Here is a 288,358-nt window from a genome sequence, read left to right on the forward strand (position 1 = left end):
AAATGTACCAAAATCATAGCAAAGAACAATGGAGAAACTCTGAAATATTTCAACCCCTCCTTTTTTATTTTTAATCCCTCAAGCTGTATACAGACATAACCATTAAGATCTAAATTTTGTTCTTAATTGTGGCAAAACCCTTACAGGAAATCTTATGTATGGATGCATGGTAGAATTTGGCACTGTATCCTCTTGTAGGTGGATTCAGTTTTGTAATGTTTTTCTGAGTCAGTAGCCATTACCTTAAATGTTTTTTGATAGTGTATCTATTATCATATTCTAAAAGGGTATAAAATTATGCAATGCATTTTTAAAACAGGAGATGTTAACAATATGTTCAGTCCAGGAATATTTTTAAAGTATATGGATATGTATTTTTATCATCAATATCTCACAATTTTGGAAATGCACTTTACTTACAGACTACAGTTTTTAGAATATCCACTTAGTTAAGAAATCCATTATTAGAATAATTCAAGAACAAAAATAATTCAAAGACAATAATTGACACATGAAAATAAATAAGGCAGGAATATGAATTTTATGACTACTATTTAAGAAAAAATCTTTTAAAATTTTAATAAAAGAATTATGTTTGGGAAAATGTGAATTAGATAAATACAATGAAAGTTATTGGATTGTATAAAATGTGGAATCTGGAATAAAATATATAAGTCTTTTGTATAATAGTGAAAATTATAATGCTATAAATATAAAGATTCTGGAATGGAATTCAGGAGACAAAGTACTAACGTAGGGCTGGCAAATAGCTTCAAGTTAAGAATCAATTCCAAACAACTCGAATTTATTTCCCTGAACACTTTGCTCAGAATGAGTTATGGGCCACATCTGGGTTCAGCAAGAAAAGTACTATTAAGCACTATTTGCTGTAGATAAGTATAGAAGAAGTATGTTTTGGGGTTGTGGGGGAGTGGTATGCATGTGATATCCCTAAGTAATGTTGCCCACATCTAACCAACTATGCAATTTCTCTTTTTTTTCCTGCTTCCAGATCATTAAGGTTGGATGATACTATGTCTATGATTCTTCCCAGTTATATAATTTTAAATCTATGTTCATTATACTTATGTAACTTAAGGTATACACACTTTTAAGATTATGAGTAACATAAAAGCATTGTGAAGATATAGCTCAACTTAGCATTTTTATAGAATTGAGTGCAAAGAAATAATTCAGGACTGTCATAAACTCTGATTCAAAAGGTGTTAACAATTGTTCTCACTAGATAATATTTACAATACACTCATGGATTTATTAAAACAAAACATCAGGGTGTTCCAAGAAGAAATCATTGCTTATTGTTTTCCCTCCAGTAGCTAGAAAAACTCCACAAATAAGTCTCATGACATTGCAACATAAAATATTAAGTACACTTTAGAGATCTGCTTAAGATCCAACCTACTCCCTTAACTATCAAGGATTATATACCACACATAAAAATTTGTAAGGCACTATTAATCATAGATAACTTTTAAAACTCTGTTTGAATCTATCAATATTTTTAAGCCTAAACATAAAAAAGGAAAGGGTATGTTTCTTAGAAAAAAAAAGAATATCAAGATATAAAAGGAAATAAAAACTAGTAATAATGGCAAGGTACCTTAATGTGGAGTGGCTAAAACCAAACCTGAACTAAACTATATTTGACCTACAGATTACTGTGCACTTTGAGTTCTCACACAGGGAAATGCAAGCTAACTTAGTACATAAGCTAATTGAAATCCTTTTAGGGTTTTCCTTTTATAACAAATATCTGAGTGTCTGCCAATCACAGCAACCAAGCTTCAGCCTAATCACAGGTGGACACAACTTATCAGACCATATTTTGTGAAAACAAAAATATCCAAAGGGAAAATCTGTGTTAAATGCACAAAATAATTTGTAGAGTAGCTAAAATTCTACTTCCACAAGCCAGTACTTTTATTTAAACATGGATAGGAATCAGGATTAGAGAGTTGGAATCATTTAGAAACACTATTGCTTGTAACCCTTTCCTAAGTTGAGGGAAGATCAACACAAGTTCTAATACATAGAAAGAAAATAATTTTCTCTCCTCTTCATTCTTTGTTATAAAAAGGCAAATGAGAACACTTAATAGAAAGGGGAATTTTAGACAAAGCTAAATAGAACAGAGAGAGATTCATGCATTAGACAACTAAGTTTCCTCATATAGGATGTTGATAAATAGTGACAAAAAATCAACAGAGTTTTGAAAGCTTTTAAATCTTTTCCTTTTAAGGCTTAAACATGTTGTTACATGAAGTATTTGAACCCACTGAGAGCTAGAAAAGACACATTCTCTAGAGTTATTCTAAGATGCAGAATTTTACCCTTGAAGTAAGAGTAAATGGTGATCTATATTTTTGTGAGCAGGGAAGAAAATTTTATTCAGGTCCTTAAATCTTATTAAATCATTCTTTGTACAGATTTTGATAAAGTTCCTTTGGAAGAGATGGCTAGTTTTCAACAAAATCCATCCCCTCTTTCTTCTACCACAAGAAATAAGCTGGGCAAGTCACCAAGCCAGAAATGCACTCCCCAGGATATGTGACAATATGTCTGCCTTCTGCACTCCATTCTCTTTACTGCAATGCAAACAGAGGACATAGGAGCCATTTCCTGGTCTTGGTCTTCTTTTAACAGTGGACATTCATAATCTTTTCTCTCTTCCTGTAAGCTGGGACATACACACACCTATGACCCCAGGGTTCAGCATGCAAATAAGGACAACACCTTGGGGAAAGAGGGAATACTAAGGGGAAAGAGATATGAGTCTCTAAAGAGCTGGAGTTGAAATTCCCCAATAATCTAGATTCTGAATCTAGATAATTTCTCCAATAATTATTACATAGCAGGAGAATAATTAATTTTTTTCTTTAAGTCACAGTATTTGGGAGCCACTTTATTGTAGCAGCTTGAGTTTTGTACCAAGGATCTTCTGCAGATAATGTTAAAATGCATTACATAATGTCATATATATAGATAAATTTAAATCTAGATGAACATAAATGATAAAAAGTAACTAACCCTAACCCTCGCTCTTACAATTAAAAAAAGTTACCATTATGATTATGATTGCCATGTAATTTTTAAAATATTTATTTTTTAAATTTTTAGGTGGACACAATATCTTTATTTTTATTTTTATTTGGTGCTGATGATCGAACCCAGTGCCTCATACATGCTAGGCAAACACGCTACCACTGAAGCACAACTCCAGCCCACCATGCATTCTTTTGTTGCTGTTGTTTTTAGTTGTAGTTGGACACAATACCTTTATTTAATTTTTATGTGGTGCTGAGGATGGAAGCCAGTGCCCCACCCATGTTAGGTGAGTGATCTACCACTGAGCCACAACCTCAGCACCATCCCCCATGTATTTTTTTAGCAGTCAATGTTCTCCCTTTCTCCAACATCCAAGATCATCACCACCAGGCAGTCCTGAATTTGATGTCTACTATTTTCACAAGTTTTCATAGTTTGACTAAATATGTATGTTTCCATATATGAAAAATTGCTTTATTTACAAGTTTTATAGATTTGTATAAGCTAAAAATCTTAACTGCAAACACAAAAGAACTTAAGAAGAAAAATATATATATATAGTAGAATATTATATGATTCATAGACTTTCCAGGTTTCTTGGAAAGACGGACTGTGAAACTGCCCATTTCAATCACATCACCAAAACTTCTCTAGTGAAAATATTCAATCTTCTAATCAATTGTGATGCTATGGCATATAGAGGAAATATTATGTGTTTTTGGTCTGTTTGGGCTTTTCAAATAAATTTTCTGGAAACTTGGAATCCTGGGATAAGAGTAAATGTTGGGAAGTTAATTTACAACTGAAAGCATAGTAAAAGAACTCCAGGGAGATTTGCTAACTCTGAGGCATGTGCTTACGTTTTAGGAGAAAATGAGTCCTAGGATGTTGGCAACATCTGTAGGTCATAAAAGCCAGCGAGACACATATATGGCCCCTGTGTGCATTCCAGAGGTAAGAGTGAGAATCCAGGATCCTTTCCACCCATGTCCACATAGCAAAAGATATTCTCTTTCTTTTTGGGAGAGAGAGGAAAAGTTACTTTCTCTTTTTCTTGTATATAAGGAGAGAATCCATTTTTCTGTCTCTCACCAATGGAGTGTCCAGCTATGCATAATATCAGATTTTTCCACCTGGCTTTCATCATATCATTCCAGAGGTGAGGATTGAGGATAGGGGAGAATCACAAAATGTGACTGTTTATTGTAAAGTAATAAATAAGTCTGTCTTTGATCCAGAGCACCTCATGTGGACATTTAGAATAAAAATTAATAAAGATGAAAATGAAAACCCCAACAATGTCTGGGACCAGGTGCTATAAATTCCAAGACTTCTCCTTACAATGATGGAACACCACCACTGTACTAGCCAAATGTCTTAGGCCAGGTTATGAAGAAGCAGGCTTTGAGGCAGAGATTTCTATACAGGAAGTTATCAGGACTGAGAGAAGATACAGAAGCTTCAGCCAATCCCTTTCCAGGGAATTCTGGACACCAGAGTTGTCCCAGATTTAGAAGCACAAGTTTGGACTCCTAGAATTGATTAGACATTGGATACAAACTTCCTCTGGGGAGCAACCAAAGGCAGCCTTTTTTTTTTGGCTGTTCTCTGAGATCAAAGCCTGGAGACAGATTCCATTGAGAGCTAGTAGCTGTGACTCTCCTGGAACTCCAAGATGAGGATCTTAATCTTGAAGGAGGAGGATCTGGGCTGCACAGTTGGGCATCTGCTACACTGAGTCACTTCCTTCAAATGTGGCCACCTCCTCACATTGCTCAGTTCTGAATCTATGAACTGCATGGATGTATTTTGTTGGAGGAAATGCTAAAAATATGGTGGTCAGAAAAGGCATATCAACATCAAAGTTTGTGTTCCAACAAGAGCAAAGTTATTATACTAACCTTCTAACTTCAGCTTACAGTCCTCCAGAAAATACAATGGTTATTCTGGCAGGACGGGAGTTGGGGTAAAGAGGAAGGTGACATCAGGATTGGTTTCTGCTGCTAAAACCTAGGAACTTAGTAGTGTCAGTACCTTGACAGCTTTTATATGAGAGCATCATATGGAGTTATGAAAACTTTTTATTACAAATATTCAGATTGATGGTGAAATCAGACATAGATATGTCATAGGTAAGTAAAATTAGACTATTTAAGCAATGTTTCCTTTTCTTACTATAGGACAAAAGTAGTGTAATCAGGACACTGGAAAGAGATCAGGAAGACTTTCTTTAATAGATGTTGGCATGAACTTCCATGTTTCTCTAAAAAGAATAGTTTCAGGTTAAAAATCTGATTAAAATTTATGGCAAACTTTCTTGAAGCTCAAATGCTTCTCTTCTAGACATCAAATATATTTAAACCTTGTGAAGTTCTTCATGTAGGTCAATCTGGATAATGTGCCAGGAACTATACCATCTGTTAGTCAGCTTTTGATCATTGTCACAAAATACCTGAGATAATGATCTTATAAAGGGAAAAGATTATTTCGCTTCAAAGTTTCAGAGATCTTACTTCAGGATCCATTAACCCAATTGCTTTTAGCTCTGTGGCAATGCGGCACATCATGGTAAGGAGCACATGGTAGAGCAAAGCTGCTCACATTATGATCAGCATATGAAGAAGAAAGAGAAAGAGACCAAGGTCTCACAATCTTATTTGTGGACATGACCCCAGTGACTAAACCCCCCACTATACCCACCTTCTAAAAACTTCATCTCTTCCCAATAGCACCATGACTGGGGACCAAGCCTTTAAGGCCCAGGCATGTAGAGAACATCCCAGATCCAAATTATAGCACCCTCTAAACCAGGTAGACTTCATCAATCTCAGTGCTTTATAACATAAAATGTGATGCTGGATTAGAGTACAATTCAATCCAAGGGTTCATTACCAAGGGTTCATTTATCACCCTTAGCCTCCCTTGTTTCAGTGTTCTTCTGAAATCAGAATTTTGAAACCTAGAGCAATGATTACACCTGGAGTTGTGCTAAGAGACCCTATCCCTGTTGACATTTAAGGTGTATTGCTATTTCTGCCAGAAAAAAAGATAACTCTTTCAAGTCCAATTATTGAAATGGGGGAGGAGGCACCATTATCTAGATCAATTTCTCCATTTCAAATACCAGAGGCTGATTTGATTTGCTCTGGTAAAGAGACTACATCTGCAGTAGAGTGACCACTCTGTTAAGCTAACAAGCACAAGTCGTATTTTCCAAGGTCCAAGCTAAATCGGTGAGCTAAATGAGCCTGTAATAAGGATAACTACACCTGAGTTTTTCAAGTATTTGGAAGTGGAACTAATCCCTATAATTTCCTAGAGATGTAGTACTTCTTTGGTTTATATTTTGATATAAAGATAATATCATTTCAATAGATACCACTGGAATATTCTTCCATAATAGTCTTTATGCCATTTTGGAAATTTATTGATATCTAGCCTAAGAATATACCTAAATAGGATAAATATTGGAAGACTGAATTTGTACAGCTGATAGACCCAGTGTGACATGATTTTGAGCCAAAATTCCATTTATTGCCTGATGTCATTTTCTCTTAAGCCTACAATGATTGATGAACCAGAAAGATATTCTGTATATCTATATCAGCTTCATTTTGATAATGAAATAAATTATCACAAATTTAGCAGCTAAAAAAATGCTCATAAAATATTATATAGAGAGTGTGTTATATTGAATAACAAGCTATAGATATGTCAGTAGACACCAAGTCTTTTGTATCATATGCAAACTAAACAAAATTAATACCTATATTAAAGCATATGTACACATTCTATTATATTTCATGTGAGAAAATAGTATGGTTTGTATAAAATTAAAAATAGCATTATTTGTATATACACAGACCAAATACTTTGGTAGTCATTTTGATATTTATTATAATATAGATTTTGTAGTATATTACAGAGCTCTAAAGTAATAATGGATAAATTTGCGATTTATTTCTGTGCCTTGTAATGGTGAATTGCCTGTGAATTGTTCAGGGCGGGAATGACACATCTGTACCACATGTCCAGGATGAAGTTCAGGAAAAGGGTACCACAGAGCTTCTTTCCCTTCATAAGCACAATGTAAATAGCCTACATACAACTCCTTGTGACCATTCTCCATGGGCAGAACTTAGTCATAGAGTTATAAGAAAGACTGTAATACGATCAACACTAATACTTACATTAAGTTTATTAAACACCTATTAGTCATTTTACTGAGTCCTAAAGGGAAACTCTTGTTCACTTAATCTTCACAATCAACATAGTTTCACATTACAATTTAATTGTCTGAAGTGACATGTTGGAAAACTAGGATCATACCAATTTACCTAATTCCTTGTTCTTTTTTTCTTTCCACTCTATAATTCATTGCTGACATATATACCATCAATAAAATGTATGTATTTTATTTTTTTAAAGAGAGAGAGAATTTTAATATTTATTTTTTAGTTTTCGGTGGACACAACATCTTTGTTTGTTTGTGGTGCTGAGGATCGAACCCAGGCCGCATGCATGCCAGGTGAGCACGCTACTGCTTGAGCCACATCCCCAGCCCAAAAATGTATGTATTTTAAAGTGTGTAAATCACTCTATAGAGCATATGACAACTTTTGAGCTAAGGGCAGAAAGGACACTCACATGTAATATGGTGTATGCTTAGGTATAAGCAAAACCAAAATGCAATAGGTCTTTTCCAACAGGGTCTCTAGACAGACCACATTTCAGGTGCCTTTGCACTTTTCCATTGAGACAAATAAGAAAAAATGGGAGGCCTCTTGATCCATAAATGATGTTCAGCCTAAACATCTTTCCAAATGCCACTCATGACAACGAGCATCTTGTAATTTTATGACCAACATGTTGACCTGATGATGCCAACTACAATAATACTTTTTTAAGTATGTCTGGCACTTTCTATTCAGTACAAGTCCCTATAACACACTGGTGCTATAACAAGCCCCCTGTTAGGAAAATTTGCCCCAAAGATTTCCCTCCTCAGGGCAAAATAAGCTGTTATGAGCCATTCATGGGCTTTTTGTGTGAGCTATGCACATTTGAGCATAGAACTGGCCTTTGGGCTATACGAGGCATGTGTGCCCTTTCCTCCTGCTCTGCCTGTGTTCCCACACAGCATGGGAGATGGGTGACTTGCCAAGATGTCAATCAATCTACTAACTACAAGACATCATGAAGCTAGACTCAAGCCTCTGAAACCTAACCCCTTGCCTTATTTGGAAAGAACATTCCATCAAACCTCCTTTTGTGTGTCCCCCCTATAAACATAAAGACAATCCAGGTGCATACTCTCTTTCCAGAGAATCCCATAGGTCTCAGAGCCATCCCTAATTCCCACAAAAGGTATTTTTATGTTTTGCATGCTTTTTTGCCGTTTTCTTAGTTATTGATGTAGCCAGCTCTTGTGAACCCAGCATAGGTCACACAGCCCGGTTAGCTGAAGATAATAAGCTTTCAGTTAAACATTTCTATTTCAGTTGCAGGTTGGTGATACATTAAATAACAACCAAATGCCTTGTTATGGAAATCATGGTGTAATTCATAAGTTGGAATAGGACCAAGATGAAGATTTAGAAATAAAATATATTATGGATATCTTTAGAAAAAAAATTGAGTAACAGGAGTTTGCAAAATTTGTATCCTTTATGAGAACAGAAAACAGCCAAATATCAAGAGTGAAAAACCCAACCAGGAAAATTTGGTAGAAAAGAAATGGAAAACTTATGGCTCTGAGTAGGGAAGCTTATGTTACAGACACATTCAAAAGCAAACTATTGAAATAACAGAGTTCTAGCACTTTAAATGCCCCTGTTAGAGAAATGATTCCAATGGATCTATTCTCCACTTTATGTGTTGGGACAGAAAACTAGGGATTGAATCCAGGGGGCACTCTATCACTGGACTACATCCTCACTTTTTTTTTTTTTTTTTAAGACAGGGTCTTGCTATTTTGTTCAGCCTGGCCTCAAATTTGCAGTCCTACTGTCTCTGCCTCCAAGTAGCTGGGGATTGCTGGCATGTGTCTCCATGCCCAGTTTTTTTTTTTTTTTTTCCGCTTTTAAAAAGGAAAGAAAAGAAGCAATGGCAAACTGCCATGTAGTCTGGTTAATTAATTCTCAGTGAAGAAACTGTGCATTTGGCATCTCATTGCACTTTGGTTGCCCTTAACTCATGGCATAAGGGAACAAGACAAAAGCAAAGACAAAATATCTCCTGCTGATATTCACCCACCATTCCAATTCATAAGAGTGATTCACTCTTTTAAAACATGTTACCATTAAGCAGAGATTATCAAAGGTGGTGAATAGGATTAAAAACTGAACCAAGGACACAAAGGGCTTGATCTGCTTACAGAAAGAAGCCTTTTAGCATGAAATGAAAAATGGAACATTTCATATCTCTCTCTCCTGTGAGTTTATGGTCTTGTAGGAAACAAACATAGAAAAAGAGATTATGCCATCTTAAACACAAGAGTCCAGAAGTTCTTTGTTTCCTTTGTTTTATTAATGGACTCTATTTAGAGCTGTTATACCTTCATAGCAAAATTGAATAAAAGGCACAGAGATTTTATGGTGTATAATTCTTTTTATACACCATTGTTTTCAATTTGTTAATATTTTGTTGAGTAGTTTTGTACCCATGTCCATGAGTGATATTGGTATGTAGTTTTATTTTCTTGTAGTATCTTTTTCTGCTTTTGATATTAAGATAATCCTAGCCTCCTAGAATGAGTTAGGAAGCATTCCCTCTACTTATATCTTCTGAAAGAGATTGTGGAGAACTGGAAAAATTTCTTCCTCTAATATTCAGTGAATTTGTCAATGATGACACCTGGGGCTAATGCTTTCTGTTGACTCAATTTTCATTGTAGATATAGTTAGGATCGGCTGTTTCTTCTTCTGTGAGTTTTTGCATACTGTGTCTTTTAAGGAATTGGTCCATTTTATCTAGGTTATAAAATTTGTGGGCATAGTGCTATTCATAGTATTTCTTTATATCATTTTAATATCCAAGGGATACGTAGTAACATACTCTATTTTCTAATATTAGTAATTTGAGTCCTCTTTTTTTCCCCCTTAGTCTAAATAGAGGCCTATTAACTGTATTGGTCTTCTTAAAGCTCAAGATTCTGGTTCACTGATTTTTCTCTATTGATTTCTTGTTTAAATTTCATTGTTTTTGTGTTGTTGCTTTTTTGTTTGTTTTTTTGTTTCCTCTAATTCTTACTACTTCTTTTCTTCTGGTCACTTTGGATTTAATTTGTTCTTTTCTTTCAAATATACTAATGTGTAAATTTAGATGGTTGATTTTAGGTTTTTAATCTTTTCTAATACATTAATGCAATTCTATAAATTTCTAAGCACTATCCTCACTTCACCCCACAAATTTCAATAAGTTATATTTTAATGTTTAGTTATCAAAACATTTTTAAATTTCTCTTGAAATTTCTTCATTGATCCATGTATTATTTAGAAATGTGCTTTTTAATCTCTAAGTTTTTTTCCAGCTATCTTTCTATTATTAATGTTTAGTTAAATGCCTTTGTGTTCTAAAAGTAGATATTGTAAAATGTCTATTCTTTTAAGTTTGTTCAGGTTTTAAGACCCAGATATGGTTTATCTTGGTGCATGTTCCATGTGAACTTGAAAAGAATGTATATCACTGTTATTGCATTAAGTTGTCTACAGAAATCCATTACACACAGCTGTCCAAAATGATTAATGATGATGTTGTATTCAACTTTATCCTGATTTTCTGCCTGCTGAATCTGCTGATTTCTGATAGAGAAGTACTGATGTCCCAAGCTGTAATAGTTGACATCAATTTATCCATGTAATTTGGTCAGTTTTTGCTTTACATATTTTTGTGCCCTGTTATTAGGTGCATATGCATTAAAGATGGTTACATCTTCTTGGAGAAGTGACCCTTTTTTCATTATATCTCTTTATCACTGATTCCTTTCTTGCACTGTCTGAAATTATTATAGATACTCACACTTTCATTTGATTAGTGTTAATATAGCATGTCTTTCTCTGTCCATTTGCTTTTAATCTATATGTATATTTATATTTATATTTAAAGTGGGTATCTTAGTCTGTTTTCTGCTGCTAATGCCAATTCCACACACTGAGAATCTGTAAAGAAAAGAGGTCTATTTTAGCTTATGTTTCCGATCCAAGGTTGAAGGGACACACCTAATGATTGTTTTCTTGCTGGCAGTGACTTGAGGTAGCATGTGATATAACACAACTTGTTTTAATAGCAGACCCATTCTTGAGATAACACATTAATTTATTAATTGAGTCATGCCATAAATGGATTAGTCCATTCTTGAGGCAAAACCTCTAATCACCTCTTGCCTCTTAATATTTCATAATGGGTATTAAATTTCAACATGAGTTTCTATGTACACTGGTTAGCAGAACCCATGAGTTCATCTACTTTTTTTTGCCCTGGGAACATTGTACATTAGCATTAGGAGTACTACCACAGAAGAGATCTGCCTGGTTGACAAAAGAAAGATCCCTTGCTGAAAATAAAGTTTGCAATCTTGATTTTCATGTCAGCATCCAAGAGCAGGATTTCTGCTTTTAAGTCTCATAAAAATAAACTTCTGGTGGCAGTATTCCACAGAGGACACTGTCAGGTGGAGTTTAGCTCAAGCCTCTTTTTCTTTCCTATTGCTGTGAGCCACTAGATACTAAAAAAAAAAAAAAAAAACATGTTTCTTCCATTAGCACCTTCCTTAGCAAGGTAGAATTCTCAAGCTGCCACTCATAGGAATATTCTTATGTTAAGATGATTTAAAGGCTTCATGATTCTTAACTTCATGAGATAGTTTCTGGAGGCTGGAGTTCTATGGAATCTTGTCAATGATCTTCAGAGTTACCTCTTTCCCACTTAGGACATACCAGGCATCTCCTCCTTGGCAAACTTACTGTTGGTGATGCTCTCACAAAGCTGGTAGCTGCCCAGATGGGATCTGTTCCTCAGCATACATGGTAGGTTGATAGACAACGCCACATATTGGCCTCTGGGTCTGGAGTCAAGGTGTCCAAAGGTCTGCTTATGATCAGGAAATACTCATAAAAAAACTGGTCCAAATTGCTTGAAAGAAAATCACTTCCAAATCCACTGACCAACTGATCTTTATAATGGACAATGCCAGACCAAAAAGAAAAAAAAAATTAAATGAGAAAAATAATAAAAATGAAAAAGTGGAAGAAAAGGAAAAAATGAAAATTAAAAGAGAAGAAATACAATAAAAAATAAGGAGAAAAGATAAATAAAAAGGAATAAGATGGGAAAAAATCAAAGTAAAGAAACAAACAAAAGAGAAAAAAACAATAACTAAATAGACAAAACCCCCAGGATGTCAAGGAGGAAACAAGCTAACTCTCTTCCTGAAGGTCACTGAAAACCAACTTCTTGAGCACAAAGGACAACCTCAGCCCAGCAAGGATTTAAATGGGGGCTTGGAACTCCCAGGCAAGGGCACAGCAATGATCAGGAAGCTATAAAGTCTGGGGATGAGCCACAGTGCTTTTCTTACATTTTGTTCTCAAGAATGCTTTCCTTTTTAAAAAACCCGTATTGAGATTCCAAACGTGCTTTCGTTTTTTGTAGGGTTGAGTCTTCAATATTCTATTGCAAATTAATACTGGACGCCATTTCTTGGCATTTTCAGAAAACTGTTATAAATTTTGGCTTTAAAAAGTGTAGCTCATCCTGACTACACTTACAATGTTCAATTCCTTTTTCTTTAAACTCTGAGCAGTTAGACCCAAAATGATGCCAATGTCTAACTGGAATTATGAAGATATACAAAGGTGTCCTACTGCATAAGATACAATAATATATATATATATATATATATATATATATATATATATATATATATATATATATATATATATACACACACACACATATCTTTTTAAAATACCTTTATTTATTTATTTTTACGTATATCATTAATATCTTTAAAGCTGAGGGAAAGATAGCTTTTATCACATTTTCATTTCTGATTCATACTTTTGCCAAGTTTCTTTGGAGTAAGTTCCTCCTTTCCATCAGTCAAGGAACTCATTATCTTCATTTCAATGTCTTTATATATCCAGGCTATAGCCATAGGTTGAGAAAACATAGGTTCTACACTTTCTAGGTTTTTGTTGTTGTTTATCGTGAGCTGTCCAGCCTCTTGCCAAGGTAATTTTTCCTGCACAGGAGGGGATAAGCCACCTGAGAAAATAAAAACCTGAAATAATTAATGAAGAAATAAGACAAAGTCAGAATTAGTTTTAAAAGGCATGGAGTGCATGATAGGTCCAGCCTACACAGGAGTTCGAGCTGAACAATTAGAAAATGGTTTTGGTGCTTTTATTTAAGAGGTACATCAAAGGCAGCGATAAGGCTTCAGGGGTGGGGTGTTGCTTCATGATGTCTGTTGGGTGTGTGGGAGACCTTGCCTTTTGGTTTTACTTCCCCCATCGGGTTTCTCCCCACTGAAGTTAAGTTTCCATCTCTGGAGAAGAACATCACATCACATAATCTCTTACCCCTCCCACTCCTCTCCAAGGGGCGCCAAGCCAAAGGGCTCCAAAGTCAAAAGTTTTCTTGACCAATCCCCTTGGGACACAGTGTCTGCTCCCCCGTTCCTAAATCACCCTGCCAATCAGCACCAGCCAAGTCGCCTAGACAACCCTTCTTAAGCTGAAGCTTGCAGACTCAGGCTGCTGCTCTCTTCCTCTCCTTTCTTCCCCTTCAGGCAGCCCCCCAATAAAATCTCTTGGTTGAATTTCCGTCTCAGGTGAATCAGTCACCTTTTAATATCTTGCACTGAACAAGTTGGTTAGCATCTTGGCAGGCTACACCCATCTCAGAGAGGCTGTGTGGTTGCAGCAGGTCACCCCATCTCCGGAGCAGATGGGTGGGAGTTCCCATGAACTGGGGTCATCTTACAGCAGAATTGCTGCTGCTAAGCTCCCAGATACCAGACTTTCCCACTCAATGGTTCCATGCCAATCTGGTCCACACACATTTCACCAGTGGCTCTCAACAGTTGTTGCCGTTCTTTTCAGTTATACATAATAGTAGAGTATATTTTGACCTGATTATACAAACATGGAGTACATCTTATCCTAAACTTAGGATCCCAGGCTTGTGGTTGTTCATGGTGTAAAGATTTATTGTGTTGGATTTAGATATGTACATAGGAAAGTTAAGTCAGATTCATTTCACTGTCTACTCTTTTCTTTTGATCAAGTTGTGAATCTCTTCTATTCAGCATGGGTAGTGGGTTCTAGATGCTGAACTTGGTACTGGCGTTGCAGAGGGTGAGCCAGGATGCTCCCACATGACTTTTAGGAGCTTTTTATCGAAGTATAATCTAAACACAGGAAAGTGCAAAAGTGATCAGTGGACAGCTTGGTGACTATTTACAAACTGAAACCACCTGTGTAATGAGCATCCATTCTGAGACACAAAACACTACCAGCTCCCCTTGCATTCTGTTGTCATTTCCTTCACAATAGTCACCCACATTCTGTTTTCTAACAGCATGGATTTGTTTTGTTTGTTTTTGAACTTTACATAAATAGAACCATGCAGTATTAAATCCTTTGTGTATGCTTCCTTTGCTCAATATTTTTTTGAGACTTATTTATATCAGTTACTTTTTTATTCTAAATCCTGTATTGTCTGACTACAACACAATTTGTTTATTCATCATACTATTCCAAGGCAATTGGGTGGTTCTCAGCTTGGTGATATTAATAGTGCTTCTCTGAATATTCTCATTAAGGTCTTTTGATGAACATACACATCCTTTTTTGTTGGACATATACCTAGAAATAGAATTTCTGATTTATAAGGTATGTGTATTTTTAATTCTATCAGATACTATAGTGAGTACCAATTTAAACACCCAAAACCAGCATGAGGGTTCTTTTCTTCTCTACCATCTACTTTAGTCTGCCTTTTAAATTTCAGTCTTTCTGTGTGTCTCAGTCTGTTTTCTGGCACTATAACTAATTATCTCAAATTGGCTAATTTGTAAAGAATAAATGTCTGATCTGGTGAGGATCTTCTTGCTGGTAAGAACTCTGAGGAATCCTGAGCTAGCACAGGGCATCACATGGTGAGAGGGACACAAACAAGAGACAGAACCAAACTATTTTTTTACTACACACCCCTCTCCAGATAACCTATTAATCCACTAGTTTCTCATCTAATCACTTAAAGGTCTACTGAGTTCCACCTCTTAATATCTCACAAGGGGAACTAAATCTCAACATGAGTTTTGTGGGAACAAACACATCTTAGCATTGTAGGAGTGTAGTGGTATAGTGTTATGGTTTTAATTTGCATTCTCTGATGCCTAACGAACTAGAATATCTTTTCATGCTTTTATTGGCCATTTCCTTTCTATGAAGTACTATTCCAAGTCTTTCAAACATTTTTTTTTCCTAGTGGGTAGCCTGCTTTCCCTCCTGGCTTAGAGGTATGCCATTTTGTTATTTTTATATGAATTCCTTGCGGGATACAACGCGGAATGTACTTCCTATCCTCCCTACCCATCCTTTTTTTTTTTTTTGTGGTACTGAGGATTGAACCCAGGGCCTTGTGCATGCAAGGCAAGCACTCTGCCAACTGAGCTATACCCTCATCCCTACCCACTCCTGTTAACGCCACTTCCCATTATTCTATGCATTGCACATTCTCGTCCAGCCTCTTCCTGAACATGACATGCACACTTCTACCTTGCAGTTCTGCACTAGCTCCTACTTCTGCCTGGAACATTCTTCACCAGAGAACCGCGTAGTTGTCTCCTCACACCCCCTCTCATCTTTGCTGTAACAACACCTTTCCAGTGAGGCCATCCCTGATCTCCCTTTGTGATTTTGCAACCTTTTATATGCTCTAGTTGCTACCCCTGTTCATTACTTTCTCTTTTATAAAAAGTTTTGTATTATGGACATTTTCAAACATAAAAGAAAGAATAATTTAAAGACTTATGTATTTATCATGCAAACATTAATAATCATCAACATTGTTGCAACCTGAATTTATTTTAGCATACTTTAGTCTGCACCTTTAAATATATTTTTTTGTTTTGTTTGCTTTTGTTTTTGTTTTGTACCAGATGGAACCCAGGGGCATTTAACCACTGAGTCACATCCCAGCCCTTTTTGTTTTTTATTTTGAGATAGTGTCTCACTAAGTTGCTTTGGACCTCACTAAGTTCCTGTGGCTGGCCTCAACTTGCTATCCTCCTGCCTCAACCTCCTGATCCACTAGGATTACAAGGAGTGTACTACCACACCCAGCTAAATATGCAATTTTTTTGAAACACAGACACCATGTGCCATCATTAGGTTTAACAAATTAATAGTTTTAAGTAACAATTCATATTCTGATTCCCCAGTTGTTCCAAAATTATCTTGCTATGTTGTGACTCATACACTTGAATAAAGCTCCAAACAAGGATAAAAAATGAAATAAATAATTAACTTTTATCTTTTCATCTAAACTTCAAGCTCTATTTATATTATGTTTTAATTTTGTTCTGAAGACCTAAGGAATTATTTGCCTTTCAGAGGAATTGTGAATGCATTTTCTGTGAAAGCAGAAGCTACAGTAAAAATTTTTCCAAATATGATCTTCCCTCAATATTATGATTATTCAGAACTGTTTATTGAAATACAGAGCTACAGAAGGTGGGCCAAGGTTCTCATAACTTGAAAACCCAAGTTAAAAAATACTTGTAATCTCCAGGGTGGACAGATTCAAAGTTCACACAAATATGTTACATTGTCTGAAATATATCAATAAAAATTAAGTATGCTGTAATCCTGATATTTAAAAAAGAATGACAACAAATTTCACAATTGAAAAAAAGGGATTAATTCCAGAATTAATGTGCATGTGCATGCCAAACCATTCTAAGAAATTTATTAAATTTTTATTGTTCAAATGCAGAGTCTACAATATGTATGCTGCATCTGTTCATAAACTATGAAAACTAAAATGGATTTAAGCAGGATTATTAAAGGGTATTTGACATGAACACACAGAAAATATGTTGCATTGGGAATTAAGAGATAAAAGTTGTAGCATGTTCTCTGACTAGATAATTGACATTGGAGAAGTCAATGCCTTTAATTCTTCAGCACCTTTCTCTAAAATGATGTTTAAAAATAAACCTTGTCGTATTTAGTTCATGGGGTTGTGAACTTCCTTTGTATAGTGAGATTTTTCTACGTATACCGATAACACTTTCCTCCCAAATATACCTTCTCTTTGACAGACTGTTTTCAACAAATACAAGTATTTTATAACCTGTTTCTTTTCTTTCTTTGCAGAAACTGTAGATATCCACATTGAATTTAAAATGAAGCAATTGTACTCTGAAGCTCATGAGGCTGAGTTTTCAACACTTGATATGTTTGGTGGTTATAAACACTGGGAGCTGTGGCCTTCTGCGATGGACTATGATCATTCTTTCCAGTCAGAGCCACATCCAAGACCATTTCACCACTCTCCCCACACACTGATTGAAATACAGTGTTGTGGTGCTTGCAACAACATTAAGATACCCATTGTCCTCATTTCAAAGTTCAGCCAACGCCTATGCTCTCTACTGAAGTCCACAAACAATATGGGGCTTCATCTGATGTTTTGAAATGACTCCTGTATAAATGTTAGTTTCCCCCTTTTTCTTTCCTAACTACCATTCAATTCACCCCCACCCTCTTCCCTCTAACATTAAAATAGTTGTATAAAATCTGGCTCTTCTACACTGCACTTAGAAGTGGTCCTGAAGGGTGCTATAGTAAGAGATGATTGCATCTGAATACTCTAGAATTTCTTCACAGTTCATTCCAATTTGAAGACTCACAAACCTTATGCATCATCTCAGGTGGAATGTTGAGTTTTATGAGTTTATAACCTGCTATGTAATGTGTTACCATATTTATCCTTTGAAGAAAACCACCTCTTCTTCACATGTGGGAATGAGCTCTGCTAGACATAAGTACAGAGATTATCAGAATGTAGCCAGGCTGTGACTTGGGGGAGCTAAACCAGAAACTGGGTTGGTAAAGAGTGCAAATTCTGGGGAGGAAGGGCAGGCATGGCAAGATTTAGATCCGAGGGTTGGCCAGGTTGGTATGGGATTGGCACTTACAGAGCTCATTGCAGAAGAAAATCTGAGACATGTCCTACATATCTTTCAAAAAGTCACACACAAAGGAACAATTGAATCTCTCTCCTATTTCCTATCCCTGACTGCCTATTTTTTAAACATAATCATCAAAGAGTTCTATTGGATTTGATATTAGATTTCATATATATACACACATATATATGGAAATTTTTTATTATTCTAAGGAATCTCTTGTGTTCTTACATTTTTCATTAATTTGGGATTGCAATATCCTTATTATGCTTTATGAGTTTTTCTGTCTTGCTAATATAATTGGTTAGTCATTTGGACAATATTTTTTATTGCTTTTCCAATGTTGCTTTGCTATGTAGAAACTTTTTGAGATCTATTATGTTGTCTAAATATTCAATTACATATTTTCAAACTGTCTATAAACATGTTGCTGGTTAGTTTTTTCTAATATTAACTTTCCAATGTTTCTAAAATCAAATAACTATATAATGAATTTGCTTGGGCTTTTTTTCTATCTTAAATATAGAATTAAGGACATCATTTTTTAAAGATAAGTATAAATGACACAGGATATAGTCTTTTCTTTGCCTTAATTTAAAAAAAATCAAAGAAAATACAGATTAGCATTATACATATTAACATCTTTAAACCATTTTTTTTCAAAACCACTGCTATTTCCGAAGATTACTTCACCAAGAGCTTAAGAATGAATTCACTACCCAAGTGAGTCTCAAGACAAATTTGGGTATACACACCCTTTCATATAATAGACAAACACACGAAAATTGTTTAATAAAATTTCTTAAAATCACTTATTAAGGAAAAACTATTAAAAAGCAGTGAGAAAAAAAGAGATGTTGCAAAGAAAAGAACAAAGATCAAAGCAATTGCAAATTCATCAGAAATATGCAAGCCAATTGTTCTCACCAGCAAACTTGCACACAAAGTACGTTAAAGAAAGTTCTTCAGATGGAAAGAAGAGCAAGATGATGGAAAAATCAAACCTATACAAAGGAATAAAGAGTTCCAGAAATGATTAACTTCATGGGTAAATTCTATTTTCTCATTTTAATTTATTTTAAATATTAGTGACCATTTAAAACAAAAAAATAATAACAATGCATAAATGGGGGTTAAAGCACCTTTAAATGGGCTGGGGTATAGCTTAGAGGTAGAGTACATGCTTAGCAGGCATGAGGCCCTGGGCTTCATCTCGAGTATGCAGGGGGAAAAAAAAATTGGAGAAGAAATGGAGTACTAAAATACATTCAGTTCATCAGAAGGCAAGAATAAGTGTGGAGAAGTATAAGGAATAGATGGAATAAACTGAAAAGGAATAGAAATAATACTTACATACTCAACCACGTTAAAAACACTTTAAATATAAGTAATCCAAACCAGTAGTTGGAAAACTTTGACCCATAGGCCAAATCCAACCTGCTACCTGTTTTGTAAATAAATTCATATCAGAACACATAGCTATCCTCATTTATTCATGGCTTTTCTACATCTGTTTTCACACTAGTGTTAAAGTTCACTAGATTCCAGGAGAGACTAGTTGGCCTGGAAAGATTAAAGCATTTACTATCTGACTTTTTACTGAAAATGTTTGCTAGCCCCTAGTCAAAACACTCCAAGTAAAAACAGAAATTGGCACACTGAATAAAAAGCAAGATTCATCTACATGCTACTGAGGCCAGGACAAAAGGACAGGCAGGCAGTGTAGATAGATGATCCTGTTGGATTGGGAAGATGGGGGCCTGTTACCAAGGTCACCTGCCTCTAGTGAATTGTTCCTCCCAGCAAGAAGCTGATGTATACCCCCCTGGGTGGCTCCTTTCTTGACTTTTTGGGCAGCTATGGAAAATAGGGAAAGGACAGCTCTGACTTTCTTCCCTAGATGGAATGGGAGGAAGGGGCATTAGAAAAAAAGAAACCTGGAATCTACAAAAGGGGCAAGACACCCCAACGCCCTTGGGCACCAGCTCTCGACCCCCTTCTCTCTAGAGGAGTCAGTCAGTCTCCCTGTCTGTTTGTGTGGTGTGTGTGTGTGTGTGTGTGTGTGTGTCTCCCTCTCTGCTCTATCTTTAAATAAAACTTTTCACTCTATTTTAGCATTCCTCAGGTGTTCAGTCTTCAACACCTGGGGACCAGGACCCGATTCTGATTTTCAAGACTGGTTTCACTACCTACAAGAAATTCACTTTTGATATAAAGATGTAGATAAGATAAATGTCACAGGACAGCAAAAATATTATCCTGCAAACTCTTTTCACCAGAATGCTGGGGTATCCATATTAATGTGGGCAAAGTATGTTTCAGAAAAAGAGTGGTTGTCAGGGATAAGAGCAGTGTTTATAGTGAGGAAGGGGTCAGTTCATCAAGGAAACATAATATTCCTAGAAGCAGATGCATCCTCTAAGAGAGTTACAAAATAATTGAAGTAAAAACTGATAAAACTAAAAATAAAGACAAATCCACAACTATAAATGATTTCTATACTCCTCCCTAAGCAACTGAGAAAATAAGTAGACAGAAAAATCATTAAGAACAAAATAAAATAAACAATACTATTAACCAATATTTTCTTATTTATAGAACATGCCATCTAATGACAATAAAGCATACATTCTTTTTAGTTGCAAATAATATAAGTCCAGATCATATACTGCTTTACAAAATGTCTCATTAATTTGAAAAGAATTAATAGAATTTGTTTTTAGGAAATGAAATTAAATTAGAAATCAATAACAGAAAGGTACCTGAAATATATCCAAATATGCATAAATTAACAGCTTAGTTGAGCCTTCTGTCAAAGAGGAAATCATAAGTGGAATTAGAAAACATTTTGAACTTAATAGAAACTTAAACATCAGTATTATCAAAATGTAGAATGGAGCTAAAGCAAGGTTTAGAGAAAAATTGGTGGCATTAAGTGCTTCTATTAGAAAAGTGGAAATATAAAAAGTCAAGTAAACAGTATCTACCCTAAGAAACTAGAAAAGAAGAAATTAAATCCTAAGTCAGAGAAGGCAAAATTGAAGGTAAGAGTAGAAACTAATAAAATACAAATGGGAAAAAACCAGAAAATTTATATATCTAATATCTGGTTCTTTCAAATTATACAAAATCTACTTGAACTAAAGTAATAAATAACAACCAAAGTAACAAATAACAAATGCATTTTAAAAGGTTACAGGACAGAGTCAATATATAAAAAAAATCAATAGGCTTTTTTTTGTATAAATTAATCTTTTTGTAGAAAATGTTTTTGCATTTTTGTGGTAATGTAAAACAATTTAGGAAGCAAAGTTTTGTTTACTAGGCAGCTCTAGTAATCAAAGAAGTGTGATATTGGTATGGGGAAACATATTCCACATTTATGATCAACTAATTATAACTATAAATGTACAGTACTAAACACTGATAAAACATAAGCATACTCAACATTCACGATAAGGTGATTTTTGATAAAAATACTAAAGTAATAACAGTGTTTTCAACAAACAATACTGTTAGCTCTTTTTTGGTAAAAAATAAATAAATATAAAAATGTCTAGATCTTTGTTGTCCAATTGCCATTAGATATATGTGGCTATTTAAATTCCAATAAATTATATTAAAAATTTAGTTCCGTAGTTGCAGTAGGCATATTGGCAATTATGAGAACTTGGCAATTATGTGTGACTGCTGGCTACTGATTTGAATAAGTTTTTCATCATTGCACAAATTTCTATTTGACCATGATATTCTAGCAGAAAATAAAGGGGAAATCTCCACAATCTCAGCATATATACACAAAGATGTCTTAACTAGAACACAAAAAGTACAAATTAATAAAAGATGGTAAAATCATACTATATAAAATGTTTAAATGCCTACTCTTTAAAAGATTACTTTACGAAAATAAAAATGCATACCACAGACTTTATTTGCAACATATATCAAAAAGCATGACCCAGAAAATACAGTTACTTACAAAATTAAGAATACACTTATATTCTCAGGATAAATGAAAACGTATTTCCTCACAAAGAATTATAAATGAACGTTCATAGCAGTGTTACTTAGAATAGCCCACACTGAAAATAATCCATGTGTCCATAAACAGGTGAACAAATAATCAAATGGAAACATAGTCATGCAAAAGAATAGTACTTGGCAATAGAAAAGAAATAAATTATTGATATACCAAGATCATGGATGACTCTCAAAACAACTGAATGAAGAAAGTGAGAAATTAAAGAATCCATAAAGTATGATTCTATGTTTGTAGAACTCTAGAAAATAAAATCTAATCTATAGTGACAGAAAGCAGGTCAGTGGTTGGCTGTAGGAACTTTTATGGACTTGATGGAAATGTTCTAAATGTGATTGTGGTTTCATGGGTGCATATGTATGTCAAAACCTGACAAATATATTCTTATAGAATAATTTTATTGTATATAAATTAAGCCTCAATAAAGTTGATTTTTTAAAAGCTAGTCAATTATATTTATGAAATATATGCATTAAACAAAATTAAGTTTTGAGTTTTATTTGGGGCTTCATATTATCAAGAAGAAAGAAGGAGAAAGGCGTGAGGTAGAAAAAAAAATAGAATTTAGACCAATTCCAGCTTACATCAAAATTGTGAAATGGGGACGGGGGAAGATAGTTATTTGATTTATTTATTTTTATTTGAAGTATCTTTTGTGCAATCGGAAGTACAAAAGCATCATCATTATTGTTTTTGCCATCAGTATTTTCTTTCCCCTGAGTATCATTTTGTACAAATTTCACTTCACAGGCATTTAGACAGATTTTCATGTAAATACACATTTGGGGAAGAATGTTTCTTTGCTGATTTTCAATGGAGAAATTAGATAATACTTGGCATAAAAAGTCATGTATTCGAATATTTCTCTTTATTATCCATGCCAAGAGGCAAGAATCTCTAATATTCAACAAACTCTTCTAATTTCATTGGCAGTCTGTCTTGTGGAATGCAGAGTTTGGCACCAGAAAACCACATCGTTCCACTGACAATTAGATAACACTGTCAGCCCTTAGCCAATATTAAATTAGAAGAATATCCAAAAAAATGAAATTGAATTATGATTTTCCAAATGTTGTATGTATTTTTTTTCCTATTACCTGCATCCCTGATTTTTCCTCAAACTGATTAATCTTCAGGGTTTTCAGGGTATTAAATTAGGCAAGGTGCTTAAAATTCTTAGAGCCTTGGTTTTCTACTTATTGTAAAACGATGTAGGATTTAGAAATGCTAACAAAGACATCACAGAACATTTTGTTTGTTACAAATTTAACAATGGAAAAACATGTATGAGTATATTGTTCTTATACAGAAACAGTTTCATTCAAATAGTAAATCAGTTTTGCCAGAATCACAGAAGAAAGTAAATGCTTTCATTTTTCTTCCATGGAGTTATTGAATGAGCATATTTAATGAGTGAATGCATGAAATAGGAGTAATTATTTACAAAGTGCACCCAAAAAGCCCTAAAAATTAAGAATTAGCTGCAATCCTCAGGATAATGAGGTTTGACTCTACAGAGTCTTTTTCAAGTTAGATGAATTTATTGAGGAAAATGTTATCACATATTTCAGGAAGCAGAGGAACAGAGCAACAAATTGTGGTCTTGCCAAAAACAACCACAGAAGCCACAATGTAGATGTCAGGAGGCCTGTTCAGTCACTGTATAAAGGGAACAGATCCCTGGCTGATCTCGGGTCATGGTGGTGCTACCCTCAGGGATGACAGCATTCTAGTAGTGAGTTTCCTGATACGTGATGGTAGAGTATTCCAATGTAGACAATTCGCTTATTCCATTATATGGAGGACCACACAAAAAAGAGTTTAGAATCAGAGTTCAGAGATGAGGTCTCATCATTGTATGAGGTAAACTTGTCCCAATACTTTAGCAATTAGCCACAAATGACATACTGGTGGTTAACCTCAGACCCTTAGCTCCATTGGTGATCATAACAAGATGTTATTAAATCATCACATTTTAAAAAATCCTCTAAGATGTTATTGCCATTCATTCCCCTTTCAGGGATGAGAATATTGGGACTTATCACAATTAAGTTCAAGGTCATACAGCTAGGAAATGGTGGGAGGTCTGTACAAACACTGTCATGTAAAAGACATTTTGTTTCCTATATCTTATTCTTCACACAAGTGTAGGATTTTAATAGAAAAAGCCAATCATCAGAAAGTTATACTAATGATAGCTAATATTTATTACTCTGTACTAGGTTCTCTTCTAAAATTTTTAGTTTATTGATTCACCAACATCTTAGGACTATAGCCATTACATACCCACCTTTATATGATCTTTATACTCACAAATACAGGTCAAAAAAGAATCAAATATCAAGCCTTGGCAAAAGGCAGTCTGCAAAACATATTTTCATATTGCATGAGGCTTGCCTTTAACAGGATCTCGGTATCTCAGGAGAGTGTAACAAAGAGCAATTGTAATACATGGTTAAAAACAAAAATCATAGCCAGGTGCCATGGCACATGCCTGTAATCCCAGTGGCTCAGAAGGTAGAGGCAGGAGTATCATGAGTTCAAAGCCAGCCTCAGCAAAAGCAAGGCACAAGCAACTTAGTGAGAACCTCTCTCTAAATAAAATACAAAAAAAAAGTAGGGCTGGGGATGTGGTTCAGTGGTCAAGTTCCCCTGAGTTCAACCCCCAATACCCTGCCAAAACACAAAAATCGTATCATGGGAGATTGTATAGGATGTCAGTGGAAGACTTAGGAAAAGTCCCCAAATTGGAAGAATCACTTTGAAATTTGCAAATGACATTCTGAAGGACAGAAAAAAATGAAATGCAGCATCTCCCTCTTTGACAGATGACTGAATGATGAATTTCAAGCAGTGAACATTTCTTTCAGATGAACATAGCTATGAAATGATTAGTTGGCCTCTAGTGCCAAGTAAACACTGAATTGCAACATAAACTAGAGAGCAAACCCATTTTGGTTATATTAAGACTAGAAACATCCACCCAGGTGGATCTGGGTTTGAATTCTGGATTCATCACTGTCTAGTAGCATGAAGCTCAGTGTTTTCATTTACTCCTAAGGAAGCTCTGAATACTAAAGGAGATGGTTTTCCAATATTATTTAAAGTTACTTAATCGATTGAGTCACTGTTGTCATTAATGTAGGTTGTGACTTCCTAAGGTGGCATTTTTCTTGACAGGACTCAACAACAGTCCACTGTTTCTTTCCTTCCAGGCTCCTAGGACCCTTGCAACCTGAAGGGGCCCATTAACATTTTATGGGGACAGGCAGCTGCATTCATCTCTTTTACACTCAGGGTGTTTTTAGAGACAGTGATCATTTTATATGTGAAGTTATGACCCAAAATTTTAACTAGTTTGCCTTGAAATGAACAACAGAATCATGGAATGATGTGGCATCAGAATAATAAGAGCCAGCTGTCTTTTCCCCCTTTGCCTAGGTGGGTGCCACTCATTCCCTATGATAACTTAAAAACATCTTCCCCACTCTTCAACCCTTGACAAGGTGTGAGGAGCCTTTGCAAGTTAAGTGAGAGGCAGAGTAGGGGCTGTCCCAAAACTTGGAGAAGTTAAAAAGGAAAAGTAAGATTTCTTAAATTAAAAATATCATCAAAGGGATCCTTGAGTAAATAGATTAGAAATGATTTTAGATATCTCTAAAATTTTAAAGAGGATAAATCCAAAAATTTATGTTTGATTCTTTATATTCTTTCTTTTTATCCAACAAATACCATCTTTAACCAAAGACTTATTTTCTTCCACATTAACTCTTCTGCATTTGAAAATGCTAATTAGCATTAATTCTTTGCATCTAAAAATGAAAAGTTAATTTACAAGATCCATGATAAATACAATCCTCAACTACCCCACTCTGATTCTTTCCTCTGGTTTCCTAATTTTACACTGACTAGATTTCTGATTTCCCTTGACTCATGAAGTAGAACTGGAGAATATTGCCCAGATTTCAGTCTTTCAAGGTGTGAACATAAGGAGGTTCATCTTTGAAACATCAAGCCCACTGTTGTGAAAATCTATTCTCCATTATGAAACCATCCAAACCCCAACCACTACTGTTCTGTGTTCTCAATCATTTCCGAATAATACCAGAAGCACAGTTCCCAGCCATGTTTAAGCCTCTACAAATTATCTTCAAGGATGTGCTGTTTCTAGCAAGCCACTTCCTACTAAACAAGCTCCCCCTTTTAATTTTTGCCCCTCAATTGTAAGCAGACTAAAGAACTGCTTTCTTCCATAAGTACTGAGCAATCCTCCAAGGCTCAATTATCCAAAGAATTATTTTCAATACAAAAGTTAAATGAATTTTGAAAACAAGTTTTTGATGGTATTTCTGAAATGACATGTAATACTTCTCTAAATTGCTATCACTAGTTGACTAGTCATTTAGAAGGAGTTATTCCATACATTTCTTAGTCTCCCATCTGGGAATATTTCTCTTTGACCACATGACCAGAGAAAGAGGTTTCCACTAGAGCCTACTAAGGAGTAACCACAAACTGATGTGTGAATTGGACATTGTCACCCAAGTCCCACCTCTTTTTAATAATTATTTAGGTAAGCTCAGAGATTTATTGAAAAAAATGTATCACTAAATTTATCATGGGAAAGAATAGGGAATGACCTAAACAGGGGAGTAAAACCTCTCACAAAAATTTACTTACCTACAGAGGAAAAAAAAAAGAAAGGCTGAAAAAGTTTAGGGGAAGTGTCTCTTAAGAATATCAAAGGGAGGTCAGAATAGAGGAAAGGCACCTGGGATGCATGCATGAATATGTGACGAAAATGCCACCATTATGTACAACTTTAATGAACCAATGAAAAAATTCACTTTGCTTTCAACTTTCAAAAAAGAAGAAAATACACATGACCTAATCTTTGGGGATAGGACTTATGTTTGAATCCTTGCTGTTCCCCTCTTCCTATGTAACCAAGAAAAATCTGCTCCTGAGTTTCTTTAGTATGCAAGATGCATAAAATTTACATATTTTATATAGCTGATTCTGAGATTAATAAAAGCATTATTAAAGTTATGAATTCAAGTTTGTTGTTCCAAAATCACTAGATCACAGATGGAAAAAATCAAATAGATTTGTTTTCCTAAATCCACCCGCTGCCACACACTCAAAACTTCTCCTCTACTCCCCAGCCTCTTGTTCTCACCACTTTGTCCTTAAGGCAAGGAAAATCACATCTAAGCTTTTTTATTCCTCCAGGCAACCACTTAAAATCACTGCTTTTGGCTCTAAAAACTTCTATTTACCATTTCCGGTTTAAGGACTTAGGTATTTCCTCCTAATATTTAACTAATGGAGATTGGATTGTTTCCTTTTATCTTAAGTAGTCAATTTGATTTACTGAGCATTTCCAGCCAAGATGACACCCATTACAAAAATATTCAGCTTCTCATCCAACTTAGTCTCCTAATTAGAAAGCCCATCCATCACATCCTTCACACAGGTGAGATTGACAAATGCCACACACTTTTACCACTAGGTGTTCCTAAAGGATCCCAGCATGAGCAAAATAATATTCTCTTGAATCCTCAGGATTCTTGCAGAAAGAGAAACAGATGCCTTGCAATCAATAAAATGTGATGTGAATAAGACCAGAGAAAAGAGACTTCTGGTCACCATCAGAGGTAGTCAGAAAATAGTCTGGCATGTTTTGCCCCAGGGGAAGATCAAAATGAATACTTTCCAATTTGCATTTCAGATCACAGCATCTTCAGAGGCAGTCCCTAAAAAGATGCAGCCCTGAGCTCTGTAAATAAGTTAATCCTATGGCCAACCATAGGACAAATCTTAAAGTTTTGGTCAACATATTAGTTTCACATTCTGTAACTGAAGCCAGAATTAGGCAGGCAGATAGGCAAGGGTTAGATCCAGAAAATAGAGGGACTGAAATGTTAATTCCTTCAGAGCCCTTCCTCCACCTTTATCAAGAACCTGTCCCTGCTCTAACCCATGCTAAAGTAACCTGTCCCTATAGGGAGTTATAACATTGTTAATTAATGTGTCCTGGGCTCCATCCAGCCCTTCCCCAGTCCACCTGCTTCTCACCTTTCGGCCATCCCACTGAGCATCTCCTGGGCCTACTCATGTATGCAGGAAGGAGAAAGATAAGGAAAAGAGATCAGGAGAACAAAGGTAGCCTAGGACATATAAAAAGACAAACACAGCTTCTTGGGCTACCAGGATACCAGCTATGGCTCCCTTCTCCCTCCTGGAATAAGTCTATGTTACCCCTTTTTAAATAAGCCTTGCTTTATATTCTTGCCTTGGTGTGCTTCTCTAATGTTATACTTCAACATGGGAGGGAACAGAACTGGTCCCCAGTAACTGGCAGTATCATATTAATAAGCTTCACCTTCCTGGAGTCATGGAAGCAGGAAGTTGTGAGTACATTATGAAAGTTATCCGAGATCTTAGTAGGATAAATTGAAGTGCTGTTTTTTTTTTTCTACCATCCTCTCTGCTTCTGTTTTGCCTCTATTTTTCACCACTATCCCTAATGCCACTGTAATGAAGTTTAATTAGCTTCTCCACTTAGAGTCTCCCCTAGTTTCATCTGTTTTCCCTACAACCAAAGTGATCCATCTAGAAGGCAAATCTCTTCTTACTATTTCCTCCTTCAAATCTTGCAAACTTCTTTGACATCTCTTCTTTCCTTTTCTGTTCCTTTTCCTATTCCCAGTGTCTTTATGCTTATCTTTTGCCATGCCACACCATCAGCGTTCTAAAACTTGAAAATACAGAAGGACTTTCCCTCCTATTGAACTGGGCACTGGCTTAAGATCTTTGCAGAAGTTATTTCCTCTGCCTGGAAAGCAAATCAATTATGTCAGAACCTCTGGGCCCAAGTAAGGGAATTTCTTAGAAACTACCTAAGAAATTCTAAAGTACAGCCAGGGTTTAAAAACAGAGTAAGTTAAACCTTTTATAGATTAAAAAAAATGATTCAGGGAAGTTTTAAGAGTCACTCTAGATCACATGACACAGAACTACTTTTACCTTTTTTTCCCCAAAAATGATAAATGCCATAATTAATTTTACTTTGGATGTCAATAGGAACTATAGATACTTTCTAAGTGTGATTTGTAAAAACTATACTATTTTGAAACAGCAGCTGAATTGGATAAATTATGGAAAACACTTTACTGCTTCTCAATTCTTATTCAGAATGATCCTTCAGTTTCTATTGCAAGTTGTTGTTTTATCTGAAATATCAACAGAGGGCTTTTGATGTCTATTTATTTAAAATTCCTCTTTGGAAATCTTTTTTGGGGAAAGTATAAGCCAGGAATAATTTAGTGGGCTATCATTACAGTAATGTTCCTTACTTCAAATGTGTCATTTGGGGCAAAATTAAAATTTCCATGGAACTTTTAACAGGAACATTTGTTAAAACATTCCAAAGAGAAACCTTTGCAGCTCAATTTAACTAATGTAACTAATGTATGGGTTGATTTTTACTCTTTCCATTTACAACTACAGAAAAGACTCTAAATTTGAAGTTCTATTTGTGCTTCTCCTCCTGCTGCCTAGGATCCTCAAACAGCAGGCTCTCAATGCTTCAGGCACAGAGATGGTCTCTTGTGTTGACATTGGATGCAACCTATCTTACCAGGACAAGGAAGCAGGTCCTTCAACAGTTAGCTGAAATATCGAGATGATATTACGGACAGTTTCCCTCCCCCATGCTCAACACAGGTGAAATCCTTACAGTAGGCCAGGTTCGTGACTGTTACCAGGAGTGACATTTGAATATCTCCTCTAACAATCTAGTTATCAATCACCAGAGTATTTTAACAGAATCACACAAAGGTAAAGCAGACAGTCAGGGCATACAAATATAAATGCATCATCTACTATGATTTAGTATGAAAAGTTATTTTTTATTCCTTGGAATAACTATTTTGAAAAATGAGAAAATGCATAGTGATAACTTCTGTGATTAATACAATGAGCTGGGGGAGCTGGGGTGGGGGTGGATTTATGTGTTTTGCTGCCCTCTGCTGGAGATCAAGAATAAATTCCAGCTCCATTCAAAGTAAAACTGTCTTCATGTTGGAATTGAAAGTGAGTACCTAATAAAGTTCTAAATGCCAAAGACAAACTAGCCTTTACTGAGAATTATTCTTCAGACACAGTTTTATTCTGAATGATGATGAATTAGTTTAACTTTACTCAGCATCAGTTACACATGTAAAATTTTTTGAATAAGTGTTTTAATGTTTCACTTTGGGGATCTGCTAACTCCACACTGTCTGTATGGTTCTGGTAAATTGTGTTATTTTACTCCACTGATAAATTTCTTTCATTTAATCTCATTTAATCCTCGTAGTGCGATAAGGTATTATTAATATTTCCCTATTCAACATGTAGAGAAATTGAAACACAAATGAGTTCCATGAATTTTCTGAAGACTCACAGTTAGAAACAAAGTAGGAATTTGAACCCAGGCAGTCTCACTATGGAAGCCATGCTGCTATGGTTGTGGTTGTGGCTGCCATGCTGAGGATAGAACCCAGGGTCTCATGCATGATAGACAAGAACCCTACTACTGAGCTACACCCCAGCCCAGAAGCCATGCCTTTGATGACAACATGAATTAAAAGGCACTGAATGTAATATAGTGCTAAGGAAATACTGTAGTGCAGAAATGACTTTGTAGGACAAAATTATTCACTTACACATTTTTAAAAATAGGTGCTCTGTGGGTAGGTCTAAATTTTGACCACAGGAAAAATATTTTGAGGCATAAAATATGCCATGATAATTGACAAGAAATAGTTCATGATACACCAATTTAAAAAACATAGATACTAAAAGAAGATATGGTATATATCCCATAGGTTTTCTTGTTCTTAGAATTCCTCATGCTTGTGCTGATCCTCTAGGCTATTCTCGTTTTCACTATCTTTACAAGATTTTATTATGCTAATGCCTCCTAAACTTTCAAATCTATATTTATAATCCTCTTCTTTAGAGAAGGTTTCCCCAAAGGCACTTACATCAGTTGGCTTGGAATGTCATAAAAAAGTATCACAGACTGGGTAGCTTTAGCAACAGAACTTTACTTTCACACAGTTCCGGAAGCTGAAATTTCAAAATCAGGTTGGCAGCATGTTTGGTTTCTAGTGGGGGCTCTCTCCCAGATTAGAGAGAGGCTTTTGGACTTTGTACTTCCATGAAGAGGGGAGAGAACAGGTGAGGGAGGAAGGCAAGCTCTTTTTATAGGATCACAGGCTTAAGATCTCACTTAATCTTAATTGTCTCTAAATAGTTACATTGAAAGTTAGGATTTCAACAGGACTTCAACATATGAAGGGAGAGTGCAATTGAGTCCATAATATCATCTTATACTTTTCTATAGCACTTCTTTTTTAGAATTAATGCATTTGAATCACCTAATTACTTACCTGTGTTTCATTAGACATGCGTTCCCTCAGGCCACATTCTATCTCTATTGCCATCTATGCCAGGTACAGTGCCTAACACTTAATGGTCAGGGGTAAATGCTGTTTGAATGACAGCATGATACCAACTATCTTGTTTCTCTACAAGGTCTTAGAAGCAAAGGCCATAATTAGAACAGGGTAGTAGGATTGTTAGGCCTAAGCAGATATTTGGGCTTTGCTGGAGAGATAACATACAAATAGCCTCATATTCATGTGTTTACTGAAATGCATGGACTTTAATCTCCTCCAAAGTCCTCATCAAAGTAGTGTAATCTGCACATAGATGTAGCTAAACACTGATCAAAGGCCATGACTGGGCAAGGAGGCTGTACTCCACCTTTTGGGGCAAGTATCTTACCAAATCAATTTGTAGGTTCTTCTTTCAGATGAGCCAATTATTTGAGGATAGGGTAAACAATTTAGTAAGTGAAATGATATACAAGTCATCCTGAATATGGATAAACTCAACAATCAGTTAAATATATATATATATATATATATATATTTAATATGTATATTTATTTATTTATATTATATATTTAAATATATATGTAAATTTATTTATTTATTTATTTATATTTTAAAAAAGACCATACTCAGGCTCATACAAAACTTTATTGTACTCCGATAACAAGAATGTAACAAAATTTTGAGCATGACAAAGACAAAATATCTCAATTCTGTTCCTTACAAAAGCATTAAGTACAGTACACAAAGACTGTTTGTAATAGTTTGAAGTGTACTAAAGATATGAAAACATACTAAGATTTATGGAATAATCTTTTTATGGAATAATCTTTCAACTACAGCATTTATTCCCTTTAGCTTTGCTAAAATGAAAATAACATACATGAACATACACATATAAGTGAAATGAAAAATGAAGGCATACAACAAACATTTCAATTAATCAGTAAGTATGAAGTCTTCTTAGTTCTTCTGAAGTGATGTTTCCTTTGAATATATTATACACTGAAACATTACTTTTAAAATATTTTTAATGTTAGTTAATTGGGACCATTCAAATGTAGGCAGTACACTTTCTTAGCATTATCATGGATCTGATTTTGGAGTTTGAAAGTGAAATAAGAAACACATTAAATGTATTCAGAGGTGATATTAAAAACACTGAACAACAAGAAGTCCACTGACCCTAAACAAAATAAGCACAGACACCAAAGTAAATGACTCATGTGACAACACAATCCTACCACAGTATCCTTAGGGGGTTGGTTCCAGGACTTCTACCAACGCCCCACGGACACCAAATCCACAGATACTTAAGTCCCTTTTATAAAATGGCATAGTATTTGGACATAGCCATGCACATCCTCCCATGTACTTTAAATAATCATCTCTAGATTACTTATAATACCTAACACAAGATAAATGCTATGTAAATAGTTATTATATTGTATTGTTTAGGGAATAATGACAAGGAAAAAGTCTATACATGTTCAGTACTGACACAGTTAAAAAAACAAAATTTTCAACTCACTGTTAGTTAAATTCATGGATACAGAGGGCCAATTGCACTATCTATCCTAGATGAATATGAGCCCTGATCTTGTTTCCAATGACCAGATACATTTTGGCTAATATGACACATGAGCTATGATATGCAACATGAAATACACACAAGCACAAACTCAAAAGTCCCCTGCATGGAGACTGAATGTGAAGTATTTCACAGTGACAAATGGACTGGTTAACAGGCAATGGTGGATTTTTATATTCAACTTTGATTAAAACAAATGGACTTCACAAGAAACCCTTGAGACTTAATTAATGCTACTAATCTCAAGGCTCCAAATTATTGCGGAGCCTTTTAAATCAGTATGTGACCTTTTATATAATTTTCCTTAAGGAAAAAATAAAATAAAAACACCGAGGTACTTTAGTTACTCTTCAAGGGATTACTGCTGGTTATCTTCCTGAGATGTAAAAGACCACAAAAGAAAAGCACCATGCCTAGGTTGCTGAATGAGGCATCAGACTAATAGTTCGGTCCTTTTCTAAAGGGATCTCTTCCAACAATCACACTAAAACACAGCGATGGATCACAGATCCCCGGGGGGCCTGGCTGCCCTTGGATTCCAGGCTTCCCATGATCTCCATCCTTGCCAGGGATTCCTGGGTCTCCTTGAGGACCTTCTTTGCTTATTCCAGGAGGACCCTCAGGACCTGAGATAGGACATGAGCAACAAGTGAATAGGGCACTTGGGCTTTGATGGGGAAGTCGCTGATTCTGCAAGAAATTTAAACTGAAAAACAATTCTTTGAACATTTTACATATTTGCACTAATTCTCTACAAGCTTCTCACTTTCAAAAGAACCTTTAAAAAGTAAATATCAACTTTTGTAAAAATTGGCTAAGCCTAATCATATTACAAATTAAGACACTGAGTGAAAATTTTACCCTTCTGATTTGTGGATTATTCGAACATATTTCTTCCTTTCAGTCTTTTATCAATATGATATTAAATTAGCAGGTGATATATAAGTAAGCCAAAGCTTAATGAAGTCATTTTGTGTCTTATTTGCAGTAAAAGTGCCTATTTAAATCATATAAGATTTCATATGTAAATACATTGTCATTATCATAGTATACTAGTCTTCAATATGTACAGGTATTACAACAGTAATTTATCAACTATAGCTTGGCTAGTTTGTTTAATATATCCAAGGAGAGTTAACTTAGGATACTGGTTTTCTAAAACGATGACTCAAAATAAAAACAAAATATTCAGATTAAGGGACAGAGCAGAGTAATTGGGAGCACTTCCTACTACTCTACTTCCTGCTATTACTATTGATAAAAATTTACTTAGCGCTTAACCCTGATTGTAGGTAAAGTCCTAAGTGCTTTAGATAAATAGTATTAAATCATTTGTTCGACTCAAAAGTTTCATGAATTATCTAAAATAAGAGTAATAGTAAACACTTATGGAAAGCACAAGTCTGATTGCTATGCACTGTTCTAAAAGCACCGCGTACATTAATTCATGTAGTTTTCCAATAATGTCGTAATGCATTTTATGAAAAAGGTAACTGAGGCACAGTAAAGCTAAATAGCACAGATAACAGAGGTTACTTGAGACTCAGCTTTTAGCATTATTTTGCTTCCCCAAGAGTCATAAAGACTAAATAGCCTTACACATCAGCTAGGAAGAGGTGAATGAAACCACTCTATGTTAAGGTCTGTAAACAAGTCTGGATGGCGCCTGGCATTTTGCCATAGGGAGTGGTTTGTGAAGTAATGCTAGTGAGCCATTAAGTGTGGAGATTCCTTATTGGTTGACTGTTGTATCTAGTTTATGTTAATTAAGATAAGCTGTGTGGAATGTATAAATACCTCTGTTGTCCTACAATAAACGGCTCCTACTCCTGCTGCATCAATCTACACAAGTTGTTCGTCACCCCCCCCCCCCCCCCCGTTATTTTGCCCAGCCAGCTCTAGACCTTCCAAGGAGTCCAAACAACAGATAATCCTAAATGATGCATGGATAAAAGATATGCATGACAAAATTCCAATAGTATGCATGACAAAACCTCAATGTTTCAACTATAAATGATTAAAGAAAGTCTTGGCTTCAAATTATTTGACATAGTTTTATGATGATTTTTCTTAAAACAAAACATGCAACAAGCTGGATGTGGTGGTGCATACATGTAGCCCCAGCTAATCGGAAGGCTGAGGTAGGAAGATTACTTGAGCTCTGGATTTCACGGCCAGCCTGGGCAGCTTAGGGAGACCCCACCTCAAAAAAGCAACCAACCAAGCAAAAACAAAACACAAAACAAACAAACAAACAAACAAAAAACACAGTACAGCAACACTTAGGAGCACACCCCAGTTCTTACCTGGGGGACCAGGAGGACCTTGCTCTCCAGGATACCCAAACCCTTGGCTCCCCTTTGCCCCATTTCTCCCTGGTAGGCCTGCAGAGAGTCAAACATGTGAGTAAGATGATTTTTCTGTAAAATCACTGCCTTCTAGAATGTTTCTCTCAAAGCTGATAACATACACATTGAAAGAAAATTATCTATTCAAATATAGTCTATCATCTATTTTTTATTACTAATGGAAAACAGAATTTGTGAAGTAAATTTTCAAAACTAATCAGCAGTGTAGATGAAAGATATAATGGGAATTAAATATTGAGAAAACACAATGGTTTGTCATCATTTGTTTATTACACTTGCTTTTTATTACTTTCATGAAATGTTCAAATTGTTCATGTAATATTAAATAAATAGGTTAGAAGTATCAAACAACATTTCACATAAAATTTCAAAGGCAAAGAAGTAAATTATGAGGCAAAACATAATTTTTCCTGTAATATAAAAAAGAATTCTGAATAAGGTAACAGTACAGAAAGCACCAAAGTCAAAATAAAGGAAATAGTGTCTGTGAGTCTTTTTTTTTTTTTTCCTTTGGTACCAGGGATTGAACTCAGGGACACCTGACCATTGAGCCACACCCCAGCCCCATTTTGTATTTTCTTTAGAGACAGGGTCTCACTGAGTTGCTTAGCACGTCACTTTTGCTGAGGCTGGCTTTGAACTTACGATCCTCCTACCTCAACCTCTTGAGCCACTGGGATTACAAGTGTGTGCCACCACACTGGGCTATGATTTTCTTTTAAAGACTTTATTAAACTCAATTAAAATTTCTAAATGTATTGTCAACATCTGTACCTTCACATGTTCACAATTTTAACCTCTCTGACAGAATATTCAATAAATAGAACAATTGCTCTTTAACACAGTTGACAAATTATTTAAAGGCTTAAGGGTTTACAAAATATTTTTCCATTATGAAAATAAAAATGAACTTTTACCTACTAGGTAAATAACAGGGTTTAAATTTTAAAATGCCCCCTTATTGTTCATTTTCTTACTCAAACAAATTAAGTACCTTTTAGTCCTCTGGCACCAGGACGTCCAGGGGCACCTATTAGTCCAGGAACGCCATCTCTTCCTGGCAATCCAGGAAATCCTCGGGGACCTTCAGGGCCTATGGGACCAGGTGGCCCAGGAACACCTGGGGAACCACGCTGAGATTGGCAGTGATCACAATTTTGAATTCTGCCACTCTGAAGTAAGACTGGTAGCTGAGCTTAAAAACAAAGAAACACCACCCTTTATGTTTAAATGGTGAATAGGAGTTAATAACATTCCTAAGCAATTTTTTAAATGTGAGATTACTCACTATGAGCATATCTCAAAAAATTTAAATTCTAGTAATTTACAGAAATAGTCATTATTCTATTCAATAATTTTATCATAGCAACTGCTTAAAATAGGGCAGAAAGAAAGAGTGCTCCTCCTGCTCAAAAATTGGCAAATTATAGATATTCAAAATATTTAGGCATTGATTTGTCATGATGTGTGTTAATAATTAATGATGAAATAATAATAAATTCCTTCACTAAAAAACAACAAATACATTTAATATTTCATCTTTATAAATATATCCATACCAAAAGCCCAGAGCAAGTCTTATAAATGTCTATTTTCTTCTTTATTTTGGTTATGTCTTCCACAATTTCTACTAAGAATATGGATTATTTTTGCACTTTGAAAGAAGTTATTAAAAACTATGTTTGAGACTTACCTCTTAACACATCAGTGCAAACTTGACGAATAAACTGTTCTGAAAATTCTCTTCCCTGCATCAAAATATCATGGGTTATAAAATTTGTACATGTAGCACAAAAAGCAACAAAAATACACAAACACTGAAAGAAGCAGAATACTTACAGGCTTTCCATCCAATCCTGGAGGTCCCTGAGGACCCGCTTCCCCACGCTGCCCCTTAGGACCCACAGGCCCCATCAGGCCATCCACCCCAGATTCTCCTTTCGGTCCAATGGCACCTCTGATTCCAGGTTCTCCCTTTTCACCTCTCTAAAGCCAAAGTAAATCTTTAGAAATTCCTTTTAAATATTTCAGAAGGCACAACTGCATCATAAAAGTCATAAAGGATATGACATATATATATATATATATATATATACATATACATATATATGTATATATATATATATATATACACACACACATATATATATATTTATTTATTTATTTATATGTACATATACAGATACAAATTATGGAGAAAATACCATCATTGACCAGAAAAGAAATTTCATACCATCTGAACTGTCATTTATCCACACATCCACATCCAGCTAGGCAACTCAAAAATATGCACTATTTACTGAGCATATTGTACAGCGACAGAGTTATAACAATGACATGACATAGTCCTATTCCAAGGCACTTCCATTCTAGTGAGTAGATAAATATAGAGATGCACACTACTTTTCATAGAAAAATGCAGATCCCAGTTGTGAATAATAATTGATGATTTTCTCAACTCTATGACAATTTACACCTAAGTCAGTATAAATGTCCACATTCTTTTTTTTTTACTATTTTAATAAACATTTATTGAATATCCACTATGTTCCAGGTGAATATCCAGTATGTATCAGGGATATTTAAAGCATATTCATACATGACTTTTGCTCTTAGGGGCTCACAGTTAAGTCAGGGATAAATGTCTATATTTTAAAAACCACCAACTAAGAGCTTCTACTGAAGACTATAGAAGATATTTTCTATTTACAACACCAAAATCTAGATATTTACAGTACTGAAAACCCAAACAATGAAGGCTGAGCAAAGATCATATTTGAAGAAACATACCTCTCCTTTTGCACCATGATGGCCTTGAACTCCCTTTGAAAACAGGAAAAAAAACTAATAAATGTGTAAACCTACTAGTATTATGACAAATACCTTTACCACATATTTAATCAAACTTTGATTTTCAGTTTGGAAACTATTGATCGATAGAATTAGTGTCATGAATGGACATAAGAAATCATTATTGCCTTTGTTAAAGAATGCTAGTGACTAGAAAATATGTTACCTGAATAATAAAAAATGTTTGATTTGTATACATTTTTCACCATCAGATATTAATATTTTAATATGCTATAGAGAAAATCATGAAGATTAGAATAGGATTGTGCTGGATTTTAAATGATTATCATTTTAAAGAAAATTAAAACTCAACTGAGATTAAATATAAGGTATGTTCTTTTTATTCTGTGATTCAGACAGGTAATCTATTTTCCCAAGTTCATGTTCTTAAAATTAAATTTTGGTTGAGTACAATTGATAAGGGATGAATTAAAGATACTATTAAAGTGATAAGAGTTACTCCATGGTATATATGTCATAAATCACTCTACTGTCATGTATATCTACAAAGAACAATTTTTTTAAAAAAGTTATTAGAGAGAAAATGCCTATTTCTCCAGTGCCTAAACCATTCATTACTGGTAATTAAGAGATTAGAGAGGTATTATTATATACAATATAGCATTTTTACTGGCTGGACACTATGGTGCTGGGCTTAAAAACAAAGAAACACCACCCTTTATGTTTAAATGGTGAACAGGATTTAGTAAATATTTCTAAGCAATTTTTAAATATATAGGAAAAAATCTGTGATTACTGAATATGTGCATATCTCTTAATAAATTTAATTTCTAGTAATTTCAGAAATAGTTATTATTCTGTTAATAATTTATCAGAGCAGTGGCTGGGGGGCCACTCACTCATCCTTCTAATTACCAGATACATATGGATGGCTCTATTAAATTCTTTTCCACTTATGTCTTTCACATATTCATTCCAATGACATATTAGATGGTACAAATTATCAGAAGAATTCAAATTTTTTATTTTTAAAATTCACTATACACACAGGCTTCAAAATTACCCACCATCAGTTCAGGAAAAGAAATACAGCTTTCACATAGACAAGGAGAGTTTCATATTTTGACTTCGTGAAAATTAAAATCTATTTTAACCAATTTAATATTAATATATAACATTTCACATGATGAAGTTTGAGTTGGGATGTACCTTTTGATTTATTTTCAGGTTCTTTAGGCATGGATATTTAAATTAAACAAAGGGAATAAAAAGTTAGATAAAGTCAATGTTTGTTAGGAAAGAAATGGTAAAGATTTGCGTATTAAAATGTGAGCATAAAACCACCAAATTAAATTTAGTTTTCATATAAAAATCTATTATAGGTTAAGTAATCTGAGAATTTCAACATCTGAAATACTCCAAAATTTGAAATTTTTTGCACACTGATATGATGCCACAAATGGAAACTTAAAAACACTATGTAAGGTGTATATGAAACATAAATGAGTTTCATGTTTAGACCTGGGTCGCATCCCACAGATAGCTCCTGATGTAATATGCAAAGATTCCAAAATTTTAAAAAAATCTGAAATCTGAATTATACTTGGTCCCAAGTGTTTTAGCTGAGGGGCACTCAACCTATAAATAAACAAAACACTTTCTGTAAGGCCATTCTTTAAATATTAAAGGCTTGTTTCTGAAGATGCAGAAGTGATTCCTAACAGACAAAATCCTACATACACACCAGAGTCAATGTAAGAGGACAGACAAATAGTAAATTGTAGGGATGAGAAATAAATTAGAGCTGAAACTGGAAACAGCTGTCACCAGAGAATCCATTAAGATGATTTCGTGAGAAAAACTGTTTACTTGGACTTCATTCACAAAACAGGGGCCTAAAAATCACACACATGCAGCACTTGATAAAATGACAGGTAACTAAGACTGTTTATATGAAGAAGTTGGGACAGCTATTTGGCTATGGAAAAGCAATAGCAGCTCTGACCCCTGGTACTCAAGGGAGGCTCAGTTCCTGACAGTGGGAAATGAAGCTTCCAATAAACCCAGGGCAGAAGCTTTCTGGAGAATTTGAATCCTGTCTTAGTGGAGAGAGCACATTATTTTCCTTGAGAAGTAGGAAAACAAAAAATAAAGTTAATGGGACCTTGGAGGAAAAACCTTCTATAAGCCAGTAACTAGTTGTTTGATCTTGAATTTCAAAGAACATATCCTTCCATTCAGAGTTACTGTTAATAAGAACTTTTGGTGTGAGTCCCTGGGCTGTGGAGCTTGAATGAATAAGGGGTAGAGATCCTTTGAGAACAGCTATTTCTAGATACTCTGAGGGCTCACTCTGTCTTGCCAGGGAGGGGAACAAAGATAGAGCTGGGTGCATCATCAGTTGAGTTTGAGTCAAATTGAGGAGCACAAAAATTAAGAGATCTTTCTTTTAATTTTACATAGGCACACTCAATTAATTTCTTTTCAGTGGCTTTTGATTCTACTGTTAGCTTCTAAATTCTTAAAATGTAGCACTTACCTCCATTCTATATTACAGACAAACTAATATAATTGTGTATGATGAGTGTGTGTGTGTGTGTGTGTGTGTGTGTGTGTGTGTGTTTTACTAAGAATTGAACCCAGAAACATTTTACCACTGAGTTACATCCCTATCCCTTTTTGAGACAGGGTCTCACTAAGTTGCTGAGGCTGGCCTTGAAATTGGTGATCCTTTTGCCTTACCCTCCAGAGTCACTCAGATTGCAGGTGTGCACCATAGTGTCCAGCGTGTGTGTGCATGTGTGTGTGTGTGTGTGTATGTATGTGTGTGTGTATGTATATATATACATATATATATATATATATATATATATATATATATATATATATATATATATATATATATCTTCAAACACTATTCGGTGGGCTATCATATTCCTCCAAGTGAGGGACCCAGAGAGATACTGCTATAGTTTTATTACCCTATCTACAGAGCTGGTATAATTGCTCAATCTTTCTTCTACCCACATTCAGAGCAAGAGGTCCCCTCATGGGAAGACTCACATATCCAGCTTGCCCTTTCAGTCCAGTCCAAACTAGAATTAAACTGACACTGAAGTTATAGCACTACAGCAGCAAACATGCTACATAAGTATTAATCACTTCCGTGCTTTTGGCTCTGACTGATCTTATGTGCCACATGGCATCTCACTGGAGCATTACCTAATGAGAAGGGTTCAGTCAGGGGAGAAGCAGAGCAACTTCTTATATATTTGTTTCACAACACAGTCCCTAGGGAGAGCATTTTAGTAAGTCTCTGGAGTAGTAAATTATCTCTCTGAGCAAACTACAGGGAAACAAGTAACATTCCTTCACCATGTGTGCCCCCCACTATAAACAGTTAAAGAAGAAAAGATTAAATGGGAAATATGGAGATATGGCCAGCTGCCTCTGGTCAGTAACAGGGTTACCCTAAGAAACAGGTAAAATTTTCTACTTTTAGTCAATAATTTAGCCAGAGTTGGTGGGGGGAGACACTATAAGCCAAAGTTCACAGCCACTACTGTTATCAGGATTAGAAAATGAAAATATAAAAACAAAATCATTATTCCACTACCACCCAGCAGTTCCATCCTTCTATGCTTAAAGTGTGTTACATCTATGCTTGCCTCAATCATTATTACTTCAAACTAAACTTCTCTCAGCATGGCCCAGTTACTCGTTATTTCATTTTTTATGAAAGAAAAACAAAAATACCTGTTGCCCAGGAATCCCTTGTCTTCCAGTTTCTCCTTTCTGTCCCTTTAAAATTTAATAAACATTAATGATTAGTTTATACATATGATATGATCACATCTGCAATATGTTATACGTTATCCTGAAGTCTCAAAGAAATATCACAAAAGCAGTGATATAAATATGTATAAATTAATAGGAAAGTTGGTTAATCAGAGAAAAAAAGAAGTGAGAAGCAGTCAATCTAAAGCTAATGGTTAAATGAATAGAGACAGGAACAAACAACTGATTTCAAGGGAACATGTAAATAATTTCAAATAATGAGGATATTGTACAAGAAAATGGTTGTTTAGTTTTTGTTTTGTATTGGGGCCTTGCACATAATAGGCAATAACTCTACCATCCACAGAGCATGAGAAGAGTTTTAAAACCCAATGGATGTTAACATTTTAATAACTTCAATGACAAACATATATTTAGTTTTAACTACTTTTAAATTTTTCTTTAAAAAATTAAAAATGTACTATTATATTTTAGTAAGACAACATTTGAAAAAAAATCTTTAAAGCAGGACAAATAAAAGAAAAATTAAAAAGCTAAAACCACATTTCTCTATTAAATATTTTTGATATCAAAATAAGACATTATGCCAGATTCAAGCACTACAACCCTACATTAGACAAGATAATTAATAGTTTCCTTTTTTTGTGGTGGGGAGTACTGGGGATTGAACTAAGAGGCACTTGATCACTTAGCCACATTCCCAGCACTATTTTGTATTTTATTTAGAGACAGGTTTTCACTGAGTTGCTTTGCACCTTGCTTTTGCTGAGGCTGGCTTTGAACTGGAAATGCTCCTGCCTCAGCCTCCAGAGCTGCTGGAATTACAGGTGTGCAGCCCCACTACTGGCTAATTAGTAGTTTCTAAGAAGATTAATGACTAATAATATAACAATGAATGATCTAGTGACTAAAATTTTAAATCATTCTTGCCTATCAACATTCATTTCCTTATATAAGTGAATTCCCAATATTTACTGAGGAGCACCTATTTGTTGGCATGTAGGGACAGTGAAACAAAGGTGTCAGGAATGTGTGGTGAGAAGGTAGGCACTTACATCAAGAATGAGAAAAATAGTGCCTGATAAGTATACAATATATAGTTAAATATCTGGGCTGGGAATTTAGGAAGGGACATTTGAGAAGGTAGGGAACGTGACTCACCCTTGAGTACAACCTGGAAGGATAAGTGAGAAGCAGCCTTTTAAGGAAAAGAATGAAGAGTGAGATTGAGAAATCAGGCAAAGGGCAGAGCAAGCAGCTCCTTTTGGTTAAAGCAGCTGAGCAAGAATAGACAATAGGGGCTAGAGACACAAGAAGGAAAAAAAAAAAAAAAAAACCTTTGCAAAAGAAGATTCCATCAAACCAGGAGGCACTTTATGGAACAGACAATCTTGAATGTGTGGGGCACTGTTAAAGGATTCCTAAGCAGGTGCATGATGTAGGTACTGCATGTTGATGAAAGTACAGGAAGAAGAGTGTCCACGGGGCTCAAGAGAGCATTTAGGAAAACATCACAGTAACCCAGGACCCCCCAATAAGAAATAATTAGGATAGTGGGGACAGCAAAAAGGGACCACATTCAAGAGGTAGTTCATAGCTGATTGAATGACTGAATGTGAAAAGAGAGAAAGAAGGTTTGGGGTCAATCTACAATGTTTTTATGAGGGTGAGGAGGTGGTTGTGTGGTGGTACCAACTACTGTGAGAAAGTATAAGGAGCAGGAAGTGGTTGATGGGGAAAGACAACAAATTTAATTTTGTACAAGTTGAATTTGGGGCATCCAAATGTAATACCAAGAAGGCCACTGGAACATGCAGGTCTGGAACCCAGAGACACTGAAAATTTACCTCACTACAAATTTTAAGGTTAACTTAAGGTAATTATAATAATACTTGAAGATTTTTCAGTTGAAAAAATAAACTGGGAAAATCCCTGAATTTTGACATGCCACTCTACAAGATTTCATACATGTTATGAAGAATAAATTTATGAGAAAAGACTACTGAGACTATGAATTTAGCAGACTGTAATGATTATTACTTCAATTTGAAATTTCTTCCTATGTCTCCATGATTTTTATATTTGTGACCTGTTTCAAAATGTTTTTTTTTTACTTTAAGTATCATTTTCAAAATTTATAAAATTTAAGAAATAATAGATAAAACTTATGTCAGATAAGTATATCATTGACTCAGCTAAGGGCTTCCTATTCCTGTGTCTTTCTTTAGTTAATGAAAATTAAAAATAAAATTAAAAAAAAAACACTCTACAGTCACTTACGTTAATTAAGATGGTACTATCCTTGTCTTCTAAAATAGAAGCAGGGCTCTTCTTTGCCTTTGTTGCCAGGATACCTAAAACTGAATGTCTTTCTAAAGTGCCTGGTTTTCTTAAGTGTAATATCATTTTCTAGTATAAATTCTCCCTCCACATATTCGCTTGAACATATTTTCTAACTTGGTACTAGTGGTTTCTCATCAAAATTTTTTGCCATAAAGTATGCACACTATGAATATCTAAATCAAATGGTGTCAGAAGCACGTAATAAAATCTGTCTTTATCTTGTGGAATCATTTTGTTCTTAAGTTTTCTACCAGAGCAAAATGGTAAAGAATCTTGAAGCCACATTAGATGTTGTCTGGGAAACTCAGTAGCAAAAGGAGAAAGATAGGATTGAACAATCAGAAATCGATGGTGAAACAGGAAGAAATTGTAAAACCTTTAAAAGAATTTAACAGGACAGAGTCCTCATTTTATTACTATGCCAAAAACAAACAAAAATAAAGCAACATACCTGACTGCCTTTTTCTCCTTGATTTCCTTTGTCCCCCTGCAAAAAAGCAGTTAATGGACATTATAATCTAGCACATTTTATATCTTTTAAAATGAGCATGTTTTTCTTTAGCAAATTCCAACAGTGCTTTCATATACAGAAGCTAACTCCGGATCCAATTATTTTGGGAGACAGTAAAACCATACTATGCCAAAATTATATTTTGGAAGAACACTCTTGTTCTCCTACATTATTTTACCAGGAAGAACATTTCTCTATATTGTTCATAGTTTGAGGTTAAACAAAATAACAGAAGAGGGCTTATTTTGACAAACATTGTTTTATAAAATCAAACTGAAAATCTTCCATTAAACTAATAGTAGCCACAAGTTTATAGGAAACAATGACAAAGTAAAACACGCTGCTGTTTAAATGATATTTTAGAAAACAAATACTTCAAATGGGCTTTTGAAGGAAAATTCATATTCCATAATAATAAGTTTCACAATTTCTCAACTAGAAGGGAAATGAGAGACCGACTGGTACAATGCCCTCATTTCATAGATATGAAACTGCTATCAGGAAAGGTAAGCACTTGACCCAAGTTGAAGGGACACTGTTTCCAAATTTTGTTTCTACCTCATCATCCTATTTAATCAGAGTTGAGAGTTTACAAAAAATACAGATTTTCTTTTTAATGACATATTTTTTAATAAGAAAAATTCTCTTAAGTCCTAACATTCATTCCCCAAAGATTTACTTAACATCCACTAACATTTAATGAGGGGTCATCCCTGTCTTAGCAAAGGATGTCTTCCGCCCATTGGAATAAAAAGGTCAAGAAGTGTGTGCCCTAATCTAGAGGCAAAGTAGATTATACAAAAGGGAAACCAAAATAAAATGGTAGAAAACTGAAATCACCAGGGAGATGAAAACATATGTATGGGTTTGTGTCTTTCCAGAATAACAGCATATTTACTTTTAACCTGAAATACTGAATTTGCATGAGCATGAACTCCTTTGGCACATGCACTCCATTGTTGCTGAATGCCTTCCAAAAAATAATGGTTTTTAGACAGATTCAGGATTCAGGATTCCTTTACTTGACCAAAATGAGAGAAAGAGGGAGAGGAGCGGGAGGACACTTAGTGTTACTGGTACACCTCATCAAAACATTTAAAATGAGATAGATTTGTTTTTTAAACATAATTTTCAGTGAAACTCTATGTAACAGAGTTATAAACAGGAATTCATGGTCAAATATTGTAGTTGTAATTTTTACCCTCTCAGAATTCTGTCCCAATTTTGGTAAGAATTGTGTTCATATTTTGGTAAGAGTGGCACATGTTTGTTTTTTTATTTGTTTGTTTGTTTTGTAGTGCTGGGGAATTGAACCCATGGCTTTGTGTATGCAAGGCAAGCACTCTACCAACTGAGCTATATCCCCAGCCCAAGAGTGCCAGATGATGAATAAAAGCAAATTCCTGGGTCATTTGAATTGACTGCAAAAAAAAAAAATCTCAAATTTTTAATGGTATATTTATATTTTCTGATTTGCGTGCTTCTTCTCAGGTCTTCATATAGGAGATAATGCCCTTACAGGGGAGAGATGCCAGAGCTACTAAGCATGGGACTGAACACATTCCACAGAGACCAGAGATGGAAGGAGGCATCTCATTACAAACATAATCAGCCCTGTATGCCAATTTTATGAGAGGAAAACTTAAATGAATGTGACTGAATAAAAGAGATGTATAAATATTAAACAATGAATACCGCTTTTCCTTGAATTCCCGGTAGGCCCATATATCCAGGTTCCCCTGGGAGACCTCTTGCTCCTGGTTCTCCCTAGAAAACAGAAATTCTGTGACTATCACAGATCTGCTTGTGAAAAACACCACTGCTTTATCTCTCCGTAACATTTCAAATTTAAGATACACAGTTAAAAAATGGGTGGACAGACTTATTACCATAGAAATTTGTAAAGAATGAAAAGTTTATTGGCATCCCAATAAAATTTCCTACCTTTGCCAGTTGAAAGACTGATAGCATTCATATTTTAAAATTTTATAAATATGTGGTATTTTTATTATACTTCATATCCATAACAATGAACTGAATAATCATTTAATATAAAATAATAAACAGATATTTTTGTTACTGTAAGTTTACTATAACCTTCTTCTAGTCTTTAAGATTGCTTTTTCTCATATTGCTACTTAAAAAGACACTTTTTTGTTACAAATCAAATAAACAAGAAGTTATTGAAAAGTTCATTACCCACTATTTTTACTTCATTATTTTTTGTCTCATTCCAACTCACTATATATAGTTTAGCTAACAAAATGTGCTCACTACATATGCATAATTTTATGTCTTTTAACCTTCAAACATATTAGTATTATGAAGCTGTTTATGTTACATTACATACTTTAAAAATGTTTTCGATTACAGAAGAATATTCAACTTTCTTAATTTACTATTTTATTTAATAAAATTCATACTATTTGCATTATAGTTTTCATGGTTTTTATTTTATATTGTTGGGACAAACATTCTTGTACATAAATTTATGCAAGTTTATATTTTGTTCTTTATAGATATGGAATGTTATTGTCTTAGAAATAAATTCATGAACTGTTTTCAGTACAGGAAATATTATATATGAGTTAACTCAATTTCTTCATTCCCCATCATCCTGTAGAGATTTTCCTTTCTGAAATAAGGATTTGTAAAAAAAAAATGACAATATTTAAAATATGTGTGTGAGAAAACATGATTCTGAACATGCTTCGTGAGGTTTTGTTTTGTCATTAGTCTCAAACTATCACTTTACTATGGTTCACTCTCTTATGAAAACAAAGTTATCTCTCTCTCTCTTTCTCTCTCTCTCTCTCTCTATCTATCTCTGTGTGAGTGTGTGTGTGTGTGTGTGTGTGTGTGTCTGTCTGTCTGTCTGTCTCTATTGGTGCTGGGATAGAATCCAGAGCCTCACACATGCAAGACAAAGGCTCTACCAGTGAACTACATCCCCAGACCCTAAGTTGTATTCTCTTTGCTCATTGTGTCTACTCCTGAGATATTAAATATTGCTCTAGATTTTTAAAGACTGAAGAATTTTAAATTCTATTGAAATAAACATCAACCATTTGGCTTGAAGAAAATGCATTTGTGAGAGTCAACCACTTAAGAAAGTTGCATTCTTTGGATTAGAAAAGTATATTCTCATTAGGGTATAACATATCATTTCTAGAAAAAAAAAATAAGCCTAAGTTTATTTCATGTCTTTATTACCCAAGGATACAGTATCTAAAAAATAAAAATGAAATCCTATATTGACCATTTCCTTTCATGTATATTAATTTTGTAATATAGGTAATCCTTAATTTCAAGTACATTTTTAAGTGATAAAAATGATAATGTTCTTAATTAATAAATGGAGTGTATAATTTCTTTGAAAATATTCCAAGTGCATCAAACAACAATTACCTTGAGCCCAGAAGGTCCAGGTATTCCTTGAAGTCCAGGCTCACCTTTGCTTCCCTATCAATGCATCAAAAACATTTGAATTAAAAAAAAACATAGTCACAATAATCTGATACAGACACTTAAAAGAATATATTTAAAATAAGCTTTATATTTTCAGCTTTCCGATTGCTTGAAACAGATGCTATAAATTAAGAGAAACTCATTTATTAATAGAAATTCATTTAAGCAAATTACTGAGCCTGCATATTTATAAGGTTGTTTAAAAGCAAGTGTTAAAGCTGGTAGCTCCAAGTATAGGGGAAGAGAAGAAAATCTTTAGCTGAGTCTCCACACCTCACAGGTGGGAGCCATGAACTTCAACAGCATCTCCTGGGATGAGAATCCTAATCCTTGTCTTGTTTCTCTTTTTCAGTAGGACTCACCTTCAGTATGTAATTGAAGAAAAGAAACGTAGCTTCAAATATGCAATGGATGTTTGTTTGTTTGTTTCAAGAAATATGAATCAGAAAATGTTTAGTTTTTTTTTTTTTTGAAGATTCTGATGAAGTCCTAACAGATGAAAATTTGGAAAGCAAGACCAAATTGACAAAGCAAAAAAATTAATATAGGAAAAGAGAACAGTATGAGAGAGTCGGGGGAGGGATAGATAGATATTGAGAGACAGAGAAAAAAACACACAAAATCTGCTGGCTAATAAGGTGAGATTGTCAAATATAGTTATGGTTTTCAAACACTTGGATACCCCAAATCACAAGCCCATGTCTGACAAAAGCTCCTAATTAAACAGGTTAGTTAGTATGCATCTATCAGGGGAAGAAATGATCACCTAGCACCAACTTGGGTTCACTAATAAGTAAAGAAAATTTACAACTTTTAAAATGTTTTCTAGACAACTCATGGTAAGAAACACATGAATGTGGGGCTGGGGATGTGGCTCAAGTGGTAGCGCACTCGCCTGGCATGCGTGCGGCCCGGGTTTGATCCTCAGCACCACATACAAACAAAGATGTGTCCGCCAAGAACTAAAAAATAAATATTAAAAAAAATTCTCTCTCTCTCTCTCTCTTTTTAAAAAAAAAGAAAAGAAACACATGAATGTAATATTTGGATTTAATTTAGGCATTTAAGCATAATATTATGGAATCATAAAACAATGGTTCCTTAAAATTTCTAATTTTACAAGTGATTGGTTAAAACTCACAGAAGTGACAAGACTTGTCCAAAGTTACATGATTTGATTATGCCAATATATCTTAATATAATTTATTTAATGTTAAAAAACTTAAGTATATAGTAGTATGAAAAAGTAGGCTAATAAATATTAATGAATATTTTTAAAAGAGGAATTGTAATCTGAATTGGAAGATTTCTGAAGATCAACTAGAGTGTCAGCCTCATCCATACACTATTTAATAGTGTTTTTGTCACACTGTAGCTAGAACTTCTACCAATGCTACTAAAGGTACAGAATTGATAAACAGTTAATAAAATTCTCAGTAATATGCTAATACACAGTTAACTGAGCTAAATCCAGCCAAACATATGTTTTTGAAATAAAGTTCTATCAGAACACAGTCATATTCCAAACTCATTCATTTCTATATTGCCCATGGATGCTACATATTGCAACAGCAAAACTGAGTCACTGCAATAGAGACAATATGACCCTCAAAACCAAAAATATTTAATATCTGGTTCTTTGCAAAAAGTGCAAGATGAGGGAAAACTTTGCAAAAAGTGCAAGATGAGGGAAAACTTTGCAAAAAGTGCAAGATGAGGGAAAACAACTATTAGGAAATCATATAAAAATAAACAAACGTGAGCAAACAGCTACTTGCTAACCCAGCTAATTGCCTATACATCCAGCATTTACTCAAATAGTGGATGCTAAAATAAAAGCATTGTTCTAAAGTCTTTTTATGGAAAATCCAGTAGGTTTTATAGACCTTCAGCTCAGTGTGAGCCAATAGTGTAATGTGTCCTGTAAAAAAGATGATGAAATGTCAGGCTGCAATCTTAAGAATTAGGGCATTCAGAAGACAATGGGAGAGACCTACTCTATATCCTCCTTATCTATGAAGAACTTCTACTTAGCCAGCCCATTCATTCAAGGGTTTTATACTAATTCTGACACTTACCGCTGCTAGGACTCATGATACTCCAAACATCCACAGGATTCACCACCAATAAAGGAGTAGCTACTTTTCCCGTATCATTGGACTCATTTCAATATTTCCTTTTTCTTTAAATATTTTAGAAATTAAAAATAGACTAGATTAGATCATCTCCTCATCTGGTATGCCAGGGTCTTTTCCCCTGGAACCTTGTCTGGTCAAAGGCTGAATGCTTCCAAAACAGCTACTCCATCACTTCCGTTTGGAAAGTTATCCTAAAATCTATACACTAAACAGTTGGGAATGGTTTCCTGAGTTTAGTCCAGAAAAGAACTTAGTTTATTCTCGGTCTTATGTATACAGCTTCTTTGTCCCACCTTAGAATTTCTAGACAATATGGAAGGCATAGTTAACAAGCATTTCATTGACAAAGCTGGTAAACTGGCCCACAAGCTAAATCTAAGAAAGGGGGAAAAATCAGTCTCTTAACACAAGACTCTATATTTACAGATTGGTCAAACTGTTATATTAAAGAGTTTCAGTTTTACCTTAAGGATAACCTAACCTGATGTTCTAAATGTATTTGTTAAGCTTACCTTACATTTTTTTTAAAAAAATCTGAAAGTAAAGATAGAATGTTATCTTAACCATAGGAATAAGGTAGCATGTGTTTTAACAAAATTTATTAAAAATCCATATGCATTCTAATAAATAAAAATATCAAAAAAAGAAGACTAGAAAACTGATAAGAGCCTTGCTCAATCATAACTATGAATGCTCTTGGGTTGGTGCCTTTATCTCCAAGCTCCAATAAGCTCTAAGCATTCTTCAATGCTCCTTGAAACACCTAAAAGGAAGGAGAGACCAACTAATGAGGGACTCTGCCCCATCTCCAGCTTAAGCCTGACCTGATTTATTTTAGCCTGTTTCAAATGCTGAGCTTTTGTCTAAGGTTTCATCCTTACAAGTGAGTGTTTGTAGAATGAAAACCGCATTCATAATAGAATCAACATAGTTAAAATTGTCACTGAAGTTATAAATGGTCACTGTGATCCTATAAGCTCTCAATCTTATGACCCTTATCATACCTACCTTCAATCCTGGTGTGCCAGGCTGACCTGGTGAGCCACTGCTTCCCATCAAACCCTACATTTTAAAGTGGGAATTTCAAAAGTGATTTAGAGAAAAATATTTTAAAATAGTAAATGCATTTCCACGTTACACATTCTCGTAATTAATCCACAAAATCATAATATAGTACCTTCAAACAAAAATAAAAAAATAAAACCGCAAGACAGAATGAAGGCTAGCAGAGCCCTTATAATGCTGATGTCCAAAAGACCAAAAAAAAGAGCAAAGAAATCTTTATGTGAGGAAATGTTTATTTTTTCAAACTGTTCAATTTGTCATGATGGCTAAGAAGTAGTTTTCTTCATAGGTATTATCTCAATCAACATTGCTTAAAACTTCTATTATCCTGAACAATATTTTAAGATAATTACAATGTAACATTTTCTGACTATAATAACCTTTCCTCAAGTTACAAAATTGCCACATTTTTAACTAATCATTTGGTTCAAAACAAGAAAATGATAACTACTTTGGCAAGTAGGACCTTATTTAATTTAGAGACTACTATTATATAGAAATTATATGATAATATATATATATATACACATACATTATATATATGTATTTCCACATTCCACATTACATATATATACATATATATGTGTATATATATATATATATATATGCACTATAAATAGATATACATGCATGCACACATACAAACACTTGACAAAGGAAATGTAATGTGGAAAAATTTCAAATATTAGAAAGCATAATTTCAGTATGTTCATAATAAAAACACCATGACACTACAATCCTTTGCTGTCAAGTTACAATGTTATTGCCACTACAAAACATGAAATTTGCTAGTTCATAGCAAGTGTGCCAAATATTAGAAATGTTACACATAGCTATTCTTGAGGTCAATGGATACTAGTCAATTCCTCCATTTTTCTAGATAGCTTTTATTAATAACTAAATTTAATTGATTATTTTAATATATAACCTGGTAGTGATGGTGAAACTAGAGGAAGAGTATTCTATTTTGAAGGGAAGATACTTCTTTAAGTCTTCTTAAAATTTGAATGCATACTTAATAGACATTTTCCTTATTTACTCTGGCATGCAAAATTCACCAAATCTTTCATTCACTAAGTCTGGTTTTTAATTTATCTATTTTTTATAATTTAAAGTCATCAACTTCAAATGTGAAAATGATCTGTTTTACTTGAATAAAAAGCTATTAGAGGCAGTTTGATTCATAAATTAAAGATCAACATCATGTCTAGCAATAAACTTACAATTTCTCTGGAATCTTGCATACATAATTGAATTTTCATAATTTTCAATATAAAACTCATATGTTTCTTATACTCCTGAAAATTCTAAAACAATTTCTTCACTGGTTTAGAAACATTTGCATATGACCTCTTCTAAATACATTATCTTTCATTTTTTTTATAAATTATTAAAAATGAAAAAAGAATATTCATCGTGTTTTATACTTTATCATGGTTCTTAGTACTCTTTTTTGGGGGGTTGGGGGTTACCAAGGATTGAACTCAGAGGCACTTGACAACTGAGCCACATCTCCAACCCTGTTTGTATTTTATTTAGAGACAGGGTCTCACTGAGTGGCTTAGTGCCTCGCTTTTGCTGAGGCTGGCTTTGAAATCACAATCTTCCTGCCTCAGCCTCCCAAGTCGCTGGGATTTCAGGTATGTGTCACTGTGCCCAGCTAGTATTCTTTTTTAATGAATAATTAGCATATTTGTTTTCTGATTTTTCTACAGTAAGGGTCCTGATATTAGTTTTTTAATTATATGGTGTGTGTGTGTGTGTGTGTGTGTGTGTGTGTGGTTTTTTTGTTGTTGTTGTTATTGTTTTTTACTGGGGTGCTCTGTCACATCCTAAGATTTTTATTTTATTTTGAGGTGGTGTCTCACTAAGTTTCCCAGGCTGGCATCAAACTTGCAATCATCCTGTCTCAGCCTCCCAGCTTGCTAGGATTACAAGCAAGCATTACCAATCCTGACTTTGACCTTAAAGTGACCAACTCTTTGAGAGTCTAAAGAAATCTTGACACCTCAAGAAAAATGGTAATCTATAATTTTTAAATACAAATGGATGAAATTTGTGGACTTCAAAAATCTCATTGTTGTATCTTATCTAGTTTCATGAATTCCAAAACACAAACTCCTGGTACTTAGTAACAACATTTTAAACACCATCATGATAACAATTTTGACCTACTGGTATCCCTGGAGCTCCTTTTTTTCCTAGTGGTCCTGGAGGTCCAATTTCTCCCTAAAAATCAAATACAGACCATATTTTAAACCTTGTATATCAATAATTCTCAGAAATTTTCTACCAAAGCACTACAAAATGAAAATTCAATATTAGTCATTCTAATTTGATACTATAGCCAGGTAAAGCAGAAATATCAGGAATTTAACACCTTAGAGACCTGGGGCTAGATTCTGCATAATCGCTGTCTTATAATTTCATTGTGAAATTTGGAGTGACACTTGCCATTCTACCAAAGGCACCTGGTTGAAGCTATATTTGGCAAGGATTTGGAACTGTGAAGAAATCTTGCCAAAGGTAGAGATGTAGAACCCAAAAAGATGAGTGGTTAAGGGTGCATGCTCAGCTATTGGGGAACAATGTGGGCCAGATATGGGGAGGAGGCAGAAATCTCAATAGCCATGACAACCTTGAAATTTCAAAGTGGACTAAAATGCTATCTGAGGCTACCAGGTAACAGCGCCCCATTTCCCAGCAAGGCTGACAGAACTCCCTCCAGATGAAAATGAAGCAATGAGCTCACAATCAACAATAAAGAAGCAGGGGACAGCAAGTCACACAATGGAGAGGGAACAGAATAACAAAGTACAAATATTGAAATTTAAAACTACATATGAGATCTTTAAAAATCAAAAAATAGAATCATGAAAAACTATCAGGTCTGAAAATATGAGACTATTAAGAAAAAAAAAGATATGGTTTGAAAAATTAGAGCTCCTACAAGTTAAAAATACGATTGCTTCTAAATTTAAAAAAAAAAATTGTTAGTTTAAAAAAGATTCAACTCAGTAAAGGAAGAATAAGTAAAGTAAAAGGCATATTCAGAAACATTCAGCCAGAACACAAGACAAAATTAAAGAAATGAAAATTGAAGGTGGTGTTAAGAGATAGAGTATAAAATTAGAAGGAATAAGATATTTCAGAGGGCTGGGGCTGTAGCTCAGTGGCAGAGCACTTGCCTAGCATGTGTGAAGCATTGGGTTCGACCCCCAGCACCACATAAAAATAAACAAATAAATAAAGGCATTGTGTCCATCTCCAACTATAAAAATAAAATAAAAAAATTTAAAAAGGTATTCCAGAAATAGAGAACAGAGAGAATAGAGGTAATATGAAGATAACAGCTGAATTTTTCAGGAATTAACAGAAATTGTTTCATAGAGCCAGGAAGAAAACTGAATTCCCAGCAGGATGAATATAGAGAAGTCCACTTCTAGACACATTGTAGCGAGTTTCATAACAATAAAAATAAATAAAATACCTTGAAAGAACCCAAAAGGAAGGAATAGATCATTTACAAAAGAATGATAGTTAAAATGACAGCAAATTTTTATGGTGTTAATTAACAATGGAAATCAGGAGACAATGGGAAAAAAACCTCAATTTATTAAAAAAAAATAATAGTCAATTTTGGGTTGAAATGTTGTACAAATTTATCTCTCAAAACTAAGTAAAAAAAGGAACTTTATACTTTAAAAAAGCTGAAAAGTTTACTTCTAAGATATTTATGCAAAGGAACAGCTAAAGACACAGTTCAGGAAGAATAAAATTATCCCAAAAAGGTTGTCTTAAAGCACAAGATAGAGAAGTAATCAAGTAAAACAACATACATATGGGTAAATCCAAATTAATATTATCTATATACTTCACAAAAGAGCTTCTGAATATACATCATATTTGAATTGCTGGCTGTTGTCATAAATGCTGTAAATATATATTCTGTGTGAAGATCAGCATCACCTCTTCAATCTTAATAAGCAGATCCAGGACCACTCCTTCCAAATCATTAATACTTGCCTTTTGGCCCATTAATCCTTGGTTTCCAGGAAATCCTGGGATTCCCTAAAAACAAACAAAACAGATTTTAATTTAAAAATTACAGACTGTATCAATAAAGAAGAATCAGTCATAATTAAAATTTTATGTAACTTGCAAGCATGTATATCTGTAAAATATGTATAAATATGTAAATTTGTAAATAATGCATAATTTAAAACTTTTATCATCCATATTACAGTATAAAAGTGTTATCTGCAATAATCCAATTTTGGATAAGGAAAAATTTATGTGATTCAGCATTAGGTGAACATCTACTAATGGTTTAACCTTGAAATAAAGACTTTTAGAAAGAAAAAAACTGCAAGGAATTAAATCTTGGTTCTTCTTTCAGACAAACACAAACGATAATAAGGAAATTTCATTTGAACACATCTTAATGATTTATAATATGTAATGCAAGAAACACTGTCAACTGGTAGGACTTCAGATTCAGTACAACAGTTCTCAAGGCTCTCCCAATCTCAGCCTTAAAAATTAATGAAATAAAATTATTTCCTCCAATCTGAGTCTCAAAACACCCATAGTAAGCTCTCCTTATGATCCCTACTGGTGCAATCATGAAGTTTTTGCACCAGTTTGCAGACAGAAAGAAAGAAGCACAAAGAATTATTTTATATGGCTCAGCCTAAAAGTACAAGTTCTCTAGCAAGATTCAAAGAAGAATAATGTTACGTATATAAAGATGGATTTAGCACATTTATTAGTGGGAAAGCAATTATTAAGTCTTTTAGTGCGTTTACTCAAAATGACTTTGTCACACAAAACAAAGATGATATTATAATCAATTTTCTTTTCTCATTCACTTTTCTTAGCTCCTTTCCTGATGACACTCCAGTTGAAATGATTAACATTTATTTTTATAAATACATATTGACTCTCTGGCAGAATAGGAAAATTAAATGACAAGGAATTTAGAACCCATTAAGATGTCTTTGAAAAACCTCTGCATCATCAAAGCTTTCAAAGAACAGCAGCACTCTCCAATAATTGAAGGCAGGTGGAGAGTCACCAGTATCCATAGGATCAACTACTTCTACTACATGGAGAGTCTGCCATTATTTCGCTTTTTTTCACATCTTGAGTTTTTGAATGGAATACTGACCCATGTTTAGCCATAACTGTAATGCAAGGTACAAGCACATAATCTAGTTTTAGAATCTGAACTTGGAATTCAGGTAAATTTCTTTCACAATTTGATGCTCTTCATCTCAATTTATTTTCCATTTCACTACACCCTCAACTGAGAACAAAAGTTGTATCTCAGTAATGCCTATCAATAGGGGCTCAAAATATTATTGACAAAACAAATCTTTATAAACATACTAGAGAATAAAAAAACATAAATTGAAATTTTAAACATTAGGAAGCATGAATACATTATGTCCCCAAAGCTTTTTAAAACATAAAATAAAAATAAATCATTGAGTTTTAAGGAAAACAGATGGAAATAAATCCAGTTCTTCTAAGACAGAAAATGCATATTTTCTATACAATCAATTATCAAAAACATGGTTCAAAATAAGGCCATGATTTGTTGAGAAGCCACTCTTCCCAAACACACATACATAACACACCCACACATGTAAATTTACTGAAGCTTAGACTAAGTTCTGAATTGAATTAAAAATCTGTTTGTAAAATATTATCAGGAGCAAAGTGACTATATGCTGTTCTACACTGGAAAATAAGTGCAATTGTTTCAATGAGATGTCCCCTGATCCCAGAATCCCCAAAGGGGACATATAGTTATCCATGATACTGTCAGACATGACCAGCTGAATTCCTTGCCGCCTACAGTTCTTTACTACTTAGGATTACCATCACTATTCAGATATCTGTGCCCTTACACCATCTATGATATTAATAGTGATTACTTATATATAACACTTATACATAACCTGACTCTACTGCTGATTCTGCATCCAAAGTCAGTCTCTTCACATCTATGAGGAACTATAGTTATGCCCAAGTATTAAAGAACAGTACCCTGACTTCCACCTGCCAGGAGCTCTTGAGAACCCGTTTTCATATAGTTCTTTCCCGGGATTTGACACTTTTTTATCTGATTTCTTCTAATATTGAACTTCTTTTACATTAGCACATAGCCACACACCTTAAATCATTTCAACATATCAGGTATTGAGATTATTTGTGGAAGATTCCAGATTAGGAAAAAAAATCCCTTATTGTCTGTCCTCACAAAAAAATTATATACATTTCACAGAAATTAAGTCAGAATATTTTCTATAAGAAATATGCTAAAATATTACTTATTTTTAAAACACCAAGTATAAAATATTATATATTAAAACAATGTAAAGATTATTTAAGCAAATTTTGGCAAAACTCATATAAGAAACAGAAGTAGAATATTGCTGAGAGAGAGTTTCAGGAGAACTGAAATTATTTAGAGCTATATTAGTTAATAAAACTCTCCAAGGTAATATTTTCCTGGGTTCCAAATATGCGTACTGAAATATACAAGACTTTGCCAGATTTAAATTACCAGAAATATCATTTAAAACCAGTTCGTTAATCCAAAAGTATTTAGTGACAATTACTTCATAGACCAAATGTTTTTCCAAGAAAACTATTTTATATTTTACTTTCAGCCTGTGTGGTTTTGGGTCCAGACAACTGTGAAAATGTTTAAGTATAGAAAGAAACAAGTATTTTATTTGGTAAGAAAAAATGGACATGTTTCCTCCATTACTCTGATTGCAGTCTGGGTTTGAAGAAGAGCAGAAAGTCAACTGGAAAATCTGCATACTGCTGTGGTGAAAGAATGTTGACAAGGGAACATTTCTAGAAGCTTCTCTGTAACCATTTAAACCATTACTATGTACCAAATAAGTCACTGAGAATAGAAACATGTATTTTAGAACAGGCTGCCCACTATTTTCTAGAAGCTGTTTTTATAATGAAGATAATGTGTCCACTATGCATTACTTAGAAAAGACAAAATATCACATGATACTTTCTCTCATGCAATGATGTATTTACCTTATCCCTGATATTGAACCATCTTAGATCAAACTTGCTTAAATAATGTAATATTTTCAATTCAGTAAAACAGATATAATCCATTAACGGTATTTAGCTTTTCTACACACTGGTAGAGATACTTAATATTGCAGTTATCAAAACATTAGAAACATATTGCATGTTTTATTCTTTGCATCAAGAAGTGATTGATTCATTACTAAGGAGCCAATAAAGGAAAAGGACGTATGTTGCAAGCCTCATTCTAGTTAGATGAAAAGATTAGAAAATGACTATTAATAAAGTGTATAGTAAGAAAGAATGAAGCAGTTAAGTGTAGATGCTGGACTCAGCCAACCCATTTTCCCAGTGGCTGTTGGACCCCAGCAAAGTGACACTTCAATTAGCTGTCACATCTCGGCAACCCCACTTTATACATGGGGAAAATAAGAGAATTTACCACATAGGGCTGGTACATTCTCTCAGTTAACTTTTCACAGGTAAAGTCCTAGCTCAGTGCTGGCACTAGAATGAACCAGTTTTATAACAGTCTTCATAGCTCCTCCCTAACCTTTAAAAATTGTGAAATAAATGAAGTCAATTCTTTCCCATGTCTCAAAATTTTGTTCTCCATTTTTTAAAAATATATATTTAGTTGTAGATGGACACACTACCTTTATTTTTGTTTCTTTTAGTTTTATGTGGTGCTGGGGATCGAACCCAGGGCCTCACACATGCTCTACATGTGCTCTACTACTGAGCTACAACCCCAGCCCCCTCTTTCTCCATTTTGAGGGTAATTGTGTGTGTGTGTGTGTGTGTGTGTGTGTGTGTGTGTGACCTTTCCACTTTGCCTTTCCCAATCTCCTTTTCCAAGGTTTCCATAGTACACAGATGACTCCGGCAATCTACCATTTTCCACTGGGGGGCGCCAACAAGCCAACATTGCTCAGCACTGTTTTGCCTTTTTATGTGTGGGTGACTTTGATTATAGAATAATACTGCAATGATTTCTGCTTTGTAAATATTTAATAATTTCATCACCACTTGTTCAGAAGAATATAATTGAGATTTTTGAAATATGTGTGTAGTTGAGCCGCACAGTATTTTTCAATTCCTTTATTTCCACAGTAACTGACAGAACATTATGAATGATACACAACAGCTTGCTCTGTGGTAAGATAACTATATAGAAAAGCAACTCACAATCACAGTTGCCAGACCTAAAAGAAACCAATATACAAGTACTTGCAATAAACCCTTAATAAAGAGATTGCTGGTTTTACTACTCCCACATTATGCTTTAATTAAGGGTGGGGGAAATAATCTGGATGAATTTACTCTAGTCCATTGGTCAGGACCCACGTAGAACTGGCCCCAAATTGTCAACATTTTGAGGCTACTTATGTTTATATACACCATAAAGTGTCACCAATTTGACATTATATGTTGTAGGAAGAGGCCAAGGATATCATAGGAAGGAAAGGCTATTTGTATTTTGTAAAGTTACTTCCAGTTTTGGCATGACTCTTCCACACCTAAAGGCAGTTCTACAATTTTTAAATACCAAGAAGATAGTCTAAACAACGTTACTGTTACATAACTGTTATTGTTAAGGTCAAGACAAAAAAATACAAATGTTCCCTAACCTAAAATAATGTATCTAAAAACCCAGAGAAGGCAAAGAAGCACCCATAAAGGAAAGGACAGGGTTAAGAGCCTGGCGGATAGTGCATGCACTGCCACATCATGGGAAAATCTTGTCACTGTCCCAAGCCCAAAAAGTCAACAAAAATCACCTGCCTCATTGTGTCAGTCAGTAAAAGGAAATACATGTGAAAAACATCAATGAGTTACAAGGAACATGTACAAGGAACCAACAAAACACTGAAAATTGATACCATTTTGAAAGAAAATATTCCAAATAATATCTGAACTGTTATAAAATGGGCTCACCCCTCTGAAAACCTGAAAAGGACAGTTCACAATTTTGAAAAAACAAATTACAGAGAGCTTTTCACTAAGATGAAAATCAAAAATGGATTTTTCAGAGGCCTTTATAGCTGACTCAATTGTGGAACAGTAGTTACACACCATTTTCCTGAAAAATCTAAAAACTGTACTAATTATTCAAAATCTCAAATAAGATAGACATTATCAAACACAAAATACTTTAAAACACCATATGAAGGGCAAAGGTTGTTTGATGAAGAAAATAAACTAATAAATGAATTTTAACCTTAATTTATACAGTAAAAAGTGAATGTATACATTTTTGAAAATTAGATATAATTTTTATACTTCTGGGCATTTTTACTTATAACCTCACATTATCAAGTATATTTGTTATTCCATTCAAATCCTTGCACTGCTTAATTGTTTGAGTCCATAGTGGATTTTATTATGTTTATGTAGTAGATAGCCCCATGTTCCTATTGAAAAATAAGATAGACTAATGAGCACTAACTAAAAATAGAAAGGTTTAAAGGAAATGGAAATTACACTAGTTTTCTGTTGACCCATTTAAAAAAAAAAAACCCTGCATTTAGTGACTTAAAAACACACAATTTGCTGTCTTACAATTGTATGAGTCAGAAGTTGAAAGTCAGCAGGGCTGTGCTACCTTCTGAAGTCTGTAGGCAAGAGGTAGTTTAGTTTCCTGACCATTCTGGCTATTGGTATTAATCAGTTCCTTACAGTTGTGGGGTCAAGGACCCCACTTCTTGTTGTCTATAAGCTGATGGTCATTCCCAGCTTCCAGAGGCTGCCATACCCCCTTATACTTATGGCCTCACTGCTCCATCTTCAAAGTCAGTAATGGGGCATCAAGTTCTTCTCAAGTCACATCTTTTTGACACATTCCTCTTTTGCATTTTTCCAGTTTTAATCATTTCTGATTAGATTGGATCTACTCAGACAAACCAGGAAAATATCCCCTCTCTTAAGGTCATTCATGTTAATCACATCTGCAAAATCCTTTTCCACATAAGGCAACATATTTACAAGTTCCAAAGATTATGATGTGCATTTCTTTTTGCAGGAGAGGAGAAGGTGCCATTATTTTGCCTACCACAAAAATGTCTAATATCAAAGGGTCAGACGGTTTCTATGCAATTTAAAATTGAAGATAATCTAAACTCAAATTATGAGGCTACTAATACTAAAACCATTTAAAAAAAAGAATACCTCCAAGAGAAATCTACAAATCATTTGTTAATATAAATGCAAATGGATTCACCATAACATGTAAATCATGTAATAGTAATTAGACCAATCAGGACCAAGTAGGGTTTGTTTCAAAATATAAGGAGAAATGACCTCCAAGCAATGAATTTCCCTCTTAAAACTGCTTTCATTGTGTCCCATAGATTCCGATATGTTGTGTCTGTATTTTCATTTATCTCTAAGAATTTTTTGATTTCCTCCTTTATGTCTTCTGTAACCCATTGATCATTCAGTAACATATCGTTCATTTTCCATGTGATGTAGGATTTAAACCAACAAATAAATGAGCTCACACTTCATGTCAAAGCCCTAGAAAAGGAAGAGCAAAACAACAGCAAATGTAGCAGAAGGCAAGAAATAATTAAAATCAGAGCGGAAATCAACGAAATTGAAACAAAAGAAACTATTGAAAAAATTAACAAAACTAAAAGTTGGTTCTTTGAAAAAATAAATAAGATCGACAGACCCTTAGCCATGCTAACGAAGAGAAGAAGAGAGAGAACTCAAATCACTAACATACGGGATGAAAAAGGCAATATCACAACAGACACTACAGAAATACAGAAGACAATTAGAAATTATTTTGAAAACCTATATTCCAATAAAATAGAAGATAGTGAAGACATCGATAAATTCCTTAAGTCATATGATTTGCCCAGACTGAGTCAGGAGGATACTCACAACTTAAACAGACCAATAACAATAGATGAAATAGAAGAAGCAATCAAAAGACTTCCAACCAAGAAAAGCCCAGGACCGGATGGGTATACAGCGGAGTTTTACAAAACCTTTAAGGAAGAATTAATACCAATACTTTTCAAGTTATTTCAGGAAATAGAAAAAGAAGGAGCTCTGCCAAATTCATTCTATGAGGCCAACATCACCCTGATTCCGAAACCAGACAAAGACACCTGAAAGAAAGAAAACTACAGACCAATATCTCTGATGAACCTAGATGCAAAAATCCTCAATAAAATTCTGGCGAATCGGATACAAAGGCACATCAAAAAAATTGTGCACCATGATCAAGTAGGATTCATCCCTGGGATGCAAGGATGGTTTAATATACGGAAATCAATAAATGTTATTCACCACATCAATAGACTTAAAAATAAGAACCATATGATCATCTCAATAGACGCAGAAAAAGCATTCGACAAAGTACAGCATCCCTTTATGTTCAAAACATTAGAAAAACTAGGGATAACAGGAACTTACCTCGACATTGTAAAAGCAATCTATGCTAAGCCCCAGGCTAGCATCATTCTCAATGGAGAAAAATTGAAGACATTCCCCCTAAAATCTGGAACAAGACAGGGATGCCCTCTATCACCATTTCTATTCAATATAGTTCTCGAAACACTGGCCAGAGCAATTAGACAGTCGAAAGAAATTAAAGGCATAAAAATAGGAAAGGAAGAACTTAAATTATCACTATTTGCAGATGACATGATTCTATACCTAGAAGACCCAAAAGGGTCTACAAAAAAACTACTAGAACTAATAAATGAATTCAGCAAAGTGGCAGGATATAAAATCAACACGCATAAATCAAAGGCATTTCTGTATATCAGCGACAAAACTTCTGAAACGGAAATGAGGAAAAACACTCCATTCACAATATCCTCAAAAAAAATTAAATACTTGGGAATCAACCTAACAAAAGAGGTGAAAGATTTATATAATGAAAACTACAAAACCCTAAAAAGAGAAGTAGAAGAAGATCTTAGAAGATGGAAAAATATACCCTGTTCATGGATAGGCAGAACTAACATCATCAAAATGGCGATATTACCAAAAGTTCTCTATAGGTTTAATGCAATGCCAATCAAAATCCCAACGGCATTTCTTGTAGAAATGGATAAAGCAATCATGAAATTCATATGGAAAAATAAAAGACCCAGAATAGCAAAAGCAATTCTAAGCAGGAAGTGCGAATCAGGCGGTATAGCGATACCAGACTTAAAACTATATTACAGAGCAATACTAACAAAAACAGCATGGTACTGGTACCAAAACAGGAGGGTGGACCAATGGTACAGAATAGAGGACACAGAGACTAATCCACAAAGCTACAACTATCTTATATTTGATAAAGGAGCTAAAAGCATGCAATGGAGGGAGGATAGCATCTTCAACAAATGGTGCTGGGAAAACTGGAAATCCATATGCAACAAAATGAAACTGAATCCCCTCCTCTTGCCATGCACAAAAGTTAACTCAAAGTGGATCAAGGAGCTAGATATCAAATCAGAGACTCTTCGTCTGATAGAAGAAAAAGTTGGCTCTGATCTACATATTGTAGGGTCGGGCTCCAAATTCCTTAATAGGACACCCATAGCACAAAAGTTGATAACAAAAATCAACAAATGGGACTTACTTAAACTGAAAAGTTTTCTCTCAGCAAGAGAAACAATAAAAGAGGTAAATAGGGAGCCTACATCTTGGGAACAAATTTTTACTCCTCACACTTCAGATAGAGCCCTAATATCCAGAGTATACAAAGAACTCAAAAAATTAAACAATAAGAAAACAAATAACCCAATCAACAAATGGGCCAAAGACCTGAACAGACACTTCTCAGAGGAGGACATACAATCAATCAACAAGTACATGAAAAAATGCTCACCATCTCTAGCAGTCAGAGAAATGCAAATCAAAACCACCCTAAGATACCATCTCACTCCAGTAAGATTGGCAGCCATTATGAAGTCAAACAACAACAAGTGCTGGAGAGGATGTGGGGAAAAGGGTACTCTTGTACATTGCTGGTGGGACTGCAAACTGGTGTGGCCAATCTGGAAAGCAGTATGGAGATTCCTGGGAAAGCTGGGAATGGAACCACCATTTGACCCAGCTATTGCCCTTCTTGGACTTTTCCCTGAAGACCTTAAAAGAGCGTACTACAGGGATACTGCTACAACGATGTTCATAGCAGCACAATTCACAATTGCTAGACTGTGGAACCAACCAAGATGCCCTTCAATAGATGAATGGATAAAAAAAATGTGGCATTTATACACCATGGAGTATTACGCAGCACTAAAAAATGACAAAATCATAGAATTTGAAGGGAAATGGATGGCACTAGAGCAGATTATGCTTAGTGAAGCTAGCCAATCCCTAAAAAACAAATACCAAATGTCTTCTTTGATATAATGAGAGCAACTAAGAACAGAGCAGGGAGGAAGAGCAGGAAGAAAAGATTAACATTAAACAGATACATGAGGTGGGATGGAAAGGGAGAGAAAAGGGAAATTGCATGGTAATGGAGGGAGACCCTCATTGTTATACAAAATTACATATAAGAGGTTGTGAGGGGAATGGGAAAATAAACAAGGAGAGATATGAATTACAGTGGATGGGGTAGAGAGAGAAGATGGGAGGGGAGGGAGGGGGGATGGTAGAGGATAGGAAAGGTAGCAGAATACAACAGTTACTAATAGGGCATTATGTAAAAATGTGGATGTGTAACCGATGTGATTCTGCAATCTGTATTTGGGGTAAAATTGGGAGTTCATAACCAACTTGAATCTAATGTATGAAATATGATGTCAAGAGCTTTATAATGTTTTGAACAACCAATAAAAAATAAATAAATAAATAAATACAAAAAAAATTTAAAAAAAAATATAAGGAGAGTTCGACATCAAGAAATAAATCTAATATCACTGTCCCTCACCCTGCACTTCCCCCCTCCTTTGTATGTTGTGTGCATGTACTAATATGTAACAATTCCCATTAGTATGTACAACTATAATGCACCAATAAAAAATGTGGGAAGAGAAAAAAGTAATAAATCTATATAATACACTATGCTCATTATTGATTACTATGTTAATAACTTAGAGAAGAAACATCCAAAATCATGTTACAAGATACTAAAAATGTATCTTCTCCAAACTTTTCATATAGTATTTGTGGAATATCTCTCAATCACCTTGGAATAGAACTTTGAAAACCAGAATCTGAATAAATAAGAAATATAAATATTATATTTAGGGAAACATTAGACATTTCTGCTTAAATTTAGAAATAAAGCATAGTCTGTGTTTTAAACTAGCAATTCCCCCTATAAGTATATATCTTTCAGGGAAAACTTTGGCATAAGTATGTGAGAATATATGTATCATCAATGGGATAAAAATATAACCATGCTATAGATAAAATGAAATGAGATTTTATATTTTGTCTTATAGCCTGAAATAATAAAATGTCTGTATCATAGAGTCAAAGTTTTCAATTAAATCGATATTTTTCTTTAAGAAATGTGTATGGCTGGGTGCAATGGTGTACACCTGTAATCCCAGCAGCTGGGAGGCTGAGGCAGGAAGATCATAAGTTCAAAGTCAGCCTCAGTAACTTAGTTCCTAAGCAACTTAGCTAGACCCTATTTCCAAATTAAAAAAAAAAATAGAATTAAAAGGGCTGGGGATGTGGTTCATTATTTAGGTGGCCCTAGGTTCAAGTCCTGGTACATAAAAAGAAGAAACATCTATGTATGTATTTTTGTTCATGTATTTGTATGTTCAAAAAAAAAAAGCTTGGAAATAATCTTGTTAAAAGGATAGCAGTTGTAACTTATAGGAATGGGATTGAGGTTAGTGATGGCCAACTTTAAAATTCACAGCACAATTTCTGTATTTTTTGAGTACTTAAATAGATAAAAGGCACAATGATAAAAAATAAATTCATGCAAGTAACTAATGTAACTAATAAGATGTAATAATTTATATAATAAAAATGGCCCTCACAATTTTCTAATCAAATTCTCAAAGAATATCTAAAGAAATTTTTCCCTCACATATAATCATCCAAAAATTTTTTTCAAAATGTTGGACTTTCAAAATAAAAAAGTAAAGGCTTTAAAGGTTATGGCTGTTATTTGGTAAAGAAACTTAGATCAACAAAAAGAAAGGCTGCTGTAGACTCAAAGATTTATGTGGGTAGATCTTAATACAACTCAATTGCTGTGACTTCAGATTAGCTTTCTGAAGTCACAATTGCTGTGACACTTGATTAGCTTTCATGTATCAGTAGGTTATTCTTGCAAATAAGTTTCACACATCCCTAAGTATACTGTGTTACCCAAAGGCATCAGTATTTCTTAGAGAAGGAAAACACTATCATTAAGAAGCACTTTCTTCAAAAGAAGAGCTAAGAATTTGGCACTTATTCCTCCTATAATTTCAGGGCTCAATAAAACTTCTTTCCAATTACAAACAGTTACCCAGAAAAGATAAATTTTCAAATAAATATGTTTTAATAAATAAAATGTTTTAATACTTAGTGATTTCTCAACTTATGATATTCAAAAATATGTCTTCAGAATGCAAAAAAAAAAATCAGTGTCACAGAGTTTCTAAATTCAAAGCCCATAATATTGTTGTGTAAAGTAGTTTGATGATAGTTCAGTTTTACTATGCCAATAATATTTACATTATTTTAGATAGGAAATAATCAGACAAATCCATAATTAAACCTGGTGGGGCTTTATTAACTTGTACAAACAATGGCCAACATTTGCTTGGTATGATTAAATAAAACAATATATTTTCACAATTATTACAACAACAAATGTCATATTTGGGGAGATGAAAAAGCTACAGATACCACTTGCAAATTTAATTACTGCTTTGGTAAGTCAAAGTTCACATAACTTAGTTTAGATAAAGCCTATTTCAAAATGCATCCTAAGAGTTATTCTCAATCTGGTTTAAAACAAATAATCAATATAACTAGCCAGGGATTATTACAATGGTAAAGAGAAGTAAATTTTTATATATCATATCATCTAAGTTGTTAAAAGTGGTTTGTCTTCGCACCAAGTGCTATGTGAAATTCCTAAGACCAGATATGAGTTTCAAAATAAAGATGGTTCATTCAACACATACCAAGGATGTGCCATACCCAGAGCCTGAAAGAAGGGTGGAAAAAAGTATTACAAATCTGTACAAAAGATTTAAAAACCATACCATACAACTACACATCTAATAAGAACAACAATAGAACTATGGGGTGTTCTCCCTTTACCTTTCTTCACAATCTAAATAAAAAACATAATCAAATGGGCAAATAACCATCTCTACATTACTAATTTTAATAAGTAGATTGCCCCACATGGGAAATTACTATGGTAATTCTACATTAACTTTCCCCAAGATTTTTATGAATGTTTTCTGGCTTTATATATAAAATAATATGTCAAATAATCAGGCCACAGAAAAGGTGATTAAACAAAAGATCTACTTGTCTCTTAAGTAAATGATGACTTGGGCCAGTTTAGCGGTCAACATTACACCATAGAGACAACCATAACATGTGGGTTAGCAAGAATTTGAAAGGCATGAGGAAAGGAAACAGCTCCTGTTCTCAAACATGTTGTAGTGAAACCCATCTGTTTATTCTGGGAAATATGAGACAACAAACATTTCCATAATAAAAAGGCAAAAGATATATGAAGGATTTAATTAAGAATTATGAACTCACCTTCACAGATCCAGAAAACATGCATCCTTTATCCTCATGGAGCTCCAAGGGTCTCAGCTCAGACAGAGAAACCGAATCCCTGCCTACAAATCTTCACCATGAGTCAAAAGGCTCCCTGTCCAAAAGGTTCTGGCTGGTGAGCAGAGAATGAGCAAGTATTTAGCCCAGACTGCCTGACTAAAATTGTTAAACTTGTTGTATAAAAATGTTATACAACAAGGAAGGAACACCAGGACAAGAATAGCTATGATGAATTAGCAATAGAAATTCTGTTACTGTGGTAATTTGATTGGCATCAATGGGCCAAAGCAAATTTGGTAAATATGGTAATTTGGTCTAAAAGTTGATTTAGTTGAAAATGAAAGTTCTTCTTTTGGTTAAAAGTTAGTTTAGTTGAAAATGAGTGTTTTTTTCTTTAATATTTTTTTCTGCTAGTAGTACACTGGGTTTACTTCTGCCTTGATGTTGCTGGTTTCTAACCATCTATTGAGCTGTTCAAGATTAAAATCAGGCTGATTTTGTGAAATCAGGGAAACACACTTTCAGTATTTGAAGATTTTTTAAAACAACCTAATTTTCCCTCATTCCTTGATATAAAAGTTAAAACATAGTCTGGCAAGCTTAGCATCTTAAAAAAAATACTTATAGGAGCAAATAAGATACAGTTAATCAATAATAGGCATCAAAGACGCACTAGGGGAGTGAAACTCAAAGCAACTGAAAGTTGACTAAACCCCATGATGTTTGTCCACATAGATCCTTTTTGGAATATATTAAAAGTTATACATTTAAATTATATCAACTTTGCAATATCAAGAATACTACAATGAAATATGTGTAAAAATTACTAAATACAATAACATAAATATACAGAAAATGAAAAATGGAAAGACTTTTTTAAAAATGCATGTTAATTTAGCAAAATTGATGGTGCACATAATATTGGTGATCACAGAGTCTTGCTTTTAAACAAATTGTCATTTAAACCAAGTTGTTTTTTGACTTGCTGTAAACCTGTTTTTTTTGTTGTTTTCTTTGAGACAGGGCCTCACTATGTTGCCCAGCTGGTATCAAGCAAGTCTCCTGCCTCAGCTTGCCACCATACTTGGCTTAGCAAACCCAATGTTTTTGATAAATATATGGCCTAACAAGAGTTTGCAATACACAGCTGGGTGTGGTATTACACACCCATAATCCCAGCAGCTGGGGAAGCTGAGGCAGGATGATTTCAAGTTCAAAGCCAGCCTCAGCAAAAGTGAGGCACTAAGCAACTCAGTGAGACCCTGTCTCTAAATAAAATACCTCCCCCACCCCCCCAAAAACTAGGCCTGGGGATATGGTTCAGAGGTTGAGTGCTCCTGAGTTCAATCCCTGATACCGGGCCCCCACCAAAAAATAAAAGAGTTTGCAATACATATTCATATGCATGTTTATACAAGTTGGTTGTATAAAATGATTGTTAAGGATTAGACTATATGAAAAGCCAATGTATTAGTTTCATAATGGCTGCTGTAAGATTGCCATAAATTTGGTAGATTAAAAATAATAGATTTTATTCACTTACAATTTAGAAGTCCAGAAGTCTACATTCAAAGTCTTAACAGTGTTGCACTTCCCCCCTGAAGAAGAACCTATTACTTACTCTTTGAAATTCTGGTGGCTAACAATATGCCATGACTCGTGGGTACATCATTCACTCCAATCTCAGCTACCATGATCATATTGACTCTTCCTCTTCTGTGTGTGAAAATTTCCCTTGTCTCATTCTCAGAGGGACACCTATGATCTGATTATACTTAGGGTCCCCTGGGATAAGCCAGTATAATCTCCCTATTATAAGGTACTTCATTTAATCATATCTACAAAGACACTTTCTTCCAAATAAGGTAATATTATCAGGTTTCAGGGGTAAGAACATGATATCTTAAGTGAGTCGTACAATTTTCAAACTAACACAGTCCACCCTCTGACCCTAAAGATTCAAATCTACCTCAACCCAATAGCCCCAAAAGTCTCAACTCCTTATTGTGAAGTTCAAATTCTTATCTAAACAAAATCAGCTCAATAGAGATTTGTTTCATTTTATAAATCAGGTAAGGGCGTGATACATACTGGAACAAAGTCCCCTTTCCAATTGTGAACCTATAGACTAGAAAGCAAGTTATTTATTCCAAAATATAATGTTGAAATAGTATAGGATGACAGTTATAGACATCCCTATTCCAAAAGAAGAAAAATGGAAGGAAGAAAGAGTCACTGGTTCCTAGCAATTTTAACATCCAGCAGGGAAAATTCCCTCAGACTTTAAGGCTTGAAGATGGTACTCTAGGAATAAGGATCTGACCACTCTGCCTGTGATTCCCATCTTGGAGTCACTGTTTTTCTTGAAGGGTAACACATATGAACAGCTGAGTAGTTTATATGATTTTTTCCTGCCTACAGAATTTGGGGAATCCAACAACCTTCCTTAATTTGTCCTGTCTCCACACCATTCAATCTAATTCTTAAAATGTGTAGTTTTCCTGTATCTTTCATGGGGATTCATGCAATTAGATAAGAGGCTCTTCTACGGGAATTCTACTAGGATGGTTGAGTCAATAGAGAAGGCATACTCCTTACCTATTTAGGACCAGTAAAAGTTTGTTCAGCCATGTTCTTAGCCTTTCCACCAGCATGCTTTTCTAACAGCCAATCTACCAATTTTGATAGCTTCTGCAATGGGGATAAAGCTGAAACATTCCCAAATCATCAAGTGCTCATTCTTCTTTGCCCAAGTTTTTTCCTCAACTTGCCCTTTTCTCCTCACACTTTACTACAAGCAGCAAAAAGAAATCAAACCATATATTCATCACTTTGCTTGGAAGTCTCAGCTAAATATTCACCAAGTTCTGCTTTCTAACACAACTACAGTCCAGAGATTTACTGCAAAGAATTAGCTCATGCATTTGTGGGGACTGGCTAAGAAACTACCAAATCCACTGGATAAGCCATAAGGAGGAGCTGTTGAATTACATTGAACTACATTATTTATTTATTTTTGAAATGGGGTCTCACTATGTTGGCTAGGCTGGTCTCAAACTCCTGGATTCAAGTGATCCACCCTCCTGAGCCTTCCAAGTGTTGAGGCTACAGGCATGTGGTCTGCTATTTCTTATTAAAAATTTTATGTACACGTGGGAAAAATAAGAATTCATACCCCATTTGAATCAAATGTATGATATATAATATGTCAAGATCAATGTAATGTTTTGAGCAACTAATAAATTTCTGATGTTTTCACACAAAAAAATAAATTAAAAAATTTATAAATACTCATTTTTAATGAATCTGTTCTTTATAACTACTCAAAGATATAGATTACCTGTTCAAATATCTTTATTATTATCTAGATATGTTCCACTTCAAAATGCCTTAAGTGATCCTTGGCTAAAACTATTCTTCTTGTTCTATTCTGGTTATTGCTTTGTGTTTCTCTGCCTTCAACCATGCACTAAGATGGCCTCAAGCCCTGCTTTAGTCCATTTCAAATCAGTCCATTTTCTCATTCCCAATTCTGAAAGTTCTTGCCTTTGTTGGTACTAAAGGTGACAGAGTTCAACTAGACTGCTGCCAGGCTTTCTCCTCTCTTGACCCACACTGACTTCCTATTTGCTGTTGGGATTTTTCTAAAACTTAAACCTGATCAACCCACTTCCCTACATAAAACCTTTGGGTGGCTCCCAACTTTATTTGGAGACTTAACACCAATTGACTCAGACAAAACCCCATCATGATCTGACCTCTGCCTGCCCTGACAACTTCATTTACTTCTATCCCATCCACTCAGTAAACCCAGTTAGCCTGAACTAGCATCAGCTCTTCTCAGAGTATCATGCCTTCTTTTACTTCTGTTTTGGAATATGCTATATGCTCCTGCCTTGCCATCTTAACACAGCTAGACAACTCCTATTTGTCTTCCAAACTTTGGAATGTACCATGTACAATGTAAATGTATCAACTACACTGTATGTTAATTTTATCTATTAAAGGTATTATTTTATAGAAAGAACGCATCCCTTTCAGTGACACCCCCAACTACATATAGGGTTATGCACATCTTCTACAATTTTTCAAGACCCTGTGCCTTGTTTCATAGCATCCATGCCAGGTTGTCATCTATTGGCTCCTCTGACTTTTTGAAGGTAGAGTCTAATCTTCACATTCTCCTGAGTTAGTATAATGTCTAGTACAAAGTAGGTACTCAGTAAATGCTTTTTGAATGAATAACTGATAACTAATGTGATCCTTAAACATAGTAATTCAAAGCTGAAGCAAATTATAATTAAAGTAGCAAGTGTTCAAATTTAGGTTGTACTTAACTGGATTGAAGTAAATTGGGTATAAATTGCTATTTATAAAGTACATTGCTTTTAGGTTTGAATTGTTTTTAGGAATGATCAATACTAGCCTTAAAATTCAAAGAACTGGAGTGTAAATGACTTGTAATTTAAAGCCATGTAATCATTTCCCAATGAAATAAAATCTTTGCGCTCAGTTTGAATTCCAGGAGATGGTATTCCTATGTATCAATCTGCTTACAGGAATGAATCACTATCACACTGCCATAATCTGTGTTTAATTAGCTTTAAAGTATTTTCTAAGAGCTTCTGTCCTTCCAATTTAAGCTCCATTAATTTTCTTGGCTGCCACATTGCACAACAAATATATTGAACATGTCCTTTTTAGTGGGGCCAAATCATTCATTACAAATCCTTAAAACCAGTATTCACAGGAACTGGAGTTTTCATTTCTTTGCATCACAAAACAAATAAACATTAGAGGGTTTTGTTCATTTGTTTTCAAAACCTTTCCACAAATGGCAAAGATCATTTTTTTGCAGCATAACATTTCTAACAACCATGTTTCAATGAATTGTCAAAATAACAGAATAGCTTACAATGCTACACATTCTTATTTGGAAGTGATTACAGACCAGGAGGATTATAGCCAGACATTGGCAAATTTTAGATGCATCATCTATTCATCGCTTTCCCAACAGACTATGGTTCCTGGCTTAGGAAACCTGACTGCCTTTTTGTCATTCACCAGGAAAGAGAGGGGAGCTGGAGGAAAGGGATAAGGGATCCTGCTCCTGCCTTCCCATCTGGTAAAGTGGCCTGAGAGAGTTGCTAAGAATCTCACTCAGTAACTCCTAGTTTTCTGTCTACTTGGTTTAGAGAGATTGCATCTAAATAGCCACTACCCCATTCTGATCATTTCCTGCCTTAGCCACTTGTTGGCCTATCTTTTTGAAAATCCTCATTTCATTTCTGTTTTGTTTATCCTTTGACCATCTGTTATTCCCACTAGGCTGGAAGCCTTCTAGAGGCAGTCCCTGTGATTCTCACTCAAACATTAGAAGAATGCAGCAAATGTTGGTAGAAAGGAAGAAGCAAAAACGTAAAATCGGAAAAAAAAAAAAAAGTGGGAGCATGCAGGGCAAGAACACATGCAGACCGGGTCAGCTTCTGGCTGAAAGTGAGGTATGGGCAGCCGGAGGGAAGGAAGCACCCCTAATCACCCTCATTTCCCATTTAATATTCTTTTCTCTTTTCTGGTTTTATTAAAAATGATTGAAATTTTTTTATTTTCAAAGTACATGCATTCTCCTTATATTACATTATGGCTTACATAGATTTACTGGTCAGTCTTCCCATTATAGCATTATTTCTATTGGAAAATGAACTGCAGATTCCAAATAACTAACCCACATTTAGAACATGGTTGCTTCATAGGCTATAACCTGGTTCTCAGCAACCCACTCCCCTGTCTGTCTCTGTATCTGCTTCTCTTTGTCTCTTTCTCTTCATATTCTTTCTGAGGGGGAAAAAAAGAACATAATAGTCTCACCCAAGCTCACATTCACATAGCAAGTCCTAAGTTTTATCTTCAATAATGATGATTATGGCTCAGGTATACTGAGTGCACTCACTCTTCCTGTTAACACTCTGGTTGAGGCCCTGTACCTCAGGCCTAGTCTGTCAAAATAGCCCAGGAATTGTTGCTCTGATTCCAGTCTCTTTCTTTACATCCACTGTATGGATGAAAAACTCATAAACTACTTCTAATGCACTTCTTAGATGGGGTAGTGACAGGAGTAATTTGGATGCTCTCTCTCCTAAATCAAGTAGACAGTCCAATCTACCTTTCTAGTTTTCCTACTACCCAAGCTGGACCCTTCTCTACAGCCTTAGGACCTTATTAAGATGATTTCATGGTTGCTTGGGCACATCTGTAACCATTGTACCTGTGTGCTTTCACTCATGTTAGTCCTCTCTCTTCCTTCCATTCTAGCTATCCTTTCATTACCAAACCTAGCCCCAAATCCTTGGTAAAAATTTCTCAACCATCCAAGATGCAGTACGCTTAGCACTGACCCCATGAATTTGTATAATGCTTTCACAATTTGGTGGGGAGGGGGGGTCCTACATAAGACTCACAACAACTCCTATGAAGAGGGCATTGTAAGCACAATTTAGATGAAAAGGAAGGTATTAAGAGATATGAACTTGACTTACAGAGCTGGAACATGGCAGAGATTGGCTTTTAAACCCTAGTCTTTTGGGTCCATGTCAAGTTCATACACAGCACTGATGACAAACAGCCTTAAGTTGGGTGTCATTTGTATCCTTTATTTCAATTTTCCAAATTAGATTATATGCTTCATAAAGGCAGTAGCTCTGTATAGAACTGGATCCAGTGCAATACAATACCCAAAAATGAGAATTCAGTGAAATCTGAGTAATTCCAAGAGTAATCAATCCCTCTTCCTTGTTTAAGACATCTTGGTGATTTCTCTCTCCATCCAGGTCTTATCTACATTTAGACTCTGAACTCCCAACTGAACACTTTGTGATAAATGCTAGATAAATAATATCTAGCCTTCATTTTACTTCTTGACCTAGGTCCTCCCAAAGCAGATGTGAATTCCTGGAGGACAGATACCTTTGATGATTAAAATGAAATCTACTAGTATTTAAATGTTGGCCACGAATTTTAGGAATAAAGGGGGGCAGCAATCTATATTTCCAAAACCCATCTGAAGTTAAGAGTTATCTAGGATACTTGCTAAAAAGCTAGAATTCAGTAAGTACTCTCTTAATCATGTCTCTGCACTCCTTTTATTGAAGACACAATCCCCAAGAGCCTACTATGAAAAAGCAGACATGTGGCAAAGCAACACTGACTAAAGAAAAGACCATGATGTTTACCAATGGCTTATCTGGGCCTGAGCATTTGTGGTCATGATTCATACCCCATGCAACATTCTTCCTGGTTTATGAAAGAGGATTCAATCTTTCAGTATGGTACAATGTTCCATAAACCCCTTCTACAACATCCAAACTTTGGAAGTCAGTGAATAAGAACAGGACATCTGGGGGGAGAAATTAAATATCATGAAATAGGATTTCATGACCTGTCAAGAAGGTACTCACAGGCTCTCCCCGTGGTCCATCCTGCCCTGGTGCACCTGGGGATCCTGCTTCTCCCTGTAAATGATTTAATAAAAGGAAAATTCCATTTTTAAGTTCATTTACTAAAATATTATTATATGTTAAAAATTACATATTATAGCATGCTAAACACAGATGAAAATAAGAATTACTTCTGAATTATTAATAACTTTTCCTGACATCAAATAACCTTTAAAAAGTTCATAAAGTGACAATATAAACATCAAAAATTTATACATGGTGACAGATAGTTGAGTTATGAAATAACTGTGAGCCTATTTAGTAATTATTAGTTTTATTAGGAGGATTGATATTCTTATCTTCAATGTGAATGTGACCAATGTTCTATATTAGTCCTTTTCATGTTTACTTTGATCTTAATCTTTACTTTAAAAATGGTCATCCTACTAGACCTAATTTGATGCTGCCTTCCAAGAGTTGCATTTTAATATCTAAATAAAACTTTTATTATAAATGGAGTTACATATAAGTTATTACTTGAAATTATCTGGCCCCATTAACTTGGTATTCACCTATTCAAAATAAATATCTAAAATGTATATTTTTTAGATAACCATCAATACTTTTTAATACTCTTCAGTTATATATCTTTACATTATTATGCTCAGATATTTAAGCATTTTATTTTATATCTACCTTCTGTTATGATAAAATATCTCCCACATGAATCAATTGCTAATATATATATAAAGAATCTAACACCCTATCTTATAAAACAATAAGCATTAGCTGAATATAATCCTAAACACATAGCACCCACAGATTAATAAACCTAAATTGCCTGAATAAAATTATAGTAGTAGAGGAGCTTCATGAAATAGATACTCCAATATCTAGAATGTTTAAAACTAATAGTAAGAGCCATGTTTTGCTTCTGTCCAACCAAGTACTGCATCACAAGCCAAGTTCCCTGTTGGCAGTTATTCCACACCTGTTTCACAACAGAGAGAACATTGCATGCTGAGTGAATGAGATCAAGAAGAACTAAAGCATTGTTCTTACAAACGTCTCAGATACCTGCACTGAAACAGGATTAAGGTAGAAAGAGCCTCAGAATATGTGAACAGAAGCATATTACAATTTTATTTTCATAGATCTACTTTCTATTTTCCCCAAATTATAGAAAATGAAGCAAACTTAACAGACATAATCAGCACTTAGAAGAAAATTTAAACGTATCACCTTGTTTAATGAATTCTTACATTTCATTAGCACAGTGAAATATCAACCAAAGCCAAATATTTTATCTGTTCCACTTTTATTTACAAACACCAGATGACAGTTGAGGACAAAAGCAGCAAAGAATGTTTCCCTGTGGATTACCTGTGGGTCCAGTGGTCTCATAGAACAGCTTATGAAAATTTCAGACAAAGTAAAAGAGTATGTTGACTCTATTTAGTTTGAGAGCTCTAGTTTTTAAATGCCTGAAAAATTAGGGAAAAGGATCATAAAAGGTTCTAAATACTATAGAGGAATGATACAATATCTTTATCTGAACTCAACTCTATCAACAATAAGGAAGAATCATTCAAGTCACTGGTTTTCAAATATGGCCCTCAGACCAGCTAGATCTGACTCACTAATTTCTTTCTCCACAGGGGAACTTCTTTGAAAGGAAAAATTTCAATTTGCAGAAGGTGCTGATACTGCTGGCCTTGGGACCACACTTTGAGAGCTATAGCTCTGGTCCTCAGTCTAATTTCTATAGCTAATATCTAAGATGATTTATTTCACAACAGATTTCAAGATAGAGACTTACAGATGCCTTTTGCTCTCATAAATTCCTGTCTTTTATGAACAACTATTGCATTGTATAGCCATATATTTAGTGCTAAGTGTTATGATGGCCAGATTGTTCAGCAGGAGTCTTGTTTACATGAGTGCTGTTTTCCTGATTTGCATTTGTTAAAAGCAAGAAACTTATCTTACATGTTTTTTTTAATCGCCTACCATGCTTGAAATAGCCCAAAACATAATATGAGACTATGTCCCCTCTTCTTTACAATCACTAGAGCATAACAAGGAAGGAGCAATTGACTATTGATTCTTAAGTGCTCAATTTCAAGGGAACAAAAGAAAGAAACAAACAAAAAATACTTGTGGATAGAGTTACAGCATTTGCTGTTGGAAAATTATGAAGATTAGTTATTATATGGCAATAGCCAGTGATCTTTACCTAGGAAGAATATCTTCATTCTTTTAATAATGTATTTTAACAATGTTTCATTAGGAGATGAAAAGATAATTTGGCCATTTCCCCTAAAATAAAAATGTAATACATAACTAGCCTGAGAAATTCAGTATTACACCCAGAACTTAACCTGAATATTTGACTGATTTCATGATATGGAAAACCTGGTACAAGTCAGTTTGTTTGGTTTATGGAAAAAAAACATAAATCACAGTTCCTCCTCTGAGTTATTTTTCTATTCTGCCATTAACTTCCTTTTTGAAATAAAATAATTGAGAAACTGTCATGTTTAACATTTTCCCTCAGTCTAATTTCTATAGCTAATATCTAAGATGATTTATTTCACAACAGACCAGTTATTTTTAAAAAGGAGCTTTAACCAAAAACAGACATGTGAAACTGGCACTGCATATGTATTTCTTTTCATACTGTGGTCTTTGATACTTACCCACAAAAATAAAAGAATAATATATAATAAAAAGAATAAAAGAAGAGAGTAATTTAGATCACAGTCATTGCAATCCTCAAAATCAGGTGGAAGGTATGGTTTATTTATCATGATAATACAATGGGAGGAAGATCTTAACTTTCTATTAAGGAAATGCTTTATTTTTACTTTGATCTTACTGCATAGTTTATTCTTAGTATATAAACAAATCTTGAGCATGCCTAAGGATATACTGAAGATGTGAGCCTAGGGAAGCTTCTCTGGGCTAACCAAATAAACACAGACAAGATGTGTGGAAGAAATCCTGCAGAGGGTTGCACCCAAACTAGGACTGGGATTCTCACTCTGCCATGAAACCAATTGTGCATATCAGACAAAATCCTTTAATCTCACTGAACATGAATTCATATATTAAATACCACTGGTAATCCCAACTTCACCGATTTTTTTTTTTTGAGAAAAAATGGAATAGAGCTTTTATGAAAGTGCTTTGCATAGCTCCAGCCATAGAAGGCCAGATCCACTGACATCAAGAAAGTTAGGGTTTTAAAAATCCTTTACTTCTGATTGTTTTAGGTTACATCATTTTCAAATAGCATATATTGGTTTCATATTTGAAAATGTTATGGTTTGCCATAATAAATTAGGAAAAAGGAATATTTAAAAAATTAGATTAGTCCTTATATTAATCTAGTTTCAATGTCATAAAAATAATGGAATCACCAGTTTCATCACTATTTTCTATATTTGAGGAAGAGTATTTGGATGTAACATGATTTTTCAATAATTTGGTGAAAGGAATTTTTATTGGTTATTAAATGATGACTACGTGATCTTAGACAAGTTATTTAATCTCTCTGTTACTTGGATTTCTCATCTATAAGACGATAAAAATATTTTTCCCTTATAACTAAAAATGATTCATGATATTAATGAGAAAAATCATATAAAGTAATGGGGAAAACTGGGTGTGGTAGACAACATGTGCAATCCCAGTTACCCAGGAGGCTGAGGCAGAAGGATTGCAAGTTTCAGGTCAGCCTGAGCAAAATCGTGAGACACTGTCTCAAAATAAAAAGAACTGAGGATATAACCCAGTGGTAAAGTGCCCCTGGGCTCAATGCTCAGTAGCCCCTTCCCCCAATTTTTTTTTTTTTTAATATTGGGGAAAGATCCAGGCATTAAGTAAATATTTTTAAAATGCATATATCTTTTGTTGCATTCTGTCTTTTCCAATCATTTAGTTTCATTTCCAACTTAAAAAACGTATTTCATTATTTGAACCACTCTCTAAAATTCTTAAGTTCTTACTCCTTTACACCTAATTGTTCAGCCACTGTAACTGCTTATGCATATCCCAATGTTGAGTAAACCAAACTGAAGGCTGCCTCAGACCTTTCCCTGTTCTAGGTATGGAGGGAAATAGCATTGAAATCACACAGCTTAAACTAGACTTTGGTGAAATTTTTGTATTTGCTTCATCGTTTCTCTGTCACATTTTCCACATATATATAAAAGAACTTTCTGCTATGTAAAAAGTTCTCAAACCAACAATGCTCTTTGTTTCCTCTCCTCTTTCAATAGGTGAGAACACGTACTTAAAAAAAAAAAAAAAAGGATTAAAACACCCTGCCATCAAACTGTCATACTACCTGCACATCATACTTCCGCACATGTAACTATCTGTGCCTCTCTTTTATTGCATGTACGGGTCTTCCTCATCTAAAATAATCCCTTCCAACTTTGTTCAGTGTCCTGCTCTTTCCCCTTCTCAAAATGAGGGAGCTCTTTCATCGGATCTGTTTACTGGGCATCTTCTCTTGGAAGTGTCACAGGAAACTACTTTGAAGACATTATTGTTCCCTCTACACCTTCCCAACAGAAAGCATGCCCAATCATTCCAATAAATACTTTCATTGAGTACAGAAAATGCTAACTTTACTATAGATAAAAAAGGATACACTAGAACTAAGAAGCCTAATAAGTCACCCAACTTTTATACTTGCCCTATTATTGCCAGGTATAAGATATTTTAAACTGAAGAAGAGTTTGTAGACAATATGCAAGAAAAAGAAATTAAAAGGAATAACTAAGAGAAAAAACAGAAAATGAAAATCAAAACATTTTAGTAAATTTCTCTTACATAAAAAAACAGAAAGCAGAAGAAAAGTTCAACAAACGCTAAAACCTAGATTAGCAAATATAGAAGCATTTTCAGCTATTGAAAAAATTAGAATCCAAAAACTTAGAATAAAAATGGAGAAAAAAGGAAAATGGAAATTAAGAATCAAACTCAGAAAAGAAAATAAAACCAAGTTCACACCCTGCAATGCCCACAACTGGGGAGGTTTAGGCAGGAGGATTGTAAATTCAAGGCCAGCCTAGGCAATTTAGCAAGACCGTCTCAAAACAAAAAGTAAAAAATGGCTGAGGATGTAGCTCAGTGGTAGAGTATCTGTGGGTTCTATTCTTAATGCCATAACCAACTAACTAACTAAATAATTGAAAAAATAATCATCTTAGATATGATGAATGTGATAGATAAATTACTAAAAATTATAGAAGAGATTTAACTTAAAATTTAAAAAGACACCAAGTAGAAAGCTAACCATAACCAAAAAAGAAGGACAATATTTAAAAGAATCAGAAAATGATAGAGGTAGAAGACAAAGAAATCTCAATATAATCCAAGTCCTACAGACATAAACCAAAATGATTTAAAAGATTGTTAAATTGTTCTAGAATTTTTTAAAAAACTAATATAATATAACTAAATATAACTAATATAACTAAATATAACTGAATATAACTAAAAAGGGTTTTGGAGTAATTAAAATTCTTAATTTTGAGATATACTTATGCTATTAGACTTTAAATATGCAAGTGGTGTTTTTCACCCCTTTGGACTTCCATGCAAAAAGATAAAGTCGCCTACTAAGGAAAGACAATTAGACTGACATCAGCAATGTATGTGAAGGCAATGGAGCAACATTTACAAGAAATGAATGAAAAAAACAGTGAGGAACAGTAAGACAATATTTTTATAGTTGGCTAAGTTATTAATCAAGGAACAAGGATACAGAAAGACATGTTAAAATAGACGAATTGATGGATTACTGTATGCACAAGCTCTAAGGAATATACTACAGGAGAAACTTTACCAAACTCAAATGATGCTTATAAAATATTGGCAAGGATGCCAGTAATGAACACTAAGGAAAATTAATTGCAAGTCTGAAATGACAGTGGGCAGAATGGAAAATGGCTTATATTATATGATCTGAGGAAGTTAAAGTATGATAATTAAACAGATAAGAGGAAAAAGATAAGGGGAAGGAGAAATAGAAACAGAATGAGTTCATTAATGCCACATAATGGGGTATAATTTAAGTTTAACACAACAAAGAGTAGATGCTGAAGTAAGGCAAAAAGGAGTCAAAAGGAATCTGAAATGCACATGTGCAATGACTTGAAAAAGAATCAGTACAGAGAATTCTTGAAAAAGATTCAGTATATCACTATCACAAAAACAAATCTTCCTACATACTCAAGAAACTAAAAGCAAAAAAATTGCAACGTTTCACATTGAGAAAGAAACAGTAAATACAGTACAATGCACCTACTAAGCATAACAAGATTATAGCATAAATATTATCCCAGTGATAACAGTAAACTATATCAGTCAATGAATAAAAATAGACAATCTATTAAAGGAAAAAAAAACAGGTTGCTTTACAAAGTAAAGACAAATTCTGTGCTGAATATAAGCAACACAGTTAAAAAAAAGCTACTGAAGAAGTTAAAGCTCAAGATGGGCAAAGGTATAGCAAGCAAATAAAAATAAAAACCACCAGAAAGAAGAAGGTATAATCCTGGCATAACAAAAGGTAGAAAGAAAGCTAAAGGAGACAAAAATGATATTTATAATGCTAATGCCACAATTGAAAATGAAGAAATAATAGTTCTGAGTGTCTGTGCAACCAAAAACAGAAACCACATTCCTGAATAGAAGATGGAAAGATAAATAGACAAAAATGAACTAATAATAGGACACAATGAACAAAAATTATATTAAAGATTTAAAGAAAATATTCAATAAGGAAGATCTTACGAATGTATATTGAGATTCATACTCTGAAAATTGAGGTTTACCTTCTCCTATGCACAGGAAAGATTCCTGAAAATTGAACATACAATGAGTCAAAGAAAAAAAATAAGTCTTTTATACAAAAGAACTATTACAAATAACATTCTCTGATATAGTGCAATAAAACAAGAAATTGGCAACAGGTCAAACTAAAAGGACTCCAACCTAAAAAAATATTTTAAACTCTTTAAATAACTCTTAGGAAAAACAAATAAAAATTGCAGAATTTCTAAAAATTAATGTTTATGAAGATTTTGTATGTCAGAATCAAGAAGATAGAATTGAAGCAATAATCAGAAAAACACTTATAATTTAACTGCTAAGATTAAAAAGTAATAATAAATGAAAATAAATGTATTCAATTGTCAATTGTAAGATCTAGGAAAACTGTGAGAAAAAAGAAAAAAATAGGATAAAAGTTAAAAAAAAATTCCTTAAGTTCAATAATTAAATTCCATGTTAGATATTTGAATAAGTCAACATAATAGACAAACTAGAAACATATCATCAAGAAAAAAGTAGAGAATGAAGGTATGTATTCATAGTAAATAATAGCAAAGGGTGAATAATCACTGATGCAAAAGAAACTTTAAAAAATTATTGGAGAGGAATTTTCACATTATATAAAAATCACCTGAAAAATGATGGAATGCGAATTTCCAAGAAGACTTAAGTTTAGGATTATTGGCCTTATGAGAAAGAAAATACTTAAGCAGATCAATTTCCACAAAAAATTTTAAGGGAAAGTTATCTAAGAATAAAAAATCATCAGTCCCAAATAACAGAGGGGAAGATGAAGAAAGACACTGTGTGCTTGACTTTAGTTATAATTATCAATGAGAAATCCTTTCACAAAACATGTCAGAAATAAAATATAGAACATCACTTCCAAACCCTACATAAGAGGGCATGAACAGGCAATGTTAATTAATAATATAATATGTCAAGGAAGTTGAAAATTAGTAAAAGAGAAATTCCTTAAAAAGCACAAACTACCAAAACGTATTCAAGAAAAAAGAAAAAATCTAAACAGCTTTGTATTTAGTAAAGACATTTAATTAGTAATTAAAATATTTTTTACACATACAAAAAGGCCAGGCCCAGATGGCTCCATTCATGAATTATACTACACATCAGAAGAAGAAATGACACCAATCCTACATAAACTCTTCCAGAAAATAGAAACCAGAATTACTTTGATTATAATGCCAGATAAAATATCACAGGAAAACTACTGACCAATACTCTTCATGAACACAAAAACAAAAGGTCTTAATAAAATATTAGTAAATTTAACCCAGCAATATATAAAAACAGTAACGTAAGCTGACCAACTGGAGTTTATTCCAATAAAACAAGATCAGAGTTATAAAAAAAATCAATTACTGTTATATACCATATTAATAGGAGGAAAAAACATAGTCAATACACTAAAGTAGTAAAAAGAAGAAGAAAAAATGTTGACAAACTTTAACACGATGATTTTCAAAAAACAAAACAAAACTCTCAAGAGACTAGAAATAAAAAGAAATCTCCTCAACCTGATGAAATTTCTTTGTCAAATCAGGAACAAACACTCCGTGGTTAAGGATTGAAGGTTCTCCACTTAATTTCAAAAACAAGCATCAAACTCCTAATTAATATTGTGTTAGAGGGCCTGGTACAACAAAACTATCAAAATAAATAAATTCATGTAAATTAGTACAGAAAAAGTAATTTGCCCTTATTTGCAAAAATATTATCATCTATGCAGTAAAAGCAAAGGAATATGCAATGAAAACTATAAGAACTAACAAGTGAGTTTAGCAAGTTTGCAAGATATATGATTAATAGTCTAAAACATTATTCTAATATACTAGTAACAAAAAAACCAGAAATAAATTTTTAAAAATCTATTCATAGGGGCTGGGGTTGTAGCTCAGTGGTGGAATGCTTGCCTTGCATGTGTGAGGCACTGGGTTAAATCCTCAGCACCACAAAAAAATAAACAAAATAAAGATATATTAAAAAATCTATTCACAATATTGTGAAAAAATATAATAAAATCGGTATGAGTTTAATAAAAGACATATAAAAGATCTGTACACTTATAAAAACTGCAAAACTTTGCTGAGAAAAAGTAAAGAAAGCCTCCATAATAGACTCATATGCCATGTTTAATGACTGGAAAGCACAATATTGTTAAAATAGCAATTCTGAACAAATGTAAAGATGTGAAGATGTGAGCTCCCACTATAAAAGTTGGAGCTCAATCTCATCCCTTAAATGAAGGCTGGATTTGTTGAGTTGCTTCCAAAGGGTAGAAGATGGAAAGAAAAAAGTAGAGAAACCTGGAAAGTACTCATTTTAACCAAGTGACTGAAGTAGGTGGTCATTGAATAATCATGTGTCTAGCATGTATGCTCCCACAGGATAAGAAGGGCACTTCACCTCTGTTATCTTTCCCCAAACCAACCATAATCTCAGTTTAGTCATGAAAAGAATATCAGGCAACCAACTCAAATGACGTCCTACAAAGTACCTAAACAAAACTCTTCAGAACTGTCAGTCATAAAAAACAAAACATGACTGTCAAACTGTCACAGATCAGAGATGAATAAAGAGGCATGAGGAATTAATGCAATGTGATATTCTGGACTGAATTCTAGAACAGAAAAAGGACATTAGTGGAAAACCTAATGTTTTAAGGAAACTCATGAAACTCAAATAAAGTATGGGGTTTAGTGCCAGCACTGGTTTCTTGGTTTTGACAAATGTACCACAGTTACATAAGATATTAACATCAGGAGAAAGTAGGTAAAAGGTATAAGGGAACTCTCTGAACTGTTTTGCAATTTTTCAACTCTAAAATTATTCCAAACTATACCAAAATTTATTTAACAAGTTAAACAAATTCCAGAAGGCTTGTTTGTTTTTGTTTTGTAAAATTGCATAAGCTAATGATAATTTTTTTCATGGATCTAATCTATCTACTAATCCATTATTGCTTTTAAAAAGAAAAATAAATTTATAGTATTAACCTGATTTCAAACCTTAATTAGAATTATGATATATAACTCATATTAGTGAAAGACAAGGAAAATAAAATTAGTGTGATGTTGAGGAAAGGACAGAGGTATAAATTAATGGAACAAATCAGAGAATCTGAAGATAATTTTACACATATATCAATCAATTGATACATGGTGAAAGTGTTAATGAAACTCAATGGGAAATAATAGGTTTCAATAAATATTACTAGAAGAACTGGATCTCCACATGTAGAAAAAAAGAACTTTGTCTTTTGTCTCACACCATATGAATAAAATTAATTCAAAATAATCCATAAACCTAAATTTATAAACTAATACTATAAAAAATTAGAAAACATAACGTGCCCTAAATGTCACATATCAAGAGTGATGGGGCTGGGGTTATGGCTCAGTGGTAGAGCACTTGCCTAGCATGTGTGAGGCACTGGGTTTGATTCTTAGCACCACATGTAAATAAATAAATAAAATAAAAGATCCATCAACAACTAATGTTTAAAAAAAAATGTTTAAAAAAAAAGAGTGAGCATGTCAACATGTTAGACACAATAATATATCTATACCCTGAAATATTATCAGCTGTTTGTGTATTCCAGATACACTGACTGAATACATATACATATATATATATATACCCTTATCCTTTTATCTAACAAGCTACACCATAGAAAAGTTCATTTCTATTTGATAAATGGCTAGTAAAAAGTTTCTTTATGTAATAACATATGATGGTGCTAACTCACCATAATGGGACATGTGCTTTTGAGTTTTCTCAGGAAAGAGGAATGATTGATACTCTACAGATCCTTCTTGCTCTAATTCTCCCAAACTCATACCATACCAAACAAATGATAATTAATTCAGACTTAGGCATAGAATTTCTTTCTTTAATCCCTTGGGAGATGGAGCTAAGATCTTCTGCCCCAACCTACTAAATAAACCAATCTGAATGGTTTATCAAAGATGCTCAACTTTTTAATATTTGTGATTTTTTTTTTGTTTGTTTTTTTGTTTTAAGGAGGAAAAGTTTATTTGAGAGATCATGGTTTCAGACATCTCAGTCTATAGATAGCTGGCTCCACTCCTTGAGGCTCACAATGGGGCAGAACATCATATCATGGCGGAAGAGTGTGGTGAAGGAAAGCAGTTCATACTACGATTGATAAGGAGAGAGATATAAGTAGAGAGAGGGGTGCAATTTGCGTGGTCATTAATTCAGGTACTGGATCAGGGGCTATCCATGAGGGGATGAAGAAAAGACAAACAGACACACAAATAAAAAGCTGGGACTGAGTGGTTCACTAAAATCCCTGGTAGGGAGATGGTGACCCAGAACAAGCTCAGCATGTTTATTTTATAGGTTTTATCATTAAAAGGGTTATTGTGAGAAAGTTTCTTCAAAACAAGTAGAACCAAGGTCATAGTTATGAGCAGCCCAATTATGATTATCAACTTGCACCCATAACTTTCTTCACCCAGGCAGCTGGTGTCTGAACCTCAAGGTCAAGAACTGATAGCTATGTGACTGAAATAGAATCTTTTATTTTATTTATTTATTTATTTTTTTGGTTTGAAAATGAGATTTTAATATTATCATCTGTTTTGTTTTCATTTTTCTTTTGGTAATTATATAGTTGCACTAGCTATACTTTCATTTAATGTTTACACATAATCTTTTACTATCTTTTTTTTTAATTTTTTATTGTTGGTTGTTCAAAACATTACAAATTTCTTGACATATCATATTCCACACTTTGATTCAAGTGGGTTATGAACTCCCACCTTCACCCCATACACAGATTGCAGAATCACATCAGTTACACATCCATTGATTTACATATTGCCATACTAGTGTCTGTTGTGCTCTGCTGCCTTTCCCATCCTCCACCCTCCCCCCTCCCCACCTCTCCCCTCCCCTCCCCTCCTCTCTCTCTACCCCCTCCACTGTATAACCCTGAGGGTCTCCTTCCATTTCCATGCAATTTCCCTTCTCTCTCCCTTTCCCTCCCACCTCTCATCCCTGTTAAATGTTAATCTTCTTCTCCTGCTCAAAGAAGACATTTGGCATTTGTTTTTTAGGGATTGGCTAGCTTCACTTAGCATAATCTGCTCTAATGCCATCCATTTCCCTGCAAATTCTATGATTTTGTCAGAATCTTTTATTGAACAGGGCATCACCATAGCAACTGAACAATCGTAAATCAGCACCTTCACACTGGAAGTTCCCAGAACAGGTGTTGCCTGTGTTTCAGGACAGCTCAAGGATGCTAATCCAGTCACTACTCCCAAGGAGAGAGGGAGGAAGGAAGAGGGATGGTGGGGGGAAAGAGAGAGACAGGGAGAGAGAGGAAGAGAGAGAGAGAGAGAGAGAGAGAGAGAGAGAGAGAGAGAGAGAGAGAGAGAGAGAGACTGACTGCACTCCACTTGCCAGATACAAAGTATATACCCCAAAGGCACATTCCCAAGCCCCCAATGACCCACTCCTTCCAGCCACACTCGACAGGAGGGGGGGAAACATGGGAAAAATGGAGGAACTTTGATTTGGCAAAGGGGAAGGAGGGAAGGGAGGGTGCATAGGGTCAGGAAAGATGGTGGAATGAGATGAACATCATTAACCTAAGTACATGTATGACTGCACATATGGTGTAAGGCTACATAGTGTGCAACCATAGAAATGTAAAGTTGTGCTGCAATTGTGTACAATGAATCAAAATGCATTCTGCTATCATATATACCTAATTAAAATAAATTAGCTAATAAAAATATTCTGTGATTTTATTTCTAAGACATGAGAATTCACAATGCACTCAAGGGAAATTTAGTATCATTTTTACATTAGACTAAAAATAGTTTTAGTTCTTTAATTTTACCCCGATGCTGTATATAAAAAATTCTAATATTGGCATATTCTTCTAATGTTCATTCACAGGTACAAAAACTTTTTCATTTTGTTTATTTTGCTAAATACCTTGAAACCAGGAATACCCATTAATCCATCTTTTCCATGTCTTCCGGGTTCTCCCTAAAAAATAAATACATGTGTTTTAGCATATTTTTATACAATTTTTTCTTTTAAAGCAGACAAACTCTGTTTTTTTAAAAAATCTGTTGATGGATATTTATTTATTTATTTATATGCAGTGCTGAGAATCGATCCCAGTGCCTCACACATGCTAGGCAAGCACTCTACCACTGAGCCACAACCCCAGCCCTACTTTACTTTTTATTTAAAGCAAAATACTCAAGAACAATTTTCTACAAAACTCACAGCACGTCCAGGAAGGCCAGGAAAACCAGCATTCCCCTTTTCACCTTTTGCACCCTGAATTTAAAAAGAACACTTAAAAAACAATCTTGACAATAATATTTTCAAGCTCTAACTCAAATTTACATAGGAAAGCTTACAAGTTAATTTCAGTACATAGTGGCAGAATTAGTGGAACTGCAGACTGTGTTGACTCTGCAACTGTTGGCAAAGCATACGTTTAACTATCCCAGTGTTAAGTTTTTACCCAGGTAAAAAAAAAAAAATTTACCTCTAAGACACTGAAAATGTTAATATGCAGAATTTTTATCATAAGCATCTAGACATTGCAACCATCTCTTGATAAATTTTTAAGTAATAGTATTTTAAATGCATGGAAAAAACAAACTTCCTTCTGTGTATGGATACAGGAAGGTGTATAACATTAATTCTGAATGGATATGTTTTTAGCAGATACTGCTTCTAAACAAATCATTCACTGTAAATATTTTTTGAAGTGCACAGTGACCAATAACAATGGATTTTTATACAGCACCATTATTGCAGTCACCAGATATAATCCCCACCCCCTTTTTTCCTTTCTACATTTAAAAGAAGTCCCTCAGACGGGTGAACAAAGGTAATTGCTCTAATTTTGGGCTGGGAATGCAATTCAAGTTTGGTATTTCCCTTACATTAAAAGTTCAATATTGATACTTTGTGATCTATACTTCCCTTTTTGCCATAAAATCCCGGGGATCCTTTATCTCCTTTGGGGCCCATTTCACCCTGAAAGAAAAACATATATAAGTATTAAATTTTAGAGTAATAGTAGTATTTCCTTTATGAAGAAAAAAACACATTATAAATAACAGAGTTTAATATGCTAACATCAAAATAAATAAAAATAAAATAATTTATAGTTTGTTTACAAAAGTCCTATTTTCCAGGCTTCATAAGCCTAATTGGTACTATAATAGGGCTTACAGTTTAGGGCTTACATTTAAAATAACTTGTGTATAGTAAACTTGTTATCAATTTTAAATATTGTATTAGACATTCTTAACTAAAAACTTTAAGGAGAATTTTTTTAGATTTTTATGTAAGCCACTATATTAATCTTAATCATTTATTTTAACATACTTGTCTTTATTTATATATGAGCATCTATTTATAATATAAAAGCACTTTCCTTTTAATTAAAATATGATATTGCTGTATTTAAAAGGAATAAATGTTTTCAACCTTTGATCCTGGCATTCCATGAAGCCCAGGAAAACCAGGAAGTCCACGGTCACCCTGAAAATAATACTGAAATTAACTAAAGAAAAAATATTTTGTTAATTAAAGAAAAAATTCTTCAGCCTAAGCAGGACTATACAAACTTCAACATTACCCTTATCAAAATTGATTGGAAATAAATCTACAAATACTTAAATTCTCATATGCATCAAATCCTAACTCTATGAAAATTTAGTCCTCATTTTTCAGTGTGTCATTTATGATCATAGAAAGAAGAATTTGGGAGCTACAGGAACCTCATCATCAATCTTGCCTCCGCCCTTAATGAGTTGCCAACCAAGCAGGTGAAAAACCTCTACAATAAAAACTATAGAATGAAAAAAGAAATTGCAAAAAGCAAAAACAAACAAACAAAAAATCTAGAAGGAGGGGGCTGGAGTTGTGGCTCAGCAGTAGACTGCTTGCCTAGCACATGTGAGGCCCTGGTTTCAATCCTCAGCATCACATATAAATGAATAAATACAATAAAGGTATTATATTCAACTAAAAATTATTAAAAAAAATACTAGGAGGATGTAAAAATTACCCACAATCATGGATAGGCAGAATTGATATTGTGAAAATGGCCATATTACCACAAGTGGTCTATAGTTTCAGTTCAGTTCCCATCAAAATACCAATGACATTCTTCACAAAACTAGGGGAAAAAAATCCTAAAATTCATATGGAAAAATGAAAGAACAGCCAAAGCAATACTGAGGAATAAGAGTGATGTTGGAGGCATCATAACTCCTAATCTCATATTATATTACAGAACTACAGAAACAAAAGCAGCATGATATTAGCATTTTTTTAAAGGCCTGAGGGCTAATGGAATAGATGGAAGACACAAAGACAAATCCACATACATACAGTCTGATCCTTGAGGTGCCTAAAACATGTTGGAGGAAAAGACAGCATTTTTAACACAAATGTGCTGGGAAAACTGGATTTCCCTGTGTAGGAGGATAGAACTAGATCCATATCTCTCACTCTGCACAAAAATCAACTCAAAGTATATCAAAGACCTAAGAATTAGACAAGAAACACTGTAACTGCTAGAAGAAAGCAGAGTCAGCACTCCAACATGTGGCCACAGGCACTGACTTCCCTAATGAGGTTCCCAAAGTTCAAGAAATAAAAGGAAGAATCAATAAATGAGATGACTTCAAATTAAAAAGCTTCTGTACAGCAAAGGAAACAATTAAGAATGTGAAGACAGAGCATAAAGAATGAAAAAAATCTTTGAAAATATCTCTTCCAATGGGGCATTAATACCCAGAATATATAATGAACTCAAAGAACTTAACATCAAAAGTTTTAAAACAACCAGTCAATAAATGGGCAAATGAACTAAACAGGCATTTCTCAGTAAAAAACAAACGGCCAACAGAAATATGAAAAGATAATCAACATCTCTAGCAATAAGAGAAATGCAAATCAAAATTACAGAGATTTCATCTCTCCCCAATCAGAATGGCAATCATCAAAAATACAAATAACAATATTTGCTGGTGAGTATGTGGGGGGAAAGGTATGCTCATACATTGTTGGTGGGACTGAAAATTAGTACAATCACATTGGAGTAGAGTATGGAGATTCTTCAAAAGACTAATAGTGACCCACCATATGACTCAGTCATCCCACTCCTTAGAATTTATTCAAAAGAACTAAAATCAGCATACAATAATGATACATGCCCACACGTTTATAGCAGTGCAATTCAGGATAGCCAAGTTGTGGAACTAGCTCAAGTGCGTGTCAACAGACAAATGGATAAAGAAAATGTGATATGTATTTATATATAATGGAGTCTTTCTCAGCAATAAAGAAGAATGAAATATCATTTGCTGGTAAATGGATGGAACTGGAGAACATCTCACTGAATGAAATAAGCCAGACTGAGAAAGTCAAGGGTTGGATGAAGGCTTTCTCTCATATGTGGAAGCAAGAGAGAAATACAGATTTTTTTTTTAAATGGAGGATTCCCATGAAAATAGAATAAAGCACCATGAACAGGTAAGAGAGAAACAAGGTAGAGGGAAGAGGAATAGGAAAGGGGAAAAAACCACACAGTCGATATGGCCAAACTATACTATGTGCATATATGAAAATATGACAATGAATTCTACTTTTCTGTGTATCTATAATGCACCAATTAAAAAGAAGACAATAAACTAATAGAAGACAGATAAACAGAGTAGAGGAAGGGCATTGGGAAGAGGAAAGGCCACAAAAAGGGAAACACTGAGGTTTAATATGGAGCAAATTTTATTTTACTTATTAATGACTATGTCAAGATGAACCCTGTTACTATGTATAACTATAATGCACTAATAAAAACATTAAAGTCTTAATTATGAAGGCACAATGAAGACCAAAAACAAGGACTGTCATGACAAGATTAAGGTCAGGTTCAGTTTTATCTGGGAAAATTAAGACTCTACATACAAACATTGGATTATACTCTAAGATTGTCAGGTGGAGAGAGGAGGAGGTGACCCATTATCTACAAATAAAAAAGGCTATTCACTCACACGATTTGAGGAGTACTATAGTTGTTCAAATCTTATAGAAGGCAACCCTCTAAAAGCAACTTTTTACTCTAAATTTCTATCTTTGAGTTTAGATTGCCAAACCATATTTACATACATTTTTAATTTCTATACATTTTAAATATATTATCTGTGAATTAAGATGGTTAAGTTCTCAAACTATCCAACAGCCCTCCCCACCTACACTTCTAACAGGCACAGATCCTCTTAATGTACTCCTAAAGCTTTGGTTAAGTGTTAGTATATATTATACTAATGTTCACAGCTAAGCAATATACTCTGATTACTTGCCTTCTCTTGCCCAAATGTTTATTTTTTCCTAGAGCCCAAAACTGCCTGTTTTATTGCTTAATTTACCATAAACTTATTGTTATATCCAATCCCAAACTCCCTCAAATTGTCAAAATCCCTCCTAAATGTACTCATATAACATTGAAAATTTCATATCCTTCAATCAGTCTCTCTTAGAGCTGTCTCTTGACGGGGTGTAGATTCTTTGTTTTTATATTTGTGTTCCCTTCCCTGTTTAGGGGAGCCAACAACCCAATGGCTTCTTGAGAAGGAATTCATGGGAGATAAAATTCTGAGATCTTAAGTCTCTAAAAATGTCTGTAGATTATTCATTTACATAATTGATAAATTACGTGTAGAAGCATAATTCTGAATTCTTTTCAGACTTTTGAAGGCTTTGTTCCATTCTGTTCTTGGCTGAAATGCCATTAAGGCAATGTCTGAAGACTTTCTGCTTCTCATTTGAGAGGTTAGGGGCAGGGGGTGTTTTTCCCCCTCACAAAGCTTATAGATCTAGCTTTCATTTGCAGTGTCCTGATGTTTTATGCCATTGTACCCTTCTGGCTTATAATCATCCTTTATGCCAGGCACTCCATAGGAGGCCTCACCAGACACAATCATGCTTCCAAGTGCATGGAGAACTTACAGGGAAAGGTGAACAACTGAGAAACAGGATGTTGGGATTTTGAACTGATTTTTATTGGCTGTATTTGACAGGGTACTATTTTTAAAAAAAGATGAACTCAGAAAAGAACTGGCCAGTTTGTGAGTAGTAAGTGAAAGGAACAGATTATGTCAAAAAATATAACTGGGAGATACTGAAATTTCTTTTCACATCTCTAACAGGTAAACAATTAAACTGGAAAATGCCTTTAAAAATAAAATTTCCATGGGCTGGGGTTGTGGCTCAGCAGTAGAGCGCTCGTCTGGCATGCACAAGGCCCTGGGTTCAATCCTCAATACCACACAAGAATAAATAAGCAAAATAAAGGTATTGTGTACAACTAAAAAATAAATAAATAAATTTAAAAAAATAAAATTTCCAATTAAAACTCAGCCCATGGGAAAAATTGAATCAAGGATGTGGCTATAAACATCACCCTTGAAATCTGCAAATCAGTAAAAGTGGATCCAATGAAGCCTTTCAATCCTGACAATATGGTTCAAGGAAAAGGCATAGAGAGTATAGTAGATGCCTAATAAATTTACGTCACATATTATCATCAAGTGGAGAGAGAGAGACATTACTGAAACAAGATTTTTGGCTGATGCTAATGGTTACAAACAAAAGCCAAAGATAAAAAATTGTAAATATATACAATGTTTATTCCCTGCTGGGTGTGTTTTACTACCAAAAAAAAAATCATCTGCATGGATGGATGCCTGTTTGGAATGCAAGAAAAAGTTACCCAGTATCAGCATGAGTTTTAATGTATTTCTGAACTAGTCAACTAATTTAAACAACATACAAAAATAAATGAGTAAAAATAAAATGAAAAAAAAGCATCTTTTTAAAAATTATACATCTAATATACCAATATACCTAATACCCAGAGATGATAAATAAGGAAGATCAATTAGTTGGTGTTATCAAACATAAGTATACAAAACTAAATAGTTTTTATTTACCAAAAAAAAAAAAAAAAAAAAAAAAAAAATATATATATATATATATATATATATATATAAAATATTAAGACTGGCTCCCTTTATAACAGGAACAAAAAATGTAAAAAAAAAATTCTAGTAATTTCTAGTATTATAAACCTAAACAAAGCAATGTTAACAATCAGTTAAAAACACTTAATATTGTTATATCAAGTTTTCAAGAGTAAATCTAAAGAAAGATAATCCATAATCATAAATAGAAAAACTCAGTAATGAAAAGATGTCAATCTCTCCAAAATTAATCCATAAATTAAAGAAATATTAATTAAAATATGAATAGAAAGTCTAAGAAACTGCAGGAAATATACCAAGCTTTATCTGGAAAAATAAGCACTCAAGAATAGCCAGGAAACTTTTGATTATAAAAAAATGATTGGAAGGACCAATCCTGCCAATATGAAATCATATTATGAAGTGACAATAATTAAAACAATTTGGCAGTGGAAAAGATGTAGACAGGTCTATGGAACAGAATGGAAAGCCAAAAACACCAAACCAAATGAAATTGGAAAGATGGTTTTTCAAATAAGTGGAGGAAAAGTGATATTCCATAAATATTGTTGTGGTAACTGGCTATCCATTAAGGAAAAAAAGAGAAAATATGAATGCTTATCTAATTTTACTCTAAAATCTAAAAGTTTAAAGGTTAAAAATAATAAAATTCCAAAAATAATTTAATGAATTATTATATTCAAAATGCTATAATGTGGATCCTTTCCATATAGACGTAAAACAAAAACATTTTCTATGTATACATAAAAAGTAAAATATTTCTGTATAGTTAAAATTGAAAAAATTAATCAAAACATAAAATTTATGTAAACCAGGAAAGTATTTTCACATCTATAAACAATTTTTGAAATGTATATAAAATTAATTTTAAAAAGAATAGCACAATATGAAAATAAAACATGAACAAAACATAATCTGTCCCCAAGCCACAGATTTTGATAATATATCTTACTAATAAAGAAATGAAATTCCAGCCAGTATTATTTTATTTTATTTTGAGGAGGAAAAGTTTGCTTGGGTTTCAGAGGTCTCAATGTACAGATAACAGGCTCCATTCCTCGGGACTCAGGTAAGGCTGAACAACATGGCAGAAGAGTATGGCAGATGGAAGCAGTTCACATGAAGCACAGAGAGAGAGAGAAACTCCACTCATCAGATATAAATATATACCCCAAAGCCACACCCCCAATTACCACCTCCTCCAGCCATACCCAACCACTTCAGTTATCACTCAGTTAAACCCCATCAGGGGATTGATTCACTGATTGGCTTAAAACTCTCATAGCCCAATCATTTCTCCTCTGAATCTTCTTGCATTGTCTCAGACATGAGCTTTTCAGGGACACCTCACATCCAAACATTCCACCCTGACCTCGGAAAGCTCAAACTCATCTGACAATGCAAAATACATTTAGTCCAGTCCCAACAGATCCCATGGTCTCAACAGTTCAGAGATTGCTCAAAGTTTAAGTCCAAAGTCTTCTCTGAGGTTCAAGGCAATCTTGCATTGTGAGCTCCTATCAAATTAAAAGCGATTTACAAGTATCTAATATATAATGGTACAGAGTAAATATTTCCATTCACAAAATTGGGGACATAAAAAGAAGGGATAGGACCAAAGCAAGACTGAAATCCTGTAGCTCCGTGTTCAGCATCTGGGGCACATGGTATGATGATATTCTCTCCAAAGGGCTTATGTAACTCTACTTCTGTGACCATGTTGGTTACAACTCAACTAGCTTTTCTGTTGGTTTGTCTCTGTTCAATTCCTATAGCTTTCCTAGGATGATGTCTCAAGTTACTGGCATTTTGTATCTCAGGGGTCTCCACTGCAGCTTTAGCTTCCTCCTCAAATCTCCACACATCACCTGCTCAAGGGCTACCTGCAGGGACTCCGACCCTGCTGCACTTTTCCTGGACTCTCAGGCTTTCTTATGAAATCTTGGGGGAAGCTTCCATGATCCCCTAACTCCAGTATCCTGCATTCCTGCAGAACCAGCACCACATTGTTGATGCCAACTTCTGCTGCCATCTCAAGCAGTAGCCAAGCCTTCAGGAACTCTGATTGTGTTAGTCTCTGAGTGCCTGGGTGGCTGAGCACATTGAAAAAAAGTTCCTAGCCCCCTTGTTCTCTCTTCTCAAGAGAATTTTTACTTTAATTTCCTTGAGTCTGAAATGGGTGTGGTCTTGCCAGCTCCTGAGATGCCTCTAGCCATCTTTCTTAGTAAAGTCTTTAGCATTTCTTTAGTTGTTTTGTCTTTAACAACTACAACTTCCTTAAACCCAGTTTTACTCTCACCTTTCAAATCCAAGTTTTTTAAATCTTTCTGCTCTGGATTATCACAATAACTTGGCTAACAGCTGCCAGCAATATCCATGCCACTGCATAAATGCTATGCTGCCTAGATATTTCTTCCACCAGATTAAGAAATCCATTGCTTTTAAAGTCAGCTTCACAGAAAATCTCAGGATATGAGCAAAATGCAGACAACTTCTCAGTTAGAACATAACACAAATGGCCTCTAGTCCAATTACCAATAATGTGCTCCCTTTCCTTTTAACCTTCTTGAGCCCTGTCTTCACTGTCTAGAGTTCTATTGGCATTCTGATCTTCTGAATTCCCACCAGAATCAACCATTAATCTCTGCTTACAACAACCTAAAACATTTCCATCTTGCACTACTAAATATCTCAAAATTCCTCCCACCAATTCTAAAAAGCTCAAAATGCTTCTGAACCATATGGTCAGGTTAGTCACAGCAACAATCCCACTTCTCAATTTCTCTTTTAGTCAGCTTTTTCACTGCTGTGAGTAAAAGATAAGATCAGAACAATTGTAGAGGAGGAAAAGTTTATTTGGGGGCTCATGGTTTCAGAGGTCTCAATCCACAGATATCAGGCTCCATTCCTCAGGGCTCAAAGTGAGGCGGAACATCATGGTGGAAGAGTATAGTGGAGGGAAGCAGCTCATGTGATGATCAGAAAGTAGAGAGAGAAAGAGCACCATAACCATTTTAAACTTAAATGGGTAAAAAAAAACTCCAATGAAATATAATGATGATAAGAGCATGTGGAAAGACATTTTCAAACATGTGTTGGGGAATAAGGACTTCCTTAAGGGTAAATAGGCAATTTGTATCAAAGTTTAACTATGAATTTAATTATCCCTTTGCCCCAAAAATCAATTCCACCTTAGAGAATTTTTTCTATAGATATACTAAGAAAAACTTACTGAGAAAGTAAACAAAGATGGTCCTTAGTTTTGTTAAAGATAAAAAATAAGTAAAGATAAGGACCAAAGCATCTCTAGGTTAGAGATTTCTTAAACTAGCTAAGAACAGTCCCTGTACTATGTAGTTATTATGAGCCTCTTCTTTATGATTTTTATGATGTATTTTTAATTGTTCATCTTACCTCTAAACTATAGAGAGTTTTATTTGACTCTCCTCTTTGGCACTTAACACTGACTATCTTGAAATAGTTACTTTGATTGAGTTACATCCTTTATTTGACATCACCCTGTTTGATGAAGGAATTCATCTTTAATTCACTGCTATTTTTCTTTGTAGAAATGATTACTATTGGTCTGGAATTGTAGCTGAGTGGTAGAGCACTTGCCTTGCATGTGTGAGACACTGGATTCAATTCTCAGCACCACATAAAAATAAATCAATAAAAGTATCATGCCCATCTACAATTTTAAAAAAATAATCAAAAAGAAATGACTTTTTTGTTTTTACCAATCTCTAGATTCCCTCTACCTCATGGCATATTGGAGATATCTCTTGATGCTGATGTGGTTTGCACAACTTTCTCAGGTTAACTAAGGAGGAATGAAAGTGGTTGAAGAGCACTTTGATTCTCTGTGTACTGGCTACCATTTTATAATCTAGATGATGAAACATCTGCTAGCCTAAGTCTCCATACAAATACAGGGGAATTCCTCATTACTGATGATAAATGTGTAGTTTGATGAGTAATAAACATTTATTGTTTTAGGCCATGGACATTTGGGTTTTGCTTGTCACTTTTGCATAACCTACTGTATCCTGGATAATGCCCTGATATGACTAATGATTATATGCTGAATATAGAAAATATTTTCATTCCCCTAATATAGTAAACATTCATGAGTGCTCAAAGAAAACTGAACAAAACAGGTGTTTTTGGGGCCCATGCTCAAGATCCCATCTGAGTTTATAAGAGATTAGAGTCAAGGAGAATTTGAGATGCTTCCATCTCCCATAGGTAGCTTTCAAACTTTTCATGGCTAATAAGTCTGCCCATCTATTAAGTTCATCTAGAGTCATGGTCTTCAAAGTCAAGTCAAAATTATTTATTTGGATAGTCAGAGAAGAGAACATGAAACTAGTAATTTTAAAATCTCATTCTCTTAAATTATCTTTTGGGGTGGGTTTTATTTTATATTTACAGAATGCTTTATTTAGTAGCATAGAGATATAATTCCTATGTAAATATGGGGCAACACACCTAAAAGCCTGTAAGTGCAAAGGTTTTGCAATTTAAAAGTTTGATATCGTATGATTAAAGGGTATGATCCCTATTTCCTCAAGAGAGGTTTAGACAATAAATACTCTCTTGTGGCACAGTCAAAACAATGTCAGTTCTCACCTGTCAAGTTCTCTCCCCAACTGTATTCTGGGCAACTGTCAGGCATTCAGAGATTTCTATCACAGGCTAATAGAGTGCAAGGGCACAAGTCACAGTGAGAAAAGCTATTCTGGCCAAAATTTAGAAAAAAAAGAAAGCCAGATTTGAATAAAGACATTTTATTTCAACACTTTGATACTTCAGTAACTTTAGACAAATGATTCAAAATCTTCATTTCCTACTTTTCCAAATTGTGAAATAGAGGTAATTTGCCTTGCAAATTATGTAAAAACAGTCAAATAAATATGATTTTGTTTACCTATATTATAAGACTTTTGTAAGGACAAAATATAAGAAGTGCACACAGAAAATACCAAACAAAACATGTACGAATAAAAGCACAGAAAATAGTAAAATATTTCATTGTACTCAATACATCAAGTCTTGCACAAATCTGTGGCTCCTTCTTAAGTCAGATAAAAAGACAAATCCTAAGTGACTAGCAGGAAAATGCTTAATTCTACTAAAATATTTCCTTTCTCTAATAGAGTGATGGACATTCCCTTTGGGTTTGGGAATTACACTGGACTATTCAGGTCTACAGAAAAAATAGACCCCCAAGCTGCTGTTGTGGAGTCACTGTCATAGGTTCTCAATGACCATATAACAGACTCACCCAAACTGAAGATGAAAAATTGAATTTAGAACCAACAAAATCTGAAGTACACTGTGAAATTCAATAAAAATGTTAACTTTCTTAATAATACTAGTAGAGAAAAGAAACCAGGGCAGAAGAGGAATAACTGCCAACAAATGAGGCAGAACATGGAATTAATCATTCTTTTATAATAAACTAAGATTCTGAATCCATTTTGTAGCCTTAAAAGAAGAAAGACTAAAAGATCAGGAAATAATCGGCACTTTGCAAAAGTGGCCACAGAATTTGCAAAAAAATCAGTCCCACATATACAGGAGACATGCTCAACAAAGCCAAATATCGGAGAATATTTATGGAGCACAAAGCCAGTGCTGTTTGGGAGAAAAGTCTCTGAGGAAGGAAATATCTTTGAAAAAGGGAAATTATGGTACTATTACTTTTATTAAAAGCAATTTTAATAAAAGTAATAGTTGTAATGTCAACTATTAAGGATTCTCTAGATTCAGACAAAGCAGAATATTTTAGAAAACAGATCATGAATTGGGCGTGGTGGCCCACAACTCTTATCCCAGTGACTCAGGAAGCTGAGGAAGGAGGATCTCAACTTCAAGGCCAGTCTTAGAAAGTTAGTGAGACTCTCTCTCAAAATAAAAAATAAAAACGGCTAGAAATGCAGTTGAGTGGTAAAGTACCCCTGGGTTCAATCTCCAATACAAATAGAAAAAAGAAAACAGATTGTATAAATATATGTATGTTTGTGTATTTATCCAATATATTTAGTATTTTTATATTGTTATATCAATGTATTAATTATTTTATAACTATGGTAATAAAATATATCTATTTTTACATAATTAATATCTAGATTTATATTCATATGAGTTTATACTTATCAACATAATAAATTCTATTGAGGAAGGAAGTGGGGCTGAACCCTGGAAACTCCCAACATTTTGAGAGTGAATACAGGAGTAAAAAGCAACAAGTAGACACAAAAAGTGGGCAAGGAGAAAAATCTAAGAGCATGTGGCATCCTAAAAGCCAAGAGAAGAAATGCTTCCAAAAAGAGGGGATAGTCAACTGTGTGTGTCAAATGCTACAAAGATACAAAAATAACAAGACAAAGATAACTAAATAAGACTGACCACTGGATTTCAAAGCTAGGAGACTGGTGACCTAGATATGCAGCAGACAGTTTTGATATAATCCTACCAGAAGGGGTTACAGCAAGAAAGAGAGATCAGGAAGTACAGAAAACAAATGCAAAGATTTTGGGGTACTTACATTCCATTGAGAAAAATATGGAGTAATAGCCACAGAGGTTATGTGGTGGGAGGAAAGGGGAGTCTGTTTATTTGGTTTCACATGGGTCACCCTTTGGTTTATTGAGAAAATCTAACTAGAAAAGAAAAAAAATTAATGATATAGAAGAGAAGGCTAACTAATAACACCAAGTAGTGGAGAACAATAGGGCTTGTGGACTGTGCAAGGACCGTTTACCTGTCCACAGACAGGAAAGCTGAATGGAGGTACACACACAGGCAAGAGTGCTGATAGAACAGGAAGGAAGTTTAGGGAAATCCTGTCTGATTGTTTTAGACAAGGAACTTCAACATTTAAAAGAAAGAATAAAGGATAAATCAAAGATATTTCCAAAATTATCATCAGAAGAATGGTGGTTCCAGTAATAAAGTAACCCTGTAGCTTCCACTGTCCACATGATAAAACAGACTTAAAGAGATTAAGAAGCATGACTTGGGATCTAAGCAGTCTGAATTCAGAGCTCAACCTATAACCTGCAACTGCTTTAAACCCCCTATTGCCACATGTGTATGTATACACACACACACACACACACACACCCTAGTGTCTGTAGTGTGGTGCTATCAGAAAGCTCCATACGTAGACTATCTTTTTGTGAGAAAGTAAAATAAGGAGGCAACTTTGCTAAGCTGTTTCTGACTATTTTTCCCTCATTTACCATTATTAGCTTTAATTTCAGAAACTATTTTTTTGTCTTCAGAAACACTCAATAACTAATATCACTAATATACTAAATTTTATCATCCCATCTCCTAACAAACCTTTAACTTGGCTCTTTATTATTATTCTCTCAAATGTACATTGGGAGCTCCTTGACTATGACTGACTAAATACCAGGAACACCTTGAAAACCACTCAGTATCTCAGTGTTAGAAACCCAAAGTAGGAGACCTGCTTGAGGAGGGCAGGGTCCCCCATCACATGACACCCTGGCATGGACAACAGGAAGGTGAAGTTTTAAAGGGAGACTTTGATGTTAAAAACACTCACAAAGAAAATAAAATAATTTATTTAATAATAATACCTTAGATATAATTAACATTTTATTTATTAAGCCCAGAAAAAAAAAAAGAAATGAGCTTGTTGGATAGACGAAAAATAAAAATAAATTATCAATACTTCCTGCCTCTCCAAAATTGAGTCTGCCTGTGCTCAATCTGAAAACTCATGAATACGTATCAATTAACCATCACAGCTTAATATAAGTTTTAACAAACATATTTCTCCACACACTTTAAACATGTTACATATCCTTAAGGATGAAAAAGTATTTAAAGTATCTTTTAGCTTTAAATAAAACAGCTTTAAAGCTGTAATAAAAGAAGTTACCAATTAAAGATCATTTGCTGAATAAGTGCTCCTTTTGACTTTGTAAGTTCAAGGAGAAAAATTCCTGAAAAATCTACATTCTATTGTCTGATATGTGAAAAAAAAAACAGTTAAAGACATAAAAAAATGTACATCTAATGTTAATTATCTCCAAGTAGAAACTTGTACTGTGAGAATCTTCAGAGAAAAGCCACAAAATGGAAATGATTCTGGGAAAATATCCTAATGGAGAACAGTATCATGTAGAACAACCTCCCAATGGCCACTAGTGTAATACCTTGGTAGGAAACATCTCCTAAATTACCACAAGACAGAGACGTCTCAGGGTTACACTTTTTAACCTTTCCATTTCTGAAAATCAAGAAACCATGTTATAAAGGAACAAAAAAGGGAAAGTCTTTAACTAACTTAGCAAATTATTTAACTCTGGATAATGAATTCCCAAAAGCCCCATGGAGCATGAGGAGGAAACCTGGAAGTAGCACATGATGATTTTATTCTCAGTCTATCAAATCAGAGTTTAATTTCAACAATGAACTTATGAAACAAGCAAATCTGAATGAAAACATTACTGGTCTGAAAACAAAGGCCCCTGCATCAACACACATCTTATCTTCTCTTCTCCAGTAGAACATATGATTTTGTAAAATTTATGCATCTGTATTTAAGTTAGACCAATGACCCAAAACAGTAGAGCAGTTAAAGATGCTATGGTACAATTATTATTGCTATCTTATTTTTAAATAAGGCACATTTATTCCTACAAAAATTTTGCTCAAGTCCTTCTAAGATGTACAAATAAATACATATATTTGATCTCTAAAACTCCACTAAAGGAAAAAGTAAGTCATTTTTTTTCATTCATTCATAAATATCAGATACATGCATAATAAATACCCAGATACATGCATAATTTTTTTACATCACATCCCCCTGGACCGTTGGTAAAATAGCACATCCCCATCCCCATCAGATTATTTGTGAGAATGTAAAGAGAGCAATGATCCTTTCAACTAGAAACAGGAGAGGTGGCTTGCAACTGGGTTCCTCAGAATATGTATCCTCAACTTCCGAATGGAATCCCTGTTCATCTGAAAGAGGTTGAGCTGCTTCATGACGCCCCCAGAGCATGAATATGTAAGACACTTTCCATTTCTGTTGTCTGTCCTTCTCTATACTGTCTCTAAAGTTTCCTCTATCAAATGAAACTGGTAGAGATTGCTCAGGGGCTAAAAGGACACATGGATGACCAGGGTCACCTCTGTGGACAACAGGACTTAATACTTCTGCTTTGGGAATTAGGTCAACTATTGCTTTTGCTTTACCTACTCTACTTCTCTACATATTATAAACTTGCCTTTACCTATTTCATCTTTTTTTTTTTTTTTATTCAGTCACTAATCTTTCTATGTGATTTCATTACTGCTTTAACCCATGCCAGCGCAACCTGTACTATATCCCATCTATAATCATGTTACTTGATGAACAAAACAGAACAATAAAACCATCATTTGTAGTAAAAAATACCTAAGCCAGTAACCATACTTTCTTAATTCTCCCAATAAACCTAAAAAGAAATTCCCATTTTGTCAATAAAGAAAATAAGATTTGAAGACATTAAATAACTTGCCCCAAACCCAATACCCTGAAAATAGTTGATCCATCAGACTCAAGAGATACACTTTAAATAGTTGTGATTTTATGCAACCATCAAAACATAAAATGGGTAAAGTTTAGATCAGTGTTTCTGAGATGTGCATGCTATGCACTTTATTTTCCAAAGGTAAGCATTTTGCAAAGTTGGCATGAGAAGATTACTATAGGGTTTTAATCTGGATCAAATAGCAGAATGCCTCCCTGAAAACTGAAAATGAGATTGTGTTCTAGGAATTAAGCTAACAATCAACAAAGGAATTCAAACAAATACAAATAGGTATCTTGAGCATGGACAAGCTACCAGGGCCAATAGGCATTGACTATGCCCATGGGAAGGTACTAACAGATTTAAACAACATGTACTTCAATGGGAAGCATGGCAAATCTCAGAGTTTTAAATAGAGGCAGTAATTGAAATGTGTATACCCATCAATAACCTATGGGAGAAGTCAGGTAAGGCTAAGCCAGTAGACCACTTGCCAGATAAATGGAACTAGACATGCAAGATTGGACTGCCTAAGGCTAACACAGTAACACATTACACTGATATGTGCTTCACTCCTCTCTGAAAAGGGAACTAAACCACAGGAAGAGAACATGCTATCTGGGCAATGCCAACATTTGCTTCATCTGATGACATTCATCTAGTGATAAAAGCCTCTGTGAGCTCTACTGGCCAATGGCCACTGACAAATTCACCAACACTACACGTGGAGCCACTATAGGTAATTCTTTTTCAATTTTGAATGACAAAACTACTGACTCCATTTTTATTTATGTGTATTTACCTTTTGGCCATCTCTCCCTGGTTCTCCTTTGTAACCTGGTAGTCCTTGAGAGCCCTAAATTAACCACAAAATTAAATTCTGTTAATCATGTCTTTGGTTCACTAAAAGTGAGATTTATAAACTGTGTACAAATGGATCACATACTTGCATTCCTGGAGGTCCTGGAACACCTGGTGATCCTGAGATTCCCTGATATCCCTAAAGAAAAAGAAACAAATAATTGATATTTCATCATATTTACAAAGAATAGCTTTCCATTTAGTATTCATTCTTTTCTCAAGTTTCTCATACTTAAAACTTATATAGCAAAGCGTAAAATACTTAATAAAGCATGCATACCCTCTAATCTTAATGAAATCCTTTGAAAAACATATAGAAAAAGGTTTTAAGTTTCTCTAGATTAATAAAAAAAATCCACAGATTCTTTAATTCAAAGGAAGATTTTGGCATGGAAACACTGAGTCAATGTTCTACAAATACAGAGCTCCTAAAGAAACATTCTGCACATTAGAAGCACATTCAACACATTTAAGAGAAAAACACCTAAGAATGTTAGAGGATTAGACACATGTAAAACATTTTTGAAATTGCCTGATTAATGATAATCTATTAATCCTCGGAATTAAGTAAATCTTGATGAATGTTATTCTTTACATTAAGTCTAGAACTACTTTTGGATTACTCAGTTTATAAAGCCACTGTTAAACCCAGGAATGTGGCTGTAAAATGTTCCCCCTCAATACCCAAAGCAGTTGTCTGCTAAGGGTGGGAGAAGAGGGGAGTCACTTTTAACTCCACTGCTTCTTACATGTCCCTCCAAAAACTGGACCATTGGTAAAATAGCACTACTCTTTCAGACAGAAGCAAATTATTCATCTTCACTCAGCACTGGGGAACTAATGTCTTCACAATCTTTAAAACCCTGAATATTTATTTAGGTTTCCTGGGGCCAACATCAGGTTAATTTGGACCACTTAGCACCTATAAAGACATTTAGTACTCTGTCAACTTCTGTCTTTTTCTTCTCTGTTGGGATACAAGTAGCCATGGTCAATAGTATTAACAGATATCTCATTCAGTTTCCAAGCACATCTCCATTCTTAAATCCAAAAGCTTCAATTCCATGTGGTATTCATGTGTGTATATTCTAGCCTTCACAGTCACCCACTCACTTGTCAGTACAATCTTAACTATAATTTTAGAGACATTATAATTCCCGGCTTTTCTACTCATATTTTCAAATATCCCTTCTAATAGTCTTTGCTGGCTGTAACAATAATAATAATGGTCATCTTGGAAAATTCAATCTTAGATTATTGTTTTTCTCCCTTTACACAGATTTACATTTCCTGTCTTATAAACTGCTTTTTCAGTCACTTCCAGAATAGAAGTGACTATTCTAATAGTATAAATAGTAAAAATTAGTAATAGTAAACATTTTTTATTGTTAGACTTTTTATTAGCAACCACCATCTTCTCCTTCATACCATATTCAATACTTCACATTATTATGTTTTCTCCATGATTTCTCAAATTCAAAATTTTCTCAAGTCCCTTTGTCCAATCCTCAAATATTTCACTTCACCAGACAATAATTGGCCTCATAATCAACTTTTCCATACTCTATACAAGGCAACCAGCAATTTTCAAGCCCACCATCTGCTCTTTGGACTGGCAGTGTTTCAGTGTCAGGGATTATGTATCCCCTTGAGATGATGAACTAAGTCCAACTCATCTCTGTATTTACAGCACTGAACACATTCTTAGGTATATTTTTGTTGATCAAACATTGGAAAAAATTATCTTATGGTTATCCACGCTACACGCAAGCACGTAAAATCTCTTTGTGTTACGTTTGTGTAGTTTACAGTATAAAATTTAGTAATACACTGTAGTTCATGTTCTAAAGATCAGTCAAAAGAAAGAATAAAGTCCACATTCCTAGAGCTTTCTCAGACCTCTCTATCCCTCTTTTCTCTCTGAATTTCCTTCCTTCCACCACTTTGGAATAAGATATAACTGAAAATAAATTTCAACTCTGTCACTGCTATCAATGAGCAGAATTAGATTATTTATAAATGCCACCACTTAGAATGACTTTCCTTTCCTTTAAAGACCTTTATGTGTTCTCTGGATAATCCAACATGATTTACAACAGGCTCTTGTAATGGGGGGGCAGGGAGAAAACAGCAATTATTTATATCATATTTATCATTTCCACACAGAATACTTTCTATCTATCAATACTCAAAACCATTCTTTAATGTAGATTTTACAGTATACCCATTTTCAGATTAGGAAATGAAGGCACAGAAAGTTAAGTAACTTGCCTGAAGTTATAGAGTTAGTAACCTGGCAGAGACAGTGGGAACAACCTTTATCAGAAAATGCTTCAGAGGGGATCAGATCTGACCATTCTAGAATGACTCATCAGATTCACAGAGGTCCATTTTTCCAGATTCTTTTTAAACTGTTTACAATTGTGAATGCCCAGAGGAAAGGAATGTTCATAAAATTCCTCAAAAGAAAGTTACCAAGGAAATTGGCTATTGATCAAAATGGTTGGTCATCTGCAAAGTTCACATTTAATGAACTATTTTTCCAAAAGTTAAATCAAATGTCATATCTGCTTTATGACTTTTAAGAAAATTAATATTTTATTATAGAGCCAAAGCTGCTATTCTGTCTCCCCTCTTTGAGGAGGTTGATTGGATGTATTTGATATAGAGGATGCATCCTTTTATAATGGGATTTAAAAAATGTGGAGATGCCCCAAACTTATTCCCAGCTTACCTCTGACTCATCATGTGACCTCAGGCAGAGTCATCAAATCCCCCAAATCCTGGGAGGCAACACAGTGAAGTGGAAAGACAATGAATTTTGAAATTGGAAAAGACCTTGGGCTGAATTTTTGCTCCTCCCTTTACTTTCTATGGGATTTTTGGCTAAGCCACTTGGCCTACCAAAGGCTTAGTTTTATACCACAAGATACAATAATAATACCCACTTCACTTTTGAAAACAAGTAAAGTGCAGTCACAGGTGAAGATGTCTGGCAGATGTTAAGAATTCAATCAGTGAGTATTTCTTTTCTTCAGACTCAATGACTAAAGTCCAAAACCACAAGAACACATTGTTTTGCAGAATGTTACTCTATAAGTTTAATAGCCATCTTTAGTGCACTGGGAACCAAAGGTCCCATCATCCTCATTCTGATTTAAGCCCTTTCCACATTTACACTGGACTATGCTGAACATACAAACATGGTCTCAGTGTGTTTCATGACAACTGCTTATCTGTTTGGGGAGGAAATGCAATGTAAGAATAATAAGCATTTCCCACAATATGAGAGTGTTGTGGGATATGTCTTCTTTAAACTCACAATGAGATGCATCTCTGAAATCTTAGCTGCAGAAAGAAATTCAAAGATTATTTTAGAAGTGAGAGGAAACATGCTTAGTAACAAAATAAAGAAAACCATAACCACATCCAACCTGGGTGATCCCAAGGCAAAACTCCAACAGAAACTGGACAAAATTCAGAGAGACACATTTTGGGCGAAAAATCAGGAAAATAAAGGTTAGCAGGGAAGTGCACAACAATTTCCAAGAGGAGCAAGGAATAAAACATTGGTTGACTCATACTAGGGTATACTAAAACAAGAAAAGTACCCTAAAATAGGAAAAATCATAAGCTTTTTCTATATTCTGAGATTTTTTTTTAAACATGAGTGTCTGTGTTTCATTTACAACCGCATCTTTCCTATCATATTCTGATATTAATTTTACAATTTTGTAATTATTAGCAGATCCAAATACCCACCCCACCCCCACCCCCACCCACAAGATTTCTGACAGCACTTAGGTCTTTTCCATGTTCGGTCTCTTTGTAAATGAGTCATATTTTAGGGGAAAAAAATTCTCACTGCCAAATTGTAGGGTTTAAGGATACAGAATCAATTTAATTTTCTTCCATGATTCATAGTTGCATTGCTCCAGAAAATATATATAGCATTGAAATAGATATTAAAGAAAACAAAATCTTCAAATGTGCCAGGGTCACCATTTTTTCTAAGCCTAATTCTAATCATTACACACAATATCTACTTAAACTAAATTTTCAAAGCAGTGAGGAGGATAAATCATTTTCCTTTAATATTATAAACTTAAAATGAGAACAAATTCCAGATAAATTATTTTGATCTCACCCTTCTTTTAAAAATGAAAGAATGTGATTTCAAGCTTCTTTTATTACATAATTTTCTTCAAATTTTTCCAAAATTCCAACAGATACTCTTTGGTAGGGAGTCAGGGAAACTAGGTAACAAAAATCAAGTGTGTACTTTTAATGTCCTCTGTGGGTTTTCTAGTCTGGCAAAGTTCCTAGCTCTGTGCAATGGAACTCCAAGAAAATTCAAAAATCTTTGTCTTTCCAAGTAAAACTAACATAAAAACTAATTTCTTTGTTACCTAACTCAATTATTAGATAAGTGTTTGATATGATTTAACTAATTACTCAAATTAAATAACAGACCAATACATACAGAGTATATGAGTAAATGAATGAATATGTAAGCAAACAAACAAATGAATATATGTAACAATTATACCTGAGCTAAGTTTTAAGGAAAACTGTGATGCAATGGGAGGTAAAGCATAAGCAGTAAGAGGAAGCTTTGCTAATAAACAAGCTCAAAGGAATAGAAAATGAAGAACAATTCACAAGAGGATGCCCTTCAACATACCATGTGGCAAGATAGGATAAACCAGGTCCACAGAGCTAGAAAGACAGCAAGCTAAGGAAGTCTGAAATAATAGAGTGGAGGTTACCTGTGCGGCTTGTGAGTTTTAAGGACTATGATCTTTATCCAAGCCGCTAAAGTCATTTAACGAAGGAGGGTCACACAATCAGACTGAGCTCTGAAAAGATCCCTTGCTACACTGTGGAGGAGATCACAGGGGACAAGGGATAGCCATGGACACCAGATGGGAGTCTCCTGCAGGGAAGAAAGAGTAGGAGGCTCAACATGAGGCAACTCAGTTGTATGGGTTCTAAGATGATGACAGGTTGAGGGAGGTAGAGATTCTGCAGTTGTGAAATGATGCCCAGGTCTCTAGCCCCTGCCACTTCACTGCTGATGATACCACTGATGAAGAGAGGCACTCTGGAGGAAAATATAGTTGAATTGGTGGCAAAGTTTAAAGTAGCACAAAAACAAAAATACTTCATAGACTAACATAAAAATATATTTGACAGTGAGAGGCTATATACTGTTGTGAACTAAATAGAAGTTCTACTTCAAATTAAAGCAAACTGCATTTGCTACAAAGGAAATTTCGAAATCTTATTCTGCCTTCCCTAAGGAAAGGTGTATGAATGATGAATAACAATTTGCCTTGAAATGAAAAGCACTGTCTATCTTTGAGAAATAATCTCTGTAGAGAAAGCTAAGTTCTTAGACCTGCAGAATTAATTAAACTTTATTGAAGTGCTTCATTCTCTAAGTAAGGTTACACTTAAAGTTATAATAAGCTTCCTTAAAAAGAAGAATGCACAACCTTGATTTCCCCTCTCTGTACAAAGGATCGAATCCAGGACCTCGCACATACTAGCCAAGTGTTCTACAACTGAGCTATATCCCCAACCCTTTTTATTTTCTTTTTAGTCTTGATAAGTTTTCCAGACTGGCCTCACACCTTTGATCATCCTGCCTCAGCCTCCCAAGTAGCTGGAATTACAGATATGCACCACTATGCCTGGCCAAGAATGCACAACCCTTTTTAAGGTAGCTAATACCATTTTTAATAATTCTTATTTTACAACCTGAATTTTTCATATTGAAAGGGAGGTTTCAGTACTCAACACACACTCCACCTCTTACTGCCCTATGATGTCTTTTCCCACAGAATTCAACACCATATGACTCTGTGTGTGTGTGTGTGTGTGTGTGTGTGTGTGTGTGTGTGTGTGTGTTTATTTTCTGTTTCTGCACAATGGAATGTGAGCTTCAAAATGTAAGAGGTTTTTATTTGTTTGTTTTGCTTACCACTCTATTCCCTTAGCCTACAAGAGTGCCAGGAACACAGTAAATACCAATACATACAGGGTATATGAATAAATGAATGAATAAGAAAGCAAACAAACAAATGACTATTGAGTCCAACCAGTTGTCACTACTGAGTGTTGTAATGGTAGAAATAGTTATGCCATAGCCCTGCAGTCAGGCAGGTATCAATCAAAAGATGACACAACATAAGCACTTATCTTTAACATCATATATGCTACTTGTGTCACTGAAGAATTTCTTGAAGAGCTTAATATACAAATGGCAGTAATGTGTATATATAAGGTGTACATACATTATCATATTATATATACTACAAATGATATGTAAAATGTAAGCAATCAACCTGGGAAACAAACAGGGAAATAGCTACATGATTTCTATAGAAGGAAAGTGAGGAAAAGAATGAATTAGCTAGTCAGGTAAGCTTTGCCCAAAGCCTTAAGAAGACCTAAGATTGGTTTGGGGGGAATTTTCTTCCCTTTGGTAGTGGGGACTGAACTCAGGGCACTCTACCCCTGAGCTACACAGCCCCAGCCCTTTTCATTTTGAGAAAAGTTCTCAGTTGCCCAGGTGACCTGGAATTGCAGTCCTCCTGACTCAGCCTCCTGAGTAGCTAGGATTACAGGTGAGCTCCACTGTATTGGGTGAAGACACAAGTTTTAAATAATATTTTATTGCAGAAAATGGAAATAAACTGCCCTAGTATACTATAGAATAATTCATTCAAGGAAAATGGTCCATCTTTTAGTTTATCAGTGAGACTCATGAGGAGAGAGGGATGAAAGGAGAGAGAGAGATGAGGGAGAGGGAGAAAGGAAAGGGAAGAAAAAGAGGAAAGAAAGGAAAGAGGAAAAGGAGGGAGAGGGAGGGAAATAGGAAGAGAGTTAAATGGCAATGGAAGAAAATGAGACAATAGATCTTTCTGCTAAGGAAACTAGATTGAAATGAAGGAGGTTCAGGCAGACACTCTTCTCTTTAGAAGGATGTTTCATACATTTCATGATTACACTGCCTCTTATAATCTTCAAATTAAATAATAGCCATCCCTTTGGCCTTCATCTTGATGTATCTCATCTTCCAGTTCTGTCCCTTTGGCCTTCATCTTGATGTATCTCATCTTCCAGTTCTTTAATCTTTATGGCACTCAGCTCCCAACTCTCTATAGCCCTTAAACTGTTGGGCCCACAGTTGGCACCTTACTAAGTTAAGGCTCTGAAAGCAGGAAGACATGAAGAGCTTGTCTCATAGGTCCTATATTTACTATTAATCACTCAGTCTGTCAATTTTACTATTAATCACTCTGCACACCTCAGGGCTGGTTTACTTCACTTTCCTCTTATTCTCTACATGATTTCCTGAACATTTGGAAATAGCATCTTTTGTTTGGACTAACACCTGAAGCACAAGAACTCTTCCCTCACAGACTGTCTTCTGAACTCTTGAACTCTCCCAGTTACTCTCTTCTGAATAATGTCAGTTCCTGCATGTCTCTGTAGAATTCTGAATCAAATCCAGTGTGCCAGAGGCAAGACTGTCATCCTTCTCAATGTACATGTCACATGTCTACTACCTGTGCCAAAACCTGCATCTGCCTTTTAGGCAACCCCATTACATATGTGGATTCCATTTTCACCTTAGTTAAATAATAGCTCATGGACAAGTAGGAGCCACATATTTACTGTGGTTAGATTTCACTATGTTAGAATAGCCTGTTTTCCAAATTCCCCAAGTCTTTTGGGATCTTTATGTCACCCCAAATATTAAAATAAATTCCCAATAAAAAAATTAAAAGTCATTAAAATCATAATACAGTTAAATTAAAGTAAATGAACATATAGTATAGTACATAATGTTCCAAAAAATAACACTAGAAGAAACAAAAACAGAAAATATTTGATTCTGGGAATTTTTCATTTCTAAAACTTAAAACAAAACTATAAGCCACTGAATAGTCAAAAAAATACATACAACATATAATATAGTATTAATTTTCTCAAAGCATTAAAAAAGCTCTTACTGGTTTATAGAAAAACTCAATAGTCAGTGCAAAAAACAGACAAAGGACAAGAAAAGACACTTTGCAAGAAAGGGATCTCACCCTGAATGTCAGACTTCCTCTATTCAGTTGCCCACTCAAAATTTCTACTAGAATGTCTAATATATCGATTCAACACATTCCCAACCACTCATAACTCCCTCACCTAGTTATGGCTTCCCCATTCTCCCACACCCCATTAGCTTTCCCTGACTTCCCTCTTCCTCTCCAAACTATATCCAACATAGCGGCAAATATTGTGGACTCTCACTTCAAAACACCCCAGGGACAGGAGCAGTACTCTTCACCTCGGTGCCACCACACTGACCCTGATGGCCATTGCCTCACTCCTGGAGTACTGCAGGAACTTCCTGGCTGTTCTCCCTGCCTTTGCTCTTGTCACCCTAAAAAAATCTATTCTCAACCCAGAAGCCAGAATAATTTCTTTTAAAAAATAATTTAGATCACGTCACTTCTCTGTATGAGTGGGTCTGAAACTCACACCAACTAAAAGCCAATATTATCACAATGGTCTGATATATGTGCTCTTCCTTCCATTCTCTCTGTCCTACCTATCAAATTCATTTCCTACTAACCTTCTCCCAAATGTACTTTATACTTTAACAAGTCATATAATTTTTTCAATTCCCCACCTCTCCTGACTATCACTTCTTTGTGGAAGCTAGGATCTCTGGTATCTCTAGCCTACTCAGAGGCACATTTGAAGAGGGCAAGGGAAAGGGGGTACTGAACCACTGGGTATCATCTATTGACCAACCCACTGTTTTGTCTGCTGATAGCACTGTGCTGTCATTCTCCCCAACTCACTTCTTAATACCATTGATATGGAAAATCATTTCCAGTATTCTATGGCCTCATCTATCTCATCTTTGTATCTTATAAATATGATAGACTTCATGGAATCAAAAAACTCAGGCTGAGAGAGAAACTAGTGCTTACCAGGCATTATCATCTCATTTCCTGGATGAAGGAACTGAAGACCATAAAAGCAAAGCAACTCTGTAAACAGCAATACAGCCCCAGATTTGCCCAATTACTAGCTAGGGCTTTTTTTTTTTTTAATAAAGTACTTCATGAAGAATGACCAATAATGACAGAAAACAGAAACAAGCACTTTTAAAATATAAACTCTTACAAAATCTTAAACTAGTCCTATTTGTGTTTCCACATATGGCCTTCTTTAACAATCAATGTCCTATCAGTATAATGTCTTTAGTAGTACCACCCTGAATTACCTAGCAGACTATGTAAATATTTTCCCCATCTTTCCTTTTGTCATAGTAAAAGAATAAATATTAATATGCTCAGACACTGCACTATAGAAGTTAGTGGATTGAAAGAGAAGTGAGAAAGAAATGGAAGGATTGGAAATCACTCTTAAAATTTTGGTTGAATGCACTTTCCTTATGAAAATTAGTATTTCTCCAGAGTGGAATAATTTACTATTTAAAGCTCCAATTGACTTGGCTTGGTTATAATGTGTGAAAGAGATTCAAATTGCTTATTGAGGGGGATTGTACAGAACCAAATCCAAACAAAGCAGAATTCCCTGCAAACTGTTCCATCCAAGTTTCCTTGGTCCAGATGGCTTCAAGAGCCAGCCAGAGGCTCCACCCACACCTTCCCACTCCAGCTGGTTGCTGGCCCTGGACACACTCTAATGACCCTCAGCTGTTCTGGCTCACAGGCTTGCTTTCTCTTCCTGCTTGGCCACCCAATCTCACATCTCCTGCAGAGAGAGATAAATGGGGGAGGGGTGGGGAGAATTTAAGAAAAAAGTCAGACTTAGGGGAAAACAGGATTTGGGTTGATATCTCAGTTTCTTATTGGTGCTATAACAAATTAACCCAAACATAGTGGCTTTAAACAACACAAACTTATTATTTTATAGTTCTAGAGGTCAGAAGTCTGAAAGAGGTCTTATGGAGCTAAATCAAGGTGTCAGTAGGGCTTTGCTCCTTCTGAAAGCTCTAAGGGAGAATCCATCCCGTCTCTTTTCCAGAGTCTAGAAGCTTCTTTTGATCTCTTGTCTCCTGGGCACCTCACTCTGATCTCTGCTTGCATCATCATCATCATCAAAAAACCCTTCCCTGATTCACACTCCTGCTTTCTTCTTTAAAGAACCTGTGACTACACTGGAACATCCAGATAGTTCAAAATGATTCCATCTCAATATCCTTAAATTAATCACATCTGCACAACATCTTCTGAATAAAAGATAACATTTTCATGAGTATTGAAATTTGAGATGTGAACATGTAGGGGACCATGATTCTGCTCACCACAGTTGCTTGCTTTTATTCTTTGATTTTACTATCAGATACTGCACAGATATACCTAACATAAAATTATACACATATACATATATTCAAAACATATCTAAATGCCACAGGGGAGGGGAGAGGAGGGGAGGGGGGATGGTGGAGGATGGGAAAGGCAGCGGAGCACAACAGACACTAGTATGGCAATATGTAAATCAATGGATGTGTAACTGATATGATTCTGCAATCTGTGTATGGGGTGAAGGTGGGAGTTCATAACCCACTTGAATCAAAGTGTGGACTATGATATGTCAAGAAATTTGTAATGTTTTGAACAACCAACAATAAAAAAATTAAAAAAAAACATATCTACACAGGTGCTTAATTAGATGAGGAAATAAGTCTTCTATATCTTAAGTCAGATAATAGAGTAATATCCAAGTTTATTATATGAAGCTAACTGTAATCAATCCCTAGCACTTTATTCAAGGAAAGATTTTTAAAAAATTTTTTAAAGCAAACAGGGCTGATAACCCATGGAGGGCCTGATCAGCACTCACCTCCCAACATTGCCTAGGATTTTCTTATCATTGAAAAAAACAAAAGCTGAAATAATTTACCAGTGCTGTCAGGGATGTGCCACAACATTATGCAGTGTTGACAGGTGACATGCCAGCCTGTAAAGTCTACCTGTTTTGGATTTGGTTCATCACCTCAGCTGCCAGTCATAAAAATAGTAGAGCCCAGAAAAGGGATCTCCAGGCAGGAGGGCTCATATTTATAAAAATCATCTTATCCAAGTGTGATTAGGGCAGAACTCACATAGGAGCTCAGGGAAGTATCTTAGTGGGACTAGGAACTGCAGTGAGAAAATGCACAAGATCATAAAGACAGCTTAGGTTAAAGTGAATAAAGGTTGGATTAAAACAGAAATTCCAAGGCAATGTTGCCACAAAACAGAAGCTAAAGATAAATCCAAAAGCAAAGATATTATGTCTCTATTTTAGTTGAGTTGAATTCAATATAAGTAGTCTGATAATTTTTCTCAAAATACATATTCCATGTATTTCTCCAAAATACATATTCTAGCTGTTTCTGTACCAACCTCTTCCCCAAAATACACATTCTAGCTGTTTCTGTACTCACATAAAAGTTTAACTGTCCATCCTCTTATCAAGGTGAAACTTTTGTTTCCTAACTGAAGCTAATGCCCTCTTATCTACTCATTTTCCTACAAATGACTCTCAAATCTCCCATTTTTTTTCTTTTTACCTCATTTTCATCATGATAAAACTGCTACAACACCCCCACCTTTAAGAAAAATCTACTCTCATCCTACGTCATCCCTATCCTACTGCTCCATTTCTCTGCTCCCCTTTATATCCTTAGGAGAAACATTTATACTCAGTTACCATTTCATCTCCTACTCTTCCCATGTATCTCTTCCAATCCAGCTTTTGTACCATCCTACCAGAAGCACCGTTATCAAGGCCTTTAGTAACGTCCATATAGCAAATTCAACAGTCTAGTCATAAGCCTCAACTTTTCTGACCTCTTGACAACAATGACACAACTGAACACTCCCTTCTTGAAATGCTTCCACCCCTCGGGATGCCATACTCTCCTGGTTTTCCTCCTGCATCACTGATCAGTGCTTCCTATTTCCTTGGCTGATCCTCTGCCTCTTGCTCCTCTTCCTCTTGCTGATCCTCTGCCCCCTTCTCTTCTCTGTCTGTATTCATTCCCTAAATGATTTCATTTACTCCCATGACCTTGAATACAGCTATATGGTGACTCACAACTGAATTCTCCAATTGTCCAAAAATGCATTCTTGATACTCCCCACAAAAGTGACATCTCCCACAGCCTTGCCCAGGGCAGTATATGACACCACAATTCACCCAGTTACTCAAACTAAAATCCTTTGTGACTTCTTCAACATCTCTCTTTCTTACATACCCAACATATAAATTTGTTAGCACTGTGGTCAGCTTTAAATGAGAAGATAAGTCAGAATCTGACTACTTCTCTCTTCTGCCACATCATTCTAGTCCACTACTCTTACCTCTTACTTAGAATCATGAAATAATCTCCACATGATCTCCTTCTTTTCACACCTGCCCCCATGTAAGCTACTCTCCAGGTAATATTCATATTTATCCTTTGAAGTTGTAAACCCAGTTAAGTCACTTCCTTTCTCAAAATCCCTGGTTGCTATCCCACTCAGAATAAACCCCCATGGTCAGCTGAGCAGCACAGTTCCAATCATACAGCAATTCCCAATGACCATTCCTTTATTACCTATTACCTCTCTAGAGGGGCTCACCTACTATCTAAGCCCTTCCCATGCAATGCTGGGGTCAAAGGCCTCAGTATATTAACACAGTTTCAAAGGTTGCCTAGTTTCTTTTATGTTGTTGTTCTTGTTTGTCTTGTTTTGTTTTTGTATTACATCCATTAGCAAACTTTTCTCAGGGACTTAAGTAACTCTCCTGATGATAGGAGTCTTAATGATTCAACATTAGGCCTCTGGCTCTTTCATTGAACAACATCATCACCACCACCACCACCATAATCATCATCATCATCACCATTTTTATACCAAGGTTTGAACTCAGGGGTGCTTAACCACTGAGTCATAACCCCAGCCTTTTTTATTTTGGGACAGAGTCTCACTAAGTTGCTTATGGTGTCACTAAGTTGCTGAGGCTGGCTCTGAACTTGCAATCCTACTGCCTTAGCCGCTCAAGCCACTAGGATTGCAGGAATTTGCCAACAAGTCTGACTTCCTGAAAACTATTGACTCACAGTACAAACCTTCCTACTCCTTCATGATAAAGTCTCTCAGGAGAAATATTTCTTGGTGAAAACTATTTTTTTAATATTCCAAAGCTAATTCTTGATATTTATTTACTTCTGCAAACATGATGACAGATGACTTATCTATAAATATTGCATAAAATGCTTTAAAGTTGATTTACATTCCCTTTCTGTGTCCCTAAATTTCTCTTAGAACCTTAGATAATATTATTTATTTAATCAGATTATAAGTGTGCTTCAGCACATATATTCTTAAAAAATGACATCACCTTTGAAAAGACTTTTAAGTTGAAAACTTCCATATACATAAAAAGAAAAGACAAAAGGATTTATTATGATACTGAAAGTCGCTGGTCAATATTTTTCATTGTAGTAAAGATGTATATAATCATGAAGTAGGATCATGAAGTGTCTAGAACAGCACAGAGGAGCACAATGCCTGCTCTAGGCCTGCACTCACACGCCATCTGTAGCTACAAAGCACTCTAAGGGACCTCATCAAATCTGATCCCCAGGCAACCCTGTGTCAACAATGCTGCTTCTTTGGCCAAGCTGACTGTAATGTTTCCCTCACTTTTACTAAATTTAGGTCGCTATCTTTCTTATTCTACCTGACTTTGCTTTTCTTAGAGCGTTTACTTTAGAAAATGATTCAACATTAGGCCTCTCTTTGAAATACAAATTTTTTAATAGCTTCTTACTAGTTTTACAACCCAGGAATGGCTTCTCAAGGACCTCCTTGCCATCCTTTTATATCATCCTCAGGGAAGACAGCATCCTGATCTTGCAAAGCTGGAGACTATCTTTAATGGGTGCCAAATAGAAGCAAATACAGGTGGGCTAATCACGGAAGAAAATATTTGAAAAATTGAGGAATAACTCAATGTGTTCCATCTCAAAACCCTACCTTCCTTCTAAGTCCTCCAGTACTTTTCTACTAGCGTGCCCAGCATTTAAAACCTTTCTCTCCCTTTGTTTCAGCAGCATTGAGCCAGTTCTCTCTCCCCGAGGGCAGTAGTCTTGAATAAAGTCATCTTTGCCTGTTTAGCTGTGCCCAGTGCAATTTTTACTTTGACACTATAATCCCAGTACTGGAGATGACTAAGCTTTCAGTACTCACAGGCTTACCATCTTGACCAGGTTGTCCAGGGTAGCCAGGGTTCCCAGGCAGTCCAGGGTCACCCTAGACAGGGGGAAAAAAAAGTTTCTCAATACAAAACATCCAACCACATTGCTGCGGTCAGGGCCAATAAAGGTTTGAAATCAGTTCTATTATTTGAAGCATTTTGTAGATTTTTTTTAAAGAAGACATTTCAAAACAGACTTAAGAAAATTATGCTTCATTTTAAATACCTACCTTAAAAAAATAATGCCTTAATTATATAAAACTAAATGATTTTTTTCTGTGAGAATGCTGGGTATAACAAGTGAAGTGTTTTTTTTCCTGGAGCAAAATGTCAGCATTTATGGGAGGATACATTTTTTTGGATTTTGAACAGATTGCACAGTGCCACAGCAAATGTTTTTCATGATGGCAATATTTGACTCTTGAGTCTATAGATTTAACTCTGTTATGAATGTTGCACCCCAGGTACCAATACCCTATAATGTAATAATTCAGTTCATAAAATAATTACTTAAAGAACAGTCCACAAGCCTAGCACATGCCTGTAATCAATAATATTCAGGAGGCTGAGGCAGGAGGATTGCAAGTTCAAGGCCAGTATAGGCAACTTAGTGACACCCTGTCTCAAAATTTTAAAAAGGGCTGAAAATATAGCACAGTGATAAAGCACTGTGCTATATTTGGACACTTTTAAAAATGTCCAAATCCATGTGATCTCACACATGGGACTCAGGTTAAAACTTCATGGCAATCATTTCTTTCAATGGTGTCAAATGTAATACTCTGCCTATATCGCATTTGAGAAAAATGTCAAAACTCCAAACTTTGAATATGTTCATGAAAACAGGTCCCTGGTCAGACAACTCAGTCCCAATCTTCATAGTCCTTCAGTGCATGTAATGCCTAAGAAATTAAGAAATGCCTTTGTCCTCACAAACGTGAGATCTTGCAAGAACACTGTGCTTTCCACATAGTAGTGAGGCCAGCACATTCTATAGAATTCCAGCATGTTGTCCTATGCCAGTACTGATCATCCAGATGGTCACCAACCATAAAATATAGCATTAAAGAACCATTTTTCTTGTGAGGCGAAGGTGCTTTCTAACTTAATTCTAAGAAATACTTCAAAAGTAATATTCGTCCATCTCTGAGTCCATGAAGTTCATATGGGACATTCTTCTGGAAAATATGAAGTCTCCACCATCAGTATCAGTAAACTTCTGCAAAGGGAACTAATTCCATTCAATAATAACTCTTCCTTGTTTTGAATCAAGAAATCATCCACACAGGACTCTGGCAATTAAGACTACTTTTATAGAGCCAAATTTGCTGATCTGAAAACTACTTTGGACTCCTGGCTACGGAGGCATGTTCCTGAAACATAACAGGAAAGATGGAAAGAACTATGTGAACTCTGTTCAGGAACCCATAAAGAAGTGATGGGCTATTCACTTACCAGTGGCCCTTCCAAAGGCTTAGCAAGAGGAAAGGCTGAGAAGAAGGAAATGTCATTTTTCAAACAGAGAGAGAAGAGCTATAAATCCAGGAGGAAAGACAATTTGTAATTCTAATTCAAGGACTTGCAGTTCTGGCTGTGTGTTAGGGAGCAACTTTCTGGGTCTCTAGGGATTTAGAATTTCTCTTATTTGAAAAGGTTCACACTAGCCTCCAGCCTCTGGACCATCAGTCCTGACCCGTGTTCAGAGTGGACTTCCTGCCTTTCAACAAATTCCATCTTAACTTTCTGTTTGGAAAAAAAGATTTTTCTCCTTTTCCACTTAGGCATCAATAAGACAAACTTCTCTGACATTGAAGTGTCCATGTCACTATTTTCTCCTGGTGTCTTTCTCTCTTTTCCTATTGAAATAGTATGGCAGCTCTTATATCACATCACTTTTTCACACCTAGTGTCTTCTCAAAGTTTTCCCTTCGTTAATCTTCACTTATCCTCTGGAGTGAGGCTCCATGAAAAGAAGGTCTATAATTTCTATTTTTTTTTTTGGTGCAATGCTGGGTATCAAGTAGAGATTCAATAAATATATTCTACTGATTTATTTAAAATCAAATCTGTCAACAACCTACTTACATTGCAGAATATTAACTATCAGCAAAACCTGGGAAATCAAAAGGATTTGGAAAGTTTAATCATTATTATGATGAGCTGAAATAAATTTTGGCACAAGAAGAAAAGCCACTCATGTGCTTTTATGCTGCATAAAAGTATAAAACATATTAACAATGATTTACATTGATGAAACCTAAGTTATCAAAGAGAAAATATCACCCACAAGATAGATCCAGTCAGACCGGATCTATCTATGATCATAACAGTGATCAACACCAGCATGAGGGAAATTAATCTCTTTAGCAGATTGTATTATTGCTGGTAAATCTTATGGATAATTTTGACTGTTTCCCTCACTGAATTATTTGCAAAAGTTCAGGTAGGTTTAGAGTTGTTCCCATAAAACTTAAAGAATAAGCCCAAACTACTTTAACTGATTAGCAAGAAGACCAATTAAAATAAAATTCTATTTTATTACTATTAAAGCAAACACCTAACCTTTGTTTATTGCTTATTATATACGGAGCACTGCTTTAAAGATTCACATACATTAAATTAGCTAACCCTCATAATAATCCTATGAAGAAGGTACTTTGATTATTTCACTTTTCTATCTAGGGAAACTGAGGCCCACAGAGGTTAGGTAATCTGCCAAGGTCACACAGCAGTGGCAAAGATGACATTCTAAAACAGCCAATTCAGTTCCACAGTCTATACTCCTAAACACTATTATTCCTGCTCACATGATCAAATGCATATGTTGATCAGACATATGGACCACTTTAAAATCTAACTTGAAAAAAAAATCCAAATACATTAAATTAAACATATGACTTACTATTATACAACTGTGACTAAATTTCCCAATCCTTTTTCTTCTAGTTTACTTGAAACATTTGCACATTTTGAATTTTAAAAATATGTGCTCCACTGAAAAGGAATACTTATTTATGCTGAAATGAATTTGTGGCATAGGATTTTTAAGTTGTTGACAGGAGTGGAACCATCAGGGACTAAGGTGAAACATCTCTGGATAAGGCCACTTATGAAGTATAAACATGAACCATTAATGTAAGAAATGGAGTTGTGCTTGCAGAAGTAAGCTGATGTTTCAAGTTGTGCATCTGAAACAAAGCCCTTAACCATGTTTATAAGCCTTCTTCTCAAAAATCCTTAAGCCTCCAGGCCACTCTGGCCTCCTTGGGAATATGTGAACTAAAATTGATTTTTACCATTCTCCACAACCAGTGTTTTCCCTTCCTTGGCACTCAAGAAATCCATTCTTCAGGTTACAAAGAATTCATCAAGTCTATAAAAATTAGCATAAGAATGTTGATATCCAGTGGCCCCCAAAAGTTTCAAAGAGACTTTGGAACTTCAATAGTCCAAAGGAATCTCTAATTGATAGAATTATTAGGGTGAAACAAAAGCCTCAGCAGGAAGATGACTATAGCAAAAGAGATATTTCTGAGCAAAGATGTCATTAATAAATTATTCCAACCTGGAAAAGAAGGGAAAATGCTTTCTTTCCACTTCTGAACGAATTTTAACGTTTAAGTTAGAACAAATGTGAGGAGGTTGCTTTCACAAATGTTTCTATCACTGTGGAATAGGGAAAGAAGTATCATTTACGTGTACAGGCATCTGAAAGGAAGTCACTTGCATACTGGGGATGCCTCAGCTTTTGTGAAGTAAGAGACAGTTCATATAGGATAACTGGGGGGACTGGGGGAATCTTATTTTTTCAATGATCCCATAATTCATTCAATAAAAAATCGTAACTATGAAGCACTGTGCCTAACACTAGAATTCCAAGGAGAATTTCCTTCTTATTAACCTTCACTGTAAACAAAAGAAGTGCTTGTGTGTAAGAATTATCCTGATAAATTGATTATCCCATTAATTTACTCATTCTCTTTATTTGAAATTAATGGGCCAAATGTCCAAAGACAGGTGTATTTTTTGACGCTTGATGAAAAGTTATAATGCCATGATAAGTGTGGAGTGCCATAATCACTTGAACCTGTTTTTGCAACAGGATTGGGATATTTTTCAGAAATTGACAGAGCTTTAAGTAGACAAATTTCTTTATCTTAAATAGGTGTTTATCCTCCTATTTACCCAGGAATTCTTCTTCTGTTTCAGTCTCATGATGAACTCTGCTCCCAGAACCCTATTTCTGGCTAATAGAAAGGCTAGATCTGCTTCTCACAGGTGACTTTGTTTGATGGACACGGGCAAAATTTTCCAGAAACCATCTAACAAAAATAGCCAATAAGCTTCAGTGAACTCTAAAATACAATCATCTTACCTGCTTTAGTTTGGGCTCTGTTGAACTAATAAAAACCAGATTGATATTGAAAGCTAAAAAATCTCTAAAAGATGTGCAACTCAAATGTTGCTAGGGGTTTCTGTTTTTCACATATAGGTCCCTGACCTGGGTAAGGAACAACCTCCAGGGAAAAAAAGCCCTAAAAGGATGGAAGAGAGAGAGAGAGAGAGAGAGAGAGAGAGAGAGAGAGAGAGAGAGAATGAATGTGAATGTGTGTTCGTTCCTGTAATCCTGCCAGATTTCCTGAACAAAATGGAAAGCAGATCAAGAAGGCACGCCAATTTCAAGAGTGGTGGAAACTGCAATTTCACTTAAAGTAGTAGGTGGCAATGGGGATAGATCATGACTAACAAAAGAGAATGAAAATGAAAAACACGTGAAACTGGGAGAAACTGGAAATTAAAGGCTTGACCAGATAAAACAATGGTGTGCTAAAAAATTTGCTGTGAAAATATAAAATTAAGTTACACTAAGAGGTACCTATTAGTTCAGAAATTAATTATTCAAAAACATCAGAGTCTTCAAGTGCCTCTCTAATGGCAGGCAGCCCCCTACAGTCCATGGAGATGGCCCGAGCCTCCCTGGGAGGCAGGAAAGGACCATTGAAAGGTTTATGATTTCCCCATTATATCTCTGGAGAATCAAACTATTTTTATGTATAATATTCCAAGGTGAATAGTTATATAAATATTTTTAATAAAGAATCTTTTGGTACAACATACTCATCTGTTTTACAAAGTGTCTTCTTCTAAGAAGTGTAGGTGTTTCTCTCTTACATCACAGCATCCTAAACAATATGTAGTAACTTTAACTAATGAACACTTGGGTTAACTTTCCTAAATGCAATCTAAAAATAAATGACAATAATAAACGATTTACATGGTATGTACTGCACTCAAATTCCAAGTCAAATAGATGTTTATTTGGAATGAGTTACTGAACATACATTTCTTAAACTACATTTATTTCTTAAGTTCAACAGATAGGCATGGAAATGATGGAAAAACATGCAAAAAAAAAAAGATGGGAAGAAATTAATGATTTTAGATCACATGCTGGGTAGTGAAATGGATTGCATTTTTATATGAATGTATGAATATGCCACAATGAAATCTACCATTCTTTTAATTAATATGAACCAATAATTTTTTAGGAATAAATTACATCAGTAGTTTGAAAACTAGCCATTGTATTAAAACAATCTTAAAATTCAGTCCAAATGAAACTTGCAATTCATATTAAACAAAAATTAGTATGGTCACTTCAAATAAGAAGGTGTCAAAACACACAAACATTCTTTTTGTCTACAGAATTAGACCTTCTTTGAAGTTAGATATCATTTTTATGTTATGTAAGGAGTATTTTTAAATAATATTTAATGCACAAAATTTATCTAGAGTGGACAAACAATTTCTTAGGATCTTAGCATATATCTAAGTGATACTATAATAAGCATCAACTTAGTAGCATTCATATTTAATAGCATAAGAATATATCAGAACATACTGTTATGTAAAAAGTAACTAGCTACAACCCTGCACAAGATAGCTCCAAGGATATGAATATGTATATATACATATGTATGTAAATAATTAAATACAATTGGACCAAAAAATATTCTCCAAAAGTAATTATTATATGTTTAAATGAAATAAATACATATGCCTCCATTTATAGAATTAGACATTAAACAATATTAAAGTCAAGTCAAACATTTTTACTTCATGTTTTTCATCTGAAAATCATTTTGGCAAATTAGATATTTAAAAATTTAAAGCATAACTTAACAGCTGTTTTTTATTCATTTATTTTTTAACCAGGTTGGAAGGAAATATCATTCTTGGGCTCTAATAGCAGTATTTGGGGAAAAAAAAACAATAATGGGACCTCAATTTAATGTGTATCAGTGGGATCAGTTTTAGTTTAAAAGCACAGTTCCAAATAGAATACACTTTTTAGAAACCACACTAATACTCAGGTTTTTAACGGTTGTAAGGCAGTAGGAGGGAACTTCACAATGGGGTCAATGGCAATTAAGAATTTCTGCCTTTGAGCAATACTGACTTTTAACAAAAAACAGTATGGTTTGTATTACTCACTTTGGGACCTTGTAGTCCTGGATTTCCTGGAGGACAGATACAGGGAGCTGGAGTCGAACCTACGTCACTTGGACCATTAAGGCACTGCAAAGACAAAAATGGAACTAATCAACAAATGTGGAAAGAAAGATAGACAGCTAAATATTGATATAGATAGAACTAGCTTTATCTATATATACACACATATGTATGTGTATGTATCCATATGTAAAATGGTAAAGATATAGTTACTTTCCAATTTTATTTAGCTCAATCTGCTAAGAAATTCCAAATCACAAAAAAAAAATCAATAAGAAGTACATTCAAATTATATAAAATGGGTTCTATTTGTCTAATATACTTACAGCTGAAGAGAGGAAGCTAACTGGTCCCACAACACAAACATTACCTTAAGGAGAATAAAAATATCCAAGCCTACCTCTCCATTCTGAAAGAAAAACAACACATGTGTTTTAAAATAGGTTTTTAATTATATTTCTAAATTATCTTTGTCATTTACAAGTAGTTTGTTGTCCCAATACAAAGTGTCAAATCTAGAAATAAAACATTTGCTTACACCTATCCTAAAATGTACTTATCTACACAGATTTCTGCTACATCTATAAAAGATAAAAGAAAATATAGGCGAAGAGTGGAAGGCAAAAATCAAAGCACTGAAGCTTCTTGATATAATGACCATGCAAGAACAAAAATACCTTAAGGTGATATTCAGAAGCTGTACTGAACTATTTGGAAATTATTTAAAACACAGAAAAAAGAAGCCAAAGATAACTGCTTCCATTAAAATTTTATTCATTTTACTGTAGAAGAGCTTCTCAACTTATTGCTGAGTATCACACAATTTTAAATAGGTTAATATAATCTTTCCAAACAGTAACAAATGAGATCAGTACATACAATAAACTCTCAAATGCCATGACTTCAAATATTTTAGGAAAGATTTATATTCCAATTTATAAGTATCTAAAAATAAAACCATAGTATTTAAATGATTAACAATCTAGAAAACCTAAGAATGAGTCATTTCTCAAAAGTTCCATATTTGATTTTATTACAGATTCTTTAAATGTGCTGCTCGATGTTCTCAACTCTTCTTTACATGTGGTCTCATTACATGGTTTGTTAGAGAAATAAATGATGATAGCACAACTATGCAAATTAAAAGAATCATGGACAGTCCAAACCTCACTGAGAATCCACATTGTCAAAAAGTTGTCCAGCATTGTATGTTTTTCCATTAAAATAATTCACAATTTTTTGCTTAGGGCAAAAAGGGATGGATTACACACACACACACACACACACACACACAAACACACACACACACACATAGTCATACACTATAAAATTTTAGCTTATAATCATTTTCCTTTCTATCCCATTAATAAAAATGACTAAATAAATAGGAAATTCCCTTAAATTCTAGAACCATAAGAAAACCTTACTGAGGTAGCAACAACAAAAATAAAATCATTCATTTTAAGTTCAGAAAATGTGCTAGTGAACAGTGAACAGGAAATTTATTTCCTACTCATCAGAAATATATAGTTTGGAATGTTTTGTCTTATGTTTAATTAAGTAGAAAAATGTTCTTTACATACTGATATTTATACGAAGCAATCTAAGTCTTTGGAGCAGGTGTATTCCTGCTTCATCTGAGCACTGGAATAATCACAGCAAAAAGTGATGTGGGGAGAAATCACTTACTGGTGCTTTCATTCATACTTGCACAGTGACATAATTTATTTCAGTTATGAACTTCAAACTATGTATCGCTCTATTTAACTTTGATAATAAAGATTAACTCTACATATTAAATAAGTCTTGGGCATTATCTACTTTTCATTTATTGTTTTGAAAGTACTAAAGCAATACTTGGGAGAAAAAAAATAACCCATCTCACTTACAAATCCAGGAATCTCACATGCTGTCTCGCGGTTGTTCTGCTCTGGGTCACAGTAGATTCGCAACTTTTGGACATCAAACTAGGAATATAAATACAGTATAGTTAAAGTTGAGGCATGAGCTAACTGTTTTATAAAAGCAACTCAAATATGTAGAAACTGCTGCTATGGTTGGTCATTTGATAAGGTTTAGATCCCAGCATTTAGCTAAAACAATAAAAACACAGAGGTTGAATACCCAACATATATTATAAAGATGTGATGCACCCTAAGCACCAAGAACAAATCTGATTTTCTTCAGGAACCCAGTGAAGCTTTTTTAATATCCCTGTATTGAGAGCTAGTCTAGAAAGCATTTCCTAAGGTACATAAAACCTTTCCCAGGTTTTTTTGTATTTACCCTAAATCTCTACAACATTCCAGATCATATGGGGGTAACCTCCAGAGGCCATTCTGGGTTTATAGACTTAGTTGCTGGGATGGAATGCACCAGTTACTGTGTAAATATTTACTACAATTTGACTTAAAGCATTAATACATAGTGACCGTGTGAGTAACCACACATTTGAAAATGACAGAGTCTTCCTGTAACAGAAACAAAGCGGGAGGGAAATACTCTTACCAATTAAAGATTTTCCCAGAAATGTTTTTTAACTACAAACTATTAACCCAAACACAGACTCTAAATAGCTGTCATAAAAGTAAAAATAAAACTTTTAAAAGTATGAACTGCACAAAACACAATCACTTTATTTTTAAGCAATAGTTTTGTTTGTGAAGGACTCTGACATGCATTAATCTAATTTTATCTTCACAGCTGCAAAGAAATTTTTATAGTTCTCACTTACAGCTCTAAACATATTCCCCATTCCAAATCCATTATTTGAACTGATTCTCCTGGGAAATATGAAATTAATGTTTCCTAGAATTCTACCCTCTGCCCAGGGGATTATTTTTCTAAGATTTTTTTTTATAAAATAGATAAAGTCAAATTTTGCATTTGAATACACACATAAGATTACAAAATTTCACCCATGAACTGACCATATTTCAATTAAAATTTAAAGAGAATTCACGATTAAGCCTAATAAGGTTGATTTAGTAAATACTAAAAGAGAGAGGACAGCAGAAATTCGATTTTATCCAATGTAAAAAATAAATCATTATTCTACTACCTGAACAGTTTCTTCTTTCCCAGAGTATTTTCCAATTTGGGTTTGCCCACTGATGAAGATCCCTAAAGATGGATGTAAGGGCTTATTGTCAATTTGTTGATCATCAATAAACAGAGTTACATCTTGCTCTGTTACTAAGAGACGAATTTGATGCCAGCCTTCATCAAATAATGTCTATGAGAAGAAAATATGAAAGATTCACAAATAAAACCCTTAACTATTTTTCACTGTCTTCCTACTTAGAACCATTGTTAAGAAAATCTGAATCATGCTGATTTTCTGTGTTATATACTAATTCACCCTGCTCTAAGCTGGACCCCATATGCTATCCACCAACTCTTCTGTTAATCCCTACCTGAGTTCCTCTTACATATACCAATGTAGTTTTGCCAAACTATTTACTAAAACAACTCCCTCCTAGTCACTAATGAGATCTTGATCTCTGAATCCAAATGGCTCCTCTCATTCCTCATCCCACAGTCCAATTCTCTCGATATTCTCACACAATTTCCATAACTGAAAGAATCTTGGCCATCTTCATTTCATTCTCTTCTGTTGTTCATTCTTTATCACTTTGAGGGTTCTTCTTCCTCAACCTGCCCTATAAAGAGAGCATCCCTCACAGATCTGTCCTTGACGTCTTTCATTCTGCCCTCTGACTACCTCATCCATACCTACAAGCCAAACATTATTTCTATGTAGTAACTCCAATATCTACATCAATAGCATGGACCTCTCTCCTACACATAGGTCCCAAAATTCTAATACTCAGTAGAATAATCTTGCAAGGGTATCTCACAACCAGTTTAATGGAGTGTGTTACAAAATGAACTGTCCCCCAAACTTCCTTCCACTCCCAAATATTTCCCTTGCATGATAATACTCCCCTTTTCTAAAACATAAGTTTCTTTCTCTGAGTTGTAAAAACTCACCAGATACAATTATATCAACTATTTCTCTTAAAAGTTACTCAAATTCACCTCTCTATTTTCATTCTTACTGCCATAATTCAGGCTTGTGGTTATCTTGCTTTGTTTTCTAACATATTTCTGACTTTTCCCTCTCCAAGCCACCCTGCATATCTCCACTATAATTAATTTCTCTCAGTAAAGTTTTGTTAGAGGAGAAGCTCCATATTATCCATTTCTTTATTCCAAGTATCTGACATAATTGCAGGATAAAGCTGAAACCACTGTTTGGGGAACAAATAAGAAGGATTGCTTTGATCATGATACACCTATGATCAAGATCTTTGCATGAAACCCTGTTGTTCACTGAATAAAATCCAAACCAAATTGTATGGCTTTCCAGGATCCTCACAAATTGGGCTCATACCTTGCTAGCCTTTTCATTCATGCATTTCATACTCAAAACATGCCATTCTCTAAATAAAAACTGCATTTGGCTAGTCAATGCCAAACCATTGTCTCAATGTTCTCTTACATCTCTCCCCATCGAAAATCCTATATATTTTCCAAGATCCGATCCCCAAACCATGTCATTTACCATGATTTTCCCATATTTTGTGCTTTATACTTCAATTTAATACAAGTTATTTGAATATTCCATTATAAAAAACCTCCTTAAATTCCTCCACAGGAATTTGTGTTGGATAGACAGATTATTAGGTGTTTGGTTTTTTTTATAAAGAACCTAGCACCTTGGTTTTAATAAGGATAGCAGACCACAATTTTAAATTTAATATAGTAATTGAATGAAAAAAATTGTCCAAATGTAAAATATTCATATGTAACCAAGTACATTTCCTAAATTGTATAATATACCTTTAGGCTATCATAATTATAATAATGAGCAAAACTTAATTGTTTTTATCATTGCATCTGTATTATGAACACATGACTTAGAAAATAAACATTTTTCATTTATTAAATATATATTCCTTTGGGTGAAATAAAATGTACTCCTGATTTAAATAAATTCTATACTCATCAACTCATAGGACATGTCAATATAAAACAGTCCAACATGGACTTTGAAATTGACCATATTTAAATTCAATTCTTGATTAGTTGTTTTAGTCATCATTTTCATCACTGTGACCAAAGACCTGACAAGAACAATGTAAAGGAGGGAAAGTTTATTTTGGGGCTCATGATTTCATAGGTTTCAGTCCACAGATGGCTGACCCCATATCTCTGGTCCCAAGGTGAGGCAGAACATCATGGCAGAAGGGTACAGCCAAGGGAAACAGCTCAGAACAAGGCAATCAGGAAGCAGAGAGAGAGCTTCACGTACCATGAAGAAAAAATAAACCTTAAAGGCATGCCCCCAGTGACCTACTTCTTCCAGTACACCTTAACTGCCTACAGTTTCTACTCAGCTAATCAATGTCAGTGGACTAATCCACTGATTGGGTTAAAACTCTCATAATCTGATCATTTGCATCTCTGAACCTTATTGCATTGTCTCACAGGAGTGCATATCTAAACCACAAAGTAGCTGTTTTTCTTTGAGGGCACACTTAACCTTGAACATTGCTTTTTGTTGTTGTTGTTGTTGTTGTTGTTTTTGGTTTTTGTTTTGTGTTTGTTTTTGTCTACAAAATGGCAGTGATAGCTTCTTCACTGGATGGTTATTATCTTTAAATGTTCTTGACACCCAGTAATAGGAATATGAAATATGCTAATTTCCCCCACTCTTTGTCCTCATACTGATTTAGAAACAAATTTCCTTCCTCTTTGGTGGTGTTTCATAAATAACAAAATTTTAAAATATGAAGTCAACATCTTTTACCCATGTTAAAACTACAATCCTCACCCAACACACACAATCCTAATGATGTTTCCTCATGATTATGAACACCATAATCACACCTGGGCTCTTTACCTTAACTTGAGGGTCAGTGAAGGTGGCCACTTGTGAGCCATTAATTACACTGGTTGTTGTAAATGATAATGTTTTGTCCACACCATTTAAGGTAACTGCTATTTGTGGTTTTCCATCAATGGTTAATATTCTCCATAAATCCCACACTTTCTTGACTTTAAATCTCTGAGTAGAAACAAATACATAGGATGGAGGAAGACCTTCTGGGAAAACATTGCTAGAAAGAAAAGAACATGCATCAGTTTAAAGAATTCTCAGCACCTCTGCAAATATATATACACACACACACAGTGTGTATGTATATGTGTGTGTGTGTATACAATTTTTAAGTTGTATTAATATATAATGTTTACCTTGTAAATTCTGATAGATCAACTTTTGATGTTATTTCATATCCTTTTATCTTTGTTGGTGAGAGCTGAATTCTTTTCTTAACCTTTTTCTTTACACCTAAACCTAAAAGAATATCAAAACCCTTCTCATCGCGAGCTGCCACAGGAATTCGTGTTGGACAGACAGATTCTATAAAAGCAAATGCAGTAAAAACTGGTTACTCATGAACTTTTCCCACAAGAAAAGAAATATCAAGGGAAAAACACTACAGAATATAAGAATTACAAAATCTACCTGAGTATACAAACATGAGAAAATATGAAATTGTTTAGACATTCAAGAATGATATTTCAGTTGTCTTTTTTTCCCAGAAGGTGGATAAAATTAAGACGAAAATGCAACAGGGACATTTAATGGAGTGTTTCATGGACAACACTATGCTTAAGTTTGCAATATGGAGCAAAAGGTGATTACCTTGAGATAATCACCTTCTTCTGTAGCATTAAAGATGGGAAAGGCATTATAATACAATAAAAACTAGTGAAGTGGATTTTATGAGCCTATATGGGATAATGATAACCTGTAACATAGGACATCTTAGATAAACCAAGTTAGTTTAAAGCAAGAAAAAAGGTAGGGGTGGGGAACACAAGTCTAAATTCACAAATGAATTCCGAATAGACTAAAGTTATAATTTCATCTTACTCTAACTAGTTCAGAGACCATTAAGAATCAGAATGCTTAGGTGATGAGCAGATTTCCTTATTTATTTTACACTCTGGCTTTTCTGTTAAATCTCAGAGCTTAGTGATATCTAAGTACTCTGGTCTTGCTGGAGTCATAAGAAATGTGTTTTATTAAAATCTTGCCATGCACAGAAACCAAAGACTGTATATCTGGAGTCCAGACAGAACAATCAAAAATAATACTAGCAAGAGCAAAATAAATTATCCCAAAAGCAATCCACTTACTAAATATTAGATAAATATCAAAGAAGGCAGACCAAGATTCATACAATTTATTTTCTCATTCCAGATTGAATGACCTCATCCTCTTTTACTAGCAAATAACCCTAGTGCCTTGAAATCTATGATGCCTTGGACTGAACTGTCCCTCATATGAGGAAGTGTCTTCCAAATGCACAAGCAGCAACAATACAATATAGTAAGCATAGATTTTTATAACATTCCATTCAGTGTTAAGTCAGTGGATACAATAGGCTCCAAATAGCCTGTAGTACAACTTGTGCACAAACCAGAAAATAAAAATCTTTTGTACATCACCTCACTAACAATAGATTATGTTATTTTATTGACAAAAAGATAAAATGTAAGAAATGGAAATTCATCCTTGGCTTAGAAAATAGTTAAGTAGAATATAATTTTAAAAGCTAACACAATAGTAAAATAATTTGTTTGAGTTTGTCAATTTGGATATCAACCTTTTTCATTTTAAAATGATTTTACAATGACAGCTTTTGAGGTTACCCTTTCTTCTGTTTGACTGTTATGGGGAAAAGATAATGTGCTTTGTCTTTTCTTTACACATATCCAGACAGCAGTATTATCAAATTCCCTTACCTCATTCTTTACTCCTTTTCTCTTTCATTTTTAATTTGAATTGGCAGAACTTTTGTTGGACATTCAGTATATATAATTTGAACACAAAAACTATTGTTTAGGCTTTAAAGAAATAGGGGTTGTGGGTTTTTTGTTTTAACTAGACATCCAAGCACCTCTATTCACATGTCCCTGTGCTTCTGCTGACGTGGTCACTTCACCCAAGCTCCCACTGCAACAAAGTGATGTTGGCAAAATAAGGAATCAAACTCAGACCTGGGCTGACTCCAGAGATGGCTGGGATACTGTGCAGCCACAGGCCTCAGATTCATGGCGGGAGGGGGGGAAACAAACCAGGATATCTGACTTGCTTTACTCAGCACAATGTCTAAAACCATCCATGATGCAATACTTCTCAGTAGTTTATTCTTTTTTTGTTGCTATGTAGTATGAAATGTCCTAAGATGCATGCATCCACTTTCCTGTGGGAAGTCTTTGAGTTGTTTTCAGTGTTTGACTATTACAAATCTAAAACTGATCACACATTCCAGAACACATCTTTTGGTGGACATATGAGCTTAATTTTCCACAGAAAAGTACTTAGGAGTCAAGTTGCTGCTTCATTGGGTATGTGTGTGCTTCGCCCTAGTAAACAGTGCCAAATACTTTCCTAAAGTGGTTGTACAACTATTCTATCTCACAAGTAATTCCACTCACACTTAAGAGAGATAAAAGTATGTGCAGTTAGGTTATAGTTATTACACATAATATTTCAGAGAAAGAAAAGAGTTTAGACTATGCTATTCATATGTCCTTCTATGTTCATAATAAAAAGTTTTCTTTTAGCATTAATTAACTAGGTATTACTACAGATGCATCTTGATCCAATTATAAACACTAACAGCAAGGTTTGTATGTTCTAATTTGTATATTTTCATTTCACTTTTCCTATGAATATCCAAACATCAATTTTCATGCATAATAAAAAATGTTATTTCCTTATTTAAAACTATTGCTCCATCATATTTCATATCAGGGAAAATTTATGTTTTGGGATTTACACATCCCTGAAAATTTAAGTTACCCTAAATTCAGATTAGAATTTGACTCTTTTAATATAGAAATAGAATACAAAGTTTTCTATAGATTCTCTAAATAATTAATGAGCTTTTATGAAATACTTTATCCAATTCTAGCCTATCTACCAAGTTTCACCCTTGCTCTCAGCTCAGTGGGTGGAAATTGATGAATACTAGTGCTGGAGGGGCAGAAAAGAAAGGAATCGGGCTCAAGTGGGATTAGAAAAATTCATCATGGGCTGGGGATGTGGCTCAAGCGGTAGCGCGCTCGCCTGGCATGCGTGCGGCCCGGGTTCGATCCTCAGCACCACATACAAAACGAAGATGTTGTATCCGCCGATAACTAAAAAATAAATATTAAAATTTAAAAAAAAAAAAGAAAGAAAAATTCATCATGAAATCATGGGAGCTAAAATACTTGCCACCTCCACAAAAATTCCAATCATCCTGGCCATAGTCCCTGCTAAGTATACCCATACCCCTTAGGACTTTTATTGAACTACAAATTGAACTAAGTAGGGTAGGGTAATATACCAATGCACATTTAGTAAGTATTATAAGGCTTGAATTAAATGGTAAAATTATTGAGCAATCTCCAATAAAATAACAACAAGAAGCACAAGTAATTTTTGATTAAAGGAAAAGAAATTAAAAGTACAAGTTAAATCACCTCAAGGTAAAAAAAACATGGAAGAGATGAAAAACCCCAAAGTTTACTGGGGATGAAGGAGAACAAAGGTTCACTCAAGCAGGCAGTGTTTATCTCTATCCTTCCTGTGCTCCCTCTCCAACTCCTCCTCTTTCTCTCTCAATCCTTCTCATTTGCAATGAGAGAATGGCAGTTTTATCCTTGTGAAAAGTGGACATTTTACCATAAAACATTGGGCTTAAAAACTGAAAAGCTCTAACCAATTAGCAACATACTATAAACAAGCAATAAAAGGAGTAATTTGCATAGAGTTCTGATAACAAATAACAGAGAAATGTCCATCTAGTCCAGTCTTCTTGCTTCACAGAATGAAAAAAAAAATGAGGCTTACTCAAAGTTAAAAGTTGTATGGCTAATTGGAGTAAGAACTACACCTGTCTTCTGTTTTCTGGCCCTAATACACAAGGGAATATCATATACCTCTTTGAAAAAAATACATAAATTTCCTGTATCATCCAAACGTGGGGCAGCAGAAAGCAAAACAGTGAGCACACAGAAGCAGTTTCCTATAGCCTGCATTTTCACCACTTATATCTGCACATGGCCGAGTTCAACACATGCAATCAACATATGGGCCCTGAAACTCAATAATTCCAACCACTGATAGTCAGAAACCCTTGAAGATACAGAAGGAAGGGAACTTTCAGGGAATAAGGGAATAAGAGAAAATTACAGTTTTTTTCTCCTTCCTCAGTCTGTTCTATCAAACCCATGCCTGGTTATCTTGAAGAAGAAACAGAAAAGTTACATAAGCAAGATGGTATAGTATCAAGTTCCACCTCATATTACTCAAAATAAGCACCAATTTAACAATGATTTACAGATCAAAATACCTTTATAGGACTTGCAGAATCCAGTTAGGATGTTGCAGAAACCTGGGTGAGCACAAAGCCAGGAACAGCCAGCTGAGATAGGTAAGGAGAAATTTCACTTTGTTCATGTCAGACCATCCTCTAAGTGGATATGAAATAGATCCAGGAATGCACATCTTCTTCCTTGAAGAAGAGTGAAGTGTGCCTCTGATGCTTTTACTTTTCAGAGGACTCCCTGAGGAACTGGTTTTTGATCTTGTCTTATTTGGAGTGCTGACAGACCTAGAATAGTTTAGGTGCCTGAGGGACACTAAGAACAAAGAAAATAGGGTGCATCTTGCTGTGGATAGCACAATTCAGTGTAATTAGAAAAAGGTTCACAGTATGAGGCATCACTCAAAAAAGAAAGGAAAAGCGGTAGAGCATGCAACTGGTGTTCTGACTTTTTTGAAGGGCTACCTGAAGGACTAATATCTATCTTGCCTAAGGGCACTGATGGGAGCAAACAAAATTTGGATGATTAGTGAAGGCTGAGAACAGGATGAATTGAATAGCTGTGACTACAGAACCAGAGAACAAGCAGGGCCATAGATGTACACTAAAGGGAAGGAGTTTTTGAAAACAGTAGATCTCTCTAATTGAGAAGTTGTGTGTACAAGCCTGGTGCAATGGGATATGCCCATAACACCAGCTACTAAGAGGATGAGATGGGAGTATCATTTGAGTTCAGGAATTTGAGACTAGCCTGGGCAACGTGATGAGATCCAGTCTCAAAAAAAAAAAAAAACATACAGAAACAGAGAGACAGAAAGTTAGAAAGGGAAAACAGAAACAGACTTACAGAAGTTGCATTCCATTTAAAAAAGAAAAGGTTTCGAGGTCCTTCAGAATGTCTAGCTAGCTGTTTGATAAGGATCCTCTCCTGTACAAAGCCAATCTATAAAGACTGGTTATGTTTCTAGCAAATGTTTGGATCCTAAAACAAAGCTAAAATACACACACACACACACACACACAGAGAGAGAGAGAGAGAGAGAGAGAGAGAGAGAGAGAGAGAGAGAGAAACATGGCACAAAGGAAAAGGGTAAATCTCCATATACTAATCCTAAAAACATGAAAGTATGTAAATACCTTGAAAAGAACTCAAAATGACCATCATAAGGATGTTATATGATTTGAAAAAAACAACACATAAACAAAATAAGAATATGAACTAAGAGAATGGAAATACAAAAAGGAACCAAGCAGATATGTGGAAGCTGAGTAATATAACTGAACTGAAAAATTCACTACAGGGGTTCAATAGCCAACTTGTTGAAGAAGAAAGAAAAAGAAGCCATAAACTAAAGGGAAGGATATTTGAAATTATCCAGCCAAAAATATATAAATAAGAAAGGATAAGAAAAGGTAAAAAATCAATTTAAATTAAGGGACTTATGGAATTCCACTAAGCAAATCAATACAGCATTATAGGAATCTCAGATGGAAAAGAAAATGACAAAGAAACAGCAAGTTTTGTTGATTCAATAACCACTGAAAATTTTCTAAATCTGGGTAAGAAAACAGATATCCAGAAGAACTCCAGCTAAGGCAACCCAGAAAGGTCCACAATAAGACACCCTAAGATCAAATTATCATTAGTCAAAGACAGAGAATTTATAAAGCAGCAGGACAATAGTGATTTGTCATATAAAGGAAAACTTCCATAAGACTATCTCCAAATTCCTAAGAAGAAATCTTGAAGGACAGATGAGTATGGGATGATATATTCCAAGTATAGATAGACAAAAACCCACCAACCAAAAATACTATAGCCAGCAAAATTGTTCTTCAAAATTGAAAGAGGAAAAAACAAATTTTCCCAGGTAAACAAAAGTTGAGAGAGTACATCACCATTACACCTGCCTTACAAGAAAAATAAAGGCAGTTCTTCACACTGAACACCTCAAAAGCATAAGAAAACAAAACTTGCTACCAAAGGTAAATGTATAAATACAGAATAATGCAAAAGTTAAAATGTGGTACATAAGTCACTTTCAGTTACAGTCTATAAATATACTATAAAGGATATAGTATAAAAAATAATAGCTATTATAAATTACTTTAAATGTAAAGGGATGAACACCTCAGTCAAAATAGAGAGATTCAATAGACTAAAAAAAAAAAAAGAAAGAAAGAAATTAATTCAACAATATCCTGTCTTCAAGAAATTCATTTTAGATTCAAGGATAACATGTAGTAAGTGAGGAAATGGAAAAACTATCCCACGTGAATAGTAAACAAAGAGAACAGAGGAGCCACATTTATGAGAAAGAAATATATATATTTAGTTTAAAAAAGATATAATAATGTTATTAATTCATCAGAATGAAACAATCATTATAAATATATAATACCCAACATCACATCACCTGAATTTATGAAGCAAATATTGACTAAATTGAAGGGAGAGATAGACAGCAACATAATATTACTGTGAGATTTCAACATTCCACTTTCAATGATTAGAACATCCTAGCAAAAACTCAATAAGGAAACAAAGCACTGGAACAATAGTATAGACAAATGGAAATAACAGATATTTACAGAACCGTCTACTCAACAGCAGCAGAACACATACTGTTCTCAAATACATATGAAACATTCTCCATTGGGTCACATGGTAGGTCTCAAAACAAGTCTTAAATTTAATAAGAATGAACGTGTACCAGTACATTTTCCAACCACAATGGAATGAAACTATAAATTAATAGCAGGAGGAAAACTGGAAAATTCAATATATGTGGAAATTAAACAACACATTCTTGAACAACCATTGGGCCAAAGAAGAATCAAAGGGGAAATTAGAAAATATCTGGAGACAAATGAAAACAAAACACAACATATTAAAACTTATGGGATGTAGCAAAATAGTACCAAGGGCAAGTTTGTAATAATAAATACCTACCAAAAAAATAAAGATCTCAAATAAGCAACATAACTTTATAAATCTCAAAGATCTAGAAAAAGAGGAATAAACGAAGCCCAAAGTTAAAAGAAAGAAACTAAACTAGAACAGAAATAAATGAAACAGAGAATAGAAAAACAATACAAAAGTCAATAAACTAAAGGTTATTTTATTTAAATAAATCAATGAAATTGGAAAATCCTTTACCTAGATTAACAAAGAAAAAAAAAAGACAAAATCAGAAATGAAAGTGATACATTACAACTGATGATGCAACAAAAATAAAAGAGATTATAAAGAACACTATGAAGAAATATGTGTAAACAAATTGGATATTCTAGAAATAAATAAATTCCTAGAAAAATAAAACATGCTGAAACTGAATTAAGAAAAAATAAAACATATGAAGAGATCTATGCCTTATAATGAGATGGAATCAGTAATCAAAACCTCCCAACATAGAAAAAAGCCTAGGACTTGATGCCTTCGCTGATGAATACTTTCAAACATTTAAAGAAGAATTAAATTCCAGTCCTTTCAAATTCTTTCACTTAATATGAGACTTGCTTTATCCTTTTACTGAAGGGGGAAAAAAAAACACCAAAAGAAAACTATAGGCTAATATCACTAAATAAAGATAAAAACATCCTCGGCAACTGAATTACTTCAGCAGCCCCTACCAGGATGGGAGAGGCCAAGGCATGGGGCACACAACTGTAATGTCAGTTACTCAGGTAGATTAAAGAGAGAGAATCCCAAGTTCAAGGCAGATACAGTAAAATCATTTGACAAAATTCAGCATCCTTTAGTGATAAAGAATGTCAACAAATTAGGTATTTAGTGAATGCACCTCAGCATATTGAAGCCCATATGTGAAAATTCCATAGCCAACCTTATATTCAATAGCGAAACATTGAAAGATTTTTCTCTAAGATCTGGCACAAAACAAGGATGTCCACTCTTACCACTTCTATTCAAAATAATATTAGCGAAAGCAATTAGGCACAAGAAAATTTTAAAAAATCCAACAAAAAAAAAGAAGTAAAGTTATCTCTGTTTGTAGCTGACATAATCTTACATATAGAAAACCCTAAAAACGGATCTACCATATGATCCAGCTATCACACTTCTGGGAGTGTAAGTATGTGGTGGGGTGGGAGGGTGTGTGCATCCAAAGGAAATTATATCAGTGTATCAAAGAAACACCTGTATGCTCAGGTTTATTGCTGCATTATTCACAATAGCTAAGATATAAAAAAGGAACCTAAATGCCCATCAATGGATGAATGGATAAAGAAAATGTGGTGTGTGTATATATACATGCATGTGTGTGCACACAAACACACATACCACAATGGAATATTATGTATCCAGAAAAACCAATGATACTCTATCAGTGCAGCAAAATGTATGGAACTAAAAGACACTAGATTAAGTGAAATAAATCAGACACAGTAAGACAAATATTGATTGTTCTCTCTCTTATGTGAATATTTTTAAAAGATTGAATGATAGATTTGAATGCATAATATAGTGATTATTAGAGATTGTAAAGGATGGAGAGAAGGAAGAATAGAGAAATGGTGATAAATAGGTAGCAAATCACAATTAGATAGAATAAGTTCGAGTGTTCTAGACTACAGTAGAAGGCCTATAGCTCACAATAGGCAGAATAGAAAAGCTCAAAGGTTCTTAAGGCAAAACAACATATGGAGATGGAATCTTAATTATCCTTACTTGATCAGTACACATTGTTTAGATGTATTGAAATTTCACATTGTACCCTGTAAATAAGTACAGTTGTTACATATTAATTAACAATGTTTAAAAATATTTGAGACAAAAACGTTAACTACCCTGATTTGATTACACACTGTACACACATATCAAATAATCACTGTATCCCATATTTGTATAATTAAAATAACATTAAAAACAGAAAACCCTAAAGATACTACCGCTACCTCTCCTGGCAAAGGTGTAAGATACAAGCTCAACATTTAAAAAAAAATGGTTTTTATACACTATCATCAAATCATTCAAAGAAGAAATTAAGAAAACAAGTCAATTAACAACAGCATCAAAAATTAAAATACTTAAAAATGAACTTAACCAAAGAAGATTAAGACCTATACATTGAAAACTATAAAACATTACTGAAGGGTACAAATAACATGGTACAATCCAATGTTCATGGACTAAAGACTTAACATTGTTAAAATGTTCATACTACCAAAAGCTATCTACATATTCAATGCAATCATTATTAAAATGATAATGGAATTTTTTTTTACACAGATTAGAAAAGCCCTAAAATCCATGTGGAATCACAAAGGAACATGAATAGCCAAAATATATTGAAAAATCTTTTTGGTTTCATATTATCAAATAAGGTTATAGTAATCAAAATAGTATGGAATTGAAATGATGACAGCTATAAAGACCAGTGAAACAGATGAGTGGGCCCAGAAACACACACATGTATATAATGATCTTTGACATGGGTGCCAAGACTATACAATGAAGAAGGAAGGAATCATCTCCTCAACCACTGCTCCTGGAGAAACTAGATATCCACACATAAAATAATAAACCTGGACCATTTTCTTACACCAACCCACAAAAATCAACTCAGAATGAATTTATCATAAGACCTAAAATTATAAAACTCTTGGAAGAAAACAAAGGGTTGTTATGGTTTATATATGAGGTATCCCCTAAAAGCTCATGGTGAGACAACACTAGAACATTCAGAGGTGAAACGAATGGGTTATGAGAGCCTTAACCTAATCAGTGCATTAATCCATTGATGAGGTTAACTGGTGGTAACTGTAGTCAGGTAGGGTATAGTTAGAGGAGGTGGGTCACTGGGGGGGCTTGCCTTTGGGGCATATATTTTGTTCTTGGTGAGGGAGCTCTCTCTCTCTGCTTCCTGATGTGATGTCTTGAGCTACCTTCCTCTGCCACATCCTTCCATCATGATATACTGCCTCACCTCAAACCCAAGGAACGGAGTCAGCCTTCTATGGACTGAGATCTCTGAAACCCTGAGCCCCAAATAAACTTTCCCTCCTCTAAAATTGTTCTTCTCAGGTCCTTTGGTCAGAATAACAAAAAGCTGACTGAAACACTGGTCTTGAAAATGACTTCTTGCATTAACACCAAAAGCATAGGCACCAAAGAAACGATAGACAAAATGGGATGACATCAATTGAAAAGGTCTGTGCAGCAAAGGAAACAATGAAAAGGGTGGAAAGAAAACATGCAAAATGGAAAAAATTACTTGCCAACTAGATATCTCATGATTGGTTAATATCCAAAATAAATAAGGAAGTTCTACAACTTGATATTTTCTAAAAACCCTATTAAAAATAGGTGAAAGATTTGAATGGATGGTTTTGCAAACATGACCTACACGATGCTCAACATCCCTAGCCCTCAGGAAAATGAAATCAAAACTACTGTGAGGTATCACCTCACATATGTTAGGACGGCCATTTCCAGAATAATTAGCAGAAAATAACAAGTGTTGACAAGGATATTGAGGCGTTGAACCTCTTGCACACTGTTAGCTGTATGGAAGAGAGTATGATGACTGCTAAAAATATAAAATGGAACTACCAACATGATACAACCATCCTACATTTGGAATTTATCTAAAAGAAATTAACAGAATTATCAAAAGATATCTGTGTACCCAGTTTCACTGCTGCATGATTCACCATAGCCAAGAGGTGAAAACAACCTAAATGACCAAGGATGGAGGAACAGATAAAAAATAAACAAAACAAATCATGGTGTACAAATACAGTGAAATAGTATTCAGTCATAAAAAGAAAGCATTGTATGAGACCATGTGGATGAACCTGAAAGATATTATGCTAAGTAAAATAAGCTAGTCACAGGACAAAGGCTGCATGATGCTACCTATGAGAATATGTCTAAAGCAGAAAAACTTACAGAAGCAAAATGAAAAGTGGTGGTTGTCCATGGTTTGAGGAAATGGAAAAATTGTTCAAGCAATATCAAGTTTCAGCCAGGAAAGATGAAAAATTCCTAAATCTGTTCTTATGACACCGTACAAGGTTCATAGTACTATATACTTAAAACTTATTAGTAAGGTATATCTCATGTTATGTGTTTTTCTGAGAAAGGGAAGGAAGAGGAGACAGGAGAAGTAACATAGTGGCAGTACTAGTAGTAGTAATAAGACAACCTTTAGACATAAACAATTGCCCATTTTAAAAATGGTGGCCCTGACACAAAATACTGGAGGCAATTCCTCCAGGGAAACAGTGGGTCCTTGAAGATGAAATGAATTGTGAGGCAAAAAAAAAAAACATTCTGAAGCAACCATAGCAAAATATAAAAGTGAAAAGTACTAGGAAATAGTAACCTTTAATACTGAGTGCAGCTGGAATCTTTGCCATGGAAATATGAATTGGTCAAAGGGTTCAAATACAAATTGCATGACTTGAGATTCTCAAAGACAAGAATGCCTTAATTTAGAGCATTAACCATAATCTAATTGGTACAAAAAGTCAAGTGCCAGAAAACCCATATATTCCATAAGCATAACTTCAAAAACTGCATTTTGTAAGATGACTATTGTACAGCACATACACAAAACTGAATAGACACAGACATTACTTATATTCTTTCTGTGAGTGTGGATGAGGTAATATTGGGCAAGATTTCAAATTCTTTTTTTTTTTTTGTAGATTGTACATTTGAGCTAAAAGACCTTTTTACCCCATTTTAAGCAGAGCAATAGCAACCCTTTAATGTGTAATTAGAGTTTGTTGAAAAGAATGTATTTACCAAAATACATATCTACAGAAAAAGTCTCTGAATTCTGAACAGATGTATTTTATCAGTTAAATTTATATTTTAGGATTAAAAACAGAGAAGTTTATCCCTGAAAAGTCTACTTTAATAATGAAATATGCCTGGCTTCAAAATAAGAGTATTCTAACTAATCATCCAAGCAATTAAAGATATCAACCCAAAGATGATAAGAATCAACCCAGGGGCTGGGATTGTGGCTCAGTTGTGGAGTGTTCACCTAGCATGTGTGAGGCACTGGGTTCCATCCTCAGCATCCCATAAAAATATAAATAAACAAAATAAAAGTATTATGTCTATCTACAACTGAAAAAAAAATAATTATTTAAAAAAATAAAAAAGAATCAGCCCAGTATTACTGCAGCTCATTAACGCAGTGATGATCGCATACACTTGGTGCAGCCCCTTTCTTCGAAGTGTCATTAGGGAAGATGCTTGATTTTCTATACTTTCCTAATTATTGTAAAGAAAAATGTTTAAATGTTTTTCTCCACTATTTCCACTAAAAAAATATGAAGAAAATAAACAGCTATGGCATAATTTGTTTCCTAACCACAAACATAGCAATTTTTTCCATCAAATGTGAACCAATACTTTTGGAGTATATGTAACTAAAATGGAAAATAAGAAAAATTTTTCTTTTTACATTAATGTTACTTCTGAAGTACATGAATATTCAATGCCTATAGAAACTCAAAAGATATTATTCTCGACAAATAATCCAAACATAGACATATCTGTACCCTGACAGGATTAATGTTTACCAAAGACTGAAGCTTTCTCACACCATGTAGTTATTATAACATGAAGTTAGATTTTGTGGAATGATGCAGAATCACTGTTAAGTACTTTATTTCCAAATGTCCCATGAAAAAAGAATTTAAGCCTTTCTTAAGTGCAATGTTTAACATTTCCCCGGATATTTTCAAATGTCAGTAATTTGACCCTTTTTACCTGAAGAAATGAGAAATTCCCATTCAGAATTATGTACAAAAAATTCACTGTTGGTAGAGGGAACTGTGACCACGCACAGAGCAGGCCCAGCGGCCTGCTGAGGGGCAGAGCCGCCCCCCACCCCCCGCGCCTGCCAGGTAGGGGAACTGTGACCACGGACAGAAAAGGCCCAGTGGCCCGCGGCGGGACAGAGCTTCCAATCACTCCTGCAAGGTAGGCGGGCCTGCGACCCACCGTCAGAAGAGGAGCAGTGACCTGCTGAGAGGCAGAGCCGCCCCCTCCCCCTGCACCGGCAAGGTAGAGGGAACTGTGACCACGCACAGAGCAGGCCCAGCGGCCTGCTGAGGGGCAGAGCCGCCCCCCACCCCCCGCGCCTCCCAGGTAGGTGGAACGGTGACCACTGACAGAAAAGGCCCAGTGGCCCACAGCGGGACAGAGCTTCCAATCACTCCTGCAAGGTAGGCGGGCCTGCGACCCACCGTCAGAAGAGGAGCAGCGGCCTGCTGAGAGGCAGAGCCACCCCCTCCCCCTGCGCCGGCAAGGTAGAAGGAACTGTGACCACCATCAGAACAGGCCAGACCTGCAACCGAGAGACAGAACAGGCCCAGTGGCCTGAGGGAGGGTAGAGCCGCCCCCCCCTGCGCCTGCAAGGTAGGCGGACCTGCGACCCACTGGCAGTACAGCCCCAGAGGCCTGCAGAGGGGCAGTGCCGCTGCCTGCGCCTGCAAAGTAGACAGAACTGTGACCACCGACAGAACAAGCCTAGCGGACCGCAGAGGGACAGAGCCGCCGCCCGCGCCTGCGAGGGAGACTTTGCAACTATACAAGACCAATATAAATATATAGGGGGAAAATTCAATAGCACAACAGTTTCACCAAGTAGAAAGGAACGCGAACAGTATGAAGAGACAAGGAAAGAAAGGACCACAAGCATTGCAGGTCAACTCAACGTTAGAAGAGGTAATAGCTGCAGCAGATGGAATGTCAGATAAAGAATTCAGGATATACATGCTTCAGATGATCTGAAGTCTCAAGGAAGACATCAGACAGCAAAATCAGACAATGAAAGATCACTTCAACAATGAATTACATAAACAAATCCAAGAAGCAAAAGATCAACTATACAGGGAAATAGAGGTTATAAAAAACAAACAAACAGAAATCCTAGAAATGCAGGAAGCAATAAGCCAACTTAAAAACTCAATTGAGAATACTACCAGCAGAGTAGAACACTTAGAAGACAGAACATCAGACAATGAAGATAAAGTATTTCAACTTGAAAAGAACATAGACAGCTCAGCAAGACTTTTAAGAAACCATGAGCAGAACATCCAAGAAATATGGGATAACATCAAGAGACCAAATTTAAGAGTCATTGGGATACAGGAAGGGACAGAGTTTCAAACCAAAGGAATGAGCAATCTATTCAATGAAATAATACGAGAAAACTTCCCAGACTTGAAGAATGAGACAGAACCCCAAATCCTAGAAGCCTACAGGACGCCGAATGTGCAAAATCATAAGAGACCCACACCTAGACACATTATAATGAAGATGCCCAACATACAGAATAAGGAGAGAATTTTAAAAGCTACAAGAGAAAGGAAGCAGATCACATTTAGGGGTAAGCCAATCAGGATAACAGCTGATCTTTCAACACAGACTCTGAAAGCTAGAAGATCCTGGAATAACATATTTCAAACACTGAAAGAAAATGGGTTCCAACCAAGAATTGTGTTTCCAGCGAAATTAAGCTTCAGGATGGAAGATGAAATTAAAACCTTCCACGATAAACAAAAGTTAAAAGAATTTGCAGCTAGAAAACCATCTCTTCAAAACATCCTTGGCAAAACATTACAGGAAGAGGAAATGGAAAATAACAATGAAAACCAACAGTGGGAGGTAGGACACTAAAGGGGAGAAAATAATCAAAGAGGAAAACAAACCATGTTTAGTAACATAAATAAACAAATATGGCTGGAAGAACAACCCATATCTCAATAATAACCCTAAATGTTAATGGCTTAAACTCACCAATCAAGAGACACAGGCTAGTAGAATGGATCACAAAACAAGAACCAACAATATGCTGCCTACAGGAGACGCATTTGATAGGAAAAGACATACATAGGCTGAAGGTGAAAGGTTGGGAAAAATCATATCACTCATATGGACTTCGGAAACAAGCAGGAGTATCCATACTCATATCAAATAAAATAGATTTCAAGCCAAAGTTAATCAAAAGGGATAAAGAGGGACACTACATACTGCTCAAGGGAACCATACACCAACAAGACATAACAATCATAAATATATATGCCCCAAACAATGGTGCAGCTATGTTCATCAAACAAACTCTTCTCAACTTCAAGAGTCTAATAGACCACCATACAATAATCATGGGAGACTTCAACACACCTCTATCACCACTGGACAGATCTTCCAAACAAAAGTTGAATAAGGAAACTATAGAACTCAATAACACAATTAATAACCTAGACTTAATTGACATATATAGAATATACCACCCAACATCAAGCAGTTACACTTTTTTCTCAGCAGCACATGGATCCTTCTCAAAAATAGATCATATATTATGTCACAGGGAAACTCTTAGACAATATAAAGGAGTAGAGATAATACCATGCATCCTATCTGATCATAATGGAATGGAACTGAAAATCAACGATAAAAGAAGGAAGGGAAAAGAATACATCACTTGGAGAATGAACAATAGGTTACTGAATGATCAATGGGTTATAGAAGACATCAAGGAAGAAATTAAAAAATTCTTAGAGATTAATGAAAACACAGACACAACATATCGGAATCGATGGGACACATTGAAAGCAGTTCTAAGAGGAAAATTCATTGCTTGGAGTTCATTCCTTAAAAAAAGAAAAAACCAACAAATAAATGATCTCATACTTCATCTCAAAATCCTTGAAAAAGAAGAGCAAAACAACAGCAAAAGAAGTAGAAGGCAAGAAATAATTAAAATCAGAGCTGAAATTAATGAAATCGAAACAAAAGAAACAATTGAAAAAATTGACAAAACTAAAAGTTGGTTCTTTGAAAAAATAAACAAAATCGACAGACCCTTAGCCATGCTAGCGAAGAGAAGAAGAGAGAGAACTCAAATTACAAACATACGGGATGAAAGAGGCAATATCACAACAGACACTTCAGAAATACAGATGATAATCAAAAATTATTTTGAATCCTTATACTCCAATAAATTAGAAGATAGTGAAGGCATAGATAAATTTCTTAAGTCATATGATCTGCTCAGATTGAGTCAGGAGGATATAGACAACCTAAACAGACCAATATCAATTGAGGAAATAGAAGAAACCATCAAAAGACTACCAACTAAGAAAAGCCCAGGACCGGATGGGTATACAGCAGAGTTTTACAAAACCTTTAAAGAGGAACTAATACCAATACTTTTCAAGCTACTTCGGGAAATAGAAAAAGAGGGAGAACTTCCAAATTCATTCTACAAGGCCAACATCACCCTGATACCTAAACCAGACAAAGACACTTCAAAGAAAGAAAACTACAGACCAATATCTCTAATGAACCTAGATGCAACAATCCTCAATAAAATTCTGGCCACTCGGATACAAAAACTTATCAAAAAAATTGTGCACCATGATCAAGTAGGATTCATCCCTGGGATGCAAGGCTGGTTCAATATACGGAAATCAATAAATGTTATTCACCACATCAATAGACTTAAAAATAAGAATCATATGTTCATCTCGATAGATGCGGAAAAAGCATTTGACAAAGTACAGCATCCCTTTTTGTTCAAAACTCTAGAAAAACTAGGGATAACAGGAACATACCTCAATATTGTAAAAGCAATCTATGCTAAGCCTCAGGCTAGCATCATTCTGAATGGAGAAAAATTGAAGGCATTCCCTCTAAAATCTGGAACAAGACAGGGATGCCCTCTCTCACCACTTCTGTTCAACATAGTTCTCAAAACACTGGCCAGAGCAATTAGACGAAAGAAATTAAAGGCATCAAAATAGGAAAAGAAGAACTTAAATTATCACTATTTGCAGATGACATGATTCTATACCTAGCAGACCCAAAAGGGTCTACAAAGAAACTATTAGAGCTAATAAATGAATTCAGCAAAGTGGCAGGATATAAAATCAACACGCATAAATCAAAGGCATTCCTGTATATCAGCGACAAATCCTCTGAAATGGAAATGAGGACAACCACTCCATTCACAATATCTTCAAAAAAAATAAAATACTTGGGAATCAACCTAACAAAAGAGGTGAAAGACTTATACAATGAAAACTACAGAACCCTAAAGAGAGAAATAGAAGAAGATCTTAGAAGATGGAAAAATATACCCTGTTCATGGATAGGCAGAACTAACATCATCAAAATGGCGATATTACCAAAAGTTCTCTATAGGTTTAATGCAATGCCAATCAAAATCCCAACGGCATTTCTTGTAGAAATAGAGAAAGCAATCATGAAATTCATATGGAAAAACAAAAGACCCAGAATAGCAAAAAAAAATGCTAAGCAGGAAGTGTGAATCAGGCGGTATAGCGATACCAGACTTCAAACTACACTACAGAGCAATAGTAACAAAAACAGCATGGTACTGGTACCAAAACAGGCGGATGGACCAATGGTACAGAATAGAGGACACAGAAACCAATCCACAAAACTACAACTACCTTATATTTGATAAAGGGGCTAAAAGCATGCAATGGAGGAAGGATAGCATCTTCAACAAATGGTGCTGGGAAAACTGGAAATCCATATGCAACAAAATGAAACTGAATCCCTTTCTCTCGCCATGCACAAAAGTGAATTCAAAATGGATCAAGGAGCTTGATATCAAATCAGAGACACGCCGTCTGATAGAAGAAAAAGTTGGCTCCGATCTACATACTGTGGGGTCGGGCTCCAAATTCCTCAATAGGACACCCATAGCACAAAAGTTAATAACTAGAATCAACAAATGGGACTTACTCAAACTAAAAAGTTTTTTCTCAGCAAAAGATACAATAAGAGAGGTAAATAGAGAGCCTACATCCTGGGAACAAATCTTTACTCCTCACACTTCAGATAGAGCCCTAATATCCAGAGTATACAAAGAACTCAAAAAATTAGACAATAAGAGAACAAACAACCCAATCAACAAATGGGCCAAGGACCTGAACAGACACTTCTCAGAGGAGGACATACAATCAATCAACAAGTACATGAAAAAATGCTCACCATCTCTAGCTGTCAGAGAAATGCAAATCAAAACCACCCTAAGATACCATCTCACTCCAGTTAGATTGGCAGCCATTATGAAGTCAAACAACAACAAGTGCTGGCGAGGATGTGGGGAAAAGGGTACACTTGTACATTGCTGGTGGGACTGCAAATTGGTGCAGCCAATTTGGAAAGCAGTATGGAGATTTCTTGGAAAGCTGGGAATGGAGCCACCATTTGACCCAGCTATTCCCCTTCTCGGTCTATTCCCTAAAGACCTAAAAAGAGCATGCTACAGGGACACTGCTACATCGATGTTCATAGCAGCACAATTCACAATAGCTAGACTGTGGAACCAACCTAGATGCCCTTCAATGGATGAATGGATAAAAAAAATGTGGCATTTATACACAATGGAGTATTACTCTGCATTAAAAAATGACAAAATCATAGAATTTACAGGGAAATGGATGGCATTAGAGCAGATTATGCTAAGTGAAGCTAGCCAATCCCTAAAAAACAAATGCCAAATGTCTTCTTTGATATAAGGAGAGTAACTAAGAACAGAGTAGGGTCGAAGAGCATGAGAAGAAGATTAACATTAAACAGGGATGAGAGGTGGGAGGGAAAGGGAGAGAGAAGGGAAAATGCATGGAAATGGAAGGAGACCCTCAGAGTTATACAAAAGTACATACAAGAGGAAGTGAGGGGAAGGGGAAAAATAATATAAGGGGGACAAACGAATGTCAGTAGAGGGAGCAGAGAGAGAAGAGGGGAGGGGAGGGGAGGGGAGGGGAGGGGAGGGGGGATAGTAGAGGATAGGAAAGGCAGCAGAATACAACAGACACTAGTATGGCAATATGTAAATCAATGGATGTGTAACTGATGTGATTCTGCAATCTGTATATGGGGTAAAAATGGGAGCTCATAACCCACTTGAATCAAATTGTGAAATATGATATATCAAGAACTATGTAATGTTTTGAACAGCCAACAATAAAAAATTTAAAAAAAAATAAAAAAATAAAAAAAATTAAAAAAAATAAAATATTTTCAACTCAAAAAAAAATTCACTGTTATTATTTATGTTGACAATATTTACAAATAAGCTAAGTTTATAAAACTGGAAAATTACTAAATAAGCTTCAGTAGAAGATTTTCTGTTATCATGTTAAAAGATTAAGAAAATTATTTAGACAACAAAGTGATAACATAAAACTAGAGTATGAAATTATGTATACAATAGCGTCCTGTTTTAGGTAGACAAATAAACTCTAAGACACATTGAGGAACAGAAAGAAATAGACTGGAATGAAAAATACAGGAAAACTCTTTATCAGTAATTTTATATAAGCGGTTGATTTAATTTTTAATTTTTAATTTTGTTTATTTTATCCCATCCTCATCTTAGATGTACTATCACTGAAAGGGAAAATAAATTTAACAAAACATCAGGTTTCTATATTTAGATTTTATCAAAATGTAACTGTTTATAAAAGCAATATTTATCCAGAATATAAAACAGAAATCTGTGCTCACCTCATCTCTAACATAAATAACGTGTCATTACCTAAAGCTACACCAGTGTTAATGAGCAAAATTATATATCAAGATGTAAGAAATTGCAATTATGAAATGTTGCCAAATTACAGGAGGGCTTACCTTCACAAAGCTTTTGCTTCATTATTTCCCTTATTTTGGATATGGCGATATAGTCCTCCACATAGAAGACGTATTTTGAGGAAGGCTTGTTGGCAATGGCTCTGAGTTCCGCATCTTCTGTTTCTGATCCAACGCCGATGGCGAACAGTGTTATTTTATTGTCTCTTGCTGCTTCTGCCGCATCCTTGACTTCATCTTGGGATTTGCCATCCGTAAGCACCACTGCTATCTTGGTCAGAAATCGTGAGGATTTGGCAAAAAGGTAATCCAGTGCAAACTGGATGGCCTTTCCGGTCCTCGTGTTTCCTCCTAAGTAGTGGATGGACTCCATGGCTGCTATCAAATTCTCTCCTGAAGCATAACTTCCCAGGGGAATCTCCAGCACAGGGTAGTCGCTATACTGAACCACCCCAACCTGAATAAACTTGGGTCCTATGTCAAAGTTTTTTGTGATATTAACAAGCCATTTTTTCACTATTTCAAAGTTTTCTGGGCCCACACTGTAAGAGCCATCTAAGATGAAAACTAAGTCTGTTGGAGCCGTTCGGCAACCTAAGGAAAAAGGGAAACCATCAGAATGCATTTGTTATATAAAAAACAAAAAGTGTCCTTAGATACATGAAGTTTTGGCTAACATCTTTGCTTGTCTTAAGTAATGAATTAAACATGTTAAGGTTAACGCTAAACTTGAACATTTGTAAAATATAAACTAAGGAATAGGAGAAAAATAAAAACAAATTTTCTGCCAACTTTGACTCAACTAGCTAATATAATTTCATACTATTCTTGTTGGTAAAAGTTAAATGGAACAAAATCACCAAAGCAGTCAACACTTTCACTACATCTAAAATTGGTGTCCAAATGTTAGATCTCTCATCTTCAGCCAATAATGTGGCAAAACATCAACTTAAATGAATCTATATTCAAGGGTATGAAACCATTTCTTTCTCTGTAAACATTTTTATTTTGAGATAACCAGGAAAAATATATAATCTTAAAGTTCTATTAGGAAAAAAAGGTTTTTTGGTGCAAGTTACAGCTAGACAAATTATAAGCAGTTGTGGAAATAAAAAATCTTAACTCTATAGTGTACAACAGTAAGCCTCTAACCCTATTTTGTTCTTTCAGTACCTGATGATTGCAGGTACCTGACATTATGCTAAAGGCACATAAAATCTATCAAAAAGCTCATAGTGTAGTAAGACAGAAAGTGGCTGGTTTAAGAAAGTAAAAAGAATTAAGAGATCACTGAAGAGGGGACCGCAAACTAATTGTAGAGATCAGGAAAGGTTTTATGGGAAAGCTGATAGGCAATATGAGATATGAGTGTTTTAACTAGGTGAAGAAGAGGATATTCTAATGAAAAGGAACAGCAAGTACAAAGGACCAGAGATGACACAGAAACAAACTAGAAGACAAACAGGTTAGTTTAAGTAAACCTAAAAGTTGGGAATGGCCAGACTGCATGGATAGGAACAGCCAATTTGCTTTATCCTTTTATAATTTCTGCACTCAATGAAGCAAAAATAGCTATCATTTTATGTCCCATGATATATGGTTTTAAATTAATTTTTGTTTATATTTGCCACATTTGCATTTAGCATGGGGGAAATTACATCTCCCTGGAGATAATGAGTTGAAAAGGACGAAATGAGAAGTCAGAGTACTATGATAGTAAATTTAAGTCTTTTGATTTTACTCATATTAATACTTTCCATTAAGTAGAGATCAGATTCCCAATTTAAAGTTAAAATAAAGATTATTTATTTTCTGCAAATACTTGCAAATAAGCTACCATAATTGTAAAGTAGGTACTAAAGAAAAATTAATTTGTGAAAATAAGTATTCTTAGTATTTCCCTGTCTCCTTAGTAATAAGTTAAACTCTATATTTCCTATTCTGTTGACTTATCTTCCCTCCCTTCCCTTCCTTTATCTATATCTACTTGCATACTTGGGATGTTGACAAGGCTCACAGGAAGAAGCTCCAACTTTAAAATTATCTTAACTCACTCATAGAAGTCAAAAATAGACTACTGTGAGGTGAATTATATGTAACAGCCAAGAAGTTACAAAAAGTTGTCATTATGTGGATTTGTCACAAAAATTCAACAGTGATTATGACATTATTTGTAACCTGCTATTCTGCAGGTGGTGGTGCCCTCAGAAGGGTGTAACAGACCCAACTCCACCAACCTCTGCCAAAGTTCAGGGCAGGGACCACAGGAATGGAATTTTGCCTAGAGGCAAATTTGAAAGCCCAAGAGAATGCCATTCTTCTGTTAGTTTTGGAAGCCTGATTGGCATTAAAAGGTTATGCTTCTAGTACTTTGTTGGGGGTTGGTGGGGAAACAAGAGGATAGGAAAGATGTGTTTGCAGAGTTCTTCAATGTTGACCCTTCTTAAATACCAAGACTCACTGTCTGAACCTGCTAGTGTTTGTGTGCCACCTGACAAAGATCTTACAAGGTTGGTTGTTCTTGGCCCTCCTTACCCCTCTCCTGTTGGAGCCACAGAGTATGTATTTCATAGCTGTAAGGTTAGCCAAAACTATGAATACAAAAGCAAGTATTGGCATTTATAAACCCCAAAGTACAAGAGACCTCCCCTTTAGAGAGATGAGTAGTGTCATAGGAAAGGAATGGAATTGAAAATCAAAAGTATAGTTCAAATACCAGTTACTGCTCTAACCAGCTGAAAGACACTAAGCCACCTAAATTATAAAGGTCTCTCTTCACCCTCAAAATGTAGAGACAGGTTATCTATCTTGTAGAGTACTTGGGGGAATTAAACATTAATTATTATTGTTTTAATAAATTTGAAGTCAAATTGAATCAAGCTATCAAAACATATGATGTAACTATTATAGAAACTAATTAATATATAGTTGGGTATTTATGAGTTTTTAAATGTGAACATAACTAAACTCTAAAAAAAAGTATGTTATCTATACATAATGGCCTCTGTAGCAGAACTACAATTATTACAATTCTTTGTCTCTAATGCAAGCTTGCTCCTAGGCAATAAGAACATGGTCACCATTTACTGAGATGTCACTATACTGAGCCATTTACATGCATCATTATCCCATTCAGTCCTGGTGATCACCTAAGAAGCATGAGCTTTATCTCCATATTGGCAAAGCTCAGAGGTTGCTGAACATGGACTCCAAACCAGACTGGGTATTCCAAAGCCCAGTGCATTATGAGGATAAGGTATTAACACAGAGTAACTTCCAAACTACCTCTGAGAGAAGCTCTTCCTCTCAGCTACATAGCAATTCATTTATCTTAGGGAATTATAGCATCAAAGACAATAAGAATAAGATCCTTAAAACTACTCCTTGAACTCCCAATATTTGATTTACAGAATCAAAATCTGTTGATAACAAAAAGAGACAATGCTGAAATCTCTTACTTGATCTTATTTCCCCATCTTCAGCTAATACAAAATTCTGAAGAAGCAGAACAAGAACTATCCAAAGAAATGTAATGTGATGAGCCATGTTTATTTTCAATTTAGTATTTTGGTTTTAGGATTCCTGAAAGGAAAAAATAAATAGATGTATTAGATAAGTGAAGATAAACATGCAATTATTGTACATTTAAATTTAAATTAACTTCATGACTTTAGAATTTAGATGGGTCTAAAATAGACAAAATTTAAATATTTTAATACAGGGAGACAATCAATAGGGGCTGAGAAAGACCACGATAAATCTTTTAATTCATAATCGTCTTGGAAAAATATAAGCTCTGTCTAAAACTTTGAGCTTTGTTTCAAATTTTTATTAGAAATTCTCCTTTGCATAAACCCTGTGAAACATTTTTATGTTCTTTTTAATACCTAAATGGTAGCAAATATTCCTTTAAATATGAATTGGCATTTTTAAAAAATAGTCCAAGGTACCTGGTAAAGATATCTATATGATAAAATAGAGTTAAATTAATGTAGAAAATGAGATATTAATTATAAACATTAAGAAATATTTTATCTGATTCATAAACACTCATTTATTTGACTTTAATATACCTTCTAAACATCAGTTCAAGGACTTTATTTCTGGCTAAAATGTGGAAAATTTCAGGATATCATCATTACAATCATGAGAACACACCAGATAAACCACAGACCCGCAATCTTTAACCCAGAAGCAAGAAGAGGATTTAAAGAAACCTAAATGAACTAACATACAGAAGTTACTGCTTTCATTCCTGACAGAGAATCCTCCAGAAGAGAAGGAGTTTGACAAAGCATGAGAAAAATCACTCAAAATTGGTATGTCAGATTGGAATTCAGATTCGAATCCTGAGAAGCCCCAGTGACAGAAAGAATAAATCCTCATGCAGCATGTATTCCCCATGAGCCTAAGCTAAACGCAGAGTAGATGGGAAGTACATGGACTGTTTAGAAGTTAGAATAGCCCACAGAGGCTCTCTCCCATCTTCCCACTGTGCAGATGACCAGAGATTTCCTCAAATACAAAGCAGAGGTCTGCTGAAATCTGTAGTAGGAGCAAAAAGACAGAGAGGAATACCTCTAAGGCCCTCCAGTCCTGCACTATAGCAAGGAGAGCTCAAAAAGCAGAAAGCCAAGAGGATTAGAAAAACAACTCCAGAAATCTGAAGAGCTAAAAACTATACAGACAAGCTGAAAGAAATCCCCTTTGACCCAAGATTATGAAATTTTGATTTCTTGGGGAAAAAACATTCTGTATTCTCAAATGCAGAGATTATCTAAATATCAGAAGTACCAAATAGGGTTTGTAAAATAGCTATGATAAATATGTTAAAGGATCCAGTGAGAAAACGAACAACATGCAGAGCTATGAGAAATTCAGAGGAGAGATGACAATTATTTTAAAAGGTCCAAACAGAAACACTTGCAATGAAAAATACATCAGAGAAGAATTCACGCAACAGACTTACCTGCATATACCACAGTGCAATGTCAGTAACTTGAAGACAAGTCAGTATAAATTATCCAAAAATGAAACCCTAAGAAGAAAAAAAAATAATAATGCTAAAAGGAATAGAGCATCTGAAATTTGTGAGACAGTACCAAATGCTTTTTATTTAGCATACAGTAATTAAATTTTCTTCAGAGAGAAAAAGGGTAATAAAAAAAAGTTTGAAAAGATATGGCCAAAAATTTTCTAAGCTACCATCTCAAATCCAAAAAGTTCAACAAACCCCAAGCAAGAAACAAAATGAATCACCTCTAGATACATCATAATCAATCAACTGAAAATCAAAACAAAAGAAAATTTCTAAAATTGGTTAGAGGGGAGGAAATTACATTATAATACACAGGGGACAGCAGCAAGAATTTTAGATTGATATTTCACAGTCAAGAATTGGCAATCAGAAACTATAAAAAAATCCTAAATATGTGGATATCTAATATTAAAACATCTGATTATTTGGAACAAAATATGAAAACAACAAAGAAATAGACACACTGAAAAATAACATGAAGCTTTAACATTCAGGACTCAGCAAATATTACATTAGACAAAGAATACGGTAATGGCATAGAAGATTTGAACATTATCAATTATCTTCACCTCACTGCCATCTGTAGAACTTCCTCTCTGATGATAGCAAAGTACACATATTTTTGAAATGCCTATGGATTAGTCACCAAAAAAGACCATATGCTGGGGGGCTGGACATTCCAAAAAAAAAAATTAAAATCACACAGATTATGTTCTTGACCAAATGATGTTAAATTAGAAAATACTGGTGAGGCTATCTGGACCTAGAGTTTATTTTTAGAAAGGTTTTTTGATCAGGTTCATTTTATTCAATAGATAACTGAATCAAATTCAAGAGTTGAATTTTTTAATCAAAACCATTCCACGAAGAAAACCACAGGTCTAGACAGCCTTGCCAATAACTTCTTTCAAACATTTACTTAAATGGTCAAAATCAAAATCATTGAGTGAAATTAAATAAAAATAGAGGAAGGGTGAATTTTCCCCAACTTTTTTATCATAAGGCCAACTTAACCCTAAATTGAAAACTGGTCAAATAGAAGAAAACTGTAGTCTACTATTCTTCATGATCATAGATGTAAAAATCTCAACAAAAATAAGCAAATCAAGTTTAGCAATATATACAATAATGTCCAAGTAAAATTTATCACAGAGATATGATTAAGACTTAAAACTGAACATATATAATTTACTAAAGGACTAAAAAAAATCATAGGTGCATTCTGATTTGTGCGGCAAAACATTTAACAAAATTTAACACTTAATTCATGATAAAACTTTCAGCAAAATAATAAAAAGAAACTTAATATGATAAATGCCTTCTATGAAAAATCTAAAGAAACAGCATATTAAGAGGTGACATATTGAGTAATTTGTCCCAAAAATCAGTGGTTAAAGATATATTCTCACACCACATCTATTTTAAAAATGTATAGGGAGTCCTGGTTGGGGCCATAGGCAAAAATTAGAAAATAAAAGATGTGAAGATTATAAAAGAAAAAATACAACTGATTTTATTTTCAAGCATATATTATCTACACAGAAAATTCTTTGGACAGGTTGTCCTGGTAGCACACACATATAATCCCAGCTACTTGGGAGGGTGAGGCAGGAGGATCGCAAGTTCAGGGCCAGCCAAGGCAATTTAGTGAGACCCTGTCTCAAAAATAAAATAAAAGGGGCTAGAGATGTAGCTCAGTCATACAGTGCTTGCCTGTCATGTGTGAGGCCCTGGGCTCAAGCCCAGTCCTGGAAAAAAAGAAAGAAAAGAAAAATATTTTGTTTCTACCAAAAGACTAGTAGAACTAATGAGTTAATTCAGCAAGGTCATAAGACATGATTAATATTTTTTTTCAGTAAAAAGATAAACCAACCACAAAATTGGAAGAAAAATTTAATACTGTTTTTAATAGTATTAAAAGTATCACAAACCTATAAATATGGCTAATTAAAAATGTAAGAGATCTAACCTGTTGAAATTTTAATGACTAAATAAATGTAATGATTCATATTCATGTATCCATACAATTTCCATTCCCCTCAAATTATACATTCAATAAAATCCCAAAAAAGAAGTTCAAAAATTTATTCTAAAATTTACAGAAAATGCAAATGGTTTTGAAATTACAGTCTTGATTTAGAAGAACTAAATTGGAGAATTTGCATAATCTGATTTTGACTTAGTATAAAACCACAACAATTAAGAAAGTGTGGTATTGGTATAAGAATAGATGTAGAATGGAGCACAACAGAGCTCAGTAATAGACCCACACTTACATGGTCAATCTATTTTGAACAAAGGTGCCAAGGTAACTGAATAGGAAAGTGTTTTCAATAACATTGTGTTGGGTCAACTCAATAAAATGAACCTTGACCCCAGCTTATTTCCTACAGAAAAAAATTAGATGGAGTGTAGTTCCAAATACAAAAGCTAAAGCTATAAGGCTTCTCAGAAGAAAACATCTTCCTGACCTTAGAATTAGGCAAGTACTTCTTAGGAAACAAATCATTAGCAAATATTTTTAAATGGGTGCATGAGATTTCACCAAAATTAAACATTTCTATTTTCCAAAGGCATTATTAAAAAAAAGTAAGCCAATATTCAGGTTAAACGCTTATGAAAAATGATACATATCCAGATTTTATATAAGATACATATAAATGCACACATATATACATATTTAAATTCTACAAAGTTTTTTCTTCTAAAAGAAAAACAACCTATTTTTTTTCAATTGGCAAAAGATCTTTAATAAACATAGTATAAAAAAGATACAGAAATGTCTAATACACATTAAATGACATCCATCATAATTAATCATTAGAGAAATATATACATTGAAAACAGAATAAGATGTCATTTCACACCTACAAAACTGGCTAGAAAGAAAAGACTGACAATATCAAATACATTAAAAGATTTTTGGAGAAACTGGAACTCATATGTTGTTGGTGAGAGTGAAAACTGATATAATCACTTTACAAAATTGTTAGGTACGGTTTCTTACAAACTATGGCCAGAAGTTCTTTCATGCTAAGTGTATAACCTAGAAAAATGAAATTGCATGTATACACACAGAAAAAATATTTAATAATGTTTTACAGTAATTTATCCATAATATTCCCAAACTAAACATAACTCAAATGCTAGAAACAAGTTCTGTAACATATTCAGACAATGGGATACTACTCAGCAATAAAAAATTAACCACCAAACAACGTGAATTAGTTTTAAATACCTTCTATTTCATTAATTAAGCCAGACACCAAAGAATACATTCAGTTTGATTCCAGTTAATGAAGTCCCCAAATAGGCAAAACTAACCTATAATATTAGATGTCAAGTAATGGTTGCCTTGGCTGGCAGAAGGTAACTGGAAAATAGTACAAGTGAACTTGCTGGTGATAGAAATATCTTCTTTATGGCATCAATATTCAGGTACATAAAATTGTGTAAGTCCATTAAACTAGATGCTTAACATTTGTATGATCAACATACACAAACTATACCACAATGAAAAGCAATCTATCCAAAAGAATTAATGTCAAATTAGACAGAGTCCTCTACACAAAGAGCTAAGAAGGTCAAAAAATATACATGAGAAACATTTTTGGTAGGCCATAACCAGAATATGCTATTTCATGGCAATGACACATACTATCAAATATTGTCTAACTTCATCCTCAAAAGTCTCAAAATTTAGTCATGGTTCTTCTATCAAAATTATCCCCAGTATTTCTATATAATATCAAATTCATTAGAATTCTTGGACTAATGTTAATTCCTTAATGTTGCTATACTCAGGATCAACAGCAATTGAAATAGAAGACAGAAAATACATTAAAGGTATGTTATTATAATGTTAATCATTGAAACAAATTGGTTTCATAAATGTTTACAGACATTTCATTGTCTATGTGCTTATGTACAGTTCATATAAAGTTCTACTTATCAGATTTGAGCATTGACTTGAATCCTGGTTAACTTGTTACACACTGATGCCTAGACTGACCTGATAGCTTCAGGTTATTGGGCAAGACCCAAGCATTGTTTAAGAATAAATAGTGCTCCCCATATGCCAACATTCCTCCAAGTTCTAGGAATTCTTGCATAAGACAATGCACAAATGATAACTAAGGAAAACTTCTATGGTTCTATTCCCTTGGTAGAGAAGTCAGCTAGTAGCCCAAAAAAGAATTTCCACAAACAAAAAATGCTAAAGTATTCTTACTCAGAGTGGCTGGGTGACCTTTAGCAACCTCTTTTCTCAAACACTAAAATATCTGAAAATCACCTAGAGATCTTATTTAAATACACAGTCTGATCAGTGGGTTTGCTTCATAGCTGGGGAGTTTTTCATCATAACAGGGTCTGGGTGACTCTGATCCTGCTGAACTTCTGACCACATCTCAAATAGTTAGGCTGTAAAAGGCACTTCAGTTTTTGTCTTTGGTAGTTTTCTCCCCAAACTAAAAATAATGTTGAGATTTCTACAATGATAGCAACAGAATCCCTAGCTTTAAGAGCTACACCCCACTATTTATCTTTCTGAAACAAATGCAGTGGTGGGGGTAGGGAAAGGGCCACAATTCTGACCTCAGGAGCAAGAACCAAAAATACATTTAGTCTATGTCAGTAAGAATATCAATAAAAAGGAGAAACAACACAAAATAAATAAAACTATTTTTATTTCTAAATGCAACAGGAGCCATTATAACAGATACCACTGAAAGGTAAAGAATCACGAGACCATTATGGAAAACAAGAAGCCAACAAATAGAATAAACTAAAAATGGATCAATTCTTAGAAACATACAACCTAACAAAACCAAATGGTGATTAAATAGAAAATTGGGGTATATCAATAATGAGTAATGAGATTGAATTAGTAATTAAAACCTTTCGACCATAAATAATCCAGGATCAGATGCCTATAACAAACACTTAAAGAAGGACAAACCCCAATTTCTCTCATACTCGAAGACCTGTAGCTCACATTGCCAAGCCAGAAAAAAAAAAAAAGAAAAGCAAAAAGGGCTTGTCACTAAACTGAAGCTAAGTAAACATTGTTGAGTTTTCTCTATATAAAAATTGTAAAAATTATCTTTCATTATGAAAGAAAGAAACATACATACACACAGTGATACCATTTAGCCTTAAAAAGGAAACCCTGTCGTTTGCAGCAACATTAATGAACTTGGAGGATAGTATGCTATTTCTGTGTCAGCCAGACACAGAAAGGAAGATTTGATAGGATCTCACATATATGTATAACTTTAAAAAAAAAAGTCGGGGCTGGGGATATAGCTCAGTTGGTAGAGTGCTTGCCTTGCATGCACAAGGCCCTGGGTTCAATCCCCAGCACCACCAAAAAATAAATAAATAAATAAATAATAAAAAAAAAGTCAAACTCATAACAGAGACTAGAATGGTAGCTAACTTAAACCCAGAAGTGGGGGAAAGAAGAGGTAGGTAGTTAAAAGGTACAAGTTTTCAGTTGTAAGATGAATCAATTTTGAAGACCTAAGGTGAAACATGGTAACCATAGTTAATAATAATTTATTGTATACTGAAAATTTGCTGAGAGTAATTCTCAAGTGTCCTCAGCATACAAAAAAAAATAAAACTTACCTAAGTTAAGGACATGATAGCTTGATTGTGATAATCATTGTGTGAGTATTTCAAAACAGTATGCTGTGTGCCTTAAATATATACAAGCTTATTTATCAGTTATACCACAAAGAGCTGAAGAAAAATGTTTAACCTTATACAAGTAAAAATAAAAATAAGGGAGAAAAAAAAACAGACTGGCAAAGCCCACAGTGCAGTCAGAAGGCAGTGGCATGTGGAGGGGTGAAGGAAGCAGAAGAGGAAAGAGTCCTGCTGTCAGCTGTCAGGTCTAGTTCAACTCCATTCAGGGACAGGATAGCTCAGCTCATCTACATTCTCAGAAAGAAACGAAAATGAGTCACTTTGTCTAAATTCTGCTTTTCAAAAGGCTTTGGATTATGTGTGATTAAATACTGTCTTGATAGGAATTTAAAATAACTATGTTGGCAAGAGTCAAGCAGGCTGAGATATAATGGATTCCCTCAAGAATGAGACTACTGATTAGAACACGGGTTCCCTTTTTTTTTTTCCTCCCCAACTGAAATGGCCCCAAACATATAGAAGGACTAGGATGACATTTTGCTGAGAGATCCTGGTAGAGACAACAAATCTGACCCTTGCTAGCTCTTCTCACAGTCGCTTATGGGAAGTGCTATCACAGAGACACAGGCACAGTGCCAAGTTCACCAGACACCTGGGTCTACCCTGCTTCCAGAGCTGTTCAAAACCTGGTTATGGTGGTGCTTATTACAGTTGTGTTTTTAACAGTGTAAATTACATAGTTGCTTGCCTCACTTATAATGGATGGGCTGCTAAAGAATATAGAACATATGTACCATCTTAAACATAGAATTTGGTTTTGGAAAATTTAACCTTATTATGCTGCTTATAACGTTCTTAGTGGGTTCTGAAAAGAGAGAAAATTACTTTTACCAGAATTTTAAAATGTAGGAATTTAAACTGAGATTACCTGTCAATGGAAAATATACATGAGGATACATACGCATCAGGAAATCCAACTATTAGATTTAACACAGCTGTTAATTAACCAGAATTTAAAGAACATCCTTCTTATAGTATTGTAAATGTTTTCATTTGTTGTAATTAGTTATATGTGACAGTGGAATGCACTTTGACACATCATACATAAATGGAGTACAACTTCTCATTCTTCTGGCTATACATGATATAGAATCCCACTTGTCATGTAGTCATACATGCACAGAGAGTAATAATATCCAATTCATTTTACTATCTTCCTACCCCCATACCCCATCTCCCTTCCCTTCACTTCCCTCTGCCTAATCCAAAGTAACTCTATTCTTCACTAGTCCCCCTGCCTATTGTGAATTAGCATCCGCATATCAGAGAAAACATTCGGCCTTTAGTTTGAGGGGATTGGCTTATTTCACTTAGTTTGATATTCTCCAGCTCCATCCATTTACTGACAAATGCCATCATTTCATTCTTCTTTAAGGCTGAGTTAATATTTCATTGTGTATATATACCACAGTTTCTTTATCCATTCCTCTGTTGAAGGATACCTAGGTTGGTTCCATAGCTTAGCTATTGTGAATTGAGCTTCTATAAGCATTGATGTGGCTGTGTCCCTGTAGTATGCTGATTTTAACTTCTTTGGGTATAAACTGAAGAGTGGGATAGCTAGGTCAAATGGTGGTTCCATCCCAAGTTTTCTGAGGAATCTCCATACTGCTTTCCATAGTGGCCACACCAATTTGCAGTCCCAGGAGCAGTGTATAAGGATACATGCAACAATAAATGTTGGTGAGGATGTGGGGAAAAGGTACACTAGTACTGTACTTTTTTTTTAAATGAAGAAAATCCAGTGATCTGCAATTTTTCTTTCAACTATGGAAATAAGGATCCATATTCTTTGTCCTCACAGGATTATTGTGATAATGAAAATTTAGTTTAAAATTTCTTTGAGATAATACTAGTTCATTTAATCTTGGGAAATATGGAGAAAAATAGGTTTACCTGTGTAACAAAACTCTAAACAAGAGGCTAGAACTTAAAGTGAGGGTCTCTGACTCCAGAGCTATTTGTCCTACATTCTCTCAACAATAAACATTTAAGTGACTATTACATGACGGACACTTCTTAGCTGCTAGGAATTCAGAGATAAAATACTAGTGTGGGTCAGAGATTAAACACATAATTGAGTGAGATAACTTCAAATAGTACTAAGTGTTATAAAGAAATCAAAACACTAATGTTGGGCTGGGGATGTGGCTCAAGCGGTAGCGCGCTCGCCTGGCATGCGTGCGGCCCGGGTTCGATCCTCAGCACCACATACAAACAAAGATGTTGTATCTGCCGAAAACTAAAAAATAAATATTAAAAAAATTCTCTCTCTCTCTTAAAAAAAAAAAAAACACTAATGTAGAACTAGGGGCCAGGAGAAGGGGAGGGCTCCTTTACATTTGGAGGTCAAGGTGTGCCTCTTCAAAAAAGGTGACCTTTGAGCTGACACTGGAGTAGCATAAAGAAGCCTTGCTTGAGGGGATCTGGGGGCAAACTCTCTTCCATTGATGGAGTCAGTTCTGCTTGTTCTAGGAACAGGTCAGTGAACCATGAGGGTAAGAACCTGGAGCAGGTTCAGTCATGGAGCACATTTGGTGTACAATGCTTCCCCTTAATGCAAAATAAATTCAGCAGAGGGCTTTCAGCATGGGCGTATCATGATCTGGTGTTCAAGTTAAGTGTATCATCCCGCATTCAAGATCAAAGAGCTCTATAAAGCTTAAAAATTATTTTATTTTCAGGGGAACCGGAAATAAACAGATTAACTCACTAATTATTGTCCTCTTTTGCTTTTCATCTCTTCCATGTCCTTATCTTAGGTGTTACATTCCACTGTCCATCACTGTTAATACTTCATTAATGTCAAAATAAATATTTATGAAAAACCTTCTCAGAATAGTTGCTACAAATTTAAGCATTCCTTCTCCCCTTTCAATAACTACCTTTTAGTAAATCAGCAGAAAGGCAGGAGAATTAGTATGAGGAGTCACTAGGAATGCAATAAAAGCCTTCAAAATGAGGGTCTGTCAGCAAAAAGGACATCTCAAAATTTAGTTGCTATGCTTGGCTCTAAAACCTTCAAATCAAAGTTAAGACTAAAAATAGTTCACTTATGAGACACTAATTCGTGCTTATTTACAGGTTTTGTCTTGAAACTAAATCATAAAACAGTTAAAGATGGGGGAAACAAATTCTAATCTCTGCTCTTTGACTCACACACACACTATCTGGTATTGGAGATTAATGCTCTAATACCAGTATAGAGTTATATATTCCCATATTAATGTACTGGAAGTATCGATTAAGATGATAAAATTTAGAAGGGTAAAATGCTGGTAACCTAGTAAAAGAAAAAATAAGTAACTAACATATGTATGTTTATAGAGTTTTAGTTTGAGTTATTGTTAAAACAACTGAATGATGTTTATAACTTCTGGAATTACATAGGCCAAATCATGTGCAAAAAAAATATGTAATTAATCACATCACCTTACTTATGTATAACAATTTATGGTTAAAAACTGAAAATTGACATTTGTTATTGAAATTCTCTAAATAAGCACCCAGCATAATAGGAAGGACAGATAAATATAGCTCCTACATTTTAGAGATAGGTTAACAGATTCAAGGAAACTATTATTTTATATATTGTTTTAAACGCTAAAAATGCAAAGATCTCTCTCTTTGTCTCTCTCTCTCTCATACATACATACACACACACACACACACCCTGAAAAATCTGATGGGAGAAGAGAAACCTGAGTTGTTCATATTTCATAAAAATTTACCATGAGATATGTTCCCAAAGAGGTCAAGAAACAAGACAAGTTGTCACATAATGGCTCAGATACTTTACAATCTGAAAATGAGACTTTAAAAAGATATTTAAAGATACATTCCTGTAGACTCTCTGTTCATGTTATTGATTGTTTCCTTTGCTGTGAAGAACATTTTTAGTTTGATGCCACCCTATTTATCGATTCTTTTTTTTAAAGAGAGAGAGAGAGAAAGAGAGAGAGAGAATTTTTTAATATTTATTTTTTAGTTTTTGGCGGACACAACGTCTTTGTTTGTATGTGGTGCTGAGGATCGAACCCGGGCCACATGCATGCCAGACGAGCACGCTACCACTTGAGCCACATCCCCAGCCCATTTATTGCTTCTTGATTTTATTTCTTGTGCTTTAGGAGTCTTGTTGAGGAAGTAAATTCCTGAGCTAATATGATGAAGAGTTGGGCCTACTTTTTCTTCTTGTAGGCATAGTTTCTCTGGTCTAATGCCAAGGTCCTCAATCTACTTTGAGTTTTGTGCAAGTTGTACAATTTCAACCTACTACATATGGATTTCCAGTTTTCCCAGAACCATTTGTTGAAGAGGCTATCTTTTCTCCAATGTATGTTTATAGTACGTTTGTCTGGTATGAGATAACTGTATTATGTGGTATGTCTCTGTGACTTCTATTCTGTTCCATTAGTCTTCAATTCTTTTTGTGCTAAAACCATGCCATTTTTGTCACTATTGCTCTGTAGTATAATTAAAATCTAGTATTGTGATGCTGCCTTCATTACTTTTCTTGCTAAGGACTGCTTTGGATATTCTGGGCCTCTTATTTTTCCAAATGAATTTCATGACTGTTTTTCTATTTCTATGAAGAATATCATTGGAACATGATTATTGGAACAGAATGGGAGAAAATTTTTACCACCTGCACTTCACATACAGCATTAATCTCCAAGATACACAAAGAACCCAAAAAACTTAACACCAATAAAAAAAATAATAATAAGTGGGCTAAGGAACTGAACAGGCACTTTACAGAAGAAATATAATAGGTCAACAAATATATAAAAAAAGTTCAACATCTCCAGCAATTAGAGAAATGCAAATTAAAACTACACTGGGATTCCATTTCACTCCAGTCTGAATAACAATTATCAAGAATACAAGTAACTATAAATGTTGGTGAGAATGTGGGGGAAAAGGTTCATTCATATATTGCTGATGAGACTGCAAATCGGTGCAACCCCTATGGAAAGTGGTATGGAGATACCTCAGAAAACTTGGAATGGAACCACCATTTGACCCAGTTATCCCACTCCTCACTTTATACCTAAACGACTTAAAAACAGCATACTATAGTGACACAACCACATCAATGTTTATATCAACTCAATTCACAATAGCTAAGCAATGGAAACAAGCTAGATGCCCTTCAACAGATCAATGAATAAATAAAATGTGGTATATATACACAATGGAATATTACTCACAAGAATAAAGAAGAATGAAATGATGGCATCTGTCAGCAAATGGATAGAGCTGGAGAATCATGCCAAGTGAAATAAGTCAGTCCCCCAAACCCAATGGTTGAATTTTCTCTCTGATATGTGGATGCTAACCTATAATAAGGGAGGATAGGGAGGGGAAGTATAGAAGTTAATTGGACTAGACAAAGGGGAATGGAGGGAAGGGGAGGGAATATAGGAATAGGAAAGACAGAAGAATGAATCAGACATAACTTTTCTGTATTCACATATGAATGAATACATGACCAACGTAACTCCACATCCTGTTCAACCACGAGAATGGGATCAAAATTATAATGGGTTGCACAACATGTGTGTATGTCAAAATATACCTTACTATCATGTGTATCTAAAAACAACAATAAAAAAGACACATTTCTATTTCAAAACACACATGTAAACCAGGGAAAAGAAAGGAATATCATACAGAAAACACTGGACTCAAGCCAGAGGAGCAGCAAAAAGATTTTCCAAGACATGAAGAATCATACTCAGGTCATAAGTGAAGACAGCAGCATATCCAAAAGGAAACCAGAGAAGAGGGGTTCCAGAAGGGTTTCCTCCATGAAGAAGAAGAAAAAAAACTGTAGCAGAGATTAAGAGAATACATAAGAGAATGTATAGTACAAGAGAGTGGGGTGGTGGGGAGATCTGTGGGTAGCAGAAAGTGCAAGAGAAAACAAGGCAATTATGAATTAAAAAACAACAAAAACTATTCAAGAAAGAAATACTCAGCTGAATAGTGAAATATATTTATGTAATTATAATAATATAATCAATTATTGACTTAAAAGTGATGCACTGGGTGAGCAGGATAAAAGAAATAGAACAGGTATAAGGGAAATCTTCACTAATTACATTGAAAATTAACAGCTATCATACAAAACTGATGCATCAAAGAATGAGTAAAAACATGCTATTTCAACCTATACAGTAATTACCAAGAAAGAGTTAAAAGAAATTAAAACTTGTGCTTCTGCAGTATAAACATATGAAGCAAGGGATTTCTAAAACCTTTATTATAAGTGTTTAAATAGTAAATTTTGGCTATTTTCATGTGCTATACTTGCCAAAATGATTTTTAAATGGAGATATATTTGTTCCATAATACTGTAATTTAATCATTTTTTTCACTGCTGTTACTAAAAGACCCAACAAGACAAATTTTAGAGTAGGAAATGTTTATTTGGGGGCTTGCAGTTTCAGAGGTCTCAATCCATAGACAGCTGGATTCATTCCTTAGGGCTCCAGGTAGGCAGAATATCATGGTGGAAGATTATGGAGGAGGAAAGAAATTCACATGATGAACAGGAAGCAGGGAGAGAGATCTGCACTCACTAGATACAAATAAGTACTCCAGGAATGCTCCCATTCCTCCAGCCACACCCTACTCGCCTTGAGTTACAGTGAATCCGCATCAGGGGATTAAGTCACTGATTGGATTAAGGCTCTCATAACTTGGTCATTTCTTCTCTGAATGTTCTTGCATTAGCTTACACATAAGCTTTTGGGGGACTCCTCACATCCAAAACCATAACAGACTGAGATAAGACAATCAGGTAAAATTGGAAAGCACAAAGAAAAGGGCTTAACAATAAGTGAATTTTCAATAAATAGAAGTCATTAATATGAATATAGATGATAAATACATTTAAATTTTATGAATGACAGCAAATTCTGGGATAAGACACAGTATTATAACCAAAATGCTATTTGATAAAATCACTATATTTGTAGTTTATTTTAAAAATTAATGAGAATAAATTATTCATTTTAAGTTAGTTTTTTTTAAAAAGTTTTCTCTTTTCTGCTATTGAATATTATTAAATATCATGTTTGAAATAAGATCAGAATAATCCATTTCTGATTGAAAATGTTAAGGGTAAAAATGGAATCCCCCAAAACATTACTTTTACTAACCACAATCAAAGTTGATATGCAAACAAAAGACTGAACTTTCAATCTAGATAACAGAGAACTGAATCATCTTCATACTGTGAGCAAAGAAAATTATGTTTTTAAAAATCTACATCATATAATGAGATGATTAAAGCATATGCATGCAAAAATGCAGGGATAAAAAAAGTGTTATACAGGTGTCATGCAATTATTTAATTTAAAAAACTATAAATAAATAGCAGAAAAAAAATTAGCAGAGGGTAGGGAGCCAAAGAGGGGAGAAAAAGGGAAAGTACTGGGAATGAATTAGAGCAAATTATATTCCATGCTTGTATACTTATGCTAACATGAATCCTAACATTGTGTATAACTAAAAGGAACTGAAAAAACAACTGTCATTTTTCTGGAGAAAAGAATCACAGCATTTTTTTCATAACTGTATTAACAGCACTGGTTCCCATTCAGATAAAACAAATGGACAGAAGCTCACATCAAAATAGACAGGAGCACACATCCATCTTTCTATTATTAAATGGAAGACCTATAAGGACAAGACCTTGTCATTCTTTTTTCATCACTGCATACTTGTTGCCTAAACAGTACCAGGCACACTACTAACACTCAAAAGACATTGCCTTAACTACATCCTTTTCATTTCCACCTTCTCATCTATCAGTCCCCTTAGCTTTATCCCACTGATGACTTCCTTATCTTGCACTTCTCTATCTACAATGAAGTCTCTCTGCTAAACTGCTAGTTCCAGAATTTGCTCTCACACTGCAGTTGATGAATGCTTTCTTGATATGTTTGTAGAGTATGTTACATAGTATCTAATAAAGCCACTCAAAAGAGAACTGCAGAAATCTGGTTTCCTGGAGTTTGGAGGGTAGCTAGCTTAAAATCCAATCTGGCCATAGCAACTTCTAAATATTCAAACAACAAAAGAATATACATGTCTGTGTAACCACTTAAAATAAGACTAGTAGAAGATAGCCAAGGAACATGGAGTGTATTTTATTTCCCTGTGCCAGCAAACCCACTAAAAATAGGCCATGGGATTCTGTTGGTAATTTGAAACTGTGCTTATAAATGTAGTCTTTGTTTCTATTCCTAAATTCCTCTTATGTTAATATGCGTTAGCCTAATTTCTTATTTTATCTTAATTCAACTCCAAATTTTCATGATAAAGTATCAGAAAAATAGACATTGATTCCCAATGGGAAAACTAATGAAATTTTAAACATCTAACTCAGTTCCAATTTTTTTCTCTAACAATTTAATCCCAACTCATCCATGATACACGAAAAAGAATTCTGAATAGTAAGACACAGAAGTGATAGCTGGGTTTGCTTTGCCTATTTAAAAAATAATGAAAGTAGGTAAAGAGTTACATAATAGTACAAAATAATAAATCCAAACTAAGTGGTACAGAGGGAAAAAAAGTAGATGAAAGGAAATTGATGGGAATAAGAATTTTATGTTCATTATGTCCTATTATTCAAATGCATAAAATGATTAATAAGCAACTCTGGCATCCCAGTTAATGTTATTAAATACCATTTCCATTCAAAGGCACAAGCGTCTTTGGAAAATACCAGATTCTAGATCAAGGCACCTGAGACTTGAAACAGGGAAATTTTCTCATTCTAAAACCATGAAAATACTCAAAAGCTTATTGATATTAGTTTAAAAGGATGCAAGAGCCAATTTGAAGAGATTCCACTTATTAAAGATGAAATAATTTGACTTTTAAAATAATTACAATACTTTAAAATTAACAACTTATTAAACGTGCATGTTCACAATAATGAATATATTTTAAAATGATGGGTCATTAAAGGTTGCTGGGGCACAAATAGAAGACAGAATCACATGTTTAGCATTTTTTTTACACAATACCTTTATTTTATTTATTTATTTTTATGAGGTGCTGAGGATAAAACCCAGGTCCTCGCATGTGCTAGGCGAGCGCTCTACCACTGAGCCACAACCTCAGTCCCTCAAAGGATCCTTAAGGAATAATTTGAAAAACTATTGCCAATAAATAGGAAAATCTAGAAGAAATGGACAAATTTCTGTACACATATGAACTACCAAAATTTAACTATAAGGATATAAAGAACCTAAGTGGTTCAACAAGAGATGAGATTGAATCAGTAATTTTTAAAAAATCTCCCAAATGAAGAAAAGCTCAGGACCAGATAGCTTCATGGCTGAATTTTGGCAAACTTTTAAAGAAATAATGCCAATTCTTCTCAAACTGTTTCATAAAGTAGAAAGGGGAGAAATGCTTCTAAACTCATTCTATGAAGCCAGCCTAACCTGTTACCAAAACTAAACAAAGACACAATAAAATCTCCAATGAACATAGATGGAAAAATCCTCAAAAAAAAATGATTGCAAATCCCAATCAACAGCACATTTTAAAAAGTCATATTCTATGATCAAGTTGGTTGTATTCCAAAAATGGCAGGATAGTTCAATATATGCAAATCAATAAACATAATAAGCACATAAATAGAGTCAAGGATAAAGATCACATGATCATCTCAATAGATGGCAGAAAAAAATTTTTTGACCCCTGAAAATATTAGATATAAAAGGATCATACCTCAAAATATCAAAGCCTATACATGACAAAACCAAAACCAATATCATACTGAGTGGGGAAAAATGAAATCATTCCCTCTAAGATCCACTCTCACCACTTTTATTTAATATAATACTAGAAATTTTAGTCAGAGGAGTTAGGCAAGAGAGAAAAGATAAAAAGTATATAAATAGGAAAGAAGGAAGTCAAATTATCCCTGTGTGTGGATGATATGATTCCTATGTATGCATAGGAAATCATAAATACTCCAGCAAGAGACTATTAGATCTGATAAACAAATTTAGTAAACTAGCAGGATACAAGGTCAACATATAAAAATCAGTAGCTTGGGCTATGAATGTGACTCAGTGGCATAGTGCTTGCCTTACAATAGGACCATGGGTTTGATCCCAGCACCACACACATATATACACACACACAAACACACACACAATTCCGTAGTTTTTCACCAATATTTTACACTATTAATTTTTACACCAATAATAAACTTGCTGAGAAAACAATAAGAAAAGTAATCACAATCACAATACACATGCACAAAATACCTAGGAATAAACCCAACTAAGGAAACAAAAAGACTCCTACAATAGAAATTACACAAAAAAGGAAGAAAGAAATTGAAGAAAACACTAAAAGGTGGAAAGAATAGGAAGAATTAATATTATTAAAATAACATTTTACCCAAAGTGACCCACAAACTGAATGAAATCCCCATCAAAATACAAATGACATTCTTCACAGAACTAGAAAAAATAATCCTGACATTCATATAGAAGCACAAAAAACCCTGAATAGCCAAAGCAATTCTGAGAGAAGAGAACATCACAATACCTGATTTCAAAACAACATAGAATTAGCATAAAAACAGACATAGACCAATGGACAGAGTAGAGCACCCCAAAATAAATCCATGCATCTATCTACAGGCAACTGATTCTCAACAAAGGTAATGAAAATATATATAGGAGAAAGGACAGCCTCTTCCACAAATCGTGCTGGGAAAACTGGATATCCACACGGGAAAAAAAAAAAAAAACTAGAACCCTATCTTTCACCCTATATAAAAACCAACACAAAATGGATTAAAGACCTTAATGTCAGACTTGAAAGTCTGAAACTACTAGAGGAAAACAGGTGAAATACTTCAAAATACTGGCACAGGAACAATTCCCTGAATAGGACTCAAAAAGCACAGGAAACAAAAGCAAGAATTGACAAACAGACAAATAAAATTACATCAAATTAAAAAGTGCAGTAATGGAAACAATCAACAGAGTGAAGGGACAGTCCACAGAATAGAAGGAAATCTTTGCCAGCTACTTATCTGACAAAGGATTAATATCCAGAATAAAGAAACTAAAACATCTTAACAAAAAAGACATAGTAATCCAATCAAGAAATGGACAAATGAATTGAACAGACACTTCTCAATAGAAGAATTACAAATGGCCAATAAATGTATGGGGGAAAAAATGCCTGACATTACAAATCAAGGAGATGCAAATCAAAACTACAATGATTTTTCTATCTCACTCCAATCAGAATAGCTATTATCAAGAAAGAAAAAAAAAAGCAAATGTTGGTGAGGATGTAGAGAAAAACTATTGGTAGGAATGTAAATTAGTATTAGAGGTCTTCTCAAAAAACTAAAATTATAACTATAATCTAACTATCTCACTACTGGGTTTATATCCAAATGAAATAAAGTCAGCATGCAAATCAGATACCTGCATACCCCTCATTATTCTGGCAAATAGGCAAAAATGAATAAATAGCCAAGATATAGAATAGGCATAGAGGTCCATCAACAGCTGAATGGATAAAGTACATTATATATGCACAATGTTAACTTCTTGTTAAGCAAAACAAGCTAGACAGAAAAACAAAGGTATCATGTTTTCTCTTAAATATTGAAACTAAAATTAATTAATTAATTTTTAAAATGAGGATGTCACGAGAACAAAGCAGGTCTAGGAAGCAGATAGAAGGAACATGATCAGTGTACAATATATGCATGTATGGAAATGTCACAGTGGATCTCATTAATTTGTATAATTAATGTACTAACAAGTGCAACAATAATAAAAAACAGAAGAATAGAATTTGAAAATCACATCTTACAACCCTAATGAAATAATTAGATCCAGGTAAGGGTCACTAGTGCCTTCTAGTATTATTAGGGCAAAGATTAGAGAGAAAATTTACAACACATTCATTAGGCTGGGCTGCACCTGCACCTACTGATAGACTTCAACACTGTTGAATTAGAATAGACATACATTCGTCCTGGTATGATATAATAGGAGAAACACATCACTACCTGAATCATTTTTACCAATAAAAAGTGGGACCTAATGAATTTACTCAAGTCTCTGATAGCTATCCTATGATAAGAAATTCAGGAATGTGTTAAATGACACCAGGAAGATGAACAACGGAATATATAAAGTGAAAAACTTTACAATTCAACAAGTAAATGGCACTAAAAAAGATTAAGGGGACATAAGAGAGCAGTCAATTGCAAGTAACTGGGGACATTTCAGGGGATCCTGATTCAAACCATCAACTGTAAGTACATATATTTGAGACAATCAGATAAAATTAAACATGGACTGGTAATATTCACCATTTTAAAAAATTCTTTGTGTGTGATACTAGCATGAAGTTTGTGTTCTGCTTTAGGTTCTTAATCAAAGGATAAAAGACTAAGAATAATAAGAGACAGGTCACACGATGGAAGAAAATATTTGTAACATCTAATCAACAAGGATTTTGTCTCCATAATACAAACTTTCATTTTTTATAACAGTGAAACAGTGAACCCAGTTTATTTGATATATATAAGTTTTATACCAATGGTTGTTTTGTAATCCAGTTTGTATTTTTCTTACTTTAAATCTTTTTAACAGCTGGAGTACTTAAAAAAATAATATCAGACACAAAATTCTAAGGTGCAGCTAATAGCAGCAGTATTTTCAAAGAGCATGCATGATAATACTGTAAATAGAGATGGCAGAGAGAAAAGTACTATAGTTATAGCGCAATATTTGTCCCAGTTCAAAACAAAACAAAACCTTATCTGGTTTGTAGTTATTTCTAGACTAATTCACCAAATTGGGGGCAAGAGGAAGCTAATCAGGGAAGGAGATGACATTTGAACATGTAATATATAAATTATTACTGCAATTGTCACTATTTTTTAAATATCAAATGCCATTCCACTACATCATTTTTAAAAATGCAAACTATTGTTAACTTGCCTCTTCTATCAGTCTCTAGTTTAAAGTAGAACTTAAGACTGCATAAAGAAAATACCTCAATCTGTACCACTTTTATCAAAATTTAATAAATGTAACTATATTAGAAATTCTAAGTATTATGTGAGGAGTTTTCTGTGATGTTTCTAATCAAGTTTGGCATGTTTCAAAAGATTGTGAAACTGTCGAATGGACACAAGAGAAAAAGGTGACCATCAATTCAAATTTCCTTGAAAGTGTAAGAGACTTGGTCTAACTGAATCATTCACTCTTAAAGCATTCTTAACACCAAGAGGACAAGTAGAATTAGAACTCTTTCACGAATATTTTTTACATTCAAACTGTACTTATGATACATTAAAGGGCTTCCTGGTAATGCTTTATGGTGCTTTGGGGTTTCATATAATTAATATGAACTGTGTACTTGGGTTCATTTTAAAAGATCTGGATCATCATTTTTCTATTTTACATTATCATGGCTCTATGATCACTGTCATGGGATGACCACCAATGTTGTATGTTATGTCTTCAGAAATGAAGATAACCCCTTGCCAAATAATAGTCTTCTTACTGTGATTATGAAACCACTTAGTGTTTCATAGAATCGTTTTGCCACAAATACAGTATCTGCCCCTAACCTCAGGTGTTTTAAGTTTACAGGAGAAACTCTAGTGTTAGACTAATGGCATATTGATAAAGACAGTATTTAAATAGAATAGGATTATAATTATTTTTCTGAAATTAAAATTCTTTCCTTTAAAGAAAGACAACTAAACTCTGAAAATAAAAATGCATAGTACATACATAAAAACCCAAGAGAAGAGCTAGGGGAAAACTATAAGTTGGAGTCAATGATGATGAACCAAAATACTACAATATAAAGGGCACAGAAAATATGCAATGTGGAAATGTGGACCATCATCACCCAATTTAATAATGGACTCAAAGTGCTCAGTAATCTCTAAAATTAATTTCTACAGAGTGAAATGCATGGTTTCTACAGTAAGATGTTTCTATAATAGATTATTAGAATATGAGAAATAAATGATATATAAACAAAAATTATTACAAGTATTTTTATTTATCAATACATACTTATGTACTATAAATCAATGAGTGAAAGTGGTTTGTGGCTTATAGAATATTAGACTGGACATTGGAAGAGTGATATTATTTTAATTCTGCCATCATATAGATTTAAGCAAGAAAGAAAGAATCACTGGGACTATTCTCTTGGACTTGATTTTCTTTTCTATTAAATGTGATAAACATGGACAAGTCTGACATTCTATGAACCTGTGTTTCACAGTAAAATCAAGTTGCACATATTTTCATCATTGTTTTAAAACAAAAGTATATTTATGCCATCCCATGCCCTTTTTCAAGAAATAAACAATAACAAATTTTAAACACTTAACAAGAGCCAAGATATCTATACTAGTGGGTAAAATACAGAGTATTAATTAGAGAAATGTAATAATCCTTCTATTTATATTATCCACAATTACTCTCATTACTTCACTTTTCTTTGAACTCCTCACAGACAGTAATATCTGGTAATTCACTAATTGTTGGGTTTTTTTTTGTAAAGAGAGAGAGAGAGAGAGAATTTTAATATTTATTTTTTAGTTTTCGGTGGACACAACATCTTTATTTGTATGTGGTGCTGAGGATCGAACCCGGACCACCACGCATGCCAGGCGAGCGCGCTACCGCTTGAGCCACATCCCCAGCCCTCACTAATGGTTTTATGTGCAGAGAATTGTGTCTCCAACTGGGTATACTGCCAATGCTGGGCTAGTATTCAACCCTTGCCCTCTAATCATCCTTGTGGGCCACTTATTTAACCTTGGTTAGGCACAGTTATTTCATATGTAGAATTAGTAGGGCACAATAACCCTTCTAGGACTATTGTAAAGATTAAATGGATAATAATGCTCAGGCTATTGTAAGATTAAATAATAAGTAACAAGCATTTACACAGATCCTTACTTTGCAGAATGGAAAGCATCTTTTGTATCCCACAAAGCCCTTAACAGTGCCAAGTCTATAGACGTTTCATAAATATTGGCTGCATCATTAAGTAAATGATAAACATGTACTGAAAAATCTACCTGTGTCTGGCTTTGGAGTAGGCATGGGAGAAAATAAAACTGAAGTCTGTCATAGCCCCTTTTTTTCCTAAGTCAACTGAACACTAAATAATGATATTAGAACTATGAAGTAATTTCAGTGTAGCTTAGAATAATGTGACTGGAGAGTGTCCAAAGTGTTTAAAAATACAAAACAAATATAATAAAACTCATAGTAGTACTTAAATAGGAAATATTTTAGACTATAGATACAGTTTATTTCCCTAAATAAAAATGTCCCTTGGAGTTAAGCTTTAATGAGCTAAATGTGAATATTTGTCTCATTGAAAACCTGTTTTATTTTTCTTGGAAAAGAAATCACAGGAAAAACACTGCAGAGTTTCAAGTTCCATGATAAAGGAGAAAAAACAAAATGGGTTTTCATAGATGGGATGAAATCATGTTTCCATGGGAACCCTGAACTTGTTCTTGCAGTCCAACTTAAGTTGGCAATTTGGGTGTACTTCAACTATAAAAATAGATTTGGTAACTAAAAGAAAAAATTATACATCATATCATGAATATAATTTTCAAATGATAGCTAAATGCATTGGAAGCATCTCACTGGATTAAAGACATATTTTTAAATTTCTCTAATCATTACCAACTTCACTTGGCAAAAGTATCATTTAAATTAGAAACAAATCCAATTAACCAGATTGTGCCAGAATAAACAAAATCTAGAATATGGTTGTCCTCTGATTCCAACATTGGAGCACCAACAGGGACAAGGACTTCCTCTATTACAGACCAGCAGAGTGTGGATTTAAAAGTTTTTATTGAATCAGGATAACCAAAATAGACTCAACATCTTAGCCCAGACAATCAAGGCTACCATTTTTTTAGAATTACGGTTTTTTCCAAATTAGATATCCTTTCATGGCATATGATTGGTAAGCAAAGCACAAATAAGTCACCAAAATGTTTCTGATTTTTATTTATGATTTAAACATTTTGCCTTATATTTTAAATCTATTAAAGCTTTTTTACCCTTAACTACATCATTGTTGTATAGAGATTGACTCCAGCCTTTGAATTTGTTTCATGTGACTCTCTTTTGTATGACTCACTATTTTTCAGACACAAGAGTCAAAGGATAGCAAATATAAACCTGAATAATCAACGCTAATAAATCAAGTTTTATCCATGTGATAACAAAACTGAGAAAATTACGATTAATGTTTAATGCATTATTCTTCCCTCAACTCTTACTTGCATGTTACTTTCTTTCCTGTCACTACCAAGCTTTGGGAGCTAGGTCTTCATCTAATTCCCTCTATTTCCTCGCCTTCTGCTAAATCTTCACTCAGTAACTTTCACTGCAATAACTTTCTCTGAGAGCTTGGGTGGCTGCTCATCTCCTCTACCCTCTTTTATCTCACATAGTGGATTTTAAAAGAACACAGGTGATACAATATTTCATATTCTCTTTGCACCCCTTCCTCTATTGACTCACACCCTCTACCTGCAGAAGCGTCCACCAACCTGATCTGGCAGTGCAACTGCCTATATATCAAGATGGAAACATTTTTGGATATTTGCCCAAATGCAGGTTCTTTTGTACTTTCCTTACACACTGCTGCACACCTTGCATAGTACATGTTTTCAGCGAAATGGGTTTAAATTCTCAATCCAACAATCGCTGTATACTTAAGTTTCTTCAGTCTTTCTGAATCTTACTGTCCCTTCTTTCTGAAAAAAAAAGGGGGGGGTGGGTAGATAAATCTACCCCTTTTATCTTGAAGGGCTATTGTTAATGCCACCTGAAATGGCATGAAAGCCCTTTGCATAGTCTCAAACTTCTATAATAACTAAATTTAAAAGCATTTTTATTCCTTTTCCCTTAATGTTTTTAACATCAAGATTTGGTGAAAAGCAAGTGATTGCTGTAGTGTAAAGCAATCCTCCTCTCCTGAATGCTCACAGTACGTTATCAGAAAATTTTAAGCAGTTGTTGATCACTTTCTTGTACAGTACACACATTCATGTGTATGTGGGTAGTTCCCAATTTTCTGACTAATTACCCATGAGTCCCTCAAAGGCTGGGTTTAAATCACTAATTCTCATCCATAATAATTCATGTGTTGTAGGCAATCTATTAAATATTTTAAAGGCTCACACAGCATTAGTAAGATACTTTCATTTTTTTTCACAATGGTTATAGATTTATTGTAATCCATCTGCTCTTTGATTTTGAATTCTTTTGTTGTGCTGGGGGATCAAACCCAGGGCCTCCCTCATGCTAAGCAAGCGCTTTACCACTGTGCTACATCGCCAGCCCTCCATCTGCACTTTCTGAGATGACTTCTCTTAGAACCACACATCAGTGGAATGACTGGCTAGAACAAAGTGTACAGAATGTGGTTGTGGAATGCTATATAGTCCACTGGGACTTGGGGGATCTATTGCTGTGTTAGTGGCTATGTTCCAACCAACCAAGCCAATCCAGATACCATCCAACTCCACAAGAAGACCAACATTATTATTTTTGGAGAATATTTTAGGAAATTCATATTTTAGCTTTGAAATGGTAAACCAAATAAAACCAAAGGGTGATACAACCAAATATATAAACAGCAAAAAAGATACCTTTCATCTGCTCACACACATGCATGACTTTCATTTTTGACAAAGGAAGTCTTTTAAACCCAAATTCATAGTAAGATAACATAGGTGCTGAGAATCCTATTCTCTCTCCTTTTACTCTGTTCTGTTATCCAAATAATTCCCACTGGACTCATCATCAGAGACTTTGATTAGGGTCAATATCATGCAGATGTGAGACTCACGAGTTGTACACAGCAAGGTTAGGTCAGCATTAGCCACAGCCTCTGACCAAGAGTCCAGTTCAATTCTTTTCTCTAAACACCTGTGAAAGCTTGAAGCTATATTTTCTTAACACACATCTTTGACCCAGGCCAAAACTTCTTAACCCATGAGGGGTGAGCTGGATTTTTCCACACCTGCTAGCATTTTTTTAAACAATGAAAAATTTTGAGATCATCTACCTCAATATTTTTATTTTTATAATAACAAGGTTATTAAGTACATAAGAAGTAAATTTATAATTAGAAGGTGAGTACTGATTACATACTCCAATCAACTTAAAAAGTTTTTCCTGTATTAAGCCAATATTACCATATTTGGTGGTAAGTACTCTTCAAATGTATAAATTCTTACATAAATACAGACAATCCACACATTAACTTAAGTTGTAGAAGTTGGATGTTAATTATAAAATATTTTAAGTTTCAAAATAAGAAGAAATGATACTCTCAAATGTAACTAAAGCATGTTGTTAGCTTTTCTATTGAAGTGAGATTTCTATAAAGGACTCTATATGTGTTTTATTGAATGGTATCCACTGTCTATATAACTGGACAAGGGAATAAGAAGGACAACCCTTGGTGGGGTCCCATTCCTAGGTCATGTGAAGCCAAACTACCAATTAAGTCAAGTCTTTCATCTCACATAAACCCCAGGTTAGAACAGAACCATCCAAACTATAACACTCTCCACAGAAGTGACAACAAAGAATTTCCTCAGAGACTCAGCAGAGTACACAGTAAATACATTTAAAGAGCAAGAACCTTCCCTGTGAAGAGAAAAACAAAGAGAATAGTCCTTAAGAAACATGAACTAGAAGACTGAAAGGTACCAGAAAGTCCTTTCAATCCAACTATATTGTTTAACAGATAGAAGCTGATAACTAATGAAGTTAAATATTCTAAGCAATAAATATACTGTAATGACATGGCCAACAGCAAACTTAGGTCAACTCGTCAACAAACTACGTTCTCTCCAATCTAACACACTGCCTCCCTTAAATGGGAAAAAGGTTTAATGTTACTGCTCTAGAAACAACCTCTATAAATCAGCACTCAGTTTAACCACATTCAGTATTCCAGAAGCCTCAAGAAACTACTCCCCTACCCCCAGCTGTTTTCCTCAACACTGGGCAGAAGCACCGCGCTCCAATCCTCACTCTGCAAAGCACCAGGTATATGATGTTCCTGGTAACTGAGTCCTCTGAGAGCTGGTGGCATATGTAAAAATGAGATAGGAAGCCAGTTCTAATCCAGCCCATTGTCAGGGGGACTACCTGCGACAATGAAAGGTCAGGAGTTTCTCATTCTGTGACATGCAAAATACTGAGTATTAAAAATTATGTGCTACCAAAGGATCCTCATTTCTTGATCTGCACTATGTACTATGTGAAAACAATTCAGTACCTTTTTAAACAGCTATGCTTTAAAAGTGTTTAGAGAAACTAGCTTGTCAGAAAAATATTCTGAGGTACCTTTTATGAAGTATAGAGAAAATACAAATATTTGATATTCTTATACTCATGATGGTTTTCTAATAGTATTTCCAGGCATAAAAAGACTTTATAAAAAAAAAAGAAAGAAAAATATCAGAATTAAGTTCATAGAAGTTGTTAAACATATCACTGTTCTGTTCTTGATACATTTCTTTACATTGCTTAAAATCAAATGCTTTTCCTTAACAGCATAATAAGATCACCATGAATTGATATTGCTATAGATTTGCAAAACAATAGCTCCCTTTTAGATGAAAATAAAACATATCCCTTATTCACTTTAAACATAGAGAAAATACCCAATATATAACTGTCTGTTTTGCAAAATGAGGGTTGTTATAATTTCTTGAAATGCCTTTTAACTTCTGAATTATCATGTTTCTTCTCTTATTTTGGAATATAGTATGGACACACTTGTTTAGAGTTTTTGAAGCAGTGATTACTGTTTCCTACTTGTTTTAAATCTTGGCATTATACTATTTTCAGAAGTAAAACCCCAAAATTCTTCTAAGTGTGCTGTCTTTATTTCAAGCACACTTTTTAGTCTTTCTATGTAAGTTGAAAAGAAAAAAATAAACTGGTCCAGTTATATATGTAAGTTCTTCAAGAGATTAAATGAATGATTAGATTAGTAACAGGGTCATAAAAATGACACTTTACTCTCAGAGAAAAATTCTTCTGGAGGAGAGGTATTTTTCACATTATAATTGTGCCTTGAAAGTCAACTTACATGGACAGATTGATATAAAGCCAAAGTGGTGAAAGGTTTTACAAATAAAAATTATTTAAGATAAAAAATATGATTTGGTTTATAAAAAGTCATTAGCAAAGATTGCAGTAAAAATTCCATTGCATAATCAAAGCATACCTATCCTTTGTGATGTTATCAAGGTAAATTCCACTTTATTATGCAATAAAGACAACATTTTATCAAGTAATGTTTTTCTCAGGATGAATAGATCGCCCATCCACCCACTGAATGGAACTTTATTCATTTGGAGGGCAAACATTTATTGAGTACCTGATTTACTGAATACCTGATATTTATTGAATACTTGATCAGCATGTAGGTGTTAGGAAAATGTAATAATCACTTTCAAGGCACTTAACTGTGTGGAGAAAAATTATTATAAATACATCCTGTTTACCCAACAAGTTAAAGGTATATTTTACATTTTTGGATGTTTAATAATAGCTGAACTATGTTATTATCTAATACTTAATGGAAGTTCAATCAATATTTCTTTATTTTTAATATAATTTATGTATTCACTCAGCATTTATTGCCTGCCTGTGAAATGATACAACATGTGCACAGCAACCTGCACCTCACTGACACAGAAGTGTTCAATAAATGTCTCGATAGGTAAATAGTCGCCAGCCATGGCTACATTTGTGTACACAAGAGATAAACAAAGAATTTTGGTGCAGCAGTTACAGAAAATAATCTGCGGGGGATCCAGGCAAATAAGTAGTGCTGGTAGCAGAGGGAACCAAGGGAGCAAGTATGCAAAATTTTACAAACATCTTAGTATCAACATACACAGCAAGTTTAATATTACTGAGTATTATCATTGTCATCTATGCTCACTTCCTGTAAATCCTACCTAAAATTTCTTCATTACTAAAGACTTGAAAAGGATCAGCATTTTGAATTTTATTTAGGAATATTTATTTAGTTTTTGTATAACTAAGAAGGATGGAGGGCTAAGGGCTGTAGCTCAGTGGCAGAGTGCTTGCCTAGCATGTGTGAAACACTGGATTCTATCCTTAGCACCGTATAAAAAATTAAACAAATAAAGGCATGCTGTCCATCTACAACTATAGGTTTTTTTAATAAAAGAAGAATACCATGTAGCCCTCAGAGTTGGAAGAAACATAAAATGTTTTCCAACACTCTACTCAAACTCATCCAGGAAGAGAAAACTTGCTACCGCTACCCTCTAAATAACCTATTTCATCTTTAGATAATTTTAACCTTACATGGTTTTTCCTAATAGAACTCTGAATAATAGCTCATTTTATTGATATAACATAGACCAGGCACTGGACTAAGTAATTACATACAATATTTGATACAACAAGCCTTTGAAATTGAAACTACCATGTTAGTTACATGAGCACAGTGAGGCTCAAAGAGATTTAAAGGAAACTAGTCATACAAAAGCAAAACAGGAAGTTTTGGTGAAGTCCTTTGAGACCATATGACCTCTGCTTCCCACTACACAACTTGATAAAGTTCTTTTTTAAAAAATTAATGTTTATGTGTTTTATTTAGTTATACATGACAGTAGAATGACTTAATGCACTTTGATATATCATACATAGATGGGGTATAATTTCTTATTTTTCTGAGTATACATGTTGTAGAATCACAGTATATATATATATATATATATATATATATATATATATATATACACATATACACACACACACATACACACACACATACATATATGGAGCCATATATATACATATGGTAATAATGTCTGTTTCATTCTACTATCCTTCCTATCCCCTTATACACACACACACACACACACACACACACACACACATATATATACATACACACACACACATATACATACACACACACACATACATATATGGAGCCATATATATACATATGGTAATAATGTCTGTTTCATTCTACTATCCTTCCTATCCCCGTATTCCTACCCCTCCCCTCCCTTCACTACACTCTACTCAATCTAAAGTAACTCCATTCTCCCCTAGTCTCCCTTCCTTTATTGTGAATTAGCATCTGCATATCAGAGAAAACATTTGGCCTTTAGTTTTGGGGGATTGGCTTATTTTGCTGAACATGATATTCTCCAACTCCATCCATTTACCAGCAAATGCCATAATTTCATTCTTCTTTAAAACTGAGTAATTGATAAAGTTCTTAAGGTAAAATCTGCCTCTTGTGAATTCACATTTTGTAATTCTTCTTAATGAATGCATAAAACCAGTGCTATGTACACAGCCAAGGTTTCCCAACTATTGACATTTGAAACTCTTTATTGTGGCATCTGTCTTGTGCATTTTAGGATGTTTGCAGCATCCCTGATTTTCATCCAACAGATGCTAGCAGTACCCTCTCCAGTTGTAACAGACAAATATATTCCCAGGTATGGCCAAATGCCTCCAGGGCACAAACTTTCCCCAACAACAACAACAAAAAAAATCACTGACTCAGTCAATAAAGGTTTGTCTCAGGACTGGAAAGTAGTCTTTAATGAAAAAAAAAAAAACTAAATTTGAAGTTTGTTTTAGATTTCATACCAGGAACAAGTTCATATTCTTTGCCCCAAAAATAAATTAATAAGATAAAAAGAATCCATGTGTTTAGAAGACTTGAATTTGCTTGTTAGCTTTCTGTTTCAGGCTTCAAGCTTGCAAGAAGCTCTGTTATTCCACTATAAGTGTTTTGAGGATATTGCCTTTATTTAAGAATTGAAATACTTTGGAAATAGTACATCAGGTATTCTCAAAAACCAATTTAAAAGTAAATCAAGAAACGCATGCAAGTTCATGGTTTATATCTTATCTTTATTCCTTGGCCATGAACAATATAGTCCTTTTAAAATGTTCTTTATTTATTTTAGACTCATAGACAATTAATTGTAAAACAGGAGGCAAATAACAATACTGTTAAGGAGTTCTGTTATACTTCACTCACATAATAATAGTCACTATATTTTTCATGTTTTTCAATTCATACATCTGCAAAGCTCTACAAAGATCCCAAACTTATAATGAATTTGTTATATATTCTGAGTCTTTAGTAAATTCAAAGAATATAATGTAAAAGCAGCACTGCTTCTCTAGGGAGTAATTAAATTTACCATATCCAATCCATCTCTATGATGAAATGCAGATTTCCTATTAAAAGACAAATCATTCATTTAAATCAGTTGGATAAGATAGTACTAAAAGAAAATTCATCTGGTTACATTTAAGTTTCAGGAAAAAAAAAGAAAAAAAAACATGTACAAAAGGATTCTTTGGCTTTTGGCATAGAGAATTTTCATGATTGTCAATTGGATATATTTTCATTCAGCTTAGCTCTAATTTTTCAAAGAAAGAGACTCCTAGGGAGGTGTTGGGATAATTTCAAAGCAGATCACATATATCAGAACACTCGGATTCCTACAGACAAAAGCTTATTCTGTGATTTTCAGTGAGTAGACTAATCCGATGCCCTTGGCTTTTACTAGCCTTTCATTTTTACTCCTATATTGAGATACCATGTGAGTCACTTGTGTATATTCATTTTTTATTAAATGATGACAAGGTGCATACCAGGGGAAGAGAGACCCTTAGTCTATTCAGAATAAAAAAAAAAAAAAAACTTAAAAAAAAATCTTTGGAATACTGGCTAAACTTGTGTTGCATGTGGGACCACTCACTTCTGGGATAACACTAGTCCTGCCAATGTTATTTTCTATGATAATTAGTCCTTGCATTAGTTGTGCTCCATTTGAAGACAAGCTGACAGTAATTGGCAGTAACATTAGTAAGTAGAAGGTAAGTAACATGTTTTCTTTCTATATTCTTTGCTTTTTATTATTACCATGTCCTCTCCAATGAAAAGTATTCTTCCCTTGCCTAATTGTACCCACTAAAGTACTACACTGAATGGTGAGAATGGGTACCCTGGTCTTTTTCCTAACTAGTGAAAATGTTTTCAGTTTTTCCCCATTCAGTGTGACATTGGTTTGGGATTGGCCATATACAGTCTTTATGATGTTAAGGTAAGTTTGTTCTATCCTTTTTTTCTTCAAGGTTTTCATCATGAATGGGTGTTGAAATTTGTTGATGGCTTTCTTTTTTCTTTCTTTCTTTTTTGTTGCATCTATTGAGATAATATGATTTATATCCTTAATTCTAATTATATCATGTATTATGTTTATAGATACAGTGGTTGGTAAAAATGTAAATTAGCACAGCCACTATGCAAATCAGTAGGAAGCTTTCTCAAAACACTAGGAATGAGTAGAATTTGGTCCAGCTATATCACTCCTCAGTATTTACCCAAAAGAATGAAAGTCAGCATACCACAGCAATATATGCATATCCATGTTTACTGCAGCACACAATTCACAATAGCCAAGTAATGGAATCAGCCTAGGTATCTGTCAAGAGATGAATGAACAAAGAAAATGTGTTATATGTGCATAATGGAGTTTACTCCATATGTTAAGGAAAATAAATCAGACTCAGAAAGTCAAGGATCTCTCTCATGTGGAAGATAAAAAAAAGAAAAAATAAAGAGGAGAGCATTAGGGTAGAGCATAAAGATAAGGCTAAGGGAAGAGGGGCAGGCAAGGGGAGATACTGGTGAACACAATTGATCAAAGTATGTTATGTGCATGTACATATATGCCACAATGAAACCCATTAGTTTGTATGATTATTATGCACCAATTAAAAAACAAGCACAATTTTAAAAAGGGTTCTAATAGGCAGGGAAGGGTCTGTGCTTTCTTATTTCATATTTTATTCATGCCCTAAGCAACATTCTTTATTCTATAACATAAATCATTGAAACATTTATTAATTTGCTTTTCCAAATAACTGAACCATTAAATTTTTAAAACAAAAATAAATTATTCTGAGAATTCAGTGCTTGATTTGTGTAATCCTTTACAATGCTCATTCAGTCTTACAGAGACCACCAGTAATTGGTTTCTAATGATAAGTACAGTTATTATATTTGTTTTTAATAAAGAAATAATTCTAATTTTTAAAAAAACATTAAAACTTAATATAGAACTATATTTGCATAATGCATTCATGGTAAACTACTGACACATCAAAGATGCCCAGGAATGTAATATCTTTAGAAATTGCCAGAGTAAAAAAAAAATTCACCATGGTTCATATTAATATTCATCAAAAAATTTTCCATCTTATGAGAACTTAATTAATTAATCATTTAATATGTTTTAAAATTTCAATCTTAGTTGATTCTTCACCTGCAAGGTGTTGGAAGATAATTCTGCCTGGCTTCTGTGTATCTTGAATCAGCTCATACTCCAGACTACCTTCCCAGGGATATGGAGACACATCCCATATGGCCTTGGGAGATGGATAGCATCGCTCTTCTGAGAGGTGGACAAACTTGTTTCCCAAGTGGTGTAATAAAGATGATTTCTTCCTCTAGTACAAATACTGAAGAGATTTGCCAGAACCTTTTTATAAGATTAGGGATTTCTTGAGCTTGGAGTTCTTTAGCTGTGACACATACACATTGGTACGCAACATCCACCTGGGTCCTCCATATCACCCCCATCCCCATAGGACTTGATGGGAAAAGCAACCAACACAAACATGAAGTTCATGCTGTCTGTTGTGAGTAATAAAGTCCTTTGTCTCAGTCCCAAGAGTCTCCTGCCTGCCAGCATCTATAAAACTGTGGAAGATGAACTTGTTAACTTTCAAGTATGGTAAAAGCTGACTCTTTGCAGTTCTTAACATAAAAATTCTTATGTTAAATGAAAAGTACAAATCACCATGTATAACAGAACTTTACTACTTAGTATGGAGGTCTACAGTGTTCTTTAGCAAAAATGTGTGTTCTAGTCTATACTTCTTGCTAAATACAATTAAAACAAAAATATATACTGATTTTAATACTTCCCATCCTGATATTTATATACCATATATCAGTCAGTATTGCTACTTAACAAATCTTAATCTCCTTTTTGAATGTGCGAGACAAACTAATTTTTTAAAACCATATGTAACACTAAAGAATAGGATTGTGTTTCTAAAAATCAGCAGATTTAGCTGAATCAAAACATAAAAACAATGACAGTGTAGGCTTTTTCCTGACATTGTTCTACTTTACCAAGTCTCTTACTGGAAAAATCACATCAAAATGAGACATATGATGAAAATAATGATATATTAGGTTTCATTTGGGCAACTATGCTGAAATATTATAGTTGGAAAGTACTCCATTTAATTAAACTCCATTATTTAACAAAAAGTACTGCTTGACCTATCAGAACAAGTGACCCAAATCACACCAACCACTTTTCTGCCTTTTTCTAAATGGATAGTGTTGAAAAATAGCACTGCTCTTGAGCAAAACACATGCAACATAACTTGTAACATAAAACTAAAACATAAGTCAATATACATGGAAATAAAAAGTCCTGACCCTCCAGAGGGTGGAAAAAGTCAGAAAAAGTGTTCTCTTTTCTCAAAGTTCAAAAAATAATCACTTTAACCAGTAAATTAGTTTAAACACCACTGACTCCTCTAAAGCCACAGATTTTAAATTGCTACCCCTCTCCCCAAAACCCTTAAAATATTCCATCTTCCTTTAACATTGCTTTAATAGAAGCCTTAATACAAGTTGCACAAACAACTTCTCCTGTTCCAAATGATCACTTCTTTCCATTAGTTTGAGACCCTCAGCTATCAAAAAACTATCTACCACCATGTCAACTGATCTTAATTGATTCTGAACACCTGCTGCAGAATGACTCAAAATTTCTGAACACTTCTAGATATTCATTCTTGGTGACTTCTCACAGTTCCTCAGTAAGACATTCTGAAAGCCTTACATAGCTAGTTAAGAACATGCAATAACTGGTGACATGAAAACCACAGAGCGCTCCTCTAACAGCAAAGGTCTGACATTTTCACTTCCTAAAGATTGCCATTTGATAAATTTTCAGATTATTCCTGGCCAAAGGATGTGCTGTTTTCAGGTACTTGATGAAAAGAAAAAAAATCTACATGAGGAAAGAATCTGGTAAGGATTTGGGCATGAAAATATCTTTTCAGAGAAAGGGACTTCAAATGGCAAAGCTGTGCCACTGATGTGGATCACAGGCAATATTTTGAAATTTTTAATTATACTCACAGACTTTAAATTTAACAGAGCACCTTGTACTTATTATAGAAGTTATAATCAGTATTTATACCTTTGTATAAATTGCTTTGTAATATCATTTTTTCATCTTATTTCAAATATTATTGCTTTGTAATACCATTTTTCATCTTATTTCAAATATGATTCCCCAAAGTCAACAGTAAAAATAATAAGCAAAATTATTTAAAGAATCCTAATGTCTTGAGTTTTAGTCTTTAAAACTAACAGTACAAATCTTATCAGCATATGCCATTGAAAAAGGAAAACAACAGTCAGGCATAGTAAAATCCCCAAAAGGGCAATATTTATGGTCAAGTTTAAGCCAAGGTAAGTCACTTGGCTTTCTTCACCTAAGAAACAGGAATATTCTACTACTCCTTTCTAGAACTAGAGCAAGGTAATTTTTTCAATATGTTCTTCATCATTTAATATATATGAACCATCTATTAATGATTCAACTTTTAAAGAAAGATATTTGTCCCTTTTCTTCATAATTCCAAAGGGAAAAGGCAACTACATGATATATATTTTAAAGCCTTATGAATTAAAGCATAGAAAATAAACCAATTCCTCAATGATATTAATGTTATCTGGCTTTTCAGGAAAGAATTCACAGAGGACTTGAGAATATAAGCAAATACCAGATTGTCAGCTTTCTACTTGAGGCAGTGCCAACTAGCAGGTCTGCTTTGACTCACACTGTGTTCAGAAAACCCCACTTTCCTAACTCAATTATCTTGAAGTATTTATGTGGTGGTGGTAGTGTTTGGTTTGCTTTTATGATACAATGCGCGGCTTGGTATCTGCAGCATTAAAGTTTATACAAAAAAGCAGATGTTTTGCCCTGCTGCAAAGAACAGAACAAAGTGACAAAACTAAATGAGGCAGGAGTTAAGTTGGGATGACAATGAAACTTTTAATGAGACCAAACTGAAAAAAAAAAGGTTTGTGCACACTTTCTGCAGAGATTTTTAAGAAGCAGAAAAGATTCTCATCTCTGTAGGATGGCATCTGAAGGGGAGCACACAAGACTATAATGCACTTTGAATAACCCAAGTCCTTTTCCAAGTCTATAATGGTGACATGGAGAATCTTCTTAAGGGAGTAACTTTTCAAAAACTAAAAACAGTACAGTTCCAGATCACCAAAACTGCAATGCTGGTTTTGTGACCCCGACTCGGAGTTACTGGGATGTACCAGGAAACCACAATTCCTGGCAGCTGCACATTCTATGTGAAAATGTTTACCAGATGTGAAGTTCATATGATCTGTGCTGTGTAATAGAAACAAAAATGAATGTGCTGTGTAATATGACATGCTAGTCCATTCTGTGAGCCAGAAGCACAGAATTGGCCTCATATTTAGGCAGACCCTATGGGGTATTAATTTGGAGCAAAGAGAAAATTTCTTAAGCCCCATCTCCAACCTCCAATTAAAACTAATCTCGTGTTATTGTTAAGTCTAAAATTCTACCAATAAAGATTCCTTCCTTTAGATAAAGAATTCTATCTTTGTAAAATGAAAAGCCCCTTGGGAGACATAAAGTGTTATCAGTTATTATACTTGAGGGTAAATGTATTTCAGATCCTTGTCTTGACAGCTGGTTTTGATAACAGGAATACATGAAGCTCTGTTGTTTGGAGGGAGGGAGGGAGAGAGAGAGAAGGAGGGAGAGAGAGAGGGAAGGAGAGAGAAAGGAAGGGAGGAAGAGAGAGGGAGGGAGGAAGAGAGAGGGAGGGAGGAAGAGAGAGGGAGGGAGGAAGAGAGAGGGAGGGAGGAAGAGAGAGGGGGGAGAGAGGAAGAGAGAGAGGGAGGAAGAGAGAGAGAGAGAGAGAAGACAGAGAAATCTCTGAGATAAAATACATGAATAACTACTTTACCACTATTATTTGTCTATTCATCCATATTCAACAGTATTTACAGATAGCTACTATTCTCCAATGTACTAAGCATTGCAGATGTGAGTCTAGAAAGGTCCAGTAATGGCCTCAACAAGTATAGAATTTTTGGAGGGAAGATATCAAATACACTACTTTAACATATTAGTAGAGCTATTAACAAAGGTAGACACAGGTTCAAGGAGATCTCAAAGAGTACCTAATTCATGTCTGGCAGAGGGAAGAGGGGTGACTTTCCAAGAGGAGGCAGTTTGAACTGTGACTTAAAGGAGAAGAAGGGACCTACTTGATTTCCTTAACAGGACTGGAAAAAAAGTCTTTGTAAGCACTTGGAAACATAAAAGGACACAATGAGCTCAGAGAAGCAGCAGGTCTGCAGTGAAGTCCCTGTGGATGGAGGGAGTAGAAGTGGTGTTAAAGGGGATGAGTGGCAGGGAAGGTAGTCAGCAGCATGAGGGGCCTTTTACATCAGTGACAAGCAGTGGGCTTTGTCCTTAAAGCTCAATATAGGAGAAGTTTAAGCAGAGGTGACATATTCTGGTTCAAGTTTTAGAAAGTAGCAATAGAGATAATGGTCCGAGAGACCATGCATGGCAGCAGTCTAGGTGAGAGGCAGGAAGGGCTAGATATAGTGCAGAAAGCACAGAAACAGAGGTGACAGATATGCCAGAGTTAAAACAGGCCAGAGGTTGATGGTTGCATAGGTGTGGTGGAATAGAGTATGGGGTAGGAATGAGAACAACTCTAGCCTTTGGCTTGGACATCTAGTGATATCTTTCCTGGGAAAAAGAGCTCAGAAGGAAAACCAAATTTGATGGTTGGAGAGTAGAGTAGGAAAAAAATAAAATTAAACTTCTTAGGTTTTGGACAATTATGTGTGAGTTTCATATAAAGTATTCATGTATGGAAATGTTTACTTGGCAGCTGAATATATGGACTCATATGCCAGGATTGGAAGAGTCGGGGGGGAGACACTGATGCTAAGCAGAGTGAGCAGACCCTGGTCTGGCTTACTATTTGTCTTTGAGTAGCAGAGGTTCAGATTTTGACCCATCAAAACTCTTTATAGTAAAAAAATTTAAATATGTTAACAGTACAAAAATAGTAATTGTCAGTTCATCCACATTATTGAGTACTATAGAAGCACAAAACTCATGTGATCCAAGAATACTTAGTGACATTTCATAAATACAAGTAAGGGGAAAATTAAAATGCAAAACTACATAGTAAGCCATAAATATAAATGTAAAATAAAAATAAAAATGACATTCATATAATAGCATTATGGGACATAATTTCTTTTTGTTTCTAAGTTTTCTTTAAAGATTATGTATTATTTTGGAATCAGACATAATAAACATTTTAAAATTTGTATATGTTTCAGGTAAAGTTAACATTTTAAAAAAATACTGTCTATGACCAGCAAAAAAAATAACTGAATTATCCTATGCTAATCATATAGGTTGGATTATGCTGAGTAACAAATATATATAAAAATGCTGTGTATCAAAACAGCAATGATTTATGTTTTGTTCCACTAGGAGCAGGTTAGTGGCTCTCCTTCATGTTCTTCATTTTAGTCTGAGGAGCTAAGCCACTTGCCATAGCAGAATTAAAGAGCTCTGACAGGTCTACACTGAAAATTAAATTATTCCATCCAGAAATGTAACTGGGCCAAAATATATGAGCCTACCATGTAATGGAAATGTACTTATCAAACATAACTAAGCAAGATCACATATAAATTAAAATTCATTTCCCCTCTACCACTAACAACCAAAAATAAAACTATGGGGGATTTTTACAGCAGTACTGTTAAAAATGCAAATCATGATTCTTTAATAGATTGTGAAGTCAGTTTAGGGGGCAATGACCAATATAGCTTAATAGAATGGAATGGGAGGGGAAAGGACAGAACACAGTGCATATATAAATGGTAAATATATATCATGAAACAGTTTTTTATATAAATGCATATGTATCACAATCTAAAATCTGTTTCTTACTGTGAGTTCTATTTTAAAAAAAATTATTTGAGAGCCATTGTTCTAAAGGAGGCTTGACTAAGTCAGACCCACAAAAACAAAACAATTCCCAGACCAGGTTCTTCAAGTCCAATGTCCTCTGACTACCTACCATGAGAAATGGGGAAAACTTGGTCACCCTCCATGGTGTCAATCTCAGAGAACTAAGTCCAAGTTTTACTCGTTTCTTTAGTATCATGCGTATTCAATCAATAAATCAATGATGCAATTTTGATTTTAGCATCTTCCAACTATTAAGAGTACCATTGCTTTTTGTTTCTCCTAAACTAAAAACTTTCCACTTCCCAAATAGGGTTTCCTTAATTCTGTAGAGCCTGTCTGTTAGGAATATATACTATTTTTCTATTAATTTAAATGGCACCCTTAACCAGATGAATGATAATGTAATTTTTTTTTTACTTTGTATTGCTATTGTCATTATCATGTTTTGTAAGGTGTTAATTTTTATCATGCTTACTTATGCTTTTTAATATTTAAGGAAAGAAAATACATTTCAAAACCATATTTAGTTATAAAATACCTATTATTTCTAACTCCTTGTCACAGGCTTACTAACTACAATTTTCAGTACTCTTATTACTTATCTTCAACCAATAAAATTCAAATCTGAAATATGTTCATTCTATATGTCTGTTTATGGGTAAAGTAATTTATAAATTTAGTTTCACATTTCTCATTTCAAAAATGAATTTATCTTAACACAATCATCTCTGTGAAACATCTACAACTGTTTACTTAAACACAAGAGTTTCAACCAATTTCAATGTTTCCAACACCACCCTCAAACACATGGCCATGTTTTTTCCAACCTATTCTTCATAGCACTGCCAGTTCAAAAGCCAGTCTTTTTTTCTGCTGAAAAAAATGCTGGCTATGAGTGGGATGTGTAGCTCACAGTGGTAAAGCATATGCTTAGCATGCATGAAGCCCCGGGTTTCATGCCCAGCCCCCAAAACATAAAAAATTAAATGCTTGCTAAAGAGCCAAGAATAACAAAGCTCTCACATGTTACAATCTTCGTTTACCTCCCAGATGACTCCACTGCCATTAACTAGAATGTCAGATGAGGTTTCCTGAGGAAAAAAAGAGTCAATGGGAACTAATATAATCTACCATCCTGACATTCAAGAGAACCAAATAAATCATGACTAACTGTGTTTAAAAGAATGGAAAATAAAAAGACCATCCTCAAAAATAAGCTAGTGTGCAATTTTTTACCATATAAAAGGAAGCTCTGGTATGGAAAAATGATGAACATCCTGCATTTGTTAATTAAGGAAAGATTACATTCAATTCAACAACAGCAACTTGTTAAAAAATGATGAGTCACAATATGGGGTTCCTTCCTGGTGTTATTCAGCTAGAATTGTACTGGGGGTCAGACTATACTCCAGGCCCAACAAGGCCATAAAGACACAACAGTGCAGGAAGTTGAGCAAGAAAACAAGCCCAACTGGACTTCAGTATCTCCTCTGTAAAACCTGGGAGAAAGGAGATGAATGAGCTTGAAGATTGTTCCATTTCCAATTGCTCTAGTCCTGCTCTCTTGAATACTTTACTAATTATTTATACCATTAAATTCAAGGTCAATAACTAGCTTTATAAAATAATAAAAAAGTCATTTATTTCCATTTTTCTGAAATAGATCTACAACCTAATTCATAATGAAGGAATCTTCTATAAATTAACATTTTATAATCAAAATTTCACCTGTCACATTTCTATTCCATTCAGAGCTCTAAGGACATACAGCTCATTCATATTCATCCTGTCTCCCTATCTGTGTCTCTGTCTCTGTCTCTGTCTCTCCCCCCCCATCTCTGTCTCTCTTTCACACTTCCAGACAAAAAAATAAGCCCATGAAATTTCTCCTCTTAAATAATAAGCATTACATAACTCCAACAGCATGCCTGCAGTGTGGTTTTGAATCCTAAAATGTGAGATATCCTAAAGTATTTCATATTGTTCTCAACACATTAAAAAATTAGCAAACAAATACCAGAGCTGAATTTTGACCATTGACCAAGTGGTATGCCAAGAGAGAATTAGTACAAGAGCCTTAAATGCTAGAGAGGTGGAGTGGGGGTGTACAATTGGGCATTGGACATCTTGATTCTCATATGCTAATGGAATTATACCTGGAATTCTATAAATTGATAGCACTACACTTCAAGCTGAGTAAATAATGAAAATATCCTAGGAAAAACCAACTGGAGAGACTTAGACAAATATTAAATATTAAATAGACCTAGTAAATATTTTGGTTAATGCCTTAGAAATTGGGAATAGTATGCAGTGTTTTAAAATATATTTTAAACTTCTACTCTGTTAGACCTAGTGGGATAAAGAGAATGAATGATAGGCATTGATGGTGTCATTAATTATGCATAAAAATTTTTTTACTAAAAAAGCCCTAAAAGGGATAACAACACATACATTCAAGACAATAACATTATGATTATCAAATCTGCCTCCTACAATGTGAGAAACTCATGAAATGAGAAACCCTCATGCTTCATTTCTCACTCAAGTTAGTTGGTTACATTCTGTTATGTAGACTTTTTTTATTCAATGGTTTAAAACAGAAACAGCTGCATTGGACTTTATTAACCCTGGAAAACTGACATTTTTAGAGCAAGTTCCAAGTGTGGTCTCAGAATTCCAATATGTAAGATTTTATCCAAAAGAAGATGCTCTTTTTTACTACATCATCCGATTGCTTTTCATAATAACTTGCGAACAAGATTCCCCAGAGTCATATGACCCAGTGGTCCAAGGGAATGATTCAAATGGTCCACATATTATATTACTTGATCCAAAATGTTCACTTCATACCACCAATGACAAAGCAAACACCAAAATGATTTTCATTCCTTTCTACAATTACAGGTGATTTTGAATATTGTCGGATTAATACTGAACATGATAACTTCACAACCCCATGACCTATATTGTTAGAGCGTCAAAAGAACAGTGTCACTCAGAGCCTAAAGAAAAGGGATTCAAAGCAGGAGGAGAAAAATTATTCCAGTAGAATTAGATGCCTATCAGACTGAGAAGGAAATGGTTTACAGAAATGAGGAAGAAGAGGGGCCTCTTAGGTGTTATACAACTCTTCCCACTTGTATGCAGGAGTCTGCACTGGCAAAATGAGCCTCAGATAGCTTCCCTGCCTAGCCAAACCCAAGAGGAGCAAGAAGGAGTCATGGTCAGAAGAGAAGACATTAGTACACTGCCTAACACCAATCACTGGGGGCAAGCTATAGTGAACAGAAAAAAAATATCCACATAGTATTAAATAGGAAATTGCAAACATATTGATGGGCATGTACAAATAAGAGTGAACAGTATTCAGTAAAATCCAGCATCATGGAGGAAGACTTTAAACTCAGCAAATTTAATAACTGGCTCTCATAGAAGCATAATAGTAAAAAAGAAAAGTGCAATTAGTTAAATGCAATTAATATAATTAGACATATGTAAGACTATTGATGCATTAAAAAGGAAAGAACCAATTAGTATCTTGGAAAATTAAAAAATTAATGATGGGCATAGCTGGATGGGGAAACAGCTAGATAGAAAAATCAAGTTGAAGAATTCTGCCAGATTACAATGCAAAAGGTCAGATTTTACAAAATACTTAAAAAGAAATTTCTGAAGGAAAAACTAAGCATATGGAGAAATAATGAGGGAACAGGTAAAAGAAAAGTTTTCAGTGCCAAGTAAACATTTGAATCTTTAGACAGTAAGAGTCTCACAAACACCAAACTGCTTGAATAGCAAAAAAGATTTATTTTAGACGCATTTTGGTGAAAAATCATAAGTTAAATAAAGCAAAAATCCAATGAGTTTCCATGTATATGGGGGTGGGGAGAAGGTAGAAGACACATAAAAGAAATGTAATTGAGATTGTCTAGAGATTACGTATGAAAAAATGAGCCAAAAAAGAAATGAGACAAACTTTGAAAATTCTTCAGGAAAATAGTTCAGGGCCTAGCCAAAAAAACATGCACTTTTAAACATTTTAAACTTCTAGAACTAAAGAACTCAAAAATTCATTATCATTCACCCTCACCAAAACAATTACTAGAGGATGAAAACTACGAATTAGTTGTAGGATGGAATGACAAAATGAAAAAAATTTACCACCTTCCCCCAACAACCTTCTCAAAGTAAACTTCAATCTGAATTTGTTACTGAAAAAAATAACAGCATTCTAGAAATAAAATGTATGTCCTGAGACTGGACACACATGCTGGCAACATGGGAATTGATGCATCTGGTCCAGCTCTACAGGAACCCTTCTGAAGAACTTAGAGTTCCCCATGCATCCAATTAACAGTTAACATCTGCTCCTGACAGATACTGTGCCCGCCCTCCCAGCAATTGTGTAAGTGTGTCTTCTCTACAAAGAAGTTGAAAAACCAAATAAGACATTATAAACCTGAGTCTTAACACTCTTTAAATTAGAGCCTTATAATTATACATGTATATACATAGTATTGGGGTTCATTTTGACAAAATCATACATGCAAAGAGTTTAATTTCAATCTCCGTTCTCCTACCTTTCCTCCCCCACTCCCTACCCTTATTCTCCTTCCTCTACTAAACTTCTTTCTTCTATATATACATAAAGTGAAATTCCCTTTGGTATGTTTACATACGGATATAACACGATTTTGTTTTGTTAAATTCATTCCATATTTTTCCCTTTCCCTTCCTTCCCTCTTCACGCTAGTTCTCCTTCTTCTACTCCACTGATTTTGCCTCTATCTTTATATTTGATCTCCTCCCTGACCTCCTCCTTTCCCTTATTTTGCTCTAGTTTTCACATATGAGAGAGAAAACATTCGACCCTTGATTTTCTTGAGTCTGGCTTTTTCACTCAGCATGATTTTCTCCATTTCTATCCATTTACCAGCAAATGCCATTATTTCATTCTTTTTTAAGACTGAGTAAAACTCCATTATTTACACTTTTTAAAATAGGAATAACAACTTATAAAATAAACGCAAGACATGCTTTAGGAAGGAAGGGAGCCCTAGCTCAGGTTCTGAAGAAGGCTAAAATGAAGCATAATCACAGCCTAGAACTATTTGGAAGGATTTATTTGAAATTCATTCACAATGATACACAGAAAACTTTTTCTTTCTTTCTTTTTTTTTATTTTTCTTTGTTGGTACTAGGGATTGTCCAGGAGTGCTTTACAACTGAACTACATCCCCAGCCTTTTGTTGCTATTGTTATTTTGTTATTTTGAGACAGGGCTTCACCGAGTTGCTGAGGATAGCTTTGAATTTACCATCCTCCTGCCTCAGCCTCCAAAGTCACTAGGATTACAGATGTACATCACTGGGCATCAGAAAGCTCTAGCACTTCTCCAGTGGGTTCTTACACAGTTTGAGCATCTCTAATTAAAAAATATGAACTACAAAGTGCTCCAAATTTCTAAACTGAGCTCCAACTTGATGGTACAAGTGAAAACTTTCTGCACCTTCCCTTTTGTTATGGGTCACAGTCAAAACACAGGCACACTAAAGATATTGCATAAAATTACCTTTGGACTGTGTGTACAAGGTGTATATAAAACACACATGAATTCTGTGTTAAGTCTGGATCCAATCCCCATGATAAACTGTATTCAAAAATTCAAAAACTCCAAAATCCATATTCTGGTCCCAAGTTTCTCAAATAAGGGGTTCTCAACCTGGACTGAGCCTCCTCTTTTCCCTTTATATTCCAAATTCCTCCCCCTTCACACATATAGATGAACAGGACTGATTTTTTTCCAAGTTGGAAGAGCACATATCTTTGTATTTCTCTTGGTAGATACTCCATAAACTAATCAGCACTTTACTAACTGAGCCAAAAAGATTTTTCCAAGTACCAAGCAAGAACACAGTACTAAAGGGTAAGTTGTTCATTCATTATGACATCTTCTTTAAATAAAGAAACATTTTATAACAAAATTGTAATGGCAACTAGATGGGCAGAAAGGTTAAGTTTCCTTTGCTTAAATCTTCTTTGTCCTATATATTTTTCTCTCTGGTTCTCCATTGACCATACTTCTCAATCAATTACTGTGCACCTCTTACAGCTTCAAAAGCTCACCATTCACATTATCTAAAATATAATAAAATTATACTTCCATCCCTATGACAAATGGAAATGTTCACCTAGCTATTAATGACCTCCTCACTTCCCAAATCAGTGGCCTATCTCACCCCCACACTTCACTCCTTACTTCACACTGCTTGAGAATCACTCTTGTGATTTTTCATATTCATCTTTTGACTGCTGTCCTTTCTCTTGAAAGGACATTTTCAAGGGTCATTTTCTTTCAGTCTTTTTCTTTTTAGCAAACTATTAACAAACGTGTTCTTAGCTAAATGACCACTGCCTCTCATCCAGAAAATACAGCATGCTCTACTGTTTCAGTGACCACTCTTACTCAAGAACTCCTGGTTCCATAGATTGAACTATCTTGTTTGCTACTTTACCCACAAATCTTCCATTCCCATCAGGCAAGTTATATCAAGCCCACTTGATACAATACAACAGGGAAAGAAATAAGGAAAAAGGAAAAGATAACTAACAATAAAATATATACCTTGAGTAAAACTACAAGCTGGTGGGTCAGTTGTGAACACGGCCCATACCCAGCTGGTAAGCCAGTGTTGTTATGTGGAGTGTGTGCTCACATACATTCTCACTGGGCTGTGCCCACTCTGATGGATATTCTGGCCTTTCTGATTGTTAAATATTTTAAACCTCACAACTGGCAGTGAGCACTTAAAAAATTTACAGAAGAATGATTCACTGAACAACATGCAATGCTAGCCAAGTACCCAAAAATCAATCAAACTAACCTATACTTCTATGAGAGGAGTACTAGGCTAGCATCAGAATACTGTGCCCATGACAATTCAAAAATGAATGGAAAAGTAAATCACATATAAAACTAATTAAATGTCTCCCCAGTGGAGAGTTAACACCCAATGTCAGCCTGATAGGAGGTTCCTAATCATATGTTTACAACTCTGCCATTTACCCTCTCCAGTGGGTTATCTGTACTTTGAGTGAGGGCGATGATGACAGCAAATTAAATTTCCAGAAAAAGAACAGCTCATCTATGTGACTGAACAAAAGATTTGGGGTTAAAAATTATCTCAACTGAATGAATAATGGGTCGATTGCAACAAATCAAAATCCAAGAGAAACACACATTAATTTCTGGGATCCAGAGTCTGAACTGTAGAATGCTGGATAAGGAATCAAATAACTTAACAGCAGCAGGTCTGAGTAAACCAGAAGGTCTTAGTTGATGGCAAACTGAAGCCATTAGTGAGAACTGACTGCCAACAATTTGTTTGGTCTTATGTTAAACTGAGAAAAGAACAGGACTACACCCCTTCTACTCATCAACCAATGGTTCAAGAGAATAATTTTCTTTTTTCTACCTCTCTTTGGAAGTGCCAGGGTGTTGCCCATGCTAAGCATATACTCTGCCACTGAGCTGTGGCACCAGCCCCAGGCTGAAAGAATTAAAACTGAATGTGTCCAGGGAAAGCCAACCACAATGGAGATACGACTCCAAACCTCCTCCTCAAAAAAAAAAAAAAGTGATTTCAGGATATGATGATGCTCCCCTTGGGGCAAAATGTTGGTTGTCTTCAAATGCTGGTAAGACTGCCACACAAAAATGAAATTAGCTTCTTCCTGCCTCTCCCAGAGCACAGAATTAGATCCAAAGTTTGGAAACTCCAGGAAGGAAGTTCAGGGTCTAATTTAAGGGGAAAAACTTTTTAATAGATGGGGATGCCCCTAAAACTGAGTGCTTCCCATCACTGACAGGGTCTGACATAAAATGTGTACTCATTAGGTATGTTACAGGCAGGGGTTAGAACATCAAGAATTATTCGGATAAAAATTACTTGCATTACAAACAACAATTATTTGTAAGATTCTTTCCAGCCTCATGATTTATATAAACCACAATGTGTCTAATCTGAAACATTTGCCCAATCAAATCATGTTTCAAGATGCTGCTTCATATCCTGGTGCCCTCACGAAGTCAGTTATGGCAAAAACAGATCATTTCATCCACAGTGCTTACCTCCACTGTTAGACCATTCGGTGCTTCATTACACAAAGTATTATTGTGCTTCCTAAAAAGTTTTATTTGAAGTAGTCCACCTCACAACTATATCATAAAGCCCCTGGGACCATGATCTCATGTCTCTACTACCTACCTACTAGCCACTGAAAAGAAACTTGCTGATTCGTTGCTTGTCTAGTTTTTCAGATAGCACATATTCAATATTCTTATAATCATCAACATCTACTTGCTGTAGAACTGATGAAATATACAGCAACAGCTTCTTTGGGCATGCCTGTATGCCACCTTCTTACTACATCTGAATTCCTTTTTTTTTTTTTTTTTTTCACTTAAAACTTCCTAACTCTCTAATGAGAAAAATAGTTACAAAAGCCAAAATCCATTCTTAAAGCTTTTGCAGATAACAGAACATGCCTTTTTCCTTCCCCCCATTCCCTTAGAACATATCTGCAGATGGCTTGAAAAAACAAAAATCTTAGGAGAAGAAAGGTTGTGAAAGACAAAAAAAAGAGGAAAATCTGAAAATCTATACTCTAAAATAACAGTAGCAATCTCTTGCATGCTACATCTCTTCCTCAGTGCAGCTTGGAAAGTTTTCAGCTGTAAATGGAGTCATAAGGACACCCCCAGGGGAAAATTATTCGCCTCCCCAAAGGGATTGGCATTCTAAAACAATGAAAATAAGAAATAAAAGGTTTTTTTCTTTTTATGATAAAGGCTTATCTTTGGGGATAGAATCAAATAATGAATAAAGAGGAAATTTACTTAAACATTCAGTTTTCATTTAATTCATTAGTATTTAAATCAAGCTCGAAAATTTAAAATTATAATTGCTTCCCTAGTGTCGCTTAAGATATTTTAGGTCCAAAACTCAAAAATATGGCAGAATACTGAAAGGGAGATTTGGAATTCAATTTAGCAACCATATCCAAAATGGTGTAGAAACATTCAAAATGCACAAACTTATTAAATCATTTGAGCTTATTTAATACCATTAGGTCTGGCCAAAAATGTCTACTGTGAAATTACACTACCCAGCTAAAAATTAAAAGTATTTAGAGACACAGTTAAAGAAACACAGATGCACACATGGCTCTAACTATTCTTTCTATGTAGGTAACAGGCCAGACATTCATTTAATTAACTAATTTAGAATGAATTGGAGATCAAAAATATTCACACTTTTTTTTGTGATCTTAGATGTATAGTCTAAAAAACAATTGATTCTGATTTTCCTTGGACTCTCCATGGCTTGCTTCTCTTGAGTCTCATCCAATTCTATTTACGATGGTTTTGGTTTTTCATTAATAGACTACATATTTGGTGTAAATACTGTGCAAAAACTTATGTACATTAAATACAGAGACCTCACAGAGATCTGAAGAGACCATAGATCTGACCACAGACTCCAACTATAAACCTTCACATTATGGGTGTGGAGGCAATCAACAACCTCTTCAAAGTACTCTACTATAAACATCAGCTGATTTCGGTGAAGAACATGGTGGAATGACAATCAATGACAGATCAGGGCATCTATGGGGAAGTTGACTTAAGAGTCTATAAGTGTGTGAGAACAGGGATTATGTCTTATTAATTGCTGCATCCCTAGCACCTAGTCTTATGTATGGAAAGAGCTGACTAAATGGATGAACTAATGCAGCAGCATGAAGGCACCTGGCTGAAGAGACAGTACACACTGAAACCCAAGGCCACATCTACCCACAGTAAAGCCTTCTAATTTTCATAAAGTTGTGATCAGGGCTATGACCCTAACCAAAAAGAACTCTACTGTTGCTAAATTCAAGAGCTCATGACAAACTACCTGAACTGCAAGTGAAACCTGAAGATATCCTCAATCCCATACAACCACTATAGTGGTCTTCCAAAACTGGGCCCTGTGGCTAAGGATAACAGCCTCAGACCCATACTTATAGTCATGAAGTCAGTTTTGAAAGCCTCTATTAGAACTGCACATGCATTGCCAGCTTCAAACAGCAGCTCCCCCTGCATTCTCACTTTCTTCTCTCCCACAATAAGGTGAATAATGGCTGGGATCTGAATTTGTATCTGGTCCGTGACCCAGGTATATAAAGATATTCTCATCTAAAGAAGCAACAAGCTTTCCAAAAGACAGGTGTTCAAACCTAAGTGTGACAAAGCTTACAAGTAGGGAGAATATCAGTACTTAGGACAGTAACTAATTTGAGCTTATTTGATTATTTTCTGTCACCAGGCATCACACCAGAGAGTTTATGCATATTGTTTTCTTTAATGCTCCCAACTACACTATAAAGTAGCTCCTGTGATTTATCACTTGATGGCAAATTAAGCTTTCAAAGGTCAAATAGCATTTATAAGGTCATATAGGTATTGTCATCCATGTCTTAATTATGACCTGACATGGCCTGGTTTTATTTGAGTACATAATGTTCTTTGGGCATTCATAAGAAGTAATATTTACTGCTTTTTTTTTAAAAAAAAAAAAAGTCTTGTTTCATTTTAGTCCAACATTGCTATCTCTAATTTGCGTACACTATATTTAGAAGTAAATCTGGCATAATATGTACTTTATGAATTACAGGAACATGAATTAATTACACTCTGACAGTCATTACCTCTTATATGTATGTGAATTCAAAATTCTAATTCCAAATGTTTTCATCTACAAAGCATGTAACTACATATCCATATCCATTTCTTCATTATAAAAGCAATGCAAGAGTATTAAAAAATACAGAAAAAAGAAAACTAGAAAAACAAAATCTATCATATCATCACCCAAATATAACTGTTAACATATTGGGAACCATACAATTTAGAGCTCAAAAATATAATTTGATTACTCATATAAACATGATTTCCCTCAAAAAGCCCATAATTTAGAATCAGCATTTTTTTCAAGTGTTGAAAGGACCAATGGAAAACACTTTTATATAATTCCCACATGGAAGTCAAAGAGAAATCTGTTTAGGTACCATGAAAAAGAGCTTGTGACTTTTTTGAAAGAAAAAGATCAGCTATTTTATTATTCAACATTCACAGTAATACTATCTTCAGTGCATGTGCAAGAAACATGCTGCTCTGGTTTGAATATGTTCCCTCCAAGTCAGGAGTTATCAAGTGTTAGTATTAAGAGGAAATATGTTGAAGAGGCAATTAGTCCAGAAGGACTTCTCTCATGAATGGGAGGCTTTACATGGCTTTCAGCTAGTTTGTTCTTCTGCCTAATGTCACACAAGGAGATGTTTCCTCCCCTGCTGAAGATTCCAAGACAAGGTACACTCTTGGAAATAGAGAACAGAACTCACCAGACAACCAAACCTGCTGGCACCTTGACTTTGGACTTCATAGCCTAGAGAACTATGAGAAAATAAATTTCTGTTTTTTATGAGTCACCCAGCCTCAGGTATTTTGTTATAATAGCCTGAAACAGACTGCAACATAAGTCAATAGAAATCTTAGGAAGGAATAAATTCTACATTTCTCAGTGGACTAACTTCCTAAAGGATTTGCTACTTGACATTGACTTAAACTCTACAGACAGATGCTCTAAGATACAACTTTTACATGGCCCATGATGGCCTTTAATGGTGCTTCTAACCAAGGAAAGAGAAAAATATGCAAACAGCAAAATAAAAGGAATCTTGTACAGTCATACATGTGCAGCTCTCCCAGGCTTTTCTAAGTTACCAACTTTTCAATAAGTTGGGAGAAGGCTGGGCTAAGAAACCATTTCCTGGCCCAGGATCTTCTTTAAAATAATGAGAATGTCTGTTTATTTGGCACTTAGTACATTTAAGTTACTGTTATCCAATGGTAATATAGATGATATATAGTTTAGATTATAGCTATCTAAATATGCAAGAATTTAATTTAGATAACCAAAAGTTTTCTTGGTTCTTAATTTTCTTCTTGACACCAAGAACTGTATAAACAAATGATTAATAGGTAATGCAGTGCTGCAACCATGGCCAAATTGACCTAGATCAAAATAAGTCAAAATAAAAATAAAATAGCTATAATCTAAATGCTTCCACTTGCCACTAAGAACTCTGCATTTCACCTTCCCTTTTCGCCTGTTTTTTGTTCAGTCCATAGGAACCAAAGTAGGAACTCTGTCTACACCCCTCTAATTAAGACAATCATTATGTTGCTATGATCTGAAATGTGTCCCACACCTTCAAATTCATATGGTGGACCCTTAACTCCCTGGTGCAATGGTACTTGAGAGACAGCTTTGGGAAATAATCAGATTATAACGGTGGAGCCCTTAGGATGGGCCATTCCCATACAAGAAGAGACAGAAAAGAGCTTGTTGCTTTCTCTCCGCCATGTGAGCACACAGTAAAAAGCTGTCTGCAAGCAAGGAGAAGAGTACTCATCAGGACCTTCACATATCAGCACCTTGATCTTAGACTTCAAGTCTCCAGAACTGTGAGAACTAAATTTCTATGAGAAGTCAATTGCTGTTGCTGTATTTTAATTAAGAAAAACTTTTAAAAAGCCCTGCAATTCTGGCTAGATTTTCAGCCATATACTCCATAGTATGTTGTTTCAGTGGCCCAAGCTAATCAAGTCACAAGTCTTCCCTGCTGCGCAAGTTCTATCTCACATTCTCTCAAGGTTTCTCTTCCAAACCTTAGCCCACAGGTATTAGCTAACCAGTGGTTTAAACAGTGAGAGAAAAGTAAAGGAGACATCTAATGATTGCAAAGCAGAGTGCCAAAAGGAAAAACTGACTTTCTAAGGGAAATAGCAAAGAGTTTCTTCATTTGCAGAACCCTGGTTATTCACCTTCTTCGAAATACCTGTCTTGGATGATCTCTCCACTTTGTGCCAAGATACTCCTTCAAATTATATTGAACCCCAACAATTGATACGTGGCATAATTGCAATTGATAATCAAAAACAGATTGAGAAGAAATCAAGAAAGACATCCATTGTGCTATGCTTGTTGACTTTTCTAAATTTAAATCAGAACTATTCTTGCCTTATTTGTTTTTTTCAACTCAGGATATTTATAAAATGTTATTTTACATAATAAACTGAAAGGAGTTTTCCATTTTCAAAAGCAAAGTTGCCAATTGACTATGAACAGATTCACTAGATGGAACTTAACAACTTTTCTTCTGAATTCCCTTTATCTAACATAGCCAGATACTTGGTAAGCACTTACTAGCTATTTGATGAATGGCTGAACACTTACCAGGAATGTTCCTCCCTGGCTTATCTGGAATATTCTATCTTCTTCTGGGTGCCACTGCAAAACACATGCTTAGACACACCCTATGAGTGGAATCAAACTCTCTCTTCCTAATAAAGTAACAAATACACAGAAGGTTTAACATGTTAAGTCTATATTCTAGGAAGTTGTTTCAATGAAAATAGTTGTTTTACCATAAAAATATAACTAAACACTTTAAGTGTTAGTTTTTATTTAGTAGTTACATAGTAAAAGCATAAAAATAAGTTTTCAAATAATGTTTTCAGAAGAATGAAGTGTTCATAAAGCTTAAACTTCATTAGAACTTCTTTTTGCTTTGATTTACCAATTTTTTTTAAATGTTCTTGGTTCTTAATTTTCTTCTTGACACCAAGAACTGTATAAATGAATGATTAATGGTAATGCATTGCTGCAACCATGGCCAAATTGACCTAGATGAAAATAAATCAAAATAAAAACACTGCTGCATCAAATACCGGCAGCTGGCAGGAGGCCCAGGAGGTCACCAAACTTGGACTTGAGAAAATTCTCAGAGTTTCCTGAAATTTTCAAAGATATCTCTGCATTTTCTTAATAAAAACCAAAATGCCACATTAACAACAAAGAGAAAAAAACTAAATGGAATCCTTTGAAAAGAGAAACCATAGTGAGCAAATTATTGTTTTCACAATGGATGCAATAAATGTATTTTCTTGATGTTGTAAATATTGCTGACACTGCTTTATGATTAAGGAAATCTTTTAAATAAATATTCCTGAAATCAAACTGGGATAAGTGTGACAGGCAGTAGAATTCTACAGTTTTCTGATAGTACTCTACAACATGGATTTTGTGCCTCTTTGTGAACATTACCCAATATTTCAGAAGGCTAAATAGTTAAATGAAAAACATACTGAGCAGAACACAGCAAATTTGAGTTGTTAATCAATGCCACCAATAACTATTATTAGCTCTGAGAATATCTCCAAGTCTGTTTCCCCACTTACATTACACAAATACTAATGCCCTTTCCCATTCTAAAAATTGTATGAATACACAGGAATCCTGTGGATATAGCTAATGTACAGACATTTTATAAGGCCTCTCTTTATAAAAAGTGTGACTACTCCATTTCACAATAAAATTGCAAAACATTCATACAGAGTAGTCTTTACAAAAAAAAAAAAAAATAGATTTCAAGTGCCCAGTTGATCTGGGAAGGTGGATCAAAACCATGATTCTCAGTGTGTGGTCTCTAGTCAGTAGTAGCAACTTCACCTGGGACCTTTTAGCAATGTTGTTCAAAATGTTGTACTAGTTTCTGAGAACCTTCAAGTATGTCATTTATTCTGACACAAATTCTTCCACTAGCTGAAACATAAAAACCATGAAATGAACATATATGTGTTAATAACCTCAATTCCTATTTGCTTTGAGGGTCCCAGTTTCAGAGGTAAAAAGAGAAAGGAGAGCTTAAAAAGAGAGCTTCAGTTTAAACCATTCCTTAGTGTCCAGAGTAAAATATCAGTAGATTCTAATTAAGCATTTACTATGAGACAGACGGTATCTTAAGAAGCTTTCTCCTCACAACAACTCTCTGAGATGGGTCCTATAACCCCAATTATGTAACTTGTCCAAACTCAAACAACTAGTGACAGGGCCAGGATTCAGAGCTAGACAGTCTGGACACAGTGTGTGTCTTTAACCACGGGTATGTGCAGAAAATTGGGGGAACTCAGCCCCCATGGCTAATTTTCTTTGTGTGAGATTGAACCACATGCCAGAAATAAACATTTCAGCTTTGTTTCTCACAAAATGATAATGAATCAAGCTAAAGACTTACTATCGAATGCTGAGAAATATAATCCAAAAACAATAAATATAAAATACAAACACATATCCATCTCCTGTGATGTGTTTTGCTCACAAGAGTTTCAAGATTGGCCTTAATAGTAAAACCATGCATGATGGAACAAATAGAACTCTGAAGTGAACCTAAATGAATTCCAGGTAATGCTCATCAAAACATTTCTAAGTGAGCCAGGTTATGTAAACCAAGCCTAATTAAGCTGACTTCTAGATGATTGTATCTGCTCTGGCACTTGTGCCTACCAGTGGAGGATTGTAATGTCACCATGAGGCAATGCAGTATTGATCATTTCTAATTGGCCACTCACTGCAAGCAGTGCTGCCACATCTATCACTCTGAATTGCGACATCAAACTCTCTTAGCTTTTCAGTTAAATTATCCAGAACACTTAATTTGATTACTGAGTTTGAATTTGCTTCCACATGCCTTCTTTTTTCCCCATCAACAGATGTTTCTCTAATCTTTCTTTTTAAAGTTATTTCATAGCAAGCCAAATAGAATACCCTACTTACAGTAAGCTGTAATTACATTTAATTTAATAACATCCAATTCTAATTCCATTCAACTTGTTTTCATTTTGGTGTTTGGGAGTTAGGATTTTGGTTTAGGTTTTTTGGTTTTGTGTATATGTATACATATTTATAACATTAAATTGTAATTTTTAAAATATCCTAATGACTTGATTTCTTGAATAGAACATTTACTAAGATGATTATGGGCTGGCACTTGCTCTCTGTCTAGTCTTCCAGAAGTCACACAGGATAGGGAATGGGCAACTTATATTCTTGCACTTAAAGATACAAGATATAAAAAGACATTTTCAGACATCTAATATTATACTTATCACAAATTTAAGAGAATTGAAACTAATTTTTTGGATTAAATACCATAAATATTTCTCACTAGAGCTTTTTGGTCCTAAGAAGATCATAGAGATGATCTTCCAGTCTAATAATGTAAAAGGTGTAGATTTTGTGTGTACATAGTTCAAAGCACTTTGAAATGATTGCAGTTGAGGAAGAAAAGGACTCTTCAATTACTTCACCTACCCTTTTTGCCAGTTTAGGCTTGTCCTTGTTCTGTGTCCTCATTTTTCTATTTTCTTGAACAAACATTGATGTAGCTGGATAAGGTTTCATGTATTCTGTCAAGAGCTAAGAAACAGCAGGCAGTACTCCTAACCTTGGAGATTGCACCCTGTTACTTTTACATGCTTTCCCATGGCTTACATTTTTTATATAAAAAACAGTATTCTGAAAAGTCAGATTTTAAGACTCTTTAAAAATGTGAAAGTTAATAGAGTACAAGCTCCACCAAAAGTCAAATCCTTACCACAGTCAGTAATTAGAAAAAGAGGAGGCTATTGATTTAAAGCTAATCTGCTGAAAAATTTTTTTAGAAAGTTCCATATAAAACACCCAACATAATTGGAAAGATTATTTGAGGATGTCCATATATTCACTTTCTGGTAGAAAGGAAAAATTGTAAATTCCACTCTAAGGGCTCATATAAATACAAAAATCTGATCACGTATCAACAAATTTTTAAATTTGATATTTACGGTTAGTTTTTTGCTCTTGGTTTTGAGTATACATGTTTTGTGTATTTTCAGCTAACAAATATTTAATATATTATTCTAGACACTTTAGAATTATTACTTCATTTAACTCTGATAACAATGTGAAAAGTAAGAGTAAGTGTTACACGACACTTCCAGTCCCTCTTTTATAGATGAGGAAAATTATGCAAGCATTCAAGAGCATGGAGAAGTAAAAGAGCAGGTTTGAACCTGGATCTGCCTTAAAACAAGGCTTCTGTTCCTATCCCCTACCTACACTTCCCCCATTCTCTAAACATAAGCTTAGTACCTGTTCCTTAACAAGTGTATATACCTCAGTGACAAATTGGTGTAGAAGATCACAGCTTGTAAAATAAATATTCTCTGTACAGAAAGTCTTGGTACAGTGAGCACCATGTTCACTACAGCACACATGGGCTGGGACTGGAGTTTTGCCTAGTCTAGATTTTCTTATCCAATGTCAGGTTTTCTAATCCTTTTAAGCCCATTTGCAAAGTCATTCTATTTCAGTATTAATGGCTTAAAACAGCTAGAGTTTTTTAAGCCAAAATTTTGAAATTTCAGATCTCTATTGAGAAAGAGAAAGAGGGAAACATCCGTTTGAATAATCCAGAGACTGCATCGCTGAATTTTCTTTCACTTATGAGAATGTAGTTAATCCCTCAAACCCCCAACTACTTTAGGGAGAAAAAAGTCCTATATATGAATGCCTGTAATGTGCACTGATGACAGGGATGATCTAGGATTATCTCATCAGGAGCCAAAGACTCATGTTATTACAACTAGAAGACTCATCTGTGTTTCATCTTGGTTTTATTTTAGCTCTTGGAAAAGGAAAAAAAATCTTATTCTCTCCTAAATAAAGTATGCAAACTCTACAATGTAATAATTACTAGAAATTATGGTTCTTTTATGGTCCTTTATTGGAACCTACAAAGTTCAGTGTTTTGTTTTTACCATAGGCAAAACCCTACTGATGAATACCTAAGGTTTTCTGGAAAGTAGTCTCTTTCTTCTTTTCTCTAGAGAGGGGAATTTACAGGTGTCTGCCCTTACCCTAACTGAAATCCAACCCCAGAGTTCTCAAACTGCAAGCACTAGCATCAGCTAGAGGGTTTATTGAAACAGATTGCTGGCCCCAACCCCAGAGATTCAGATTCAGTGGGTGGAGCCAGCGCCCTAGATTTAGTACATTAGAAAGTTCCCAGGTGGTGCTGCTACAGCCCAGAGACCACACTTGGAGAATCACTGCTTTCACTCACTTCTTCCTAAACTCTCCATTGCAGGTTGAAATCTGAGATCCGTTTTGGTTTTTGTTTCTTTGGGTTTTTTGTTTTGTTTTGTTTCTTTATGCTGATTACCCATAGTCCCACCCCCAGAGATTGTGATTAACTGGTCAGGGGTGTCAATTAAGCAACATTAAAAAATAAATAAATAAATAAATAAATAAATAAATAAAAAACCTCCACTCCAGGAATAAGTCTACTTGTACAGTAACCTTATCTTTAAGGTTGCTAAAGATAGCTCTTAGACGTCATATTGTACAAGATATGTACAACCAATAATATATATTTAAAGGGTTTTTTGTTTGTTTGTTTGTTTTTGTTTTTGTTTTTTAAGAAAAGAACCTCTGGTCCACACCACACAGACCCAGACCCACTGTCCTGGATGCTCAGCGTGGCGCTCCCAGCCGAGCTAGGGACACTTCCAAGAAGACCAAGGCAGAGTGGGGATGAGCTTCCAGGAGTTAATCACTGTATGTTATCTCAGAGGCCAAACTCTGAGGCAGAAATCCGCTCCCAGGTAACCTCCCGAGGTTTATGAACACAAGGGAAATTTGCAAGACAGACCCTGACCTCTCTCAGCCTTCAGCCTGGGCAGGAATTTTACCGGACAGTTCACCCCCTGCCTCAGCACCAGGGGGAAAACTGCACCCTCGCGTCACGTAACAAATCAAATTGCAGTCCCCGGAGGGTCAGCCCGAAGTCCCCTAGACGTCACTCTGGCTAGGAAAGGAGAGACGGTGGTGTTGCCTTACCTGGTGCGAGTGTCCAGGTTCAGGGTTGCAGTCACAGCCAGCTGCGTGGTGCGCCAGAGGGACCAGGTGTCCCAGGCAATGACAAGCCCGGACCGGGGAAAACCTGGGCTGAATCCGGTTGGCAGCGCTCCGCCTGGAGACCCGTCTCTCTGCAGCAGCCGGTGCCTAGCGCCCCGGCTCAGAAACTCCTCAGCCCCCTGGAGGCGGAGCCGGGAGATAAGGTTCAGGCGCCCCACCCGCCCCCTTGGCGGGGCGACTGCCAGAGGGTGGGGTTTGGGATCTGGATCTGGAAGTGAGAACTGTTACTGTTAACTCTGGTAGAGACACAGTCAGTTCAAATCCTGCTAGGACCAGAATATGCACGATTGGGGAATGACAGTGAAGTTGAACAAGGACGTCCAAGAAGGACGAGGAAACCCAGAAAGAGAGGCAGAATGAGCAACTAGTAGGAAAGCAGAAAAGAGGCAACTCCCCGCAATTAGGGCTTGCTTGTTCTGTCATATACACACATTAACACGGTCTCACCTGGTATTTTCTTCTGCCTCCAAAGCTCTGTCCCAGACCTTATCATAGCTCTCTGCTTTTCTTTATTCAGTTCTCTACTCAAATATCACCAAGTGAGTCCTTCCTGCATGTCCTATCAAAATGGAACTCCCACAAGCATTCCCATCCCCAAGCCCACTTTTTCACCAGATCACTTATTGCTCTCTGATTTTTTTAAAAAATTTTATGTTTGTTGTTTTCTTGCTTCACATCCAACTCAAGATAAGGACTATGAGGGCAAGGAATTGATTGACTTGTTGCCAATTTTATCATCTGCACAAAGAATACCTGACATATAGGAGATACTCAATAAATACTGGCTGAATCAATGTGTGAATTAATTCTTCACCCTCGGAAAACCTTCACACACACACACACACACACACACACACAAATGCTTTCCTTCAATAAGAATTTCATGAAATTCAAGTCACATAAGAACATTTTGAAATGATTATTATTCCTACCATTCATTCATGTTAAGTTCTATTATTATGCAAATATGATGGAAGTGAATTGCTTTGGGTTTGGCAATGGATGCTTAGGTGTGATAGCTAAATTCCAAGCAATTAAAGAGAAAAATGAGTTGGACTTCATCAAAATTAAAAATGTTTTTACCTCAAATATGACAGCCTACCAATTGAGAAAAATATTTGCAATACACATTCAATAAGATCCTTGCATTCAGATATATGAAGAATTCTTTCACTGCAACAAGACAACCAAATTAAAAATGGGCAAAGCTTCAACAGATGAATGGATAAAGAAAATGTGGTACATATACACAATGGAATATTATTCAACCAAAAAAAAGAATAAAATTATGGCATTTGCTGGTAAATAGATGGAATTGGAGACGATTATGCTAAGTGAAATAAACCAATCCCAAAACACCAAGGGCCAAATGTTCTCTCTGATATGCTGATGCTAACTCACAATAAATTGGGGAGGAGGGAAATAGAAGTTCACTGGATTAGACAAAAGGGAATAAAGGGAATGGAGAGAGGGGAAGATGGGAATAGAAAAGAGGGTAGAATGAATCAGACATAACTTCCCTATGTTCTTGTATGAATACATGACCAGTGTAACTCCAAATCATGTACAATCACAAAACTGGGAAGGTATCTCCATGTATGTATGGTATGTCAAAAAACATTCTACTGCCATGTATAAAAAGAGCATATAAAAATATTTTTTTAATGGGCAAAGGATGTAAATAGACATTTCTCCAAAGAAGATACACTAATAACCAATAAACACATGAAAGACTGCTGAGTATCATTAGCCACTAGGGAAATGCAAATCAAACCCCAAAACAGATAAACTTCAAACTCACTAGAATGGCTAAATAAAAAAGGCAAACAATAAGTGTTAACAAGAATGTGTTGAAATTGGAACACTGAATATATTCTAAGTGGGATTTCAAAAATGGGTCAGCCACTTCAGAAAACAGTTTGGCCATTTTCTACAAAGTTAAACCCAGAGTTACTGTATGATATAGCAATTTCACTTCTAAATATACAGCCAAGAGAACTCAAAAAAGACTGTATTTATTCTAACAATTACTTATGAATGTTCACAACTACATTATTTCATAATAGCTAATGATGGTAATGATCCAAATGTCCATCAGCTATTGAATGAATAAGCAAAATGGGATACATCCATACAAAGCAACATGGTTTTTCTAGAAAAGTGTGAAATGCCACAATAAAAACAAACCCTTGAAATGTTAAATGAGAAAACCTAGTCACAACACACACACAGACACACACACACACACTTTATGATTCCATCCATATAATTGGGCAGAATAGGCAAATCCATAAAGACATAAAGTAGTGGTTTCCAGGGGCTGAGGGAAAGGAAATTGGGAGTGACTGTTGGTTGGGATGGGGTTTTACTTTGTGGGTGATGAAAATGTCCTGCAATAAGACACTGGTGACAGTTACACAATGTTGAATATGCTAACAACTGGTGAATTTTTCATTTAAAATGGTAAAATTTATGGTATGTGAATTATATTTCAGTTTAAAAAACACTAATTTTTTAACCTTTAAGTGAATTACTTTTATGATGTTTAATTTATGTGTCAGTAAAAATAAAACTAATGAGGAGATATGAAATGCACTGGTTTTAACTCAGCTGTAGAACATTCCTTTAAACTCCATCATGGCTCTCCAGAGAACTACTCTAGTTCTCAATTTTTCACAATATTTTAAAAAATGTGTCTGGCACAATCATTGTTTGATTTCATCTTTCCCATCCCCAAAATAGGCAGTGCTAACATCCTTTGAGACAATAGCCTTAAGTAAAAAGAACAAGAAGAACTTTTTTAAAGGCATTAATCAAAGTAGCTGCTGAGATCTTGAAGATGTAATTAAGTTCTATAATCAATTAACATTAAGGTAGGGAGACTATGTGGATGGATTTGACCAGATTCCCCGAGCCCTTTAAAAATAGAGAGTTCCCTCACAAAAGAGAATGTTCGAGGGACATGCTCAGACTGACCTGGAATAAAGCAACTATGCATGTTGTGAACTGCATAAGGAGGTCACAAGGCAAGGACCTGTGGGCAGCCTCCAGGATCTAAGAACCATTCCAGGCTGACAGCTAGAAAAATAGAGACCTCAGTGGTAAAGAAATGAATTCTGTCAAAAACTGAGAGTTTTGGAGATGACGCTGAGCCTAAACAAGAACAACAGCTCTGGGCAACACTTTGATTTCAACCCAGTAAGGATCCTACATCATCATGCCCAGACTTCTAAATCATAGAAACTGTGATATAAGTCATTTGTGATATTTTAAACTTCTAAGTTTGTAGTAAATTTGTTATTCACTAATAGAAAATTAATACCATGACCTTAGCCCAGATGGTCCAGAGAGATTTCCTGAGCTATTCATTTTAATAGATAGTGTATTTTTTATATGTGATTAATGTTATTTAATTATTACATTTCCAGAACATATGTGTCTAAATGTTTAGATTTACAAAATTATGGAAAAGAATGGGCTTGCCAAGCAGAATTTCCCAATTCTTGAATTACTATACTATTGTACCCAAATCTGTAATATTGCTTCTCCCCTCTCAATTACAAAGATCTAAGTCATTGATCCAAAAATTATGATAGAAGAGATCATGAATCTCTCATTTCATTCCTCACTCTCATCTCTGTCTCATCCAAAACTAGGATATCAATATAGCAGGAGCAGTGTTATAAAAAGATTGGCTGTAATTGATAAATTACTCTTATAAATGCCTCTGACTTGATTCTTCAGGGCTCAATTTCTCAGCTCAAGATTATAATTCTTCCTCTTCTCCGGAAGAATAAACCTACCTTACAGCTCTATTATTGCATTTTAAATCTCAAATTCACAGCTACAGCACATTTAATCAATCTACCACAGTGAATCTGAGCCATGCAGCTATAACTAAATAAAAGCCAGAAGTATTTGGATCAGGGGCCAAATCTATTGCTCACCATTATATTCCAAGGGAAACAATAAAAAAAAATTAACAAGTGAATGAACCTAATGAGACAAAAACAAGGGATAATAAGAATCTATACCATATACTGAATAAATCAATGTTATTCCAAGCACCAGGCTAGATTTGAGGTATATTAGCCCAAAACTAGCCCCTGCCGTCTCTCATGAAAATTCTATTCTAGTGGATGAAGTCTAATCTGGGGAATAAATAACTAAAATTGCCCTAAAATAATGACCATTCACAGGACAGGTTGTTCTTATATGCTCTCTCTAGATTTGCAAGAACAGCCATCCAAGCAAATCTTTTAATGTCCTCACCCTTTCTTCTAACAATCCTAGATAAATGAAAATAACTAAAACTTACATCAAGAGCATATATGAAGGGAGTAAGAAATCACAGATGGTTTATGCAAGGAACCAATCTTATTTCCATCTGTGTTTCCCTTTTGACCTTTTTTTTTTTAGTTGTAGATGGACATAATAATTTTAATTTTTTTTTTGTGTGTGTGTGTGTATGTAATGCTGAGGATCGAACCTACTGCCTCACACATGCTAGGCAAGAGCTCTACCACTGAGCCACAACCCCAGCTCGACCTTGCTACTTTTGATCACACTAACTTCAGAATTTGTCTTTTCCAACTATCCTAGGCTAGAGTATCAGGCTCTAAGCTATCTTATTTTGCAGGCTGCAATCAGAAAGTTCCCCCCTCTTTTTTTTTTTTCCTTCCTTCTTTACTTTTAGAATCAGCTTCAGCTTGAGTCTAACAGTTTCTTCTAGGATCCTATTGAAGACAAAAAGATGTAGCCAAGAAACTTCAATATCTTCACATTTTCCTTCTGTGTCCCTGAAAGATTCAAATGATCTGCATCCCAAGTCACTACAGGCTAAAGTGTAATAAGCTTTTCCCTTATTACATAATGATGATGGCCGACTTCCCAGCCCTGGATAGAGAGAGGCTCCTTCTCTGCCTTTCATCTTCCCTTGCCTAGATAATTTTGCACGGTAAGCTCTGTGACTTGCAGTCCCCGCTTCTAGCCCATATTTCCATATCAATTAGAGCTTTCTGGTTGCAAGCATAGAAACAGTTTCTGTCTAATTTATACACAAAACAAATCCTCTGGAAATATATGGGTAGCTCACAGAAAGATTGGAAAACAGTTTCCTTGACCTATCTCAGGTCATTGTCCTTATACACTGAGTACATTAAGATGTATGATGAGGGGCAGAGAATGCAGCTTATTTATACCACTGCTGGTGTCCCTTTAAGAAACAAAGCAACTCTTGCTACCTGGTCTTTACAAATTTGCCTGAGTCTCTTTTTTTCTAAGCTGGGTTTAGATTAGGAAAAAAGAGAGTATCTAATAAATCTACTACTGGCCTGCAAAATGCCTGTAATGGGGAAGAAGAAATCCCCAAAATATTTCAGGATTCTATTGCTATAAAAAGGAAGAATTAATGCTAGGTAGACAAAACAAGACAAAGCAAGGACAACAAAGCAAGGGACAATGTGCCCCTTAGGGCTTCTTTAGAACCAACTTCTGAGGTCATCTGTCTCCCAACATGTACGTCCTTGGATTGTAAGCACATCCAGCTAGATGAATGAATCAGAAAGCCTGAGGTCCTATAAGTGTATTCTATCTAAGAAGTTATGCCTTCTAATATCCCTACCTTGGAAATAATTTAGAAATAACCTCAGATGCTCATTGCTCAACAACAAACCTTGGGGTGCTGTTTCCAGAAACATCACAGCACAGAGGTCCATGATTTTTCAGAATTATTCTAATGTCCTTGCTTTGGGCTCTCATGTAAACGTGCACAAAGACTGGTTTAGGGATGGACACATGACCAAAATTGAGCCAGTTAGAGGCTTCTCTAGGATTTGGAAGGAAGGGAAAGAGAGTTTTTCTCTTATTATTTTCTTAGATTATGAACTCTAAAAATTATGTAAGCCTGGATCCTCCTAGAAAAAATCCTGAATGATAAACAAGTCAATAGAGAGAAAAGCAGAACTGCAAAAAGAGAGAAAACAAGTTACCAACATCATTTCAGCATCTACATTCAGACATTACAGGCCTACTTTCGAATTTTTCCCTTTTGTGAGCCAATAAATCCCCGTTTTCAAAAAGCTCATTTGAACTAGCTTGCTGTTACTCTCAACCAGAAGAGCTCTAAAGATTAAAAAAAGCTCTTTAATAGAACCTTGACATAAAATCTTTTGATATCTTAAATCCTGCTGAAACCTGTTATTTTTTAATGCTAAATATAAAGGCCTAAACAAACATGGCATCAATAATGAATATTTTTCAAAAGTTCTTTTAAAAGTTCCTAAAAGATCTAGGAAATAGATTTCTAATTTGCTTGAATGATCTGCAGGACTTATTTCTGAAGGCATGTCTTTGGATTCATACATGAGAACCCAAATTGGAAGGTATAGATTGCGGGGGAAAAGTCATAAATACACAATTGAAGTGCAGTCAGACATGAATTTTTCCATTTTATGAATTCTTTCTTCTAAATTTCAGAGTCCGAAGTTGTTCTGGCCAAGAGAACACTGAATGAAATCATATCCCCTAGGGGTTCGGTAGCATTTCTTATATTTTTATCTTAGGACCAAATGGCAAATTCAACTTTCCTCACGTTTAAAAGAGAACATAAAAAAAATGAGAAAGCTTTATTTCTAACTAGCTATGGAAATGGTTTCTTCTTAGGCATCTTTCTGCAGAAACTTCAGGAACTGCTCATCGTGGTAAACCCAGTGAAGAGGGAAGACAGCAGAAGGTTTCTCTCTCAGTCAAAGTCGCTTAGACCTAGGGATCTTCTAAAGCAGAAGGAAGATATGTTCTTTGCTGGCTAATTCATTTATGATTGAAATGTTGTGTCTAAATTGAAAGAACATGTTAAGTACTGGTTTTCCTTTGAGTCACAGTTAAAACTTGAGAATAGACTTCTATTAATGAGTTCCCAAGAATTTTTTTTTTTTTTTTTTTTTTGTACCAGGGATTGAACCCATGGACACTTAACCACTGAGTCACATTCTCATCCCTTTTTATTTTTAATTTTTTATTTAGAGACATTGTCTCACTAAGTTGCTTAGGACCTCACTAAGTTTCTGAGACTGGCTTTGAATTTGTGATCCTCCTGCCTCATGCTCATGAGCCACCACACTTGGCTCTAAGAATTCTTTCTTTTTAACTTGTTTTTTAACTGATAAATAAAAACATAAAAATTATACTTCCCTACTGATAGGGAACCATGTATTGTTTCAATACATATATGCATTTAAACATCTTTAAATTAGGTTAAGCATATCTGTCTTCTCAAAAACTTACCACTTTTTTATATTGACATTTTCAAAATTGATTCTTCTAGATTTTTGAAATGTGCAGTACATTATTGATATCTATAGTCAACGTACTGTTCAAGAGCACATCTTGCTCCTCCCTAAATATATATTAGTATGCATTGAACAACCTCTTCCTGTCCCCTCTCTAACCCTTCTAACCTCTGGTGACCACCATTCCATTCACTCTCAGCTTCTGAGGTCAAGTTTTTTGCATTCCACATATGAGTGAAATCATATGGTATTTATCTTTTCCCCAGAATTCTTTATAAAAATAGTGACAGGATAGGATAGATTTTAAAAGCCAAATTTAAATTAACTTCAAAGTTAACAAATCAATATGTAACAAAATAATTGTTCACAAGTTCCATTAACTAGATATATGTGTGTGTGCGTGTACGTGTGTGTGTGTGAAAATGGGAAATATTTGAATATTTTGAGACTAGGTAATATATTTTTCTAAAAATTATAATATGGGAATAGGGCTATAGCTCAGTTGTAGAGCTCTTACCTAGGTTGAGCAAGGCCCTGGGTTTGATCCCAGCATTCTAAAAAAGTAATAAAAATAAAAAACTATAACAATGCCAGCTCTTTAACTTTCCTTAAAGATCATACTTTAATTACTCTGATTATTCTATTAACAATCCTTTCATATTTCTTCCAGCAGTGCACAGGTCCCTGAGTAATAATTCATGCAGGAAATCTGTAATGACCACTTGGAGTAAACATTCTACAGTATGCTGCTTGTTTAAAAAAGAAATTATCCAAATGGTACTTTTCCCCCAGGTAATGGTTCATCATTTCCTTAAATTTTATTTTTTAATTTTAAATACCATTTTTATAAAGGTCACTTTGACCAGATTTAAGAGAGACTTAATCATGTCATATGAAAAATTAGGATGATGGATGAAATGATAGTCTCTTTCCAGCTCTAAAGTATTCAAATCTCTATGGAGTTAGTCAAGTCATAATTACAATCATATATTACAACTTGCACATTTTGACTTCTCATATTGTGCAAATCACAGCTAGTTAAATAACTACCTTCTGGATTCATAACTTTCTTTTTTTAATTTTGGGCATAAAATTTTTCTTTCCTAACCTTCAAGGCTGAATCATTGTTGTAGAGAGGGAGTACTGTATATTTGTATGAATTTTGCCCCAGCCAAACTGCAGAGAGCACTGTGAAGCTCATATTTAAAAATAAATAAATAAATAAATAAATAAACATACCTTTTTAAAAACTCCAATGCTCTCTCTAGAACTCATCTTCGTAATTTAGGCTACCTGAATGCATTACATCCTATAGTAAGAAACAGGGAGGAAGATACTTCTCTCCTCTTCCGCCAATGAGTTTCCCCAGCTGAAAGCATGCTAAGGAAGCCTCCAGTGTCAGCAGAGGTCAGGGACTAATGCTTTGGCTGGTTGCACATCAGGCTTTCAAAGATGCCAAGTTATTAGAAGAGCAGTCCTCCTGCTGAGGACAGAGGCATCTGCTAGAATTTGTGTGCAAAAAAAGATGCAACCTTGCCCTCAACATTTCAGAAAGCTGAGTCAGATAAAGCCTTGCAGCCTGGTCTCAGGAGAGCCACAATGTACCTGATAGACAAGGCTCCAAAGGATCCCAGTGCCACCTCTCACTGTGACTGGTGTCTGAGAGCATGGGATTGCACAGGATGGTCTCTGGAGGCTTCTTCCAGACCTGAAAGGCAGCCACTCTGAGTGGTCTGCTTAGCTCTCCTGGAGGAAGATCCTCACCCAGGGTTCTCATCAAGGACTGTTGAAGTCTACAAGTGTTAGAGGACATTTCCCTCTGAATTATTCTGATTTTTTTACCCTATGGAAATTTAAGAGACTATCAAGTATTTTTAGTAAAGACTTTAACCCATCAAATAGTTACAGAATACAAGAATGAGGTTCCCCAAATGACAACTAACCTAAGGTCAACACTAAAATTACTAAAACCAATTGAAAGTTCTCATAACACTTCTCAACCCCAGTTACTCTCACTGTGCTCTTCTTTAGGAACTTGGAAAACTTAATCTAAGGACAGTTTTATAGAGCTTCAGATCCAGCCCCTTTATTTCTGGTGGATATGGGATGTGGTCAAGAAGGAAAAATGTTGATTCATGAACAACAATATTTTGCTTTAAAATCCTAATAGGGTGTATAATAATTGCGAGAAGTTCTAGGTGAAAATTCCAGGTAAAAGGATGTTTTATGTCAGTTTCTTTAAAAAAAATTATCCTTAGGAATAGAAGAATTTGAAAAGTTATAAATTACTTTAAGTTCGATATTTGAAAACTTGATAAGCAAGTATTTAGAATCAGGATTAAGACATGATTTCTGGGCAGTGTCAAAAGTGAAGTTTCAAACAGGAAGAGATTCAGAACTGTACCCTATTTAATATAAATTAGTTTCACTTAGGGAGGGTAAATTTATACTTAACATTTTTAAGTCTACATATATACAGAAATATATATATTCTCTCACTCTGTCAACTAAATAAACTTTAAAACAGTGTCAGTTGGCCTTTCTCAAGGATGTGGCCACATAAGTTAAAGTCCCACATGCAGAAGAAATTAACCATTCTTCAAGGCTAATACAGCAAATATCCTTTCAAATTGAAGGAGAAATGAGTGTTGGCATATTATCAGAATTTTCTAAAATCTGTCATTCAAGCTACAAGTAAATTCATGTAAATGGACAAAGGCATCATAATCTCAGATATACATGGAATTAAATGTAAACTCTGATGAATCTTATGTTCCCCATAATACAAAGATATTTCTGTATCAGACACCATGATAGCCCACGAATAAGCAAGTTCTAGGAAGTCTCACAAGAAGATGCATCAAGAGTAGAAGGTGAATACATTGAGGGATGTATTAAAAGGAGAGAGAGAGAGAGAAATTTTAAAGCATATGAAACCTATTCCCCCAGAAAATCTTCATCACTAGTGACAATAGACAGGATTGACACTTTGTTTTATAATTAAACCTGAAGTAGTTTAAGGCAAGGAAATATGGATTTTGTATTGCCAAAGGGAAATCTTTGTAACTCTCCTATGCTTCCGGTGGGAGTATAATTTAGTTTGAGCGTTCTGGGAAGAAATTTGGCATTATGCATCAACAGTCTTAAAATAGCCATACCCTTTGACAAAGTAATAGAGTAATCAGAAAAGTAGACAAAAATTATATGCAAGATATTGATTAAAATATTATTTATAATGAACAAACAAAAAGTAGGGGAGAAAAAAACAAAGCCTCGAGATTATGGATTGAGTAAATCAAGGGTAAGCAAAGACCCAAATAATACTTTAGACTTTGGAGACTACCCTGTCTCTTTCACCACTACTACTTTGACATTGTAGTGTGAAAGCAGCCACAGAAAATATTTTAAAAAGGGAGGGGGTGTATCACTGTGTTTCAATAAAACTTTATTAATGAACACTGAGATTGGAATTCATGTAATTTTCAAATACCATTAAATAATCCTTTGATTTTTTTCAACAATTAAAAAAACTTAAAAACCATTTTATCTTGTGGGTTTTACAAAAACAGGTAGCAAGGCAGATTTGTTGAACCCTGAGTTACACTGTAATATTGTCATTAAAATTTTGTGTTCATTAATTGGTCAAATTATCTAATGAGAAAAAAAGACTAGAAGATAATATGCCTAAAATATCCATACCTTTTGACAACTTATAATTGTTATTTCTGAATTGAGATTATGGATAATGTGAATGATTTTCTTTTATTCTTTAACTTTTATATTTTTAGAGTTATTTACATTAACTACATGTTATTTATGATAAAATAATATTTTAGAGGACATTTTTGGCTTGAAAAATTCATTTCTTTCTCATTCTTTAGACATTACTCAGAAACTTTGAACTTTCTGAAATTCTTGACAATGCTCACACTGTTGTTTAGCAATAACTTTTAAACAACACCATTTTTTTTCAAACAGGAGCTAACAGTTCATTTATTTTTAGAGATACACACTTCTTAAAATCAAATGCTTACATCTAATCCCCAAAATAAGAGTCTTTCTCTCCTGCTCTTTTATTTCCCTCCCAGTCTTGAGCTCTCTTATTTGGTACCCTTAGCCTCTCCCCAGTTACCAGGCAAGCCACACTGTTCTTCCCCTCTTAATCACTGTAACATCTCTAACCACCCAGCATTTCCAACTGTGCTTATTGCAGCACTTCAAATGCAGTGTTCTGTCCTCCCGCCCACCTAAGCTCACAGGCACTCACTTCCTTCATTTCCACTAACCTGTCAGCTCACCATCAATTAATAAGGAACCAATCCCTTGTTGAGTCAGGCAGTGTTTTTAACTGATAATGGTTCACTCTGTAGGATCTCCAGAAATATTTTTATATTTATTTTAAAAGGAGTTTTGGAATCTTACTGTCTTGACTCAAATGAATAATTAGCTGACAAGCAATTTTCAGCCATATGAGCCAGGATTTCCTAAGTCTGTTTTATAAACACTATCCCCTGAGATATGGCAAGCAAAAAGACAAGATCTGTAATCAGATCATTTTCAGAGATGCTCCATACAATATAGTATTACTTGAGACTCATAATTCATGTTATCATATTAAAGGTTCTGCCAAGATACAAAAGCAAAGATACTCAACTTGGTTTAATTCATTTTTTCCCAAAATTATTTTCAACACCCCTCACCCACCCACTCCTATTTTAATAGGAACACAGAAACATTCAGCAGAAACAGTGTTCCCAAAATGACAATCTTGGGGATACCCTGACCCGATCAATAGAAGTCTGGTTTGGGATGAGAAGAGAGTAGAACAATACACCTAGCATCCCTCAAATCTTCCTGTATTAGATTGTGATGATCTCAAATGCTTAAAGCCACCTGATCTGGCCTGCAGCCTACCGTATCCCTGCTGCTCTATCATTGGTGCTATTTCAATTTCTACATAGAATACTAAGTGCCTTCAACTCCCTTCTGCTCCACTCCCTCCTGCTTTTCCTTCCAACCATCTCGGACTCCATGCTACAGGTGCTACCATTCTAGCACATTCCAATCATTGCCAAATGCTCAGTCACCAATTATGTATTTCAATTTGAACAAAAAAAAATAGCTTTCCTTGGCTGCTTCCAAAAATTAGCATATGTTTTCAGTATTTATAAGACACACACAGCTGACATTTTTAGAAAACTACATTCCATCAGCAAAAACATATGTATCCAACTGCGATGAGATTAGATGTTCCTGCATTTATTTTTCTAAGAATTGAGCATATCCAATATATGGTCTCCTCTGAATGCCTCTCATTGTTTCTCTTTTGGCAGTATCTTTCAAATATCCAATCACCAGGGAAAGTTATGCATGAAGCTTTAATTCAATTAATATCTTGTTAGAAAAACATGTACTTTTCCCCAAAGCAATTTTCTACAGTCAGTCTGCAAAGGACATAGAATATTGCTGCTGCTTAGGATATCATTCACAAAACCAATTATTTCATATCTCACATATGTGCTCCATTATAACTAGAGCTTAAGGAACACATGGTCGGTTCAGCATATTTCAGATACTAGCCACAATATGATATCTGGATTCATTCCGGGCATTTTCAGATAAGTCTCTTTATTGAAGAGAAAAGGCATGACATAATTTCTAACATTAACCCAAAATGTTGACGTGACCCACTACCAACACACACACACACACACACACACCATGTTTTAAATTCAATAAGAGTAAAAAGATAAAGAATGGAAAACAAATAATAAGTTCACTTTAGTACAGTATTCTGGAATCTAGGTATAAGCTAAATTGGTTTTACCCTCCCTCAAAAAATATTTCTAGGTGGGTGAGGTGGTGCACTATTGTTAACCCAGCTACTTATGAAGATGAGACAGGAGGATTGCAAGTTCAAGGCCAGCCTCAGCAACATGGCAAACCCTGCTTCAAAAAAGGGAGTGGGGAGGTGGGGAAAGTGGGTATAACTCAGTTGTAGAATGTCCCTGAGTTCAATCGCCAGTACCACAATGAAAAAAGATAAGAAAGGAAAAAAAAGAAAGAAAAAGAAAAAAAGAAAGAATAAATAACTCTAAAACTGATAAGGAGCTTTTTCTATAAACCTGGACTTGATTCAAAGAGAAAATTCTTAAATGGAAATAATTCAGTAAAGTAGTAAGGTGCTATTATATTATTACAGACAATGTTGAATCTCTGGTGAGGATTATTTAAAAAGTGGGACATGACGACACGTTTTTTTGTTAAAGAAGCTTTCTTTTTTTTTTTTGGAATACAATTTTGTTTTCAATTACACATGCGCGCGCGCACACACACACACACACAAAATCTCTAAAGGTGACTCTCAGTCTCTTCATTCTTTTCCTGCATATTCAAGTGTAATACCACTTATTTGAAAGGCAAGTTTTAATGTCTCAATGAATTTCTCTGGCTACTCGTTTTCTTGAAGTTTGTTTGCCTTCACGTTTTTATAGAAAATTAGGAGTTGACAATAAATCCACTACAAACCCAATTTTTAGCAACTTTCTGTGGTCTTCCAAGTGGCCCCTCAAGCCTCATCCCCAGCCTTCCTCTCCCTCACCTGCTTTGGTCATAGGACAGTCATTCACACAACCCAGACAGGAAGCTCTTCCTTCACTTTTGTACACTAGGCTCCTCTCTTGCCTCACACTTGTCATGGCCCTGATCTAGAAGCTACCATTGTAGTTCGAAAGATTAATCATTGTATTAGTCAGGATAAGCCAGTGCTATAGTCTGGATGTTTGTATTCCCCTAAATTTATCATCCATGGTGATGGTTTTAGGAGGCAGACCCTTTGGGGAGATAATTAGACCATGAGGGTCTAATAATGATTATATAATTAGACCAAGAGCCCTTGTGAATAGCATTAGTGCCCTTAGAAAGCCCAAAGGATTGTTCTTTTCCTCTTCCACCATGAAGATGTAGCAAGAAGGCTTCATTATTGGCCCAGACAACAAACCCTCACAAGGTGCCTAGATTGTAGATTTCCCAGCTGCTAGAATTATAGGAAATAAATTTCTGTTTATAAGCTACCCAGTATGAGGTATTTTGTTATAGCAGCCCAAACTGATTGAGGCAGATTATACTCCAATAACAAGTCAATCCCAAAATTCTGGTGGGCTTAGTATCAGATTATTTCTCATTCTCACCGCTGGCACATCAGCACCCATCCAATTACTTGGGGAATTAGGTGATGACAGCTCTACCATGTTGTATCCCACCTATCTGAAACATGTCTTACAGCAGAGAAAGAAGATGGGCTCGACTCTGCCTCAGCCCAGAGGTGACACATGCCACTGCCTTCACATTTCATTATCCAGAACTTCAAGAAGACTAGGAAATATCAAAAGCAAAAAGGGGCAGATTTAATACACTCTACGTCTTTGCCACCTGTAGAATGAGGTAACAATTGAATATCACGGTTATGAATTTCAGTTCTTACTGCACCTAATTCCTCAAACCTATGCTGTTTCTCATCCCTAGATTTTCAAACCTGTTTCCTCTGCTTGTCATATCCCTGTGTGTCCCACCCACAAATCCTGTACTGGCTAAGTCCTATTCAGCTGTAAGTTCTTGGCTAAGACTACATTTCTTCTGAGAATTCTTAAGCAGTCTCCTTCCCTCAACCTACATCCTCCCCTGTGTTCTCACTTTTCCCACAATATCTGCTACCATTTATTTTTTATTCTATGCCAAGTACTATTCTGAGCCTTTATATTTAATTAGTACAATAAGCCAGTGAAGTCGTTTCTCAGTCCGAGCCTCCTACAAAACAGCCTGAGCTAATTGCATACATACTACCCTGTGTCAGAGGGACAGTCTCAGGGAGGCAGGAGAGGAAGAAGAGAGCACTGAGTCAGGAACAGAAGGACTCACATGTAAGGGACTGAGATACAGAGCTGGCCCCAGCTTTATAAAAAGCTGTGTGTTCACAGGAAATCAAGAGACTCAGAGAGGCAGAAACATACTCCTATGACTCTGTAAAGTCTGTCCCATCTCTAATTAGACCAGGAGCAGCCATCCTGAAGTCCTGGGTCTCCAGTAGTGGCAGCAGCCTGGCTCTGTACCAACAGAGAGTACAACATGTTACAAGAACTGCTCCATCTAGAAAGCAAAGTGAGGACATGGCTCTAGGGTGGCACAGAACCCAAACGCAAAGCTTTTCATTCAGAGGGTCTTAATTTATTTCCATTTTAAATATAAATTTTCGAACAAGATTGCACAGCTAGAAAGGGACATAATCATTATGCAAATCTAGGAGTATTGGCCCTAAAATATGCAGACCCAACCATTACACTGCTGTAAGAATGCAGACTCCATTTAAGCAAGAACTGCTTTTTCCCCAGCACCTATCACAAATATGGAGTCTAATACCCAGCAAGCACTCAATACATATCTGTTGAATGAATAAATAAAGAAAGAATAAGTAAGTTGTATTTCAAGAAAGGAAATAAATTAATAGGAAGGAAAGATTACACTTTATTGAAGTCCTATGGAAGGTTCCATGGCAGAAATGACATTTAAGTAAGATTTTCCAAAGATTTAGAGAAAAGTCTGATGCAATGATACAATGGGCATATTTGGAGATTGTAGTTTTACTGCAGGGAGGATTGAAATGGGAGAACTTTAAAAGTACATATGAAATTTTGGAAGCTTTCCAAGTTCCAGGTGTACGTGTTGCTGAAGTTGAAGAAAAATCAACAACTGTGTTTATCACAAAAGAAATTTTAGTGTTTGCAGCCAGGGAAGCCAAGAGTATGCCCTAGAATATCCCCACGAATCTCTCAAGCTGTGTTTCACTCTGTACTGTAGGAGCACCCAGTCACTCATTCTGTTCTAGACAAAAGTTCCATTTTGTTGTTTCCCAAGTCTCTATGTCTTAAGATGAAACTGTGTTCTTGTTTTCTATCAAGAGAAACAGAAAACAGCGGTTTGACATTCTATAGTAAGCTTCATAAAATTCAGACAGCTATTTAAACAATTCCCTGGTATTTGACCATTAACTCAGCACACAAAATAAGAGAATAAGAAACGCTTAGAATACAGAAAATGATAATATTGGCTCTAGAAAGGGAATCATCCTCACACATACCCACACAAAGATTATTTTTACAAGTGTAAAGAATAAAATTACATTCCTTCCTAGGGTAATATCTGTTTATGTTTTCCTTGTGATACATAATGTATTGTCTTTATGATAAATGAAGTCTCCCTGGAATGATTATATCATACATGGGAAGCAAATTGCTGACATATATTTTTATTTAGCAACATGAACATTCCAAACAAATCCACAAGAAAAGAAATCCATAATGCTTCCATTTCCATTTGGTTAATGCCCTCATGCATCAGTAGGAGCAACACAAATAGAGTAACCAAAAATCACTCCTTAGCCACGTACTCCTTTTCCTATTCCCTCTCCCAGGTTTCAGCATCTTGTCCTCCTTGGAAACCATGTCCTGGTTTTCCTGTGGCAACTCCTCATCATTCCCCTTGGAATGCTTATTCCTTTCCATCAAACCATTCAATGTCACAATCCTAGACACTCTCTTCTTTTCATCCTATATTGTCTCACCAGAAAATTTTATTTGCATAATTTACAAATTTATATTTGTATTTTATTTATATTTATATAAATACAAATCCTCTAACCACAGGAAAGAGGAGATACCTCTCCCAAAACAGAGCAGGAGAGACTATAAGAAATCCAAGATGAATGCAAGAAGGGGAGACTGGAATTTCCTACCACCATGAATGGCATCTTACACAAAGGTCTTGTGGGTTTCCAACCATGGTTGTTTCAGCAGGAGAAGAAGAGAGTTGGATAGGATGGCAGATCTAAGCCAAAGCCAACAGAATAGACTGAAAGTTATTTGGATAATCAAGAATGTGTGAGTTTTTCATGGGCCAAGTGGATGTCCTTCAACTATTGATGGGAGCCCCAGGCACAAGAACCTTGGAGTAGGCTCAGCAGGGCAGCTGATAAGTTGGAAGAAGTAGTAGAATGTGTGCAAGTTCTTTATGAGGAGGCAGAATTTAGATGTGTTTTGCACATGAGTCACAGGGTCTGGTCAGTATTAGTCCACTGAAGAGGTGCGGGGGACCAGCATACAACAAAGCCAAGTATGGAAGAAACTCTATTCCTTCTTCTTTTCCCTTCCTTCTTCCCTACCTCCCTTACCAGAAGGACCTGGTCCAAGGACAGAAAATGATTCACCCAGCTACAAAGTAAGATGAGTTTAATGTCTAGTTCAAAAACATTTGTTGCAAAGACAAATGCAAGAAGCCCATAGTTCCCACTAATGACAAGTCACACCATCTTGATTCAGTGGACTAGACTGTGTGCTTCCTTCTACATACATCATTCAATTAGACTTCTTTATGTGCTTCTTCCAGGTGCAAGAGGGTTTTTTTGTTTTGTTTTTTACAATACTTGCTGAGGGAAACATGTTAGGAAATAACATCCTCCTAAATAGTTTGAAAACAAAGAACAAAAAGATTAATGCTACCTGGAGTCTTACAGAGCAAAAGCTTTTCAAGTAAGAAAATTAAATTCCATCTATTTATGAGAAAAAAAAATGAGCAAATACAAATTCACAACTAAAGTTTTATTAAAGATTAATAAGAAAAGCTTATGAATCCTTCTTTAGAAGTTCCTGAAAACTCAGTCCCAGCACTTTTATGAGTAAAACAATAGCTCTTACAGGCCTGTGGCCTAACAAAATATGACAAGGCAACTATAATTTATGACTTCATTTATGCGGATGAAAAAAACATAGTGTATTAGTCAAAGTTATCTCAGGTCATGATCATTCTTCCCATCAAAAATCAAAGCAAAAGTAAAATTCCAAACTCTGTAAAGAGAAAACAGTTTTATAAATGTCATAGACATCTAATATAAAATTAGAAAGTGTAATCTTTTCAGAAAGTACTGAACATTCTAGACAAGGTGTTGACAATCATGGACCAAATCCAGACAATTGCCTCTATTTGTAAATAAAGTTTTATTGGAACACAGCCATGGTCATTTGTTTACATATTTTCCAGAGCTACTTTCACACTAAAACAGCACAGTTGAGTAATTGTGACAGTGACTATGTGGCATCAGAGACTATACAGCCTGCAAAACCTGAAATATTTACTAGGAGAGAGAAAGAGAGAGAGAGAAAGAGAGGGAAATTTTGTTCATAGCTCTTTTAAAGAAAATTAATAAAGGACCTTGAAAGTAGTTTTCTAATCTCATTTAAGAATTATTTTTATTCTTTAAAGAATGTATTTGAAAGCTGGAGGTGTAATTCAGTGGTAGAGTATTTGCCTAGCGATCATAGGTGCAAAAAATAATAATAAAAAGAATACATTTGATGAAGCTTATCAACCTCAAACTATGTCCAAGAAAAGGAAATAATTTTGCCATTTCTTTATCAGTGGTTAACCATTGAGAGCTCACACTGACTCAGGCATAGTTTTTCCATCTTTGAAAGCTAACAGTGTGCTAGGCAGTGTTTAAGGGAGTACAGCAGAGTCTAGCTCTTCATCAAGTCTGCTTCCTCCTCCTCCTGGGGACACAGCCCGAGTTCATCCAATAGAATGTTCCATTTCTAGGTCCACATAAAGAACTTGTATATCATCCTCCATGTTCTTTCTCTTTTCACTGATTTCATAGAGATGAGCCCAGAAACATGGGAAAGATGGAAGATGGAAAATGAAGAGCCCCAGGTGGAAGAAACTTGAGTAACCAGTCTCAGTTTGGAAGAGAAATCCCTGTCAAGATTGCTGGTTTACATGCCACATTGATGTTTATAGCAGCTCAACTCACAATAGCCAAACTGTAGAATCAGCTTAGATGCTCTTCAACAGATAAATGGATAAGGAAAGTGTGATACATATACACAATGAAATATTACTCAGTCTTAAAAAGAATAAAATTACGGCATTTGTAGGTAAATGGATGGAAGTAGAGAATATCATGCTAAGTGAAATAAACCAAATCCAAAAAACCAAAGGCTAAATGTTTTCTCTGATATGCAAATGCTAATTCACAATAAGGGGAGGGAGCTAGGGGAAATAGGTATATTTTGGATTAGGCAGAGGGGAGTAAAGTTAGGGGAGAGGTGTGTGGGAAAGAAGGATAGTAGAATGAATTGGACATTATTACCCTATGTGCATATGTAATTACACAACCAGTGGAATTCTACAACATGTACAACCAGAAGAATGAAAAGTTATACTCCATTTATGTATGATGTGCCAAAATGCATTTTGCTGTTATGTATAACTAATTAAAACAAATAAAATAAATAAAGAAAAAAATATTGCTGATTTGAGACTTCATGTGATTAAGAAGTTGAATTCTTCAATTCTTGAACCATTATACATTTAGAGATTTATTCATTACAGCAGTTATCATAGTTGTAGTAGGTATTGTAATTTAATCAAGGAATATTATTATTACTAAATATGCATTAAAATCTAACCATAAGCTCTAAGTAGTCATTTCTGTTAAGATCAGTTATCTGTAAAAATATACCAACTCCTGTAGACATTTTTCAACTGCGTGAGCAGATTGTTTAAATGTCCTTATTCATCTTGGATAGTAAATACCCCTGTTAAAACTAGAGAATACTAAATAAGTAAAGGGTAAATGTGTAAACTATAAAAATGTCCATACTAGCTAGTGGATACAGGTGAGACATAAAGGTGGTCAGGAGAACTTACATTTATATTCCTGATAATGGAATGATATTTGCAATAATTACACAAAGCAGCAGAAATCCTATTTAAATTATAATTTGTTAATTCTCATAAGTTTTTACATAGTTTTGGTCAAAATTAAAGACTGATGGAGTATCTTTTCTTTGTTGGAGCATTAAAAATAATAATAATACTGTTCGAAGTGGCAAATGATTTCCTTCAAATCTGGACTTTATTTCAAAACAACGGAATATTTTGTGCCACTTAGATTGGAATTTTTTTGTATATTTCTGACTTGGCAAACAGAGCCTGAAACAGAGCCAGAGACTCTCATCTTCCCTTTCCCATAGAACTACCACCAGTCTCCTCTCCCTTGAGCTTTAGACCCACTTTATTCAGTTTATGAGAATAGACTAAAATAAATGGTGGGATGTTTGAACAACCATGAAATAGCTGCCTGGGGGCTATACTTAATGATCTCAAAGGCATTCCAGCTGACACATCCCTGTGTAGATGCCAAGAGGGAGCAGGAGGTTTGGCAGTAGGGGGTTGGAGAGGAGAGAAAAGGAAGCTTAGTTCCATAAGAATGTCATTCTTTGGGCTTACTGTTTCATTATATGTTGTCTATTGAGGAGTCTGCATCCCCCACCTTTCCCCCAAGGGCCAAACTCCTTATAATGGCTGAGAGGCTTACCTCTCCCCATTCTTTTTTTCCCCTTCATCAAAATGTTACAATATAAAATGAGCATATTTATGCATTCATACAGCAATGTGTACTTTTACAAAGTCCTTTCACATCTGTTCTCTGTGATTTCTAGAACAGTCCTTTGGCTAAATAGGAGGATGGTCACAATCCGATGAAGAAACCTAAGCTCAGGGATGTTAACAACTTCCCCATGTCACATCATGCCTTGGTGAATGATAAAACCTGACCTCCAGGTACCCCACTAAACACATTGCTAAATATCCAAATACCACCTCTCTGAATACTTTCCCTCTTCAAATGGTAATAAGATACTCTAACTCCCTAATCCTGAGATAAATTATGCTCATGCATAAGAATGAAATTGTTTATTTAGTCAGAGCTAGGAACCAAGAAAGGTAAAATGAGGCTAAGGTGGTAGATTCAAGGGTTTGTTTGTGGTGCTGTTGGCTGCTAGACATCTTTGCCTGGGCCCCCTACAGTTCCTGGAGCAGTGATAGCAACAGCAGAGGATGGGATTATCTTTCTCTTGGCAATCAAGCAGTAACCACTCCTTTCTGATATAGCCCTCATGAGGACCATTCAGTTCCAATTACCAGATTTGATAACTCCAGGATTGTGCAGGAAAAAATACTGGAAATACTTAAGGGTCACTCAGAAACCTCAAGTGTGAAATAAAAGTTGCATTTATTTAATTAATTGTTCAAAAATCAAATGCAAGACTCTGTCAATAGGTGAACCAGAAAAACATACTAGCAAGAACATAGCGATATCATTTCTTTCATCCTCCAGTGATAGTTTGTATCTCAGCTATGAGTCAGATGATAACTTTTCCTTTGTCTCTTAGACCACCAACCTTCAGTAACCTAAGCCAATGTTTAATACAGCAATGAAAAGAAACCAAACCTGATAAATTACTTAATTCCCTCAGTGGCTCATATGAACATATTTCCTCCCCCTTTTCCTTATTTCATCATACACAAATACACACAATGTAGATGGTTATATAAATGGTTACCATCTTATGTTACATACATTACTTTTCAACTAATCTACTTTTTACTCTTAACTACCACCCATGAATTGTGTAGCTTCTAATCTTCTATTTCTCCCTTCCCTTCCCTTCCCTCCCCTCCCCTCCCCTCCCCTCCCCTCCCCTCCTCTTCTCTTCTCTTCTCTTCTCTTCTCTTCTCTTCTCGCTCTCTCTCTCTCTCTTCCTCCCTCCCTCTCTCCCCATACTGGGTACTTTATCACTGAGTTACATTCTCAGCCCTTTTAATTTTTTAATTTTATTTCAAAATATGATCTTGCCAAGTTGCCCAGGTCAGCCTCAAACTTGTGATCCTCCTGCCTCAGCCTCTTGAGTAGTTGGGTTAACAGGCATGCATCACCACACCCAGCTATTTCATCATTTTCTTACTGAATCAATGAATGTTTATTGTGCCCAATATGTGCCAAGCACTCAGCAGGTCACTTAATCTCAGTTCTACAAAGCTTTCCTGTGAGGTTCATTTACAAATGTTCTTATATTAATGTCATTCATTTAATAAGTATGGACTAAGTCCTGAACTAGCAAGAAATAAGTTTGGATAGATGGCACAGGACCAGGCTGTTATTGCTCTATTATTTCCTTTCAAATTTCTCAACTCTTCTCCAAATTCCTGATATTATCATGGATTCTTTCACACAATTGAATGCAGCTCAGTAAAACTGGTGCTCATGATGCCTCTGTTCCCAGCCTGGCACTGACCTGACTCACTAGACATCCATCCCTGCTCTAGAAGGCTTATCTGTCTAGGATGTGATGATGACTAATGGCAAATGAATTGCTAACAGAGAAGCTCAATCAAAGGCTATTAGCATATAAGAAAGGAAGAGAGATGGAAACATCTGTGGCTTGCAGATTGTGTGACCAAGTGAGGAATTTTACCACATAAGATCATGTATGAAAGAAATTTTATTATTATCATCATCTTACAAGCGGGAAAACTGAGGCTAAGAGGATTGAGACACTTACCCAAACCTGTCTGAGTAGAAAGTCAGTGTCCTTTCTATTCTCTCATACTGTCCTCTGGTCCTTACAGCTCATCATCAGCCTTCCATCATCCCTCAGCCTTCATGTACCCTGTATTCCTAGTTGAAAAGGATTCCAAAATAGGACCACTGCCTGGCACATTAGGTCTGACAGAAAAAGAAAAAAACAAAGTTTTACATTTTAATGGTAATATTAAATAATAGAAAGTTACAGTATACAAAGCCATTTCACTATTTTTTTTATTTTTATTTTATTTTTTATTATTTATTTATTTATTTTGGGAGGGGGTACAGGAATTGAAGTCAGGGGCACTTAACCACTGAGCCACAAGCCCAGCCTCTTTTTTTATTTTTTATTTTTTTTATATTGAGACAGGATCTTACTAAGTTGCTTAGGGTCTCACTAAGTTGCTGAGGCTGGCTTTGAGCTTGTAATTCTCCTGCTTCAGCCTCCCAAGCTCCTGAGATTCCAGGCAGGCCTGGCAAAACCAGTTCACATTTAATTCATGCATAGTTAAAATGGTGTGAGAATAATGAAAATGATTTTTTTCTATTTTGTGTGTATTTAGCATGGTAAAAAAAAGAAAAGCAAGAAGGAAACTGTGAACATCACCCCAACCACCATTGTCATCTCAACCCTAAAAAACACAAAATGTTATGTGAGAGTTAGACTTCAAGAATACTTTCCGATTCTGATAAAAATGAAGTATTACATTCTGTTGATAGTCTTCCTCATTATATAGCAAATGAATGTTTTATCAATACTATACGAATTTGTCAATCTCTTTTTATCTCAGTTAATTTCATGTGGCTAATTTGGAGCAGCCTTTTCTGTGCCTGTGCGTTGAGGAGTTGCCTCTAGATCTCAGCTTGAAAAACATAAGAAATACCAGAGGTACTTGATCCTGGCATTAAATGAGCACAGTTGTGTCATCAGGTGGCGCCAAGACATAAGAGGTAGAGCCTAAGTGAAATAACTCTAGTATCACAGGAGAAAGTTAACTGTCACAAGTAAAGCATGGAAAAACTCTTCTGGGAGTCTAAAAAGGAAATACATTGAATACTAGAAACTCAGGAAATTTTTTTCAATACTGAATAAGTGTGTTGTTTTAGGAAGTAATGTGTCAAGAATGGGCTTTTAGAACACCAGCCCACGCAGGACACAGGCTCACAGAAGGCCCTGGTCCACCCCTCCACCAGCAGGGCAAACACTCTCCAGAGCCTAGGGGCACAGGACCGCCCCTTGGATCCAGCAGATGACTGCAGGAGTCAGGCCCAGCCCAGATCTGTCCACACTGACTTGCCCAGAACCCAGGTCCAGAGTAGGTCCTAGTTCGTCCCCCTACCTTGGAGCCTAAGCTTAACCCACTTTTATCTTGGGACACTGAAGTCATTGCCATAACCTTCCCCATGCAGTAGTCCCTAACTTTTTGACAACAGACAGGGCCTACAAGCAGCTGCATCTCAGAGCAGGCATCCTAAAGGTAGTGTGAGGGCCACTCTTGCAACCCCATCTCTCTAAGACATTGTTTCCATCGTGGGGCACCTTAACTATTATCTCAAGTTACCTTGGCTATTGCCGCCACCAACCTTAGATGCAGTAGCATACACTGAGGGACTCCAGCAGGGTCTGGAAGCCCAACAATAAGGTGAGGTACAGACAATCTCATGAGCACTACAAGAATATAGAGAAAAAACCATAATATCTCAGATTCACACTTCAAAAAAGGAAGACACATAGACATCATGAAAAAAACAAGAGAGGAAAGTGCCCCAAACAAACAAGGATACTATAATAAGAGAACCCATGAATAGTGCAGTTGATGAAATGTCAGAAAAGAAGTTCAGAAGGTTCATAATTAAAATGATCTGTGAATTAAAGAATGACCTAAATGAGCAAATACCAGCAAAAATTGATCACTCCAACAAAGAGATAAGAGAGCAAATACAGGTAGCAAAAGATTACTTTAAGAAAGAGATAGAGACTCTGAAGAAAAAAAAAACACTCAGAAATCCTTGAAATGAAGGATACAATAAATCAAATAAAAAACCCAATAGAAAGCAAAACAAAAAGACTAGATCACTTAGAAGAAAGGACATCAGATAGTGAAGACAAAGTACACAATCTGAAAAATAAAGTTGATCACACAGTGAAGATAGTATGAAACCATGAACAGAACATACAAAAGTTATGGGACAGCATCAAAAGACCAAATCTAAGACTTATTGGGATAGAGGAAGGCACAGAGTTTCAAACCAAAGAAATGCACAATCTCTTCAGTGAGATAATATCAGAACATTTCCCAAGCATGAAGAACAAATTGGAAAACCAAATACAAGAGGCTTATAGGACACCAAATGTACAAAATTACAACAGATCTACACCAAGGCATGTTATAATGAAAATGCTTAGCATACAGAATAAGGATAGAATCTTAAAAGCTGCAAGAAAGAAGAATCAGATCACATATAGGGGGAAACAAATTCGTATCTCAGCAGATTTTTCAACCCAGACCCTTAAAGCCAGGAGGTCATGGAACAACATATATCAACCAATAATATTTTATCCAGCAAAACTAAGCTTTAGATGTGATGATGAAATAAAAACCTTCCATGATAAACAAAAGTTAAAAGAATTTACAATTAGAAAGACTGCACTACAGAACATCCTCAGCAAAATATTCCAAGAAGAAGAAATGGAAAATAATGATGAAAATCGGCAAAGAGAGGTATTACACTAAATGAAAATCTAGTCAGAGGAGAAACCAAGTCAAGTTAAATACCAAAATAAACAAAATTGGCTGGGAAAACAAATAATGTCTCAATAATAACCCGGAAGGTTAATGGCCTAAACTCACCAATCAAAAGTCATAGACTTTTGTCATAGACTAGCAGATTGGAACAACAATAATAAAAAAAGCAATATGCTGCCTCCAAGAGACTAATCTCATAGAAAAAGACATCCCCAGACTGAAGGTGAAGGGTTGGGAAAAATCATGCAACTCACATGGACTGCAGAAGCAAGCAGGGGTTTCCATTTTCATATCAAATAAAATAGACTTCAAAGTAAAGTCAATCAAAAAGTATAAAGATGGACACTGCATACTGCTCAAGGGAACCATATACCAAAAAGACTTAACAATTATAAATATATATTTCCCAAATAATGGAGCAACTATGTCCATCAAACAAACTCTTCTCAAGTTCGAGAGTCAAATAGACCACAACACAATAATTTTGGGTGATTTTAACATACCTCTTTAATTACTAGATAGATCTTCCAAACAAAAGCTGAACAAAGAAACTATAGATCTCAATAATACAATCAATAACTTAGACTTAACTGACATATATAGAATATTTCATCCTTCAAGGAGAGAATACACATTCTTCTCAGCAGCACATGGATTCTTCTCTAAAATAGATCATATACTATGTCACAAAGCAACTTTTAGCAAATATAAAAAAGTAGAGATACTACCCTGCATTCTGTCAGATAATAATGAAATGAAATTAGAAATCAATGATAAAATAAGAAATAAAATCCACTTCAACACCTGAAGACTAAATAATATGATACTGAATGAACAATGGGTTGCAGAAGACATCAAGGAGGAGATTAAAACATTTTTAGAGTCAATGAGAACACAGATACAACATATTGAAATCTCTGGGACACTATGAAAGCAGTTCTAAGAGGAAAGTTCATTGCATGGTGTTCATTCCTTAAAAGAAGAAAAAGTCAACAAATAAATGACTTAACATTACATCTCAAAGCCCTAGAAAAAGAAGAACAAATCAACACCAAAAGCAGTAGAATACAGGAAAGAATTAAAATCAGAGCTGAAATCAATGAAATTGAAACAAAGGAAACAATTGAAAAAAATTGACAGAACAAAAAGTTGGTTCTTTGAAAAAAATAAATAATATTGACAGACCCTTAGCCATGCTAAGGAAGAGAAGGAAAGAGAAAACTCAAATTACTAATATATGTGATGAAAAAGGAAATATCATGATGGACACTACAGAAAAACAGGAGAAAATTAGACATTATTTTGAAAATTTGTACTCCAATAAAACAGAAAATATTGAAAGCATCGACAAATTTCTAGAGTCATATAATTTGCCCAAATTGAATCAGGATAATATACACAATTTAAACAGATCAATTTCAAGTGACGAAATAGCAGACGCCATCAAAATCTACCAACCAAGAAAAGACCAGGACGGGATGGATACACAGCTGACTTCTACAAGACCTTTAAAGAAGAACTAATGCCTGTACTCTTCAATGTTATTCAGGGAAAAGAAAAAGAGGGAGCACTTCCAAACTCATTCTATGAGGCCAATGTCACCCTGATTCCAAAACCAGGCAAAGACACATCAAAGAAAGAAAACTTCAGACCAATATCTCTAATGAACATAGGTGCAAAAATCCTCAATAAAATTTTGGCAAATGAAATACAAAAACACATCAAAAAAATCATGTACCATGAGCAAATAGGATTCATCCCAGGGCTTCAAGGTTGGTTCAACATACGGAAATCAATAAATGTAATTCATCACATCAATAGACTTAAAGATAAGAATCATATGATCATCTCATTAAGCACAGAAAAAGCATTTGACAAAATACAGCATCCCTTTATATTCAAAACACTAGAAAAACTAGGGATAATAGGAATATATCTCAACATCATAAAGGCTATTTATGCTAAGCCCTAGGCCAACATCATTCTAAATGGAGAAAAATTGAAATTCCCTCTAAAAACTGGAACAAGACAGGGATGCCCTCTTTCACCACTTCTACTTAACATAGTTCTTGAAACACTGGCCACAGCAATTAGATGAAAGAAATCAAAATGAAACATATAGGAAAAGAAGAGCTCAAATTGGCACTATTTGCTGATGATATATATAATTATATACCTAGAAGACCCTAAAAATTCCACTAGAAAATTTCTAGAACTAATAAATGAATTCAGCAAAGTAGCAGGATATAAAATCAACACCCATAAATCAAAGGCATTTCTGTATATCAGTAAAAAATCCTCAGAAATGGAAACGAGGAAAACTACCCCATTTACAATAGCCTCAAAAAATAAAATACTTGGGAATCAACTTAACAAAAGAGGTAAAAGATCTATATAATGAAAATTACAGAATCCTAAAGAAAGAAGTCAAAGAAGACCTTAGAAGATGGAAAGATCTACCTTGCTCTTGGATAGGCAGAATTAATATTATCAAAATGACCATACTTCCAAAAGCACTATACATATTTAATGCAATTCTGATCAAAATCCCAATGACATTCTTCATAGAAAAAGAAAAAGTAATCATGAAATTCATCTGGAAAAATAAGAGACCCAGACTAGCTAAAGCAATCCTTAGCAGGAAGAGTGAAGCAGGTGGCATTACTCTACCAGACCTTAAACTATACTACAGATCAATAGTAACAAAAACAGCATGGTATTGGCACCAAAACAGACAAGTAGACCAATGATACAGAAGAGAGGACACAGAGACTAACCCACAAAATTGCAACTATCTTATATTTAACAAAGGTGCCAAAAACATGCATTGGAGAAAACATAGCCTCTTCAACAAATGGTGCTGGGAAAAACTGGAAATCCATAAGCAACAAAATGAAATTAAACCCTATCTCTCACCATGCACAAAACTCAACTCAAAGTGGATCAAGGACTTAGGAATAAAACCAGAGACCCTGTGTCTAATAGAAGAAAAAGTAGGCCCTAATCTCCATCATGTGGGATTAGGCCCCAACTTCCTTAATAAGACTCCTATAGCGCAAGAATTAAAATCAAGAATCAATAAATGGGATGGATTCAAACTAAAAAGTTTCTTCTTAGCAAAGAAGACCTTAGAAGATGGAGAGATCTACCTTGCTCTTGGATACGCAGAATTAAAATTAAATAGAGAGCCTACATCTTGGGAGCAAATTTTTACCTCTCACACATCAGATGGAGCACTAATCTCTAGGGTATGTAAAGAACTCAAAAAGCTAAACACCAAAAAGACAAATAACCAAATCAATAAATGGGCCAAGGACCTGAACAGACACTTCTCAGATGATGATATACAATCAATCAACAAATATATGGAAAAAATGTTCATCGTTGCTAGCAATTAGAGAAACGCAAATCAAAACCACTCTAAGATTTCATCTCACTCCAGTCAGAATGGTAGCTATTATGAAGGCAAACAACAAAAGTGTTGGCGAGGATGTGGGGGAAAAGGTACACTCATACACTGCTGGTGGGACTGCAAACTGATGCAGCCAATATGGAAAGCAGTATGGAGATTTCTTGGAAAATTGGGAATGCAACCACCATTTGACCCAGCTATCCCTCTCCTTAGTCTATACCCAAAGGACTCAAAAACAGCATACTACAGGAACACAGCCACATCAATGTTTATAGCAGCACAATTCACAATAGCTAAACTATGGAACCAAACCAGATGCCCTTCAATAGATGAATGGATTAAAAAATGTGGCGTATATACACATTGGAATATTACTCAGCAATAAAAGCGAATAAAATCATAGCATTTGCAGGTAAATGGATGGAGTTAGAGAAGATAATGCTAAGTGAAGTTAGCCAATCCCAAATAACCAAATACCAAATGTTTTCTTTGATATAAGGAGGCTGATTCATAGTGGGATAGGGAGGGGGAGCATAGGAGGAAGAGAGGAACTCTAGATAGGGTAGAGGGGTGGGAGGGGAAAGCAGGGGGCATGGGGTTAGAAATGATGATGGAACGTGATGATCATTATTATCCAAAGTACAAGTATGAAGACATGAATTGGTGTGAATATACTTTGTATACAACCAGAGATATGAAAAAATTGTGCTCTATATGTGTAATAAGAATTATAATGCATTCCACTGTCATATATAAAATGAGTAAATAAATAAATAGATAAATATTTTTAAAAAGAATGGGCTTTTAGGATTGCTATTTTCTGAACAGTAAATTTCCATTGTAAACATTTTGGTGTCTTCAAATGTCAAGTAATCAGTTGATGATTGGAGTCAAACATAAAAGCTTGAGTTCCCAGGCTAGACAAACACCTCAGAAAGCCTTTGTATTGCCTAACATCAGAATTATGTTACAACTGTAGGTATTATGTGGATTTTGACAGAATGGAAAGAAGAAAAAAATTGAAAAGTTTTAAACTGTAGTCAACTAGATATTAGTTCTTGTTGCAGAATGGTCGTCAATTTCATTTTTAATTTTAACATTTACTTTTCTTACACATATTTTTTTTCATAAGAGAAAATAATTTTAGAACAAATATTCCCAGAAAAAGAAAATTATAAACAAAGGTACAAAGACTAGAGCCACATTTCTATTGTTCCATTATTATGAAACATGTGTAGTCAGAGAGAAGAGTTCTGGCTGCCAGATACAACATATAAATGATTCGAAGTTTACCCATCACAAGCCTATGATGGGAAAGCTCCTCTGTGGTCAGACCAGCACGCAGAACATTGCACAGCATGAAGACGTCTTCCAGATGCATTGCTTGTGTACTGTATTATATAAACCAGATCCAGACACTTCTGCCTCGAATGACTTTCAATATGGAAAGGCTTCCAAGAAAGTATAGGTTTGTTTTCATTATCTTGTAAAGCAGTGTATTATCAATGCACCTGGATGACAAATTACTTTCAATAAAACCCATAATTCCTTACTCAGTAAGTAAAATCTGCTGCCACCCAAAACCATATTGCAAACCTACTGAAGGATCACTTCAGTTAATGAACTCTGAGACCTAAATTTTATTTTTGTCAATGGTCTTCTTAATTACTATTATGTTCCCATGGCTTTCTCAGCATTGGTGCAGTTATTTGGATTAATCCTACTCATTTAAAATATTTTTATGTAAATCAGAATGAAATTCTATTACAATTATGAGATGTCATAGAAATATGTATAATACATTCTAACACCCAATAAATATGCCCCAAACTTTTGAAAAGTAATTTAGCAATATACATAAAATATTCACAAAAGTAAATACACTTTTACCCAGTAATCCCTCTTTTAAGATTCTATCTAAGAAAATCGGGACTTGTAAAATGATTTATGTATCGGTTCCCATTGCAGTGTTATTTATGAATGTGAAAAATACAAAGTCTGACATAAAAGTGTGTTCAAAAATATTTAAAATCCATATACAGTCATTAATTTTCACAAGTATTCAATGCAAAGAAAGGCTTATAATCCAAGATTAAGATAAAAAAAAAACTAACACTAAAAAGTCAGTAGGAAAACTTCTTTCCAAATAAGTGTAAGCATGGACCAAATGTACACTTGAAATATATCAAGATATTAACAGTGTGAAAGAGCTTTATTAAGAATAATTCTTATTTCTTCTTAAAATTTCCAACATCTTGTAAGTATTTACAGTGAACATGTGCTATTTTTTAAAAAGAAAAAAAAAATGAAGACACAGACCAGAAGTAAATCATTTCTGTCACTGATATCCTGTGATGGAAAAAAATCAGTGTGCTGGCCATGGTAGTGCCTGCCTGTAATCCTAATGGTAGAGTGCCCCTGGGTTCAATCCCACATACCACAAAAAAAGAAAGAAAAGAAAAATTTGTGTGATGTTTGGAATCATCATTCCTATTCAAGAGGAATACAAACAAGAAAACAAGAACATCTCAAAGAGATGAATGAATAAAAAGCATACATAAGTGCCACCAACCTGAGTAGCCATCTGTAGGAGGATTCAGTTTTTTAAATAAATCTGGCTGAAGAGGGGCTAGGGTTGTGGCTCAGTGGTAGAGCATTTGTCTAGCACATGTGAGGTGCTGGGTTCTATTCTCAGCACCACATAACAATAAATAAAATAAAGATATTGTGTCCATCTACAACTTTAAAAAAATATATTTTTAAAAAGAATCTAGCTGAAGAGTGTGCTATAACTCAGAGATTCCAATAAAAGGGATCCAGTCTCAGGGTGGTAGGGTAGAAATGGGATTATATCTCTAGACGCACAAACATGCAGTGGGGGCAACCTGGAGCAAACCTGTCAATCATTTTGTATGGAATGATTTCTCAATCAATAGAAACCAAAGCTGTACTTACTAGAATGTGGATGTCTACAGAACTTTAATAAATGTTAAAATTGGCTCTTCATACCAGGTGCTGTAGCATTCTCCTGGAATCCCAGTTACTACAGAGGCTGAGGCAGGAGGAGCTTCTTTTAAAGGCCAGCCTGAGCAACATCACAAGACCCATCTCGGGAAAAAAGAAAAGAGAAGAAAAGAAAAAAAAAAAAGGAGAAAAGTAGTTCTCTTTATACTTGAGAGCACAGTGAGGAAGACCTACTATTGTCTTAGGTCCTCTTTTGGCCTCATCAGCCTAAGCCAGCTATAAATTAGCTAGGCTGTGTGCGTCTCTCCCAGCAGGTCTATTGAATGCACCTTTTCCTCTCTATCCCCAGTGCTAAAGCCTTTATTGACCTGGATTAGTGCAACAGCCTCCTAGGGCAATGTCTTTCTCTCCCCATGGCTGCCTTGCACATTCGCCAGAATTACCATTCTAAAGCATAAATCTAATTATGTTCTTCCTTAAAATTCCTTTGCAGCTCCCAAATGGCTACATAATAAAATCCATCTGACTACTATGGCAACCCAGGCCTTCCATGAGCTGAACTCAACCATGCTACCCATCTTCTGGCTAGGATCAGTTTGCCCTACACTTCACCGACTTAGTCACTCATGCTTCTCCACATGGCCTTCCTTTTCCAAGTTCCCAGGTCTGTGGACACAGTTTTTCCTCAACCTTTCTCTTTGCTTTAAATCAACTAAATCAGATTCACTTAGGGTGATATTTGTGATTTGTATGGGCAGCCAAATCTTAAGAACAACTTATCTAGAATCTATTAAAGTGCTTCCCTTTCTGTACTCTGTTTATTTAGTGCCTCTCTCTGCTCTCCCCAAAAAACTGAATCAGTCCACGGCAGGGACTTGCTCATTCATTTATTCCTTTGTCCAGCAGATATTCATGTGCTTTTTGTGTGGAAAGCATTATTCACTGCTATATCTGTACTCCATCATCTTCTCTTTCCTTTCCACCTCGCATCTAGCCTGGCGCAGAATAGAAGTTAGTGAAAAGGATTCTATGTCACTGAAATCACCACTAAGGTTTTCCAGCTTTTAATCAATATCTTCAGTAGCTTCTTCTTCTTAAAAAGCAATTAGTTAGCAAAGATGGTAGGCTCTTACGCTCTTTTTTTTTTTTACACTAACTTCATATAATTGAGGCCTAGAAAAGATTCCAAAATCCAACTGTCCCAAGGATAGAGAACTCTGAGGGTAGAATTTGTCCTGATCAATTTTCCTCATACAACACAAATTATTTTCTTCTTGGAAAATGTGATGAAGTAAAACAATTCCTTCACAGAAGTGTGTATGTATTTGTTAAGATGAGAAAACATGCAAAAACATGACATGTATTAAACTGCTATACAGTCATCTCAAGTAAACTTTTGTAATGTAATATCTAAATGAAAATTTTCTCAGCCACTACCCTCCTGGGGCTCCCTGATCTCTGCCAAGCAAATCCAAGTTTTTTTTCCCATCTTTGAACAGCTTCCCCAGGGGCCTGCCACTCCTTCTTCCTCAGCCCACCAACTCATTATCCTGAAGACAGACTCTTGTCAATAACATTTGCTAATCTCCAAATCACAATTTGTTTACTGTTTTCTTCTGTCTGTACATTATTCCCATTTCTACTCTCCCACAGAAAGGGAACAGTAATGCTGATTTTTTTTCTTTTTCCTAAGTCTATTTTACTGATAGTTAATTAACTGTGGATTTTATTAAAATAAAATCTGTTTCAGGAAACAGAAAAATCAAAAAAAGCCAAAAAGACTTAAAGTCTCCCTTGGTAAGTCTTCATCAACTGGCTAATCAGAAGTCATCCTTGTGTTTAGGCTACTAATTCAGCTATAGTATAATTTTGTGCAAGATTTAAACATGTCCTGTTTAAATCTTGTTACATAGAGTATATTCAAAATTATGAACTGAAGTCCATTTGATTTAAAGCTCTGTTCACTTAAGCACTTTGCTACCATCAACATTCAGTTACACATATATACATGCATACATAACAGCATGCACACACATAAACAAGTACACACACTCACATATGCACACATATGTACACTTATCTCCCAAATAAGATTCCAAGCCCCATGAGGCTGAAACCATGTCATCTACCTTTTTCAATTCTTGTAGCAATTCCCATTGAGTTTAACTTGTATTAATTTTCAACAAAGCAAGTTAACTCCAAATATTTATTCAAGTTTATAAACTGGTACACCTATATTTACTAACCATTTGACCTTATTTAAATAGCTCAGTATCATGTTTTTCCAACTGAACACTGGATAATAACCCCTACTCATCTCATAGAGTTGTGTGATACCCAAAGCTCCCGATCCTTGGGCACACACACTATAAAGGGTTATGTGAGGATGAGAAGGGCTTTAAACTAACAGTTCTCATGAAATGAGATGAAAAGAATGTTCACAGGGATGGAATGATATCAAGGCACAGTTTGGATTTTCTTTTCTAAAAAGAGTAGGATTATCTTGTTCTGTTCTTGGCTTTTACTTGATTTAAAGATAATTCTGATTTGACCCTAGAGTTACATGTATCCTGCTAATTGTTCTTAGGAAAAACAGTAAATGGAAAATGACAGGATCACTGCTGACATTCAGGTCTGTGGATGTATCTCCATGTTAATACAAACCAAAAACAATCAGTCCTCAGAATGAAGCTTAAAGACATAGAAAGCTCGACACTGAACTTCACCTATGACTCCCTGTAAGCCCTTCAGGCCTACTTGGCATATTGGAAGCAGGAGAATCTATCATAGAGCTATATTTTTCAAACTCTTTTATATTGTGGCCCTTTGTTTAGAAGAATATAATAGCTCCCAAAATACATCCCAGTCTTCAGAGCCTGTGAGTGTGTTAGGTCACCTGGCAAAGGGGGAAGATGACTGCTAATCCACTGACTTTGAGACAGACTTTACTGGACCATCTGGGTGGACCCAATGTAATCACCAGCTCCGTAGTGAAGAGGAAGTGAGAAGAGGAGGTCAGAGCAATGCAAATGACAAGGGCTCAGTCATCAACACTGGTTTTGAAGGTGGAGGAAGAAGTCACAAGCCAGAAAATGCAGCAGCCTCCAGAAACTGGAAGACTTCTCCCCTAGAGCCTCCAGATAAATGCAACAGCTGACTTCTTGGTTTTAGCCCAGCAAGACCCATCTTGGTGTTCCAATCTAGAGAACTATGAGGTAATGCATCTGTGTTGTTCTAAGCATCTAAGTATTTGGTAATTTGTTCCAGTAACAATAGGAAACCAATAATGTAACCCCTATTCAAACATATTAATGCAACAAACATACATGAAATAACATTTGCCTTACTGCAGGGAATAGTCTCCGATAGATATTTTCTATATGACTCAAGTTTATTTCATTTTATAAAAAGAATATGCTGGCAATTTCATTGCATGACCCACCAAGGGATTCACAGCACCTTGGTTTGGAAAACACTGCCCTAGAGGATATAAGCAAACATTGTTCTGTTGTGTTTTAAGTACTGGTAACAGAGGAAATTGGTTATGATCTTAGTGAAATCATCAGAATGGCTGCTACAATCATGCTCAAGGGATGGGTGAATTTTAAAATGACAGCATTTTCTGGCTCTGAAAACTGCCCTTGTTTGCATACCATACTCACATTTGAGTATGGTATGCAAAAGAAGACAAGAGCCAGTAAAACAGCCTAAAGAACAGCTGAAGAGGCAGGTGCTCATGACAGTCACTCAGCCTCTAATTTAGAGTTTGGTGTAATGTTCAAGTTAAGAGCCAAGTAAACCAGGAGGCTAGCTATCTGAGAATCAGCATCTTAATGACCAGCTATCACCCCCAGCTCCCAAACCTGGGGATGCACAGAAATCAAAACACCATGCTGACGGCATTGGAGGTGCTGACCCAGGACAGTGTGACAGAGCATCATCAGTTCTCATCAGCAATCATTCACAGCTCTGCATTTCATCACAGTGCCTGCAGCACTGTAAGTTACACAAGTTCACTGTTGAAGTAAAATTCTTAGTATTCTTAACACAACATATCTACAGATACCACTTTCTGAAATGATATAAACTTTGAATCTTAGACGTTATATCAACTCGAATTTTATTTATACTCTACAAGTCTTAATCCCAATAACTTTAAAAATGGAGATAAAGTTTTCCTCAAAAGGTTAAGAGTGATACATAACAAAGCCCCAGGTGCATGGTGCAGGCCCACTCAATGCCAATTATTTGTCATTATTACATTCACTTATTCATTCTTACTGAATTAATCCGTTCCTCAATTATTGAGGATTTGCATCAAGCACCACACTAGCAGCTAAAAGGAGATTCACAGAAATATATTAGCTTTCTCTCCATATTTTTTTTTTGTACCAGGGATTGAACCCTGGGAACACTTAACTAAGCCACATCCCCATCCCCTATTTTTTTTTTTATTTTGAGACAAGGTTTCAATAAGTTACTAAGGATCTCCCTAAATTGCTGAGGCTGACTTCTTGGTTTTAGCCCAGCAAGACCCATGTTGATGTTCCAATCTGCCTGCCTCAGCCCCGCTTTTTCTCCATTTTTGAACTGCCATTCTTGATATTGACACCAGAATTCCTGCAGGCAATACACAATGGGACAGTTCATAACATCTGCAGTGTTCTGAGTAACTCCTGACAGCTCATACATACACTGGCAAGCCTCAAACTACAGTTAACTCCTAGGTCCTAAAATAAGTAACTAATAAACCATGTATCTTTACCCAACAAGCACATAATGGGACTATCTTCTCTCTGCTAAGGTTGTCTAATAATACCTGGCTCTCAGTTCCTTCTGAAGTCTCCAACATCTATAAAAGTACATAGATGCTCAGTAAATACATATGAATGAACAAATTAATGATCAAACAGATACAGAGATGGGCTGAGTTGACCTTGTCACATTTTCTAGATGAGGTTTTCTCAGCCTTGGCACTTATTAATATTTTGGGTATAATACAGCTTTGTTATGAGAACTCTCCTGTGTGTTATAGGATGATTAGTAGCACCCCTAACCTCTTCCTACTAGATACTAAATGTCCCCTAGGTGGGCAAAATTTCTCCAAATTGATAATCACTGCTCTAAAACAGAGATCTTCTATTCTGGATGCATATTAAAATCACTTAGGTCAACTTTGAACAACCCAACCATTAGGCTACACCTCAAAACAACTAACCCTCTAACTTAGAGTGGCATCAAGTTATTTATAGTTTCATGAAGTTTCCAGGTGATCTGAATGTTTAATCCAACATTGAGAGCCATTTCTCTACACACCTGAGGAGCATTTACGCATGCTACTAAAAGTCTGTTCATAGAACAGCAGCTGGGTGTCACCAGTGAGCTTATCAGAAATGCATGCAGAATCTCAGAGCCCACCCAAGACCTACTGTTTCAGTCAAGGCGCAGGCAGAAGAAGAAACCACATCACTTACGTAAAGAGTGAAAATTTAATATTAAGAATTGTTAGGGGCTGTGTTTTAGTCAGCTTTTTTGTTGTTGTTATTGTTGTTCCTGTGACCAATATATCTGACAAGAACACTATAGAGGGGAAAAAATGTATTTTGACTTATAATTTCAGAGTTCTCAGTCCATAGGCAGCCAACTCCATTGCTCTGGACTTGAGGTGAGGCAGAACATCATGGCAAAGAACATGGTGGACGAAAGTAGCTCAGGAAACGGAAACCAGGAAGCAGAGGGAGAGCTCTGTCCACCAGAGACAAAACATAAACCCCAAAGCCTCACTTCCAGTGACTTATTTCTTCTAGTCACCCCTATTTATCCTCAGACACCACCCAGTTAATCCACACAAGTGGATTAATTCACTGATTAGTTAAAGTTCTCACAATATAATCATTTAGCCTCTAAACATTCTTGTTTTGTCCCACACATGAGATTTGGGGGAACGCCTCACATTTAAACCATAACAGGCTGGTTATATTGCTTGGTGGTAAAGGGCTTGCCTGGCATGTGTGAGACCCTGGATTCGATCCCCAGCATCAAAAGAAATAAATTGTTAGCTAGGTGTAAAATTGTTAACTAAGTAATTAAAAACAAATAAAACTCTAGCCTATTACAGAGGTAGCTACTGTAGAAATCAGCTACCTACCAACTGTAGGGTTAAGGGAACAAAGGGTGGAAGTTGGAATCCCTGAGAAGTGGTAGTTTCTTGGCCAGCACTGTGGTCTCTGAGGGGGTATCATGAAGTTTATTCTGAGAGCGTGGAGAACACTACAAACTGGAAGATGTTACCACAGGAAGGAACTGCTGATGCGGGACGGAAGGAGCACTGCACACAAGGGTCAGGCACACAAGAGCAGCAGGCAGACAGCTGCTTTCCCCCTGCTCTGGCTCCGAAGTCTCTCTCTAGCAGCCCCTACTAAAATAACGCAGCATAGCACCAGCTGGAAAGCAGGAATGCCATTTGCAGAGTCTAGTCCCAGCAAGACAATGGCAAACCTCAAAGGGCAGGTCTGGAGTTGAGAGACAATAGCTAAATAACTGGCACAACTACTGAACCAGAATCTGCATTTTAACTAGATCCAGGGGATTTCCATGCACAGCACAGTGAGAGCCCGGCTTCAGATGATACCTCACTATTCTGATTTCTAACCAAGTTACCTCAATTTAATCAGTAGCTCGGCAGAGTTCTCTACTTTAAAACATTCACAATTCATTTCCTAATGTCAGTGATATAAACCTTTACTTTATTGTGGTTTATCATCTTATATTTAAAGAAATTTTTCAATGGAAAAAAGAATAAATTCAGTCCATGTGTGTCTTCAAAGCTAAATATGTCTCTACTTTCTCCCTTTTATTTAAAACATTCCATACAAAAACAACCTTTTCTTAGTTCCTCTTTAAATGCTGAATAAAATGCAAAAACTCCAGTTGTGTAGTTAATATCAACAAAACAGGGAGCCACCCTAAGGAAGCCTGGATTCTTTAACTCACCAGAGGACTAGTAAGCTTAAGCATAACTTTTTTCACATGCAGGTGCCCCTGCCTTCTCATAAGACAGCCCTGTTAGCCAGAGATTGGAGAATCTCACTGTAACAGGCATCTGGCAGATGTGCCTGTTCACCACAAGGGATGTAAGCTGGGAGAATGTAGCAGATCAGTGCCAACACATGGACACAGCTGAAGAAAATAACTGGCCAGTGCAAGTCCTCCCTAGGCCCAGCAGGCTCTCCTCTGAAGTATCTATAGAAAGGAATTTCAAGGGTGGGTGTGTGGGTGTGTGGGGGGAAGGAGGAGTAGTCTATCTGTGAATGTTCCTGGTACACTTCTGCCACCTAGAGGATGAACTCTAACACTTATGCATAGTCTGTAATTAAGTCTAGCATTCTGAATTTATTCAAAGCTTTAGCATAATTATTTCTGAAAATTGCCAATCGTTTTAAAAAATGTGCTAAAACTTCATGTAAGATGGTATATATTCATATGTGTGGCTTACTGTAAAATGTATATATATATATATATTTATCAATTTTATGTGATTGAAAATTTATATTTTTATAATGAGAACACAGCTTATATCAAAGTGTGGATGAAAACAAAGTGACCTTTGGACAAAAATGAAAAGATTCTGCATAGTTTAAATACACACTAAGGGGAATCAGATTGTATTGAACCTATAGTCAAAGAAGAAATTTCCATATATGTGTGCGTGTTCAGTTTTCAGTTTCAAACAATTTTTACATGAAGTTAAAAAAATTAAGTAGCATAAAAAGTTCCAATGATTTTGATTCAAAATTTCCCATTTGTATTACAGGGATGACAAAAAAATTGATTTTATAAAATTGCTTTCTATATATATACACATATATATGTATAAATAAAGTTAATTTCCTTTAAAACTTCTGTGAAATATGATAGTTGGGAATTCTTTCATTTGAATGTGGTTGAGTAACCTGATTGATAAATATGTAGTATTCTTAACACAATGAAAAAAGATATAAACTCATACTAACCATATATTTACCATATAGAAGCTAGAACAGTTGGTAACCCATATTAACAGGTAAATTATATTTTAAAAGAAATTTTTAAAAGGGTTAAACCACCTTATAAATTTATTAGTTTATGTCCAATGAAATAAAATATGAGACAATAGATAAAAACTTCTTTGACATTCTCATTTCCTTAAGCAGCTCTGAGTAAGTTGCTATAAAAGCATCTTATGTTATAGAAATCTTGTCCATGATTTAAAATGTTTAAGTTGGAAAAAATCTAAGAATCATTAAGAAAAATTAAAAAGCCAAACATGATGCAAGCTAATGATGTATTACATTTTGAAAATTAATTAAAATAAGTTTTAAAAAAGTAACACTAACACGGCAATTTCCAAACAGTGGCTCATTATACAAAATGCAGAAGCCAAGGAAAAACTTATGAAAAGTGGAAAAGTTTCTGTTGGGTTCAGTTTCAACTGAACCTAAGCCATAGCAGCTGAGATATGCTGGCTCCTTTAGGAATTTATTCTGGCTCACTACAAAGTGCATTTGGTGAAAACTGCATGTGGAGAACCAAACTCAATTAAAACAAAACTAGAAATTGATTTGAAATGGCAATTTAGTTATAACAAAGCTAGACCCAAGTTGGTAAGCTACTTTACCAGTCACAATCATACCAAACTTCTGTTATCACTTTACTAAACTAAATAGGGCTATTTTTTACAGTTATACTTTGATTCTGAATCATACAAGAAAAGATGATTGAATAAAGTAACAGATCTCTGTCCTGTCTGTTTATAGCAATGTGCAAGGACTTTACTTTGCCCTTACAGTCGAAATTAAAACTCAATCAGTAAATTCCACAAAACAAGAACTTCTAAAGAGGTTAAAAAACTAAATAATGTTTAAAAATTCTATAATGTATTTTCAAGTGAAAAGCAATCTTACATTTTTGCACTTTATTTTATTTTGTGATGCTGGAATTGAACATAGGATCACTGAACTACATCCCAGTCCTGTTTGTTTTGCTAGATGGGGTTTTGCTAAATTGCTGAGGTTGGCCTTGAACTTGCAGTCCTCCTGCCTCAGCCGCCCTAGTGGCTGGGATTACAGGACTGTACCACTGCACCCAGCATTCCTATTTTTCTATTATAAATATTTTAGGTTTTACAGGAAATTGAATACAGATAACAGAGAATTCCCACCTATCACCTTCTCCCCATCAACACACACAAACACACACACACACACACACACACACACACACACACACTTTCCCCTGTTACTGGCTTCTTGCATTAGTGTCATGAATTTGTTATAATTCATGAATTATTGATGTATCAATATTAACTAAAGTCCATAGTTTACATTAGGGTTCACTCTTGGTGTACATTCCATGGGTTCTGATAAACATATGAAATGTATCCACCATTACTGTATTACACAGATGGGTTTCACAGCACTAAAAATCTGAGTGTTCCACCTATTCATTCCTCTCTCCCTTGTGGGAAACAAAAATGACTTATCTTTTTACTGTCTCCCTAGTTTTTCCTTTTTCAAAATGGCATATAATATGCAATAATACTGTATGTAGCTTTTTTCAGATTGGCTTCTTTCATTTAGCAGTATGCATTTAAGATTTATCTGTCTTTTCATGGTTTGATAGTTTCTTTCCTTGTATTTCTCTATTAATAAATAATACTTCATTGTCTGAATGTACCTCAGTTTTGCTATTCATTCACCTATTTTATTTTTTCATTTCCATCAACCATGAGTGAGAGTCCTGTTGTTCTACATCTTCACCAGCATCCAGTGTTTTTAGAGTTCTGTATTATGGTCATTCTAATAAGTCCATAGTGATATCACATAGTTGTTTTAATTTGCAATTCACTAAATGACAAAGGATGTTCAAGGTCTCCTGTGTGTTTATCTTCTTTGGTATCTGTACAATTATTTTGCACATTCTAATTGAGTTGTTTGTTTTCTTAATGTTGAGTTTGAAAATTTCTTCTTATATTGAAGACATATCTATCTATCTATCTATCTATCTATCCATCTATCCCCTTTGTCAACTATGTCTTTTGTAAAGATTTTTTCTCCCAATTGGTGTGTGTCTTTTTTTTTTAATTTTTATTGTTGGTCGTTCAAAACATTACATAGTTCTTGATATATCATATTTCACAATTTGATTCAAGTGGGTTATGAACTCCCATTTTTACCCCATATACAGATTGCAGAATCACATCAGTTACACATCCATTGATTTACATATTGCCATACCAGTGTCTGTTGTATTCTGCTGCCTTTCCTATCCTCTACTATCCCCCCTACCCTCCCCTCCCCTCCCCCCTTCTCTCTCTACCCCCTCTACTGTCATTCATTTCTCCCCCTTGTATTATTTTTCCCTTTCCCCTCACTTCCTCTTGTATGTAATTTTGTATAACCCTGAGGGTCTCCTTCCATTTCCATGCAATTTCCCTTCTCTCTCCCTTTCCCTCCCACCTCTCATCCCTGTTTAATGTTAATCTTCTTCTCATGCTCTTCGTCCCTACTCTGTTCTTAGTTACTCTCCTTATATCAAAGAAGACATTTGGCATTTGTTTTTTAGGGATTGGTTAGCTTCACTTAGCATAATCTGCACTAATGCCATCCATTTCCCTGTAAATTCTATGATTTTGTCATTTTTTAATGCAGAGTAATACTCCATTGTGTATAAATGCCACTTTTTTTTATCCATTCGTCTATTGAAGGGCATCTAGGTTGGTTCCACAGTCTTGCTATTGTGAATTGTGCTGCTATGAACATCGATGTAGCAGTGTCCCTGAAGCATGCTCTTTTTAGGTCTTTAGGGAATAGACCAAGAAGGGGAATAGCTGGGTCAAATGGTGGCTCCATTCCCAGCTTTCCAAGAAATCTCCATACTGCTTTCCATATTGGCTGCACCAATTTGCAGTCCCACCAGCAATGTACAAGTGTACCCTTTTCCCCACATCCTCGCCAGCACTTGTTGTTGTTTGACTTCATAATGGCTGCCAATCTTACTGGAGTGAGATGGTATCTTAGGGTGGTTTTGATTTGCATTTCTCTGACTGCTAGAGATGGTGAGCATTTTTTCATGTACTTGTTGATTGATTGTATGTCCTCCTCTGAGAAGTGTCTGTTCAGGTCCTTGGCCCATTTGTTGATTGGGTTATTTGTTATCTTATTGTCTAAATTTTTGAGTTCTTTGTATACTCTGGATATTAGGGCTCTATCTGAAGTGTGAGGAGTAAAGATTTGTTCCCAGGATGTAGGCTCCCTATTTACCTCTCTTATTGTTTCTTTTGCTGAGAAAAAACTTTTTAGTTTGAGTAAGTCCCATTTGTTGATTCTAGTTATTAACTCTTGTGCTATGGGTGTCCTAAGAAAAGCCCAGGACCGGATGGCTATACAGCAGAGTTTTACAAAACCTTTAAAGAGGAACTAATACCAATACTTTTCAAGCTATTTCAGGAAATAGAAAAAGAAAGAGAACTTCCAAATTCATTCTAGGAGGCCAACATCACCCTGATTCCTAAACCAGACAAAGACACTTCAAAGAAAGAAAACTACAGACCAATATCTCTAATGAACCTAGATGCAAAAATCCTCAATAAAATTCTGGCAAATCGGATACAAAAACATATCAAAAAATTTGTGCACCATGATCAAGTAGGATTCATCCCTGGGATGCAAGGCTGGTTCAATATACGGAAATCAATAAATGTTATTCACCACATCAATAGACTTAAAAATAAGAACCATATGATCATCTCGATAGATGCGGAAAAAGCATTCGACAGAGTACAGCATCCCTTTATGTTCAAAACTCTAGAAAAACTAGGGATAACAGGAACATACCTCAATATTGTAAAAGCAATCTTTGCTAAGCCTCAGGCTAGCATCATTCTGAATGGAGAAAAATTGAAGGCATTCCCTCTAAAATCTGGAACAAGACAGGGATGCCCTCTCTCACCACTTCTGTTCAGCATAGTTCTCGAAACACTGGCCAGAGCAATTAGACAGATGTGTGTCTTTTCATTCTCTTAAAAGTGTCTTTCACAAAGTGGACATTTTTAATAAAGTCCAACTCCTCCAATTTTCTTTCATAGATAGTGCTTTTGGCATTGTGTGTAAAAAGATATCGCCAACCCAAAGTCACCTAGATTTTCTCTTATCTTCTGAGATTTTCATAGTTTTGCATTTTGCATTTATATCTATGGTCCATTTTGAATTAATTTTTGTTTAAGGTATAAGATCTATGCCTTTTTTTTGTTTATAGATATCCAATTGTTCCAGCACCATTTGTTGGAAAAATTATCCTTTGTCCATCTAATTGCTTTGGTTCTTTGTCAAAAATCAGTTAACTGTATTTGTGTGGGTCTATTTTCAGATCCCCTATTCTTTTCCACTTATCTGTTCTATTCTTTCACTAAGAAAACACTGTCTTGATTATTGTCATTTTTTAATAAGTCTTGTCATTCAGTCATGTCTGTTCTCTGACTTCTTCTTCAAAAATATTTTGTTTGCTATTCTAGAACTTTTTCCTTTATAAATTTTAGAATTAGTTTATCAATATCCACACAGTATCTTGTCAAAATTTTGATTGGGATTGCGTTGAATCTATAAATTAAGTTGGAAAGAACAGATATCTTCACAATATTGAATCTTTCTATCCTTGTATATGGATATGGAGTATTTCTCTATTCATTTAGACCTTTGATTTCTTTCATCATGGCTTTTCTCACATATATCTTGGACATGTTTTGTTTTGTAAGATTCATACCCATTACTCTCTCTCTCTTGTGTGCTTGTGCGCTCTCTTTCTCTCTCTCTCTCTCTCTCTTTCTCTCTCTCCCTCCCCTCCCTCTCTCCCTCCCTCTCTCTCTCTCCTTCTGTGTGTGTGTGTGTGTGTGTGTGTGTTTGCTTATGTGAATGGTATTGTGTTTTCAACTTCAATTTCCAATTGTTCACTACTGGTATACAGGAAAACCATTGCGTTTTTACATTTAACCTCATATCCTGCAACCTTGCTATAATTGCTTAATAGTTCCAGAAATTTTTGTTGATTTTTTAGGATCTTCTACATTTAATCATGTCATCTGCAAACAAAGATAGTAGTACTTCTTCCTTCCCACTTGGTACACCCTTGGTTTTCTTTTCTTGTTTTACTGGATTAACTAGGACTTACAGTACAATATTTAACAGGAGTAGTGAAAGGGAACATCCTTTCTTTGTTCCTGATCTTAATGAGAAAGCATCTAGTTTCTAACCTTAGATATGATGTTGGTTAGAGGATTCTTGTACATGTTCTTTACTAAGAAGAAGACGTTTCTTTCTATTCTTACTTTGATGATATCTTGGTTAATTTTAACATAAGTATTAGTATATTTTAACATTAAGCTAAACAAAATCTGCCTTAAAATGTAATGAGTAATATCTCATATTTTCTTGTCTAGTTTAAAACTTCCAAAGTAACAGTATATCAAATATATATATTTTGAATGAAGATAGGAAATGGTCAATCCAATAACTTCCAATGAATGTTGTTAAATAGCAACAGCATTTTTGAGTCTTTAATGAAAACTGTATCTAGGCAAAATAACCCTCTAATCTTCCTGATCACAATCACTTCTTTAAGCATTATATATACTAATGATTTTAAAATTTGATCTCTGAAACTTATCTATGTCTCCAATTATCTCAATACATAGAATGATATTTTAAGAGTCTTATGTTCCCTCTCATTCTTTCTTGATACACACATAGTTAACATGTATGATAAACACACAAAGGCAGTTTTGTAATTTGTTTAATTGTCTCTGGATTGTTGACAGATATACTGTGCATTATGCCAAGCTTCTCCCTGAGACAATATTTACACTGTGTCTGCATGATGGTGAACCAACATTTGAGAAGGATATACCAACTCATGGATGTTGGGATTGGAAGACGTCATGCAAAATTCCTCGGATACCAACCACCAAGAAAAGTTCTCAGGAACAAGAGATCGCTTCCATTTTGTCCCTAGGAAAGGAACCATAAGTGTCCGCAGAACACTGGAGAAATGCTTAACATCAAGTACTAAACATATGAAACAGATTACAGGAATGGAAATATGGCATGTTTTTATTGGAGTAAAGATGGACTTCCAAAGTGATTTACTGTCCTTAAGGTTTTGAGTTTTTTGATTCTTTGGTTGTTTTTTGTTTTGGTTTGGTTTTGATTTTTGTTTTGTTTTGTTTAACTGAGGATTGAGTCCAGGTGGTCTCTACTACTAAAATACATCTCCAGTCCTTTTTGTTTTTTTTTATTTTGAGACAGGGTCTCTTTAAGTTTCTGAGGCTAGACTCAAACTTGCCATCCTTCTGCTGAGCTCACCAAGTCCCTGAGATTATGGGTATGTGACACCTGTGACAACGTGCCCAGCTGTTCTTCCTTATCACTGACAAGTCTAGCAACCTGAGGAAGGTTCACCAAGGCTACTCTTATCCATGAGCTGTCTGAATGATCTTCAGCTGCTTACCTACTTCTTGAATGTCAAAAATCAACATTTCATTCTATGTATTGAGATAATTGGAGACATAGATAAGTTTCCGAGATCAAATTTTAACTCTTGCTATAGCTCTATAACAATAGCCCACTGCTCTATTAAATTGCTGATCTCCTGAAGAGATTCAATATGGAACCCAAATATTTCCTTATTTTTAAAGACAGGGGCATTAAAGAAAGGCCAAAATGACAAAATACTTCAATAGAAGAATGACTGAAGACAGATCAAGTTACCATGAACCTGAGTTATGCAGAAGGAATAAAACACTGAACAAGTGTTAACTAGTTTCTGTCATTCCCTGTCCTTCAAAGCCCTTTAGGTAAATTCCCTCCAAATCCTGCGTATCTCAGAGTTTCCTTCTAATTACTTCATTGTTTTGTTTTCTTCTCTTTGGTTTAAGTCAGGTGAAACTTGAGATTACTTTTAAAATGTGACCAGGCGCCATCTGTCCTTACAAAGACACACAGGTCCTTGTGTGTGAGAGTCTTTCTCTCTCTCTCTCTCTCTCTCTCTCTCTATATATATATATATATATTCATTCACATATATATTAATTCATTCATATATATATATATATATAGAGAGAGAGAGAGAGAGATCTGTATGTGTGTGTATATATATTTTTTTCTTTTTTTGCTTAATATTCTATCATATTGGGAAATGATTCCAAGCTGGGAAAAGAGTAGTTAACAATAGTTAAGAATATTTACTATGTTCTTTCACCAATTGTAATTTCTTTTTATTAGATTTCATTGGGAACTATTATAATTCTGGTGAAAGAAAGCTTGGTTGTTTTTTTGTTGTTGTTGTTTTGTTTTGTTTTGTTTTTTAATTTGTGGCAATCTGAAACTTAAAGTCCATAAAAAAAACCCAAGTTTGATTGTTAATGATAATAAACTGAGATGTTGAAAAGTAGGAATAAGCATAGAAAATGAAGTTAAAGCTCTTGAAAAGTCACAACACTGCAGACTCATAACGTGTAAATACTAATATGTCAGAATCTGCCCTTCAAACAGTTGAAAATGATATTACAGTTATCATGAGATAACGAGAGCTTTCTATCATGCTATTCTTTGGCTAGAACATTAATTCTGCACTATTTATTCCTTATGGCTGCACATATATCCAGACCTGCAGAAAGGGCATCTGTCAGATGAGAGGACCCTGATATAGAGTCAGAATAACTGGCTCTGACAATCAAAAGTAGTGTTTATCATTTTTCTCATTAGCACATGGAACCTTCTTCAGGACTAATCTATGAAATGCAATAAAACAAATTAGTGTCGGAGAAGAGATAAATGAAAGAGAGAATTTTAAAAGACAGAATTAAGAAAGGATGTATTGGTAAATATATGGAATTTCTATAGGAAATTTTTCTTGACACAAACTGCTGATTTCTTCCTGTTTCTATACAGTTTCCAATTTTCAGAATGTCATGTGGTTGAAACCATACAGTATGTAGCCTTTTTAAGTCAGCATATTTAAGTCAATCATATGGAATTAAAGTTCCTTTACATCTTTAAAAAAAAAAAAAAAAAGACAATGGTTGGGGAAGATGGTAGGTTAGCGTGAGGCAGTATTTCCAGTAACTCAGCTACCCAGAACTCAAATAGCAGGAATACCACGTCTCCCCAAGGTTTAGGACAATTCCTGAGACTAGAGGGGCAGTCTGCCCTAGCCAAACCAGAGACTGTTTGATTCATTAATCGAATATAAGAAAAACCCCTCCACCTGAGTTTATCAATCATCTGGGATCCAAGAGATGTCTTGGGACTGCAGCATGGTGGAGCCTATGGAAACTGGAAACCCAGATCCGTGAGTGTGCCCCTGTCTGAGCCTAGAAATCCTGTGGAAAGTCAGAAACTGAGAGCATTTCGCCTGAGGGAACACGGGGTTCTCCCCAGCTCCTTGAGTCCTGCAGCGTGTGGGAAATGACAGAGCTGGCTATGGTGGGTCTATGGTGGGTCAGAAGCTGAAAGAGAGGTTTGAGGGCATTTTGCTCTCAGCTTGCCCAGCCAGGTGGTTGGGCACTTACTGGGTTCCCAGGGCTCACCTAGGCGGCACTCTCCAGGTCCCAGCACCAGCCTAGTCCCCTACTCCCTCCCCAGCCCATCATTTGATGGTCCCTGGCAACCCACAGGTGTAGCACCGGTCTAGCACCCAATAGGACCCTCCAGCTCTGCAGTCCCCAGTCTCCCAACCCCTCCCTGGACCCGACCCAGCCCATAGCTCTAAGACTAGGTACACAGCTTTGCATTCCAGGCCGATGCTTCACCACCAGACCCACCTAGCCCAGCACCCAGCTTCACTACTGGTATGCAGGTCCCGGGGACCAGCCCTCACCCACCCTGCGAACCCCAAAGTGGCAGGTCCCCCTCCACTGCGCGCGCGCACGCGCGCACACACACATACACACACACACACACTGCTTCACTGCCAGACCTGCCCAGACCAGCACACAGCCTAACCACCAGCCCCCAGGCTCTGATCCATCCGCCACCCAGACATGTCCAGCTGTTTTGCTGCTGGCCTTCTTCTTCAGCATGCCACTTCACCTCCAGGCCTGCAGCCCAGCCCACACTAATCTCCCAAGAAGGAAAATTAGGAAGTCTTAAACTACAACCTTTAATTCGGTGATCAACATAATAAAAGGAAAGATGCACAACCCACAGCCCATACTTGCAAGCATAGATCATACTTCAAAAAGAAATAAAAGAAAACAAGGTGTGCAGTCAGTAAACACACACACTATTTGTCCACCATAGTGGAGAGGACTCCTTAATTTCTTAATATTTTACCAAGATTTTTCTTTGTTGTTGTTGTTGTTGTAGCTTATTTGTTGTGGCCATAATTCTTTTTTTTTTTTTTCTTTTTGACCTGGGATTTCCATATTGGATTTTTGCTTTATTTGAATGTGTACTGACAGATTCAAGGACATATTCATATTTGTTTCTCTTTCGCATTTCTAGCCTTTTCTTTTTTTCTTTTTTATCTTCTGTTTCTCTTTTTTTTTTTTCTTTCTGTTTCTCTTTCTTTCTTCTCTTTTTTTTTCCCTTGTTGTTTTGTTTTGGGTTTTTTTTTTTTTTTTTTTGAGGGGGGAGGGGGTCAAAGGGGTTATTTTCCCATTCTCTGTATTTTGAGAATTAGGGTTTATGATTAGTTTATTTTGATTTTGTTTTGTATCATCTTTATCACTACTTTATCTCCCTTGTCTCCCTCTTTCATTTCTGTATTCCTGACATCCAAATTCCATTCTCCCTCTCCTCCTCTATATTCTTCTATTTTTTGTACCATATAAAACTAACAACATATCCTAAGTTACCACTGTATCTGCCCTATTAAAATTTCAAACACTTTTCTACACTCCTATCTCTTCTTTATACATACACAACTCTATCCTTAATACTTCTTAATACTAATTGAGGTATACTATGTCTATCCCTACCACCAATGTCACAGCAATAATTAATTCAGTGGAAGGTGTAGACAACATCCATTGTTTGATTTTAAGCCAGACATAATACATGACTATGTACTATTTTTATTGATGGAAATTGCTGATCCCACTATCCCTATGTATCATACCAATTGACACTAGATATCAAAATAGGAACTAAGGACCTAGTCTACTGCTATATATTGTTTGCATACGGTGTTGCTATAACTGGGTATCACTGGACACCCCCCAGTCTGTGAGGTACTAGTAACATAGAGGGACACTATAAATCCATAAGGTAGAATGTCTACAGCATCAGATCCATTCAGATAGATGTGCAAACACACAAACAATATGAAAAATCAAGGGAACAAACCCTCCCAAATAACCAAGACTACCTCAGCAGTAGACTGCATTGACACCACAATGGAGGAAATGTCAGAGATAGAATTCGGAAAGATAATGGTTAAACTGAACTACGAGGTAAAAGATGACATAAAAAATAAAATCTGAGAGAAAATACAAGAAGTGAAGGATCATTTCAACAAGGAGATAGAGATTCTGAAGAAGAATCAGTCAGAAATCCTCAAAATAAAGGAATCAATAAAACAAATTAAAAATTCAATTGAAAGCATCAACAATAGACTAGACTAATTGGAAGACAAGTTTCAGGCAATGAAGACTATATATATTTTTATTTTCTAGATTATATATATAATCTAGAAAATAAAATTGAATCTTGGGAAAAGATGTTAAGATACCATGAACAGAACTTGTGAGAAATATGGGATAATGTGAAAAGACCAAACTTAAGATTTATTAGAATAGATGAAGGCTCAGAGATACAAACCAAAGCAATGCACAATCTTTTCAATGAAATAATATCAAAAAATTTCCCAAACCTTAAGAACAAAATGGAAAACCAAATGCAGGAGACTTAGAGGACACCAAATATACAAAATTACAACAGAGTCATACCAAGGCACATTATTATGAAAATGCCTAATATACAGAATAAGGACAGAAATTTAAAGCCTGCAAGAGAAAAGTTACACGTAATGTTTAGAGGGAAGGCCAATTCAGATCTCACCTGATTTCTTAACCCAGACCCTTATAGCTAGGATAATTGGGAATAATATATACCAAGCTCTGAAATAAAATGGATGCCTGCCAAGAATATGAAAAGCAACAAAATTGAGCTTCAGAATTGATAATGAAATAAAAACCTTCTATGATAAACAAAAGTTGAAAGAATTCACAACTAAAAAGCCTGCGCTACAAAACAAACTCAAAAAATTTTGAGAACAATAAATAAAAAATAAAAGTGAAATTCCGCAAAAGGAGGAGCTATACTTTAATAATAATACATCATAGGAGAAAATAATTTAAATTAAAAACAAGAAATAAATCAAAATGACAGGGAAAGGTACACTTATACATTGCTGTGGGACTGCAAATTCATGAAACCAATCTGGAAAGCAGTATGGACATTCCTTGGAAAACTGGGAATGGAGCCATCATCTGACCCAGCTATTCCATTCCTTAGTCTATACCCAAAGGACTTAAAAAGAGCATACTACAGTGATGGAGCCACATCAATGTTTATAGCAGCACAATTCACAATAGCTAGGTGGAGCCCACCTAGATGCCCTTCAGTGGATGAATGGATAAAAAAATTTGGCATATATACACAATGGAATATTACTCAGCAATAAAAGAGAAAAAAATCATGGTATTTGCAGGTAAATGGTTGGAGTTGGAGAATGTCATGTCAATGACATTGTCCATGACAATGTCATGGAGAATGTCAATCCAAAAAAACTAAAAGCCAAATGTTCTCTTTGATAAGTGGATCCTGATCCATATGGGGAAAGGGGGAGGCATTGGAAAAATGGAGAACTGTGATTGAGCAAAGGGCAGGGAGGGTGGAGAGGGTGCATGGGGGCAGGAAATATGGTGGAATGAGATGGACATCATTACCCTGGGTACATGTACGACTACACGTATGGTGTGACGCTACATATTGTACAACCAGAGAAATGAAAAGTTGTGCTGCAATTGTGTACAGTGAATCAAAATCCATTCTGCTGTCATAAATACCTAATTAAAATAAATTAATTAATTTTAAAAAAGAAAATCTATGCATGTAACTGGAAGATATATATATATATATATATATATATATATATATATATATATATATATATATATATCTCCTGAGAATGGAAGAAAATATATCTGACAATAATATTAGAGAGTGGGAGGGATACCACCCCACATCTAGCCCTTGGTGGGGATATATTAACAGTAAACCAGTTTTAAGCCAAGAAAGCAGGAGTCTTCAGAGCAACATAGTTGATAACATATGGAAGATCACTATCATTAGAACTTTTGCTCAGGAGAGCTATAAACATATTTCTAACCCCACAAGGATCAACAGCAGATTCCTAACTCTTTCTTCTTTCCTCTATTTGGAGTTACACGTTTAGAAATATTTGGCATAATTCTTATTCAATTGAAAAAGTCCTCTTCTTATGAATGCTTCATCTTGAACTTAAGTGTCCTTAAACGTCTTATAATTTCTTGAAAGAATTTGTATGCAAAGTCATTCATCTAAGTATGTATTTCTACACTATCACAGTTAACAGAACCAAGTAATATTTTTATTTGTCATTTGCAACAAAAATCTCATCTTTTATAATCTGAGGGAGGGGAGCCTCCAATCAGGAAGGCAGGAAACTTCTTATGTCAGAGCTGGCATTTTCTAGATGTGTGACTTTGACCAACCTTTACTCCAGAGACCTCAGCACTCACACGTGGAGCTGAATTTGATCATTTCATATCTTTTACCCAGCAAAGTCCCTATGAGTCTATTAATGGAAACTTCCCACTTTGAAACCATGGCCTAATAGGGAATTTCAATTTGATAAATTTTTAAATACTAAATTTAACTTTGAAAAATTGATTTTACTTGTTCCTCCAAATATTTTAGCTTATGAATAAACTACTGTAGCTCAGATACTTTGAAGATAAAAATTAGATCTGGTTCGTGGTAGTTAAAGGTATTAGAAAGAAGCAACTGTTGGTAAATGACATCTGAGTTTACAATAGTGAAATCATCGTCCAGCCCAACTGATAGAGAATGGGAATTTTTGTTCAAATAGGTTGATATTTCATATATTTACTGCATACAATCTTATATGAAACGGTGGAATTTTAACAACCAAAAGAAATATTTCACACTTTATGAAGCCATGTGTTAAATGACTCCATATTTTTGGTCAATCTTTCCTTTTCATCCACATTTTATTTCCCAATTTAAGTCCTGGCTTTACCTAATTGTTATCAGGGGAAATTTCCCCCAGAAAATCTCCTAATCCCAGAAACTCTCTGTGCTCCTTCTAAAACTGGATTATGTGTGTCTTACCTCAACATTATTTAACATTTTCCTAAAATAAATTATAGAAACTTGGGCATTTTTACTCATATTTCCCTTGTGATTCAGAGCTCTTCTTCCCGTCCCTAAAGAAAAATGCAAATACTATTTTAACTCTACTTGCCGACTCTCACAGTTCCACTTCGTAAGCTGTTTTTTCTCAAAAATGAATTGAAGTAATAGGAAAATTAAACAAGGCTGGCTGGCTTAGTACCTTCTAAATTTAGTTGCTATGTTTTTCTGGTCAGTACAAAATTCCACACAAGGTAAAGAAAAGATAGTAAATGTCAGAAAGATTATGGACCAGCCAAAATGTGCAGGAAACCAACATGAATATGAGGAAATTCACTAATAAATCTGTTCAACTGTGTTTATAAATGTACAGATAAAGGATATGACTCTGGGATTTGCTTTAAAATAATCAGGGTGCACAAAAAGGTGGAGATAGAAAATAGAGGGTGAAGGGCAGATTAAAACAAGGCAGCCCCAGGATGACAGTTTTTTAAGCTCAGTGAGAGTACCCAGAGTTTGCTATATGATCCTCTTTGCTTTGGGATATGTTTAGTTTGGGGGCCTGAGATGAGGCCAAACATCATGGTGGAAGGGTGTAGTGGAGAAAACTGCTCAGTTCATGGCAGATGGGAAGTAAGTAGAAAGACAGAGGAAGGCATCAGAGATAAGACATTGTCTCCAAGGACATGCCCTCAGTGACCTAATTCCTCCAATCATGTCCCACTTGTCTACAGTTTCTTCCACCTCTGAACCTTGCTGTATTGGAAACCAAACCTTTGATACATGAGACTTCAGGGAGCATTACAGATCCAACCCATAACACATGACTCCACTTTTATAAGACAACTAAAACAGTCAAAGGAGATCCAAGATGGCAGGCTAGAGGGAGGCTGCATCCTGTGTCTCTCTGTGACCTGGGATTCAAGTAGTGTGAATACTGTTTCTCTGCAAGTTTTTAGAGGACCCCCAACAGCTGCTCTCACACAGGAATCCTGGCCACCATGCCTGTTCAGGTCTTCAGGCTTTAGTGTCAGTGCAGGACCTGGCCACTCGCCCACACAGGACACCTAGCCACTGCCAACGTGCAGGACCTCCAACTAACACTCCCATGTGGATCCCCATCTACCAATGTGGGGCTCCCCCAGTCACCTCCCCCTTGAGACACTGCAACCACTGCCATTATTCCCTACATGTGGTAGCCTGTACCTGGGGACATAGGACAGTGTTTGGAGACAGCCACCAGCCACAGCACTGCATGCCACAGAGCTGCATCTCTGAACACACTGCCCGATGCCACCACCCAGTCCCGCCCAATCTGACACCCCATCTCTGAAAGCAGCCACCTCCATCTTGGGACACTTTTATTGCCATCTTTAGTTGGGGCAACTCCTGCTTGGGACACTGGCTGGAGCCTAGAAGCAATTTCAAGGTACCTATAGTCCCCTGCAGCCACTAACCCAGCACAGTGCTTCTGGCTACATGGCCAGTCCATACCTTGCAAAGCCTGGTCTTGAACTGCCCAATACAAAATAGCTCTCCATGGCAGATGTGCAGCCCCCAGAGTGCAGCCCGCAAGACCTCCAGAGAGAGGTGACTGATTGGGAAGTAGAAAGGGAGGGGTGAGTGAGATACAGCTTAGATACTAAATTAGAGACCAGGAATTGTGAGGTCTACAGACAATATAAGGAGATAAGACCAGGCATCCACATCACACAAGTGAGCCCCAAAGGAGATCCTTGGGGTACAGTCTCTCACTGGGGACCAGCAAGTGCTATACCCCACCTCTAGGAGTTTCGCCCCCAAGACCAACCCTCCCAACCTAATAACTTTCACCTTTCTGAGGGTGGAGATACCAGCAAAAAACAGACAACCCCACCTATTGATGAGAAGGGAAGCAGAAAAGATACTGAACTCCAACAACAACAAAAAAATTCTTGTGGGGTTGGGGTTGTAGCTTAGTGGTTGAGCACTTGCCTGGCATGTGTGAGGCACTGCATTAGATCCTCAGCAACACATAAATAAATAATAAAACAAAGATTTTTTTAAAAACCCTTGTATTTTCCTTTGAGTTTTTTGTTGTTGTTGTTGTTTCTTCTTCTCTCTCTCTCTTCTACTGCCCCAACCTTTGTGAAACTAAGTACTTTTCATGAATTAGGCTACTGAAAACTGGGACATCTAAATAGTATATTACAGTTGTGTTGTATACTCTTTGAACTTCTATTTTTACATTTTTTTTATTTTTCTTAATTTTTATGTTTGTTTGTTTTTGTACTCTCTCTATTGTCTTCCCACTTACTTGTCTACCCAAAATCACTTTTTCTCTCTTCTACCACTACTAGCCAACTTCTTTAGAGTCTTCTTTCACACTTCCTAAGATCTAATAACTCTATATCCTCACCTCCTACCTCCTTAACATCTCATTCTACACTCCACACCTGGTTCTCTCTTTGTTCACCATCAGAAACTGTAGACACTTTGCAAACCTACTGTTTATATTATAGATAATAAGTGAACTCACCATTTCTGTATTTTGTGACAAAACTATAAATTACTTAATAGGAGCTATTTGGTTTAAGGCTACATATTGTTCGTATTGAGATCTGTAAATATTGCTCTCCGCCCTTAAAGGAGAGGTATTGGAACTCTTCAGGGCCACTATAGGCCTATAAGGTAAAAACTCTGACACCTCAGATCTGCAGTGCTAGAAGGGAAGACACACAAACAAAATGAAAAAGCAAGGGAAGAAAGTGTCTCAAACAAACAAAGATACTACATTATTAGAATTCATAGCCAGTACAGCAGAAGAAATGACAGAGAAGGAGTTCAGGATGTACATAATTAAAATGTTCTGTGGACTGATATCAGAGAATTTTCCAAACATGAAGAATGAATTGTAAAATCAAATACAAGAGGCTTGTAGGACACCAAATGTACAAAATCACAACAGATCTACACCAAGGCACATTATAATGAAAATGCCTAGCATACAGAATAAGGTGAGAATTGTAAAAGCCACAAGAGAAAGGAATCAGATTACATATGGGGGAAACCAACTAGAATCTCTGCATATTTCTAAACCCAGACTCTGAAAGCTAGAATCCTGGAATAACATCTACCAACTCTGAAAGAAAATGCATGGCAACCAAGAATCTTATATCCAGAAAAATTAAGCTTTAGATTTGATGAAGAAATCAAAACCTTCCATGAGAAACAAAAGTTAAAAGAATTTTCAATAGAAAGCCTCCACTATAGAACATCTTAGGCAAAATATTTCCTGAGGAGAAAATAAAAAACAACAATGAAAATCAGCAAAAGGAGGTATTACATTATAGGGGAAAAAAATCAAAGGAGAAACCAAGTCAAGTTAAATACAAAAAATAAACAAATATGAACAGGAATACAAATCATGCCTCAATAATAATCCTGAATATTAGTGACCTAAACTCACCAATCAAAAGACATAGGCTAGCATATTGGATTTTTTTTTTAAAAAGACCCAACAATATGCTACCTTCAAGAGACTCATCTCATAGGAAAAGACATCCACAGATTTAATATGAAAGGCTAATAAATAAACATACCACTCACAAGGACTGCGGAAGCAAGCATGGGTTTCCATCCTCATATCAAATAAAGTAGACATCAAACCAAAGTTAATCAAAAGGGATAAATACATACTACATACTGATTAAGGGAACCATACATCAACAAAAAATAACAATTATAAATATATATTCCCCAAACAATGGAGCATCTATCTTCATTAAACAAACCTTCTCAATTTCAAGAGTCAAATAGACCACAACACAACAATTCTGGGTGACTTTAACACACTTCTTTCACCACTGGGTAGATCTTCCAAACAAAAGCTGAACAAAGAAACTACAGAACTCAATAATACAATCAATAACTTAGATTTAACTGACATATATAGAATATTTCATCATTCAATGAACGAATACACTTTCTTCTTAACAGCACATGAATCCTTCTCTAAAACAGAGCATATATTATACCACAAAGTGACTCTTAGCAAATACAAAAAGTAGAGATACTACCTGCATTCTACCAGATCATAATGGAATGAAATTAGAAATCAATGATAGGGTTGTGGTTGTGACTCAGCAGTAGAGAACTCGCCTAGCACATGTGAGGTCCTGGATTTGATCCTCAGCAATACATAAAAATAAATAAATAAAATAAAGGTATTGTGTACAACTACAACTTAAAAAATTAATATTTTTTTAAAAAGAAATCAATGATAAAATGAAAAATAGAAGTCACTCCTATACCTGGAGACTACATAATATACTATTGAATGAGCAATGGGTTGCAGAAGACATCAAACAGGAGATTAAAAAATTCTTAGAGGTAAATGAGAACACTGATACAACATGTCAAAATCTCTGGGACACTATGAAGGCAGTACTAAGAAGAAAGTTCATTCATTAAAAAAAGAAAAAGTCAACAAATAAATGACCAAATATTACATCTCAAAGTCCTAAAAAATAGAACAAATCAACACCAAAAGCAGTAGAAGACAGGAAATAATTAAAATCAGAGCTGAAATCAATGAAATTGAAACAATTTAAAAAATCAACAAAACAAAAAGTTGTTCTTTGAAAACATAAATAAAATTGATAAACCCTTAGCCATACTAAAGAAGAGAAGGAGAAAGAAAACTCAAATTACTAACATACATGATGAAAAAGGAAATATCATGATGGACACTGAAAAAAAACAGAAGATAATTAGAATTATTTTGAAAATTTGTACTCCAATAAAATAGGAAATATTGAAGCCATCAGCAAGTTTCTAGAGTCATATAATTTGCTCAAGCTGAATTACAATGATATACACAAGTTAAACAGATTCATTTCAAGCAATAAAATAGAAGACACCATCAGAAGCCTAACAATCAAGAAAAGCCCAGGACCAGATGGATACACAGCTGAGTTCTACAAGAACTTCAAAGAAGAACTAATACCAATACTCCTCAAATTATCCATGAAATAGAAAAAGAGGGAACACTTTCAAACTCATTCTATGAGGCCAATGTCACCCTGATACCAAAATCAGACAAAGACACATCAAAGAAAAAAAAACTTCAGACCAATATATCTAATGAACATAGATGCAAAAATCCTCAATAAAATTCTGGCAAATCCATACAAAACCGTATGAGAAAGATAATGCACCATGATCAAGTGGGGTTCACCCCAGGGATGCAAGGTTGGCTCAACATACAGAAATCAATAAATGTAATTCATCACATCAAAAGACTTAAAGATAAGAATTATATGATCATCTCAATAGATGTAGAAAAAGCATTCAACAAAATACAGCATCCCTTAAAGTTCAAAACACTAGAAAAACCAGGGATGATAGGAACATATCTTAACATTGTAAAAGTTGTCTACGCTAAGCCCAAGGCCAACATCATTATAAAGGGAGAAAAATTGGAAACATACCCCCTAAAAACTGGAACAAGACAAGGATGCTCTCTTCCACCACTTCTATTCAACATAGTTCTTGAAACTCTAGCCAGAGCAATTAGACAGACAAAAGAAATTAAAGGGATATAGATAGGAAAAGAAGAACTCAAACTACCACTATTTGCCGATAACATGATTCTAAACCTAGAGGATCCAAAAAATTCTACGGAAAAACTTCTAGAACTAATAAATGAATTTAGCAAAGTAGCAGGATAAAAATCAACACCCATAAATCAAAAGCATTTCTGTACATCAGTAACAAATCCTCTGAAAGAGAAACTAGGGAAACTACCGCATTTACAAAAGCCAAAAAAAAAAAAAAAAACCTTGGAAATCATGTTAATGAAACAGGTGAAAGACCTCTACAATGAAAACTATGAAATGCTAAAGAAAGAAATTAAAGAAAACCTTAGAAGATGGAAAGATCTCCTATGCTCTTGGATAGTCAGAATTAATATTGTCAAAATGTCCATACTATCAAAAGCACTATACAAATTTAATGCAATTCCAATCAAAATCCCAATGATATTCCTCATAGAAAAAGGAATCATGAAATGCATTTGGAAGGGTAAGAAACCCAGAATAGCCAAAGCAATTCTTAGCAAAAATGGTGAAGCAGGTGGTATCATTATACCAGAACTTAAACTACACTACAGAGAATTAATAACAAAAACCGCATGGTATTGGCACCAAAACAGACTTGTAAATCAATGATACAGAATAGAGGACACAGAAACAAACCCACATAAATACAGTTGTCTCATACTAGACAAAGGCACCAAAAACATACATTGGAAAAAAGATAGCCTCTTCAACAAATGATGCTGAGAGAACTGGAAATCCATATGCAGCAAAATGAAAATAAACCCCGATCTCTCACTATGAACAAAACTCAACTCAAAATGGATTAATGACCTAGGAATTAGTCCAGAAACCTGTGCCTAATAGAGGAAAAAGTAAGCCCAAGTATATTGGTCAGAATAGACCCTGACTTCCTTAACAAGACTCCTAAAGCACAAGAAATAAAATTAAGAATTAATAAATGGGATGAACTCAAACTAAAAATCTTCTTCTCAGCAAAAGAAACAATCAATGAGGTGAAAAGACAGCCTACATTTTTGGGGGAGGAAATTTTTGCCACACACATATCAGATAGAGCATTAATCTCAGGATATATAAAGAACTCAAAAAAACTTAACACCAAAAAACAAACAACCCAATCAATAAATGGGCTAAGGAGCTGAACAGACATTTCTCAGAAGAAGGCATACAGTCAATCAATCAATATGTGAAAAAAATGTTTAACATCTCTAGTAATTAGAGAAATGCAAATCAAAACTACTCTAAGATTTCATCTCAAGCCAGTCAGAATGGCAGTTATCAAGAATACAGACAACAATAAGTGTTCACGAGGATTGGGGAAAAGGGCACACTCTTACATTGCTGGTAGGATTGCAAATTCGGTCAACCAATCTGGAAAGTGGTATGGAGATTCCTTGAAAAACTGGGAATGGAACCACCATTTGATCCAGCTATTCCACTCCTTGTTTTATACCCAAAGGACTTAAAAACAGCATACTACAGTGATGGAGCCACATCAATGTTTATAGCAGCACAATTCACAATAGCTAAACTGTGGAACCAACCTAGATGGATGAAGAAAATGTGATATATATACACAAAGGAATATTACTCAGCATTAAAAGCGAAAAAAATCATGGCATTTGCAGGTAAATGGTTGGAGTTGGAGAATATCATGCTAAGTGAAGTAAACCAATCCCAGAAAACCAAAAGATGAATGTTCTCTCTGATAAGTGGATCCTGATCCATAATGGGAGGGAGGAGGCATGGGGAAAATGGAGGAACTGTGATTGGGCAAAGGGAAAGGAGGGTGAGGAAGGTGCATGGGGGCAGGAAATATGGCAGAATGAGATGGACATCATTACCTTATGTACATGTATGAAGACATAAATTTGACAGGAAAAATTATGTTTTATATGTGTACTGTGAATTGAAATGTATTCTGCTGTCATGTATAACAAAGTAGAATAAATAAATAAATTTAAAATTTAAAAAGTCAAATACATAGAATTAAAGTGTAGAGTGGTAGTTGCTAGGAGCTAAAGGAGAGGGAAGTGAAATTTTGCTAATCAAAGGACATAGATTTCTACTCAAGCAAAATGAAGCAGCTCTTTAGATCTGCTGTACAGTTTACCTACAATCAACAATAATGTACTGGACATTTAAAAAATTGTTCAGAGGATTGACCTTATTCTTGGTATAACAAAATAAGTTTTTAAAAAATTCAATAAGGTTTAAAATTCAACTTCTCAGTTGCACTAGCTACATATCATGTGCTCAGTGTGGCTCAGTGTGGTAGTGGGTACTCTATTGAATATGATAGATACACAACATTTCCATCATTATAGCAAATTCTATTGGGCAAGCTGGCTAATACATCTATTGGAATAGCACTAATTTCCATCATTCCCCTAGGATGTGATATGCATTGTATTTACTATTTTGGTTAGAGGGATGAAAAGATCACATGGAATTGCTTATTAATCACTCTCAGTCTTTTATTAAATAGCATGTCAGTTGAACTTAGGGCTCTTTGAATTCATAAACCTGGTAGTTACTTTTCCCTATATGGATCCTTCCCCTGGTATAACACCCAGAATCATGGCTTTCTTACATTACCCTTGCAACCAACTGGTGTGGGTTGGGTTCTTCAGAAGTAGAATCTGAGATGGCATTTAGTGTAGAGAGTGTTAAATAGAGAGATTAGATTGTGCCTTTGGATAATCTAGGTCCAACATCCCCCAGGCAACCCCATAGAGGGTTCTAGAGCTAAAATGATCATCACAGTTGCCTTACAGTGGGCTCTAACAGCTGGACCTTTCTATCTTTGCCTCCATCATTAGATGTGTGGTACCTAGGAAGGGCCACAACCTTGGACCAGGTAGCTCCTCAGCTGAGGCAATGCCTGGACAATATGTACTGATAGTACTCCTAGCACCAGTCAAGAAATCGCTAAAGGGCATCTGAGTAGCTTATCTCCATGTCCCATCACACCTCTCCTGGGAACATAAGCCCCACAAGCATGTTTTTGTCTTACAATGTTTATCTTCATTACCTAACACCTAGAATATTACCTAATGTATAGTAAGCACTAAATAATTTTTAATGTATGGATTAATTACTAGATAGATTAATTAATAACAGAGAAGGGAAACAAAGAATTCATTAAAAGGGAAACTATAAAATTAGTGGCAAATTTTCACAAGGCAATGGCTGAATCTCATTCTTCTTTATGACCTGTATCCTCTGAAAATCTAACCTTGATAAAAATTAATGAAAGAATAAAAGGATAGTCAAGTATCAAAATCCAGAGTCAGTCACTCAGAATATGAACCTGTCACAAAAAGAGCTGGGAAACAAAAAACCAACCAAACATCTCCAATGAGAAAGACAACAAAAAATGGAGGACTTAGGAAAACTGAGATAATAAGACCTAATTCCTGTGGATACAGCCTGGCTCACTTCCGGCTATGTTGAAAGAGCTGGAAATTCTTCTGGTCCCCACTGAGAAAAGAACTGAACCAGGGGATCTCAACCCTGGCTGCAAACAAGACCACAGGGCAGTTTCTAAAAATACCAATGCTGAAGACCCCCGCCAAATCCCTGGAGTTAGAATCTCTGGTAGAAGCTCCCCAGTTGAAGCTAATATCCATCCAAGAATGAGAACCACTCTCAAAAAGGCACAACTGATGCCTGATAAGGAATCAATTGCCCGGGGAAGCCCACAAAGCAGGAATAAAAGTCACTGATCCTATGCCCCATAATTATTTAATAGGACTAGTGTTGACCATTAATCTCATTTAGATGTAGACATTCTGGTACTGGAAAGGTCTTTGCTTCTATTTTATAAAAATTACTTAGAGAGGCTATTTACAAATATATGATTGCAGCCAGAATGACTGTGTGACTTGTTAAGTAAGTTTTAGCCAAAAGTCTTGCCAGGCAATGCCCAGAGGAGAACAAAACAAAAGAAGACTCATTAATATATGTATGTTTCAATATTGTTAATATATATAACATAGTATAACATTCAAGCTATACTATATAAAATATGTCACATTAACATATATGTCCCCTTCTACTAGAAATCTATTTGGGCCATGAGCATACTTTGACGAATTTTAGTCCCTGGCATAGATGTAACAAATTAATAGATATTTAATTCACAAAAGCCAAAAATATTGAACATCTATTCATTTTAAAATACAGGACACAAGTTTAGAAATCATAGGCCAATTTATTTTTAAAGTACCATTTTCATAAAGAGAAAACTTCCAAAACTCCTAGTATTAGCCCACCAACCACTAGTCCTACAGAACACAATGATTCTTTTCCTGGCCAAGATGAACGCACATTGAAAGACAACAAAAAATGGAAGAGCCAAAAGAAGAAACCAGAGAATGCAATTCTTGGATTAGTGAGTAAAAACTAGTTCCAGGATGTGAGTTGCAGCATCAGAACATTGGTAAACATGTTCCTGATGTGATGAGGAAGCGGTCCAGACGAGAGCCCCAGAGCCCTAGGCAGGGAGTTGTTCAGGTCCCTGCAGTGCCACCCGACTTATGTTACTGCCTGCTCCAACTCCTCATCAGACAGACTACGAAAAGGAGGAAGAACACTGAGAAGAATGTTGGTGGAACCCTTTATAATGGGGAGTAAATAAGAATTAAAATCCATATTTTCATGAGAGATGGACTCTGACAAAGTAACTTTCCTTTAAATGAATGGGTCATAGAGCTGTAGATTTTCAGAACATGGTAACAGTCTTTTTTTACTCTACTGTAGAAGATAGTGGCTACTAAGGCTGTTAGAGGTCTATACACACACAGAGGAGGACAAAATAAGAGTGTGTGAAGAAACACAGACACACACACACACACACACACACACCTGTATGCAATGTGTGTAAAAATAAATGGTGGTCCAAAACATATTGAAACTAAAGGCTTTAACTTCATTATTTATTTATTTTGGTACTGGGAATGAACCCAGGGGCACATAACCACTGAGCCACATCCCACCCCTTTCTATTTTTTATTTCGAGACAGGGTCTTGTTAAGTTACTTAGGGTCTTGCTAAGTGGCTGAGGCTGGCTTTGAACTTGTGATCTTCCTGCCTCAGCCTCCCAAGCTTCTGGGATTACAGATGTGTGTCACCACGCCTGGCACAAAGGCTTTAAACTTTAAATACTTGCCCTAGAATAGCCTCAATGATTGAGTTTTTAAAGAAGCACTTATTAGTACCCATTAAGCACTGTGATGAGCCCTATCATGGTCACTCCCTATGAGGATGGAATGAGGCATACAGACATGGGAACTAGGGTCTGGTAGGTCCAAGGGCTGAGAAATGTTCAGGATTCCATGTTAACACAAAAAAAGCAAAGTTAGCCCAAGGCATTATTAGGAAGGCTTCTTAGAGGTGGTGACACCACAGCTGAGTCTTGAAAAACTGAGTAGTTACAGGTATTATTCTTACAGGGTGAGGGTGAGGGATTACAATTTGGAGTAGTGATTTATGGGTAGAGGAAAGAGTATAATGAACAGAGAACAGAATTGTATGATTAGGAAATAACCCTGAGTATGATGACATGTGCTACCAAGGTGATAGGAGAAGGAAAGTCAGTGACCAGAGCATGAGGACCCTGTTTGGTTGCTATGTCTTTTGCAATCAGATGTATCTGCATTGTAGATTTTTCAATCTTGCCATAATGTAAAAAGCTTTAGTGGGCCAGAAACAGAAGCAGTGAAATGACTTAGAAGGTTAATAATACAAGCTAGCAGTGCAGAGGTTATGAACTAGTGTAATGGCAGGGTGGAAGAAGAGAATCTGTGATTACTTGGGTGGTGAATTCAATTGAATTTAATAGTTGATTGGATATGGAAGAAGGGATATAAGAATGAATTGAGAACTACTCCAGATCTCTGGCACAGGTGACTAGGAAGATGTTGGCATTTCTGAATCAGAAAATGGTGAGATCTGTGTGGGAACATGAAATGAGTGAAAGCTTGTACATTCAGATATATGATGTATGGCTTCAAGCATCTATTGGATATATAGATAGAGACTTCTATCTACATAGAGATATTTGAATACATGGATTGAAGTACAGAAGAGGCTTCAGGATAGAAATAAGAAAAAATCAAAACTATTTGGAAAAATATAAAAATAAGAGTGTAATAAAAAATATGAACGTATATCACAAGACTTATAAAAGAAAGCACATTTGGAGTGAGAATAAAGGACTGACACCACTTGGGACAATCAATGCCACTAAAATGCATACCTCAGAAAGGGTACCCTTGAAGGAACAATGTAGGAGGAATTAAACCAGAAAAAACAACCAGTAGAAATTGGTGTCACAGAAAACAAGGGAAGAGGGTTTCACAAGGAGGGTATAGTACACAGTAGCAAAATCATCAGACATGCCAGTAAGGAAAATTAGCATAGAGCCTTCCATGGTAGGAAATTTGACAATGCAGCATGCATTTAATTGTTGTGGCTACTAAGCCATGCTTGCCAAATCCCCTCTAGTTGCTTAGGGTCCTTCCAGATCTGGGCAGAGGAAGAGGGTGCAGCTTAGAGGCAGCTGGTAAAGAACTAAAGTGACCAGAGCACAGTGCAGTGGAATGACCTAGGGCTTCTACCTTGACTTGACTGTAATTCCACTACTTCGAAGGATGGTGTGATGGTTAATCTGAATTGTCAAACTTGATTGGATTAAGAGATGCTTACGATTAAGCAGCTTTTGGGTGTGCCAATGAGGATATTTCTAGGAATGATTATCATGTAGGACAGCAAACTGAGGGGGAGATATACCCTAAGCGTGGGCAGCACAGGCCAATAGGTTGGGGGCATTGGATTGAACAAAAGTTGGAAGAACAAGAAAGCAGCAGCAGATGTAAGTTCTATTCTTCTTGAGTTTCTTGATTATTGCTACAATTGCCTGAGGAAATCAGACTCCAGCTCCATCACCCTTTCAACAAGGACTTTGATCAGCAACTCTCTGGAGAGTTTCCAGGCCTTCAGTACCTGACTGTAGTTGCATGATTGATTCCTCTTGTTCTGAGGTTCCAACCTCTCAGACAGAGCAGCTACTGATTCCTCCAACTTTCCAGACTCTACTGTAGAATTATTCAGCTTCTGGTTGTGTAAGATAATCTAATAAATCCCCATTTTATTATATATAGTTACATAGATAGATAGATACATCAGTTCTATTCCTCTAGAGAACCCCAATACCAATGGTAAAAAGTTACCCTTACTCTATGAGTCTTAGTTTCCAAAATTGGCAACATTAAAATAAAAAAGTGATGGTAAGTATGTAGCACAGTAACTTGCATAAAGTAGGTTGTCAAAAAAAAAGTGTAAGATACCTGTCAAGGGGTCAGGTATAGAATGCCTGCTAAAGATGGCACTGAAGATCTATTTTTTATGATTCTTTTCTACCAGAAGTTTGATAAAAAGTAAAACAAAACAAAAGCAAACACTATCTCGATCCTAGTAGGGAAGCATAGTTGTATACCTTGCACAGAGCAGTCTTCCCTTGTTCATGAGGGTTATCGACAGAGGTACAAATGGAACAGAGCAGAGAACCACTACAGCAATAGTCTGTCTTAGTCAGCAGGGGCCACCATAACAAAATCCGATGGACTGGGTAGTTAAACAACAGAAATGCATTATCTCTTGATTCTGGAAACTGGAAGTCCAAGATCGGGGTGCCAGCATGTTTGGGTTCTGCTGACGGCTCTCCTCCTGGGATACAGACAGTGCCTTCCCATGCATCCTCACAAGGCAGAGGGAGACCTCTGTCTCTCTCCTCCTGTTTTTATAAGGCCACAGTCTTATCAGGTTAAGACCACATTCTTCAATCCTCACTTAACTTTTATTTCTTCTTTAGAGACCATAATCTCCAAATACAGTCACTTTGGGGGTTAGGGCTTTAACATATGGATTTTAGGGGATGAAATTCAGTTCACAACATAAGCATTCTGATTCCTGATAGGAGGGCAACAAATTTCCTTGCCAAATCAGACTCAGAAACTATTCTTTGAGATATAGATAGAGCACTTGAGGTCAAAACAAGGATGCAGTAATTCCTGCAGATCCTGCCCCACTTTCCTCTACCCTTATTTGGCCTATTTTTTGTTCTTTTTTGGGAATCTATTTTAAAAATCTCTTCAAATAATATTATTTTCCTAAAAGAGAAAGAGCATATATCCTCTCCTTCCTTCAAACAGCAAAGAAATTAGTTTTCTATTCTGAGATATCACATGCTATTCCTTGGTAACGTCCTGGACCTTGGGCCTCTCCCCACTGCATAAGTGTCATTGTGGTGTGCGGATGCATTAAGAAAGATTCCCAGATCAGGAAACTTGGATCGTTAGCTCAGCTCTATCCTAAGGTATCCACTGTTAGAGTCTGTAAACAAGTCAGGATGGCGCCTGGCATTTTGCCAGGGGGAGTGGTTTGTGAGGTGGCGCCAGCGAACCATTAAGTGTGGAGATTTCTTATTGGTTGACTGCTGTATCTAGTTTACGTTAATTAAGATAAGCTGTGTGGAATGGATAAATACCTCTGTTGTCCTACAATAAACGGCTCCTACTCCTGCTGTATCAATGTACACAAGTTGTTCGTCACCCCCCCGGTTATTTTGCTGCAGCCGGACTGCGGCAATCCACCACACCTTGTCCAAGTTACTTAAACCTTGGAGATTTTTTTTTCCTCAACTTTAGAGTAATTGTGTTGGTTTCAGCAATCTTAAGCAGCCTTTCATCCCTAACATTATATAAATTCTACTACTGAAAATCTGAGGTTCAATACATTCAGCTCCCACAATCTCTGATCAGAATCTTCTGTTAGAGTGTGATTGCTTTTTGTTATTTTCCCACTGAAATACATAGAAAGATTTTGGATATTCTGACTCCTAGTGCATTCTCTCACTGGAACAAAAGCAGAGAGTTTCCCTTATAAATTGGAATTGGTGTAGAAGGTTGCTTTCTACATGTAACAGTATAGTAGCTGTAAACACAAGAGTCAGCCACTAGAGGACAGCACAGTAACAGAGGCTTTGGTACATTACATTTGGTATGTTTCCTCACAGTGGAGCACTTGTTCACAAGAATCACTGGAATCCCTGAGCACTTACAGTATTATGGAATATTACTGCAACTGTTTTTAAAAAGTCAGTGCAACTGTGAACTATTTAATGCTAGCATGATAAATGCTGTAGACATTTGGATGCCTATATACAAGGCAAATATATGAGTATAAACTCAAATTAAGTTTCTTTTTATCCAGATAAATGATTATACAATATAAGATAGTTATTATACCCTGTGCTCTTTTAAGAAATAGCACTTCATGGAGAGGCTCTGAGCCATCCCCTGGGCAGGTGGCTGTATTCACCAGTGAGAGTCCTGTTCCCAAACCAGGCCAATGCTCCTGCCTCTAGATGGATTCCACAATAGCAAAAAAACAGAGGTGGCCAACTCCTGTGAGGTAGCTTGAGGCTTTTTTTCCCTTTTCCCAAAAAAGGAGCTTAAAAATCACACTATAGTTAATAAGAATACATTGTACACTTGAAATTTGTTGGAGATGGAATTCAAGCGTTCTCACTACAAAAAAAAAAAAAAAAAGTAACAGTGAGATGATGAATGTCTTGACTAGCTTGGTTATTGTGCTCATGTAAAACATGAAGATGGCAGTCCCAAGTAGTTTCTCACTCCATGCTAGTCCACACTCAACCTCAAGCAAGTCGTCCAAATTGTCATGTAAGTGTCCTGACCTGTTACTGCTCCAGTGGTATCTGCTTCAGGTGAGACTCAGCTGTGACAGAATTCACCTGCGTCCCCAGATCGCAGGGCAGACAGTTCTGAGTTCCTGGATGCATCAAGAGAACTTTGGTTTCCTGTTGGTTCAGCTTTTTCTTGTAATAAGAATGAGACGGATGACTTCCAACTCTCTACCCTTAAGAACTAAAACTGAAGTTTAAAAATGATATGTGGAGGGCCAGGGTTGTGACTCAATGGCAGAGCGCTTGCTTGCTTAGCATGTGTGAGGCACTGAGTTCCATTCTCAGCACCATATATAAATAAATAAAATAAAGGTCCAATGACCACTAAAAAAATATTTTAAAAAAAATGATTTGTTGAGGGGCTGGGGATGTGGCTCAAGCGGTAGCGTGCTCGCCTGGCATGCTTGTGGCCCAAGTTCGATCCTCAGCACCACATACAAAAAACAAAGATGTTGTGTCTGCCAAAAAACTAAAAAAAAATAAATATTAAAAAAATGATATGTTGAGGACATACCATGTGCCTGGTCCACGCAAAATGTTACACAGTTCATTCCATTCTCCTGGTGGCATCAGGACTCTGCCCAGCCCCCTGCAGTGGCAGGATATTACCTCTTTACTGCAATCATCTACAGATCCCTAGGGGATTTTTTTCCTCATTATGTGAAGATTTTAGTTCCTTACTCTTTAATTACTCTTGTTATAACTTTCACAAATCCATGCTGGAGGCTTTTCCAATCCTCAGGCTCTTAATTCCTTAAGCCCCTCTCTCCTCAGCTGACCTTGCCTGGCATCCTGTCTCAGCCTTCCACCCCATGGGCATATTTGCCATTGCGCATGGCTGAATTCTATTATAATCTCAGTTTCAAACATAGCATTTTCTAACTATCACCTCTTCTCTTCCAGCTCAATCTCTCCAGTACTGCTACCTCAAAAATATTTCAAAGACAATAGGTGTATAATCCCCTAATTTTACTTTGCATTATCCATTCTGCCTTCAAAATTCACCTTCTTCCACACTCATATTCACAATGAGTGAACATCCTTTCATCACATTCTGCAAGCATCACCCACCCCTCTGATGAAAGATAGCTCTGCCTGCTCCTAATCTTGTACCTGTGATACTGAACATGGATAAAGAAAAACACTCAGCCATGCTGACTTTCCCTAAGTTAATTAATATGTGTCTACTAAGGTTTAGTGTCACCTGAAAATCCAGCTGTACATCCCAGTATGCTCACTCTCCCATCTCCCTAGACCCTTGTCATAACTTTTCTATCACCCAAAGCTTCCAACCTTCATACCCCACACCTGGACTGCCCCCTCCCCTCCCTCCCTCCCTCCCTCTCTCTCTCTCTCTCCCCAGCAACTGATGTCCACAGCTACTATTCCTGTTTCAGGGATTTTTTTAAATTATCCTGCAAAAGTTTCTATGCTGTCTCACAACTACCTTTGCCTACTTACCTGCATCAGTGCCCACATTCTTTGACGTCATTCCTGTTATGGTTTATATATGTGTTCCTAAAAAAGCTCATGTGTGAGACAATGCAGGGAGGTTCACAGGTGAAATAGTTGGTTTATAAGAGCCTTGAGCCAATGGCTTGTAAGCCTGATGGGGATTAACTAAGTGGTAACTGAAGGTGTGGCAGGGGTGGGGGTAGTGGTGGCAGGAGGAGGTGGGTCCCTGGGGGCATAAATTTGGGGTATATGTTTGTTGAACTGAGCTTAGCTTCTCTCTGCTTCTTGGTGTGATGTCTGGAACGGCTTCCCTGTGCCACACTCTTCTGCCATGATGTTCTGCCCCACTCAGGCTCCAAGGAATGGAGCCAGCCGTCTATGGACTGAGACCTCTGAAACCCAGATAAACTTCTCCTCCTCTAAAATTCTTCTTGTCAGGTGTTTAAGCCACAGCAGCCAAAAAAAGCTAACTAAAACAATTATTGTCACAGGTAATCAGTGGTTCTTACATCTAACAAAAAGCAAAGTTCCCATATGTGCTTTTTTTTATTAATTTTTTTACATGACAATAGAGTATATTTTGAAATATTATGTGTACACAGAATAAGTATTACTTGTTTCAATTAGTATTCCATTCTACATGATATGATGGAGTTACATCGGTCATGTATTCATATATGCAGATAGGAAAAATATGTCCAGTTCTGTCTACTATCTTTCCTATTCCCATCCTCCTCGCTTTCCTTCATTGCCCTTTGTCTAATCCAATTAGCTTCTAATCTTCCCCTCACTTGTTGTGGGTTAGCATCCACATATCAGAAAGAACACTCTGCCTTTGATTTTGGGGGACTGGATTATTTTGCTTAGCGTGATATTCTCTAGCTCCATCCATTTAACCGGTAGATGCCATAATTTTATTCTTCTTTATGGCTGAATAATATTTTATTTTATTTTATTAATATTATATATATATAATTATATATTAATATATAATATATATTAATATTATATATATAATATTTTATTAATATTATATATATATACCACATTTTCTTTATCCATTCATCTGTTGTAGGGCACCTAGGTTGGTTCCATAGCTTGCCTATTGTGAATTGATCCGATATAAACATTGATGTGGCTGTGTTACTGTAATATGCTGATTTTAAGTCCTTTGGGTATAAACCAAGGAGTGGAATAACAGGGTCAAATGATGGTTCCATTCCAAGGAAGCTCCATACTTCTTTCCATAGTGGTTGACCCAATTTGCAGTCTCATAAGCAGTGTATAAGTGAACCTTTTCCCCCATGTCCTCACCAACATTTATCATCATTATATTCTTGATAATTGCCATTCTGACTGGGGTGAGATGGAATCTCAGTATAGTTTTGATTTGCATTTATCTAACTGCTAGAGATATTGAACATATTTTTCATGTATTTTTTGACCATTCATATTTCTTCTTCATATTTCTTTGAACGGTGTCTGTTCAGTTTCTTAGCCCATTTATTGATTGGATATTTGTTTTGGGGAGTGTTAAGTTTTTGAGTTCTTTGTATATCCTAGAGATTAATGTTCTGCCTGAGATACTGGTGGTAAAGATTTCTCCTATTCTGTAGGCTCTCTGTTCACATTCTTGATTGTTTTCTGTGCTGTGAAGAAGCTTTTTAGTTTGATACCATCCCATTTTATTGATTTTTTTAAAATTTTATTTCTTGTGCTTTAGGAGTCTTATTGAGGAATTCAGTTCCTAAGCCAACATGGTAGATAATTGGACCTACTCTTTCTTTTAGTAGGTACAGAGTCTCTGGTCTAATGCCTAAGTCCTTGATCCACTTTGAGTTGAGTTTTGTGTAGAGTGAAGGATAGAGGTTCAATATCACTCTACTACTCATGCATTTATGGTTTCCCCAGCACCATTTGTTGAGGAGGAAATCTTTTCTCCAATATATGTTTATGGTGCCTTTATCTAATATAAAATAACTGTATTTATGTGGGTTTGTCTCTATGTCTTCTGTCTGTTTTTGTGCCAATTCCATGCCATTATTGTTACTATAGCTCTGTAGTATAATTTAAGTTCTGGTATTGTGATGCCTCCTGCATCATTTTTCTTGCTAAAGATTGCCTTCACTATTCTGTGTTTTGCCTCTATTGTTACATTGATTCCCAAATATTTATTTTGAGGCTATTGTGAATGGGATAATTTTCCTGATTTATTTTTCAGCTGATTCATCATTGGTGTACAGGAATGCAATTGGTTTATGGGTACTAATTTTATATCCTGATACTTTGCTTAATTCGTTTATGAGTTATAGAACTTTCCTAGTAGAGTTTTGGGGGTCTTCTAAATATAAAATCATGTCATTGGCAAATAGGGTTAGTTTGAGCTCTTCTTTTCCTTGGGAGTTGAGCAATAGACCATACTTAACAGGCTGTCTTGTATATTATCTACCAATACCAATTAAGACAGCACCTCTACTTTAATTAGACCAGGTCTTCACTATTTGCCTAATCTCAAAGTCTTGAGCATATCAGGGACTAATAATGAGATACCTTCTCTGTTTGCTGTAGTTAGTAGAGACTCCTTCCATCCTTATCTACAATGCCATCTAGATATTGACTCTCGCAAATACCTGTATCTCACCTCCAACTTGACATCTCCACCTGAGTACTTAATAACTTTCTCAAAGCAACACATATCCCAACTTGGAATCATACCCTTCACCACCATCCCAAATTGTTTCTCCCATAGTTTCCCACATTGCAATAAATAGCAACTCCATTCTTCCAAACAAAATGGTCCAAAACCCAAGTCATCCTGGATTCTTTTCTTTCCCTCCCACCCCATATTTAGGGCTTCTGCAAATCCTGTATCTATCTTCAAAATATATCTAAAATTTAATCTCTTCACCTTGTTCTCTCCTACATGGATACAATAGCTTTCTAAGTGACCTCCCTACTTCTCCCTTGGCATTTCTCCACCAGGGAATTTCCAACATATGTTCTGATTTAAAAATAAGACCATAATGCTTTTTAGTTCAAAGCCCTTCAGTGAGGTGCAGTGGTACATGCTTGTAATCCCATTGACTTTGGAGGCTGAGGCAAGAGGATCACAAGTTTAAGGCCAGCCTCAGCAACTTAGCAAGAACCTCACTAACTTAACAAGATCCTGTCTCTAATAGGGTTGGGGTTGTATGTCAGTGCTAAAGTGTACCTTGGTTAGACCTCAAGTACAAAAAAACAAAAATGGATTCCCTAAGTTCACGGTTCTTTTCCTATAATAAAGCTATAGCATGTATAGGCAAAAACTGGACACACCAATCACCACCGTTGTTATGAATTGGATATGAGGTGTCCCCAAAAAGCTCATGTGTGAGACAATGCAAGAAGGTTCAGAGGAAAAATGATTGGGTTGTGAGAGTCTTAACCCAATCAGTGAATTGATCCCCTAATAGAGATTAACTGAGTGGTAACTGAAGTGGTGGGGTGTAATTGGAGGAGGTGGGAATTGGGGTGTGGCTTTGGTGAATATCTGGTGAGTGGAGTCTCTGTGCTTTCTGATCAGGGTGATGAGAGCTGCTTCCCTCTGCCACACCCTTCCAACATGTTCAGCCTTGCCTCCAGCCCCGAGAAATTGAGCTGGCCTTCTATAGACTTAGACCTCTGAAACCATGAGCCCTCAAATAAACTCTTTCTTCTCTACAATTGTTCTGGTCAGATCCTTTATTCACAGCCACGAAAAAGCTGACTAAAACACCCATGGAACTTTGGCACAAGGAGAACAAATACGAATATACTGCTTGATTTACAATGAATAATAAAGTCCTTTGTCTCTAACCCTGGAATTGCATCTTCTGCCAGCATCCATGAAACTGCTGGCTCCATCCTCGAGGCCAGCCTGGGCAACTGAGCAAGACCCTGTATCCAAATAAAAAGGGTTGGGAATGTAGCTCAGAGTCAGAACGCTCCTGGGTTCAGTCCCCAATAACACACACACACACACACACACACACACACACATTAATTCATTAAAAAATACAACTTTTAAATTCTCAAGTATTTAAAAAACTCACTCGTGTATGATTAAGGCAACATTAACCAGAAAGTTACGGATAATGACATGAATATCAAAATTTTTATATTATTTTCTTAAACTTTCTTGTTTTTAACCCAGGAGTTGTGTCTTCTGCCAGCATCCATGAAACTCTGCTGGCTCTATCCTTAATTCTTAGACACCCTAAACTTACCAAAGGTATTCTGTAATTAGGAACAAACTCAAACAGAACTGACATTCTTTTCCCTTAGGTATGCTCCAAAAAGTCATAATAATTTTAGGATGAATGTTCCCTCTTTGAAACAGGTAAGCTCGCCAAAAATGTTCAGTCTAAAAAAGCAGGAGCTGGGAAAGGTATCATGCAACTGAAGTCCCATGACTTAGGAGGCTGAGGCAGAAGGATCACTTGAGGCTTGGAGTTTGAAGCCAGCCTGGGCAACATAGTGAGACTCTATTTCTAAAACATACAAGATAAAATAGTAGAAAGCACTCTGCTCATATATGAATAGTATATTGCTAATATACTATATTTAATAATATATTTATTTAAGTAGTGCTTTATCCAGACTTGAATAATTATTACCATGATGTATTCTGAAATAAAAATGTTAGAAATTAAATTTTTGTTCTCACATTTACAGTGTATCAGTGTCATGTCATATGACTAAACTGGTCAGGGTCACTCTAAGGGAATTTGGGGACTAAATAAAGACACAGACTCAGAAAGTACCTTTCTTTGTGTTCAGTGACTGCTCCTCAGCTGCAGCTCCCACAAGGGAGGCAAAGCAGGCAAGAGAGAGAGAGCAAGGAACATGTGCTGAACCCTTTTATTGGGGAAAAGCCATTCAAATGACAAGGCGTCAGGTTGAGTCTAGCTTCCTGATGTCTTGCTGTCAGCAGGTTGACAGAAAGAAGGCCATGCCCATCTCATGTGCTGGGTGGGGATCATAGGCAGAGCATGCCAAAAGACACATCACCTCCCCAAACAGAGG

General features: G+C 35.3%; 1 protein-coding gene and 1 non-coding gene across 5 annotated transcripts; one reads left to right on the plus strand and one right to left on the minus strand.

The window, feature by feature from the left end:
- Positions 1-32,382: 32,382 nt before the first annotated feature.
- Positions 32,383-213,281, minus strand: Col21a1 (collagen type XXI alpha 1 chain). 4 transcript variants are annotated; one of them, XM_058575208.1, is made up of 31 exons: positions 213,078-213,281; positions 157,176-157,244; positions 155,665-155,788; positions 152,249-152,800; positions 132,461-132,629; positions 132,108-132,324; positions 129,261-129,434; positions 128,089-128,166; positions 126,600-126,608; positions 126,182-126,265; positions 119,680-119,742; positions 105,501-105,554; positions 105,357-105,410; positions 90,430-90,483; positions 89,918-89,973; positions 89,209-89,260; positions 88,909-88,962; positions 76,087-76,140; positions 55,874-55,918; positions 54,023-54,076; positions 51,791-51,844; positions 48,585-48,638; positions 46,872-46,943; positions 45,117-45,152; positions 42,281-42,325; positions 38,504-38,536; positions 37,553-37,699; positions 37,407-37,461; positions 36,708-36,908; positions 35,651-35,728; positions 32,383-33,970 (listed from the first exon to the last, which is right to left on the minus strand). In XM_058575208.1, the coding sequence occupies exons 3-31, from the start codon at positions 155,750-155,752 to the stop codon at positions 33,783-33,785; spliced, it is 2,874 nt and encodes a 957-aa protein (XP_058431191.1). In that variant the 5' UTR covers positions 155,753-155,788; positions 157,176-157,244; positions 213,078-213,281; the 3' UTR covers positions 32,383-33,782. The 4 variants fall into 4 exon arrangements, with proteins under 4 accessions (XP_058431191.1, XP_058431188.1, XP_058431190.1 ...); XM_058575205.1 differs by lacking the exons at positions 126,600-126,608; positions 128,089-128,166; positions 129,261-129,434; ... (4 more) ...; positions 157,176-157,244; positions 213,078-213,281 and having other exon boundaries at positions 119,688-119,742; positions 126,182-126,448; XM_058575207.1 differs by lacking the exons at positions 76,087-76,140; positions 88,909-88,962; positions 89,209-89,260; ... (13 more) ...; positions 157,176-157,244; positions 213,078-213,281 and adding exons at positions 68,017-68,039; positions 68,612-68,743.
- On the plus strand, positions 162,542-162,614 carry Trnaa-ugc (transfer RNA alanine (anticodon UGC)). The gene has a single exon. It is a non-coding gene; the product is annotated as a tRNA-Ala (tRNA).
- Positions 213,282-288,358: the final 75,077 nt, after the last annotated feature.

Source organism: Marmota monax, unplaced genomic scaffold, assembly GCF_021218885.2.
Source record: "Marmota monax isolate L192 unplaced genomic scaffold, Marmota_monax_Labrador192_F-V1.1 WCK01_AAM20220418_F8-fsc00116, whole genome shotgun sequence".
Classification (NCBI taxonomy): Eukaryota; Metazoa; Chordata; class Mammalia; order Rodentia; family Sciuridae; genus Marmota; species Marmota monax.

Coding starts and splice junctions, on each gene's coding strand:
- Col21a1 (XM_058575208.1), bottom strand. CDS start 155,752: ATGGCTCATCACATTACATTTCTTTGGATAGTTCTTGTTCTGCTTCTT. Junction 132,630..152,248: donor GAAGCAAAAGCTTTGTGAAG/GTAAGCCCTCCT, acceptor TTGCTTTTATAG/AATCTGTCTGTCCAACACGA. Junction 76,141..88,908: donor TGGGTATTCCTGGTTTCAAG/GTATTTAGCAAA, acceptor AATCATTTACAG/GGAGAAGCAGGATCCCCAGG.